The sequence below is a fragment of the Caretta caretta genome, chromosome 4 (genome assembly GCF_965140235.1).
Source record: "Caretta caretta isolate rCarCar2 chromosome 4, rCarCar1.hap1, whole genome shotgun sequence".
NCBI classification, from domain to species: Eukaryota; Metazoa; Chordata; order Testudines; family Cheloniidae; genus Caretta; species Caretta caretta.
In genome coordinates this window covers 24161703-24366259 of record NC_134209.1, presented here as the reverse complement: position 1 = coordinate 24366259, position 204557 = coordinate 24161703, and the positions used below count along the sequence as shown (strand labels likewise).

General features: G+C 46.3%; 2 protein-coding genes across 6 annotated transcripts; one reads left to right on the top strand and one right to left on the bottom strand.

Annotated features, from left to right (window-relative positions):
• Nucleotides 1-21360: 21360 nt before the first annotated feature.
• Nucleotides 21361-30324, top strand: LOC125635497 (16 kDa beta-galactoside-binding lectin-like). Of its 2 annotated transcripts, none has more exons than XM_048847241.2 (4): nt 21361-21507; nt 29268-29347; nt 29572-29743; nt 30116-30324. In XM_048847241.2, the coding sequence occupies exons 1-4, from the start codon at nt 21379-21381 to the stop codon at nt 30260-30262; spliced, it is 528 nt and encodes a 175-aa protein (XP_048703198.2). In that variant the 5' UTR covers nt 21361-21378; the 3' UTR covers nt 30263-30324. The 2 variants fall into 2 exon arrangements, with proteins under 2 accessions (XP_048703198.2, XP_048703199.1); XM_048847242.2 differs by lacking the exon at nt 21361-21507 and adding an exon at nt 26699-26789.
• A 4210-nt stretch (nt 30325-34534) lies between these two features.
• SHROOM3 (shroom family member 3) lies at nt 34535-199590 on the bottom strand. Of its 4 annotated transcripts, none has more exons than XM_075127458.1 (10): nt 199458-199590; nt 83462-83593; nt 70831-70962; nt 63923-67241; nt 60154-60230; nt 53890-54804; nt 51692-52186; nt 50296-50446; nt 43482-43754; nt 34535-42562 (listed from the first exon to the last, which is right to left on the bottom strand). In XM_075127458.1, exons 3-10 carry the CDS (start codon nt 70887-70889, stop codon nt 42203-42205), a joined length of 5649 nt encoding a protein of 1882 aa, XP_074983559.1. In that variant the 5' UTR covers nt 70890-70962; nt 83462-83593; nt 199458-199590; the 3' UTR covers nt 34535-42202. The 4 variants fall into 4 exon arrangements, with proteins under 4 accessions (XP_074983559.1, XP_048703175.2, XP_048703176.2 ...); XM_048847218.2 differs by lacking the exon at nt 199458-199590 and adding an exon at nt 117449-118085; XM_048847219.2 differs by lacking the exon at nt 199458-199590 and adding an exon at nt 117449-118085 and having other exon boundaries at nt 51692-52183.
• Between the last annotated feature and the right edge of the window lie 4967 nt (nt 199591-204557).

Here is a 204557-nt window from a genome sequence, read left to right as displayed (position 1 = left end):
TTATGCTGCACCTTTTAAAGCGACAGAGCAAGTTTACACCCTGACACAGTACAATGTGGGAGCTCCAGGAGGGATCAATAACTAGAACTGTTTGAAAAACAGGAAAACCATTTTGCAAAAAAGTTTAAGATCTTGAAGTGGTTTCAGTTATGTTGGGTCTGAAGCAGCTCCACCTTTCGTGGTATTTCTCAATGTGGTTGTCAGAGTTTCTTGTATATCAAAATGCACATTTTCTTACCAGGCTTTTAGTAAGTGGAAAAATCTCAATAATTATTTTTAAAAGTTCTATAAAATTAAAAGCATTATGGAAAATTTGGGGGAGGGCAGGAGAACCAGAATGTTTCAGTGACAGTGATTTTTCATGAGAAGTTTCACTTTTGAGAAAAAAGACCATTCTGGAACAAAGAAACGTCTGCTGTGAAACATTTCAACCAGGTTTATAAATAACCATTTTGGGCTAAGGGTGAGGTGAGATCTGGAATATGAGTTGGGGCAGCTCCGAGTCACTGCAAGGGGATGCAGGAGATGGGAGTTTGCAGGTGATAGGACAATGAGGGAGGCACGTTGCTGATTATAGGAAAGCAGCTGTGAAACTGAAAAGAAAAAGTTGTTCTAATGATATTATTTTAAAAGAGGAAACCGCAGGGAAGGGCAGGAAAGAAGGTGAAAATGAGCAAGCCTTTCCCCTAATACGAATATGCAATTCAAACCTTTTAAGCCACTAAAGCACAGCTGAAAAATGATACAATTTCATGCACAAATCCAGTGTTTTCCTTGGCCATCTGTCAATATTAGCAGACACACGTTGACATCACTTGTGCTACAGACTCGTTCAGAACACAAAGTGCTTCTGACATGTGATTTGGTGTTAGGGTCTCGCTATGGCTATTGACCACAGTGAAGAGAGCGCTTCCTGATGCCGTAAGGTGTGTGTATTCACTACGCCTACATATACAACCCCGATTAGAAAACCTCCAGGGGCCGCACCTCAGAAGATGTGAATTGTCACAGCTCCTTTGTAGTCAGTGGGCTTGTAACTATACCATCTGAGGATCTGGCAAGCAGTTCTTGGGCACGAAACATTGCAAATACATCGTCTAGTATCTGACTGTCACTGGGGGCATAGAAGTCAATGGAGCTGCTCATGTGAATAAGGGTAGGTATGTGTGCATGTTTGCAGGATCAGGCCCTTAGATCAGATGATCAGGATTTCAAACAACAGAGGTAATTTTCAGTAGCATTGATCACTCCCTCCCCTCTCCTCCGTCATGGAAATATCCACCTGAGAGGATCTTGTGCATAGAAAACCCTCCTTCAGGGATCCTCTGTGGGAAATGAGGCCATGTGGCCTTGGAGAAAAATTGCAAGGATGAGCCACTCCGAGACACCAGCAGGTAGGAGCAGCTGCAGAAGCAGCTAAAGCAGGAACCTTCAGACATTCAGAGAATGTTCTACGGTTTTGACAGAACACTCTCTGCCCTGTGCTGATTGGCTGTTTGCTCCATCCCTCTCTCTTTCACAGTCTTTTTACCTTTTGTTCCCTCAACACCTGCCCTGTCCCCCTCACCCCTTCAGTGTCCCCTCTGTCTTCCCCTTTCTTTCCTTTTAGTTGATTCCCTCCTAACTGAAACCTACCCCCAAAAATCAATACCATTGTGGAACTAGCAGGACAGTGGCTGCTATCACATAGTTCACTCTGCCTGTGTGCTCTACCCCTTCTCCCACCCTGTGTCTGTCTTGTCTATTTAGATTGCAAGTTCTTCAGGGCCATTTACTATTGTTTGTAGAGGGCCTTGCATGACAAGGCTCCATTCTTGGCCAGTCCGTAGGCACTACAGTAATAAACATGGAGTACGAATAATAAAAGTAGAAAATGGAGAGGCTCCCTCAAGAAGGTAATACTGGCCAGCTGATCTGGTCTCATGTCATGGACCTTGGAGGCCAGCACTCTGTTAAAGAAATGAGGATTAGGTAATCAAGTGTGCATAGCACTTTAAAGGAGAGTTACACGTGGATGGCATAAAGAGATTCCAATTTCAAATCTCCCACAGGCCGCAGATATTCTACAGATCACACTAGTCATGCAAAAAAAATAAGTAAATAAAAAAAAATCCATACTTGGCAAATAGACTTTTTGCCTTACTCACATTTGTGTGGCTGTACCACCAGAAATGGCAATGGACAACAACATGGGGCAGGTTTGGTTTGAGTAAGATTTTTCTATGAAATGCTTTTCATCATCTTGTCTTTTAACATGACGTTATTCCTTTATCAGGTGCATTGTGTGCACTCAATAGAAGCAGACTAATGAAAATTGTGCTCTTTAAAATGGCCTCTTGCTGTTTTTACCTAGAAAGGACATAAAAAAACAAAAGTCCCAAGCCCCAGACAGTTGAACAGGTAATTCAGAAGGACCGGTTAGCATTACCTTCCAATGGGTCACAGTTACTGGTCAAAATCCACCCAAAGTCAAAGTAGCTGCCAATCAACACCGGACCCCCGCACAGAATTGTTTATTGGGGTTTTGTGGCCAATCTAATCTTTCAGTTCTCTTGGCATCACACTCCATAGCTCTGCAGAACAGAATGGCAAGTCTGACATAGCAAGTTATTTTACAGTGTCTTACGTGGTGCAGAATCTTCCTTATACAGCAAAGGAGACTAATTAACAAGCAATGCGGATCCCATTATGGATGACAAGGAAACAAATGATCCTGTCTGCATTGCATAGCAATAAAATTCCCACGCAGCACAGAGGAGATGTTATCACAGCTTGACCAAAGTCCTCAGAGCAGTTAGCAAGAGTGCACAAGTACATGGGCTTGTACAGGGAACTGGGAGAATGACTTAGTTCTTGTTTACATGTACAGAAAGGGAAGAGAAAACTCTTACTAAGGAGGGAGGATGAAGGGGAAATGTGGACCCTGTTATTGTCAGACTAGATGATCTAATCACTAGAACTGTATTCACTCCACTAACAAGCACTTCGCAGGAATGGATACCATAGCTACAGACCATGATGGGGTCTAAAATTGAATGATTTCCCACCCCCTCCCCCCATTTACAGACATGTGTGTTTCTATCCATGAAATTGCCTAGTTCCCAAAGACTGAAATCAGTCATGGATCGGGTCAATGAGTTTCAGTGTACTCTCCCATTGACATCAGAAACCAATAGATACTGCGGTTATTATTCCTCCCTCCAACACAGCCCTGAAAGCACAGCAATGATCATAATTAATTTAATGGCCTAAGGGCAAGGTCTTCTCTCAGACCAGCCTGGTGGCTCTTACCTCTGCTTTTCTCTTCTCCCTACTTGCCCAGGTGTCTGCACATTGAGGAGAAGCTGTCGGCACTGAGATCTGCTGCGTGTGAGTTTTAAGGTGCAAATGATTTACTGGCAGCACTTACAGGCCCCAGCCAAGGTGAGGGCCTGTACTGGAGGGAGCTCACCATCTGAGCACCGCATCCCAAAGTAGGGCCCAGCATTGCAGGGGGTTCTTCCATGCTAGCATGCCCTATTGTCTGCTCTGGTTTTGCAGTAGCCTGCAGCTTTCATGGTCCAGTCCCCAGCCAGGTCATCTTTCAACTTCAGTCCCCTCCCGGGGTAATAAAAGTCCAAACCAACCTCCAAACAAATGGTTCTTCCACTCCAGTTGGCCTACTTGCCAGTCTGCCTTCTGGGCTCCATTCTTAGCAGGCGTTTTAGTCACTTCCGGGCTACTTTGAAGGCTTTCCCTATTCTGTCAGTTGAACACGGCCTCTCAGGGCTTTCTCTTGGAGATGCTTTTTCCTAGCAGGTTCCCTACTTCCTTGACTCTGGCAGCTTCCCCATGGGACTTCCCTGCTTTTTATAGCCCCCCTACCTCAGGGCCTCCTACAGGAGCCTGACTTGATTCCTGTAGTCTCCTCTCCCCTGCCTCCATTTTTATGAGGCCCAGATGTTCATCAGGCTAGCCCCTGACACCTTTAGTCCTGCTCCCTCATGCTGGGAGGCAGCCAATTATGGCACCCATTTCCCCTAAAGAGGCCTGCCACTTTGACAGAGCCCCACCGGGAGAGGCACATATAGCGTATTGAAAGACAGGCTCTGCCTTGAAGAGTTGACAGTCTGAATAGACGAGGCAGCCAAAGGCGGAGGGGAGAAACGGAAAGGTCCCTCAGCAGGGCAGCGGCAGAGTCAGGAATACGGTCCCGGTCTCCTGCTGCCTAGTCCAGTGCCCAGAGCACACTGTCCTCTCCAGAGTCTCAACCCTAGTGCAAGGACTGAGTGAGTGGGGTTCGCACGGGGTTTGTTCATGCCGTTCGGATGGGGGAGAGGAAGTAACCCCTCAGCTCCCTTAAAAGCCTCCCCCAAAGCACCATCAGAGAGCTAATTCCACAGCCAATTCCACAGCCTCAGCTCCACTGCTGCGGCCCGCATCTGGCCCGCGGGACCGTCCTGCCCAGCCCCTGAGCTCCTGGCTGGGGAGGCTAGCCCCCGGCCCCTCCCCCGCTGTTCCCCCTCCCTGCAGCTACGCCGCCGTGCGGGCAGCACTCTGAGCGGCGGGGTGGAGCGGCTCCAGACATGCTGCTCTGAGCGGCATGGTAAGGGGGCTGGGGGGTTGGATATGGGGCAGGGAGTCCCGGGGGGCAGTCAGGGGACAGGGAGCAGGGGGTGGTTGGATAGGACAAAGGTTCGGGGGGATGGGGAACGGGGGGATTGGATAGGAGGTGGGGTACCAGGGGGCCTCTCAGGGGGCAGGGGTGTGGATAGGGGTCAGGGCAGTCAGGGGACAAGGAGCATGGGGGATTGGACAGGGGGTGGGGTCCCAGGGGGGCAGTTAGGGGTGGGGGGGGTCCCGGGATGGGGTGCTCAGGGGACAAGGAGCGCGGGGTGGTGGCTGGGTTGGGGATTCTGAGCGGGGCAGTCAGGGGGCAGGAAGTGGGAGGGGGCGGATGGGGGCAGAGGCCAGGCTGTTTGGGGAGGCACAGCCTTCCCTACCTGGCCCTCCATACAGTTTCGCACTCCCGATGTGGCCCTCGGGCCAAAACGTTTGCCCACCCCTGCTCTACAGGCTAGTATCCCAGATGCTTTTGGCCCAGGCCCAGAGCTTTGACCACCTGCTCTTCTTTCCTCTGCGTAATGATTAGGGTTATTTATTATTTGCATTCTGGAAGCGCCCATGACACACTAGGTGCCATATTCATGCACCCTGATGAGGACCCTGTTCCTGCCCCGAAGCTCTCACCAGCAGCTGCTCAATGTAAGCCAATTGTATGGAAAAGGGGAAGCAACAGGACTCCATCTCTGCAGCAGGAGGCTGGGCAGGGGCCTTAGAGATTACCCCCTACACATAGACACTTTCTGATGTACAGTGAGTCAGTGTGCCCTAAAGACTCATCTCACGAAGCCTCTCCCAAACCCTGAGGCTGGCCCTGGGCATGGTGATGTGATTATGGAGGGCAGGGATCAGCTACATCTGGGGGAGTGGCAAAAATTGGTTCCCAGGCTCATCCAAAAATGCTAATGCCTGGCTGTCCCTCCGATGCACCTCAGCTTGGACTTAGGGGGGTGAGACGGGGGCAGGGCTGGAGGGCCCACTCTGGGTAGTGAATCAGGCAGCCAGGCAAGGCCACTTACGAGCCAGCCGTATTTGTGCCCTGGCTTTTGGGGAAACACAAGGAGATTCTTCAGATACTTTCCCCGTGCGGGGACAGCAACTGGGCGGAGAGAAGGTGGGGAGAAGCAGGGAGCAGCAAAGACACAGTGCCATCCCACTACACGTTGGCAAATGGAGCTGACTGGGGGCCTGGGGAGGGTGTGTTTCATCCCGGACAGGTGTAGCCAATTACTTCCAGTACTAACCCCACCCTGCTGCCCCGTGCAATCCGGGAGCCATGGAAGACACTGTGAGCCTAAGGCACAATGCCTCCCAGTGGGGCAGTGCCCCTCTGCACCCCTCTTTACTCGACTCTACGCTAGAAGAACAACCACCTTGCCCTTAGCACCTGTAGAACAGGCGGAAGGCATACAGCCATTATACCGTGCCTGGGCGTCATTACAACCTGACTGCTGACGCTGGACGTGGGAAGAGGAGGGGGTTTGCTCCAGCTTGAACAGCTATAGATAAAATCCCCAAATAACTCAAATGTACAGGAGATAAAAATCTTCCCCTCCTGAACGTTAGCTGGGTCCTTGCAGTAAAATGGTTTGTCAGCTGGATTCGTGGCTACACTTATGAGTCATAGTGTTAGTGACAAGAAAGGTAAAGTCTGAGTCTTGCTTTAGCACATTTCTTGCCAGAGGTTCTTGTGCTGCAAGCCTGTTATCTCGTATTTGTTTTGAGAGTCAGAGTCTTGCTTGATAAGCTGCTATAGCGTATAAGCATGGGCAGAGGCACCAGTGACTAGAAATTCACTAGGCAGACTCGTTCATCACAAATACAAGAAGCTGATGACAACAACAAAAGCTTTCCTATACTGTTTCCTTTGGGTCTGGAGGAAATGAACAACATCCTACCCCAATTTCATAACCTACATTAGGCACACGTCAGGACACATCCTTTTCCAGTGAAACTGGGTGAAACTGTAGCTCCTTGAGAAGATGTGGTTTGATAGGTATGAAAACAATGAAATGCTCTTCACAAGAAAGACTCCAGGGCAACTCCCAGACTACACAGCAGCTTTAATAAATACCTTCCAGAAAGAAGACAACAACTGAAGTAGCCTTGCAGTAGTTATCGAGCTTGTTTACTTCTCATACGCAATACAGACAGTCGGATACATCCATTGGAAGGTATAAGTATCTGGCGTTTAGAATAGTCATTGGAAACACAATCCTTTTTCAGTCTATGAATCATCTGCAGACTCACCCTGATATTTTTTTAGTGCATTATTTGTAAATAATGGATGGACGGGTTGCGCGAACAGCTCTAAGCCCAGCTATGTTTGCAAAGTAATGGGCAGTAGTGGATTTCCAGGGCCTTGCAGGTCAGCTTTTCCAGTGGAGGAGAAATTAGTGACACAGAGTCTGGGTATATTGTAAGCTTAACTAGTTTCATTTACACTATATAAACTAGGCCTGGAACAGAGATGGTCACAAACAGCATGCAAGCCAATCCCAACTTCCATAACTCACAGCCCAGCACCTGTGCCAGCTCCCAAGGAGCAACTCTGCCTCCACAGCTGACCCTAATCAGAGTCCAGGCCAGAAAACAAAGTCACTTGTTGCTTGCCACAGCTCCCTGAACCCAGAACCTTGCATCACATGCTACATTAACAACACAGCAGGTCTTCCCACATTAAGAAAAAGACTATGGGGACTATGTTCAACAGTGCCACCTGGTGACATTAGCCAGAACACTATTCATTATGATTTATTTACTTACTTGTTATTCATGATGATAGGTCACTGATGCCACATCATTTCTGCTCCCTGGGAAAAGAAAACAAACAAACACATGCCTTCTAAATTTCAACAGCTTTCAAAAAATATTTTGAAAAAAAAATCTGTTTCAAACCCTGCAAAATAGAAATCCCCTTTAATGTTGATATGTGTAGGTGTGGGACAGAGTTTTTCTACTTTTTGAACTCACTCTATATCTGACCATTTGTTGAGCATGGAGCTGAGAACGCACACCAGAGGTTTCTACTAGACTAACCTCTTCTCCATGTTTCCATCCTCTCTGTTCCATTACATTGTCTTACAATGTACAACACTAAAGAAGCATGAACTGCTCTGGATAAACCGTGATCAACCTGCAAACTTTAGCCAATGACTCTAACCTTTTTTTTTTGGTTTGAGCTTTGAAAAATATTGGTTAACATTTTCCTCTCCCATTTTAACTTTTTTTCCATCTCGTGACGCTTTTTGGTTCTACCCAGCAAGGAAGATGCTGTGGGGAAGGGTGCTTTCAGGCTATTTCTGGCCCATCCAAAACCGAGAAGCACCAGGAAGCTCATGAGCAAACCTGTCCTTGTGAGATTTCCAGTCTAATTTTACAGACACAAGAGGATCAAATGAAGCATTGTCAAACTGGGTGCTTATTCCAGCTGAGGCTGCAAACCTTTGGGATTCCCCCATCACTAATTGGCATGCCTGGTAAGAGTTAGAAAGGGACACAACACTACTCAAGGAGGGTGAGTGTGCATTGGCACGTATGATTGACATGCTGGTATGTGCTGTAGGCAGATTCCCTTGTGTCTTTCTAAGCTACCCTCTCCTGGGACTCAGGTTCGTTAACACTATTTTAACCTATTCCCCAACAATCCAAGAAACTGGGTTTACTAATCCAGGCACAGCTATTGGGCTTGGTTTACCACTGCAGTAGCCCTCAAAAGTGTTGGCACATTCTTAAGGTCACACAGTTTGTGCCAGGCCAAGGTAGGTAGGCCTGGTACAGGGGCACTGTGCAGCTGTGGGGTGGGGAATCATCTCCATAGGTTGCTCTGTGCTCGTTACTGGCATCCACCAATGGGCCACTGGTTTTGTCCCATTCTTCACTGTGCTCAGCCCTATCCCAGCCCCCGAATCCTGCTGTACAGAAACATGAAGATACCTCACACAGATGGACTCTGCAGTGCTCAGGAGACGCAGCTCACCCATCCAAGATCCCCACATGTTTTCTTGCATCTCCACAAGGGACAAACTAACCTAGCACAGCATGGGTTTGGACTCCCCTTTTAAAAAGGAAAGGTGGGACAGCTGCACCTGCAAAGCAGATACCTGGTATGGCTCTTTCTAGCTGCTTCTACCCCAGGCCTGATAGGTGATGTTTCTGTGTCATTTATCCATGCTGCCAGGAGCTATTGGTGCACAGGTCGGGAAACCGTTATGTATCAGGGCAGAAAAGCAGGACAAGCAACAGTATTTGCACAAGATGGATCTATGCTGAGGTGGCAAACTACCAGCAGAATTCAATGCCAGGTGACATGGGGGAGGGACAAATCAGGAACCAGACCTGTGAAAAGGGACAGAATACCCTGAAAGAAGCTGGATCCTGGGTAAGTGCAACAGAATGAAAGCAAAGAAGCCTTTGGCTGAGTGGGCAGAAGCAGTGCCATATTCCCAAGGGTGGGTGAAATGCAGCGTGAGACTGGCTGCTCTGCCTCCAGGGCCCTCCGCCACTGCAGAGGAGGAGGGACGTAAATGAAAAATGAACCACCAGTCCTAGCAATATCAGCCACCCACTCGCCCCCGTTCCTTGGCCTCCTTCCACTGCTGCTCTCTGACAATCCAGTGTCGCTCCACACCCAAGTTCTCACGTATCAATTTTGCATCGGATAGCCTTTAGCTGCTGCTGGACGGTAAGTGGGAATGTCTGTGCAGTGGCAGTGACATTGGGCCGGAGAAATGAGCGCCCAGCATTGGCAGTTTGAGTGAGACAGGCAGTTGTGTCTGGATCAATTCTGCTGATGCGACAAGGCTCTGAAAGAGGGAAGCCTCTCCCTTGTAGCTCCCTGCTATTTGGGAGTTGGTGGGACAACCCTATACAGCCTGGGGGGAAACTTATCCAGGGGACTTTTCAGCAGGGTGAGGGGCCTATCCAGGGAGGGGAAATGGTTGAACGCTGGTTCTGTTCCAGCCAGCTCAGCGGTGAGTGACTAAGCATTGTTATTACAAACCACTGTCACAGCTGGCACAAATCAATCCCCTCCTTGGCAGTCTAAGTAGAGAGGCCAGTGGCGGAACGGGCCATGGCCCATATAGGAAAGGTCAGGTACTGAAATTTGGGTCTGATTCTGGATATGAACTTCCCCTTGGTTTAGACCATTTGAGAGAAAAGAGCCAGTGGCCAAGCTGAGATCTAGTTTCAAACAGGCATGTTCTGAAGCAGGATTTTGGCTCAGGTCCATTTCTGATGGAAACTGAACTACGGTGTCTCTAGAAGTGACCCTTCCAGTTCAAGGTTCAGACATGGCAGTTTGGGGAAGCTGGCACTGTTCTGTTCTGTTCCCCATTTGTATTTCTCACAGGGATTTTTGGATGTCTTGTTCCGTTCATCCACCGAGAGCACATGTTCTAGGCCTCTGAAATGACCTGTCATCAATTATGGAAGTCAACCAACTGAGCAATTCTACTTTTGATGGGGTTTCCTTAAGAACGTCAGAGAGTGCTTTATGCTCTTGCACAGAGCGATGCATGCAGGAAAAGGGGGCTAGCTGGGAAATTTTCAACCACAAAGTTTCTCAACAAAAGCCCCAAATGACCACTTACATTGTTAACAAAAAGTTTTCCCCTTTTCTGACTGGTTCTGACTGGCTTTTCATGGGTCGATTTGGCTACCCCTGAGCAGAGCCATTTTAAGCAGCGTGCTGCTGAAAATGCTGATGGCTCTCTGTACCCTCTGTGAGCATTCCCACTGCTGGAGACGAACTGGTGGCAGCAACGGTGTGACATCGGGGGAGAAAAAAGAAAAGTTCAGACTTGGCCTGTGGGTACGTCTGCCTTACAGCTGGGATTGTGAATGGCTAGATGTACCCACGCTAGCTGTACTCTAGGTAGCTTATTAACTAGAGAAGGGAGGAAGCCAGGGCACAGGCTGCAGCGCTGGCTGCACAAGCAAGAGGGCTCAGATGCGGCATCCTCATGTCTGGTTTTAACGAGCTAGAATACAGCTAGCACAAGTGCATCTCCACACGCTGCCGTTCACACGCCTGGCTGCAGTGTACATGCCGTGAGGCCCACTCCTGGTTCCTGCAAGGCTTTTAGCCCTGCTCGTGGCTTTCAGCCCTGTTCCTTGCAGTGCCCACACTGTCTTGCACTGCGATGTCCCTAGCCTCTGTTTGTCAGAGGGTGGAGACGGATGGCAGGAGAGAGATCACTAGGTCATTACCTGTTAGCTTCACTCCCTCTGGGGCACCTGGGATTGGCCACTGTCGGTAGACAGGATACCGGGCTGGAAGGACCTTTGATCTGACCCAGCAGGGCCGTTCTTATGTTCTTATGTGATGATCTTGCAGAGAATGCCTGGAATAGTTAGCAGAATGGTACGATTGGCTGATGACACCAGGCAGTGCTACCAAAGGCCTTTGCTCATTATCCCGTCCTGTCTCAACAATGTCCTTCTGCCGTTCGGTAATCCCAACAAGAAGGGGCCGGCAGCACTTAGAATTAATGCACCTCTGCTCCACGGCTCAGCACGAATCTCCAGAACAGAAAAAGGCCAGAGCATTAAATGGCTGGGCCCCCCGCTGCTGTTATTTTTCATTTCGTCTCTGGAACAGGTTAACGTGCAATCCTTCCGCTGAGTCATCTCAATTTTCCTTCCCCCATTTCCTAATTCCACTGGGCTGGCTGGGGTGGTGCCCAATCAGGGGCAGTCAACTCCAAGAGGACAAGGTTTGCCCCCAGCAGACTAAGCAATTTTTCTGGCCCTCCAACATCTGGGGTACCCCAAACTCTGCAGGGATCTTGGGGTTCCTCTGGAAGGGACACAGGGTGATCCATACAGAGCCCTTGTACCTCCACAGTAGCATCAGCCCCTGCAGTTCTGCTCCTGTGTCCCAACAGCATGTTCGCCATGGAGTCTCCTAGTCCTAGCTTTCTCCTGGGTGCAGCTTAATTGGATGATCCTCACAGTGGCATCATAGTTCCAGGGAATCTCTCCTGAGGACGGGGGAGGGGGTGATACATGTCCCCCAGCCTGCCAAACCCTGACCCACAGGGATCCCTGAACTCATAGCAGTAGGATGCTATTGCAGAGGTGGACTGGCCTCCTTTGGCATGCGTGGGATGAGAACCTGTGCACTACTCCCTCTCTTCAGGCATGGATCAAAAGGCCGTAATCTGGCCCCCTGTTACCGAGACATGCTTCCAGCTCCCACACTTGGCTTTCTTTCATCCCTCTGCTCTTGTGGCCCCCCGCATCATCCTTTTTCTTTTTTTTTTTTTTAAACTTCCTGTCTCCACATTTACGACCTCTTGGATTTCATGGCCTGCAGCCAGAATCCTTGATTCTTCCCAGCATCTGTGTAAACATCTTGTTTCCAGTGGCAGTGCCCTTCGGAACGCTAGCCCTTGGCAGCCCTTTGTTCCAAAGCTGCTGTCACACATCCTCAGATGGCTGGTGTGTGAGCCAGGCCACGCTGGATTATGTAATATGCTTATATATATATTGTCAGGCATTTTATGAGGTCAGGAATAGGCCTTTAAAGAAGCTCCTATTTTCATGTCTATTTGCAGTCATTTGAGTTCACGATGGGCCTGAAAATGGAACGTGTCAAATGGGATCGTTCAAAGAAATGTGTCCTACAATTGGAGCATGTGTTGACTTTTATTTATTTTTCCCTGTGAGTGTGTGTGCCCCTCTGTGCACATAGATAAGATTTCCTTCAAATATTTCAAGGCAGACTATATTTCTGTAGCGATAAAGCCGTCAAGGCCAGGTTCTCCCTTGTGATCCAACCCTACAGCTGGTTGAAAAATTGAGGGCAGGGGGAAAGCAGGAATCACCAAAGAGATCAAAATTGCAAAGTTGTTTCCATCGAACAGGGTTTGGATCCAACATTTGTGGGTTTTTTTCCTTCATTTCAAAAGTTGTTGCCAATTTTTTTAATCACTGGTGTTCTCAAAACCATTCTCAGACTGGGCAGTGACACTTTGCTTTCTCTGGAAACTGAGTTTGAAAAATCCCAACCAGCTCTATCTGGCCCCTTTTCCTTGGCTGGGGTGGCACAAAGGGGCTGGATTCCAGCTATAAATGGCCAGCAACGAATTCTCCTTATGAAGAGGATCCTTCCCCTGGTCTAATTCCGATAGAGGTGGCTCCCCCACACCTGTCACATGGGAATGCAAGGGAGGGGATGTGTTCGGGATGAACCAGAGCATTGCTGCTATAATGGATGCTGGCCTGGCCCAAGAGCTTGATCCTGCTCCATTCTAGTCAACGGGCGTTTCAAGCTCCAAATCAGGGAGCTGTAAGTCTGTAACTGACTCCTGGACAGGGATTTTTTTTCTACCATGAGCAACACAAAGGAAATCAAACCTCAAAAAACGGTGTGAGGTCTGACACGATTCCCCCTCCCCAGCTGCAAAGGAGAGATAAATGGGGCTTGTTGTGCCCTTTATTATGTTGCTGTGAGAAGGCTGAAAGGGTTATTCAGACATGGGAGGCTTTCCCCCCGTGCTTGTGTTTTTACTTTCACAGGGTCTGATCATGTCTGCCCTGTCTTTCCTGAAATGCTCAGTGAAGGACTAGCAGGCTAGGGGCCTTCTGACAAGTGAAATATGACCAGCTGAATGGAGAAGTGAGTTTTATTCCAGCCAGCTGCTGGTGCTTTAACTCATGTGTTGTGCTCAGAGCAGGGCACAGTGCCATGGGGCTAGCGTGAGCTTCTGGGCTCAGTCTTATGTAAGGGCCAGTACACTGAGGCTGTGCCCTAGAAGCTGCTCTGGGGAGGAGCTCTGACTTCCATGCAGGACCTACTCCTAATGTTACCAGCCACCGCAGTCAATGGGACCCCTTTTCCTGGAGGCATTGGCTCAGGCCCCTAATGCCCCTCTCTGACTGAGCACCGTCACACATGCTGTAGCTGACACAAGCGAATATTTCTGGCCGTTCTCCAGTCCTGCTGAAAGCACTCAGACACTGTGGAAGGTAATGCAGGAAATAACGCTTCCGGCTTATCCGTCATTACGGTTGCGCTTCTAATCCTTTGGGATGGAATTGTACAAATCTACAGGCATCTTCCTGTAAAGCATCCAGCTATTCTTAGACTAACCCAGGAGCCCTGGCTCTGTGGAGAGCTCCCTCTGAATGGCAGATGCTGAGTGATAAAGAGGAACACAGGTTGTATTTTCTTTGCTGGGGAGTGACCTGCATTCTTGTCCATTATCTTATCTCCTGCTTGGGGATTTACACCTCCTGAGAAGTGGAACACGGGCCAGACATTGGAGGGCATTCCTCAGAGGCACACTTCCTCTCAAGACACCTTTGTTGCACTGAGGCAGGAGTAATTTGCAACCTCCCCCGCTGTCATAAATATAAAGGGAAGGGTAACCACCTTTCTATATACAGTGCTATAAAATCCCTCCTGGGCAGAGGCAAAATCCTTTCACCTAAGGGTTAAGAAGCTAAGGTAACCTCGCTGGCACCTGACCCAAAATGACCAATGGGGGATAAGATACTTTCAAATCTGGAGGGGCTTTTGTCTGTCTGTGTGATACCTTTGCTGGGAACAGGTCAAGGATGCAAACCTCCAACTCCTGTAAAGTTAGTAAGTAATCTAGCTAGAAGATGCGTTAGGTTTTTTTTGTTTTGACTTGTAAATTCGCTGTGCTGGAGGGAATGTGTATTCCTGTAGCCCCTGTGCTACCCAAGCACCTAGAGCTGATATTCCAGTAGCCCCAACATGGATGGGCATGAAACTAGGGGTCAAAGGTGATGGGGGGGGGAAATCTCATTTCCTCACTCCCCTCCTCCAGACCAGCGAGTCACAATTAACAAGTCCAGTCAAGCCCATGAAGTCCAAAGGAATATACCCAACATTTATGATGGAAGGACCAATACCTGTTTCCTATTCAAAACCATGTGAATCCACTGGAATCACAATGAAAAGCTAGTTCAGAATCTGGCATATGTTGTAGAAGTTTGTCACATGGAATATTCCATTGTCATAGCTGTAAATTCTATTGCGCTGCAAAAGACTCACAAGATTTTGTGGTCAGATGTCTTGGGGACCAGAGCTATGCAGTTCTGATGCCCTGACTTACACCCCTGCAACTCCATTGACGTCAATGGGATTTCACTGGCTGTACAAGTCAGGGCACAATTTGACCCAATAATAACTGCATCCAACTTTCCTGTAGCAAAATCCCCCACACTAAAAATAAACTAAAAATAAAATGGAAGAATCCTTCATGACTCTGACACAGTTCAGTCTAGTTGAAGAACAAATCCAGTTCTTATAGGATTTGTCAATTACAAGGTATCCATTACTTATTATTTCTATTGTGGTATCACCCAGGAGCTCAAGTCATGGACCAGGGCCCCATTGTGCTAGGTCATGTACAAACATAGAGCAAAAAGAGAGTTTCTGCCCCCAAAGAATTTACAATTCAAGGATAAGCCAAGCTACAACAGACAGATGGAGGAATACCAGGTACCGGTGAGATGATACTGGTCAGCATGATAGTCTGTGGTCTCAGCACACCAGCTGCCTAAGCAGTGTTGAGTTTAGTGCAGGCATCATGGGAAGAGAGAGCTTTAAGGGGGGTTATTTTCCCATGACTTGGTGTGCTGCTTAAGGAAAGAAAAGCTGACTCATGATTTGGAGAAAGGTTTAGAGTGACACACAGTGAGGTGTCTACACTGGCAGAGTTACAGCACTGCTCGGAGAGCGCTGACGGGAAACCGCTGTGGTGTGTTCACACTGTCAGCTGCCTGCGCAATAGCGTGTTCACACTTGCGGCACTTGCAGCGGTATTCAGAGCGGTGCACTCTGGGCAGCTATCGCACCGAGCATCTCTTCCTCTTCTGCCGCTCAGACTTGTGGGAAGGCAGAGGGGGTCGCGGGGCATCCTGGGTCCTGTCCCAATGCCCCGTGATCCATTGCTTCGCATCCCAGCAATCCCTGTGGTTCCATCTGCATTTGGTGCCATCTTTCAACGGTTTGTGTTCTGCGTGCTCTGGCTCTTCAGTCTGCAGGAATGGATCCCGCACTGTTGACCAGTATGCTGCTCGCTCTGACCAACATGTCACGAGTGGCAGTGAAGTTATTCCCTAAACTACAAAGGCAAGAGGAGTGTGACATTGATCTTGCCATGTGTTGTAGCTACGACTCGAGATTGCTTGTGGCATTCACGGAGGTGCTGACCACAGTGGAACGCCACTTTTGGCCTCGGGAAACAAGCACTGAGTGGTGGGATCACATCGTGATGCACGTCTGGGATGACGAGCAGTGGCTGCAGAACTTTTGGATGAGGAAAGCCACAGTCACAGGACTATGTGATGAGCTCACCCCAGCCCTGCAATGCAAGGACACAAGAATGAGAGCTTCCCTGTTGTTGGAGAAGCGTGTGGCAATTGCACTGTGGAAGCTGGTTACTCCAGACTGCTACTGATCGGTCACTAACCAGTTCGGAGTGGGAAAGTCGACCGTTGGACTTGTATTGACGGAAGCGTGCATGGCCATTAATCGCATCCTGCTCCAAAAGACCATGACTCTGGGCAACGTGCATGACATCATGGATGGCTTGGCACAAATGGGCTTCTCTAACTGCGAAGGGGCGACAGATGGCACGCATATTCCAATTCTGGCACCAGACCACCTAGCCACCAAGTACATTAATCGCAAGGGGTATTTCTCAATGGTTCTCCAGGCGCTTGTGCGTCACTGTTGGGGTTTCACAGACATTAACGCAGGCTGGTCTGGAAAGGTGCTTGGCGCATGCATCTTTTGGAACACTGGGCTGTTCAGGAAGACACAAGCAGGGACTTTCTTCCCGGACCAGAAGATTACCGTAGGGGAAGGTGAAATGCCCATTGTGATCCTGGGAGACCCCACCTACCCCTTAATGCCATGACTTATGAAGCCATACATGGGGCCACTTGACAGCAGCAAGGAGTGGTTCAACAACAGGCTGAGCAAGTACAGAAGGATGGTTGAGTGTGCTTTTGGCCATTTAAAGGCCTGCTGGCGCTGCCTCTATGGGAAGCTGGACCTGGCCGATGACAATATTCCTATGCTTATAGCCACATGTTGTCTGCTGCATAATATTTGTGAAGGGAAGGGTGAAAGCTTCACTCAGGGCTGGATCACTGAGGCTCAGTGCCTGGAGGCTGAATTTGAACAGCCAGAGACCAGGGCTATTAGAGGGGCGCAGCGTGGGGCCATAAGGATCAGGGATGCCTTGAGGCAGCAATTTGAAGCTGAAAGCCACTAATATTTGTTGCTATTCTTAGAATTGCAGTGCTTGTAATGCTAGGAGGTGATTGTGGTTGGTGCAGACGATTCAATATGAAGGTTCAAGATAACTGTCTGTTGCTTTGCAGGGCTCTGTTTGCTTTCAGTTAATAGAATAAAGATTGCATTAAAACCAACACAATTCTTTTATTAAAAAGCAACAACTGGAGGAGAGAGTCAAACAAAAAACCCACCAGCACTGAGGGAGATGGGGGAAGGGGAGGTCCCAGGAGGAGGTGGGGTCCTGGGATGGCTAAAGATTTGTGTACATCCTGGGATCATATCCAACCTTTTCCTTTGGAGTACAGTGCAGCGCTTTAAACTGCAGAGGGATGGGTGTTGAGTGCAGTGGGTAGTGGGAGTCCGCAGTGCTGGACTGTGACGGGGGAGGAGTGGAATGCTGCGGGTACAGACTGGAGCCAGGTGGTTGACAAGAGTGTTTTGGTGGCGTCTGGGGGGTGCATGGGAAAGAGTTTTGCGACAGTGGCTGCAGGGGAGGGGAAGTGCAGAGCTGCTCGGTTTGACGAGCTAGTATCGCCTGGACTGTGTCCGCTTGGCACTCCATAATGTTTAAGAGCCGCTCCGTGGCTTCATTCTGATGTGCCGTGTTCTCCTTCTGGTCACTCTTCTCAGTGTCCCGCCACTCCTTTGATTCCTGTTTTTCACCTGTGGAGTGCATCATAACATCATGCAGAAAGTCCTCCTTAGTTCTTCGTGGCCGCTTTCTAACTCTGTGCAGCCATTCAGCGGGTGATAACAAAGAGGGAGGCTGGGCTCCCAAGATCATCTCTGTGAAGTTTAAATGCAACATTTTACAGAAGCAGTATTGTTTGCAACACACAGAACACTGATTCAATGCTTCAAAACACAGCCAGTACTCACACACCTGTCACTAACTGGCTGACCCCGGGCAAGCACACATGAGCCACAAGACCCCCAAAATGGTGAATAGCCACAGGGGCAGGGTAAATCACTCTTCCCGGACCCTGCTGTACACTGGGAATGTGGCTCTTGGGGACAGCCAGCACTGTAGGGGGGACTGATAATCATTCCTGTCCCCACACTTTCCACAGAAGGTGATCATTATGGAAGATATCTCACTTCTGAGGGTGAGCAGGGAATCAAGGGAGGGTCTTCTCCAAGCCTGTGGCTTCCGCCCTGGCCCTTATGCGGCTCGCCTGTGTGCAGCAATGGTCCCCCCCGGCCCCGTGACAGCAGAGTGGTGTGGGGAAGTTACCATTAATGGGGCAAGAAACAAAGCAGCTCTCCCAAAGAACCTTCAGTAGCAGATTGCCCATTATCCCCATGAGAGTTTTGTGGAGATCTCTGAGGCAGATTCCCGTGAAGTGAGGGAGTCAATCAACACTCTGTTCCGCCACTCAGACTAGGCATGTGGTGGTACGTGCATCATACAGACACAAGCCTGCTTTCTGCAACCCTTCTGCCACCAACAACTCGCTTCAGTGATTCCCAAAATCAGATCCACTTACCAGGGGCCTCCTCTCCTGTTTGTGCTTTGCCAAGATCCGACAGCTGTGACCGACTAGCTTCCTCTGGGGTAGAAAAGAGCTCCTGGCTGCATGCATCGCTGACCTCAAAGCCATCCTCTGTCTCTGGGTCCTCATCCCACCCCACATCCTCGTCCAAGATTTCCTCCTCTGGGCTCGGTCCGCTCTCGACTGGCACGTGAGCCACTGAAGTATCCACAGGGGCCTTCGCAGTGGAGGTGGGGTCGCCACCGAGTATCGCGTCCAGCTCTTCGTAGAACCGGCAGCTTGTGGGTGCAGCACCAGAGCAGCACTTTGCCTCCCGCGCCTTGTGGTAGGCGTTCCGCAGCAGCTTCACTTTGAGCCTGCACCGCAGTGTGTCCCGGCCATGGCCCCTTTCTGTCATGCATCGTGAAATCTGTCCGTAGGTATCATAATTCGTGCAGCTGGCACTGGACAGCCTCCTCTCCCCAAATGCTGATGAGGTCCAGCAGCTCGGCATTGCTCCAGGCGGGGGATTGCCTGGTGCGTGAAGCAGGCATGGTCCCCTGGAAAGATGCGCCAAGACCACTGCACACATCACCGAGCAAACAGGCAGGGGACTTTCAAAATTCCCAAGGAATTTAAGGGGTGGGGCTGATGATTGGTCACCAGAGGGCAGGGCAGGAGAGTTCAAACCTATGACCCAAAGAGGCAAGAACAGGCATTATGGGACACCTCCCGGAGGCCAATCACAGCACTGTAATCCCGGCGCAGAAAGCTGTACGTCTCTCGTCGGGGTGGTTTTTTTACAGCGCTGCAACTGTGCGGTTTCTGCGCACTAAATGGCTTGGTGGTGTGTACGCCTCGGGCGGTGTGTACGCCTTTCTGCAGTGCAGAAAGCAGCTTTACTGTGCAGAAACTTGCCAGTGTAGACAGGGCCCAAGAAACAAAAGCACACAGTCCATTTGACATGGGAAAATAAAGGTGGAGGGTGTGCTTGGAAGCTGCAAATTTATTAGGTGTGCAGAGAGGTTCTAAAGTTAAAGAAACCCAAAATAACGGTGACATCCACAGTTCCTGTGGGTTGCTATCCCCTTGTTCTGATGAGCAATTCTGTCTTGGGGGATGGGATTTAAACCAAACCCGTGTCAAGCTGGGTCAATATTAAGCAGGGAAATAAAAAAAAATAAAAAAGAGGAGTGAAATTTTCAGTATCTTGAAGAACAAGAGCCAGCCAACTCCTTTCACCACCAGTGAGATTCTGCAGAAACTGCCTTATAATTAACCTGGTGTAATAGGGTAGCTCACTCTTTAAGGGCTGGAGCTAGCCACCCCTGATTACAGAAGGAGCCACACCCTGGAGTGATCAGGGTGATTGTCCTGGGATTGGAGACTGCTAGGAGCCAGCAGGCTCTAGCAGAGAGTCCTGGGAGTTAGGACTGAGGCAAAACAGGAAAAGCCGAGGAGGATAAAGAGAAACTTCTGGTTAGCATGGAATCCTGGCTGGCCTTGAAAACGTGATTTGGGATGTTGGTGAGTTTAATAAAGCAGAACCCAAGAAGGGATAGGAATGGACAAAAGTAGGTTTTGAGTTTATTGAACAGGCCAAGAGAGGAAACTGAGGCAGGAGGGCTGTAGCACGACCCCCAGTCCTGAGGGGGCCGGCCTGGTTACATCTGGAATGAAGGTGTCCTGCTTCTAACACAGGTGGGAGGTGGCATGTTGGCAAATCCTGCTCTCTCACAACTGGGTAGCCCTGTTGGCCTCAGCCAGGTTTCACGGGGGTGAGTCAGAGCAGGAGCTGGCTTTTGAAAATAACTCTCTCCTTTTCATTAGGAATTACACAGCCTTCTGAGGAAAAAGCCCTATCTACACTGTCTCTCACTATTTAGATTACAGTAACACCTAGGTTCCACAGCTGAGATCAGGTGTAAGATGCTGCACATAAACATAGTAAGAGACAGTCCCTGCCCCACAGCCTAACTAAACAAGACAGACAAAGGGTGGAAGAAAGGAAGGACTATTATGCCTACTCTGCAGATGGGGAACAGAGAGGTATTAAAACCCTCTGCACATCTGGGCCATAGACTCTCTGTGCCCAAGGCCTGGTTTACATGAGATAATGCAGTAAAAATATGGTGCTAAGGGGTGTGATTTTTTTTACTGATATAATGATCCAGGAACAACCCCAGTGTGACTGTAGTTATCCCGGCATAGTTTATTTCACTTCCTGAACCAGGATAAGCTAGACAGGAAAAGCACTTTTATATGGGCAGAACTGAGCTGTAGCTCACGAAAGCTCATGCTCAAATAAATTGGTTAGTCTCTAAGGTGCCACAAGTCCTCCTTCTCTTTTTGGTAGAACTGGGACTTGAATGCCGTTCTCCTGAGTCCAGTGCATTTAGCTACAAGCCCAGCCTTCCTCTGCTGCTGCAATGCCTCACCAGGGGAGAACTACAGGCTGATTGTTTCCTAGTGCTCGCAAGGCACCTGTGATAAGCTAAGGGCATCGAATTCCCTTTGTTACTCCAGTTCTAAGGAGCCGCTGAGCGGGCAGCCACCGCCCTCAGCGCAGCTTGTGAAGCATGCCAGCCCCACCCCATACAGGAACAGATGCAACGGAGGATGTAGCTTCAGCAAACCCATTGTTTTTTTTCTTTCTTTTTTAAACATGAGAAACAGAGGCCTTCACCCCACCTTTGTTGTTTCTTTCTCAAGTTGTCAAATTGTCACTCAGACAATTAGTAATTTAGAAAAAAATGCAAATAAACAAATAAGTGGTGCTGTGTATGGGTGCACCACAAAGCAACAAAGCTGGGCGTGGGTGCCGGGGAAACAGATGGAGCCTCTGAGGGCTGCTGCTCATCTCGGATAATGGTGATAAATACTAATAGTATTTAGTGATAATACCACCTAGCTCTTATATAACACTTCTCAGCGGTAGCTCTCCAAGCATGGGGCGGTGGAGAAGCAGACATGGCTCAAACCCCACCATCCTCCCCAAGAGCTGCCTTGTGGCCCCACATGAACAACCCTCCAGGCAATGGCTCCACAAATGGTAAATCATGCAAGGGGCCCTTCTGTGCTGACCCCCGCACAGAAGGAACGAGGGGGCTGAGGCGAGAAGAAAGCCTGGAGGCACGGTCCCAGGAGGTGAGCAGCAGAGGGAGCCAGGAGGGTGTGGGGAGGCAGCCTCCATTTGGATGGCTCCGGCATCCAACAGATTCCTCTGAAAGCCGCAGGCATGTGGGGATCTGTGTGTTGAGGGGGCTGAATCTCCTGTTACCCTTGCCCCTGAGGAAACAATTTCCCTGAGGGAAATCCTTACTATCCCTGTGGTGGGGATAGTTTGGGCCTTTGGGGAGATGCACAGAGCCGTATGTCAGTTGTATTTATGTGAGGACTGAATTTAGTGCCCCACACAGTGAGGAATATTGCATTTTTCTCCCTGGCAGCAATTGTGTGTGGTTACTCCAGGCACCTTTGCACTGAGGCTTCTTGCTGCAAGAGTGTTATGAGGGACTCTTTATTTCAACAAAAAAACTTCAAATCCAGACTCCAGCGAGAAACTGCTGAATTGGAATTCATTTGCAAATTGGATACTATTAATTTAGGCTTAAATAGAGACTGGGAGTGGCTAAGTCATTATGCAAGGTAGCCTATTTCCCCTTGTTTTTTCCTACCCCCCCTCCCCCGGATGTTCTGGTTTAACTTGGATTTAAACTTTGAGAGTGGTCAGTTTGGATGAGCTATTGGCAGCAGGAGAGTGAGTTTGTGTGTGTATGGGGGTGGGGGTGGGGTGAGAAGGCCTGGATTTGTGCTGGGGGTGGCCCACCTTGATTATCATGCGCATTGTGGGGAGAGTGGTCACTTTGGATGAGCTATTGCCAGCGGGATAGTGAGTTTGTGTGTGTGGTTTTTGGGAGGGGGGTGGGAGGGTGAGAGAACCTGGATTTGTGCAGGAAATGGCCCAACTTGATTGTCATGCACATTGTGTGGAGAGTTGTCACTTTGGATGGGCTATCACCAGCAGGAGAGTGAATTTGTGTGGGGGGGTGGAGGGCGAGAAAACCTGGATTTGTGCTGGAAATGGCCCAACTTGATGATCACTTTAGATAAGCTATTACCAGCAGGACCGTGAGGTGGGAGGGGGTATTGTTTTATGGTCTCTGTGTGTGTATAATGTCTACTGCAGTTTCCACGGTATGCATCCGATGAAGTGAGCTGTAGCTCACGAAAGCTCATGCTCAAATAAATTGGTTAGTCTCTAAGGTGCCACAAGTACTCCTTTTCTTTTTCTTTCTTCTCTTCGCCTCTGTGTTCTCCATATCCCCACCCAGTTCATGTTTGCTCTGAGAGTGACACCTATTGGTCACAGTGAGCAGCAACATGCAGAGGAAGGCTGAGGGCACTGGTGTCAGACATACATATTCCAGGGAGGAAATCCTACGGAAAGCTTAGTCCACTCACTGCTGGTGGGGCGGTCCACCTGGCATCCCCAGGCACAGAGCCGCCCCCAGCGGCAGAAGTAGTCTGGGGTGTGGGTGGAAAAGGGCTTTGGTTTAGTCCCTCTTCCCCCTGGATGGAGGTGATGGGTTCTCCCTTCCTTCCCTCATGTGTGGTGCAGAGGATCCAAGGTTCGGAGCAAATTCTTTTTCATGTGGAGAGGAGGGCTCCCCATCTGCCCTGCTACAAAGCCCTTGGAGGGGATGGGGAGCTGCCAGGGGTCCTTTTCTTTCTCTCACCCCGTGGAAAAGTAGGGAGGGGAGGAGTTCTTCCTTCCCCTCCACGCAGAAGAGAGGTTTGTGGAAGAATCTTTTAGGGAGGAGGGAGCCAGTCTGGCATCACAGACACTGTTGGGATTCTTCTCTGGCCCCACACTTTGCTCCCTCAGCCTGGCATAAGAATGGTGGCACATTACATCAGCACAGAGCAGAGGGGTTGCTGCTGACCCCGTTCTGGTCCTGAACATCATTCCAACCCCTCGTTGTCACTGGGGCGCTGAGGAAAATACTCAGTTCAATTTGACTCTGCAATTATATCTCCTTGTCTGAAGGAACAGCCTTTAAGGGCAGGGACAGCAGAGACTAGACTGGCTGTTCATAAGAAAGATGTGCTTTAACAGTGAAAGCAGTGACACCAGCAAATCATGCCTGGGGCACCACAGGGCCGGGGGAAGGAACAGCATGATTTGCAGAGACACTCATGGCAGAGCTCCAGGAATAGTGAAGGGAGGGAACAGAGGGTTAGGGAGAATAGAAAATGCTAGTGGCAAGGCCTTTCCAAGTTGTTTAGGCCTTGTCCACATAACACAAAATTCACCAGCATAGCTATTCTGGAATAACTATTCCAATATAGGTTTCAGAGTAGCAGCCGTGTTAGTCTGTATTCGCAAAAAGAACAGGAGGACTTGTGGCACCTTAGAGACTAACCCATTTATTTGAGCATGAGCTTTCGTGAGCTACAGCTCACTTCATCAGAAAGCTCATGCTCAAATAAATTTCTTAGTCTCTAAGGTGCCACGAGTACTACTCCTTTTCTTATTCCAATATAATGTAGCTATTCCAGAATAACTCTTCTGTTCTGGGATAGAAGTGATTTCATTCTGGAACAAGTACTCTGATCTACATGTGGTCACTTGCCTCATGTAGCCAAGGCCATGGATTTGAATGTAAAACACCACAAGAACCCGGACAGAATTTATAGTAGCCCAGGAGTGGCCATGAACAGGGCCGCACACATCCAACCCCCACCAACAGAAATCAGAGCACTCTCAGCCTCATTTACACACAGACTTGACACCAGTTTAATTAACGTCGGTTTGAAAAGCAACTGAGTTCAACTGGGGCAAACCCCTGTGTTGAAACTTTTATATTGGTTTAAAACAGTTTTTAGTCCGGCGAGCTTGTACCTGTACATTCACTATGCGAGTTAACCCCATATAAATCAGACTGAAACCCATTTGAGTCTCCACACAGGAGATTGAGAGGGTTTAACTAAATCAGTCAAAAAACCACACCTTTAGTTAAGCCAGTACTTTGGTGTGTAGATCAGGTTCTAGAGATTGACCTCAATGGGCTTTGGATCAGGCCGTAAACAGGCAGGAGATGGGTCACTAAGGCTCTGATCCTGCAACAAGCTCCACTCACAGAGACCCCTTGTGCCCATGCAAAGCCCCTTTGGTTTCAGTGGGGCTTCTGCATGTGTGAAGAGGCCTGCCCACATGGAGCTCAGAGCCACAGTCCATCTTCTGAGATCACAAAGTAGTTTCCTTCAGTATTTTTTCTAGTGCTTTGTCCAGTTTTAAATGTCTGATGGGATATGGCTGTCAGCACTTCCCATGGGAGTGGGAGCATTTCCCAGCTCAAAGGCAGTATAGACATGATTCCCACTCTGTTATGGGGACACTTGGACATTCAGATAACTAAGGTTTGGGATTTGAGGGTGATTTTTCAGGGTGATTAATAGAAGTCAGGGGTCAGAGGGAGTTTGGGACACTGGAGTTTGATGTAGATCCCACAGGCAGGACATTTCCCTCTGCTATTCAGCCATAAATTCCTTTGCTCAATTTCACCCACACCCTAAACAAGTCCAGTGTTGACAGCCCTTCTATATAGGTGGATACCCATCTCAGCCATTAGTCATTGCTTACCAAACAGATAATGGTATTTTACCCTTCTATAGCAGCTTCCATTTGAAGGACTCACAAAGCACTTTGCAAAACATTAACAAACTCTTACACCACCACTGTAAAGTAGGTTTAGTTATCCCCAGGGAGAAATAGAGGCACAGAGGAGTTAAGGCCCAGATCCTCAAAGGTATTTAGCCGCACATAACTACCACAATCAGCATTAAGTGCCTAAATACCTTTGGGTATGTCTACACTCCAGCTGGGACCATGTCTCCCATCATGGGTAGACTAGACTGACTGATAGGCAGTACCAGCGTGGATGTAGCTAGCCACCTGAGTTTGGTCCCGGAGTGTCAGGCTGGCCCATGCCACAACCTCCACATTGCTACGTTGAGTGCACTAGTCCCTGCTGGTAATAGCTCACCTTAAGTGATCACTCTCGTTACAGTGTGTATGGCAACACCCATTATTTCATGTTCTCTATGTATATAAATCTCCCCACTGTATTTTCCACTGAATACATCCGATGAAGTGAGCTGTAGCTCACGAAAGCTTATGCTCAAATAAATTTGTTAGTCTCTAAGGTGCCACAAGTCCTCCTTTTCTTAGTTTCTGTCTGTGTACCAGTCTGGGAAGCTGGCTCCCAGCTGCAGCATGTATATACTGTGTGTGGATCTGGGCCTAAGTGACTTGGAAAGTCTACGGCAGAGCCAGGAACAAAACCCAGCTCTCCTGACTCCTCTTTGCAGAATCCTAATGGGGCCCCAGGGGAATAACGTGTGGTAGCAGCTCGCTGACAAACAATCCTTCCCTTGCTGGCTGCATTTCCTTCTACCGCGTCTTTTCCTCAGCTCACACCAAAGCGTGGCTCCTGCCCACCCCCGGATTCTAGTGCATGCAGATCAAAACTGGCTAGGCCACGCTGTGTGAAAAAGCTGAGGTCTGAATACCCAGTTTGTTTACTGGTGCCCCACACGAACGGCCTCAATTTTTAGACACGCTTTTTAATACCATCCTTGCCTACAGCAACACTTTTATTTAATTGCCAATAGCAATAATACTTTGCGCTGCTATAGCCCCTTCCACCGAAGAATCCCAAAATGCTTTGCAAGCATCAGGCCTCGTTACACACGTTCTGTGAGGGGGATGAGAATTATTTCTTCCATTTTACAGACGGGCAAATGGAGACACAGCAGCAAAGCCAGGATTAGAATCATATCCTTTAGGCTCCCACACCTCTGCCTTAGCCAGTATGTTTTCAAAAGCCCAACACTGGAGCTGGCGGGGCTTCGATTTGTGGGATAGATGCCACAATACACTGGCAGAGCAGCTGCTGGAGGGATGGTTGTGCGTGGACAGGCTGGTTTTCAGTTAGCTAGCATAAGCACAGTGAATTGTTCCCGAAGCAAACAATTCTATAACTACCAGCCCTGAGATTCATGCATGTTCGCTGCTTCTTCAAAGCAAACTGGGGATATTGATCCAAAACCACGCTGCTGCCAGCCAGTGCAAATGTTACTGCTCGGCTGAAAAAAGCTCAGTCTTCCAAACCAAATACTGTATTGAAGCTGGTCTGCTGGTCTCTCTTTGTATGCCTGAAGTTTGGAAGAAGATGAACTGACTCTTTCCCAGCCCCAGCCCCACCCACTCACCCACCTGTTTAATCATGTGAGCCCTTTGCTGCCCAGGTCAGCTGTTTAAAGGCCCTGTAGAGGTAGTGCTGAGTCACACAGCTGAATCTTGGAACTGGAAAGCAAGCAGTTGTCCTAACTGTGGTGTGGCTTCAGTCAGCAGCATGGAATGTGTGAGTCTTGTCTCTCTGTAGCTGGGACTGGTTAGGGCTTTACTTGCAAGACAGGGGGATAGGAAGCTAGGTGTGGAATCCTGGAAGAAGGTTAACTGCTGGTGAGTGTGTTTGGGAGAGCTTTCAGAGTAGCAGCCGTGTAAGTCTGTATCTGCAAAAAGAAAAGGAGGACTTATGCTCAAATAAATTTGTTAGTCTCTAAGGTGCCACAAGTCCTCCTTTTCTTTTTGGGAGAACTGTGAATCATGTGCTGGGTGACCAGACAGCTGGTCTAGTACACGCCCCCCCCCCCCCTCATCTGACTTCTCTCTTAAGGCTCTCCCAGGGTGAGCTGCAGGGCTCTTTTTCTGTTGTACCTTGGAATAGAAGAATTTCTTTAACAGAGGGGGAAATAGCTAAAGGGTTAGTAGCTGTGGGTATTGGGTTGGGCCATATGTCAGTGATGGAAGAAAAATGCATGATTGGACTATAACACTGGGGGGGAAGGAACACTAGAGATGGATGAATTTTTATTTTTGCAAGATATTTCCAAGTAGCCTTTGTTTTGAAGGGTTCACGGTGGGCCACTTATTATTTTAGGTTAACAGTTTTCAGCACTTGTAGTGTCAGTAACTCTACTAATGTTTCCAATGTCTTAGACAGTCTGGAAAGAATATCGAAGTATACTTTTTTTTTTTCTTGAGAACTCTTATAAAACATTTCATGCCTGTATAGAGCCTTTTTTGGGTTCTTTTAACTTAAAATAAACCCCCTTTAACTCAGCCCTATAGGGCACTACAGGATAGGGGCATGTCACTGACCCAACCTTGGCCTTTCAGCCCTCTCTAACTCCGAAATGCAGCTCTTAAATATTGCTTACCTTCCTCAGTCTTGGTGGCTACCTCCTCCCTGGCTCTGCCATCCGACCAAGTTTCAGCCTGTGCTCCAGAAACAGAATAAAAGAGGGATGTGTAGGGAGCCAGGATAAGTAGGGCTTAGATGCTATGATGATAAGCAGTTTAGCAATCTGCAGATCATAGCTGAGCTGACCTCAGCATTATGGTGAGAATGGGAGAGCTGGACAAAACCGAATAGGCTATGCAGGTGGCTGGATAGCCTCTTGGCTGATCCAACTAAAATGAGGACAGTTCCCAGAACAGGTTGCAGGATCAGAGCCCACTAACCGGAGAGATCTGGCCTCTCCATTGGTCACTGACTCCCTGTAACACAGGGGTTGGGAAGGTCTGCCTGGGGGTGGGGTGTGAAGCGAGAAATGTTGCAGCTGTTCCCAGGCTCTGAACTGTCTCTCCCCCACCTCCTGGAGAAGGAGATAAAACAAAAAACTGTGTCCAAATGAAGGAAAGTGACCCTCTCTCCAAAACTGGAGGAGGTGATACTGGTGCATATGCTACTGTTTCCATTGGTCTAATGCAATATAACCCTGGCTGTGACAGGTTTCGGTCTTAAGCTCATTATTGCGGTCTCTTTGGAGCTAAATTCCAATAGCTCCTCAGGTGAGGGTGCTTGTGTTTCTGATCCAGCGAGTGGAATGGGGCCTCTGGCCAGACACAGGCTGGATATGGAGGTTGTTTATCAAGGTCAGCTCCCTTCAGGGTTAGTGGCTGCCCCTTGCAAGACAAGGGTGGCACCTGGTGGAGACGGGGTAGCAAGGGGCTGAAGGTGGATGTTTTCATGTACTTCATTTGCTCCCCTGCAGCAGAGGCTGGGATGTATGCAAGCAAGCTGGCTGATGGGCAAGCGCTTTCAGCTAGCAAGCCAAGCCCCACTCAGGGCTCCCAGTGCACAGGAGCACTGGCCGGCTAAGACAGTGTGCACAGCAAGCTGGTGGGTTGTAGATATTGCACAGTAACAGCCATGGCTTTAAATGTGGGAGGGTAGATTAAAAGAGGGTTAAGTCTCAAATTCCTGCAGGCCGGGGAAGTTACCTCTCTGCACGCTAAAGGGTCAGGTGCCTAAGAAATGAACGGTGGCTTCTTTTAGAAAGGTAGCTAGGGAAAAATGCTAGTCAAACTCCCAGGGAAGAATTGAGCCCTCTTAACTCCAGTGCAGGTAAAGCCCAAGCAGTGGCAGGCGCAGCAGTGCAGGCTTCCCTGTGTGTGTTACATCCCCAAATCCCATGGGCTGCAGCTAATGAGACCAACGTGCGCCTCTAGTCCATTCAGTGCTTGACCTCTGGACAGACTGCTGGCCATCAGGCCAGTTAGTGCCTGTGGCTGGGAACACTTGGAGTCCTGCCCCATGGGAACTGGACGGAGACCAACAAACCTCATTCCGTAGGCCACGGAACTGTGGTTGCATGTTAATGATTCTGGTCGCTGACTGATCAGGGGGATGGTTTGGAACTTGTCTTGTCTCTAGCTCATGCTCAGCACTTATTTCTTGTGTCCCCGGTGCTATTGCCTCTCCCTTCAAACCGAGGAAGTAGGTCTGTTGATCCCCAAGGGGGAGGCTAATACGTTTGTGGCTTGACTCCCTTAGAGACTGGTTGCTACTCACTTGAACGTCCAGGCTGGAGAGTGCATCAAAGTGAAGGGGAAGATCTTGCCGGAAGCCAAGGGGTGAGTTGGGAAGGGTTAGATGTTGCATCATCATTTAGGTAACCAGTGGGGATTCTTCCCTTAGCACACGACAGGGGTAGGTGCCAGAGGTGAATCTGTCTCCGGACAGCTTCCGCTCTCTCTGTTGTTAGATCCGTCTCTGCATTACAGAGATGATCGGTCTGGACTCCGGTGGGAGGGGCTGCGTAGTGTGGTTGTGTGTCTGATTGTCTCCTCCATGCCAGGTTTGCTGTGAATGTGGGGAAGGACCGCAGCAACCTGGTGCTGCACTTCAACCCACGCTTCGACAGCCACGGGGATGTGAACGTCATTGTGTGCAACTCCATGGAGGATGGGATGTGGGGGACAGAGGAGAGGGAGACTGACTTTCCCTTCCAGCAGGGTGACAAGACTGAGGTGAGGACCCGGGAGTGGGGAACAAAGCTATGCTAAGAGGGCACTTGATTTATGGAGCTGGGGTCCTTCTGGACCTGGGGAGTTCCTATCCCTACATTCCTGCAGCACCTTTCACACCATACAGCAAAGCACTTCACATTAATGAAATAGGCCTCTCTTCACTCAGGTGAAGGCACCAGTGAGGCCCCTTGAGATTTTTGGGGTGCCCTCTCAGCCAGATCTGGGGAAATCAGGCTTTCTCCCCCTCAAGACAGATGCTAGTTGAGGGAAGAGTAGCTAATGCTGTCTGGGCGAAGCTCCTGGTTAACCCATCTCTAAGAGGTCATGGGGATTGGCTGCCTGTGTTGGTTCTAATGTGCCTACTCCTTGCAGATCTGTATCTCCTTTGACACAGCAGAGCTGACGGTGAAACTGGCTGGTGACAAGGAGATCGTGTTCCCCAATCGGCTGGGCCTGCAGAACATTGAGTACCTGTCTGTGGAAGGTGACTTTGCCATCAAAGCCATTAAGTTTAGCTAACTGCTTAGTCCTATTCCTTCCACCTCCCTGCTCAGTGAAATAAATCTAAACTTGGCCTTCAAGCTTGCCGTGTCTGCTCGCTCTTTGCCATTTCATCTGCTCGAGCCAGCTTGCCTCTCCTGCACTAAATAGGAATGGCTAATTTGTACCAGGAGCCAACATGTACCTAATTGCCAGCCCTGGGACACCTATTTCCCTCCCCTTAAAGAAAACTGATGGTAATCTGGTTTCAGAGTAACAGCCGTGTTAGTCTGTATTCGCAAAAAGAAAAGGAGGACTTGTGGCACCTTAGAGACTAACCAATTGATTTGAGCATGAGCTTTCGTGAGCTACAGCTCACTTCATCGGATGTATACTGTGGAAACTGCAGAAGACATTATATACATAGAGACCATGAAACAATACCTCCTCCCACCCCACTCTCCTGCTGGTAATACTTTATCTAAAGTGATCATCAAGTTGGGCCATTTCCATCACAAATCCAGGTTTTCTCACCCTCCGCCCCCCCCCCCCCCCAAACTCACTCTCCTGCTGGTAATAGCCCATCCAAAGTGACCACTCTCTTTTTAAAATGTGTATGATAATCAAGGTGGGCTATTTCCAGCACAAATCCAGGTTTTCTCACCCCCCCCCCACCCCCCTGCTGCTGCCGCCTAGTGTAAATGCCACCTCTTAGCTGAAAGAGGCTATTAACTTCACTCATCTCCCCCCTCCACACCCCCCATGAACTTCTTGCTGTTAAAGGATACCGCCCCCACCTCCTGCAGTGATCATCTGCTAAGTTATATAAATGCAGTTGTGGAGCTAGGGCTGAATCCTGGAGGTGGCTGGCTGTCCTAGCTTGCTGGATTTCAGGCAGTGTACAAGTCCTATCTCTTTTGATAGCTGGGGTTGTTAGACTAGGATGCACTACAGATAGGTATGATCTGCAGTTCTTGACAGAGTGGCTCAGGCTTTGAAGGACTGCCTGTCTCCTCACAACTGTACCAGTGGTGTTCCTCACTGGGAGGGAGGGCTACATAGGAGTCTCTTATGTATCTCCTGGGGAGGGGAGAAAGTCAGGGGGTGTTAACTGGGCAGGTGTCAATGGGGACTTGTCATTGGGAAAGTGATCCAGCTCAGGGCAGGGGAGACCCCGTTGGTGGAATGGGGCTCTCGGAGTGGGCATTAGAGTGGAATGAGAACTTGTGAAATATTTTAGGCTTTTTTAAACAATTCTAGTAGTCAATTTTTGGGGGGTAGGGGAACACATCAACTCTAGGAGACTTTTTAAAACCATCTCTGGTGGGGCTCAAAGCAGGGTGGGGTGGGGGAGCATGCTTGCTCTTCTAGCTTCTGCTGATTGAAGTGTTGCTTACCTTGCCTCTGGCAGCAGCTTTCTCCTTGCCTCTGCTAAATGCCCTCTTCCAGCTACTGCCCCAGCCTCCCTCACAGCGATGTAGGAGAATAAGAGTGGGATGGCAGAGGAGCTCTGTGGCCACTACACACAGCATTCAGATACTGCGAGTGGGGTTAGAGCTGACCTCCTCAGTAAGCAGGGAAGAGAGGAGCTGGGAAAGGCAGAGAACAGACTGAATCAATGCAGCTGGCTAGTTGTTATCCTGGCTGAGCTCCTGAAAATAGGGAGAACAGTCAGGATCGGGGCTAATCCTGTTAAACTGGGATCCACTCAAACTTCCTCTCCATATCCCCTGCCCTCACCCTCTGATTTAGGCATGCAGAAGGAACACTTACAGCAAAACTCTGCTTCCCAATGGCCCAAGTTGAACTCCCTCCCAGCTGCTGCCTCAAAGCCAAGAAAAGACTCCTCTCCCCAGAGCTGGAGGAGACAATGCTGATGCAACTGCTGCTAGGTCCTCTCGCCAAATAAGGCCCAATCATGCCTTGGCTAGGCCTTCAGCTGAAGGTCATTATCAAAGATGGGGGTTCCAGGAAAGTTCTGGCTGTGGAGCTGGGCCTTTCACAGCAGAACACCCCGAGCCCTTTGGGTGGGGAAGGGCAGCAGAATGATCTGATAGCTCCGACATACGGACTATACCTGGATCTTCCACTTAAATCAACTCCTGGAGTGTGCTAGGGGGAGGGGGGCCTCATACACTTTATCCCCTCCTGGGATGAGAAGGTAGAGGTTTTCTATCAAGCTGAGCTGGTGTCTTACAGCAACTGCGGTGCCATTTTCCCCAAAGAACCTGGGGCTGGAGGGGAGAAGGCTGTCTTACTCCTCGGGACCAGAGACGCTATCATTCTGCCTCACCCTGGCTGCAGGGTGCCTGAGTAACCGGGGAGCAGGCTTGCTCTTAGAAATGCCTTCCTCCTAGGGAAAGGATGGGGGCTGCCCCTCCAATTAACCCATTCAAAACAGCCTCCCAGAAGCTACACTCTCCCCTCCTCTAGCTGTGCGGGAAGCTCGGGGCAGGGTGAGCATGGAGCATTCTGGGAGTTTTCTCTCCCACACCAAAAGGCATGTTTGTTCCCACGGCAGCCCAGCATGGGATTGGCTCCAGTGCTGGGGGTGGCACAGTGCAGGTGTCTAACTCTCTGCTCCCGGCACCTCCAGGCTTGCTGTGAATGTGGGGAAGGACTGATGCTGCACCTCAACCCACTCGGACTGCCACCAGGGTCGTAGTGCGCAACTCCAAGCAGGATGGGAGGGATGTAATGCGGGCTGGCTAAGCTATGGCCACCATCCTTATCCTGGGGCAACACTGGCTGCCTCTCTCCCCCTCAGATTTCCCCTGTGCTTTAAGCCAAAGCACAGGTGGGGAAAGGAGTCTTAAGAGGTATAGCAGAGGAAGGAAGAGAAGCCTTAAAGGAAAACCATGGAAACTCAGGTCCCCTGCGGGACAGGGGAGACTTCTCTCTATTGCCCTTCCCCAGGTGCTCAGGAGGCAGCTCTTGGGTGCATGCATGGTAGGTGCCTTGCCCTCTAACCCTTTAAGATCCTACCTGTTTATTTGACCCATCTAGGGCCAGCTGGTACCACTCCCTCTCTCACTGTTGGGTAAGTTGGGTTTACTGACCTGCTCACAGATGTTGGCAGCTTCCAGTGCTCTGGACACAACAACTGCAAGGAGCAACGGTGGGAGGGAACGGTGTGGTGTGCAGTACTTCCTGCGGGAAGCCCTGAGGGGGGAAGTGAAGTGAGATGGCTGAAGCTCCGGAGCTGTAACTACTCCTTTTGTTACCAAGGAGGCTGGTGTACCGAGTTAACAATAGGCACCTAGGCTGGCTCGTGTTGTACCAGCAGCTTAATAAAACCATTGCTAAATAGAACAGGATAAAATAGGTCGAGAGAAATATTACACTCAACCACGGCCCATGCTGCCCAGCTTCATTACTATTTACACTCTCGCTAGCTCTCATGGAGCTAATGCAAATAGGTGTACCCAAGCTGGGAATCCCTCCTAGCGCAGATATAGCCAAGCCCTGCCACTAGAGGGCACTCCAAATGCATCCACAACTGCCGATTTTTACACTCCCCCACCAACTCCCAAAATCTACTACATTCCAGTCTTGGTTTTGGTAGGTAGGTCCACGACACACTGCCTCCAGGTAGGCTACTCTTAAGTTCTCTAGGAATCTTGCAGAACTGCATCGTCTACTTAACCCCTGGAGAGTATCTGGAAAAAGGTGAAGATAAGTCACAGCAGGGGAGAGTGAAGCCGGTAGGGGAAGTGAAGATTAGGAAGGTATGATGCTGTTAGTCATGGCTGAAAACATTTAAACAAGGAGGAAAAAGGCCTAGCCACCAATGTAACATTTAGCATTAACTAGCCATGCTGGTAACTGGAGCTGATTGACATATTTGCACAAAAAAAAGTGTTGTTCTTGAAAAACAGGCTTTACAAAATGACACTTTTGGAAAACATTGTCAATATTATTGAAATTTTCCATGTTTTTTTTTTAAATTTTTATCCAAATTTTTTCATTTACCAAAAACTGTTTTTGTACTGCAAACCGCATTTTCAGTACACAGACATTTTTGAAAATGTTGGTAAAACAGATCATGGGAAATTTGGCCAAAATTGGCAAAGGGATCTATTTTGAATCCTGTCAAATGGAAATGTCAACATTTTTCATTACCTAACTTCTCCTGTATTTTGACCTCTCTTAGTAACTCCTTAAGCTGGTTCCTATTTACACCAGCTGAAGATTTGATTCTCTGGATTTCAATTCTAAGATACATTTTTGCACTGGAACAAATGGGAAGGAAAAAAGTACCTTTCCTTTCTCTTCCCCTTCATTTGATTTAAGAGACATCAGTTTATGGAGTATTTGATAGCACTTCTTTTATTGTCAGTGTCAGTTAAGTGGTTCTTACATGTCAACAAATATGTATTTCAAGTCATAATTACACAATGCTATATGATAATAACCTTAAATTGTAAACTGATTGGCAACCTCTGGCAACCCCAACACAGGAGAAAAAAAAAAGTCATTTTAAGAATCATAGAAAGCAGCTGAAAATATGACGTGTGTAGCCAAGATGTGCAAAGTAAGTAAAATTGTCTGTAAGCAGCGATCAGATTGACTGGCTCAAACTTTCAAAATTTCCTTATGATGAACTGGAAAATAATTGTGCCCTTATCCCTGCGTCCAAAGAGACATCTCTCTCTTCCCCCAGCTTCCCTCTCCAACATACTGCAAAAGGGTGACAGCAACTAATGCAACACTACCAAACAACAAATCTAGCTAAGAGCACGTGCATAATCTTGGCACTACAAACAGGCTGCTCCAACTCTCTTTCTGCATGGTAACATGGCATGGAAGAAAAGGAGGCATTTGTTAAGATTTCAACATTGGTAATCGAGATGCTAAAGAGCCTGAGTGCTAGCTAGAGAGCGTGTTGGCCACATGCAGACAGGCTGCTGGTCTGGCTATGGCCTGGCTGAGCAGTTTGTTTCTGACCCCACAGGCCAAGTTCTACCCTCAGTTAAATGCCTGCACCGTGTATGGAAGATTCATGACTAGCGAGGGCAGAATTTGTCTCTGCCTGTTGGGGGTAAGAAAGGGATCCTGGTGCCCACATTAGCCGCATGAAAACATACAAATACGTAACACGAGTGATCTTCATGAGGCAGTGACATTGCATTAGAAAAGCCCTGAGTGTTGTGCTCCTACCAAGCGTAAGTGCAGTCCGAGGGAAAACATAAGCACCGAGGCTGCAAGTACACGGCCAATCCACACTGCCAGAATACCGAGAGATTGACCTTGGGGTTTGTATTACACACTTTAGGTTGGTTATAATGGAAGCACCTTTCGTCTGTTAATCGACTTTAGCTTTCAGGCCAGCTTGGGAGAGGGCAGTAGGAGAGGCGGGGGAACCTGGGTATGAGAAACAGATATGCCCCATATCCGCTCATTTTCATTTATTAATATTAGTATCTATTATTTGTATTACCATAGTACCTAGGAACTCTAGGCATGGACCAGGGCCCCACTCTGGGGTCTAATAGGAAAAGCTTTTGATCTCTCCTGTCTAGGAAAGGTCCTGCCTGGCCCCACATGCGGTCATTTAGAACTTGTGCAAAGCAGGGGTAAAATGCTTTCAGGCTGATCTGCTGGCTTTTAACATCCACTTTACACAAGTCATACCAGGGCAAGGCCAATGGAGAATCAGGCCTGGAACCACAAAGCATTTGCTATCAGATGGTCTCATGTCTAACCTTCACTGAAAATGAAATCCCTTTCATTAGCTAACCCAGGCATGGTTTTAGACATGGGGAAAATCTCGTATGTGTGATTGCCAAATCCACCTCCCCATCCCCCATCATTGACTCTGTATTGTCCATTTTTAAAGAAAGCAAATCCGAGTTTTGATGACTGGGACTGTATTGATTTCAGCCCATGCAGCATGTTATGACAGCCAAAAGCAATTCCAACCGCCCCCTGCGCCATGTAACTACTCTGTTAATGGAGGTATTTGAGGATTTACCAAGCGCTGATTTAAAAGGCCCGTTGTAATTACACAACTGCAGGACTGTGCTCCCTGACACATGCCTCCATCCTCTTCCAATCTAGAGCACTAGACCTGGCTGCCGTGACATTTACACAGTTTCACTGCTTTTCTAAAACACCCCCTCAGGATGTAGGACACTAATTCTTTCACAAGGCCAGAACCTCAGCTGAAGTCAATGGAGCAGTGCCAATTTACACCAGTATTCCTTACTGAACCAGCAGAAATTGGCCAACGATCAGTAGGTCACCATTAGAAGAGTTAAAACAGGAACATTTGCATCCCAGTCCACTGTGCATAGAGTAAAAACAACGAGGAGTCCTTGTGGCACCTTAGAGACTAACATATTTATTTGGGCATAAGCTTTCGTGGTCTAGAACCCAAATAAATTTGAACTTATGCCCAAATAAATGTGTTAGTCTCGAAGGTGCCACAAGGACTCCTCGTTGTTTTTGCTGATACAGACTAACATGGCTACTGCTCTGAAACCTGTGCATAGAGTAGTCCCCTCCCCTACGCCTCACATGTCTCATCAGTTAAAACAGCCACACTCTGCTGGGGGCTCTTCAGAATTGCTGTTTTAATAGCAGGATTGAATAAACCAGCCACTGCCCACAAGGATAAGATGACAGGTTTCAGAGTAACAGCTGTGTTAGTCTGTATTCGCAAAAAGAAAAGGAGGACTTGTGGCACCTTAGAGACTAACCAATTTATTTGAGCATAAGCTTTCGTGAGCTACAGCTCACTTCATCACTTTAGATAAGCTATTACCAGCAGGAGAGTGGGGTGGGGGGAGGTATTTTTTTCATGCTTTGTGTGTATAAAAAGATCTTCTACACTTTCCACAGTATGCATCCGATGAAGTGAGCTTATGCTCAAATAAATTGGTTAGTCTCTAAGGTGCCACAAGTCCTCCTTTTCAGGTTTGGCCCAACCACCCCTCTGTCATGGCTTTGCAACCTGGCGCACAGAGTCACAGTGCCGCTCAGGTCTGGCCCATCCATTTTGGGCTCCCACCAGGCATGTGGGCCCTAGGTACATGCCTTGGTTGCCTCTGTGTTAATCTGGCCTTGAGCATTGGCTGCTGAGAATGAGACAGTCAGGGAAAGTATGGGCCGTGACCCCCTTAGCACCAAAGTAAGCTCATGCACAGCCCAGGGCTAAGGCTTGTATTCTGAACCCAGGCCAGGGAGCAGCGGGCAGAAAAGGAAGAGGCATAAGCAGCAGACGTACAGGTCCCCAACCGAGGGGCTTCCTCACTAGGGAAAAGCAGGATGTTCTTAACTGGAGATAACTAACCTGAGGTAAAATCCTAGTGAAGACGAGGCAATATGTAGCTTTCATGAGTTAGCAGGTCAAGAGAAAGTCTATGGGGGATCTTAGGACTGACCTTGACCTGATAACCAATCTGTTTGGTCTTCATTAGGATTTTACTTCACGTTACTTAGCAGGGTGGGCACAGTGGCCCCAGCCCCCCAGTGCCAGGAGGTGCGGCCCCAGCCCCCTCAGCCCTGGGAGGGAAGGCAGTGCAGCCCCAGCCCTCCCCCCAATGCCAGCAGGGTGGGCTGTGCTGCCCCAGCTCCCCCAGAGCTGGAGCACCGGGAGGGCAGGCAGCACGGCCTGAGGGCCACCGCACAGGGGGAGCCGCAGAATGGGAAGCAGGACGGGAAGGCCTGGGGGGGCCGAGCGTGGGCGCGGCCACACCTGGCTGTTTGGGGAGGCACAGCCGCCCCCAGCCTATGATACCCACCAGCAATGAGCACCTGACAACCTGCCCGAGAACGAGCGCAGATTAGTGACACCAGAAGCCAAGCGTTACTATTTCTCTACCTTGGGGGCTGCATTCACATCCACTGCCAGCATGCAGGGATTTGCAAGACCCCCGGTGCTGCTGTCTCCACGGCTCCATGATGGCTAGGCACAAAACATTCCCAATGGTTCAGCTTCCCCTCCCCCGTCTGGTACGTACAGCTGGGATGATTTAGTCCAAATTCGTTGCGCAGGGCGGAAGATCAAAACAGAATATGGAAGATATCAGATTACAGAATGAGTCAGCAGCAAGATCACTCTTTCCATGGCCAAAACCATGCACGTGAGCCAAGAATGTAGTGCGAAGGCACCCAGGAGAAGGAAGAGCACCTGTACCTTTCCTGTAAATCGGTCGCTATTCAGCTGTGCAAAGGGAGGAGAACAGAGTGAGCGTTTGGATCCCAAACAGGGATGCTGCTTTCAAACTGCACATTAAAATACCTTATTTAGTCCTAGCCCAAAGCTGTCAATTAAGTTTTCACGTGGTTGACTTAAGTTTTGAATGGAATCCAGCCTTGTAAAACAAAACATGGTGAATCTCTTCTGAGCAGGGAGAAGATCTGTCTGCGTGTCACCACCTGAACTTTTGGCTTCAGCAGACTTGCCCAGAGGAAAGAAAGAAAAGCAAAATTGCCCCACTCCTGGGCTCCTCCCATCTCCCAGTTGTGACAAGTCATCCCAAGAAACAAAACCAAACCATGTCCATCACAACACACAGGTCATGAACATCCCATCCTGGAAGGTCCTGCTGCCGTTGCTCCCAGAAAACACACTCTACGCTGTTTCAAACACAACTATTTGGCCAGATCTTTACATGTTTGCTTGTTACTCACGGGTCTAGCAAACAGAGAGAGACTGCTCAAGGCTGTGTGCATATTGACCCTTGTGAAAGAGCATTCTAAACAGTTAATAAATACAGCCCACCCTCTGCTGGTGAACTGACAGCTGCTGAAACTCTATTCAGAGATATACCAAATCAAAAGAGAGCTGGTCAGGGAATTATTTCCCCCATCAAAAATCTCAGGTAACATTTTCAAAAAGTACCGAGGTGACTTTAGGAGCTGAACTGCCATTGACAATCAATGGGGCATAGGGTCCTAAAGTTACTCAGCTGCTTTGGATGAAAATTTCTTAACTGTCTCTAGTTTTTAGCCACTGGTTGAGGTGCGTCACTGCAGCTGCGTCTGTTCAAACCCCAAGTCTAGACGGGCAGTCCGCGATACACAGTGATGTGCATCCTGGGTAAGCTACCCCCATGTGAGACATGTTCGGTGTGTCTAAATTAGGGGTTTGCACCACTGCAGCCACGTCACGGTAGCTACACCCATGGCTGAAAGCCGAATGTTCTGATTTGTTTCAATGCATTGCAACGTGCAAACAGTTATAGTGAGCCTCTGCACCGTGCACTGCTGTTCCATGTACGTTCTTCTCTATACAATTAACTTTATGCTACTTCTAATTAAGGGAACAGGAATGCATCATGGGAAATGAGGCAATAAATAGGTTTCCTCTCCAGCTAAAGGCACTTAGAAGCAAACTCACTGAGACTGACAAATGTTTAATTTTCTCCAGGTACATGGCAAAATGTTCTTTCCCCAATCTGATGACTCAGGAAACCCCAGAGAATTAGCAGAAGAATGTTTATATAAGGTCGTGCAAAATTCCTTCCTGAAACCCGAACCTTAACTCATCGCAATGAAACACAGGACAAAGGGATGGTGGAACTTCCTTCAGGAAGATTGCCAGGAATGGGTACCCAAAATACAGCATCCACATGAATGTACAGACAGTACTAGTTGCTCAGAGTTTAGTAACAATAAAAGGATCCATTTTTTCCTTGATATATGCTTATAATTCCAATATGGACAGTAATTTACTTTCCGCTGTATAAATGTAAATGATCATTTGCCTCAATGACAGTTGCTCGTGTGATTGGAGGTTAACCTCTAAACGACTTATATACTAACCCCAGTAAATACACACAGTGACAACTGACTTCCCCAGAAGCTGAGCATGTGGACTGAGGGGAGTATGAGCCAGAGGGCCAGATCCTCAGCTGGTGCAAATCGACACTGAGTAAAGTGACAGACCTATCTAGCGCTAGGGGACCTTTAAAGGGAGGTTCCCTCTGGCTTGAGGGGCCTTACGAAACACTTTGTGGGGCAGAACCATGTTCAAGTCAAGAAGCAGCTAAAATGGTCCTTTTGGCTCTGTTTGGACTATCCCTAGTTTCTTCCTTTCAAAAAAAATTCTGCATGCCGTAGTGACATGCAATTGCTTTGTTCCTCCAGAGACATCCTGTAACACACAGGGCAGATCACCTTCAGGGTATGTGAGGGCTGAAATTTCATATGGCAGCAAGGTAGTAGGATGCTCTAGCTCTGCCATGCTTCCCAAGGCAGCAATACATTTGAAGCCTGCAGGGAGCACTTGCTTCAAGAAAAAGGTCCTTAAAAACAGCAGTATAAACAGTGCACACTCTCATTTTCACCATTTACTGTTGAAACATAAATTAATTGCATGAAGGTCTTACAAACCATGCAAGTCAGAGCCTTTGGGGGCACTGGTATGTGAGGCCCTCTTGCAGTATGATGGGATGAACAAACACACACAAGACAGGAACAGCTTAAACAGCAGCAGCAACATAAAATTTCTACGAGGTTAGACCAGAGTGACCAAACTGTGTCTTGTGAGCCAAATGTAGCCCATGGCTTTCTACAATGCAGTCCATGGACTCCCTCATCTTTAATGAGGAGGGCGGTGGTGGTGGAAAGACTCCTCGGGAGACATGTGCAAAGCCTTGGAGAACTAGAGGTCCAAGAATTCAATGCTCCATAAGTGAGATAACACCCACTGTCTTAAAAAGGAGGCCATTTCCAATCTGCTTTTCTTAATGCAAAGTACCTGCAGCCCTAGAGCTCTGGGTAAGTTGCCCAAGTGATGTTCAGTTGGGCAAATTTGGTTGTCCCAGGTTAGACTGACTGAGAAATGACTCACTAACCCTACAGCAGAAGCCCCATTTATCTAACTAGGACAAATGAGCTTTTGGGGTAGGCAGAAGACTTAATTGCAAGCTATTCACGCTGGGGCATGTAACCCACTGTTAGCCGTTCGGGGATTTCAGATAAGATGGGTCCAGATAAACGAGGTATTACAGTTTTTAAAAGAAATGCTGGTGTGTACATCATCCCCTTTAGAAAAAGCAACCTATATGTAATGCCCTTTAAAGACCCTCTCCCAAATCAAACAAACAACCTTCAGGTTGCTTTTAGCACAGATCTTGCCTTTGTACTGTCTTAAATCATCTGTGAATCCAGAACCAGAAGGGAATCTTTTTGCTTCACCCTAACTTTGACTCCTGAGTTGCTTGGTTCACACAAGTGCTTGTTTAAACTCTGGATGTATCAAGCCACGGGATCCAGAAGAGGGTAGATTATACTTTGCTGGGCAAAGTCTCCTTTGCAAGGGTGCTTACTGCGCATTCAGGAAATGTTGAAACGGGTTGAAGCTTTTTCTGGCTGCCCTTTATTATGTAAAAAGCCCCCGGAAAAGATGCTCCATTCTAGGGTGCGACTATCTTTGGAGATTCCTCTTCTTGTTAAGTTTTCACAAAATACAAAATTAAATGCATTTTCTACATACAGAGCCAAGACTCAAGTAAGCGACTAGTATACGTACAACAACTTACACATTCAGTCTTGTTTTTAAAAAAATATAAATAGCAATAATGTTCAGGAGCATCGTGGGTTGGTTTTATTTTTAAGGCTTCATTCTTTCAGATCCTTCATTATTTAACAATAGTGCCTCACTCTGATTGAGGTGTTGGGGTGGGGGTGGGGGAAGCAGAGGCAACCATGCCATGTTACCAAAGATGACATCTTTGTTCATGATGAGCTGGCCCATTCAAAAATAAGTGCCTCCTTCTCATACCTTGTAGCCAGAGAAATCTTTCACCTCCCTCTAGTGTGAGCCAGGCTGGATTAAGTTTTCATAGTGAGCTCTCGGGGCGATGGCATAGGGAGAGGAAAACAAAGACTTTATTACTGGTTTTTTCCTTCCTTGGATTCTCTTTTTAAACCCATCGCTCCACTGTAATTGTTGAGAGCTCTCCAAAAAGTATGCCGATTAAATAAACTCAAGCAGAAGAGCTGTACCCGAGGCTTGTCCGGGAAAGGTTAAAGTGAAGAGGCCGATGGTGTAGGTAAACTACTGCTGACCCCCGGGGGGGTTGTGGCTGCTGTGGCTGGGGCCGCTGCTGCTGTTGTGTCCGTGGGGATGAAGTCTGTAGGGAGGCTTTCCGTCAGGCACTTGAGCTGTTCCTGACCCAATTTAATCTTGTCGTCCAGCTCCCGCTGCTCGATGAGAAGCGTGGACTTCATCTTCACAAAGTGCTGGTACTCCTGGAGCTGCTCCTCCGAGAGGTAGTTGCCCAAGATGTCCAAGACCACACGTTCTCGCCGGTCCAGGTTCTCCTTCAGCTCCCGGGCATCCTCATGCTGGCCAGCCAGCAGCTTCCTCTTCTCATTGAGAGAGCTCTGCCACATCAGAGACAGGGAATTAACATCACAGTGCTAATCCCACAACCTCTTCCCCTCCCCACAGACAGCCTTTCCCTCCTCTGGCAGTGACGGCCTGGGGACTATGCTTCCCTCTTTCATGGTCACACACATGGAGAAGGGGAATAACATTTCAATGAGGCTCAAACATGAATCCTACTCAGTCATACTCTGAAGATGTTTGGTCAACATGGTGGGTGAGGTCATATCTTTTATTGGACCATCTTCTGTTGGTGAGAGAGATGAGCTTTTGAGTTTACACAGAGCTCTTCTTGTTTCTCTCACCAATAGAAGTCGGTCCAATAAAAGATATTATGTCACCCACCTTGTGTCTCCAATATCCTAGGACCAATACTTCATACAGCATGGTCAACATGGTGCAGACGGGGTTAGAAATTGTTAACAAAACACGATTGAGCCATGGTTTCTGCCATGCTTTTGCCCCCCAAGCATGGTCTGGCCACAAAGGGCTAAAACATGGTTAGCTGGAGCCAAGAGACCACCATTTGTCCAGCTATGTGCTGCTTCGTCTGCAGTTCTGCTTGCACAGCTGATGGTAAGACCAGTCAAAACAAATGCTTTTTTTACATTGCCAAGATGCACAGGGCGAGAGTCATTTGTACAAAATATCAGCCAAGATTCGTGGGGCCAGAATCGTGTTTTTTATACCCATGGAACAGGCTCAACTGTTGGCTCCACTTTGGAGGCTACAATCCTATATATGGCTGGGAGTTTCAAAGGTTCCTAAGAGACTTAGAGGCCCGGTTCCCGTTGACGCACCTAATTCCTTGAAGCCCGTTTGAAAGTCCCAGCCTATATGTGTGTGTTCTTCTAATCACCCGTTTGTTCAGCGCTCTGAAAATCACCAACATTCTAAAGTTTACAAAAAGGGACATACCCGCTCTTCAGTATTCACATCTTCACCTAGGCTGCTCAAAACGTTCTCTACCCGGGCCAGACGCCCTGAGAGGGAGAGCAAGAGGTTCACCACTTTATCCAGGTCGCCTATGAACATCTTGTATTTGTCAAACTCGTTGGGCTTGCATAACTCGCTGATCAACACCTCCACCTCCTCTCCCAGGGCATTATTCATCTTGATGTCTTCTAGCAGGCTCTCCTTAGCTTCCTTCAAGATCTCCAGTTTGTGGGACAAACTCGTGATGAGCTCAGCCTGGTAGGAGGGAAATATTATTACTAGTCTTTATAGGGTATGCTGTGCTGTCTGTGTGACCATATGAAAACATGGCCCTGGTCCCATTAGAATGAAAATTCAGCAAATGCTGACAATGATCACAGCGGGATGAGCTGGAGAGAGAAGAGGAAATGGAGGAGACAGTGAAACTCAATGGGAGAAGGTTTGAGCTGTTGGCCAAATGATATTAGGGTACCGCTTTACTTGCCTAGTAGCCCAAATCGTAACCTGCTTTTGTAATGATTGGGCAAGATTTTTGGTGCCACGCCTTGATGCACCACTTGATATACCTGAAAGGGAATATTGAAACTTCCCTTCCTTTGTAAAGCGCTTTGAGATCTCTGGATGAAGAGTGCTTTATAAGACTGTATATATTGAAATCAATGGGAGTTAGGCACTTAAGTACCTTTAAAAATCTGGGCCTATATCACACTCCCACACCTTCAGGATTCTTGTTTGCATGTTACTTTTTGCACTGTCCTTTGTTCAAATAAACATTATTTTAAAAATTGATTGAAAAAAAGGGAGCAATCGTGACTAATTAACCAAGACTCTGGCCAGGGTTGTTACGGTGTAACAAATGCCAGGGCTGGAAGTTGTTAGCTGCATAGTGCATGCTGGCTCAAAAAGCCTTGAGGGAAAAGAGAAAAAAAACTTGTCATGTTTTTCCCTCCTATTTTTGTCCTCTTAGACTGTACTATAAAGTGCTTAAAGCTTGGGGCTCTGAAGTACGTAGAAACCTCAGCATCAGGTGCAAGTGCCACTTTCAATTTCAGCTTCAGCCAGAGCCGTGGCATTTCTCCCTTGGCAGAACCCACTGCCTGGGCTGAAGTGGCCCTCAGCAAAGAGAAACAAACCAGCATGTAGCTTTACCAGCTAAGGAGAGTCAAAGCTCATTTTGTGAAAACCCCTGCAGCTGTTGCACAGCCAGTGGGAAAATCACCCTGAAGGGCAGCTATGCTGTGCATGTCCTGGAGTGCCTGATTCCGATTAGGGTTTGGAGGAAAGCAATAAGTACATGTATTCCCTGGTATGAGGCTGGTAATGCTACAGTTCTGCTTTCACTGAGCAGTTAGCCACAGCAGAGTGTGCATCAGGAGCCGTTGGAACACCATGTGTTCTGCTTTTGCTTTCAGCTTCCTATGGAGTAATAATATATCATTATAGCTAGTTGAATATGCATTGCACACAGAGGCTACAGGGTACAATATGAGGTCTCATTCCAAAGAGTAAGTCCCTGGGGTATTGAAACGTTTCAAGGAACAACCCTCTTTCTATCAGAAGTGCCGGTAATTTCATGTAGGCAGACTCTGTGCTTCAAATAAAGTGGATCTTTCACTACAGTCAAACAAACTGTAGTGGAAACTCTGGGGATGCTTGGAAGTGGTCTTTTAAGGCAAGGAGATGCCCATTAGAGGTAGTTTTCAATGCAAGCTTCCCTCTATCTAAAGAATACAGTATCGTTTAGCCGGTTACCACCAGATGGCTGCATGATTCACAGATCTGTTGGGAGTCTAGAGCTGTCACCAGCAGTTAGTTTTCTGATTGCGGAGTCCATTAGCATTTCTGTGGCAGGGCCGAGGGTCAGTGAAATGTGAACAAATACTCTTAACCACAGATTTCAGCTGCCCAGGTTCACAGTGATGGGGCACAGCTAAGTCATTTCATTTTATAGCTGGGAATCCCCAAGGGGAAGATGACTGGCTGTTGGGTACTAATGCAGAATGTTTTTTGGAAGGGGGAAGAGAAATTATAGCCTCAGCTCCTGATTCATTAGCATTACACTGTAAGCTCATCAGGGTAGGGACTGTATCTTCCCATGTGTTTGTGCAGTCCAATGGGGCCCAGCTGTGACTGGGACCTCAGAACTACTGGAATACAAACACATCGTAAGAATGGCTCTGATCCTGGGTTGTGCTTTGGTCTCTTTGCAATGCTCTCCCCTTGCAAAGTGGCTCTAATCTCAGTGAATTCAGCCTTCCCTGTGCAGGCAGATCCTCAGGGGGATTATTGGAGCCACCATAGCTGCTCCTACACCAACCTCTGTTGCAGCCAGTGCAGGGAGTGTGGCCATGGAAAAGGGGCGTGTCTTGGGAATTCCTATGCCCTAGTGCAGGGTTCCCAATTTTTTTCCCCAGAGTCCCACTGGTGCAGCTGCAATGGGCACTGCAGCCCACTATTAACATGAGTCCGTCAGGGAGAGGGGCATCACCGGGCGTGAGCTGCCCCTCACCTCAGCAGGAACCAGGGCCAGTGCAAGGCGAAGGGGCCAGGCAGGTGCCACAGCCAGCCCCTGCCAACACCCCCAGCCTCAGCAGCCTGCTGAGTGCCCTGAGCTTGTCACCTGCAGCCCGGCCTCAGTCAAACACCCAGCACCTTGGGGTGCCTCACAGACACCCCCTGCCTGGGAATGAGGAAAGGACTTGAGGGCTGCCACTGCCAGGAAGAGGCCCAGCTGCTTCCTTGACGGTCCCCATCATGGCATTGTCCAGGTGGAAACCGAGTAGCACCATCGAGTCCCGGTACCTGGGGGAGCCATGGGACCAATACTCCAGAGAGCCTGACACTCATTGATCCTGGGGTGCGGCAACTCAGAGCAGAAACAGCCGTGAACCTTCCAGCCTCCTCCAGCCACCCTGGGAGCCACCGCCTTCTCCTTGCCCTCCATCTGGCAGCACTGCTTTGCCCTCTCCCAGCCCTAGGCACAGGCCATCTCCAGCAGCACTCCGCCAACAAATACAATTTGGTGGGGGCAACATTCCCCATGCCCCTCCCAAACTCCAGTAATGGCTGACCACCCGGGACTGTGTCGTGGCCCACCTTTAGGCTGCAGCCCACAGTTTGGGAACCCCTGCCCTAACGACCCCTTGTTGCCTTTGGCAGTTGATGTAGTTTAGAGCAGCCTTCAGGCTGTTGCAATCCATGCTAGAGAGCCAAGAGGCACAGAGCAGCCCCAGGATCGTGGAAGTGAAAAGAGCATCTTTGTGCTCCTTGGCTGTAGCTGAGGATCCAGTCATTCTAAACACATAAGAGGACCACACTGGTCTCACTACATGTGATCAAGAATCCTTTGCTACTCCGACCCTCCCCCCAACATACACACAACAGCCAAGCAAACACCAAACAGCACCTCCTGGCACTAATACTTCTGACTGCAGGCCCAGTTTGCTCCTCAGTAGGAAAGAATATGTTTCTACTGAATGCTACAGATGGTCCCTCGCTATTGGGCAATGTGAAACCCTCAGCTGTGTGGCTGGAACGCAGGACATCATCAGCTGAATACAGGCTCATCCTCTGAAACTGGGCTGGGTGGCAGAACCTCCCTGTGCCGAAGCGTTTGTCCTGAGCCTCGTCTCACTTGCTCCTGGGTAGCTCCAGTGGCTGCAGGGGCTGCACTCCGGATTCACACCGGCGTCCGGGAGAACAGGACCGAGGTCCCTTGTCTTTTGCCAGGTGCTATTGTAGTGACCCAACTAGAATTCATGGGCCTGGGAAACTGGGGGCAAGGGCGTCGGTAGCCAAAGGAGCAAAGAAGGCAGCTGAATTATTACAGTGGCAAATGGGAAAACGCCACAGAGCCACTCAAAGGGCCTGGTCTAAAGCCCAATGGGAGCATTTCCAGTGACTTCCACGAGCTTTGGATCAGGCCCAGAGCGCGCTGCATTGGTGCTACTCACTGGTGATCTGCAAGTTTTGCCGGAGAACCGTGACTGGTCATTCAGAATGTTGTCTGTGTATAGTCCCTGTCCTTGAGCCCCTTGTACCAGGACAGTGTCAGGTGGTGGGGGTGGAGGCAGGGAGCAAACATACCTTTTAATCAGAGCTTTGTCCTGGAATGCCTAGGAGTCTGAAGTGGACCTGAAAGCACTTGCTTTGTATTCATTAATCAGTGACTCCCCTGCCCTTCCAAATGCCAGCTCACACAGTCCTTTGCATATTTACAATGGAAATGTGCTTGCTTTACCCAAATGACCTCTTGGAGTAGCTGCCTCCCCTCATAATACCTATGCAAATGTTACTTCACACAGACACCCAGCAAACATGCCAAAGCAATCTCGCTAATCACTCAGATCCATTTCTGTTTTCCCACGCAAATGTAACCTTTGATTCTTGGGACTTGTCCCCTTCTGGCAGGCTTGCACCTACTTGCTGGCTTGTCAATCCTTCACTGCATGCATCTGAATCATTAGCTCAACCCCTTATCCTTCTTGTCTTTTTGTTGATACGGGCGCATGGGCGTTAGCTATGTTCAACAGCACTCAAAGGATTAATCCAATGCTGCAAATCTTGGACTGGCTGTAACTAGTAGATTTAAAGTGAAGTGCGCTACAAACTGTGGACTAGGCTAGTTATTTAAACCAGGTGTTAAGTGGGGCAGAAGGCACAAGCTAAATGTTTGTGATCACTTGCGCGTTGTCAAATCATTTATTCAGTATGCAGTTATTATCCTGCATCTCTGCAGAATCATAGAAACGAGACAAGGCCTGTTACCTTAGCTATATTCCACTGCCAGGGTTGGATTGCTCCCTACAGAACATTTTCTAGCACATTGCTGAAGTTTATTTTAAATGTCCTATGAAATGGAGCTTCCCAATTCTATCTTTAATTATTTGCATTCCGGGTGCACCAAGATGGCCCAAATGAGATTGGGTTCCCCTTCTATCTAGGCCTTGTACATACACATAATAAGAGACAGACCCTGGCCCAAGGAGTTTACAATCACAATAGACAAGACAGACAATGGCTGGGAGCAGACACAGAAGGGAAACTAGCATTGAGTGGTGAAGGGATTCAGCCAAGCTCACACAACAGGCCAGTTGCCACACTGGGACTAAGACCCAGGTTGCCAGATTCCCAGTCCAGTGTCCTAGACACTAGATCAAGCAACGTGTGAGCTCAGTGCGCAAAGTATATACACGTGTTTACAACACAGGGTTCTTGTGCAACTCTTTGTATATTTCAGCCTGTTCAAACTAACCTGTCATACTGAAGGAATAAAAATACTGTTATGTTATCCTGTCCCGTGAGACACAATGTGCTGTCAAGTTACAGCAGTGATTTGTTTTTGACTTGGGGGGAAAAGAACGTAGAAATATGTGTGGGTTCTCTCCAGCAACAACCTGCCCCCAGGGATTTGCGAGCTTTGCAGTGTCCATCTTCAGTGGGTCACAAAGGTGAGAATTCCCCTGGCACCCTAGGAGCCCTGCCACCAGCCCTGCCAGAACTGAATTCTAGGAACTGACATCAAGAGCCTCAGCAACAGAATGGAGCAAGAGAGAGCCCAAGGCACTGGGCTGGGCATCACAGGACCTGGGTTCTGTTCCTGCCTCTGCCACTGACCTGAGCTGTGACCTTGGTTGGGCAAGTCACTACCTTTCTGTTTCCTCTCCCACCTTCTGTAAGCTCTTTGGGGCAGGGACTCTCTTGTAATAAAGACCGTATGGCACCTAGAACAACTGGGGTGAACCTCAAGCTGACACTAGGAAAGCCAAAATTCACACAAGTTGGAACCAGTGTTCCCTCTAATTTTTTCCATGTGCGGAATTAATTTTGTTATATGCACCAATATGGAAGTAATGTGTGACTTCATATTGGTGCACAAAACAAAATTCATGTGGTGGGGGTGGGGCCGAGGGGTTCGGAGTGTGGGAGCGGGCTCAGGGCTGGAGCAGAGGGCTGGGTGCAGGGGGTGAGGGCTCCGGCTGTGGATGTGGGCCCTGGAGTGGGGCCAGGGAACAGGGGATCAGGGCTGGGGCAGAGGGTTGGGTGCAGAGGGTGAGGTTGGCTGGGGGGTGTGGGCTCTGGGGTGGGGCTGGGGATGAGAAGTTTGGGGTGCAGGAGGGTGCTGAGGGGCTACGGTGGGGAAAGAGGACTCCCCCCAACTCTCTCTCCCCGCAGCAGCACCTGGGCTGGAGGGAGAGGTGCCTCTCCCTGCCGTGGCAGCTCTGGGGCTGGGACTGCTGGATAGGCTCCCCTCCCCCGGCCCCAGCAGGTCCTGGCTGGGGGAGGGCCACTCCCCGGCCGGGTCCAAGCCACTCTGGCTGCGCCACCCTGGTTGCAGCTGGGTCCGCGCTGCCTGGCCAAGCCTGGGGCTGGGCTGGGTCGCCCCGGCTGCGGCTGGGCCTGATACAGCTGCGGTTGGGCCCGATCTGGCAGCGGCTGGGTTCTAGACCGTTCTGGCTGTGCCACCCCAGCAGGGGCCTGATCGTGGCTGAGCCTGGGTCCAAAACACTCCGGCCGCAGCTAGGGCCGCCCTGGCCATGGCTGGGCCTGATCGCACTGCTGAATATGACCCCTGGAGTGGGGCCAGGGAACAGGGGATCAGGGCTGGGGCAGAGGGTTGGGTGCAGAGGGTGAGGTTGGCTGGGGGTGTGGGCTCTGGGGTGGGGCTGGGGATGAGGAGTTTGGGGTGCAGAAGGGTGCTGAGGGGCTACGGCAGGGAAAGAGGACCCCTCCCCCCCAGCTCTCTCTCCCCGCAGCAGCACACGCAGACCAACAGAAACCCACGCTGTGAATTTACCTTCTTCTCATTGATGTCCAGCTGTTCCTCTTCCTTGTCCACATCTTTTGGCAAGTCTCTGATTTTATTCAGCAGCTCTGCTTTGGGGGCCGACATGTTATAGTAAGCAGTGCAGGTGACCAAAGTTACAGCAACTTCCTTTTCTTCTCTTCTATACCACAGTGAAAAAGACGCACAACAGATGCAGAGAGGGCTTTAGTTTAGATAAGGGAATAGAGAAATGTCAGGGTGTCAGCTAGGATAGTCTATTAATAGGGTCTGTAAAGGAGACTGCTGCTTCCCACCAGTAGATGGTGCATGTCAGCCTATTTTCAAATCCTTCCACACTGGGAAAGCCAGCACAATCGCACTGATGTTTGGTTGTCTGCTAACAACTTGTCTAAACACTGGGGCCGGATCCTCAGCTTGTCTAAACTGGTATAGCGCCACTGAAGTCAATTTAATTGAATATCTTATCCAGCATAATCCAGTTATAATTTATTATAGCAGGGCTTCTCCAGCTGTTGTATTTGGCTCTCTGTCTTACTCTAAGTATCAGAGGGGTAGCCACATTAGTCTGGATCTGTAAAAGCGGCAAAGAGTCCTGTGGCACCTTATAGACTTGTCTATAAGGTGCCACAGGACTCTTTGTCTTATGTTAAAAGAAAAGGAGTACTTGTGGCACCTTAGAGACTAACCAATTTCAAATAAATTGGTTAGTCTCTAAGGTGCCACAAGTACTCCTTTTCTTTTTGCGAATACAGACTAACACGGCTGCTACTCTGAAACCTGTCTTACGTTAGGCATTCTTCAAAGTTTTGGGTAATTTTTGCAGCACACAGTAGTATTTTTCATAAGGGATTCCCCCAGGCTCCCTCCCCAAAAATATTGCCTCTCATAAACTATCTGTCTGCCTTCCCAATGATTCGGTCCCGATTCTGTTCTCCCACCAGTTTTACATGGAGGTAATTCCATTGGGTTCAATGGAGTTACTCCTGGTTACCCGTGTGTGAGATCAGAATTAGGCCCTTTCTCCCTGGTTTGGAGGCGTAGCATGGATCTCAGTTTCCAAAAACACAAGAAACGTCATTGCAGAGATTAGCCAACAAGGGGGTGGAGTGAAGCAACCTCTCCCTCCCCATGTGTCTATACCAAACTCAGCACCATATTCTCTACTGGTCTTAGTGTCCTGGAGCTTAGAGAAGAGAAGGTCCCGAAGTCAATGGCTATGCACAGCCAAGACTGTAGGAATCCCTTTTACAGAATGATTTGCTAATCCCAGTGTATGGGGACTGAAAACAAACTAGTGCTCCAGCCTCACTGGCAGGAGGAATTCAGCCTGCACTCTTCCATTCAAGTGAGCAGGCTAAGAGCACTCCTTATATATCAGCTAAACCCTGAAATGAACCGGGCTCACCTGTCATCCTCAGGCACCGTCCTGCTGGCTTTCTTTTGCATCATCTTCCTTTTCATGTTGCTATCTTTCAGCAAGCTGGTTCCATTGGGAAAGATCCCTTCCATTAAGTCCATGGTTGTCTTCATTCTGGAGTCTGGATCCAGGATATCTGCTAGAGACTTATCCCTGTGGACGATCTCCTTGGCTAGGGCCTCTGACTTAATATCCTCTGGGGTCTTCTTCTTCTTCACTTGAATAGCTGTGCCCTGAGTCCCGGGGCTGAGGCCACCATTTTCTGAATCCTTCCCCTGGGCCTCTGGCTCTTTCAGGTTGCCTCCAAGTTGCTCTGCATTCTGCTTCTCAGAGTTCGGCCACTCCCCTTGAGCAGCAGGTGACTGGTGCAGTGACTCAGTGTTCCCAACAGGTGGTGAAGCGGCCCAGCTGGTTTCCCTGCTGTTGGAGCTCAACCCCGGCTTTCCCCTGTCAACCAGACTCCTGGGAAACCTGCCAAAGCTGCTGTGGACAGAAAAATTCTATGACAAACATGGGGTGAAGGACTCCTTTTGGAGAGTGAAGGTACGGCACAAGCAAGAGAGGTGAATAGTAGATCACATTTCCCTTTCCACTACACGTTCTCTGGTCTATTTGAACTGTAAGCTCTTTGGGGCAGAGACTGCCTCTTGCTAATTGTTTGTACCTAGAAAAACCCACTCTAAGAAGCTAGTGGCACCAGAAGTAAATGATCCCCACGACTCCGAACACAGTTGCTTCCTTATTCCAGTAAAGACTGAATGAGTGAGTTACAAACTTCTTGTGTTGGACAATGTGGGGCAACTGTTGTGCTCACTCCCAGTGACACATAACAAGCTGATCCTTGCTGGGGGAGCTAAAGCGACAGCAGCCACCCTCCTAGCAAGCGTTCGGAGATCAGGTTTGTCAGCCCCACAAGGAAGTCAATCAGCTTGACATTCTCAAGCTGGGAACGAGAATAAGCCTGAACAATTCAAATCCTAGCTGTCCTTTTCACACTGACACCAAAGGTTCCTTAACAACTCACTGCCACAGCCCTGCTAATAAAGTTGGGATGGGCCCAATCCTCAGCTGGTATAACTTTGAAGTCCATGAAGCTGCTCTGATTTACACCAGCCCACGGCCTGCTTTACAAGTGACTCTGGCGGGATAAACTAATTGCACTCAGGAGCTGCGATATTTGCATAACCACCTCTTGACACCCAGTCACCATGTTGTGACAGGATCATTTTGCGCAGGTTCTGTGATATATTCAGGGACACTTTGATCCTGCAAGTCTAGGTTTCATGTGGGATCATCCCCCTCAAAACCTGGGAGGTCCCCCTGACAACTGGAATGGAGAGCACCCACCGCAGCACGTCAGAACCCCAGGACTGATTCTCCTCTCACACAGCAATAAATAAGGCGTAACGTCCTTGTGCTGTAACTGAGAGGAGAATCAAGCCCAGGATATTCTCTTAGTTACAGGCCTCAGGATAGCCATAGGTTTATGAGACCTATGCAGCTGCATAGGGCCCATTTAACCAGGGATCTCCTTGCCCTGCCAGTGCCACCGACAGTAATGGACCTGCCAACTTTGGGTACTGACTCAGGCTCACAGATCTCGGGCTGCAGGGCTAAAAATAGCAGGGTAAACATTCGGATTTGACGCTGGAGCCTGGGCTCTGAAATCCCATGACGGGGGTGGGTCTCAAGACCCCAGGCTCCAGCCTGAGCTTGAGTGTCAACATCGCTTTTTTAGCCCTGCAGCCCGAGCCCCACAAGGAACAGTAGGTGTCGCGGGTTTTTGATTGCCGTGTAGGTGCCATAGAGCTTGAAAACCAGAGGGGACCATTTCGTCTGCCCCGCCCCCCGTATAGCACAGACCACAGTCTCAGCATTCTGTGACACCCCCTTCTTTCTTAGTGTCACTGATCCTTCTCTGTCCGCCCACAGAGCCAGAAGCGAGCAAGTTCTGGTGACAGAGACCTTGTCCAACTTCCCTGCTTTCCTTGCTGTGAGCGTACACTCCCTAGAAGCCTTTCCGCTCAGCTAGTGGCTGTGAATGGGTCCCATGGGTATGCAGTGTGTGTGTGTGGGGGGGGTGGTCCATCCCAGATGGATTGGGCCTGGCATATCTTACCCCTTATGGCCCTACAAAGACTAAAGCTGGCCCAGGAAGACACCATGGCATTACAGCTCTCCCTTACCTTATTTTGGTCTCTTCTACAAGCCTTGTGGATTTGTCTCCTGTTGTCCCAACTGCCTCAAATGCAGCCGGAGGAGGAGGTGGAAATACCTCTGCGTCGCTTGTGAAAGCGCTGGGGCTCCACTCAGGAAGAGGAGGTGGTGGTGGCGGAGGGGGTAAGGGTGTAAATGCAGTCCCTACAGCACCAGGCTGCGAGTCCTTGATAAACACCTCATCGTCTCCCTCTTCCAGCAGGCCCGGTGGGGGAGTCAGCTGAAGGCCTGACTCGGAGATCCGCAGAGAGATCTTCCCAGAGGGAGGAGGAGTCTCCGGATCGGAAGAAGTGCTGCTTTGTATCGGTAGGCTCTGCCATCTTTGAAAGAACTTTTGCCCAGACACCTGAGAAGACACCGAGCCCTTTGGGAAGCTGTCATCATTGACCGAATGAGCCCATTTCACTTTGGATGGGAGGAGTCTCTGAGTAAGCATGGCCTTTCTCTGCATTGCTTCTTCGGCTGAGTCCTCAGGGGAGCTGTCATTATGGTACAGAGGCCGTGCCTGACCCTTATCATTGCCTTCAGTGGGGACCGTGTCTAGTTTGGTACGCTGCCTCATTGCCAGGTCGTCCCCAGCAGCCTGCAGATCTGAGGGAGTCTGGGTGGAATGAGCAGCGGTAGATTGGGACTGACCAGGTCCAGAAGGAATACGGTTAAGAAGCAAGGGTCTGGCGCCCTGCTTAGGTTCAGAAGAATGATTCTTCAAGTCTGTTGGCGATGAGACACACCTTTGAGTCCTGCTGATTTGCTTAGGGGATTCTGAGGCCTGGTGGCTCTCAATCAGAGTGGATGAGCTTGTGAGGTCATTGCCGGGAGGATGGGGACGATAATTTGGGATTGTTGGCTTTTCAGGGTGGCTTCTTTTCTTACTGCTGTAGGACCTAAGACAAGATATAACTAAGATAAATCTACCATTTTCATTCAAGGAACCCTTTAAAAAGCTAAGAACCCCTTTAAAAAAGCTAAGAACTCACATGTACCCCTTTAAAAAGCTAAGAACTCACATTAGACCTTAATACCAGAGGCATGCTGCCAATTTCTGCCTCCAGTTAAAGCTGATTTCAGTGGGATTGCACTGGTGAAACCAGCAGTTAATTCTGGTCCACTCAGAGTAGGCACACAGATATTATGGTGATGGACTGGGCACCATATAAGGACCTAGAGAAATAAAAATTACAACTAATCTATTAATAGGTTTTTTCCCCCCAAAGGGTGATGTGTAACAGGGTGAATAATCTGGTTTGAGGACTGTAGGAGAAATATATTTCTGTGGGCATGAGAGTCATGAAGTTCGATCCAACTTACAGAAAACAGCAGGAACTGTAGCTAACAATGCAGGCAACATAGCTAATCATGCAAGACCTAAGCAACACAGCTATCTATACAGGGACAACCTAGGTCCAATGAACTAGTTATTTAACTCCAGTTAGCATCTTGATTTATTATTGGCAGTGCATGTAGTGACTCCTAGAGACACTTCTTATTAAAGACCCTGTTTTTGGTTGCTTATAATTTTGCCAAATTTAATCTGTGTGGGCTGAAATGTCCCATGCTGGGTGTCTGCTTCAGGCTGCTTTTTTTTTTTTTTTTTTGGAACATTTCAGCTAAAATGCTTCCAAGAATGAGGCTAGAGAGAATTATATTGTTTTAGCCATCTTAAAAAATTCTTAGAACTGTGAGGTCCTCTGGAAAAATAGCATATTATGTACTATTCATGCAAAACTGTTATTAGACGTATTGTAACGCATACACACAAGGAGGGCCCAAGTAAGGTTGCAGAGGCAAACTTAATTTTGACATTTCCTAACTTTTGAGTGCTCCACTTTGCAACATCAACGTTCTCTTAATGTAGGGTTGGGGTGTTTTTGGTTTTTTTACCTAGTGCCAGATGGGTTCCAGGCACTTTGCAGACAATACAAAGACAAGTAGTTTGCCCCAGTGAGCTACCAATCTGAATGGGCAACAGACTAAATTGTTCACACCACTTTTAAGGATGTTCTCAGATGAATCAGAAATACAGCACTTGTCTTGAAAGTGAAAGCCCCACTTAGAACATCATATAAAACTCATGAGCCTGAGCAGGTATTTAGCTCAAAAACAAAATTAATGATAATACATACAAGATATTCCACGCATGCATGAGGCTGTAGAAAAAAATCCTATAGTATTGCCCTTATATTTGTAAATAGTTAAAGACTGCACTATTGAAATGATCTGCTGCAGGTGCTGTTTGAGATTTGGAGCCAAAAGGTGCTTTCACTTATGCTGGTGCACATCAGCAATAACGCCTGGGGGTTACTCTGGATTTACATTGGTGTAACTGAGAACAGAATTTGGCAGCTCATGCCTGGGAAGACGGGGCTGTCTGTGGCTCTTGGACAGTAGCAATGTGCGATCTTTGAGCCACTCGGCGTTTGTCACAAGAACCGGATGGTAGTTCTCCAGTTTAGAGGCCTGCCACACTGTAGTAACATTTGCTGATCCTCAGCCTGGTAGAGCCCCATCAGTTACACGTACTGCACTAACAACACAGATGTTGGAACTTGGCATTTGGGAAGCTGGCTAAGGGCAACGCAGCATATGGAAAGGAATACAAGTCAAGGGACCACATTAGCTCTACTGAGGTCTCATTTCACTTGCCCATTTAAAGGACTAACCTGCTCTGACAAAGCTCTTTGTAAAGAAATAAGGGCTGGATTCTGGTTGCCACTCCAGAAGCTTCTAGAGCAACAAGCGGGGAGAATTCCACTAGCATAGGGAGCTGCACAGGTCTGGCACACGTGACCCTATATTGCTCCCTTTGCAGCCCTCGGCATAAGGGGTGCACTGGGGGCAGAGCTGGGAGAGGGTATTGAGGATGTGATGGGGAGAAGCTATAGCACTCAGAGCTTAGCTAGTCTGGGCTGGGGAACAGTCTATTAGCAGCCATAGGGAGGCTGTCATAAGGTAGTGCAGCCATTGGGGCTGCTCTAACTTACACCAGGGGTCACACTGGTCCCTGGCAAGTACAATCTGGCACAGGTAGTCCTGTTGACTTCAGGGGTCCTCCTCATGTGAATTCACTGATGTGAGTAAAAGGGGATCACAATCTGCCCTAAGTGGGCTTTTTAAATCTGGGAAGGGTCCAGCCCTGTTCCCACTGAAGTCAAAGGCAAAACTCCCACTCACTTAACGGTGTAGGGTCAGACTCAAAACATTTGGGTTCTGATATTAACACCCACAGCTGACACTGCTCATATCTGTGTTAGCAGGTTACCACGGTGACCAGAGGTCCCAATATGATCAGGACCGTCCCAATATTAGGGACTTTGTCCTATATACGCACTATAAGGTGGGTAGAAAGTTGGCTAGATTGTCGGGCTCAACGGGTAGTGATCAATGGCTCCATGTCTGGATGGCAGCCAGTATCAAGTGGCGTGCCCCAAGGGTCGGTCCTGGGGCCGGTTTTGTTCAATATCTTCATAAATGATCTGGAGGATGGTGTGGATTGCACTCTCAGCAAATTTGCGGATGATACTTAACTAGGAGGAGCGGTAGATACAGTGACAGGTAGGGATAGGATACAGAGGGACCTAGACAAATTGGAGGATTGGGCCAAAAGAAATCTGATGAGGTTCAACAAGGATAAGTGCAGGGTCCTGCACTTAGGACGGAAGAACCCAATGCACTGCTACAGACTAGGGACCGAATGGCTTAGGCAGCAGTTCTGCGGAAAAGGACCTAGGGGTGACAGTGGACGAGAAGCTGGATATGAGTCAACAGTGTGCCCTTGTTGCCAAGAAGGCCAATGGCACTTTGGGATGTATAAGTAGGGGCATAGCGAGCAGATCAAGGGACGTGATCGTTCCCCTCTATTCGACATTGGTGAGGCCTCATCTGGAGTACTGTGTCCAGTTTTGGGCCCCGCACTACAAGAAGGATGTGGATAAATTGGAGAGAGTCCAGCGAAGGGCAACAAAAATGATTAGGGGTTTGGACTTATGAGGAGGGGCTGAGGGAACTGGGATTGTTTAGTCTGCAGAAGAGAAGAATGAGGGGGGATTTGATAGCTACTTTCAACTACCTGAGAGGTGGTTCCAAAGAGGATGGTTCTAGACTATTCTCAGTGGTAGAAGAGGACAGGACAAGGAGTAATGGTCTCAAGTTGCAGTGGGGGAGGTTTAGGTTGGATATTAGGAAAAACTTTTTCACTAGGAGGGTGGTGAAACACTAGAATGCGTTACCTAGGGAGGTGGTAGAATCTCCTTCCTTAGAAGTTTTTAAGGTCAGGCTTGACAAAGCCCTGGCTGGGATGATTTAATTGGGGATTGGTCCTGCTTTGAGCAGGGGGTTGGACTAGATGACCTCCTGAGGTCTCTTCCAACCCTGATATTCTATGATTCTAACTATGTCCCTCCTCCCTCCCAAAAAAGTGCCCCAATTTTTCACACTTGCTATCTGGTCAGCCTACATGTCACAGTGGGACAAAACCACCCACAGAGGATCCTTTGTGGAGTTGCCAGGCGACACATGAGCAAAAAAGTGTCACCACTGAGTGATCCATCCATGTTTTTTTCAAGCACATGAATGGCACCAACACAAAACCCACGTACACAACGTGACATGGGCCCAGTGCAGGGCTGGGGTGAGTGGGCATGTAACTCCCCAGAGTCAATGGAGTTTCAGGGGTGTATTTGGTCCCTGCACTCCATGTTTTATCTATCCAAAGAATCCTGACCATTAAGTGCAGGGCACTTTACATTCCACTGGAAAATATGCTAATACAACACACGTGTTGCGGATGCAGTAGAAACGTCACAAAGATGTGAAGATAGTAAAGCAATCCAGGAATGCTGCTCTTGGCAGGAAAACACATAACATAATAACCCCTTTCCTGCCCCTCTTGGCTCACTTTCAGACCTGGTGTTAAATTCAGTTACTTAGAAAGCTGCTTGGAAATGATGGAAGTTACAATATAGCGAAGAATTATGAAACACTGAAGGTAAAAAAAATGGAGAGGGCAGGAAGAGTTTAAGAATAAGAGCCAGCTGTGTCATCCTCTAATGAGCACTGCAAACACTGTTCAAATCCTGTAGGAAAACTGCATGTTTTAAAATATTCAAAAATGATGGTGATGTAGGACAAAATTCTCTTCTGTGGTTTACACTACAAATCTCTAAGGAGCATAGGAGTCATGAGACTGGATCAGAACCATCTAATCCAATATCCTGTCTCTGACTTACCCTGTCTTATCCACCTGGATTGCATTTCCAGCACTCACTGCATTGTTGCCCCGATGCCGTTCGAAGGCGATTTGGGAGATGGCTGGGGATGTGATTCCCAAAGTGATGAAAGGGTGGAAAGTATCTTTTTTGTAGGTGGCCGGAGAGCAGAATTCCCTTTTGAATAATTATCTTAATACTGCCTGGGTTTTGTTGTGATCACATGTGTCTCGGTGTCTAGAGCTTTGCATAGGAGTCTTTTTAATATTTAAATTGAAACAAATATATAAAACTGACCACCTTGAAATCTGGTCAGTATCAAAAAGCCTGTTACTTAGCAGTGTCAGGTACTATGCATGCCCCTGTGCCCCCGACCTAGTTTGTGGGCTTTACAATCACATTTAAATGTGTCCCTCTCCCTATACTGAGTGAAAGACCCTGACTGTACAGGGAAAACAAGGAAACCGTCTCACTGCAAAGCCCCCATCCCAGCAAGGTACCTAACCATCTGCCCACCAATGGGAATGTTCATGTGCTAAGATTGGTACCCTGCTGGATCAGGGCCAAATAAACATACAGGCACATTAGGGTAATTTTTCTCCAGTTTCTCTCAGTTGTGGCTGTAGAGATTTACAGAGACCCAGGAATTTAAGATGTGACATTTAACAATAGCCGGTCAAACATTGTCAGAGAGAAGTGTTATTTTTAAGTCAACAGGACTTCTGCATACTAAACTAGGATAGACCATGCTACAGAAATGTGCATCGGGGAGAGGAGATCGGAGAGAAGGTTTTACCTTTAACTAATTTCTATGCTGAAAAACAAGAGCTAACAGCAGCTTAGCCCCTCTAACTCTGCCAGGTGTATCACGTATGACAACCAAAATGCGGTCTCCCAGTGCACCCACAGCATATGGTTTGTCCAGCTCCTAATATCCCATTCATTTAAATCAACGACATATTACAGTTGCTGCCAACAACAAAGGGGTTAGCACCAGCAACTGGAGAAGAGACATAAATATAAACCTACCCATCTCCTGCACCAACCACGTAAGAAGGATTTTTCACCAAGTGGCCAAATTCATTACTTTCCCCTCTCAGCAAGTCCTGGAACACAAAAAGGAGCAGAGTGAGCAGCAAGTTGAAAACGGCTGAAGCTTCTTAACACAAGAGCACTCTGTGTGTCATTTACACTGGGAAGTAAAGAGCAGGAGTGTGGTCTAGTGGTTAGAGTAAAACTATGCCACCAGGGAACTTCTGAGGTGCTCGCTAAACCAAATGGATTCACCCCTGCTGACACACGGAGGCCTGCTTGGTAGCAATTCTACCACCACCCTCCCTAAGAGGTTTTACAGAAGGATGGGGGCCTACGTTCCCTTCAGAGCTGCCCCCCAGTGAAGGCTGCTGTGGAGATGCCATGAATCAGCCATTGCCCTCACTTCCCTGGCCAACACCGCTCCTTTTCCTGCTGGTCACCCAAGGAAGGGGAGACTGTGGTGGTTTTCTGTGGCCAGACTTACCTCAGTGGAAGCCAGAGTTGAATATTGCCCAGAGACTGAAAGAGCCTTCAACCATACTGTGATTCTGAGGCTGCCATTTTCCCATCACACCCTTCCTCTGATTGGCAGGACAGCCCGTGTGAGCACAGCACAGATCTTGCTCCCATTACAATCAACGCAAGTTTTGCCCCAGGTGGCTTAAATGGGAACCGGATGAGGCCTGTGACTTCCTAAGTGGAAGCTAATTGTCAGTACTGCAGTGGTGTTCAGCTGGCCAGGGTAACGGTGCCTTGTCGCAGCACAATCCCTTCTCCTTGAACACCAAGCCATCACGTAGCTCTTCCTCACCAGAGCTCCGCCCAAGCCTAGCATAACGTGCCATAGCCAGCTCATCACCACTGCTGTACTGTAACGAGTCTCTCCGTCCTTTCGGAGCCCATTTCTGATCATGCGCCCACAGCCAGATCTTCAAAGACTCCCATTTAGACACCAAAATAAATGGCTGCATTTCAAAGGGCCTCAGCAGGTTGGCTGCTCTGCTCTTTTGAAAGGCTAGTCACTTGTCTCTATGGGAGTTGCTGGGTGCTGTGGACATTTGCAAAACCAGTGTTGAACACTGAAAAATCTGGCCCCGAGTTCTTTTGGAAATCTGGTTCCGACTGCTTCCCCCATAGGATTTAAGTCTATTACCTGACAGGATGGTAAATGCTGAGCATTCATTTCAAGACTCAATCTTTCCTCCCTAACTTTTCTGATGAGGTTTTCAGTGTAGGGCCCTTCATTCCAATTTTTCCCAGGTTTTGTTTGCTCTCTTTCCATTGTTGAGCATGGGAGGGGTAGGGTTTCTGCTGATCTTGATTTAGAAGTTGGGGAGCTGAAAGATAGGTGGGCTGAGACAAGTCAAAAGAGCAGAGAGAGGAAGACAGAGACTGTGCTCTGCAGACTGAGGGCTAATAATTCCACACGGCTATCGATTTCCTCACATCTTTAAACAAATTCCTACAGTGATACTGTGCTGGGATTCATATTCAGCATGAAGAGAACAGCATATACCGTAAGCAAAGCCCTGAATAGCATACAATGAGCTAAGTCTGCTTATAAAATGGGAATGAATGTTTTCCACAGAGGAGCTGAGCTGGTTAAAAAAAAACACCTACGTATTCCCCTCTTCACACACACTTTAACATTTTTGGTTCTGTACTGTGGACTCTAGCCCCAATTCTGAACAACATCCCTATTCATGAAAACAGATGCATAACTTAAGTCCTAGTGGAGTTTTAACTATGTGCTTGAAGTTAAACATAAAGATGCTTTCCTGAATCAGGGTCTAAGAGTAAAATTTTCAATAGTGCCTAATTGCTTTAGGGCCCTAAGTCCTATTTTCAAAAGTCAAAAGCCTAAAGCACTTTTGAAAAGTAGGACTTTGGGTCCTAAATCATTTAGGACACTTTTGAAAGGGTTACCCTTATTGCTGGATTTAAGCACGTGCTTAAGTGATTTCCTGAACTGGGGTCCGTTAGAGTATCTGCACAGTTGTTATCTTCTTCCCAGCGTCAGTTCCTCAGTTCACACCATTTGGCACCTTCAATCTCACTAATGCATGCATGGGGAAAAAAGCAAAAACAAGCCAACAGGGAAAATAATAATAAAAGGTCTCAGGATGCTCACAATTTGTGCCTCTGACAGAGACAACAGGCTTGGTAAACAGGAGCTTGGAACCAACTGGAAACAGTCTGGTTTCCAGACTGCCATCGTAAAGTACCTTTTGGGTGGGGTGGGGGGGCGGATATTTTCTATCTGTACTTTCTCATCTGGAATCCTGGTTATTTTTCTTCCTGCTCTGAAATGCACCAGGAGTCAGAATGGGCTTTGCTTCTTGGCTTTCACAATAACTCTTTCTTAAGGATATGTCCTCTTATTGAATATGAAATGTTTCACAATTGACAGCAGTTGTAGTAATGTTATGTAGATGGGTCCATCGTCCAGAGTGGGGAAAAAACGATGGGATGTGAGCACTAGCTAGGTAAGGTGTTTTAGCCATTTGATATTTAGGTGCTGGTTTTTATGCTCTCCATTTAGAAAGCAGCGAAAAGACTGATGCATTTCAAGGTGGGAGATTTAAAGCGAAGTGTACGATGGGTTTAGGAAGGACAGGCTCCCATTCTTGGTGCATTTCAGAGGGGCTCTTACTCAGCAGAGCACTCCATTTACTAGCTTATTCAATCCTTATTTAATTTATTCTACTAAACACTAGAATATCGCAACTGGATAATTTTTTTACAGTGGCAGCGGTTCCAGATGTAGATATTCTTGTTGAGTGGAGCTATACTGTAAACCCCGGGCCTACATGGGCAGCTAGGAAACATTTTTAGAAAGAATTCTGCCTATCGAGCTTTCATGCTGTGTTTTTGCTCCATCTCCCGCTCTCTCTCTTTCCAACGAAGGGACCCTATATGAAAACGATGGGACGAATCAGCCCAGCTCCACTCATTGCCGTGGTGTCAATGGAGTTATACTGATTTACACCAGCTGAGGAGCTGGCCCAGGATCTTGCTATCTCTGAAGTTCACTTGCTTCATTTGTTGCCACTAGAGTCACTCAACCCCACCCACTTGTGACAGCATCATGATTTTCACAACAACCAACTGGACGTAGAAAATATTGGCCTGGTTTCTCCTCCGCATTTGGACAGCAGGGGGATCCTCCAGGGTTGTGGAGGTAATTTAATGGCTCCTAAGGCATACCCCTCCCTGCAGGCAGCAGTGAGGGCATGGCTGGGGAAAAGGGGCGCATGGTTGGGCTTCCCTGCACCCCAGCTGTTGTAATGGCCTTTGGGGGTCATTGGTGCCCCTAGCCTGCTCTAATTTATGCCAGGGAAATGGCCTGCTGCACTGCAGCTCCAGGATTGGGGGAGCTTAAGGACACCTTTGTACACCCCTTTTCAGAGCTGTGCGCCGTGCTTCTGAGCTGCAGCCAAGCCTCTAGACCTAGGATTTCAGACGAGGAATATGCAGCAGGAGCAGATGTACTCTTAAAAGCATTTACACAAACATCCTTTCCCCGAGCAAATCTCCCTAGTGTTAACAAAACAGGGGAAGAGAAATACAGAAGGCGTGTGCTATCCAGCCAGCCGGCATTTCAAACTGCACCAGGATAATTTAAACAGACCATATGATCTATATCGCAGTACACATTTAACCACATTGTGTGTATGGATAACTGAATGTCAGGCTAGCATCATAACACCCACAGCCCACAGAGACTTCTTGCCTGCGAATATCAGTTGGACAATGTACTTACCCGGTGTTTCTTGTCGGCTGTGGGAGACGACCTGGAGCGCACATGCACCGTGACTGACTGGATATCAGATCTATCGAGCAAGTCTTCTGCAGACACAGATTTCCCAGATTTCCCAGGCAATGAGGCCTTTTCAAAGGCCTGCTCTTCCATCCTGTAGAGCAGTTGGTCATGTGAGCCATGCTGACCTGCCTGAGTGCTTTTCAGAAGCTCCGGTTTGGCTCTATAATCTCGGCGTCTGTCCATTTTAAACTGGCTTGCAAAGGAACTGCTGCTTCCGTCCGGGTGCCCTTTCTTTTGCTCAAACCCATTGAGATCAAAGCAGCCCGTCAGCCCCGGGGGAAGGGTACAGGAGACCCGGCCTGTTCTAGATACCTGCTCTAGTGACTGTCTCCGGCGGTAAAGCTTCTGATCCTGGAGAGAATTCATGCTGGAGGCAGAGGAGAGGCTCTGGCTGTCCAGGCCACTGGCTTGCAGGTAGGAGCTTTGTGAGTGCTCTCTCAGGACCCCAGCATCGTGAGAAGGCCGCTTCCCCGTTTTGCGTTCGATGTAGTCCGCGAGTGCGTTCTGTTGGAGCTGCTTCAGCTCCGGCTTGGAGAGATTGATGGTGGAGCGAGCTTTGTTCTCTCGCTCAAAGATCTTGCGCCGGTCAGCCACAGTGTTTTCTGGGAAGACGAAATGGAGGCCTTTCTTCTGGAAGGAGAAGGGCGAGGGCTCGTGGTCTGAGACACCCACTTCATTTATTTTCTCTGGCTCGGAGTAGGACCTCTTCTTCTGCTCGGCTGTCAGCCGCTTCCTGCCCCCAATGCGGGACATGGGCTGTGACAGCCTAGCGTGGCTCTCCTTCTCAGTGTACTCCAGGAGAGGGACACTGTTCTGCGTAGGAGTGACGCTGTGCCTCTCCTTGGGGATGTGAGGGGATGTTGTGGTGGTCCTCATCCCAACGTGGGCTGAGGCCGGCCTCTGTGCACTCCTCTTGGGTTTGCTCCCAAAGGGTGGGCCGATGTCGAGGTCTTTGCGCCTGAACGATGTGGCTCGTAGGACCTTGGACTGAGCGTCTTTAATGCTGTTTCTGTAGTTTCTGCTGAACGAGGTGTCCAGCTGTGTTCCAGGAGCGTCTTGGACGTTATCCCTCCACAGGATTTCCTTCTCTGGCTCGCACATCAGCTGGAACGTGCTTTTGCTCCTTGTCAGACCATAGTACTCACTCTGTTGCGCCTGATTTGCTGCTGCCACCATCTGCTGCTCCACAGGATGCCAGTCAACGGCCTCAGGCTTCGCACTCCCGTTCCTGCTCACCGGCTGCACACAGGGCGGCGTCTCACAGCCAGTCGTGCTGGGTAGCCTGCACGGTTCACCGGATGGCTGGCCATGCTCTTGGGAGTTTGTCTTGTTTCGTACGTCCTCCGTGCTGTTAAGAGAGCACCTAGCGCCGGATGATTGGCTTGGCCTATTTGGCCCATAATTATGTCCAAAGCTGGGCACACCTATGCTCTGGGGCCTTTGACTGCCTTGCTCGCGTTGCTCGATCTTGCTGACCTTCTCCAGCACAGAACAGTGGGATTTGCTGGATTCCAGTTTCCCAGGCTGGATGCTTTGGGTGCTGCTGGAGCTTAGCCAGCTCCTGCTGAAATCGGAGGCCTTTGGGTGCAGCAGAGAAGAGGGCTCCTCGTACTTTGGCTCTGCATTGTGGAATGGGGCCATGCTGGTGACGTCATCCTCATGCCGTCTGAAGGCTTGTCTGTCCAAATTGTTCCATTGGCCACACCCTTGCTCTCTTCGATCCTTCTCTGCTTTATTATTGCGATTTGTGAAAGACAGTTTGGCATCAGAATAGCCCTCACATTGTTGCGTCTCCTTTAGCTCCAAACTATTTTGCCTTCTGGTGCTCTCCAGGCTGTTCTGCAAGGATGAAAAGCCAAGCTGCTTGCCTTTTCCGTAACACCATTGGTTCTGGCTGGTGGGGTCTCTCTCACTTTTCTGTAGATTAGCATTTTTGTCCTCCTGCAACTCAGCCGCCCAGTACTCCTTGGGCTGATATGGAGCTTTGCTTTCATTGGCATCCCTCGAGCGGGCCTGCAGTTGCTGTGAATTGTGGTTGGAGTGCGGGGTGTTGCTTGTGCTCTCTCGGATGCCATGTGATGCCACATAAAGGGAGCCTGACTTGTCCTTTTGGGAAGGGGTTGAATGGACGTCAGGGCCTGATGTACTGTGAGGTTTGTACTGAGCGAATTTTGCTTCCTGCTTTTTCTCTGCAGCCGGTGGCCCGTGGTCCGGCCGATAGAAGACGGCCGATCTGCTTGTAACACTTTGGTTTCCATTCTCATCGACGCCAGAATGCCTGCAGACCGGGGCCTTCTCATACGAGGCTGGAAGAGGTGGAGCATATCCACTCTCTTTGGCCAGAGCTGGATAAAGCATCCCATTATTGCTTGCCGAAGGCTGGGGCACCTGGGCAAAGTGTGGTTCGGGGGAAGGTACAGGGTAGACGCCAGTAGGAAGCAAAGGCTGTCCAGGCTGTGCTGCCTGGGAATAGCTCTGCTTCGGTTTCACTGTGGGGCTGCTCTCAGGGCTCTTCTCCACCACGGTATGCAGCTGCCCTTCCACAAACATGGGTTTCAGCAGCTGTCCTTGCCCCAGGGAGGCAGTGCCAGATGATGGAGGCCAGGCCCCTTTCGGCTGAGCTCGACACGGTCTATTTTGATCAAGGCTGGACCAGGAGCTGGGCCTCTCGTGGTGCCTTATTGCCGCATAGCTGTCACTGCGAGTTGGTGGCATGGGGGGCCCCTTCGGGTGCTGACCCTCACTGTCGGAGGAGCTCCTCCTTTGCTGGCCCCAGAAGGGGACTCCGCTGTATCGGCTGTGACCATGCAGCCTGCTGTAGCCACGGCCTTCTGTCTGCGTCCGCCCCTCGCCGCTTGGACGCAGCGCGGAGGAGTTCACTTCGTACTCCTCAGAGACCCCTCGCTGGGCGTCGTAGACCGTCTTGACGTACCTGATGTCAGCCTGCCTCATCCCTTCCTGTGGGCTGCCTCGGGAGTGCACGTTGTCCATGGAGAAGGAGCGCTCCTTCCAGAAGGAAGGTGCTGGGCACTCGGGGATGCTGGAGTTAGTGGAGAAGGAGCTGTAGGCGGAGTCCCTCTTGCTGTGGAGTTGGGCAAGCTGGTCGATGCCGTTGGTGGACTTGGCTGGCGAAAGGTGGCCAGGGTGATATCCAGAAGGAGATTGGTCCAAGGTCTCCATGCTACCCCACGAGCTGTACTGGTCAGGGCTTCTCCTCAGATAGCCATGGTCATAGCCAGAGAGATCACTCGTCGAGGAACTAGAGGAGAGAGAGAGAGAAGGGAAAAATAGACTGTTAGCGAGAGAGACATGCTTTGGCTTATAAACGAGCTCAGAGGCAAGATGTTTAGTTTTTAGAAGAACAGACGAAAACCCATATTTGGGCCTGACTCTGTTTGCTGTCTGCAGTCATCTTGGTTTACTAAGAGAAATTGCTTGACATTGCAACACATGTCTCCTATTTATCACTGGGGGGGGGGGGAGGACAGGGAATAAAGGCGGAAGCACGGTGCAAACTTTGGAGCCAGGGAAGATCTGCCGCACCCATCAAACCCATCCAAAGCATTTAAAAAATAAAAATAAACGCAGATGCCAGAGAGGGAAAGAGCAAGGGAGTAGGAACAGCTTCTTGGGGGGAGGAATTGAATCTCTCCCTTTTTTTCTTTTTATGGAGTTGAAGGCTACACCCTGGCAGTCTTCCTGGAAACTCAACTGTAGCAGTGAAATTTTGTTTGCTGTGAGAAAACTAAACAGACAAGACAGAAAGGAGACAGGGGGCATGTGTGTGTGGATGTCTGTGTGGGAAGGAAATTACAGTAGCGTTTTGATAAGGCCCCAGGAAGTCTTTACAGCCCCACCGCGGATGTAGTTTAGCAGGCAAGGGCGTTCCCCATTAAGGGATCTGCAGAGCATTAGCTAGGTCAGATATAAGTTGGTGGAGGAACCTCTGATGTGGTCACTGGAAGTCTGTCCATAAAGAAGACTATTCAAGTAGTTCCTGGGAGGGAGGTAGCTGCTCTTGTTCCAGACACACTTATGCTTCAGAATGTGTTTGTTCACATTAAGGGGGAAGATGAGGAGGTTTTAAATTGTTGGGAGGGATTTTCTAGGCTCACAACCGCTGTTTCACTCCATCAAGTGTTTCTGGGGCTGAAGAGGGTAATTTGAGGTACTACTTTTCCTCTCCCTCTGTCCTATGCAACTCTCCCTCGGGACACAGCTCACGCTGTAGCCGTTTAAATGCCACTATGAGCAATAGCCAGAAGGAGTTGCTTGGGAGCAATGTAAAATGATACCCTCATTCCCCTACACAAGGAGCCCCATCACAGCCATTGTAGCTCATGGGAGTTGGGGATTCTCAGTAGCTCTGAACATCAAGTTACCAGGTCCTCTGAGGCAGCTGGTGTAAGGTAAAGCAGCCCCCAGGCTAATCTGTAGCCACTAAAGAGTCCATGGTACTTCTCAAAACACATTCGGACTGTAACCTCCCCATGCACAGCTGGACTGAAGGAGTTAAGCTGTGCAAAGAGAAAGAGAGATGGGTGGATAGCCTTAAGGAAAGGCAGCGAGAAGGAGTCTGCCTGTAAAGCAAAGGATAAGATATGTGCAGGAAGGGCGCAGAGACACATATACGGACATGGAGGGGAACAACGTCAATGAAACCTCAAAACAGCCATGTTGTTCATGTCCAGTGTCAGCTGCTGATCTGCTTTCACATTTTATTTTAGTTGTTTCTTTTTTTAATGAACAGTGGCCTATGGGTTTCAGACCCCAACAGCCAGACTCTCAGCCAGGGCCCCGGCATCCCACCCAGGGAAGTTGATGTGTGGAGCTGGCAAACTGACCACTAGATGCCACTGGTGTTCCTCATTAAAAACACCTGGAGGAAAAAGCATCCCTGGCAGCAGGGAATCCAGGCTGGAGTTCTCTGCCGGAAATGCAGCAGCTGTGATGCGAAGCCCCTCGCTCTCAGATGAATGGGCTACTAACAGGATGATTTGAGCAGAGGGGAACAAGCATTTCTACTGTAACTCGTTTTTTGTAATCCTAGTTTGTCTTCCCCTGCCCCACCCCACAGGCTCTTTGGAGCTGTTTCTTGGCTGACATTTGCTGTGCCAGCGTTTAAGTTGCCCAGAGGGTTTGCACAGAGGCTGTGTGGAGAATGCCCTCCTTCTGAAGCCCATCTGCCTTTCAAGGAGAAATGAAGAGGGTAGAATTTTGTACATCTCTCCCCAGACTGCCCATGGCACTTACTGACAAGTGTCTTCTGGATCTTCTTAGCACAGTCAGAGATACATCTGTACAGACTTTGAAAAGAGAACCCCCCCCACCACCACCACCACACACATACACAGGCTGGGATCATGGCATTTGTTCAAGTTTGCAGCTTAAATAATGGCTGGAAGGGTCGGATATCATATTCTTTTAACAGAACTAGGATCCCAGGCTTAGTCTTCTCGGACTGGTAACCCACCATACTGACTTAGGAGGGAAACACACACACATAATTATAACTCTGACCCCTGCAGAAAGCAACTGGCAACATCAGGAAATCCATCACTGAACTTCTCACCCTGGGAGGGCCATCAGTGATGTAATACCTTTGGCTATAATGACTGCTCATGAAAGCTGCTTGTTACACCGATGGGTGATGTTTCCATGCTGCCTGGGTCCTTTTCTTATTTCTTTTTACTTGCTAATTGTTCTACTTTTTTTTCCTTCGCTGGGGAAAGGAACAGGGTGGAGAATGTTTGTGAGGTCTTTAAGGCCTTGGGAGTGTCTCTCTCAGATCCTACTATCGATAAAAACTCAGGGCTAGCTAAACACATTTTTAAAAGTGTTCTGCCTAGCATGGGTTTAAAGGAGTTGCCCAGTCAGAGTAGAGCAGGGAACACAGTGTTTAATCTCTGCAGGAACCAGTTTTCAAGACTAGCTCTAGGTCTTGAGTTGTTATATCACAGAAGTACAGTAGGACTTGGCTAGGGCCCTGCCTAGAGTTGTCATCGTGCACTTGGTGCAATGCTGAGATTTGACTAAGACCCTACTGAGATGGTTGGAATACAGGTCCAGATTTTTAAGGAAGTTCATCACCAACAGTTCCCATAAACAAAATGCAGCTGGCCGCTTCATTTGGATGCCACGTAGAAGCTGAAGTTTGTAAAAATCCAGTCCCAACTGTGGATGATGAGCACTTTTGAAAATCTTGCCTGTTCATATTAGGGGCAAATGATCGTATTGCCCTGACACATTGTGTCCCATTCCTTTGTCTTTGTTCCATATTTAGGCCCTGATCTTGCAGTGAGCTCCACACAGGCAGATCCTCAAGCCAGCACGGAGCCCCACTGAAGTCACTGATGCCCTAGGGATCATTGGAGCACACTGTTGGCTCAGGGCCTCAGCTTAGAAGCCTTGTGGATTGGTCTTACTACGTGTATGTTAAGTGCAGACAGGCGCTACATAGAAAAATAATGATAATAATCATAGCAGCCAAATACTGCAGTACTTATCTAGTGCTTGATCCAAAGCCTAATGAAATCACTGGGTGTCTTTCAACTGACTTCACTGAACTGTATGTCCTTACACACATAAAATTACCATTTAAGTCAATGGGAGTTTTGCTTGTGTAAAGGCTGGGTAAGGACTGACAGGATCTGTTCGAATGCACCGAAGTAGGTTGCAATAGACAGGCAGTCCAGCAGGGATGACTGATTTTATTGCTCAGAGAGGAAGGCTACTTTTTCTGGATGAGTAGAGAGTTTTCTTTTCTTGGAATGATACACTAAACAAAAACAACTCTGCTGTATTCCTCTGAGTTTTACAATACATGGCCAAGACGACATGGCCCTCACCTGGAATGGTAGGACTGATGCCAAGGAGTGCCAATCGTGCCCTGAGATATTTGCATCATGCTGGGATCGGGTTGGTTCTCTATGAATTTGGTTGAATGCCAGGAGTGCGGTCGGCCCACAAGTTCAGCCCGCCTAGGTAGAAAGAGAGAGGGATCCGAAATATTAGCAACACCCAGTCATTTGGCTCTTTTGTCTCGGGCAAGAGCCATGTAAACGGACATTAGCAAATAAATGTCAATCAGCACATATCACTCCTCATGCTTCTGTTTGCTGCTACTTTTCAGGGAATTAATTTGAAAGAACACCGAGTTATTCACCCATCCTGCCGCATGTACACATGACAGCACATATTCCCACCTAGGCACACTCGTCCTCATGCCAATACGTGCCCATCAGCACATACTCTGACATGCTGACACACATGGATACGTACAAACATAGTGACGACTGACACACAAACATATTCAAAAATTGTTACTCAGTCCACTGGCTCCTTGCAAAGATTTTTCTTTGTGTATCTTAATTGCAGACATGGGCCCTGATCCAGCAGGATGCTGATCCCTTATACCCACCCATATGGACACAGGAGTCCACCTACATGGATTAGCTTGCAGAATCGGTGCTTTTTTTGGTAGCAGCTACAGAATGTACTGTGTGATGCTACTTGATAAAAATCCTATAGATAACTAACATTTTTCAAACGGTATTGTTTGTATTAAAGTAATGGCTCGCAGAGTTATCTAAAGAATTAATGCCCATAAAGGGAAAGCTTGGGCAATATTACACAGGGTTCTTCAGTCCCTTCAGTGCCTATAAATGCCCACAATGACATATGACCAACAAAATAGCATCTATGATTGTCCTTTACATCTTACAGTGCCTTTCATTTAGCCAGCCATCTCTTCACAGAGTGTGTCCCAGGTTGCAAATGCAGCCCTAGCACAAGAAGGGTTTAATTGCTTCAGTCATCATCGCTGCACAGAATCTCAAGCCGTTTTGGGCAAACACACCATTTTAAAGCACCGAGTGGCCAAGGAGAAAGTCAAGCCAGGGAACCAGCTCAGTAGCTAAATGGACCTGAATGGGCTCTCTTTGGTCCCAGAGCCTGATGCTTTCCATTTTTCTTTCTTTCCCTTTGCATTTGAACTCCCTCCCCCCATTTTTGTCTGTCATTTTGCTATAGCCTCATCACAGTAGCAGCCACGCTCTCTGGGTGATACTCAGTCCAATGCTGAGGGCCAGCACAAGACCTATGTACTACCCACATCTCACAGAAGTCCCAACTTTCTATCAGATGAATCACCTTATAGATAACTCAGCCTGAACATACAGCATAATAACTGTACAATTCAAGGCAAAATAACACTTCTCTGTGCCAGGCCTCTCTCAGAAGTCTTCGTCTCATTGAGATTTTCATACATTATGTACAATGTGTTCCAAATAAATTAATAAATAAAAAGCCCTAGGTAGACACAAAACAGATATTTTGACCATGGCTTCCACTAGTGCTGCATGAAGTTGTGGAAAAGATGGTCAAAGGATAATATAATCTATAAATGCTACTGCTATGAGCCAGATATGCAGCTGGTATGAATTGGTATTATGCAGCTGGCATAAATTGGTATTTACACCAGCTGAGGATCTGGTTCCATGTTCTTCTTAAGGAGAAAGTGCTGAGAAAAATTAGGGCATAACACCATTTCACTATTTTTTTGCAAACCATTTGCTAAAGATTCCAGAAGAACAAACCATTATTTCAGTTTTAAGGGCACCTTTGATCTTCATGAAGGAAAGAGATCTGTTTTATCTCCCTGTTATGACAGGATCTCATTAATAAGAGCTGAACTGAAAATTTAAAAAGGAGGAGCTGAACAAATCAAATTTTACCTGTAGGTATATTTAAACAGAGCTCTTTTGTTCCATCCCTTGCCAAGAAAACAAGGAAACTGAATGTGGTCAGGTGGGAGGCTGACGGAACTGGATTTACAAAGTAACTCATACTGTCACCTTCTCTTATTCCTGAAGTGTCCCTTCATAACACGAAGAGACTTGGGGATTTAAAGGATCTTTTTGTCGTTCTGGTAGAAGCGAAACCTATGCCATTTTCATTTCTTGCTTGGGAAAGCCCATTGTTGGACAGATAGAAGTATGTTTTCCCTTGAATCCTTCAGCAAAGAGCTGTAAGAATTGTGCTGCCCAGTCCTTTAAGCCATTAATACTTTAAAAGCAATGCAACCAACAATCGTGTAATAGCTTCATGAGTAAACAAGGAAGCTGTGAATCTAACTCAAAAGACAAGCACTACAAATTTAAGTGGGGGATAACCTTGCATTGTGTCCACACCTAGTTGTTGCTGAAAATGTGGATTAAGTGTAATAGAATCGTAGGAGAGTTCAAACTAATAGTGGTGGTGGGTGCTTTGGTACAGGTGCACAAAACTCTGTGCACGCAAGCTCTGTGGAAAATCGGAGACGGAAACATGTGTTTGTGCACCAAACTAACAAGACTAACTGATCCAACTCCTATTGAATTCAATGGAAATGCTCCTTGTGACTTCACTAGGATTGGACCCACAAGTCTACAGATAATTGTTCAGCTGATGTCTTCTGTGTAAGTGTGTGCCCGTGCCCTTCTGCATGTGGTACAACATCATAGGTTCCTGGCATGTGCCTTCTAACACAGGATTAGTCAAGGAGCTTGCTCTTTCAGGTATTTGCACAAATCTAGTTTACTCCTAATAAGGCCGTCCCTAGAGGAAGGAGACTGGTGCAATGGAAACTGCTGGATCTGCAGCTGAATATTTACCTCCAATTGTGTATTATGGGAAGATGACCACATTTAACTCATCAAAGCAAAGCACTGGTTTACCAAAGGCAGGTCTTGATTGCAGTCTTTGTAAAAAACATTCCATACGCGTGCTTTACCCCAGGGTACAGGTTCCAGGTACCAATATAAAATCACAGCAAGAGTAAGCATTTTTTAAAAATGGCCATAGAACTGGCTTTGGAGAGCTGCAATACTGTGAGAACCTGACTCTTATCCTAGACAGATAGGCAGAGTTGTAAGCCTCGCAGTTAATTTCTGACTCAAGACAAACAATGAGCCAGACCCTCCACTGGTGTAAATAAGTGTAGTTCCATTGGCTTCAGTGAAGCCAGGCCAATTTACAGAAACCAAGAATCTCACCCAGAAAGTACGTATTTCAAAAGGCAAAACTGCTTCAGCCCTGAGCCTGCGCCCAAACCCGGAACCCCTCCCTGTACCCCAAACCCCTCATCCCCGGCCCCACCCCAGAGCCTGCACCCATAGCCCTGACCCCCTCCCATACCCCAACCCTTTGCCCTAGCCCTGAGCCCCCTCCCCAAACCCGGAGCCCCTGCTACACTCCAAACCCCTCATCCCTAGCCACACCCCAGAGCCCAGACCCCCTCCCGCACCCCAACCCCCTGCCCCAGCCCAGAGCCCCTCCCACACCCCAAACCCCTCATCCCCAGCTCCACTGGGTCATGGGCATCAACAATTTTCTTCAACTGAGTCCCCAGAAAAAAAGTTTGGAAGCCGCTGATCTAGACCATCCCTGACAGGTGTTTGTCTAACCTGCTCCGACAAACCTCCAATGATGGAGATTCCACAACCTCCGTAGGCAATTTATTCCAGTGCTTCACCACCCTGACAGTTATGATTTTTTTCCGAATGTCCAACCTAAACCTCCCTTGCTGCAATTTAAGCCCACTGCTTCTTGTCTTACTTCACTGGTTAACGAGAACAATTTTTCTCCCTTCTCCTTGTAACAACCAGAGTGGGTCTGATTCTCCTCTCACACCTTTTTAACACCAAAGTGGCTCACTTCATGTCACGGCAGTTTCATCTGACTTAGATCAGTGTAGCTGAGAGGAAAATCAGGCCCAGTAGTTGAAAAGTATTTGCTTTATTTTTGACTGAGTTCCTGATGAAAAGGAAAAAAAAAATTATCCTAAGTTCTGTGCTGATTTTGAGAAAAGAAATAAAGCATGCCTGGGAAAAAGCTTTTTGGTTTTGCCATTTTAAAAACAAAGAGAAAAAACAGCAATGGGAGAAGGCAACAGTGAGACATTTAAATTCACTTGCTTTTATCAATGTGTTGAAGATTACTCTGATTTAGTGTTTATCTTGCACTGTGGAGCTATCTGGGTTAGTCACGAACAGTGAGCGTCTCCACTGTTATACATGCCTATTCATTTTATAGTGCAAAGATGTGGATACTTTAAATCATACCTAAGGACTTCACTTACAACAAGCATGGAATTTATTCATTGCCTGACATATCCAGTGATTTATTAGGGAAATTCCTAGTGTTGTGGGGAAGTTATACGAAGCTCTTCAAGCTATGGATTGTGGTAAGCAGTGTGCTGTGATATATAGATATAGATAGACTGATATATGAAGATAATGAAAACCATAGGAAAATACATGGAGGAGAAGAGGAAAAATACATGCCGCGAATGCAAAGTTTTTGAACATGTATGTATGGGCCAGATCCTCAACTGGTGTAAATCAGCGTAGCTCCACTGAAGTCAATGCTGATTTACAGCTGCTGAGAATCTGACCCTCAGACCCTCAGTGGGAGAAAATAGCTCTGTAGGATCTCGGGAGTCCTCCCAACAAATAAATCGCAGAACATAACAAGGCAGCAGAGATGTGGAGATGCTTCTTTGCACCTGCCGTTCATCAGAATGTTAGTTAAGCAGGGCTGGATTCTCCACTGCCTTTCACCTTGTGCAGTAACTTATACCAGGGCAAGGCATGTGCAAAGATTACACAAGGTACTGAACAATGGGAATCTGGCCCCTAATTCTCTAAGCTCATCTCCAGAGAATACTAAAACACAAAGCAAGATGAGTTCCAAAACAGAGATGTTACCTTATAGCAAACATCAGCATTTTTGATAGCAACCCTCTGGCCAAATCAACATCATATGGAGAAGGTGCTTTGCACAAAACCCTTTCTTCGTGCTCTCTGTTCTTCTTTCAGCCTCTTTTTCGATATAAAAGTTCCCCAGGAGCTCCATTTTCTGCTGCAGTTGTACAGTCTGATCTGACTCCAGGGCACTGAGTTTTAGGGAAGTTTCATCAACCAACCATTCCACTAACATGACAAATTAAAACCACACTGGAGTTCCAGGGGTAGCAGGCATCCCACAGCACACTATGCTAGAAGAAGTTAACTGCTGAGTGTCACAATGTGATGCAAGGAAAAGCAAGGAGGGGAAGAAAACTGCTGACCACTTCTACTGGGGGGAAAATGCTCCATGGTAGAACCTAAGATAAAATCCAAAGTTCCTTTTCGAATGATAATCACCAATAATAACTGCAGCCTCCTCCACACACACACAAAATGATAACTGTTTGCAAAACCCCATGAGAATTCCTTCGGAGTGCTTCACTACAGGGTTCATTGCAAAACACTGCGAAGGCCTTTGGAGGGGAAATGAGCAGACTGGGGGATCTGTACATTTTGGTACCATTCCTATCAAGTGTGGTGCAGTCGTGTTGCATAAAGGTTGCCATACATATATAACAGCTCTGGGGTGCATATCAGATTAAAAGAACAGGGAAAATGGGATCTCGACTGCACAAAGCAGTCCTTATAGCACACCAGTGAAACCCCCTGATTCTCACATCTCAGCAGTTCATCAAGGGGGTTCCTGACAATACATCAATAAAGTGAAGAGAGAATGGACGCCAGGGCCAGCACTATAAAATTACCCCGAGTCTATTGTCGGGGTTTAGAACTTGGCTATAAAAATCAATTTCACTTAAAAGGGGCAAGTTGTTTAAGAAGTGGTTACTGCAAAAGTGGGCGTACATAACAACTGCTTTCCAATGTGCTACGTGTACATGGCTTAGCAAATCCATACTAAATGAGTAATCTCTCACCTGAAATCACAATCGTCTGCCTTACAGGGTAAAACCTCTGTTTTCATTACTAAATAAAGGGAGCTCTTTACACGTCAGGCTCTCTCTCTAGTAATTAATAGTTTCTCCATCTTTTATATGGGCTATTTTTTGCGGTTAGTTACACCCAGGAAACCCCATTACAGTCCATGGTCCTGTCAAAGTGCTCTGCACTGTCTTGCTGGGGATCTAGGTTTGAATTAAAAAAACGTTTTTAGGTGAATGTAGCTTCTGATTCAGCTATGCACCGAAGTGCAAAATTAACTTCATTACTGTGCTTGAGACTCATTTAAGTTGGTAGAACTTAAGCACGTGCTTAAGTACTTGGCTGATTCAGGGCTTTGAGTGTTTATTAAATGGGAGGATTGTCAGCAATAGCTAGAGTCAGGCACAGGATAAGAAAGCACTGGGCAAATTTCTCAACAATGTCACGCTGCTGAATCGCAGTGGCCTGCAATAGCTCTGGCTATTCCAGTCCAAAGTGTCCCTTGAGCAGAGAAAGGCAACTCAGCGAAATTACACAGAGTTTTGAGACATGGGTGAATGTCTAGCATGAGACCACGAATCCCATCTTCACTCATGAGCTAAGGTAGCTCTGCAGAGATGAAAGGCTAGTGCGTTAATTCAGTACACTGCCATGGGTGGAAACTTCAGATTAAATGTTCTCTCCAACTCGTACTTAAATAATACACACAGAGCCCCATCAGGTCCTTCTGAAGACAAGAAGTGGTTGCAATAAGCATTTCAGCCAGACTGGGCAGGCCAAGAGGGCTGCCAAACGTCTAACAGGGTGGTCTACCTTCTCTTAAATGTAGCACTCACTTTGTGGATCTGAAGGTAGGAGGGGCTTACAAATATACGCTTCAAAACCACATGGAAAGCATTCAGTCAACAGCTTCCCCCCTACCCAGTGCTAGATGGAAACATGTTAGAGCCCTCAAGGCAGCTATAGAATTAGCTATAAAATTACCGAATGGATCTACTATTTTTTAAAGAAGTTTTGAGCTTTGAAGGATTCATTTAACATTAACCCTTTTGCTTCTGTGGATTATGGAGCTTCCATTGCTGGTTGAGGGCTTCAGACCAAGAGCCAAAACATTCAAGGGAAAATGTTACTAGAGAGTGGCAGATAAATAGTAATAGGGGACAAGAAGAACTTTAGACTGATGTCCAAGTTTCAGTAAGATGCTGAAGCTAAAGAGGCGGATTCTGTAATGAACGCCCCTTCATCAGCTGGTATATCATAGAAATCCAAGTCTACAGCTGACTAACTTAATTTGATCCATGCAGGGAATAATGGGATGTAATTTAGTCTTTTAGAACATGAATCAGTGTACAGTAAAGGGCCTATCACTGAGTTTGACTGGTTACCAACTAAGTCACCATTGTCAACACACCAGTCAGGTGATCTTCATTTGTCAATCACAGTATGCAGTTGAGGCTACAAGTGTGCAGATGTTCATCAAACTCATGGCTGACATATGAATCAAAGAACCTTTGGTGAGTCTAGATTTTCCCAGTAAAAGCTAATCCATGTGGATGGACTCCTGTGTCCATATGGGTGCCTATAACGGTCAACTAGCATGGATCGTCCTGCTGGATCAGGGCCCATGCCTGCAGTTAAGATACACAAGGGAAAATCTCTAAGTTAAAAAGATCTGAAAAGAAGGATTTGTATAATGAAAACATTGTCATCAATGGAGCTAGACTGATTTACACCCGCTGAGGATCTGGCCCAGAGTTTGTCACATTTCACTGTAGCAATATACGGGGCACCATTATAAGGATATGTTCTATGTGCATCCACCAAAACGGCAATCAGTCTCCAGAGCCTGAGAATAAATCAATTGCATTGCACTTCCTGCTTCATATTTATATGGGGCCATCCTCCTCATTGCAGTCCTTGTGCTTTGCTATTAAGCAGCAGGCGAATGCAAACTAAAACACTCAGAAAGCCTATTAGGATTTCTACAGAGTGAAGCCACAATCCACTCAAAGAAGCATCATTCATAATTAAGGTGCAGTCATGATTCTCGGACTAGGCCAATTAGAAGAAAAACAACCTTAATAGCCCCAGCTTTACTCCTCTTTACTGATTCTGGTTGTTTAGACTCACCCAACTCTTGTAAGAAGTTTTGGTGCCAGGCTGGGAGGAAGCTGTGTTCCTTAATAGACATTACTGAAGAACAAGGAAAACTCACCAGAAAGATTACTCAAGTCAGTGAAGCGTTACGCAAAATGTCACCAGATCAACATTGGGCCAATCATATCTCCCCACAGGGTTTGCAAAAATGGAACAGAACTACACGCTCACATGGTTATTCTTCTGCATATGCTCAGGCAACATTCCCACTAACAGCAGTGTGCACCAGTTTAGGTAAGACCTGTGAATATACTGCAAATTGGCTTTTAATCCTGCTGGTTTTTTTTTTTTAAATAATTCAAAATATATTGAGAAGTACATTATGGGCCATTTCCAATAGACAACTCTCTGCCTGAGGAAATCATTTTAAAGTGTCCCCAAGCTTTCTAGCTTGTTTGATGTTTAGTCAAAGATCAAGGGTAAAATTTATCTGCTGAGCTCACCAGAGTTCTAGCATGAACCAGTTTGGTCCCACTTGTATTGCTTGCCCCATTCCCAGTGCTTAAGACAGGTTTCACTTTTGGCCTTTAGCTGAGACAATCAAATGCTATTTGTTTACTGTCTTTGACAAGCTACATTTAGGATACCTGAGTTGTGCCACATTGAATCTTTATAGCTGTGTCATGTTGCATTAGTTGTGGGAGCTTTAACGCACCTCTGAAATCACTTTACGTTTACTTAGGGCTTGTCTAGATGAGCACTTCGTTTGTGGCAAGCTGGGGTGTAAATCGACCTCACACTAGCCTGCTGGGCACTAAGTGCCAGTGTGGACCCTGCTGCTCTGTATCAGAAGTTCCCTAGTGAGCTTTGAGCTAGTCCTGTTTCAAAGCGGTGTCACTCTGACTGCGTTAGGAAACGGTTAAGAGCGCAGCAGCAGGGCGCACAGGGACAATGAGTGAACAGCAGGCTATCGCTGGGTAGATTTACACCTCACCTTGCTGTGAACTAAAGGTATGTCTACACAGCAAAGAACACCCCGCAGCAGTGAGTCTCAGAACCTGGGTCAACTGACCCAGGCTCATGCTACGGGGCTAAAAATAGCAGTTTAGGCATTCCTGCTTGTGCTGGAGCTCAGGCTCTGAAATCCACTGAGCTTTTAAGATGGGGAAACTAAGGCATACAGTGGTGAAGTGACTTGCCGAAGGTCGCCCAGAGCTAGTAACTGGATTATGCTCTAATTAATTACCTAATGCTTAACTGTCATTCAGTAAAAAGTGCAACTAACAGACAATATCTCTTAGATTTAAGGCTCATCTTACTCAAGCGAAGAGTCCCACTGACTTCAGCTGACATTAACTGGACACCTCACTTGAATGAAGTGAGCGGGATTTAGCTGTTAATATGAGAGCTGATGTAGAATAACTACATGCTCATTGATTACTAGATTCAACAACTGTGTCCTACTGGAATCTTTTCTGAAGGCAGATTTTTAACAAGCAGTAGTATTTATTTAATCCCCTATATAAAGTAAATGAAAGGGGTATATCAGATCCTAAATTTGAAGGGAAGCCATACTGGTGGGGTTCCATTGCCAGAACATTTACGCCGTTCACACGTGACTGTGGCTTAGGCAAGCAGAAGTCAGGACCGATTAATTGTTCTTGCCTGGTGTTACCTAGAGAACAGGAAGACTGGAATGAAAGGCTGGAGGGGTCTGAAATACAGCCTCTCCCCTGTTCTCATGTTCTTGCTACAATTTCACGGGATTTTCCTTTACTGGAAAAGAGGAAGAAAGAAGAGATATGGAAAGGGTGCCTGATTGTATTGTATGGCTTTTATAATTTTCAGCTTATGTCTTGGTGAACAACTCCAGCTATTTCTGTCTCCCCAAGCATTACTACTCTAGTCTCCTGAAGTGAAGCCAAAACAAAAGACCCTGGGCCAGACCCCCAGGCCCAGCTGGCATAAATCGGTACAGCTCTGTTGAGGTCACAGAGCGACGCTGATTTATGCCAACTGAGAATCTGGCCCAACAGGTTTAATGCAAACAATTTTTCTGGTTCTTCTTCAGTCAATACAGAATTAGTTAAAAAAAGACAAGAGAACAAGGAAGACTAAGATGCTTATGCACTCTGCTAGAAAACACACAGCAACCGCATCAGGAGAGACTTCTAAACAATGGATGGAATGTGCTTTCCAACTCTCGCTCATTTCCAATAATGAGCTGTACAGAGCCGGTGACTGGCAGGAAATATGTCACACTATAAGCCTGATTATCCAAATGTAATGGGGACAGTGGATAACGGCAGATAGCAAAGGGGATTTGCACTGTAATTAGCAGACACCAGGAACACGATCCTATTTTGGCTAACAATTTCAGATGGGATATCTGAATTCCACTCTTTCTGTGCTATACGTTCATACCACTGTGCCTGATTCGCCTCAGATTTACCCAGATGCAAATCAAATGCAGCTCTGTTGAATTCAATGGAGTTACACACATAAAAGGCCTTGCTGCCCCCACACCTACATTGTTTCTACACCAGTGTATGTACATCTGTATGTATGCATTACATACTACATATATTCTGAACCAGACCCTTAGCCAGCATAACTCACAGACAAGCAGATCGACACCAACAGGGGATCTGACCCTCTGGTTTCACCTGAGTTCTCCTGATTTGCCCCTGAGCTTGTGAGAGCAGTCTCCAGGCCCTATGGCCTCACTCTCACACAGCCTTGACAGAGTGGAGAGCAGGGTGGCTGCAGGGAGCTGGTTGCAGCTACCTGATTCAGCCCTGGTGCAAGTTCAAGCTGCCAGGGTCAACCTAACTTATTTCACTGGCCTAAGGTCCCTTACATCCGTGAAGGGGCACGCAAAGATGAGCTCAGGTCTGCCATGATCCCATCCCTACCTGCCCATGCACTGCCCCCTCCTTCCCCTTCCCCTCAGGATGGGAGAGGGCAGAGCTGCCTCCACCAGATTTACATCAACAGAGAGTTGCCCGGAACAGCGGTAATTCTCCACTAGCCTTCTCTGGCGGCTTGCAGTGCCTAGCAAACCTGAAAATACAGACCATATATGTAACATAACTCAAATATGTAATATAGCTCAGATGATGAAGGAGCCAGCACGTCTTTCATACAAAACCTTTTAATGAAGAGAGTTCTTGATCTGGACTCTCTAGATCTGATTCTTCACTGCTTTGTACCTTGTATAGTCATTCATGCCTGTGTAAAACAGGATCATTACAATCTAGTAGCATTGTATACCTGCTTTGCACTCCACAAAATGCTGGGCAACAAAGAATCAGACAGGTGGAACTCAAAGATTACACAAACATTACACAGTTAACGATGCCAGCTCCAGGACAGATCCTCAGCTGGTGAAAACAGGTGCAGCTCCCCTGATTTCAACAGACCCCAATTTCCATCAGCTAAGAATCTGGCCCTAGAATCCTGGAATTTCCCAAAGACTGGAAACACTTATCTTCCACCCTGAATTTCACAGAACGTTTTAGACAATCAGTGCTCCAAAGCACTTCATCATTTCGGGTGTGTTTATAGAAAAGCAAACAAGTTGTGGGGCTGCCCCTGCTGGCAGAGCCAAAGGTTAAGGCCATGCAGCATATTCCCTCCCACTCTCAAATTCTTCTACATTAAGGCTACTTCCTGTTTGGACCCAAAGTGTCAACCATTGATACACAATATAGACAGGCAGCAGACACAGCCTGAAATGCTACCCTCTGTGTAATAAAAAAAAACCCATGACTATGCCTCTGATGGTAAAATATCACAATGAAGCACTAAACTGTGATGCTTCTCTCAAGTAATTACTGTTGGGAATTAAAGATCTACAAGCAGGAAGTACTAATCTTTCAAAAATTCCATTAGTTTTACTAAAAAAACAATTAAAAATTGGTCAAAATAAAAAGGGAAACATTTTGATTTTGTCAAAATGAAATATGTCTTTCAATCAGAAATGAACTCTTTTTTCGCTTTTCAATTCACTGAAAATTTTCCTTGATTTTTCAGAATTCCCAGAAAATCAAAAAACACGTTATTTGCACAGCTCCAATCTTCAGATGCCTCGATACCTCTACAAATCTATCCCTTGGTCCAAAGCAATGGAGTTACTCCAGGTTTACTCCAGTGCAGTGGAAAGCTGAATTTGCCTCTACGTCTCTAATTGTCTTCTCCAGGACTGACAAAGTTCTATAAAGAAGAGGAAAGGAAAGCACACCCGAGTCAACCAGTCTCCCCCCTGGGCATATCAGTAACAAGAGTGACTAAGTCCTCTGTGCAGAGTCCCACACAAACATTACCAACAGACAGCAAAGTTGTCCCTTGCTCAGGGCACAAGATTGAGTTTATTTCCCTGGCGTTATGCTGGAGGTGTGGGAAGGGCTAAGTGTGAGGTGGGGTAATTACTCTGACACAAAAACTTGACACTTACACAGGTCTAAATTGACTCTTCTCCCGGAAGATGGAAGTTGTGTTTGACAATGGACCCAGCTGAGGATCTGTCCCAGAATGAAATTCAAAGTATACATAAATAACTGGAATATGTAGAGGGCAGGAAGAGAATCATGAATAAAACCATCTTCTCTCTCACCTGGTCTTCAGCCGTGGTTTAACTGCTCCTGACCATGCTGTTTTGCTGTGCTGTAAGTCAGTGGGGATACACTCTGGACTGAGGGAGTGGGAAGCTGGCAGGTCAGTATGTTCCTTTGCTGCATATGTGTCCCTGTCAAAAGAAACCAAGGGAGTGTCAAAGTTCATGGAGTGCCTGAGACAGACAAGTGCACACATACACACACACATTAAGATCACATTCAAAATATCAAAGAAATATGTAGATGAGGAGTATTACATCAAAGCCTCATTTTTTAACACGCACCAAGGAAAATGTCTGATGGAAAACAGCTGCTAAAAGCCATTGATGTGCCTATTCTTCTCCATGGGAAAGATGAAAGAATACCTCACCACCAAAACTGGATTCGTAGGGTGAAATTCTGCTCTCCGTTATATCTAGACAGAGTTGGGTCATTAAAACCCTTCTTCCTAAATGTTTTGGAACAACTGTGCAATACAGCAACACATATTGCATCCGATGAAGTGAGCTGTAGCTCACGAAAGCTTATGCTCAGACAAATTGGTTAGTCTCTAAGGTGCCACTAGTCCTCCTGTTCTTTTTGCGGATACAGACTAACACGGCTGCCACTCTGAAACCTATTGTCAGTGATCGAGAAGAATCAACCATGGGATCAAATATAGAGCGCATTGAGAGAAAAACAAAGTGGGTGAAGTAATATCTTTTATTAGGCCAACTTCTGGTGGAGGGGATAAGTTTCTGAACTTCAGAGCTCATTCTCAGGTCTGGAAAAGGTAACTAGAGAGTTAACCAGAGGTCAATGCATTAGCTGACTGAGAAGCACAAATGTATTAACCGACTGAGCCGGGGCTGCCATTGTGCCGGGTCCGGAACTTACACACAGTAAAAGGCAGTCCTTGGCCTTTGAGATCTTACAGTCTACACCAGGGGTGGGCAAACTTTTTGGCCTGAGGGCCATATCGGGGTTGCAAAATTATATGGAAGGCTGAATAGGGAAGGCTGTGTCTCCCCAGACAGCCTGGCTCCCAACCCCTATCTGCTCCCTCCCACTTCCTGCCCCCTTACTGCCCCCACTCAGAACCCCCAACCCATCCAACCCCCCCTGCTCCTTGTCCCCTGACTGCCCCCTCCTGGGACCCCCGCCCCAACCGCCCCCTGGTACCCCACCCCCTATCCAACCCCCCCTTCTCCCTGTCCCCTGACTGCCCCGACCCCTGACAGGCCCCCTGGGACTCTCACACCTATGCAACCCCCCTCCCGCTCCCTGTCCCCTGACTGCCCCCCAGGACTCCCCACTCCCCACCCCCTTACCATGCCGGAGCCAGCCATGCCACTGCCCTGCCTGGCAGGAGCGGCAGGCCAGAGTGCTGGCAGCGCAGCGTGACAGCGGGGGAGGGGCTGGGGGCGAGCCTCCCGGGCCAGGAGCAAAGGGGCCAGGCAGAATGGTCCCACGGGCCGGATGTGGCCAGCGGGCCGGAGTTTGCCCACCTCTGGTCTACACAGACAAGACAAAAGCTACGAGAAAGGAAACGTTATCTCCATTTTACAAATGAGGCCATGAGCTATTAAGTGACTGGCCCAAGGTCACACTGGAAGTCTGTGTCAGAGCCAGGAACTGACCGCTGATCTCCTGTCTCTGAGGCTAGCGCCTTAACCACAAGAACAGCCTTCCTTCTTAGAAGAGTATCAGGAGTCGCATCGCAGAGCTGAGGAACTTAGCTTGGGTGAGCCCTAGTTCTTCTTGTTTTAAGGCTGTATTCCAGGTAACTCTCCTAACAGCAAAACCATTGATCTTACGCCTGCAGACAAGTCCTACCTACGCTGAATGATGGAGAGATAGAAAGGTCTATCCACAGTTCCAATGTTCTTCTAGCCCACCCCATCAAAAACAACACAGATGATTATTCATTATGTCTATTCTTTTAGCATAGAAAATAAAATGTCTTGAAACACTGGGTGTTCTTACTGACTCTAATTTTCACAGTAAAATGTGGGTCCAGTTTACAGTCACCTCTCTGCTAAAGTAAGGAAAACACTGCATACAAATCTGTATGAGAAGCATGCTCTTTCCCTGTCTTTCCTTCACTCCTGCCTAGCCCTGAGGAGAGCTGCAGACTGAGATGGGGAGCAATTGTCCCTTGTTCTACGTTTAATAGGCTTCAGTCTGAGAGCACATGCCAGCCAACGTATGAGGCTTTAGATATTTCGGATGGCTTGGATTCCATTCCTGTGAGAGGCCAGCCTTCTTTGTATCCATGTAAATCCTCCCCCTCCAAGTCCCCCGCCCCCGCAAGCCCCCCACGTGTCAGGCAAGAATTTTAAGTCTCACATTGCAGATGAGATATACCAGGGAAGCAGCAGCACTTTCACCTAGATTGGGGAATTTCATTGGTCCAGAGCTAGACAAAACGGCCTCCTTCCTCCCTCTGCTTATCTGTGTCTGCGTTTTACCTCAAATCCTGCCTTGGCTGCCTTTTTTTTTTACCAAATCTCACTCCACTTTGCCTCTCACCCAGTGTGACCATATCCTACTCCCCTCTGTATAAACCCCTGGGGAACCTTGCAGGTATGAATAAGGGACATTATTTAGCAATTGAGGCAGTGGGCCCTTACAGTTGCTCGAGGCACATACAAAACAATACAAACTCATGGACCAATGCCAAATAAAATAGATCTCCCTCTGTATAAAGCTAACCAGGTTCCTCTGAGGAAGAAGCCTGCATGAATACTGGGCACCAAATTTCTCTTGTTTACACCAGTGACATCCCACTGAAGCCAATGGCTCCACTTCTCCTCTTGCACCAGTTTAATCAATATAGTTATTATTACTCCTGATTTACGCCTGTGTGGGAGAAGAACTGGTCTCGATAAGATTAAAACTTAACCCCTTTTTTGAAAAAATAAATATTATTGCTTATATTGCAGGAGTGCCTAGAGGACAGATGTGATGCGTTCTTCATCATGTTTTGTATGAATACCCTGTGTGTCTCAGTTTCCCCTATGTGCTATGGTTAACTAGGTCGGGGAGGGAGGGGGGAAAGGTTGTGTACCTTTTGCAAAGCTCCAGGTGTGACTGACGCCTGGCTGTCTGGGCCTGGCCCCATGCTATGAAGAGTCTCAGAAGACAATTGCTCAGACTTTTGGTACCTAATAAATAACAATTATGGATGATCCATCCCTCTGCAGAAAGCCAGCCTGGTTTGACCAGATGGAGAACAAAGGGCTAGGAGGAGGGCCAGGTGACAATGTTTGCCCAGGAACGAGGACAAAGGAGTGAGGAGGGGCCAGGCGGCTGTTAAATGTGGGTTTCTGGAAGCAGGAAAAGCGTCTGGACTGGGACTAAGAAAGGGTCAGAGGAGAGCTCTGGGCTCTGAACTGACACAGATGGCCTATGCTGTAACTCTCTCTTCTCTGTGATAATCAGGGACTTTCAATGCTGCGTTCCAAACATCTAATACACCCTTCTGCTCTTATAGCACTGGCTGGGAGTCACTCCAGATAAAGGAAACTGGGGATGCATTGCTCCCTTTAGGTGTGTAAGTCTCCCTCCGGGGTACAATCCAGGTGGACTTGATGCAGGGAGCTCATGGCATAAAGTAAGAGTGCTGAAGGCTCCGAGGTTCGGTCCTAGGAGGCAGTGAAGCCAAGGGGTTTACCCCAGTGAGAGTGTGACCCTAAGGGGGCTGATGCATTGAAGGGGTTCTCCAAGGGACCAGACCTGTGGATCGTGACAACAGGGCCCCATTATGCCAAGCTCTTTGCAAACATACAGCAAAGAAATGGCCCCTACCCTGAAGAGCTTACACACTTGGTCTACTTGGTTCTAGACAGACTTGTTTCTAGACAGAGCTGCTCTTGGGGGGATCTTTGTTACAAGTGAGCACATGGAAGCATCTGAGAAATCTATTCTTGCAAGACTTCCAGCACCCTTTGGCAGACCTCAGCAGATCAGAAAAGCCCTCAGGAGGTGGGTGCTGACTGGTAACTTGTTTCCAAATGAGGAGCTTGACCCTGCATTCTTTGTGTACTCAAAATTCCCCACTGATTTCAGTAGCTTTGGCCACATACAAAATGTAGGGATTTGGTCCCTTTGGCGGTTTGCTATCACTAGTACAAAGCAGGATATACAGTTATACTATTGCACTGATACTAGGCCAAATCCTCGGTCCTATACTTCTGCAGAGGAGAACCTTACACTCGCAGAGAAGCAGTATGGCCAGCCAAAAACCATGAGTGAGCCTTCCCCCGCTCCATGAGACAGGCTTAAAATACATGGAATTTAAGAATGATCCATTTTGGGTTCTTTTCATTTGCCTGGTGGGGCTGGAGCCTTCAGGAGGCAGTCAGGCCACAGTTTCAAGCCTTTCTTGGCAACCAGGAGGACAGAAACATACCCTGGGTTTATTCATGAAAGCTGGATGTCTCCTATAATCACTTGACTCCAGGAGCTGGGCCTTTAAGAAAAACACCAAATATTGCAAAACTCAGACTCAAGTTATGAGAGCTCGCAAGTGGCAATACTGGAGCAAAGAGAGCACCGCTTCCACCCAACACCCTCCAAGCACCGGTCGCTTCTTCTGTGGGAGTGGATCGGGCTGCCTGGCTACAGAGTAGCTTCTCAGCTGCTGCCCAGCAAGCCCGTTCCCCCCAGGAGCTGCTTAGCATCTCTGGGTGCTCATATTGGCCAGGCTGTGGGGTTGTGGCCAGGTTCCTCCCCATGCAGCAGCAGGGTCAGGATGTGGCCCATCAGCTGCGGTTTTGGCCCTGATACAACCGTGTGGAGTGGATACAGAGAAGTAGCACTTTTGTTTCTAATCCTCTATTAGTCTACACATGGAAACAGTAACCTACCATCAGCTCTTCTTCACTCTATGGCAATGGGGAAGAGAGACCCTGGTGTAATGAGCTGTCTCATTCTGGGGCGATGGCGGGATCCTGTTGAAATGTTAAGATTCTCAGGACATGCACTTGTCCTTAGCTCTGGGGCAAATTCTGACATCACTACTCAGGGCCTGATTCTCAGTTACACTTTATGCCCCTCTGGTAGCGTAAAGGGGTCTTAAAGTGAGTGTAACTAATTTATGCCATTGAAGTCCCCTCCTTGCACTGCCAGATTGGTGGAGAGCGAGTTTAGCAACAGCCTCCCAGAGCTAACTTGAATCCAGCTAGCCCAGGTAACAGTAGCAGTGAAGCCAACACATGGTCCAGCATTAATCGTACAACCCAGCATGGGCCCTGGGGACATATGCTGCTCACTAGCCCACTCTGGAGCCTGCGTTCTGTTTGCTGCCATTGTTACCCACACTAGCTGGATTCAAAGTAGCTGGGGTAGGCTAGCCTGTGCCCAGCATTTAGCAGTGTACACATATGCCTTTGTGTAAATGAGAAATCCTCATTAACTACAACAGGAACATTCAGCACCAACCCGTTCTGGGAGTTAGAAGTAATGTATTCCTAGTGTCCAGTACGTGACCCAGAAATGGAAGGATCAGCACTCGAACTTTCCGGAAACACCATCAGGTGCTCCTTGGTAATATAACTTCTCATTCTTCTTGTGACGTTGCACTCCATATGCTTTATGAAAACATGCTTATGAACGTGAATATGTCGTCACTGGAATATGCTTTATGCAAAAGGTCTCTTGTAAGGTATCATTACAAAGCTTATAATCTAGTGAGTGTGTTCATCCTATTTGTATGCATGTATCATTCTTGTATCTGAAGCTAGAAATATGAAGTATAACTCTGAGGTCCTACTGTAATTATGCAAAGTGTGGGCCATTAATGGTGGTTTAGAATCTTGATGGCTCCAATTGACTAGGACAATTGGTTGTGGATGTTCCTGTATACGTGTGGGCCATCCTGTGAGTAATGAAGAATGAGGTCTTACAGTGACATGTAACCATGTAACCTGGTAATGAAATCCATCTTAAATCTGGTACTTTTCCATTTAGAAGGAGGGGTGGGGACCCAGAGAGAAAAAAGATTCCCGCCTTGTGTGAAAGCTATAAAAGGGGGTGGAAGAGAACAAAAGGGGCGGCCAGTCATGCAAACACCCCTGTTTTCTACCTCAGATGTTTGCTCGAACTAACAAGGACTGTACCAGGAGAAAGGATCGGGCCCAGACTAGGAAGGAGTCTAGTCTGTGAAACAAGTTTATTGGAACATCTTTGACGGTGAGATTTTACCTGTAAACAGTTTCTTAATGAATTAGGCTTAGCCTTGCATGTTTTTGCTTTATTTTGCTTGGTGACTTACTTTGTTCTGTCTGTTATTACTTGAAACCACTTAAATCCTACTTTTTATTCTTCATAAAATCACTTTTGTTTATTATTGAACCCAGAGTAAGTGATTAATCCTGGGTGGAGCAAACAGCTGTGCATATCTCTCTATCAGTGACATAGAGGGTGAACAATTTATGAGTTTACCCTGTATAAACTTTATGGGGACAAGAATCTGTGCAGGCCGAACTCTGATAAAAAAGAAGAAATGCTAATATATATGCCAAAATCGCACAGGGCATGGTAGAGAGAGGCTACAAGAGGGAAACACAGCAGTGCCACATGAAAATTAAGGAGCTCAGACAAGCCTACAAAAGACAAAGGAGGCAAATGGTTGCTCTGGGTCAGAGCCCCATACATGCCGCTTCTATGATCAGCTGCATGGCATTCTAGGGGGGGACCCCACCACTACCCCACCACTGTCCGTGGACACCTGCAAGAGGGGAGTCTCACGCAACAGAGAGGAGGATTTTGTGGATGAGGAAGAGGAGGAGGAGGAGGAGGAGGAGGAGAATGCACAGCAGGCAAGCGGTGAATCTGTTCTCCCCGGCAGCCAGGACCTTTTCATCACCCTGGAGCCAATACCCTCCCAAGGCGGGATCCCCGACCCTGAAGCCAGAGAAAGCTGCTCTTGTGAGTGCACATTTCTAACTATAGTACAGGGTTTAAAAGCAATAGTGTTTAATGTTTGATTTGTCCTGAAGAATTAGGACGCATTCGCGGCCAGTACAGCTAGTGGAAAAGTCTGTTAACGTGTCTGGGGATGGAGCAGGAATCGTCCAGGGACATCTCCATGAAGCTCTCCTGGAGGTACTCTGAAAGCCTTTGCAGAAGGTTTCTGGGGAGGGCTGCCTTATTTCATCCTCCACGGTAGGACACTTTACCACGCCAAGCCAGTAACAACTAGTCTGGAATCATTGCAGCACAAAGCATGGCAGCAAACCCATGGTCCTGGGTTTTGGTTGCATTCAAGCAACATTCGGTCTATATCTTTCTGTGTTAGCCTCAGGAGAGTGATATCATTCATGGTCACCTGGTTGAAATAGGGGAATTTTTGAAAGGGAACAGTAAAAGGACCCTGTTCTTGCTGGGTTGTTTGTGCTTGGTTAAAAGGGATCATCCTGGAGAACAGCCACATAGCGGAGGAGGGGTGAAGGGATCATCCCAGAGAATAGCCACACAGTGGGGTGGAGGGAGGTGTGTGCTGCACATCCACCCAAAAACTACAACCCCTCCTTTTAAATGTGAAACCCAACTGGCATAGCTTGCTATGGGCAAGGATGGCACTGCAATTTGAAACCATTCCCACATGTTATGAAGGCAGAAGAAGCCAACCCCATGTACCAAAAGGCTTACCATGGCTGCCTGGAAACTGAATTTTGTTGCCCAGCCGTTTGTGATGTGTCAGCATACCGGCAGGCACTCAATATAAAAGGCAAAATGCAACCTTGTACCTAAAGCACATGTGCTGTCTGCTATGAATTGCTTGATTCACTGTGAAAGAGTCTCCCTTTTGTTCTCAGAAATGTATCATCTTAAATTTTACTCTCCCTTTTTATCTCCCTCCCCAAGTGCAAATCTTTCTATGCTCCCCCTATCATTTCCATCCCTGAGAAAAAACGCACTCACGATGACATGTTTTCCGAGCTCATGCAGTCGTCCCGCACTGATAGGGCACAGCTTAATGCATGAAGGCATTCAGTGCCAGAGGCCAGGAAAGCATTAAGTGAGCGCGAAGAGCAGAGACAGGAGGCGATGCTGAGGCTAATGGGGGAGCAAACAGACATGATGAAGCATCTCTTAGAGCTGCAGGAAAGCCAACAAGAGTACAGACCCCCGCTACATCCATTGTATAACCGCCTGCCCTCCTCCCCAAGTTCCATATCCTCCTCACCCAGACACCCAAGAAGACAGGTGGGGGATGCTCCGGGTACCCAGCCACTCCACTCCAGAGGATGGCCCAAGCAACAGAAGGCTGTCACTCAAACAGTTTTTATTTGTAGTGTGGCTACAATGAGCAATGTGGCCATGTCCTTCCCTCTTCCCGCACCCCACCCCACCCCAACTACCTTGTCAGTTATCTCACTTTTTTTTTAATTAATAAAGAAAGAATGCATGGTTTCAAAACAATAGTTACTTTATTTCCTTTGCCAGCTGTGATTGAAGGGGGGAGGGTTGTTGGCTTACAGGGAATTAAAATCAACAAAGGGGGTGGGTTTGCAGCAAGGAAAAACACACACAACTGTCGCACCATAGCCTGGCGAGTCATGAAACTGGTTTTCAAAGCCTCTCTGGCACAGCACGCCAATCTGTGCTCTTCTAATCGCCCTGGTGTTTGGCTGTTCAAAACTGGCAGCCAGGCAATTTGCCTCAACCTCCCACCCCGCCATAAACGTCTCCCCCTTACTCTCACAGATACTATGGAGCACACAGCAAGCAGCAATAACAGTGGGAATGTTGGTTGTGCTGAGGTCTAACCTAGTCAGCAAACAGCGCCAGCGAGCGTTTAAATATCCAAAGGCACATTCTACCACCATTCTGCACTTGCTCAGCCTATAGTTGAAGTGTTCCTTACTACTGTCCAGGCTGCCTGTGTACGGCTTCATGAGTCATGGGAGCAAGGGGTAGATTGGGTCCCCAAAGATAACTACTGGCATTTCAACATCCCCAATGGTAATCTTCTGGTCTGGGAAGTAAGGCCCTTCTTGCAACTGCTCAAATAGCCTGGAGTTCCTAAAGATGTGAGAGTCATGCACCTTTCCCGGCCATCCCACGTTGATGTCGGTGAAACATCCTGTGTGATCCACCAGTGCTTGCAGCACCACTGAGAAGTACCCCTTGCAGTTTACGTACTGGTTGGCAAGGTGGTCCGGTGCCAAGATAGGGATATGCGTTCCGTCTATCACCTCACCACAGTTAGGGAACCCCATTGCAGCAAAGCCATCCAGTATGACCTGCACATTTCCCAGAGTCACTACTCTTGATAACAGAACGTCAGTGATTGCATTGGCTACTTGGATCACAGCAGTCCCCACAGTAGACTTGCCCACTCTAAATTGATTCCCGACTGACCGGTAGCAGTCAGGCGTTGCAAGCTTCCACAGGGCTATCGACGCTCGTCTCTCAACTGTCAGGGCAGCTCTCATCTTGGTATTCCTGCGCTTCAGGGTGGGGGAAAGCAACTCACAAAGTTCAAGAAAAGTGGCCTTACACATGCGAAAGTTTCGCAGCCACTGTGAATCATCCCATACCCACAACACTATGTGGTCCCACCAGTCTGTGCTTGTTTGCCGGGCCCAGAATCAGCGTTCCACTGTATCAACCAGCCCCACTGCCACCATGATGTCCCAATTGCCACAGCCCATGCTTTCAGCAACATCTGTGTCCATGTCCTCATCACAATCGTCCTCATGCTGGCGTCTCTTAGTCCGGTTCTGCACATACTCCAGGATAATGTGCGAGGTGTTTACAATGCTCACAAAAGCAGTGGTGAGCTGAGCGGGCTCCATGCTTGCCGTGCTTTTGGCGTCTGTATGGGTAACCCAGGAAAAAAGGTGCGAAACAATTGTCTGCCATTGCTTTCACAGAGGGAGGGAGGGGCAACTGACGACATGTACCCAAAACCACCCGCGACAATGTTTTTCCCCATCAGGCATTGGGAGCTTAACCTAGAATTCCAATGGGCAGCAGAGACTGCGGGAACTGTGGGATAACTACCCACAGTGCAACGCTCCGTAAATTGATGCTAGCCACAGTATTGAAGACACACTCCGCCAACTTAATGCGCTTAGTGGGGACATACACAATCAACTGTATAAAATCGATTTCTAAAAATTGACTTCTATAAAATCGACCTAATATCATAGTGTAGACATACCCTAAGAGATCATTCAAGGTGAAGTGGCCCATGAACACCTCTGCAGTCACAGGACAAAAAACGGGGGTTAGTGGGTGACAGACTGTCCTAATAAGCCATAAATCCAGGGTCTTTATGAAACCATGATTTTTAGTGTCTAGCAAAGATATGAATTTAAGCTCCCAGGCTCATCTTTGGAAGGTGTTGTGCAGATTTCTTTTGTCCAGGAGGACTGAGCAGTCAGATATAGAATGATTGCTTCATGAAAAGCGTTCACCCACAGGTGACAGAAAAAGGATAAAAGACAAAAACATTCCATGTGATAATCGAACAGTTAATAAATAACACAATGAATTAAACCTCACAACTGCTGCAAAGTACCTAAGAGATAGGGATCATTCTATCACTAAAATGCAGACGCCTCTGAGATGGAACACAGCGGCTGTTTAACAGCGTACAGTAACACCCCGTGACCTTTTAGGACGGGAAGTGAAGAAGAATATCTTGCCCAGGTGAATATGCATGGGGAATTGTAGATAGACAGACTATTGCTAGCTAAATGGACAGTAGGGTTAACACACCTACTCTTACAAAAGGTGCCACAGAATCTACCTGTCAGGCCTTGGCATGACATGTCCCCTGAAAGATGGAAACTTCCCACAGCACCACACTCCCATAGCAATCCTTGACACCATACTGAATCCAGCGACCCAGTAGTAAGTTCACTCTCTAGGAAGGCTCTTTACAAACATGATACCTGGCTTTTCTTCCATTTCCCAGTTTACAACGGAAATCGTCATCTCAGTGCAGGGAATAAATCAGCGAAATACCTTGTGCCTTGAACTGTCATTGCTCAGCTCAAGGCCCACAAGTCGCTTTCTTGCCTTCTTCACAGCAACTCCTTTTGGACAATATGAAATCTCCACAAGGGAGCAGGGTCCACACAACTCTCTCTGTGATACCATTTCCCTCCCTGGGAGTGCCCTGGCAGACAGACGAGCAGGTCCCTCCCACTTAAATTGCAGTACCCAGAAAACAGCCTCACAGTTACATAGTTTAAAAAAACAAACCACAGTGACCATCTTGGAAAAGCACAATCCTGCAGTTGTCCTTTATCTGTCACCCAGATATAACACTGTTTCTAAAGGCTAGCTGGGTCTACGTAACGTCCCTCTATCCCCACTTGAAGTTGGCAGCTGCACCCAAAATATTTTCTTTTCTGCAAAGTTCTTGTCAAACTGTTAAATGTTATTTATACTGGCTGCTCCCATTGTGCCTTTGGTATTTAATGCTGCACATGTTAACAACTCGCTGTACAAAGACATTCTGTCCAGCCTTTCCTTAGCTTAGGTGTGTGGCCCTTTTGCTCTTCACTTAACACTCGCTCAGCCAGTAGCAAAAGAATACTGCAGGATTATACATTAAAGCCAAGATTTCTAAAATTAGGAGTCTGAAGTTAGTCTCCTAAATCCATTATTAAGTACATAAGTAAGTAACCTGATCTTCAAAAGTTCTGAGCACCCAGCAGCTCCAATTGACTTCAGTGGAAGCTGCAGGGTTCTCAGCACTTTTGAAAATCAGGTCACTTATTTAGGAGTTAAAACAAAGGTTTAGGAGCCTAATTTTGCCTTAATAATACAAAACACTACCTCTTGGATTAGCGATACTGAAGTAGTTTGGGTCATTTCTGTAGAATACTGAAGTATTATATATATAAAAAAATAAGGGACACAGACTTGTGGCATTAATCCTTTTAGAATTTTGTATACTTTTCAAGGAGGGCTAATGGGAATGTATTGAAGAGGGAATATCCCTCCTTATCTCTTTTATTACAGAATACTGACCTAGGTTTTGGAGCCATCTTTGTTGTAATCTCGTTAGAACACTGGTTTCCCTCATCCATTTCTTTCCCCTTTCTCAAATAGCTATAGGGTTTTTGAATGAAAAAAGGATTTAACACCCTCACTCCACAAATTGTCTTACTTGGTAAAACCCTGGCCCCACTGAAGTCAATGGAAGTTTTGCCATTGACTTCAATGGGGCCAGAATGTCACCCAATGAGCTATTTGTGGAATGAGATATTATTCATCATGACTAAGGTGTCAGAATCTGTAGCTGCTTTTTTAAAGTTAATGCTGACATGTTTACTGTTTTTTGGTCATTCATTAGACCCTTCATAAAATACACTAAAATCTTTATAAGAAATCAACCTTATTAGGCAATCTTCTGTCTTAAGAGCCTGCCACTTTAGTATCCACAATGTAGTGGGCCAGATCCTCAGGTGGTATAAATCAGTATAGCTCCAATAAAGTCAATGGAGCGATGCCATCCCAACTGACGATCTTGGTCCACTGAGGACCAAGGCTCCAATTTTATCAGAAGACCACCTCCATTAAGGCAAGTTTCAGAGTAGCAGCCGTGTTAGTCTGTATCTGCAAAAAGAAAAGGAGTACTTGTGGCACCTTAGAGACTAACAAATTTATCTGAGCAGTAAATGCTCAGAAAGCTCACGAAAGCTTATGCTCAAATAAATTTGTTAGTTTCTAAGGTGCCGCAAGTACTCCTTTTCTTTTTTCCATTAAGGCAGTTTCTCTTTGTAAGTATTGCACTATCTCTGCAGTCCATCACTCACTGCCTCTTTTCTAAACAATGTACCTGCTTAAAGGTTTCCCCATCTTTTACCACCTTCTTTAGATTTCTGAGATGGATCTTGTGTGGCCTCAGACTCATAATTGCCCTTAATCAACTCCCCCAGAACATGTAGTCTGTTTCTAGCATTTGATATCTTTCATCCTCCCTTTACCTCCACCATCAGACCTTCCTTTCTGGAAAATTCATTGAATGTTTTAGTAACATCCACCTCTTCTGTCCATAAATTACTCTGACCTCCTCCTAAAGGCTTGTCTGTGTCCTGCACTGACCTCTTGTTACCTACATACTTGAAACATTTCTTATTATTTATTTTAACCTCTTAGGCACTTTGCCTTTCATTCCCATCTTTTTTGCTTTCTTTATCATTATTTACAATCTCTACATTCCATCCTGCATTCTCTCCGGTTGTTTTGTGTACCTGATGTTTTCCATCTCTTTCTCTTATATCACTTTCTTTAATGTACTTTTGGTGTCTCTGTGTATTTTATTGCCAGACATTATACATAATTCTTGGACACACATTTATTTCTCTCTCAACACTTTCTGCTGGCCCTCTGTGCTCGCTCTCCTTCCATTGCTTTTGTCCAAATGATTTCCTCCAACACTCCCTGTATCCACTCCCAGAATCTGCACTGCTAACATTCTGCACCATGTTTGGGTCTGTCTATTGCTTTCAGATTAGAGTGGACCTCAACCAAACCCTTGGATCTCAATACCCCCAATTATTACAGTGTTGCCAACTCTTGCAATTCTATTGTGAATTTTGTGCTCTATTTTCCTTAAATCCCCAGCTCCTAGAGTCAACTGATTACAAGAAAATCCTGGGTTTTGTTTAAAAAAGAAAGGAGGCCGTTTCCAGCTAGTATAGTCACAGAAACAAGCTTGAAAATAAGACCCCCTGAGGGTTAAAAAACCAAGAGGCAAATAAAGCGATTCCATTTATTAATTTTTCAAATGTAATTATTTTTAAGCCAATTTCATAATTTGTGGGGCCTGACATTTCTTTTTAATGTTTGGGGTTGACGATACTGTTATGATAAACAGGATCGTGCAGGGTCTACGTTTCACAATTTGCAAAAAGGCTGGAACTTCTTACACGGGGTGGAAAGTGAAGGCAGCAATCAGCCATGTGAGTAGTGACAAAAACTTGTCCTCTGCAGTTCCACTGAGCTCTTTGGGCATTTTCTCGTATGTTCTGGTTGAAAACTCCCAAACACTGAAACATTAAATGATCTGACTACAAACAGGGAAACAGATTTCAGAGTAACAGCCGTGTTAGTCTGTATTCGCAAAAAGAAAAGGAGTACTTGTGGCACCTTAGAGACTAACCAATTTATTTGAGCATGAGTTTTCGTGAGCTACAGCTCACTTCATCCGATGAAGTGAGCTGTAGCTCACGAAAACTCATGCTCAAATAAATTGGTTAGTCTCTAAGGTGCCACAAGTACATGAAGTGAGCTGTAGCTCACGAAAACTCATGCTCAAATAAATTGGTTAGTCTCTAAGGTGCCACAAGTACTCCTTTTCTTTTTGCAAACAGGGAAATGACACTCACATCTGACATGCTCACCAGAGGAAGGAAGTGAAGGGGTTAAGCCTCCTTTCTATCCTTATCATGCCCTGTGGTGTTGGGTTGCTGTTACATAATGTCACACATTGTCCTGAAATCCCTGCCCCAGCAGCCCTGGGCTCAACCAGTGAGATAACAGCAGTCTTTTGGCTTGAATTCTGATACCTCATATTGCAGGCTTAAGGCCAGCTCTCAAAGGGACAGCTGTCAGCTCGTGAAACATTTATTCCTCCTTGTGAATGAAAATGTCCCCAAAATGAAAATCCTCTATCTCCTGGAAAGTGGGATCGATCTCTTCCTCTTCTACACTATTTCATGGTTGACACTATTTAAATGAAGGGCTAACCCTATAGTCCTGTGGTTTGAACCAGACATTACCATGTGAGGCACACTCTATTAACCGCAGCATGCTCCCCGGCATGCATGTTGTAGATATCACTGCACTCCACTGGGTGGAAAGACAGCACTGCTCAAGTATCTGTCATTTTGTTCCTGCTGTGGCTGGTCCAAAAATAGCACGTAATCCATACTGTTGGCACAGGCAACAGAGTATCTCCTTGAGCTTAAGTGGTCGTGTCCTGTGGTTTGAGAGCACAGGATCCTGAGTCCTATTCTGGATGCTGTGCGTGTGGCTTAGCTGATAACAGCAATGCCTGTCTAAAGGTAGCCATGGATTCAATACACTGCGCTGCCAGGATCTGGGAGCACTGTGCTAACTCTGCCCCAGGACCCTGCATATCAGCTCCATCGGTTAAGGCGTCCCTCGTGTCACTAGGCAGTGTGGCCTGTAGCCAAACTAGAAATAGCAATGATATGCTCTTGTGCTCAGATGCTGATATGTAAGTTCAGAAAAGCGTCAAGCCAAGCATTCTGCAGCCAGCTGGAAGCAGGGGAGCCTGTGGGAAGATGGGAGGAGCTGAAGAAAAAAATCCCACGTAAGATCCATCCCCCTCAAAACAGGAATTTTTTTTTAAAAAATAGAGATTTGTATAAATCACAGTAGCATCTGCAGTTACAGTCGCTCGGACAGAATTACAGGGGCTAAGGATCCTCATGCTAGGGCATAAGACGCTCACTGGCGAGGGTCAAGAAGAGAAATTTCTAGGGAACTGTAGAGCACAGTTCGGTGAATTATGGGGGACAGGGACAGAGATTACGTCTCTCTCAATGTGTAGGCTACCATTGGAGACAGATTAAAAGATTAGAGGTCACTGGGCTACCCTGATATGGGAATTCCTAAGTAATAAAGTCTCAGATTGAAGGATCTGTTGCATTTATCCTAAGGGCTCCTTGCTGGCAGTGCAGAGCACATGACATTGCAATGCAAGAAGAAACGAGAGAGAAGGACAAGCCAGCTGAAATGAATTAAGTGTCTCTCCCAGCAAGGTGGTTCCTTTTAAACAACCAGAAACTAGACTTCTGTGAAAAAGAACCACCACAGTCACCCTGCAGAGTGAAGGCAAAGAAATGCACGCTGATCTTCAGCTCTGCAGGGAGAAGGCTGTGGAGAGAAGTGGCTGGATTTTCATCATGCAATATTATTTAATCTCAAAGGTTTCTAGCATTTTTTAGTGTTAGATTGGATCTATTTTCGTTGATCTGACCCCAGTCCCACAATCTCACACAATGCTCTGTTCGCGTGCACACACACAAGGAAATAAAGATGCTTCACCTCTATACCTGTTTGCAAGCAGAGAACTGAATGAGGGATTTTCATTCATTTGGGGAAAATGGGTTCCTCGCTCAATTTGGCTTCGGCTGAGGGATCTTTGAGAAAATGAACTCCCTCTTTGTTTGGGAGAGAGACCTAATCTTCACTTGGCCCTGGGGGATTATCGGGTACTTAGAAAGGCGCTCACATGCACATTTTTAGCTTGTGCCAACAGCATTTGTGTCCACAATATCCAGACTTCATTCTGCTCTTTAGGTTAGATAATAGGCATTCCACAGAGTTTAAATGCATCCAGACCTTGGACCTAGAGATTTTTCACTTTTTAAAAATACGCTAAATTGCTGCTTTTTGAAGTGCCTGACATGGTCTTGCATTATTGGTTGTTCTTTCCGTGTATGTGAATTTAGTGCTATGAAAGCCATCGGGCGTGCAGCCCTCATGACTTAAGTCCCTTATTTATCCACAGAACAGGCCAGGGATGCAGAAAGGTACCCATCCGGCCTGCCAATGTGACTTAACCTTGACAGGAAGGAATCACCTGTAGGGCTGAGAAGGTAGCTCACAGACTGTCACTTCCCGACAGTCCCACTTTGACCCCCTCCTGTCCCAATTGCAGTGAACATTTTAATCATTCAGGGCTCCCTGAGGGGACAAAAGGGTCAGTTTGCCCTGGGACCTTGTTTGAGAAGGCCCCCAAACCAAGTGGCATTGCAACCTGGTGCACAGTGTCACAACACCACGCATGTTTCCCCCGGACCCCCCTTAGACTCTGTCTGTGGAGGGGCAGCTGGGCCAAAGTTGAGTGGCACTCAGGTTGCAGTGCCAGTCAAATTTGCCCATTTGCCCTTCTTCTCCATCTACAGAGAAGCAAATGGGCCAAACCTGAGTGGTGTCGTGTCCTGTTTTAGCCACTTGAAATGTTGGGAGGTATAGTTGAAAGTTTTCATGCCCAGTCAACACCTGGCATCTTTGTTAAGAGCGCAGTGCTGGCTTTCATGAAGCCTGTCACTAGACTGGGACCACCAAACTATTTGATTATAGTTTATTATTTCTATCACACAGCACCAAGAGGCCCCAATCCAGCACTGAGGCCCTGTTGCGCTCATAGACATATATAACAGATGGTCCCTGACCCAAAGAGCTTACAGTTAAAATGTAAACGTTAATCTAAAAATGCTAAAATTGTCAATTTCTATGTTTCTAAAACTTGAATGTATGAAAATTCAAAATTCTAAAATATCTCAATCTTTCATGTAGGCCATTAGCTGGTGGTAATTTTCAGCCATGAGTGAGATGGGCTGGATTCAAACTATTGACCCAAAGGAAAGTTTCACTAAGCCATCCAGTTCCTGCCTTGTATTAACCAACTAACCAATCCTGCAAATGCAGTCTGCACATGAGCAGGCCCATGGACATGAATGGGACTGCTCATGTGTTTAAAATAAGTCTTTACAGGATTCGAGACACTACTGACTTCCTGAGGAAACTACAATCCATCGGTGATCTTCCTGAAAACACCATCCTGTCCACTATGGATGTAGAAGCCCTCTACACCAACATTCCACACAAAGATGGACGAGCCGTCAGGAACAGTATCCCTGATAATGTCACGACAAACCTGGTGGCTAAACTTTGTGACTTTGTCCTCACCCATAACTACTTCACATTTGGGGACAATGTATACCTTCAAATCAGCGGCACTGCTATGGGTACCCGCATGGCCCCACAGTATGCCAACATTTTTATGGCTGACTTAGAACAACGCTTCCTCAGCTCTCGTCCCCTAATGCCCCTACTCTACTTGTGCTACATTGATGACATCTTCATCACCTGGACCCATGGAAAAGAAGCCCTTGAGGAATTCCACCATGATTTCAACAATTTCCATCCCACCATCAACCTCAGCCTGGACCAGTCCACACAAGAGATCCACTTCCTGGACACGACGGTGCTAATAAGCGATGGTCACATAAACACCACCCTATACCGGAAACCTACTGACCGCTATTCCTACCGACATGCCTCCAGCTTTCATCTAGACCACACCACACGATCCATTGTCTACAGCCAAGCTCTACGATACAACCGCATTTGCTCCAACCCCTCAGACAAACACCTACAAGATCTCTATCAAGCATTCTTACAACTACAATATCCACCTGCTGAAGTGAAGAAACAGATTGACAAAGCCAGAAGAGTACCCAGAAGTCACCTACTACAGGACAGGCCCAACAAAGAAAATAACAGAACGCCACTAGCTGTCACCTTCAGCCCCCAACTAAAACCTCTCCAACGCACCATCAAGGATCTACAACCTATCCTGAAGGACGACCCATCACTCTCACAGATCTTGGGAGACAGGCCAGTCCTCGCTTACAGACAGCCCCCCAACCTGAAGCGAATACTCACCAGCAACCACACACCTCACAACAGAACCACTAACTCAGGAACCTATCCTTGCAACAAAGCCCGTTGCCATCTGTGTCCACATATCTATTCAGGGGACACCATCATAGGGCCTAATCACATCAGCCACACTATCAGAAGCTCATTCACCTGCACATCTACCAATGTGATATATGCCACCATGTGCCAGCAATGCCCCTCTGCCATGTACATTGGCCAAACTGAACGGTCTCTATGTAAAAGAATAAATGGACACAAATCAGACGTCAAGAATTATAACATTCAAAAACCAGTCGGAGAACACTTCAATCTCTTTGGTCACTCGATTACAGACCTAAAAGTGGCAATTCTTCAACAAAAAAGCTTCAAAAACAGACTCCAACAAGAGACGGCTGAATTGGAATTAATTTGTAAACTGGATACAATTAACTTAGGCTTGAATAAAGACTGGGAGTGGATGTGTCATTACACAAAGTAAAACTATTTTCCCATGTTTATTCTCCCCCCCCCCCCCCCCCCGGCTGTTCCTCAGACGTTCTTGTCAACTGCTGGAAATGGCCCACCTTGATTATCACTACACCAGGTTTTCCCACCCCCACTCTCCTGCTGGTAATAGCTCACCTTACCTGATCACGCTCGTTACAGTGTGTATGGTAACACCCATTGTTTCATGTTCTCTGTGTATATAAAATCTCCCCACTGTATTTTCCACTGAATGCATCCGATGAAGTGAGCTGTAGCTTACGAAAGCTTATGCTCAAATAAATTTGTTAGTCTCTAAGGTGCCACGAGAGTTCTTTTAACTCTTTTAACTCTATAAAGAGATTTTTAGGACACATTTTGTATGGAAAATGACCATAAAACTTTAGGGCCACATCAGTATAGTTCTGTTGACTTCAATGGAGCTAGGCCAGTTTACATCAGTCGAGGAACTCACCCATATTGCCTGTTGTGAACGAAGTACACTAGATTAAAAAAAATCACCGCTGTCTTGGGTTTTCAAACAGCATCCCAACGGAAGCTGTAGAATTTTAAATGCAATGCATTCTCTATCTAAATCTCTCCTTGAAAGCTAAACATTTTAGTCCAATCTGCACTAGTGGAGAGCCAGATCTGTTGGGAAAACAGCTTCACTTAGTACAGTTTTAAACAGATACAGAAATACCAAGAAAGTCAATGTCCACTCTATCCCAGGCCAGGAAGTGCTGGGAATCTTATACAAGATTTCACACACTTGCTCTTGACAGATTTCCCACAGAATTTCCCGATTGGAGAGGCCAAGGTGTGTTCAGGTATGTTTAAAACTTCGGATAAGTATAGTTATCATGCTAACAGGCATCCTAGAGCTACAATTGATTATAAATATGGACAGACAGGCAGATGTCTGAAAACTTTTGAATGCCAAATCAAACCAAATCTGAACCTCAGAACCTTTTAAGGTTCACAGATATCAGTTCTGATATTCTGATACCACTGTGAAAGCCACAACATTTGGAACGGGATCTGAACTTTTCCAAATTTTAGGGGTGTGTCGATTGGGGAGTTTGGTTTGCTCCATTACAGAACTAGGGGCCAGTCATAAAGCCTGAATCTGGATCCAAACTTCTCCCATGCGGAGGAGTGGTCAGATCTGGCATTTTGGCTTGACTTATTTCTCATGCAAATAAGAACTCTGCCACGTTGATGTACAGATGACCTACCTCATAATAGAACAATAAGTAACTCATATAGCCATTTGGTACAGTGATTGCTCTACACAAGTGAAACTAATAAAATTGTTCATGCGCAATATGGCACACATTTACAGTGAGAATCGACCTATGCAAAACTCATTCAGTTCCAATTACACCATTTGTTTCCTCATACAGGATACTGTAATGGGAGTAAAGTGCAAACTGCCTGCCAAATGAACAGAAAATCTCCCAGCACTTGCCAAAGAAGGCAGCAACAAAAGGAAAACAGGTCTCCTGCTTATGCGAAACAAGATGTCCCCTTTTAGGGCTAATTATAAAAATAAAATAGTCTCTAAAAGAAAAGTTCACTGGATCTAGAAGCTGAAGACACTCTATGTTGTATTTGGACCAAGAGATTCTGTAAACAAATAATATCCTTCCACGTTATTTTTACACTTAACTCTTAGAACACTGGCATTTTCCAGCCGACTAAACTAATGCTTCATTAGATTAATTCGATCCTAACACCCAGTCCAAACATGTGCAGAGCTCAGATTCCAGATCTGAAATTTACAACTGGCCTTTTTAGGCAAGATTTTCAGAAGGGCACAGCACAGCACAACCAGGGCCAGATTTTCAAAAGTGCTTAGAATGTTGGGTGCTGAGCTTCTTTGAGAATCTGGCCGTAAATGTTACACTGGGAGTTCTTGGGTGCTCACCTCTTTTGAAAATTGGGCCCTGGTTGTGGAGGCTGAGCACTCGAAAATCTGGCTGCACATTTCCAGAAGACTGACTAAAACCTCAGATCCCAATATGCTCAAAGTTTGGTGGGGGTTCAGAATCAGGATCTGAATTTGAACTTTGCAGCTGTAACCCAGCTCTGCTATCTAATCTGTCTCTTTGCATCTTTTCTTCAAGTGTTTTCCCATATGCTTAAATTCTAATTGCAGTAACATGAGAGTATTTGATAGGACTTATCAACTGGCTGGGGGTAATGGCCTGAAACATCTTCGCCCACACAGGGCCCAATTCCAAGGATATGTCCCTGTTCCTTAATCATACTTATTTAAACATCACCCACTTCTTCTTGACTCAAACCCTGAAGTCCTTACTCAGGAGGACTCCCAATGACTTCTGTACTTTTTGATCTCAGTGGGAGTTTTGCCGAAATAAGGAGTAAAAATGACCTGAGGATTCTGCCCATACGGTGTACAGAAGGACTAGCACTCTTTGACCCGGTGATCCACCTCCTGTTGGTTTACAGCCCAGACAAGGTGGGTGACCGACAGGGCTATAACTACACTGCATACACCGTGGTTTGTAGCCCAGTCAGTTAAGCAATTGAGATGGGAAATAGCTTTGCAGTCCTGCGTGTTTGTTAATTATCACACTATGCTTACAGCCTCCCTGGGAGGGAAAACCACTTAGCTCATCCTGCCTTTCTCCTGCATATGATGAGAACTATTATTACTTGTCATTCACTCCAAACCATTGTTGTCATCCCTGGGTGAAACAAAAGGTCCAAACTAAGGCAATCACAGAGGTAATGAAGAAGAACAAAGACAGCAACTGTTGACCAAAGCTCCTTTAATATGGCAATGCTCTGCATCAATGACAGACCTAAAGGCACAATCTGCCTTCATTTTTTAAAAAGGAGTATTTTACTGCAATTTGAATATCATATAAGATGTGGCATCTTGTTCTCAATGGCATCATTGGTGCAAAGTTCAAAAAGCTATAGCCCTTGGGCTTTTTAACAGAGAACAACAACAAGAAAAAACATTCTAACAGTGGACTAAAGGAATCCACAATAGATACAACATAAGAGGGCCTTGCTCGTTTACAATTCAAACCACGAAGCAAGGAATACACTCACTGATGCATCTCATCCCATCCGCACTGTGTTGATTGTCTGGTGGGGGCAGAGGGGGCGGGAGAAACTGCCTTTGTCGAGGGTTTGGAGGTGTGCTCAGAAGTTCCGGTGGATGATTTGCAGAGGGCTTGTCTACATAAAGTCAGGGGTTTGGGGAGCCTTCCAGGTCAGTGTTTCTCAACTTTTTCGAGCTGGCAACAGCTTATTTGAAATAAAATGTTCATGACTGCCTGACCTTTACTCGAACAGTAAGAGTAAAAAAAAAATGCCTCAGTGAGAACAATATTATCTATTTGTTCAGGTTGTATGCTCTTCTGTTCTGTGCTTGCACAGCACCTAAAACAACAGGGTCCAGCTCCATGATTGGGGCTCCTAGGTGCTACCACGACACAAATGATAAAGAATAATGATGACAGGTTTCACAGTAACAGCCGTGTTAGTCTGTATTCGCAAAAAGAACAGGAGGACTTGTGGCACCTTAGAGACTAACCAATTTATTTGAGCATAAGCTTTCATGAGCTTTCAGCTCACTTCATCGGATGCATTCAGTGGAAAATACAGTGATTGTAGCTCACGAAAACTTATGCTCAAATAAATTGGTTAGTCTCTAAGGTGCCACAAAAGTACTCCTTTTTTTTTTTTAAAGAATAATGATGTATTTGTGTGCGTGTTTCATTTCAACAGGTTGACAGAGAATACTTGACCTTCAAGGGTAGGATGTGCAGGGAGTGAGATTTTCTTTGCTTAGACAGCCATACAATTTTCAATGCTTTGTGATTTCCCCACCCACACAATTGCCCTTCATGATTTCCTTGGAGTTACAACCATCTAGAAATCCTGTTCTAGGAGAAGAGTGCTACTGAAATATCGGGTTCCTGTTGTCCCTTTGAGAGGAAGGGGGGGAGATCTAATGCAGAATGAGTGCCCATTTTGCAGTGTACAAGCCATCCAGTGCCCTTAAGGGACAGCTGAGAATGTGTAATCCCTGCAATCATTTACTTTTCTCCTTTGCTTCTTGATATGCCCGTTCAAACAGGAGAGAGGCAACAGCATGATATATGCAAAGAAGAAAATAGCAGTTATACTGACACAAGGTTCAACCTCCCACTCCCATAGAGCTTGGCAGCCGACGAGGGTGTTCAGCATCTTGAATGATCAAGCCCATGCAGCAGCTGAACTGCTAATCACTGAAGAGCCTTTAGTCCGGCTGATTTTTAAAACAGAAAATGAGTTTCCTGCAGTCATGGCCCAAACCCCTGCTACTTGGAATAGAGTTACTGTAGGGCTTTGTGCTTAATGTGCTCTGGTGTAAATCCGCATAGTTTCATTGAAGTCAGTGGGCAGGGCAGCCAATGGAGTTACACCGATTGACACCAGCTGAGGATCTGGCCTGTGAGTAATTTTTCATTAAAATTCACTTTCGTTCTTGATCACAGCTGCTGACACAGTGTCTGACGCAAGCCGTTTAGCTTCCAATAAGCTCCCAGGGGCTCCCATGACTCATTCATTCAATCTCGGTTTCTCACTCTATTTTTAGCACCTATCTGTCTTTCCCCATTCAGATTAGATATTTGAGAACAGTTTAGGGTAGGAGAAAATATGAAGTCACTCAACATTTCTGATTTCAGGAGATAAGCTGTTGGTATCTCTGACCTTGCCCTATGCATCCTGTCTCATCACAACCACCTCTCACACAAACAGAGCAGCAAAAGAGACCACAGAAGCTGCTTCACACTTCCTCTCCTTTCCAGACAGGTAGAAACCCCAACACAAAGATCCAGCTGTGGGTGAATGGCCTCCACAGGCCAGACCTGGGCCCCATCTCACATTCCCGCTGCTGCCGGTGAGGGGTAAGCTATGGGAATTGACACAAAGGAGCTAATTTTAAAGAGGAAGCAGCAGGGAGGTGAAGGAGAGGGAGGACTGTAAGAGACAATAAAGCAATTATTCTAATTTCAACAGGGGATTCTTGTGGGCAGTATTGTAAGTGTGGAAAGGATAAATGGGCTTGAGTCTTGTGATCAGTTCTAAGCTGAGACAGATGCATAACTTACATGGGAGCCACATACACAAGAAGCAGGTGCAGGCTTTCACAGTTCTCAGAGACCGGAAGGGGCAGTCTGTCTGGAAATTCCCGCTTCTCTATGACTTCCTCCTACCGGCAAGTTAGTTTAATAATTTCTGAGCATGAGATCTCTTTGATGTGCGCCGCCTCCAGTAATATGAACTGTAAAGCTTTCCCCAAGTGTCACGTTTCTTTCATTTTGGGTTTGGCTGGTGAGCTGATTGGTTTTGCTTTTGGAACCAAGCTCCACTTGGGCTGAACTGGGATGCCATTAGCAGAGAACCCAAGGACTGAATGGATATGAAAACTGAGCTATTCCCTCATCTAGAGATGATCCTCGTAGGTCACCCTCCAGGATAAGTCTTACTGAATTTAAATGGATTTCCACAGAAATTACTCTATAAGCCTACAGAATTTAACAGAGAATGAGATCCCTACGACAGGATTTTATACTGTCGGTTGGCTTACAAACTCTACAGTTTGATCCTTGGGTGGGATTTTCAAAATTATTCAAGTGATTTAGGAACACAAGTCCTATTGGCTCTCAAGGGGACTGTGTTCATAAGTCACTTAGGCACCATTGAAAGTCCCACCCATCATCATTCTATGTTAAATTCTATCAGTCTCTTCCTGAAGGGCAGCACTGATGTGCATTGGCAAGGCATTGCAGGGAAGGACTGTGCTGTTACAGCCTATGTCACACCCATGCTAGGCTCCTCCAGGGCTGTCAAGCTGAACCATCATCACACAATTTAAATACGCAGATCTACTTTACAAGCCTTACTTGAGAGAAGAAAATGCTCATCAGAATTGTTACTCCATGGTCAGATGTACGAAACAGCAGCTTTCTCCCCCCAAAAAGGTTCTATCAAGTGACCATTTGTCTCTAAACATTGTCTTTAACGGGCCCCTTGCTCAGGATTCTCAGGGATTGGAATCCACGCTATACACAGAGTGGAATTCAGTGGCGGAATGTATAGAAATCCGAGCTTTGCTTTCCATACCAACAGACAAAGGGTAGCAGTGTGTGCCCCTGGCCCACCCCTCCCCAGGTCCGGAGAACATTCTATCAAGAAATCCCCCCCGGACTAAATCTTGGTTGGGTCTGTCCCAAACACGGTTTCTCATTCAAGCCGACACACCAAGAGCTAGAAGTGCCAAACGCTTACACCCAGTGAACTGCAAGTTAAATCCTATTAGGCAGCCATCACTGTCAATATTTATTCCTAACGATTCAGGGACAAGTTTGCTAATAAAAGGTGTCAGCTGGAGCCTGGGAGATGGAAGTGCAGCAAGAGAGGCGTGGGGGAAAGGGCATGACACGTTAATCAGCACCTACCCTACAAAACCCTGACAGGAACAAGGTAGTAAACTCATTAACCACTTAGGCAACAAAATCCTTGTGCATTTCATATAGCCGCTGCATCTGGCCTAGGCTCCCCAGCTCCCCTTGCTTGAAGGTTTGTCATCTTTTAAGGCAGGCCTACTAGGCTTTTTTCTTTCAATCCCAAATGTATCAAAACCAACACAACATGGAGGTGGTTACTACAGACTTTCCCTTTGCCACAGCCAGAGATAATTGTTGACTCAGGTGCTCTCTTATTTATTTGCTGTAATACCTAGCGGCTCTAGCTGAGATCAGAGCCCCACTGTGCCAGGTTTTGTACAAATATATAGCAAGAGTCCCTGCCCCACCAAACGTACAGTGTAGATAGACAACAGAGGTGGTGGGGAGGTACCACTATTCGCCCTGTTTTGCAGGTGGGGAATTGGAACACAGAAATGAGAATCCACTTACTCACAGTCACGCAGTCTGTGACAGGGCTAAGAGCTGAACCCAGGTCCCCTGAATCCCAGCCCAGTATCTTAACCACAAAACCATCCTTTCGCTGATAAGTTTTGGGGCTGTCTTACAGAAGCACATGGGATCTCTCAACAGAAGAAGACAAAGTAGCACCTCAGAATTTGCCTTAAGTACCTTCTAACTAACTACTTTTCTTATGTATATTAACAAAAAACCTGACCACCCAACTCTTGTCGCAGATCAAGTAGATGGTGCAATGATTTCTTTTAAAACAGGATATCTTTCTAGCCCTGCAATACAGCACTTTTCAAGACCGCACACTTTTTCATCTATCCAGCCTCCATCACCACAGTATGCAAGCAGCTCACAGACACCAGTGGATCTACCCTCCCACTCCCATTTAGCACTCCTCTGAGGAATGGGCGGATGCTCATCTCAGTTTTGTAGAAGTGGATTTGAGCCCAGAGAGGTTAAGTGACTTGAGCAAGGAATTTTGTGCCACAGCCAGGCAGTGAACCCTGATCTCCTGAGCCCATGTGGAGCACAAAAGCATTCCTCTTTGCTTTCTTCTCGGTCATGGTGAACGTCAACCCCTCCACAAGCTCAGTAAAGACGATTATGACTTCTCGGCCCCTTTTTGAGGCGGATCAAAGCAGGTCTATTTATTTGTGTTTAAATACGCACACTCTGTATTCACTCTGTGTGAATGGTAGTCCATGGTCTGTGAAATAAAATATCTGAGGCAGATCTTCAACTGGTGTAAATCCAGTGTACCTCCTTCAAAGTCAATGAAAATACGCTGATTTACACCGAGGAACTGTCCCCATACTGTATGCAGAATCTGTGGGGCCAGACTCTGCGTTCAGTGACACCCATTCAACCCCACTAAAACCAGCTGATACGTTTTCTTTTATGCAAGCATTTCCTTTCTTCCCGTAACGCTGGCCACCACAGCCCCTGCCCTAGACAGTAGCGTTATAACAGGTTACAGCCTGAAATAGCCAGGACCCTACTATTTTGCAATAATCTAAGGCCCAAGATGCTGGGAAATACCGTTACAATGTGGTGACCCAGACACATTGTAACATAGTGTAGTCTGAGCTTCACGGATGGGATAAAACCATGTTATAACAACATTAAGAGAACCATGCCTCAGCCCTGGTCTTTTTTTAGGGCTGTAGCTAGTTTTTGGAACATAATTATAACACAGCTTTGCCCCATCTAAACTGCCACAGCACAGGTAAGGCACATTATGCTGGAAGTGCATATCCTGTCTTGGCTATAACTGTACCATGGGCCAGCCGTTAGTAGTAATGTTCACCATGTGCTTTTGCTTAATTTACCCTGACACCTCCGGACCCGAGTCTGACTTCACTTGTGCATCTGCCCATAGCTGCAATGGAATTTGAAGACCGTCCAGCCCCTGATGCACATCAGGTCACAACTTAGGAACAACTTACATGGCTATTTTGATTGTCTGACTGAATACTCAATGCCTCTTTAAGGTAGCTTAATGAGCGGGAGGCTTTCGGGAGGTTATCACAAGCACCTAGGGGATTTAGGAGCACACGCGCCATTGACAGTCAATGGGCATTGTGCTCCTTATACTCTTGGCCTTTTTGAAAGTCTCCCCCTTCATTACCAGAAAGGCATTTTTTTATTTCATGTAAATACGATTAAATCAAAACCAGTCCATTTCATCTGGTTTAATTTTCTTTAGATCCCACTTTAAAAAAATGAAACAGAGCCCTAGCCAGCCAGCACCACCTCCAGCATAAATACGTAATAACCCTTTCCCGCCTAAAAACCACTGGCCGCTGAGTCCTCCTTAAAAACAAAGTACTGGTGGTAACTGAAGAAGTGGGGGGCATGTCTGTACTGTGGGTACGTATAGCGGCACAGCCATGTTGCTGCAGTGCCATAGCATAGATGCTTCCTACAATGATGAAAGGGTGGGGGGTTCTGTTGCTGTGGGTAACCCACCACTCCAAGAGGCGGTGGCCAGGTTGATGGACAAATTCTTCAGCAGAGCAATGGGGCTCAGGGGTGGGAATTTATCATACCCCTGAGCGCCAACAGCTATGTTGATCCAACTTTTAAGTGTAAACCAGGCCTTAGACAAACATCTGTCAGGGGTGGTCTAGCTCTACTTAATCCTGCCTGGGGGAGTAGGAGGGAAGGGCTGGACGAGATGATCTTTTGAGTTCCCTTCCGCCCTCCATGACTATGATTCAAGTCATGGCAAGTAAACAGAGAGGTGGTTGTCACACGGGTAATGTTAAGCATTTGCTACATCATCGCCACTAAACGAGACTTTTGCTCAGCAGCAGCAAGTTAAATTGCTGTGATGCCCTTGGACATCTTATAAAGCCAGCACTGGAGGGAGAAGAGGGGAGGGTTGTTTATCGTTGTTAATCACAATATGGTTATTTATGTTATTCTGGGCCGCTAGGCAATGGATGAAACAACCAATCGCGCTGCAGATTTCCTTTCGGATACTTGTGAACAGTAAAATTCAGTAAAATAATAGTCACTTATAAAATGTCCGTCTCAGTGACTATTATTAATCCAGAATGGCACTTGTAATGACAGCCTGTCTCCTATCAGTACAGTACGCGCTCACAGAAAGGAAATGCTGGCCAGGACTTGTCTAAAAATCTGACATTTGCAACCTTTTCAATCTTCTTGTTAGGACCGATGCTACTTGGCGCTCACCACCATTGCTCTCCCAGGGCAGTGGGAGTGGGTGGGCATTCATCTTTTGTTTAATTGCCACTGTCAAAATGGGGGAAAGTGCCATGGTATCTCAGGTCACACAATGGGTAGATTTACAGGATGCTGTCAAACATCATGGCTGAGAAAGCAGTGGTCTGTGAAATCCCAACTTTTGAAGAGCAGCCTCCAAGGGCCCTTCGATTTGGACTTTGTCCAGAAGCAAAGATTGCACTGGTTTAACTCAAAAAGTTTTACAAATCAATTTAAACTGATGCAAACCCCATGAACACAGGTAAATCGGTTCACCCTGACTTATATCCATTTCATTTAGAGCTAGGGATTATTATTATTATTCATTTGCTGTATCTTCTCTTCTCTCTTATCCGCACTTTAACACCTATTCACACTGTCAGAGCCATGCAAAGGTGCCTTAGTGTAAGTGAGAATCAGGGCCTCAAGCTATATTACCGCAGGAATGCACAAGAACATAGATTAGGTTCACTTAGATAAGGGGTTATTTTGGGAAATTAGCAATTAAACATTTTTAAATATAAATCTATGTCTAATTTCAAACACCTGATGTATCATAGACCTTAGGCCAGATCCTCAAATAGGGCAAACTGATTGCATATAACAGAGTTTCTTCTTTTAGCTTACAGAATATATTTTCATTCCCCGCATTATTATATTATATCCCGCAAACCACTGGTCATAGGAGTCACCTTTCCTTGCTCCAGTAGTCCCAGAAAAGTCAATGGGCCTACTGTGAGTATTGAGGACTACTCACATGATCGAAGGGTTGCAGGATCAGGTCCGATATAACTGGACTTATTAAAATATTTCTTAGCCTGTGAGTCGGCAAAATATTTAAGCATGCGCTTAATTTTAGGCACGGATTGAAGTCCATACCTAGGGCTTGATTCAGCAAGATCTTTAAATACACTCCTAACCTTAAGCCCAGGAGTAGCCTCCCTGCACTTAAAGTTAGGTGCATGCTTAAGAATCTTGCTGAATCACGGCCCTCCTCAGCAAAGCACTTATGCTCATTCTTACCTTTAAGCTGCTGCTCAAATTCCATTGACATCACAATGGGATGTTGCTGACTAGGGACTGGATTACTTATATGTTTAAAATTAAGCAGATACTTAAATACTCTTTCGAATTAGGGCCCCCTGAAAAGTGTCATTTAACTTTCCAGCCAATCCCTTCCGCGAGCAGTACCTCTGGGGTGCCCAGAGATCAGACGCCAGCAGATGGTCTCTCAGCACCTCACACAGTTAAGACAAATCCTTTGTACTTCCCAGTTGGAGTCACCAAACATTAACAGGCAAACAGTAACATCTGCCAGAAGCATGAATTACAACTGGATATTGAACTTTTAAAATATATCAATTTTTATATTTATTATTTGTATTGCCATAGCACCTAGAAGCCGCAGCCCTGGACCGGGACCCCATTGTGCTAGGCACTATGCAAACACAGAACAAAAAGACAGTCCCAGCCCCAGAGAGCTTACAGCCTAAGTAAAGAATGTAGAGTGTCTTCAAGCAGCATATTGCACTGGGTCAGACCATGCTCGTCTTGTTTTCGATGACTAACCTCCTTCCAATTGCAGTGGGAGCAGGAGCAAGGCCAGCATCCTTTTGTTTTCTCTTTCACTGGGAATCTAGGATATTTTAAAAAAAACCTAAAGACTCCTGGGATTTTTAGCTGTATTTCATTGGCAGCACGGGATCACGCCCTACCTTCCGATCCGTATGCAGGACTCTCATGCCCTTCAATGGTAGCCCCATGGGCAGAAGGATGGAAAGGATACTGGTGCAGAGTTTACTGCACATTCAACCTCTGACTTCTTGGAAAGGCTTTAACTCAGCTAATGATGTATTGGGTTCTGGTACACAATCACTAGCAGCCAGGATTGTTCCATACTGAGTTTGCTTCTTTCCCATGATCTTACCCAAAGGGCACTAAATGCCACTCATCAAGCGCCAGGGATGACCTGATCCTCTAAACTTTGCTCACGTATAGAGCTGCCACCTCTCCGAGATACAAAAAACCGGGACATCTGGGATGCTCCTGAGCCCATAGAACTAGACAGCTGGCAGATTTCCCAGGACAGCTACCTCAGAAAAGGGATGATCCTGGGGAAATCTGGACCGGTGACAACTCTACTCATGTGAGTAGCCTTTCTGGACCTGTGAGCACACAATGACTTCTCCCAGGGGCTTGCTGGACTAGGCTTCATGTCTCATTCAAAGGATTTCCACACCCCAACCTTTATACCTTGATCCTGCTCCCACTGGAGTCAATGAAAAAACTCCCCAATGTTTTCAATAGGACCAGGAAATTAAGCCCACACTGTTGAGGAAATGCACAGGGCCTGAAAGCCTCATTTACCTGCTTGCCTGGAGCAAGCAGGAATTTGGAGCAGAGGAGTGAGCTGGTTGGGACCCAGAGAACTGAGCAGCTACAGCTGCTGATTTAGTGGGCACGAAGCAAGTTGGGAGCAGAGCAGCCCAGGGGCTGCTGTTGCTTTAAGAGAGGGGGATGGGGGCAGAGTGGCATAGGAAGTGGTGCTCAGTTAATTGGAGGGGAAGGGAAGGGGGAACCCAGGAATGAACCTGTGAGTGGCTGGCTGCATAGGACTATATGTGAGTGTGAGTCTATGTGGGTTCAGGTAGTGGGGGAGTACATTCGTGTTTGAGTGGGTGCATATGGGTCTGTGGACGAGTGGTTGGGTGCATACATGCAGGGTGGCAAGTGGGTGGGTACATGGATGGGCATCTGTTAGAATGGGTTTATGTGGGTGAGTTTGCAGAGCAGGTACATGAGGGCTGGTGAGCAGCTATGGGGAATGGGAGTGGAGAGAAAAACGTGGGCAGATCATTTAAAAAGCCATACATGATAGAGAAAGACAGATCTTTGGGGAGATGCAGGAGGTGGACAATATAGGCAAAAAGATTGTCTTCTCCTCTCTATCTAGGGCAGAGGTTCTCAACCTTTCCAGACGACCGTACCCGGTGTAGGAGTCTGATTTCTCTTGCGTACCCCAAGTTTCACCTCACTCAAAAACGACTTGCTTACAAAATCAGACATAAAAATACGAAAGTGTCACAGCACACTGTTACTGAAACATTGCTGACTTTCTCATTTTTACCATATCTTTATAAAATAAATTGATTGGAACATAAATCTTGTACTTACATTTCAGTGTATAGTATATAGAACAGTATGAACAAGTCATTTTCTGTGTGAAATTTTAGTTTGTTTTGACTTTGCTAGTGCTTTTTATGTAGCCTGTTGTAAAAGTAGGCAAATATCTAGCTGAGTTGATGTACTCCCTGGAGTACCTCCAGGGGTACAGGTACCCCTGGTTGAGAACCACTGAGCAGAGCAAGCCTGGTTTTCTGGGCACCTCCAGTGGGAAAAGGGTATGGGGTGGGGGGGGGAGGGAAATGGGTAGCTTGTACCACTGCATCTCTCCACAGAGCTTCTGCCAACAGAACCCAAGAAATACATCAGGCCCTGTGGACCTCACTACAGACCCTAAGGTAGGATATGCTGTGGCAGCTTTTACTGCTGCCATTGGGATCTGTTGGAAAGCACAAACAAATAGAGGTCATGTGCCAATGAGATATGTGGAGGCTTACTCAGAAGAAGATTGCTGATTGATTAAAAGTGCCCACTTATATGTCTTAGGGAACAAAAAACAGCCATTCAGTTTTGTCTCAGTAAATTCTGCTCTCAGACGTGTGTTATACCTAGCACACTGAAATGCCTAAAAATGTTAGGCTTACAGAGTCCTTACTACCACTAGATCAGAGTTCTCACTGGTCTGACGATACATGACATGAAAGTTTACAAATATGACACAAAAGGGGATTTATGTGGCTCTGAAGGTGGGAAGGTCGTCCAAACAGGAAGAAGTGAATTGAATCACGTCTGGGGAATCGCTATCTTTGGAGGAAGATTTCATATTGAAGTTCCCAGGAAAGTGTGTTAATTAAGGGCCTGATCCTTCATTCATTTCCCTCCCACTGAGGTTCCTGGGAGTTTTGGATGCACAGATAATGGAGCATAGAGGACTAAAATTATGAAATGAAAGGGAAAATTAGATCTGAAAACTAAATATTTTACTAGCACAGGGATATATCTGATCTTGTATCTTGGACAAGAACTGCTCATTCATTGACTCTTTTTAAAGTCTAAGGCTTCAAATTTCAAAATGTAAAAATAAAACTCTTACTCACAAGGTAGCATATATCTGACCTAGCAAACGAACACACATCCTCTGCTAAAACTATGTTGTAATCAAAGAGGCAAAATTGAGGTGAGCAGCACTTCTGGGTAAGACTTTTGAGCTGCTTTGTTTAGGTTATATATCACAGCTTGTTAATATCACAAGCAGTAATATGACAATATGTTAACTGCACACAGGAGACCTCAACTCATTTTCTCCTCTACCGTTTTATCACCGTTTTATAACTCCTTTCAGGAAGATAACTGTATTGTCCCTCTAGTGGCCATCAAAGACTAACAATCTAGATAATTGAACTACTATGATACATTTGTATCGTTTTGTCTCTGTTGAACTTGGCTGGAATTTTCAACTTGTATTATGTCGGCTCTGCTCTGGAAAAAAGGCCCTAAAATATACTTTGATTTCCTCCTTCTCTGAAACATACAGATGACACAGTGAAACAGGAAAAATGTTACAACTTGATCAATTTTTTTGTTGTTTTAAAACATTCCAAGAAGCAAAATATCAAAGCATTTTTTAAAAAAAAAATGAAAGTAAACAACACATTCCTCAGGCCACATTTATCCCTGGTGGTGAGACCACACTGACTTCGCTGGATGAGTTGGGCCCCTGATATTTAAGAGTTTCCTTGTAATCAAGATGAACAATTTTCTTTGTTTTTCTTAAAAAGAAAAAAAAAGGCTAGTTGCTTTCTACCTCCAGAATGAGACATTAATAACAATGGACCTCACTCTGATCTCACGCCAGTTTTACATGAGTGTAACTCCTGACTGGAGTGGAGTTATTCTTGATTTACACCAGTATACATGAGAGGAAAATCAGATTTTCTATTACAATGAGTCTCTCGGCATCGAACTGTATCTCTCTCTCTCTCTCTCTCTCCAGCTGTAGGTGAAAACATTGTCTTGGCAAATAATTAACCACAGTTAAAGTCATAGGCTCCTCCTTGACCAAACTTCTCAAAATAAGCACTAACATTAGAGAGAATCCTTCTACACACAAAGCTTAGTACCCCAGATCTGGCTGCCTTATAGCCTTCCATTGCAAATAACAAGGATTTTCTGTTTCTTTCAGGCACTAGGGAAAAGAAAAATAACCCTCCAAGTTCTCAGAATTTGTACGGATCTCTCCAAACGCCCCATCCCCGAGCCAGCACTTACCATTCCTAAAATAAATCCTCAGGTCCAGCCGCAGGGGAGGGCACATGAGCCCCCCAGAATCCTGTCAAAAGCCCAAGTTCAAATCTTTTGGCGTCCCACTTCCTGAGGAGGCTGCAGCCCTGCCACTGCTTCAGTGAGAGAGGGAGGCATTGCTTCTCCAGGGGGGTAATTCAGGAGACTCTGCAACAATAGCCTACTCTCTGCAGCCCCTCTCTCCACGGTTTGTCAAGCAGCAGTGCCTCAGTGCAGTCGTATTTGCTGTGATCCAGCATCCACAGTGGATTTAAGGCAAGCCAGCATGCGAGAAGCGGACTATGCAGTTGACAAACAGCCCTGACAGAAAGCATAACTCACACATATATTTGCTGCAGCACATCCAGAGCTGGTCAGGAAAGCACAACACTTTTCACAGCTCCCAAATGATCATCCAACCCTCTCCTTCTTCCCTCCCAGTCTCAGGTAATCCCACAAGAAACCTGCTCGGATTGGCTCAAGGCGCTCAGGGCTGTATTTGCATTTCAATGGCTCAGAAGGCTCCCTCCAGTTTGAAAATGGATCTAGTATTCCCAGGTCAGGTTCTGCTCTGCCTCCCTGTCCCTGCTCCTCCTGTCACTGAGCTACTAGTGGATGGAGACACGCTGATTCCTTGCTCAGCTGGGAGAGGCAGCTTCGTTCTGGATTTAGATTAAAAACAAAGTCTCTGCCTAGTTTGTAGCCACTCTGCAGTCCTGAGTTGATCAAATGGAGCATTGATAATAGGAGGTAAAAAGTTCACTGCTTTTATAAAGCTCACGTTACAGCAAAGGGAATAACCATTTTCCTCCTCTGTGCATTCTCTCTGGTATTGTAATAACAACACAACCAGACCCACCGGGCCTAGCTCTGCAGCCCAGCGCCCACTGCAATCTGTGGGCCTGGTTCTCCGCTCGCACTGATGTAAATCAGGAGTAGTTCTGCGGGAGTCAGTGGGCCTGATTCTCCTCTCACTCACACTAGTGCCACACCACTGACTTCCACGGAGATACTGATTTCCACCACGGAAAGGGAGGAGGCCCAATGGAGGAAAGATCAGGCCCAAGGGGATACCCAAGAGGAAACCAGTCAGTTCAAAAGCTGAACTCCCATCCTTTTGGTCCCTAACGCTCATGCCTTAGTGACCCGTCTCCCCCACTTTTGCCCTCTGTCCTCCTTTAGGGCTGTTTCTGTGCTCGCAGCTGATTCATGCTGAAAGGCCCGGTCAGTGTTCTCTGTTGTTCTTCCTGTTTTTCACCAGAGTGTGAATACCGAGTCTAGCCCTCATGCAAAGACTTTTAACACCACTTAACTCTTGCACCTTTGCAAGCTGCTAGCAGCGCATAGATGCTGAGCAAACAGGAGGACTGCAAACCAGTAGGGAAGTAGGAGGTACATCCAGTACTGAAGGGGAAAAAATCGTTTTAGACTCCAAACTGAAGAGTAGATGGAGCCTATAGAAATACAGTTGTTCCCCTCAAGAGATGAGTAACTCTATGGAGATATAGGTGAGTTTCCAGCAGTGGATGGTCTTGCTCATAAAGTGACTTTCATTCAAGGAGCTCTAAGAGCTTTACAAAAGTGGCTATTACTCTGATCTCCATTTTATAGATGGGGAAATTTATGCCCCGAGAGGATACAGGATTTGTCCAAAGTTCACACAGCAAGCCTGTGGAAGAGCTGGGGATAGAACCCAGGCCACCTGAGTCCCAGGGCTTTGTCTTCACAAGAGAGTAGCATTGGTTTAATTTAAATGGGCTTTTAAACTCATGTAGTTAAGCCAGTGAAATAGGTTGTGTGGACAGTCTTATTTTGAATTAAGTGTTTCATGTTTTGGTTTAGCTTAAATGTATTCCTAATCATCCTAAACTGAACTAAAATGAGTCATTCCTAAACTGAAATCAAAGTGTTTACACAGCATTTTGCATTGGTTTAGCTAGAATCAGCTTGAATTCACACCTTAAATTAAACCAGTGCTACTTTCCATGTCGACAAGGTTGCCAGCTTCTGCTCTAAATACCACTTCCCATGCTACCAGCCTGAGAAATCTACTGGTTAGCAAGACGCACATACCAAACACATCTATGTGCCACCTTCCCAACTCTGGGATGGTCGGGAAAATGGGAGAGAGGAGAAAGGCTGTGGGTGATGGCATAACTGCTGTAAGTGTTAGCTAGGACCTTTAATAATGAAGCCTGTGACCTGAATGTGGCACTGTCCGCCACAACGGGGATCTTGCAGGAGAAATGTCACTTTCCACGTTCTGCAGACTATGCTTCTTCACAGTGAACACCTGTCCTCAGCAAACACTGGTACGTTACCACCTGACTGGGCACAATGCCAGTTTATTAGATGGGCCTGACTTTAGTTATATTACAGAATTAGCATGTCCATCAAGTTTGATTAATAAAGGCCAGATTACCATCCAGGAAAGTCAAAATAGCTCCAATACCTACCTTGAAGGGGATATGCCATCACCTCTCTAGAACAGAGAGGGATTCATTCTGATATCCAGAAATAGCTTCCTCAGCCGTGCAAGGTGAGTTTTGGGGTATATGGGAATGAGAATTAAGTAGTATGCTAGGGGTGGGGACAGTGGGGAAAGATTAGACTGAAATCTCCACCCTTGCAGCGTCTCTTCACCAGTATCGGGTTTACCATGGTGCCAGGCCCAGAGTCAGAAGGGGCTCCGGCTAGCCCTATCCTCTGGCTGGCATAGCCAGCCAGGAAAGCTGCCCCAGCCCCTGCTCCACCCCCACCCCACTTCTTCCCACCCCTGCTCCACCCCAGCCCTGCCCCCACGCCACCCCTTTCCCTGAGCTACGTCCAGGGGACTGCAGCGGGGTCGGGAGAGCCCTGCACTCACCAGGCAGTGGGAAGTGGAGCGACCCAGCCCTGACCCACTCTGCTGGCTCATGCTGCAGGGTGGTTTCCCCCTGTTCCCCAAGCCTGGGGTGGAGATGGAGCAGTGGGGAAGGGGCATGGGATGGGGGAAGCGAAGGGGCATGGGAGTAGGAAGCAGGGGCAAGGGGGAATTTGGAGCCCAGCATGCGGCATCCCCTTGGCAGAAGCTGGGGCTCCCCTGTTCAGCAGGCCCATCGAACCCCCACTCTGACAAGCCCGACCTCCCCTGCATCTGTACCACCCCGATGAGCGCCCCCAGACACCCTCCCCACTGAGCCCCAACCACCTGCACCCCCACCCAAATGAACCCCACCTCCCCTGCCCCTAGATCCCCCCAGCTGAGCCCCCACCACCTGCACCTGGACCCCCACCCAAATGAACCCCACCTCCCCTGCCCCTAGATCCCCCCTGCTGACCCCCACCACCTGCACCTGGACCCCCACCCAAATGAACCCCACCTCCCCTGCACCTAGATCCCCCCGCTGAGCCCCAAACACCTTCACCTGGATCCCCTTCAGAGCCCCATTGCCCATGCACTTGGAACCCCGCAATGAGCCCCTGTGCATCCAGATCTCCCACTGAGCCACCCGCACCCAGACTGCCCCACAAAGAACTCTCCTATGCCCACCTAGATTCCCCACACTAAGTCCCTCTGCACTTGGATCCTGCTGCCAGGCTGAGTCTGCTCACCCACACCTGGGTATCAGGGTCGGGTGCAGCCTCACTGCCGAGTCCCTGTCCCGGGGTGGGGTGGCCGGAGGCTGCAGGGTAGTCTCCCACCTTCATGCAACCAGTGGCCTGTGCTCCCCACTGCCATGTTGGAGCCTCCACATTTATTTATTGACAAAATTTGCAGAATTTTAAAATATTGTGCACAGAATTTTTAATTTTTTGGTGTAGAATCCCCTCAGGAATATGGGGTGCTGTGCAGCTGTGATGGTGGGACTGTGAGGAAGCTGGTGGGCAATGGGGAGGTCTATGAGCAGGGGGCATTGGGCGAGCGGTGTGGTGTGCAGGGTGCTGTGCAGTTGTGGTGAGAGGCCAGAGGGGGAGGTTTCTGGGAGGGGTGGCGGCTGGGCATAAGGGTGGGGTACTGGGCAGGGGGGTGGTGTGGTGTGGGCCCACCCTCAAGGGGAAGGGGCATGCTGGAAGCACAGGGCTGGGTAGGCCAGTGTGCATCTGGCAGCTGCAGGTTCATAAACAGTGCCCTTCTGCTGGGCTGCACAGAGCGGGGCTGCTCCTGCCGCGCTGTGCCTCATTGTCCCCAGCCCATTCTTCACTCTGGAGACTGACCATCCCGCCCCCCTGCACCTTGCCCCATCGGGGCCCACAAATATGTTTGGCGCCAGGCCCACAACAAATTAATCCGGCCCTGCTCTCCACGGAAGAATGCCACAGATGACACACCTTGCTCAGCGACTGTATAAAGCAGTCAAGCATTCACAAACTGGATGCCATCTGTGTGGGATTCTTTCACAGAGAGCTACTGGCAGGGTGGAGATTTCAGTATAATCCTTCCCAACTTCCCCACCACTGGCAGACAGCTTAGTCCTGATTTCCTTGAGGCCAAGGGACCATTTCTTCTCAACAGAGCCTTGAATGTTACATTCATTCTGCTAAAGCCTGACATGACTTTTGCTAGCCAATCAAATTAACGTAATTTCCCTAGATTTTGCAGCAGTCAAGGCAGGGGCTGTATTTTATAGGGCCTGTTCCACTGTAAAATCTACAGCGTATTTTGCCGGTTCATGCTCATTCCATTATGAGACACATGGGTCCAGTGTAATTACACCATATGAAATATGCAACTGAGATGTGCAAACAGTTTTCCAGAACTTTTTTCAAGCAGTGAAACAAAGTCCCTTCCTGGGGTATAATCATAAAAGCTTCTTAGCAACAGGCATTTGTTCTTGCGTGTGATAAAAATTTAACAACCACAGCTTGCCCTCTAAGACCTCAGACTCACTGTAACTGGCGGTGGTTTGTTTCAGCGTTATGCGTTTCTGAGAGCCCAGGTACAAACCTTCAGGCAGCTTGCCACAGGCTTTCCAGCTGGGAATTAATTAGCAGTGATTATAACAAGCACACATTCTGATAGAGGAAGTCTGCATCAGAGCTTGCAGCCTGAGTGCCTTGAGCAATGATCATGTCAGTACTTACAGGATAAGTGAGGCTGGGTCATGTCAGTACTTGGATAGGAGACCCCACCACTCAAGGACTAGCGGCTGTAGGAATTGGTGATTAAAGGCCTCATGTGAGAACAGCTAAGAATCCATAACTCTCACTGAACTTCTCCATACAAGTTCCGAATAGGTGGCCGTAATCCCTCTGGGTTAGATTGTGCTACCCTTGCTCACATTGAATAGTATTCAGAGTAACAGCTGTGTTAGTCTGTATTCGCAAAAAGAAAAGGAGTACTTGTGGCACCTTAGAGACTAACCAATTTATTTGAGCATAAGCTTTCGTGAGCTACAGCTCACTTCACTGGATGAAGTGAGCTGTAGCTCACGAAAGCTTATGCTCAAATAAATTATTGAATAGTATGTTATTCCTTTTGAAGTCCCTGGGACCAATTTGGGAGTAATGTGCTACTCAGCATGAGGAAGGGTGTTAGTATCTGACTCTCTGCATCAGTATTAAGCAGTGCCCCAGTTTGGTATTAGCAGTTACTATGCCCTGGTCTACACTACAGTTAGGTCGATGTAAAATAGCTTCTGTCAACCTAACTCTGTAAGCGTCTACACTAAAATGTTGCTCCCGCCCATGTAAGTTGCCCACTACCCTGACTTAATAACTCCTCCTCCGTGAGAGGTATAGCGCTTAGATCGATGTAGTTAGGGCAACGCAGCGTCTGTGTAGACACTGCGGGATTTACATCAACTGCTGCTGCCTTTCAGAAACTGTCCCACAATGCCCCACACTGACAGTTAAATTGGTGCAAGCACTCCTGGTGAGGACGTGCACGGCTGACACAAGGAGCATAGCACGGAAGTGCAAAAGCAATTTAATTACTGCGGTGGCTGTATGTTGACATAACTTAGGCAACTTAATTTTGTAGTGGAGGCTTGCCCTTAGTTACAGAGAAGCATATACCTCATATAGTGAAATGTGTTTTGTTAACGTCTGAAGTCCTTTGAGATCTTTGGATTGTGGGTGGTGTCCAGGCCAAATTCCAATTTGGGAAATCACTTTACAGTCACTGAAATTCCCCTCTAATTTCAGCTGGAGAAGATAGTCTTCACTTTATGCCCTGAACTGCTGCAGAGCCCTGCTCTGCACTGTGAAACAGCTGCTACGTTTCACACCAGAGACGGGGGGTGGAGCAGCTCCTGTTCGTGGGGCGGGATTGCCAACGGCTCAGCGGTCATACTCGGGGCCACATTTAAAATAAAGAGTTCAGCTCCCATTTACGGCCCTCAGGAATGGGCACCTTTCGCCTGAGGAGCATGGGGGTGCGGAGCTGTTGAAAAATCTGGTCCTTATTCTCGTGCCTAAATAGAAGCTCAGCACATTTGAAAACACAAGACCTACCTTCAAACAAAGGAAAGGATATGGTGTTGTGATCAATAGTTTTCCACCAGTGACATTATGAAAGGTGACTTTGATGATACCGGTCTCAAATTATATATTCTGCGAAGAACCATGGGGCAGATTCAGCTAACTTGGGTTTTTTTGGGTTTTTTTGGTAGTGTTTTATGTCTGCTGTTTGATTCTGAGGATACTTTAATCCTATTTAGTGCACCAGAAGAAGACATATGATCTCCCTTAACAAACCTCAATAATTAGTACTTTACAATGAATTTTTCTCAGCGCTGGGGGTGTTTTCATTGCCTTTGAAAATGTGCCTTGACCTAACATCAAAAGAGAAACTGGGGAAACTGGAGATAGACTCTTCTGGCTTTCTGGTGTGTTTCTCAGAAGTGTTCCAAGTCAAATTACAAGCTGTCTGAGTGAAATATTATAGAGACGGATTTACCTACCCTTTGAAAAAACTCCATTAATAATGGAGTCACTCCCTGTCGGCATCTTGCACTCCTGAACCTCAAGCATGACCTAAATTCACATTTACGACAAACTGGCCACGCTCTCGCATTCATCTAAAGCGACGTGGTTTATTTACTGTTTCATAGATGTGTTTATTCAAGAGCAGAAGCCTTCTCCTGGCAGCTCATTTGTGTCTCGTTTGCAGGCCGGCACAGCTCTCCCCGGACTGGGGTTGAGCTTCAGGAATGTGTCCTATTCCATCAGGCATGCCGGGGAAGTTTGGTGTAGTTTAAATTTATAACCTGGAAATACCAAGGATCTTCCTTTGTTTTCATTCCCATTTCTGATATTTAGTAGGAGCCAGGTATTTCATGGTGGGACCTGCCTCCTCCCTGAATATTCCAGTTGCATTGTCAATGCAAAACTATGCATGGATTCTGAGATGCCCTTATAAAAAAAATGCTACAGTCTCCTATAATGATCACACAAAATTCTGCAGTAATGACAGATTATCCTCTGGATAGGGGCTGATTAACACTGCTCCAGAGGTGCAAAACTTCTCCTAAGCCAGTCACTGAAGAATTCAACCCCACAGTCAGGGAAAGCTTGGGAAGCACAGAACCTGTTTCCCCCGCCCTCCCACAACCACCAATGATGGGGACATGGTTGGAGAAAGGGACATGACTGGGGTTGTCTTATGTCCCAGCAATCCCTGGTTCCCAGAGTGGTCTCTAAAGGCTTGTCTGCACGGTCTGCTGGCACTCAGCAAGCCAGGGTGTGAATGTACAGCACACGAGCCTGTTGTGTACTGCTTGAAGCAGGGCACTACAGAATTTTCAGTGTGCGGTAGTGGGGTCCACATGGCCAATTAGTGTGTGGCAGGCTGCCATGCTGTACGTTCACACTCTGTACAGACCGTGTAGATGAGCCCTAAGATAGCAGGTGATATTTTATTTACTTCTTCAAATTCCTCTAATAGCTCCTATCCTGAAGCTCTAGAGCAGTGCTATTCAAAGTGGTGGTCCGTGGACCAGAGCTGGTCCACGAGCCATCGGCTGCCAGTCTGCGGGCACATTGGAAAAAAAATTGCCAGTCCCCCACATCAGATAGGTTGAGAAGCACTGCTCTAGAGGATCATGCAAATTGTTTAAATACAAAGGAGTGGGTAGACATCCCAGAGATAGTGACTAGCCCATCCAAAATCACACCCATCCCACACAACGCAAACCTCCCAGCCAAGTAATAACACCCCTCATCTGACCACCCTCTTGCCAAAAGGCTTGGGAAAGTAAGGAAAGCATAAAGTGTGCTCTTGCAAGTCAACAATTTTGAGTGGACACAAATCAGATGTCAAGAATTATAACATTCATAAACCAGTCGGAGAACACTTCAATCTCTCTGGTCACGCAATCACAGACATGAAGGTCGCTATCTTAAAACAAAAAAACTTCAATCCAGACTCCAGCGAGAAACTGCTGAATTGGAATTCATTTGCAAATTGGATACTATTAATTTAGGCTTAAATAGAGACTGGGAGTGGCTAAGTCATTATGCAAGGTAGCCTGTTTCCTCTTGTTTTTTCCTCCCCCCCCCAGATGTTCTGGTTTAACTTGGATTTAAACCTGGAGAGTGGTCAGTTTAGATGAGCTATTACCAGCAGGAGAGTGAGTTTGTGTGTGTATGGGGGTGGGGGGGGATGTGACAAAACCTTGATCTATGCAGGAAATAGCCCGACTTGATTATGTAAAGAGTTGTCACTTTGGATGGGCTAGCACCAGCAGGAGAGTGAATTTGTGTGGGGGGGTGGAGGGTGAGAAAACCTGGATTTGTGCTGGAAATGGCCCACCTGTTGATCACTTTAGATAAGCTATTACCAGCAGGACAGTGGGGTGGGAGGAGGTATTGTTTCATGATTTCTGTGTGTATATAAAGTCTGCTGCAGTTTCCACGGTAAACATCTGATGAAGTGAGCTGTAGCTCACGAAAGCTCATGCTCAAATAAATTGGTTAGTCTCTAAGGTGCCACAAGTACTCCTTTTCTTTTAACAATTTTGAGCTTTGTCAAATCCAGTGGAGAGAAGTGGGGTCCAGCCCCACCCCAATTCCAGCTCCCTGGGCCCCAATTCCAGCTCCCTCCCGTTCCAACCAGGTGGCTGTTAGTTTAAGCACTGAAATTGGCTATCACTGCGGCAGAACCACATGAGGAGAGATTAGGTCTACCAGAGAAGTGCAAAGTGTCATTATTGAAGGCACAATGCTGCAAGCCTTACTCACATGAGTAACGCTCACTCAGCAGAGTAGCTGCATTCACATTAAACAATGTGACTTGTAACATGGCCTTGTTATCAAGGGGACTACTCTGCTAGATAAGGATTACTCACATGAGAAGGGCTGCTGGATCAGGCCCAATGTACATAAAAACTGGCTTTTAAGTCTATTTTTTAAATCCAATTTCCTGTCAGCCCTAAATCACAAAAGAAGTCTTTTGCGTTTGCTCAGTCCTAGAATTACACCCTGTCCAGAAAACAAATCACCAGATATAATTTTGCTCTTAGGAATGGTTCGTGGTCCTATGGGCTAGCATGGAGACTAAATCACACTTTTTACTCGAAAGAAAGAAAAATCCCTTCAGATTAGGGTCAAACTCTTTGGCAGGGCAGCCTGCGGGATCAGTAGTTTGGATGCCTGCACTGCAGGCTAAGCTGGAGATAAACAGAGCCGTTCAGTTTACAAAGCCACTCACTTCCCAAGCACTGTACTGCTCTCTGCACAGCGTGCGAGTACACATTTTAGAGGCCCACTCTTACGTACACTGCTGTAAAGAAGGAGCAACTCTACCGGAGTCAGTCAATGAAATTACATGAGTTTAAAATTGGCACGAGAGCAGAATTAGGCTCCAAGAGTTTACATTGCCCTTTTCCCTTTTTAAACTGTAGGTGAAAACAAGAAGAAGTCTAAATGCCGTACTAGTGACCTGGAGATTCTGGTATACGTATACTGAGCAAAGGGCTCACTGAGGGGCTGCCTCTTCTGACCTCCCATCAACATCTGGGATCCGTGAGGCGTTCTTGTGGTCACTCCATCCCAAAGGCTGAACTGGGAAACTTCCCTCCCCCCCTTCACAGACAGTCTATCAGTGCTCAGGTGTAAGTGCTTTCAGACCTCAGGGCAAGGTGCATAGTTGGACCGGGCGTTCTCTGCTCTTCTGGGACACAGTTGGGAGGGTTCCTGTTTCAGCCCTATGCAGGTGTGGCTAATGGTCGGAGTGAATTACTCTGCTGCTTGTGGTAGACAGAGCTGGGTACACTGACAAAACATTTTTGCATTTCGTACAGTGCTCAGATGCTGCAGTGATGGGCACCAGCACAGATTCAACAGAGATACTGAAGGACCCCATGGCGCCAGCAATGCACAGCTTCATGTTGGGAGCCATGCAGAGTTACACCATCCCGGGGAAGCTCTGAGAAACCTTTTGCTCCTTAGAAGTAATATTCCTCTGGAGCGCCTTGGTGTGCAAAGAGAGCACGCACACGGCGGCACCCCTTCAGAGACTCGGTCTTCAGGAAGTCAGTGTTCTGAGACTGATTGGGAGAGAATTGCTATTTTCCTTGTCTTCCAGCATTCAGAGCAAGTCCGCGGGCCAAATACAAATTCTCCTAGGCTGGTGTTAGCGTCGTCGGAGGATGAGAGGTTCTCTGCTACAGAATGGAAATCAGTGTGAGCCCACTACGTCACCTGCCCTCGGGGAGCAGAGGCGGAGGGAATCAGTCACACAGGAGAGATTCATTTCATGCATTCTAAAATAACTGCCTCCCACTCTCCTTAATAAATTTGCTAATACAGCCTGAACGCTCAGAAACAAGTGTGAGCTGCAGCCGCTCAAGTCCACAAATAACACCTATTAAAAATAGACATACATGAGTAAACAGTGACTCATGCTTTCACCGACAAAAAGCAGGGCAATTATGACTCCTAAGATGACACTCACATGGTTCTGGTTTTTGTGAAGCAGCCAGAGACCAGCTTACAAAGAGTACTGTAGTTGTACATTTACTTGCATGAGCTGCCAAGTCAGGAGTTGCTAGGTATGGGCCCAATCCTCTTCCTCTGGCACCGATTTTAGGGGGAGCAGGACGGGGATCTCCAGTACATCCAATGTAGTAGCAACAGGATGTGTTTATCATACGTGATGTGCGATCGCTATATTTTGCTAAATGAAAGCTAATCATTAATGGCTTTCTCTGGAGTGTTACTAACAAGCAATAAGAACAGTGAACAGACCCTCAGCTGCAGTATAGTTCCAAAGAACTATGAATAGAAACTCACATGAATAGAAACAGCTGAGGATCTGGTTCGGTCTCATAAGGGAGGAAAATGAGCAGTGTCAAAATATAAAACACTCTGTTGATTTTAATATGTGACCACTAATACAGACGGATCTGAGCGGCACCTTCCCATCTTCATTAACAACGAACGCACCGAGACACAGACGTATGGGTGTTTGTACAAACACACACTTGCCTGTATATTTAAACAAGAGATGATACAAATGAGTGAATAATAAAAACTCCCTTACGCTCCTGTGACAGAGTTTTTAATTTGTGTTTTTTTCTAATCACCGTTAAAAAAGGGAAATAAACATAAAAGATTATTTGAACCCAATGTGATGGGTTGGCTCAAACTCACAAGCACTAAATAGACAGACAGACAATTTGACATGATGGGAAAGTTGAGGTAGTGACAAGCATTTTGACAGACTGATCCTAAATTAGCATCCGAGGGAGTTTTAATAAAGCTCCAGTCCCCCTGAGACACCGCTATATTACAACAATGCTACACAGTCCTAGCACTGGAATAACTGGGGATTCCAGGTATTCCTATAACTATGGGCACAGGCTCCCCTGTGTGTGGCTGCCATGTAGTACAGGGCTCCACCAACAGCATGAACTAGAAGGGTACGATAACTCAGACATTTTCCTTCTTCCTATTTAAAGAAGGCCGAGACTTAGGCTTGGACTGAAACACAGGGAGTACAAATCATCAGCTGGAACGAGTCCCAACTAGCAAAGAGAGTTGGAGAGCGGGGTGGAAAGTATTCTAGTCTAGTAAGTCTTTCAGCCTTATTCCCCATTGTTTGACACCAAAAAGCTGCTGCATAGAGAGATGAGCTATTCTTGGTTCACATAAATGAAAAAAAGATTTGATATGAAGTAAAAAGGACAATGTCAAATGCCCCGAAAGACTCAATGTCTTGAGTCTGTAATTTATGTTACTGGCTTCCTTGTCAATGTAGATGCCAGGCTTCAGTAAATCTGGAGCAGCCCATGCAGGGATTCTGGCAGCTGGGGCAAAATGCGAGGCCCGTGTCACGTTTGCCAGAGCAGGAAGGGCAGGAGTGGGATGGAAGGGAGGAAATTAGTTTCTGAAATAAAACATAAGCTGCATTTGAGAAGGTTGATTTCCTTTGAGGGGTTATTTGCAACTATAACTCACCCACAGACCATGAGGAGTGAGAGCCACGGGGGAAAGGGGTCAGAGCCAGGGATATCAATCAGAGATGGGCAACAATAGCGGGCGGTTTAGGTTTTGCAAGACTTCCCCAGTAAGCTTTTGGTTTTGCAAAACTCAAACCTTACCCAGGAGTGGTTCAGAACCAGCCTTTTTAGCCAATCCTCCAAAGCTTGGGGAAGTTCAGATAAATGCTTCCGCCCTTGGCTCATCTCTACTACAAATTAATTCCTGTAAGGTAGAAAAAGAGATGCTCACATAAATGTAAGGCAACAGACAGCTATTACCAGCAGGAGAATGAGTTTGTGTGTGTGTTTTGGGGGGGGGGGGTGAGAAAACCTGGATTTGTGCTGGAAATGGCCCAACTTGATTATCATACACATTGTAAGGAGAGTGATCACTTTAGATAAGCTATTACCAGCAGGAGAGTGGGGTGGGAGGAGGTATTGTTTCATGGTCTCTGTGTATATAATGTCTTCTGCAGTTTCCACAGTATGTATCCGATGAAGTGAGCTGTAGCTCACGAAAGCTTATGCTCAAATAAATTGGTTAGTCTCTAAGGTGCCACAAGTACTCCTTTTCTTCTGGGTAAAGGTATTTTTCCCAGTACACAAAACTGATTTCTATTGGTCTTCCCCCTCCATTGCGAGTCTCAGGGTCACCATGCTGAGCCAGGAGGCTTATCGTTAAACCAAAGACAAGAAAACTCCCTACAACGTAGCAGGATATGATCCATCATTGTTCAGTTTCACTGGACAATGGCTCCATTCCTTGTTACCACTGGAATACAGATAATAGAAATGCTGAGAGGAGACCGAGGAAGGTGTTCTGTAAACACGTAATGGAGAATTAAAAAGCAAGACCTGCATTTAAGTCTTTCCTGGCAACCAGGAGAGGCATAAAGAAGGAAGCACAGACTGGCAGATTTCTCCTGCTTTGTAAAGCTGCTCTCTCCTTCTGAACCGCTGACAAGCAGATTAAAAAAAAAAAAAAAAGGACATTTATACACCAAAGAAAAGGGAGGAGGCTTTTGAAGTCCTAATTAACAGACTCTGTCCCAAGTCACTGCAGTTCAGCTGCAACACAAAAGTTTGACAGAGATGCATGGAACCACAACAACTTGCCTAGACAGTAAGACACTATAAACAAAACCAGCCACTCTGGAAACCCGACCCCCTCCAAACCTCCTAGGCAGAGGGGTTTGCCGTTGGGAGGCCGAGTCTTTTGCACTCACTAATAAATTTAATTTAGAGAATCTTTTGTGGGTCCTTTTTAAAAAGGTTGTTTGTTGATTAAAGCAGCAAACAACAAACTTTGCCTTAATTTATGCTTCTTTTAGCATTTCGAGCTTGGGGGGGATGCTTTTTATAGAAGTTAATGAGGCAGAATAGCTTCCTTATGGGAAAGATATTTTCTCACCAAATTAAAACCTGTGTTGGGAAAAAAAAAAAAAAAAAAGAGATGAAGGTGGCTTTTCTCTAAGAAGTTAAATAAATCACAGAGCAGGAAACTTCTCCAACACTTGGAACTGTCCTTATCAGAGGAGATCTGAGAACAGCACCTTCACAAGATGTTCTTTTTTGGAATTTTACATTCCTTCTTTTCACTTGTACGGTAATAAAGCATTGTTTGCTGAAAACTTACAAACAGATCACTGGGGGCTAGAGCATGGTGTTACCATGAGCTCTGAGAGGCTGCTCCTGGGACAACCTCATTCCCCACCCACCACTTTAGAGGGTGATAGCCCCAAGGCAGCTGCATTTCTTGCACCTCCCCCCCCCAACTGGGTATGTGGGTAGCCCATGCAAAGGAATAAGGGGGGATGCATGAGATCCCATTACTCCCCTGCATGGAAGCTAATGACCAAGCCCCATGTTAATATTCTTTCTGAATTAAAGCATCACCTCTGTTTTAAATACAGGTGTTTTTGCTAGTGCAGTGCTGTAGAATGCAGATTTAGGGACTTTCAGATCAGACGCTGTTATTATCTGTACCACAGTAGTGTTCAAAGCCCCTAGGCAAGATGGGGGCCCGTTGTGCTAAGCGTCATACACAGACATATTAAGAGACAGTCCCTGCCCCACGGTCCTTACCATGTAAATAGACAAGGCAGATGAAAGGAATACTGCTCTTTCTGTTTTCCTGAGGGCGAACGGAGGATTGGTGAAGTGCTGTGGAATGACTTGCTCAGGGTCACACACAGTCTTTGGCAGAGCCAAGAACTGAACCCACAAGACCATCCTTCTTCTCCCTGGGCCTCTGGAGTTGCTCTGATTTCAGTGGAGTTATACCAGATTTACACTGGCGTCACAGACAACTGAATTTAGCCCAGCCATCCTCATTGCCCTTCCTGCAAGTTTAACTCTTTGTTTCAGCCCTTCTGCTTGGCCAATCAGTCGGGCTCCTCAGTCTCCTGACCATTCCCAGCCTTAACGCTGTGAAAGTGTGAGCATCAGGTTGTCTGACTTCAGCATTGGAGCAACCTTTGTTCCCTTGTAACTGCTAGAGAGGGGGAAATGAAAGTGAAATGCATGTTTATTCAATTCAGTGCCAGGGAAAGATGCAGAATTAGCAGTGCTGGAGACTGAACTGAACTCCTCGTCATACAGAGGCCAGGTGTTGCACAGACAATGGCGGTAGCAGCTTCACTGCAATGTTCTTCAACTCTGAACTGAAGAAACCACCCTCGAGGCATGGTTTAGTCCTCATGGCCCATTCAGGTAATGGCCATGTCTTTGCTGACGTGGCCAACGTGGGAGCTAGGGTGACCAGACAGCAAATGTGAAAAATCGGGTAGTGTTTGTGACGCTTCTCCTCTGGCGACTGGCCTGAGACCATAACACTCACACCGGCACTGCCGAACAGCCATCAAGGTGGTAGGAGCTTTCACTCAGAGTCATCTCAGAATGGAAACCAGAGTCAATCCAATGACCTGTGCTGTGGAGCAGAGAGAGGGCTCTGGGTCTAAGTATTCCAGACAGGCTGCTTAGATCACAAAGCCCTGCCTCTGACTAGGATGGGAGTTGAATGACTTAAACCCCTTTTCACCTCTTGAGCATTCCGGAGATTATGCCAATAGCAGGAAGTGTCACAGAGTTCTAGTTATGGATTGAAGTGTTGCCAAGGTGCTCAATGAAACAAGCCAAACCTGAAACCACAACTGGTCATAAACCTGAGAGAACAGGAATGCTTTCTGTTTACTTTGAAACTGTAGTGGAGCCATAGCTATGCTGAACCCCATTAGCTCTGGAGGTAACCCCCAGTGTCAGCTCCAGGTGGGAGCATAAGCCAGGCCAGACGGGAGCAGGGCATCGGGCAGATGAATTCCCACAATGCTTCCAAAACAATCGATCACACTGGCTATGTGAAAATGGTCTGGTAAAGAATCCCACAGCCCTGATTGGCAAAGGCTCCTTTGCCTCCCAGGTTCAGTCCATATTTGGAGGATGACAAAAAAGGGTTATGAATGAATCAATGCAGGGTGTGTAGGGACAAAGGGGACTTTACCGATTTTATGGTTTCTAAAGAGCCAGGGTAGCAAACAACACACACAGGTGGTGGAGTCTATTGCGTTCACTGTACGCCATGTTGTAGTCATGTGAACCAAATGAAGTATTTTTAAAGCTTAATATTGGAAGATTCATCTAATATACAATAACAGCCATCAGTGCCGGATGTAATTAATTCCTGGACAAACAGGCAGATCAATGTCCGTAGAGGATAGAAAAGCTCAAAGTCTGGTTCTACTTCCAGCACCATGAAAGAAAACTTCCCATTAGTTCCTTGCTACAGCATCTTTGAATGAATTTCTCAGCACACTGATGTCAAGTTAAAACTCCCAAGAGGCCCCATTTTGAACTTTTCAGTTTTTGGATGTTTGTTTTTTTGGCGAAATATTGACATTTTCTGTGGAGAGCAGACACTTGTTCTGTTGGAAAAAAGTTTCAACAAAAAAATTGACCAACCCTAATCCCGGGGCTAGACTGTGGCTACCCTCGCCCCCCGCCCCCCCATTGATGCAAAAGTGGAAAACAAGGGCACATGGAACCTTCCACTCCAACCCTTTCATCCTTATGCTCCCCGAGTACGACGACAGAGAGAGTTTAGCAGCAGTGGTAAATGCTTGCATCCCACACCTGCCAGAAAGCTGAACCAGTGCAGGGAGGGCTGGTGCACATCACAACCTATTCAAAGTTGCACCGGTGACCACTGCCCTGCGTGCCCCCAGCAGCATGGTGCCAGTAGTGGTTACCCAGCACTGTTAATAGAAAGGGTGAGAGGGAAACTATTTTTATACCTCTTAAACAAAATTCTCTTTTTAAAACTATGTTACACACTCTCAAGCATAACCAGCTGGATTTTATCCAGTGCTCTGTCCTGATTCCTGGTCATGGGAAATATGTACAAAGTATAGACAAAGAAGCTACAGCCACTCCCAGTGAAACCCAGTACTACAGGAATGAGAGAAAGAACTCAACGGACATCAAAGAGTAAACAGCATGGGAAATTCCAGTGGTTCGGAAGGGTTGATTAAAAATCAACTCTTGCAAACCAATACAACTCTCGACGGCTGATCCGGAAAACAATATACTATGCACGTTAGAGAGTGATAAATTGGAGTCCGAGAACCACTAAATACTCCCTTTTGGTGCATGAAAAGGTATCAAAAGTATACTAGCACCAACTGGAGACAGCTACAGCTGTGGAGAGGCATGCAAGAGCATATCAGCTGGCGTGGGGAAAACTGAGGGAGCATCACAGAGACTGGAGGGATGCTGAATGAGAAAGCACTAAAGTCAGGGAGTAATACAGGGAGAAGATAGAATCTCAGAGGGAGCATCAGAGGACTACAGTAAACTATGAGACAGGGCTTACCTGAAAGCTTTAGCAAGGAGATTTGAGCAAGTGTGAGAAAGAGGCAAGCCTTGAGAGAGCCCAATGAAATTAGCTGATGGAAAAAGTATGCAGGTGGGGGACAGGTAATCTAAGGGCTGACATCAGATGTGCTGGGAGAAGACATTGTGGAGAGAATGAGGTTTGGAAGCACATGGGGGAATGGAGGTGAAGCAGTTCTGGCAAAGCACAATCATTAGTTTTCCTTCTAGATGTCCATTGAGCACTCACCCATAAAGAGCATCTATCGGCCATCAAATTACACCCTGCAGTGAAACAGTCTCCCGGGCTTCTCTTGAGTGAGACAATGATTTCATGATGCTTTGGGGACATTAAAATATTTTCCTGTCTGCAAGGCTTCTGGGGTAAGGCAGCTCTGTCCACAATGAGATGGTCCACTTATCTATCTAGTTCTCTTCTATCTGATCCCTCTCTTTCTCTCTCCCTCCATGTGTTATGTGCAAATGTGCAATAAAATCTGAAAGAGTGACTCAAAATAATGGCCAGGAAGTGCAGAACTACAGACTGTGGGGTTGCTTTCTTTAGCCTAAATGAAAATGGGCCAGATCTTGAAAAGTGCTGAGGATCTAGGGCCTGATCCAAACCCTCTGAAGTCAATGAGAGGCCCTCTGCTGAGCACAGGCAACTCACATTAACTGTAACAGAAACTGTGGGTGCCAAGCAAGTTGGAAGGATATTTGGGCCTAAAATCCCTTTCTAATTAGTGATAACAGAAGTCTGAACTAGACTAAACACAAGTAGACACTACAGTACTTTGACTTGGCCAACTGGGTGGCCTTGCAAACAAAGAATCAGAGTATGACTTTCAGTGAGTCATAGCTTGAGTTTAAGCTTGCTGCTTATTTTTAACAGCTTTTGCTGAATCAGAGATGATCTTCACTGTGTACACAGGTTTCAGAGTAGCAGCCGTGTTAGTCTGTATTCGCAAAAAGAAAAGGAGTACTTGTGGCACCTTAGAGACTAACAAATTTGTTTGAGCATAAACTTTCGTGAGCTACAGCTCACTTCATCGGATGCTCAAATAAATTTGTTAGTCTCTAATGTGCCACAAGTACTCCTTTTCTTCTTACTGTGTACACAGTAACTCACCCGTTATTTGAATCTTTGAATACAATGATTCAATAAGAAATTGATACAAGTAAGATTGGTTTTTTGGGGGGTGCTTTTTATGATTATTTTTCTTTAAAAAAGAAGAGTCATCCAGGATAACACTTTGCTTCACTTTGACTCTTCTTTTGCTGGCTCTTCTGAAATCATGAGAAATATGTATGTTTCAGCACATCCCTGGAGAATTTAGCCACACATATCCTCACCTCCCCCTGCTCAGTAATGTAGATGAGGATTCTGAGCTAGATCTTCTACACTTTCCACAGTATGCATCCGATGAAGTGAGCTGTAGCTCACGAAAGCTTATGCTCAAATAAATTGGTTAGTCTCTAAGGTGCCACAAGTACTCCTTTTCTTTTTGCGAATACAGACTAACACGGCTGTTACTCTGAAACCAACCACAAATGTGTTGTAATGAATTCTGAAACCAGACCAAATCTTCTTCGTGATGTTGCAAAATCAAAACTTCAACCAGATTCTCCAAGATTTGGGAGCCATTTGGCAAATCTGGATGTCAGTGTTGCTCCATATTAATAGCACCAAACCTAGGCCAACTTTCTTGGGTCTGGACCAAATTTGAAGTAGCCTTTGGCTGAATTTGTAGCTTCCAGTGCAGTGTAGATAGTGTGAAATTTGGTGGTTGTGGTTTGAGTTTTGTGATTTGAGTCAATCCCAAATCTAAAAGCAAAACTCAAAGGGTGCAAATCTACATAAGGTGAAACCAAAAGGACAAAAACAGAATGCTTGAACCACTGTGAACAGATACTGCTGGATATTTTACGCTCAATTCTATTCCTACCCTGTTGGAATTGAGAAGCTATAGACCTCAGCTGTGATGTTGATTGTGTAAAGTTCTAGTTGCCCTTATTTTTAAGGGCGGGAGAGGGGGGCAGTGCTACAAATGGACATGGAAGCTATTCAGCATGTGCAGTGCACCCAACATGGGACTATGGACTTCTGCGTTCTAGTCCCAGTTCTAACCGGCTCCCCTTTGCGATGTGGACAAGTTACTTAAGATGTGTTTGACTCTGACGCCATCATCTGAGGAGAGCTGGACAAAAATGTTCCATCCAAACATTTTCAATGGAAAATGGGATTACTAGTTCTTACCTATGGCTTGCAGAGGTATTGTGAGGAATGAGGATGATGAGTTAATGTCTGGAAAGTGCTATCAGGGTGTAAAACACTAGCTAGATAATTGCTAACGCTCAGAGCCTCCAAAGGTATTCAGGCTCCTAACTCCCTGCTTTCAATGGGAATTAGGTAACTAAATACCTTTCAGGATCTGGGCCCTAGTGTTATTGTCTGCCTGTTTTGGAGAGCATGTACATTAGCTAGTGAAGGAAGGCTCTGAGATACTCCCCTTGAAGTACTGTACATCCTGGGTGTATATGTCGTTCTACAGTACTTCTGACTAGTTTAACAGGCCAATGGATGTCACTGTTGCACCACATAAACTGCACTAGAACAGACTTAAAAGCAGACAGTTAAGACATAAGTGCTAGCAGGATAGTTCTTGATGGTTTAGGTTTGGCACCACCTTTACCGAAAACTGGTTGTGAATTGTGTGTACATAGGAAGCTCTTTTTCAAGCGCGTCACCTTTAGAAATTTGACTGATACACTATTATTAGCCTTACCTTATCTCTCTTGCTAAGAGCTATGCACACACAAAAAAGAAGGCGAGGCCTATCGCCAGGGCTTGGAGAGCCAGAGGGTGGAGGCAATACACACGTGCTTATAATTAAGGTCAGGGTCAGTTCAAGGAAGGCCTCCAAAGCTATCCCCTCCTAGAAGACTTAACATTCATTGTGTGAAATTCTACCCTACTCCTCACCTTACCACTTGTTCTAGACAACAGTATTTTCCCAATTAACATGAGGGAACATTCAGATACACCAGAAAGGCTGAAATTCAGGCCATCCAAGACACGTTTTTATTTCGGTTTCACATCTCTAATATATACAACCTTCCTAAATGTTTACCTGGTGGGAACAATCTGGACAATCTAGTGCCCTGGAGGAAAACACAGACACAGGGTAACATTTTTTTTTTAAAAGTGTCTAAGTCATTTAGGGGCATATGCCTCCTTTTCAAAAGCACCTAAGTCACGTAGCAGCCTAAGTCTCATGGATTTTCAATGACTCCTAAATGACTTAGGAACCTTTGAAAATGGGACCTAGGCTCCTAAGTCATTTAGATGCTTTTGAAAAAAATTCACCCACAAGTGACTAGTTCTCATCTTTGAAGTTCTCCTTATTCCCAGACTTTTCGAAACTGTTATAAGCATTAGTGTTGTTCCTGTTCACACCACCTGATTCACCACTTCTCTGTTGACTCTGTCTAGGACCTCAGTGAGCCACTGATTAATTTGTTGCTGCTGTATTATTAAAGAGGATTCACTCACTGTGCAACTAGATACTCTCTGAAAAGTGTGAAAAGAAACTAGGTCACTGAGAGGCTATTTTAGTGATAGCCAGTAGTGCAGCTGCTATATTTCTGGGTCAGTTGCCACTTCGATTCTAATGGCTTTGTAAGGGTCTACAAAACAAATGCAGTGTTCACTCTCATTCCCATAAAACATAGAACTACAACAAGCCAGTATTAACATTTTTCTTCATATAAAAGGTTTTCAGGTGATTCCCACTGATTGAATGAGTGATTTGCACTGAACCACAGACAACTGTTTGTGAAACTGATGGAGAAATACAGTTATCACGACACATGACGAAAAAAAATGTGCCACATCGTTCTTAAACCGATACATAAGGCTGCTACATTCCTCTCCTTCAAATCACTTCTCAAGACAAATTCAGGACAGCACAAAGACTTCAGTTGTGCCTTTACTCCTCCAGACAATGAGCACCTGCCCAGTGGGCAGGCCCCATCTGCCTTTGGATTGGGACAACTATTTAAATGGGCAATAGACCATGTACTGTACCAACATGTCCCAAATATGAAGATTTCACTCATTGTGTCTGGATGTATATACCTATGCCAGTGTCTGAACATGGGCATCTCTTAACTCATCAAGAGTGTCACTTCATGCACACATAGGGTGACCATAAAGTCAAGAGAAACTCAATAGCTCTCTTACATCTTTAGGATGACAGAAGACATAAATAGGAACACAGGAATTGCCAGACTGGATCAGAGCAGGGGTCCATCTTGTCCTGGAACCTTTCTCCAACAGTGGCCAGTACCAGCTTCTTCAAAGGAAAGCACAAGAAACCTCATGCTGGGTACCTATGGAATACCCAGTCCATAAGGAACATACCTTCCTAAACCCTGTCAGCTAGTGTTTGGCTTGTGCCCTGCACGACAAAGGCTTCTAATTTTTTTAACCTATCTAATGTAGCTCTGAATATTCTTGTTATCTGTATAAATTTCCAGGCCTTTTTTTACTCCGGCTAAGCTCTTAGCATTGATATCTTGTGGCAGTGAGTTCCACAGACTAATTACACATCACGTAAAACAGCGCCGGTTTGTAATTTGCTGTCTTTCCATTTCACTGACTCTCCCCTTATTGGATTATGATGTGAAGCTCCACTTCTCAATACCATTCATTATTTTGCATACCTTCCCCATGTCTCCTCTAAGCAAGGGGACAATAAAGTGGGCTCAGGGATGTTTCCCTTTACAAATCAATTTGATTTTTAACTAAGATATTTACATGGTAAGCACTTTGGGGCAGACACTGTATTTTACTACATGTCTGTACAGCACCTAATACAATGAGGCCCCTACCTGGTTAGGGCCTTGAGGCGCTACTCTAATACAAATAAATACTAAAACCAGAATACAGGTTAATAAGTTCCACGTGCCAGATGCACCCTTGGTTTGTCCTGTTTAAAAGGTATGTTTAATGAGCATGATTTTCCTTTCAATCCCTTTCTGCCAGCATCACAGCCTGTATTACAAACAATCTAAGTGGTATCTGATTCAAGAACAATGAAGGAAAAGCCAGTTCTTATGCTGTAATTTTCAGTTAAGTGTAGTTTCCCCCACGGTGAAGTGAGCTCACAACAACACTTTGCACTGATATAGCACTTTCCAGCCAAGGATCTTAATGCTTTTTCCAGAGCTTGGTACATTTTATAATTGCCCCAATGTCACAGACGGAGAAACTGAGACATAGAGGCAGATGCTCCATGGAGCCATGACAAATAACAAATACACAACTCCCTAGGCCTCTTTTAAAATCAATATTCAGATACTAAGGAATCATTTAGCAATCACGGTGGAACAGTGAAACAAAGCAGGACATTGATTCACTGATTCAGACCTGTGAACAACTGTGAATAGGTTTGTAGGCACTGCCAGGCATATGCTTTAAATGGACTTGGCGTGCCAGTGACCCATTGTTTAGAGTCACTGAATATGTTCCCTGGCAATCACCCATACCTGGGGCATTTATCAGGATCCTGATGAAATCGATTCTCCTGTACTCTTATTAGACTCCCTTGAAAATCTTCTTGTCTCCACTCAGAATAGTCTGAGCCTCTTTAACCTACAAATCCTGTTGGTTACCCCATTTGCATTAAGCAGGAGCCAGCCGTTTGGTGAGTTTTGTGCTACATACTGAGTCACCATGTCCAGCCACAGTCACTTACTGTTTCCTCTCTTTAGCCACTTTCCAAGCAGACAAAGCCATTACACACTACAAGGTTACCTGTCCGCCCCTAAACACAGCTGGTCTAAGAGACAACATGTTGATTACTTCTGAAATTAGCCATCCAGCCTGGAAGGGCAAAGCCACACACATTAGCCCCTCTGTAGAGGGGTGGTCACCCGCTCCTACCTTAAAAGCCCGGGGAGAGGGCTGTGGCAAGGAAGGAAAAGCAGGGCTGATTGGGAGAAGCAGCCTCAGCTGTGGGCCATGCCCCAATCAGGCTACGGCTGGCTTAATCAGGGCCCAGCTGGCCCTTATAAGAGGGCAGTGGGCCAGGAGCACACAGAGTCTTCTCTAGCTGTGGAGGGAGATGGGCCTGGCTGCTGGGGAGCACACCAGGGTACCTGAGGTGAAGGCCAGAGGAGCAGGGAGGCTACAGACTGGAAAAGCCCCAGGCTGCAGGTCTGGCTGAAGGCCTAAGACAGGGTACTGGGGTTGCAACAGGGCAGCCCAAGGGTAGGCGGAGGCAACAGGTCCAAACCCCCCTTGCCGATGATGACTGGCTTATACAGACTGCAGTCAGCCCCAGTGAAAGGGGGCCAGATCGTGATAGGAAGTTGCCCATAGGCTGAGGCAAGGTGGGGACAGAGGGTGGTGGATTCCCTGGAGAGGGGAGACCAAGATCTGTGGGGTATTGCCTGGAGGGGAAGCACCCCAGGCAAAAGGGCACTGGGGTCTGGGAGGGACAGGGGGACCAGCGATGGTGAGACACTGGCAGAGGGTGCTCCAGAGCTGGTAAAAAAGAGCTAATTCCCAGACAGCCAGCAGGAGGTGCTGCTGGGTGAGTCTGTGACCCATTACACCCTCTCTTCCAAATCGCAAAATAGGTTCCTTTTATGTTTGGGACAAAGATTTTGCTTCTTATACAATCTAATCATTCCTAGCATAAGAGGCATAAAAGTAAATCATCACCACACACTGTTCTTATGATTGCTACCACATGTGAGTCTGCTCTTGATCGTACCATTGCATCATTGGCACTGAAGTCTTTGAGAGCAGAATCTGGTCAGCCAACTCTCTAGGCTCCCAGGCTGCACTGACTATACTTTGCAGTGCACACAATTGGGGGCTGATCCTATTCCTACTGAAGTCAACAGGACTTCAGTAAACCAGGCGTGGGCCCCCTTCCTCCTGCAACTGCTTTCTACAGGAACTGTTCAGGGTGTGACCGAAAAAGATTTTCCTTGGCTCTCCCTGGACACCAGTGAAAAACAGCTGGTCCCTCCCTGTGAGCACCATGCAGCTGTGTATCATTATGTAGTTTCTGTTGTGAAACTCTCCTTCCTCTGTTTGTGTGTTTGTGCTACTGGGAGGGGTGAGTTCAGAATTGCCATGGGGCTATGTGGGTGTACAGAGCTGTTAAGTCTAACTCATGTGGAAGGAGACTCCTTCCTTTAGAATTAATCTCCAGGAAAAAGACTCATCACCTTGGGATGAAGGGTTTTGACAAGCGTCTTTCAACATGCCCTTTAAAATCTCACTCATCATTTCGTATCTCCCTTATTCCAGCTGTCAGGGGGACAGACCCAGCTGAGGGAGAGCCTTGCATTAGGATCTCTGTTGCATCTGCTACATCTAAACACAGGATGCCACTAGCTGTGGGGATGTTAGTTGTCCCATGTTAGCACTCAGTGAAGGGCTAGTTAATTTCAGCCACTAATACATGTGAAACAAATTACATTAGTTTGCAAATGGGATTGGGGGAGGGGGAAGGGGGGAGAAAAATCACAAGGGGAACAATTTTTCATTTGAAATATAAAGTAAATGGCAAAAATGAATCAACTGGATCTGCATATGGTAGAGAAGAATTTAGGCCAAGATTTTCAGATAAAAGTGTGATTGATGCCCATAAGTGGAGCCTGATACTTAAATACCCAACATGACTTTATATTATGTTATGAAATCCTCATCAGATCTAATAATAAACTTAATAACAGAAGCATGTTTAAATCATTCCAGTATACACATGCTGGACACTTTAAAAGGAACAGTGTACTAGATAAAGGAACAAACCAATCCAGCTCTCATTGGGCAATTTCTGCATCATTCAAGAATGTCTGTTCAGTCTTGCTGCCCAGTGGAGAGCTGCGACATTAGGGCCTGTCTGGCTGCAAGATCCCTTTCTAGCTGCCGCCAATTATCCCACCACCTCATCCCTAGGTTTCAGCGATTTACACAAGGTCATGCTTGAAAGAACAACCAAAAACCTCAACAGCCACTAGGACAACAGTCAGAGCAGGAAACTGCAAAGGGTCAGGATGGAACCCCCACGACTTTCAGCACAGTATCTTCTACAGTACAAGTAAACATTTCAGCACAATCCTTCCCCAAAACAACAACAGGAACAAGGAGAAAAGAGATTAAGGAAATCCAACAATATTCTGGCAGAAAATTGCCTTCTCCAGACACTCAGGGGAAAAAAGCTAGTGAAACTAGATTATCAAACCTGGCATGAAATGCCCTGAGAAAAGAACCCGTGCGCAGGCTGAGAATAGACCCTTCTGCTTGGATTTCCAATAGAAACTGATGACAGGTTTCAGAGTAGCAGCCGTGTTAGTCTGTATTTGCAAAAGAAAAGGAATACTTGTGGCACCTTTCTCTAAGATGCCACAAGTACTCCTTTTCTTTTTAATAGAAACTAAGGCTTTCCACCTACAGCATGTCTTCCAACAGAAACACTCACTAACCTAGATCATGAGACTGTCTCTCATACTGTCCTCTGTGCCCCCTTCTGACATCTGTAAATATTGAGTACACACACACACACACACACACACACACACACACACAGAGTTAACTCACAGACTTGGTGCTGCTGCCCAACAGGCCAGGATCTTCAGAACTGGGTGCGGGTCTGAGTGCATAGCGAGCTGTATATGGAGCCCGTACGCCAGCGACATGCGGCTTTACCATTAATGCTATAGTTTACGTGAAGAGGTGAAGCTGTGCTCAAAAAGGGTATCCCAGAGGGAGGGAGACAGAGAGCCAGTCTTGCTCACACCTTGAACAGGCAGACAACTAACCAGGACAAAGCTCCTCTTCCTAACAACCTGCAGCCGCGGTCTTGCTCCATACCTGCTCTGCAGCAATTGCCATTACTGCAAGCACCAAGGTGATGACAACACTCGAGTGAAAGAGAGCAGAGTGACTAAAACCGGGAGGGGGAAATACTGGGCATTTATAAAGGATACTTCTCATTTGTTTTTACCTTTTGCAGATGTTGCCTTTGCTACTTAGAAATTTGCTATATTTTCCCCTCCCCTATTCAGTCACTCTGACCCCTGTTGTGTAGATATCATCTTTTACAGATGGGCAAGATGATGCACTGAAAAATTAAGACCAAAATTTTCAAAAAAACAGGCGCCTAAAGTTAAGCTCCTAAATCCTTATTTCGTGGTCTAATTAAATGGCCTGATTATCAGAAATGCTGCGGATCCAATAGAGCCCATTGACTTCAGAGGGAGCTGCTGGGTGGTGAACAGTTTTGAAAATCTGTCCACTAATTTAGGAGCCTAACTTCAGGTTCCTATTTTTGAAAATCTTGGCCACAGTGAGCTGCCCAAAGTCACACCCCAAATCAGCAGCAGAGCAGGAAATAGAATTTAGGTTATTGACTTTCAGTTGCCTTCCCTAGACAACACTCCCTGGCCATTCATGTATCACTTGCATCGTATGTTTCCTGAATTTATTACTCTCACGATGCAATGAGAATATATCTTTCCACTACACCAGCAACAGGAGAACATCCCACACACAGTTTAATTAATGAGGTGCCTAAATCTTCTTAAATCAAAACGCTTTCTCTCAAGCACACAGACCAATGCTGTGGTGCCTTCCTTTGATCTCCATGTTACTCAGGCAACTTCCAACTGGGCTGCCCTTCAGAGCTTGTTTTTGATACCTAAATTCTCCAGACATCATTAAAAAAGTACCACCATAGAACAGGAGCCATCAGCAGCAAGTGAGGCGCTGCTAATCCCAATCCAAAAATAACATCTGCCCACGTGACAGCTGTAAGGAGAGCCGGGAGGGAATCACAAGTCTCATGCAAGAGAAGAAGGGAATGTTTTCAATTACATTTGGGTGCTGGTGCCACTCTGTCAGTTATCCAAGCTCAGCCCTTCCTGTACATAATGGGCATCTGCATTGCTGCCACTGTTGAAAGAACAGTTATACCCTGGATTAAATATTATTGTGGATACCAACTGCTGTCTTACTAGTAGAGAAAACATATTTCACAACCAGGCAGCTTGCTGGCTTTGCTCTCATTGAATAGTGATAGCCTTAAAACCTTTCCCTTAGCATTTGCTTAAGTCGGATTAGCATCATCCAGTCATGTACTTGAAAGACTATTCCACTGAGCAATACTTTGTTAAATTCTGATTAAACAATGAGACATGTCAAGGCAGAGATGATGGGGTATTAATTCATACCTTGCACCTTTTGCAGAGACCTTGTCGACAACACACTGATATGGGAAATTTAACACGTTAGAGTGGGAATGAAACTGCAAATTGCTGAGCTCCCTTAACGTTTGGGTTGTGGCAGGCTGAGACACATGATCGGACTCCAGAGTGACTGGCTGCAATTAAACCAAGTAGATAATACTATTTTTACAAAAGAATAGTGGGGAGTATTTTGAAAAGTGCTCAGCATCGACTTCAACATTGATCCCAGGGAAGATAACGGTAAAACTCTCCTTGATTTCGAAGGGAAGCAGAGGTCGGCCAACGTTGAACATTGTTTGAAAATGTGGCCCTATGATGTTAATTACGTTAATTAAACCATAATTTCAAATATGGCTAAAAAACACAACTGTCAAGTAAGGGTCTGGGACGAAAACCTAATTAGGCTGTTACAAATGCAGATAGGCTCTTGAATCACATGACATGATGAAAGACATGTGGAGACACATCTCATGACTCCAAGGAACCAAATAAACTCTCAGCTATCAACAGATGAAGCAACCGCAGTTGCAGTGCACTCTAGTGAGAGAGGAAAGTCAGCAGAGCATTTAAAGGTAATATAACCTCCTTTTATTACCATATAAAACTGCTGAGCAGGGCCCACAACATTTTGACCTACCAATTATCTTGTACATTGAGAACTTGGGCTGGTCCCAATTCAAAGAATTTTACATGGTAATAAAATGAGAATATAATCCCTTTGAATGCTGTGGAATCTGATGGACTCATGTGTTTGTACAGCACCTAACACAGGGGGGTCCTGATCTTGTCTTTGGGTGAAACCACAGAACAAATAAATAATAAAATAATAATAATGTTGACTGCTTTTGAAACAACATAACAGATTTGAGTACCACAATTTATCTGGGTTCTAGCCTGTGAGCACCAGACTGGCAGGACGTGGTGACGAACAGCTTTTTCAATATGTCACATTATATTTGAAACTGTTTTATAGTCTTGCAATGTGAATATAGTGAGATCATAGACTATTCCTGCTGATAATAGCTCATCTTAAGTGATCACTGTCCTTACAATGTGTATGATAAACACCCATTTTTTCACGGTCTGTGTGTATATAAATCTCCTCGCTGTATTTTCCACTTTATGCATCCAATGAAGTGAGCTGTAGCTCACGAAAGCTTATGCTCAAATAAATTGGTTAGTCTCTAAGGTGCCACAAGTACTCCTTTTCTTTTTGCAGATACAGACTAACACGGCTGCTACTCTGAAACCTATTATACATACGATATTGATGGGGATTCTGGAGAGCATCCAAGCTATTTGAGCCGCTAAAACACAGGCCAATAATTCTCTAGCAATACCATATGGCTACCAAATGAAGTTGAATTACCCTGAAAATATTCCATACACCTATGTTTTTATTCCACTTTCCACTAATATTAAAACAGTAACATCTTCAGTGCAAGACAGAGCATTGCCTGGGGATTAGCAACCAGCCAAGTTTAACAGATTTGGGGCCAGCAGCTTCTCTCAGCAGGTCATTAATCCCCCCGAAATGCCTTTCACCTTGATCACTGGACTTGAGGATCTGCAGGGCGTCACTGTGAAAACTGATTATCTTTGAAGGTTTCACCAAAGGCTCAGAATCAAAGCTTGGGGGGAAACTCAAAGTACACAACTTTTGACTCTAGAGAAACTTCAGCCTTCTGAGAAAGGGAATTTCAGGAAATGAAGTATTTGAACAACACGCTGAATTACCACACGCTTCTAACAGAATGCCTCACTCATGCAGTTATCTTGGGTGCTGCACATAAAAAGAGCTAATTCTCCCACCACTGCCCCATGTGGTCATGTGGGTACCTCCCCTTTATTATCATGAAAATTAATTTCATAACCTTCCCTTGTGCTGGAGTAGAAAATACGATCCTTCCGACCCTTACCCACATAAATAGTCCTAGCTTCCTCCAAAAGCCCTAGACCCCTGAGTGTGCAATGAACTTATCAGCTTCTGCTTAGTGACCCCATATGACAGTGTGAGCAGCTGAAAGGCCGACTCATCACTCTGGGCACTTTGCAAGAGTCCCCACCAAGGCCAATGTAAGGAGATAATTGGTTGCATTCTGGATAAATTTAGTAAGGGGGATGTCACTCCTCTGCTGGGGACAGCTAAAAGTGAGACAGGAGGGAGACAGAAAACGCTGGGAGGAGAGACCAAAGGAGCTCAGAACCTCAGCGAGGCGAGATCTAGCACCCTGTGCCTGGGGAGAAGGTAAAAAGCCTTACGTTGCGGGGAACAAGCACCTGTACAGTACATTGTAAATAAAGCACCCGGTGTTGAACCTATGCAGGCGTGTGTGAGGACTGTTTGCAGCAAGGACTCCAGGGTCAGGTTAACTCCTCCTCTGACACCCCAGTTTAGGAAAACACTTAAACATGGTGCTTAATGTTAAGCATGTCCTTAAGTCCTGTGTAAATGCTTAACTTTATGTATGGCCTGAAGTCCATTTTAATGGGAGGTGACTTAAGCGTGTGCTTAAAGTTAAGTACGGGTTTGAGTGCTTTCCCGAGTAGGGATGCTCCCCCTTAGCCAGGGCCTTCTCAAGGAGCACCTGAACAAGAGCATGGAGCAGCCCCACTCGCACAGCTTGCAATGTAGGAATCTGTTCAGCAAACATTGTTTGGCAGCTCCACAAACCATAACCAGCTGGAAAAGCAAATCTGCCAATCTACAGGAAAATCCAATGTTTGCTCAGAGGTGCCCGGGAGGGATAGAGACTTCCTTGTATCTGTGGAGCCCTAATCCTGGATCCAGCAGAGCCAAAAATGTGCTCTTAGGCAGTTGAGAAAACAATTGTTCTTTCTCCCTCTGTGAGCTAGATTGTGTACTGAATTTAATCTTAGGTGTGGCAGCACTATAGGGAAAGTTTATTCAGCATTCTTGAGTGGAAACAATACCCAGTACTCAGGTTGGATGGAAATGTTGGTTCTATAGCATACCTACACTTCTCTGTTAGGCTGGCATGCCAGTCCATATTTCATTACAAGCAATCATAGCTGCTGATGTAGATATCCTCATGAGAAGTTCCCCCAGCCTCTCTCTGCACACCAGGGCAAGTTGCACATACAGAAAGGTAAATGTACCTTGTTTAACCAGCAACAGAGGCAGGTGTCTGTGAATTCATCCTCTCCCCGAAGGTTTGTTATAATAGAAATTGAAGTCTCACAATGCCACAATTTAGCACTTTCACCCACATGTTAGTTAATGCAAATTCGGGACAAATTCATGGCGTCTCCTATGGAGGAAGCCAGCGCAGAAATCGGAGCTCACGTACTGTCTGTGTAGGTTGGGAGGAGTGGGACCAAGAATACAGAGAAATGACTCAGCCAGCCATCATATATAAAGAAATATTTCCTGGTGAACCAACAAAGCTCCAGCTCTCTGACTTCTCATTCTTCTCCAGACACATTGTGCTTCTTCTAGATCAGGAGCATTCATTCACATTCCCCTCCTCCCGGTCAGGCTGGGATTCTGACAAATGTTCTCCAGGCTTTCAAATACTCAAACACAAAAGAGAGGAGTATACTAAAAAGAAACGGCAAATATTGGTTTAGCAGTTGAAGTCAGAGTTTGCGTAAGTGAAAGGGAGGGAACAAGAACTATCCAATATTACATTGATATCTACACAGCGGCATTCAGGAACCAGAACTCCATCACCCCAGATTCAAAAAGGACATACCATTGCTCTTAATAACGGGCATGTCTTGCTCTAGTAGCATTCCCGTGTCTTCCAAACCCTATTAACATTTTAAACTATTCTTATGCAGGGAGGATATTCCAAGTTGCTTCGCATAGCCATAAAATGGTTTTTATTTTCCACGTAAGTTGAAAACATTGGTCAAATGTTCATGCATCCAGAAACCAACATCTAAGGCTCTGATTCAGCAAAGCATTTATACTGGTGCTTCCACTGACTGCATTGTTGTTATTTTTTTGCAGACAATTTTGATTTTTCATCAAAAAAAATGAACATCCCAAACCCAAAATATTTCAATTTAGAAATGCTGCCAAAGTACCTCATGGGAGCTGTTGTTCGGATACCCTAAGTCTCCATTCTCCTCTATGGGCTGACTCCTCGGCCAGACTACATCGCTCCTGATGCATTTCCTCTCGTCTCTGCTTGCAGCTGTGCTAGAGGTATGGAATGTTTAAAAGAACAACAATGGGATTGTTAAAGATGAGCTCTCCTGCCCAGGTCCTCAGACTTCCATTGAAAATCAACGGGAGTTAGGGGCCTAAACACCTTCGAGAATCTGGGCCTCAGTGCCTTCATAAGGAGAACCGCTCACCTCAGGGTTTAAGGTTCTTCAAACCTGGGGTTTGGGTTCAGATCCAGCATTTGGTTGGGGCCATTAAAGAGCTGGGGGAGCTGCAAAGTTTGGATCTGGGACCAAATACACCAAGGGTGATGTTTGTACTCAGTGGTTTAGGGCCATTTCTACTGCTATAGCATTTCTAACGTTCTTTGCCTCTTATGAACGGGGGTGGAGGGAGACTTTCAGACAGTATAAATTGGCATCGTGCCAGTTAAGTCAATACCCCCACGGCAGACTTTACACCCACTGAGGAATGAGAAAAATCCATATGAAAATACTTGTGGCAAAGTAGAGTTTTGCACTCCAAATTTAAGTCCTTATTAAATGGTGGATACCCAGGACCTACTTCTCTTCTCACTCACTCCAGTTTAATGACAATATAAAAGAATTAACTCCAACAGAGTGACTCCTGTGTAAATGAGAGCAGAATCAGACTCCAAACTGGTTGGCCAGGAGCAGCTAGCAAACCCTCCCCTGTTAGTCTCTGTAAACCCCTGAGCCACCAATTATGCATAAGCTATTTATTCTAAAGAGATAAATGACATGGCATGAAGAGGGAAAAAGCGCCCATGCAGTCAGTTCCCTGCCTTCCCCGGTTATTAACTGCATTTTTAAAAATGAATGTATGGGTTCTTTAACCGTTCAAAACACTGTCTCGCTTGATTCATTGGTTTGGTCTCCAGCGAAGAATCAAAGGCTTTTACAAGAACGGCGAACACTCCACTACTATATCAGTCTAACCTGAGTGATAATAGCCCTGATCTCTGACAGCTTGATGGCTGTTATAGATACATAGCTGGGTTTTTTTGGAGAGAGGGAAGAAGTTTGTAACGCATTGCTTTGTTCGGCTGATGTCTTGCCCTCCTGACAGGCCGGAATATTTTCTGTGTACCTTCCAAACCCAATCAAAACAACCCCACAGTGTAAAAGGTGCAGGAGGTGACTTTTTGACACTTTTCAGGACTTGCCATCCCTGGGAATTCTCATGCCCCCCATGATATGGTAACCTTCATAACAAAACAAGGCTGAATGCCTTCAGAAATGAGTCAGGCCAGAGCAAATGTTGCTCGTGTTTTATCACCCAGGAAACTCAGAAACTTTCCAAGAATGAAGTTATGGGAGTAAAGCAGGCAGCAGGGTAAGCCAGGGAGCTCTAACGCACGGTCTCTCGCAGACAACAACGCCTCAGTGTCAAAGCAACAAGACCAAGGGCATACACAAACCAGAGAAGAAAGCCTCTATAAGAACCTACAGAACGCTGGTTACAAACAGGTGGCGGAATACTAAAGAAAGAGAGACAGAGAGAGAGAGAGAGAGAGAGAGAGAACAAGCAGCAAGACCCAGACATGCCTGGAATACTTTTTTCAGGCTGGCATAAAGAATTTAAGGAATTAAGAGGGTTTTCTTTTTTCCTCCTCAGAAGAAATGTGAAGGATTTAATGACTACTCATTTTGATGGAACAAAAATATTAGCTTGTCTCTTTCCAGGGCACTCTGCTATATCTAACTTACTTGCAACTTCAAAATAAATTTGGTTTTATGCTGCTGCTGCTGTCAGCTGGTGTTAGTGGGGTTTGCTAGAGCTGAGTGGATGATGGATTTTTTAGTTCACTGGAACTGTGAATAATCAGGGAATAAATTGTTCCACAGCGAACTGGAAAAGCACTTTTTTTTGCAGAATTTTTGGCGAACAGAAATGTTGGGGAAAAAAATGTTTCAGGCTGAATGAAATGTTTAGTTCATCCTGAAACAAAATGTTTGCATGTGAGCTTTTTCATTGTTTGTTCCCATAACACTGAAGGAAGTTTCAAAACAAGAAGTGTCACTTTGAACCCAAAAAATCCACATATTTCATTTTGAAAATGATGAAACATTTCAATTTTTCACTTTTGTTCTGTTTTCTCAACAGGAACAACTGGGCGAAACCCACACAAATTCACAAAACCTTTCACCGTTGCAGGCATGGCTTTTTTTTTTTTTTACCACAAAAAGGTTTTGGCTGAAAATTTCCCCCCCCCCGCCCAGCTCTAATTTTAACCCCTTTTGATATTCTTACATGACAGAGTTCGAGGATTTCAGAAGGACTGGGATTGAATTAAATAGCAAAATCTATCTCACCCTACGTTTCAACATTCTTCTGGGTTTTACAGAAGCAGTATCACGACCCCGTGCACTTGGAACAGTCTCTGCCACCTCATTCAGAAAATTACCTCCTTCTCCTCTCTAAGGGCTCCATCCTCCAACATGCTGAGCCCAGTCCAACAAAGCTCTTAGACACACGAGTAGTCCTGTGGATTTCATTACTTGCATATTTCAAGTCAATCGTGTTCTTAAGCACTTTTCTGGATCGAGCCAGAGTGCTCAGCACGTTGCAGGATCAAGCCCTAATTCACCCCGCGGAACATGCTTCTTCTACAAAGCCTTCCAAGTAGGACGGCTGCTGAGGTTCACAGCAGGACCCCATAGCCGAGGCATGTTTGCAACGATTTGTCTTGTGTTTGCACTACGTTATAAACTCCTTGGTGCAGGGAACATATCTCTACTTGTGCAGCACCACGCACGCTATCAGCACTCAGTAAACACAACGAATGAAACACTAGCTTGAACCAGCCTCTGAGTTCCGTTAGAGAAGAAATGATGACTTTGCAAATTAGAGTGAGTTCCTCTTGTCTGCACTTTAACTCAGTTAAAAAAACCAATACTTCTCTAGCACTTTTCATCAGTCCATCTGAAAGCCCTTTGCAAAGAAAGTATCATCAACTCAATTTTACAGATGAGGAAACTGTAAACACAGAAGCAAAATGACCTGCCCAAGGTCACCTCGCAGGCCAGCATCTCAGCTGGGAGTAGAAACCAGGTCTTAAGTCTCTGTCCTTGTTATAGATCATGGAGGCGGGGGGGGGGCCCTGGGCCACGGCTGAACCAATTTTTGTCAGGTTTTGCCAAACCTGAGTGACACTACGACCTCGCATGCCAGGTCGCAATACTCACTCACTCACATTTGGAGGGGGGGGCGCATAAGAGGGTTTGACGGGCGGGGGAAATCTAAGCATTTCCCCCACACGCACTTTAAATGGTGTTCCACAGCCCCCGCTGGGTGACTCGTAGTTTCTAGCACAGGCAAGCTGCAGCGATTGGTAACATTATCTTGGAGAGTTATAGCACCCTGGTTAAATATTTTTGGCACTAAAGAAGAATAGGTTCATCAACACATCAATTTTCAGAATGGTTCTCAGGAAGAACTGTCACTATGGCACTGACCCATTGCTGGGAATGGTCTCGGGAGAAACTGCGACCTTACTGTCACTCCACAGCAGGAGGCCTGGCCCAATGATGTAGCTCAGTGTTTGAATGCATGAGAAAGCAGGAGGCTTTCCTTAGGGGTACAGTGCTGTGTGGTGTTGCTTTCAGAACTTACCTTATACATTTAAAAGACTCATGTGTTACCATGCATTGAAGTGAGATCTGTATTCCCGGAGTCCTAATTTGCACAGATTGTTACAATGACATTTCCTTCTTCATTTACTTGCGAATTATTCAGTTTTACTATATGGATTAGTAGTGATGTGAGAAATGTGTGACAGTGACATAAATACCATACGGTCATATTTGTTTCTTATTATGGAAGAAAAATAGGAAGAAAATCTTCTCATTTTGGTTTGAAAACACATGATGTAACTGATATATTTCTCTTGAATCAAATACTTTCTTCTCTTCCAAACCCGCTCTGAAAAGCTCTCTAACATGACAGTGTGACTGTCCTTCCCAATTCTCCATGCTGAATTTTCACACCAAGTGTCAACAGCAAGATAAAACGGATTAACATTTATTAGGCAAAATGTATCCATGGTATAACTGCATTTCGTCAATACAGTTACATGAGGAATGAATTTGTCCCACTGAAGCCAATGGGCACAGTGGGTCCACTGGCATACACCATCAAACCAGGATGCCTTCATGCAGATTAGCACTGTCCCCTATATGTAGCTTTTCTTTTCTTTCTCTCCATGCAGTGGAACACTGTTCCGCTGTCCAAAATAGAGGCAGGAGCATTTCCTACAACAGCGGAAGTTATTATTTATACTCCTGTGGCATCTAGAGGCTCTCACTGAGATTGGGGCCCTATTGGCTAGGTGCTGCACAAACATGTAGAAAGGGACAATCCCTGCCCTGAGAAACTCACAATCTCAGTGGACAAGACCGACTGTATGGGTGGGAGGGGAAACAGAAGCCACTTGCCCAAAGTCATTGGCAGAGCCATGGACAGAACCCAGGTTTCTTGACTCCAGGCCAGTGCCCTGTGCACTAGACACTTTTACATGACCGTCTGATTATTCAAAACAGGTTTTTCCTCAGTCCCGTCTCCTTATTCTCTTTATTGCAGCTTTTCCAGGAAAGTAAGTTAATGAATGTTAAACAAATAATTGCAGGGTGCAGATCAGACCTTGTGCAAACCACTCACGAGCTGGCAAACTCGCCATGAATTTAATGATGTTAAGGGTTGTAAAAATGGAGACGCGGGCATCTCTGCAATGGAGCTGCTGCTCCTATCTGATCTCTGCTGATATGGTCTGCCTGTAATGCCAAGTAGAATTTGTGTTGGATCATATTAAAGAAGTTCTGTATTAAAATCACAAATGAGTTTGATTCCCCATAGTTTAAATTCCAGGGTATTACTAATTAAGAAGTCTCTTGGTTTTTGGTACTGTTTCTCTCCCTCTATGTGTGAAACTTGCAAGCTGCTAATTGTGTTAGTACATTCTAAGACAGAGTCTGTTCTCAAAGCAATTCACAGAGAGAGAGACTCAAAGCAATACTCTAACAACAGAAACAACACCCAGAGACTCCCCACCCTTTTGTTGTATTAACAATTGTGATTAAAATAGAGATAGAGGATGTATGTGGATGGATGCTTGGTGTGGATAATAACTGAATGATCAGGGAGGTGCCAGCCTAAGAATCCAGTGTCCATCGGCTGAAGAAGGCGTCAAGTGGAAATAACCAGAGGACCCCCCGGAGGGCAGACTGGAATCCACCCAACAGCCTCAAGAATGGGAGAACCAAAGAACAAGATAACATCTTGGAGCCGTCAGGAATGTGCTATCTGCTGATTGATTCAGCAACAGCATGATGAAGCAATTCCCATAGACTGGCATAGGAAGAAATTCCTATAAAAATAGACTCTAAAAAGTGAGAACTTTGGGGGGTCTGATTCTGAAAACCAACTTCCAGGAGCATCAGATGAGCATCTGACAAGGCCCTGCTCCCTCCTCATGTCCAGGCCACCTGGCCAGTGGCTTGGCATGAGCAACTCTAAGGCTGGTAACTATGATAACAACCTTGCAGAACCTGTGTGTGTGTGTTTGTATGAATGAATGTGTGAATAAATATGAGATTGAATGGCATGTTATAGCTATAACTAACTGCTTACTATGATTCTTTCTGTATTCATAATAAATGTGGTATTTTGCCTTTTTCCCTTTAATAAGATCCTGCTGGTTTTTATTTTATTGGTTCAACATTTGCTTAGTTGTTCTTTTCTTCTTTGTCTAATCAATCGCTACAAGCCACCCCCAGCTAGTCACTCAGCTCTTCTGTGCTGCGGAGGCTCAAGACAAAACCGGGATGAAGAATGAAACACCTTTCACCCCAAAGCATGTAACAGGTCAGGAAGGTCAAACAACTGTCATTGGCAGGACAGCTTGGTGAATCAACTTTGGGACTGCAGCTAGAATTCACCGTGCCCTAGAGGACCGTCCCACCCCCTCCCCAGCCCCTTGGGTTAGCGGTTCAAAAGAACGAAGGCAAATGTGGTCAGGACTTAAAGGCTCAGCCCTGCAAAGCTCTACTCACTTGAGCAATCCTTATTGTCTGACTAGTCCCATAGAAGTCAAGAGGGGAGGGGTGGCTGTTATACCTGCATAAGGATGATAAGAAGAGGCTTCATCAACAGGGACACCCCAACATACACCTTGGTGTTTCCCAACCCCCAGTGTTTCTCCTGGTCTCCCAAGCCCAACCCAGAGTTCTTCCTTTGCAGGAAGTCAGGTGAGGAAGCCAGCAGGCAGCAGTACCATCACCTTGCTGCTGAGAATAGCACTGGACTGGCTGCCGCTGGTGATCAGGCCTTTCCGGATCTGCTCCCTGCTCTTGGCTGTCTCACTGTGGTCTGGACGTGCCATGTAATGAAGTCAGCAGTGCTCAGTCAGCACTTTCCCATTTGTGTACAGCTGGCAACAACAGGCAGACGGCTGCCTCTGCACAACGTTGACGTCTGTTCCCCTCCTAGCCCGGCCTCCACACCTACAGTATCACCTTCCCCCGTGTCCCACCTGCTCCTGAGCACTGTACAGAAAAGACGCACACAACATGCACTCACCGGGAGAAATTATAGCCAGATGGTGCAGAGGGTGGAGCACACAGCTCTGATCCCGAAATGTGATTTATGCAGGCAATTCCCTGCACACACCCAGAGTCCCAGTACCGCCCCGGGGCTCTCCTCAGCCACCAGGGTCAGTCCGCCTATGTAGATCTGATTGCAGGATCAGGGGCTACACTTGGAAAACTGAGCTGGGTGAATAATGCCAATAAGCCCCCAAACAACACTTAACAACAAGCCTATGTTAAACATACAAGGGCCTGAGCCTGACAAAAAAAATCTTTATTTCCTGGATTCAAAACACCCCCACAAATAGTCCCATTGACTTTAATGAGGAGGTTGGAGGACTAGAGCTGAAATGAGATTTCCTTTTCTTGAGGGGTGCAAATTTGCAGAAGTACCACAATAATTAACAGTAACGGAAATCTCCCAAGAAAGCCTGTTCTCATGAGACTTGTAGCCCACCACTACAGATCCATCAAGTCAGACGAGCCTCCGAAATCCTGTTCCCCTCTTGGGAACATTCTATGGTTCCCTCATCAACATTAGAGCACGCAGCAATGTCTCCTTGAAGCACATGGACAAGACAGAGCAGAGCGTTGCTTGATCTTTCCCATCAAAGCTTATGTCTAACTCTCAGCCCACATTGAACGATTTTCTGTGTTCCCATAAACATTATATATGCAAAAATAAAGGCAAATCCTTAAAGCAAAAGTAAATTCCCTGTTTCTCCTCCCTATTTCTTTCTTTATCATAAAGAGTCTTCTCGGTCTACTCTGTAGCCACGCACGCACACCCATCCCCCCACAGCTGTAAAATAACCATCTATCACTTGGATTATGATTTACTTTCAACTTCAAACAGGACTGGTAAATGCAATGATATATGAACAAGACAATACGAAGCTGAATTTCACTGGCAGCTGCTCTTCAACTGAACCCCCTTATGTCACGACAGCAAACACCACGAATCGCTCTTCCCAAGTGTGGACTGAATGAAACTATATAAGCATCATGCATCTTGTCTTTATGATCTTACTAAAAACACACACAGACAAGCCACCCTGTCAGTAATGACGGGGCCTGATTTTATACCACTCCTACACTTGACTCGATCACATTGTTTTGCCTGTAACCCTTTTTAATGCATGCAGTCAGTATCTGCATACAAGTGAAGTCACAGTTAGGCATGGGGGAACTTCAAAAGGTTTGGCAGCTCGGTTCAGAGCTTGTGACAAATCCTACATATGCCTTACTCATGTGACTTGAATAAGGAGGGAAAGATTTGGCCCATTATCCAAACCTACAGGGTCTTCCTTCACTTTTTCTCTCAGACACAAGCAGATCCTTCACCGACCTCATATTTCCCTTCCCCTGACACTTGTCTTTCTCTCCAACTCCCAGCAAATGCCTTCCGCCTACCTCTCTTTCCTTGTCCCTATCACTGTTCTTTCCTTTACGAGCAAAATCCCAAAGGAGGGGTGTAACACCCGAGTGGGTCCATTTAATGAACTAGGGCTCAGCACTTCTGTTCCTGTCCAGGTGCGCCCAGTTGGGATAATTATGAGGGCAGGGCAGCACCTGGGGGGTATAGGAGGCCGGCTGAGAAGGGGCTGCTGGGGAGCCAGAGTGCATTGTTTCAGCAGGAGACGAGAGCCCTCTCTGACAGAAGATGGTTCCTGGGAGAGGGCTGCAGGCAGGAGGAGCAGCCAGGGGCTCGCTGGCTAGCATCCCTGAGCCAGGGCCAGAAAGGGCTGAAAGCAGGAAAAGGAGCAGCAGCAGAACAGGGAGATGTCTGCTGGCTCTAAGCAGGAGAACTGAAGTTGAGGGCTGTAGGAAGGGAATCAGTAGGGTTAGCAAAAAGAAAACGTCTCCTTGGTGGAGAGCTGGCTCCCAGAGGAACCATGAGAGATGACCAGTGGTGAGCCTGTGTGAGTTCCCGCTGGGAAGAGCAGGATCATGCCCCACATGAAGGGCTGGGGCAGCTGCCCCAGCGGAGGGACAGATGAGGGACTGTTTAAGAGTGCAGGTCTGGCAGAAGACACCAGGATGGTGGGAACAGAGCTGGGTTTTTAAAGATTACTGACATGGGGTTGATGTGGACTATGTTGTGGGAATTTTGTGTTGGGTCTTTTGTAAATAAATTGTTGCTGGACTAAAGAATAAGCTTCTATGGACTTACTGGCGACCTAAGGGAGAAACTGAGGCAAGAGGCCACAAGCAGGGCTGTTACAAGGAGGCAGCCACTCTTTTACAAGTTGGATCTCCCCAGGTACTCTCTCTGCTGGGTTCTACTCTGCTGCTTTATTCAAATCCCATGGACTCCCCTAGATCAGAGACACCTCCAAATGTACTTGTTCCTCCTCAGACCCATGGAAGCACCATCAGGATTCATGGGAGCTGAAGGCAGAAGCCAGCTCAGCAGCGATTCTGACTTACTGAGCCCCTGAAATGGAGTTTGGCCACATGGGTTCCTGAAGTCTGCCACAGGCCCCTGAAAATCCTACAACACCGAGATGCACTAAACCTTGGGCTAGCTCTAGATAGGGATGGAATGAAGGACAGTCCGTTCTGGTTTTAGGCTTGGTTTGAGATCCGGACTGAGGTGGAGGCTGGCTGTGTTTTTGCCAGAAGCAGTGTGTCCCTCCCAACCCATTTTATATGGCAATCACTATATGGATTTACTGGCAACCCAAGGGAGGAACTTGCAGCACCCAGCTCAAAGTACAAAGGCATTCTGCAGAGAATTAAAGAGACAGCCCGTCGTTTTTAAAATTGCCACTTCGTACCACCATCTTTCAGCCAGGAATTTCAAAGTGCTTTGTAAACTATAATTATACCTCACAATGGCCCAGTGAGGGAGGTGGTGTTATCCCCATTGCAGAGATGGGGAAACTGAGATGCACAGAGGTAAACACCTTGCCCAACATCCCAGTGAATAAGTAGCCCAGCCAGGAATAAAACCAAGCAGTCGTGATTCCCCAACCCTTAAGAATACACCAGCATGAAGCATTTACAGTAACAAATGAAAGGTAAGGATTGGAAAGCCACTCCCTGGCCAGGGGTTCTAAGTCCTGTTCCCAACCTGACCACGTGGTAAAAGCCAGCACCACAACTGGCAAGAGTCAGCCCCGTAGTGGCAGCAGGGGTGCCTGGGGCTGAATGGGCATGGAGCCTTACCAACCCGAAAGGCACCTAGGAAGGGTTGAGTCACAACAGTAATGCAGGTGTGGAAGCTTGCACAGATACAGCCATTACTGGGCCTGTTCCATGGAGAAAGAGAGGCTTCCATCCACAGAGTTGTAATTTGATACCTTTGACGGGAAGCTGGATAGGAGCGGAAGGGGGACTTGTGGTGGTGGGTCCTATTTCCCATCACTAGTTCATTCACACACCTAAGCAGAGTGCCCCTGGTCAGAGTCCACTGGCTCCTTGGATTCCTTCTCAGAGTAGTGAGCACAAGCCGAGGTTCTCTGCTCAGTGTCCTCTGGATTCCTTGTGTTGACCAACCCCTCGTTCCTGCTTTCTTTGTCCCCTGCAATAACTTGACTCTTGGAGGAGGGCAGGTGGCTATTTATCTTTCTATTGTGGGGTTTCCATCCAATCAAATAGGCTCGCACTTTTTATGAGCTCCAAATTCACCCAATCCTTTTGGTTTGTTTTTAATTAAAAGGAAGAGCATATACCAATATTTTCAAATTTGGGTGCTTAAAGTTACTGGCAGGCTCCTGGAGAGCTTGTCAGCCGGGGGGACAGCTGCCCTGCGGTCTAGCTTCCTGAGCTGCCCAGCTTCCCACCACGTGGACTGCCAAGGAGCCAGAGAGCCCAGGGAGCGAGGAAGCCCAGAAACCCTGACTCCTTGGAAGCCCACCAGATGGGGAGCTTTGGCTTCCCGGTAGCACACTAAGCAGGCTGCCAAGGAGCCAGAGAGATGGGTGAACTGGCAGGAAACCAGGCCTGGTTTCCATCAAAAGTGTGGCTGGAATTGTCTGGATTCGTTGCAATCAGCATTTTCTGCAGAAAACGGATCCATCGGAAATTTTCCAACCAACTCTACTTTTTCTGCTTATTTTGATGGCACATTTTGTCTTAGCAATTTTGGTAAATATCCAACTGTAGATCAGTACACAGAGCAGAGCGTCAGCCGGTGTAAACAGATGTAGCTCCACTAAAGTCAGAAGAGCTGTAACCATTCACACCAGCACTGGGTGTTCTTCTTTTGTACAGGCACCTCTGCATCCCCTTTTGCTTCTAGCCTATATACACACTACGCAGAAACACCTCATATTAAATAATTATAGCACTGTAACAACAACCAATTACTCGTTATGAAAGGATACCTACAGGGTGGTTTAATATTCTGAAACATTGGACTCAACAAGCAGATTACTCAGATTGTAATGATGAGCCTTTATTTGAATGTTGTTGTTTGGGGAAAAGTTTCGGTGTCTGTTTATTCTTGAATGTTCATGCAAATGGATTCTCTGAATGCAAATACTCAGCTCTGCACCTACACAGATTTGCTTATTCGTGAATACAGGTGTTCACAAAGGGCTCCATCCTGCACCCAGTGAAGTCAAAGGCAAAACACCCATTGACTTCAGTGGAGCAGAACCAGGCTTTATGTATGCAAAAAACCAACACCATCTCTTCATACAATTTCAAGCCAGGGAAAAGAAATATTGCGGACTAGCCTGAGCCTTTAGATGCAGCAATGAGTAAGAGGCAGAATGCGACCCCTCTACGCCATGAAGAATTGTGTCTCGGAGAGTCATAGTTCCTTCCCTGCTCCTGGGTGGCAGGAGGGGAAGTAATTCTCTGAAGTCCTGGAAAGGGTGCATCCTACTCCCTCCCACCCACACACCTGGCTTGCTCCTCTGGCCAGCAATCAAGGAGAGGCAGAGCCAAGTCCTCACCCCTGCCCACTTATGGAGAAGGGATACTAATACTATCCAGAAAGCAGAGGCTGTGCTCTACACTAGACCCAGGCCTGAGGTCCAGGTAGTCTGAGGAAGAGAGTAGGGACTTGGCTGGGAGGACCTTATTCCTTCCTCTGTCAATAAAGGCAAGGGCACATACCACCACCAGCAGCCGGTCATGGCAAACAGCCACGGCCTGATCTAGGCTTGTCCGAAGCATTAGGCGAACCATCCCAAAGAACAAATAAACCCTTGAAATATCAACATCTGTTCAGAGATAACAAGGGAAAAGTGGCTAAATCTGTTGGCTAAATTGTTCCCTCTGAATAGGCTGCCCAGGTCTAAGAGATTACGGACAAGATTTACTCAACATTTATGTCCAAACTCATTCTGCGCTTTTTAATCCCTCTCCAGGGATGCTACTACTTATCCTTCCAGATCAATCGTTAACTCTCTCTAATTTATGTTTATGGCTGACAAACACTAAGAGCTGAAATCGTCAGTGTTTGTGTCTTTAGGGTGAAGGTCACTGACTCCCTCTGCTCCAGGCCTGAAGGGTTCTCACTCCCCCTCGCCCTTAATAGGAGCAAGAAGACTGTGCCCTGAGAGAGCTCTTATCGACAAGAGAAAATAAAAATACTGAGGGGGTTCCAATAAAGTATGGCTGAAGGCTTAATGGGTTGAAATGCGAGCCTGGGTCTTTTCAAGGCACTCCCCTAGAAGCACAAAGTCAACGTTCAGACATGATTTCATCTGGGGCTGCTGATCATTTCCTGCCTCGGCAGCTTTGCTAAAAGGAAGAGCCTCCTTTCCCCTTCCAGAAACGCAGCCCATCTGATAAGAATAACTAAAGCAAACAAAAATGGTTGAATTCCAGTTGAGCTAATTCATCACCCAGTCAGAACTCCTGACAATTAGATCATCGAAAGAGCATTTGCTGAGCAAGGGAGACAGGGCTAAGCAGCAGGGAATGTAAGAGCTGGGGTACTGAGAGAAATAAAAAAGTGCTGAGGTCTGTCTGTGGCTTTTGTCTTCACTAGGGGAAAAGGTGGGTTCTCACCTCATGTTAACTAACACACGTGACTGTCCTAGTGAGGACAAGGCCACACCTAATTCATACCTGCACATGGTGTGTGTGAAGCCTAGAATTTTGCTCCAGCCTCTAACTGAGACTCTCTTGGTTAGCAGATTTACTAGAGGGTAACAATGGGCACCAAGTTTTAAGTGGCTAAAGGGAAACTGTCCTTTTTTTTTTTTTTTTTTGCTACTGCAACCCCTGTGCAGCACTACCCTCTCTGTCAGCACTGATACAGGGACATGCCTGTTATGCAGGTGTGTCTGTTTTGTGTCCCCTCACTGGTACCTTATATAAACCAAGACATGGTTACATTAAAAACTGCTAAAGGGCCACATGGTGTCCTAGTAGTGGCTGTAGGGCTGTATGGAAGATCTGAGACAAATACCTACAAGATTTCTATCAAGCGTTCTTAGGACTACAATAGCCACCTGCGGAAGTGAAGAAACAGATTGACAGAGCCAGAAGAGTACCCAGAAGTTACCTACTACAGGACAGGCCCAACAAAGAAAATAACAGAACGCCACTAGCTGTCACCTTCAGCCCCCAACTAAAACCTCTCCAAAGCATCATCAGGGATCTACAGCCTATCCTGAAGGATGACCCATCGCTCTCACAGATCTTGGGAGACAGGCCAGTCCTTGCTTACAGACAGCCCCCCAACCTGAAGTGAATACTCACCAGCAACCACACACCACACAACAGAACCACTAACCCAGGAACCTATCCTTGCAACAAAGCCCGTTGCCAACTGTGTCCACATATCTATTCAGGGGACACCATCGTAGGGTCTAATCACATCAGCCACACTATCAGAGGCTCGTTCACTTGCACATCTACCAATGTGATATATGCCATCATGTGCCAGCAATGACCCTCTGCCATGTACATTGGCCAAACTGGACAGTCTCTACATAAAAGAATAAATGGACACAAATCAGACATCAAGAATTATAACATTCAAAAACCAGTCAGAGAACACTTCAATCTCTTTGGTCACTTGATTACAGATGTAAAAGTGGCAATTCTTCAACAAAAAAACTTCAAAAACAGACTCCAACGAGAGACTGCTGAATTGGAATTAATTTGTAAACTGGATACAATTAACTTAGGGTTGAATAAAGACTGGGAGTGGATGTGTCATTACACAAAGTAAAACTATTTTCCCATGTTTATTCCCCCCCTACCCTCCTGCTGTTCCTCAGACATTCTTGTCAACTGCTGGAAATGGCCCACCTTGATTATCACTACAACAAGTCCCCCCTCCCCGGCTCTCCTGCTGGTAATAGCTCACCTTACCTGATCACGCTCGTTACAGTGTGTATGGTAACACCCATTGTTTCATGTTCTCTGTGTATATAAATCTCCCCACTGTATTTTCCACTGAATGCATCCAATGAAGTGAGCTGTAGCTCACGAAAGCTTATGCTCAAATAAATTTGTTAGTCTCTAAGGTGCCACAAGTACTCCTTTTCTTTTTGCGGATACAGACTAACACAGCTGCTACTCTGAAACTTAAACTAATCCAGGGCCCCTTTGGCTCGAACTGCTGCTGAGGTGATACACAGAGCCCTGTGGGGGAGACTTCATGTTTGCCTCCAACTATCCCTCCAATTAACCCAGGAAATGCAATGAGGGGTGCCACAATCAACTCTCCTCAGGTAGAAGAATGGATTAACCCAGTATGGGTCCTCTGAGGGTGATCAAAAGGGAGGAAAACATGGAGGATCCCTGAAATATTCCCATTCTAGATTAAGAGTCACAGAAATGACAGCACGGAAATTCTGCCCAACTGATGCTAACAGAAACTTGAGCATGTGGGATGCAAAATGGTGAAATATAACACCACCCCCCTCTCCCCAAAGAACAAATATTCAGAAACAGAGGAGAGGTGGTGGACGTAAATAAAACAGGAAATGGTACAGAGCATAAAAAGATGCATAGACCATAGTTTTATATAGATATAAGACATAGACCATAGACTTACATAGCTATAAGACACCAAAAATTAACAGGAAATTCTATATATTCTGAAGCCTCCATTGTAAACTACTGCCAGTGACAAAATACCAGACTAAATGGAACACTGGTCTCTTCAGGTAGGGTCAGTCATATACTACTTACCTTCCCTGAGGTGTTTTGTATCAGAGTCTATGGCAGTTATGTAAATTCACAGAAGACATTCTTAGAAGCAGGTCCCAATGCAACAATACAAACTCTGACAAACAACTTGTTACTACCAGTTACAATCCACTGTGTTATCTAAACCCACACTAATGGTGTGGGGTGCCAGGAAAACATTCAGCTCCCTTCCTGACAATGAAAGGATGGTATCGAAAATAATCCTGTTTGTATTTTTCTAAACAGCGAAGTGGCTTCAGGAGTCAGCATTTCTACCATGAACTACAACATAACCCTCAGGGGCCACAATCATCCCTGGTGTAACTCAGACCTATCTGGCTTTAAGATTAAACTCGATAAGTTTATGGAGGAGATGGTATGATGGGATAACACTATTTTGGTAATTAATTGATCTTTAAATATTCATGGTAAATAGGCCCAATGGCCTGTGATGGGATGTTAGATGGGGTGGGATCTGAGTTACTACAGAAAATTCTTTCCTGGGTATCTGGCTGGTGAATCTTGCCCATATACTCAGGGTTCAGCTGATCGTCATATTTGGGGTTGGGAAGGAATTTTCCTCCAGGGCAGATTGGAAGAGGCCCTGGAGGTTTTTCGCCTTGCTCTGTAGCATGGGGCATGGGTCACTTGCTGGAGGATTCTCTGCTCCTTGAAGTCTTTAAACCACGATTTGAGGACTTCAATAGCTCAGACATAGTTGAAAGGTTTTTCGCAGGAGTGGGTGGGTGAGATTCTGTGGCCTGTGTTGTGCAGGAGGTCAGACTAGATGATCATAATGGTCCGTTCTGACCTTAGTATCTATGAATCTATCAGTCTATTGGACAATCTAGTGGCCAAAGCCTCAGATTTTTGATGTTGGCTGCCAGTTATATTGCAAATAAAGGCCTTTAACTGGCCACTTAGCATCACCCACCGCTCCCACCAAGGAACAGTCTGAGCTCCCGTCCTCTAGATGCCCCTCACATCATGAAAATAACATTGTTATTCAAAAATCAGTCTGGAACCTGACCATTGCAACAGGATACGACCTCATGCAGGACATGATCAATGACGCAAAAGGACTTTCTTGAGAAGTGGATGAGGTCGTATCTTTTATTGAGCCTATTTCTGTTGGTCAAAGAGACAAGCTTTTGAGTTGCACAGAGCTCTTCTTCAGTTCAGCTCTTCTTCTTGAGTTAGCAATGTATTCGTTTTCAGTTCTCTGGAGCAAATACCAGCTTCCACTTAAAATCCATCCACTTTCACATGAAGCCCAAACCTTGAACCAAATTTTAATTCTAAAACTAAAGAGAAGATTTTCTATCTGAAACAAAACCCACAAATTGCTACTGAATTAATTCACTTAACTTTTAAATCCAAATTCAAAAATCCCCAGCACGCTCTCAAAAGACTGGCCCTCGCTACAAGCCCAATGCTGCTTCAGCTCCTGGGGATTCTCAGCATGCTTTGGGAGCAGCAGACAAGGAGTACTCTCCTCACCTCTGCTGATGGTGACGTCTGTGTGATTTCAGTGGCTGTTTCTACATTTTTCCTGAATATCTATCTGTTTTGCTGTCCAACTAGTGCAGCCCCAATGGTGTTGGCAAAAAAACCACCCCTGGCTGGTATACATGTATATGTTGTCTGATCCTGCTCAGAGCAGGTCTAGATGACAGTGGTGATAACACTGGAGGCTGGTCTACATTACTGCTTGTACCCATAGTAGCCACAGCGAGGCTTCACCACTGCTACAGCCATGGGGAGGGACTTCTGTGAAAGGCTCAGGGTGGGCAAGGCTGGCATGTGGTATAGCTGATGACTGCGGTGTCCAAATATAAAGCCATCCAGGCACACCCAACTTTCTGTCTCTTACATTCCCAAAGGATTTGCTACAAAACGTTGAAGAGAATTTATCGGCTCCGTGATTTGATGCCAGTTCTCGGTCTTGTCATTTGGGAGAACAAGAGGAACCAGAAAACCTGGCTCTCCAAGGTCCCTAACATGAGCCCTTCGATAGCTCAGCTGGTAGAGTGACGGACTGTAGGGGGCGCTCAGCAAGATATCCTTAGGTTGCTTGTTCAGCTCAAAGGAGAGCATCTTTTTCGATTGGGATGATTTAGTTGGGGTTGGTCCTGCTTTGAGATGACCTCCTGAGGTCTCTTCCAACCCTAATCTTCTATGAGTCTATAAATCACAGTCCATCTTAAACAGGAGGCAGTAGGGAAAACACTACAAACAATAGACAGGCTTCCCATATAGTCTGTGTCCCAATTTTGTCACACTTGGTTATCAGGACCACACTGCATTCTGGAACTCTATATAGCACACAGAGACATCTGCTTGCCAAATAATATAATTGCAAGTAAACACATAACTCCCATCACTTATTAAATTGAGAGTCTTCCCACTGACATTAGTGGGAGTTGGACTGGGCCCCAGACTGAGAGGGAAAAAAACCAGGCCCTAGAGAGAGCTAATTGATTTGGTGACTAGAGAAGAGCACCAGCACCAACCCTCAAATCTCAGAACATCTGGCATATGTCCTCCCAGGTCTCTCCTAGCTAGAAGTGAAAGAGCTGTGATGTGCAGCATGCCCAAAGGTGGGCAGTGCAGGGGAATGTGGAAAGCTGCAAGTTAAAATGAAGGCCTGGAATCAAAAGATGGGAATTATTCATGCTTAGTTGTTTCCCTTCCCCCACTCCAGCAAATCAGAGTCAAACACTAAAATGGAGACAAGGCCCCCTTTTGCTCTCGAAGGGCTAGAAGTCTTTTTATATTTAAATGAAAATCTGTCAAACTAATTAAGTGAAGATGTAACGGTCTCATTTTGTGCTCATTAGAGAACATCATAATGGCCATACATTCCTCCAAGGGAGCGAGAATGTGTGTGAGTGCATATTCTTAGAATGTCTCAGAAGATCCAGGCTCAGCTATGTCTTTTGTCTTTACTTTACACTTTGTGAGACAAACAAAGGCCGTAGTATTGCTGGAATTAGATGCAAAGTGCTACATATTACTGCAACTTTATGGGCGAGGGTTTTGCATGCACAAAAAAAGTTAGGAAACTCAAGTCATGGTTCCCACAGTGACAGTAATTTGGCCGTCATGTAGATATGGGGTGTGACAGATCATTGTATATGGTGTCCATTATTGCACTTGAACATATATGCACAATACAGTTGTTGCTGCGGGTTGCTTTGAATTTACTATTGGTAAAATCTCAAATAAGATGTTACATTGTCATTTTTTATTTTAATTTCCTCAGTTTTTAAAAAACAAAATATAGAGCAATGGCATTTTGAAATAAACTGCACAATATTTTGTCACATATAATTTTCTTTGTTTCTCCTTCTTTCCGCCTGCCCCAAACTTAAGCAAAGCAAGCCTTCCCCACTGTGGTCTATGATCTCCTCAAGTGTGAACTTTTACACTAAAACTGGGCTGGAATTAAGATGAGAATAAAAACTGATTTTGAATGAACCATGCACAGGAAAAGCAACTGATCATCAGAGCTCATTACTGCTCCATGTGTGGACAGAGTGGGAACTATTCAAAAGCAAACAGAGATTTGGGGTGTGGGGGGGGGGGGCTGTTCTGATGCAGTAGTAGCAAAAAGGCTGCCAAATGCTATGTGGCGAAATAGACAAAGGGCCAGCATAGAGACAGGAGGTTAGGCAGCTGGTCTCATCTCTCAGGCTATATGCACTGGAGACAATGGTTAGGTTTAGCTACAGATGGTAGGTAGACACTTCTTGAACCCACAGCTAGTGCCCCCACGTGTGATGGTGGCCACTAGAGAAAGATTAGGTAGGATGCCATGATGAAGTAAAGCTAGGAAAAAAGGTTATTAAACATACAGTACCACCAGGCAGGATTCCAAGAACTGATCAACAACAAAATTGTGATGAGTGTCATCATTGTTCCCATTGAAACAACATCTACAGTTCCACCAGCTAGAAAAGAATTAGGTTATCAATCCCCACACTACAGGGCATAAGTTGATCATCAGTTACTGTCAGAAAGAAATTTTCCTCCATGGTTAGTGTTGCACAAATAGGCACATTCTGGGGGTGTTTTGCAAAACACCCTGTATTTAACCACTGGCTGAGAGATGGTTGGACTATGGGTATATTCCAGCATAACGATTCCTATCGCCCACAAGTATTTCCAGTAAGTGGGCTAAATCAGATGCAAGGAACAGGAGCGCTGCCCAAGTGGAGACCTCCAGGTAAAGCTATCCATGTGCATTTGCTCCTTCCTAAGAATAAGTCAAGAGGAGGCTTTCATTTTCCTCAAGACAGAATTAGTCCCAGGCCAACTCCTTGCTGGGAGAGTAAGTATAGCATGACAGTGAGAGAGAACCACCCCTTCAACAGGGGGCATCATTAGACAATTATTGTATTGCAATCATTTATCCTCATCACTCCCAAAGCTTTGATGCCTTTGGGGAGGAATCAGTGTAATGAAACGATGCCCAGGCAAAGAGACATTTCCCTACCTCCCCTCTTCCACAAAATACATTAATCTAGTTTAGTGATAAATGAGGCTGTGTTACTGCCAGGAGACAGATCTCAGCTGAATCAGCCCTCATGTGGCACAGCGAGATAAATGGATTGCATTTTATATGATGGGCCTGGTTTGCAGAGGTGCCAGCTGACCTCGGTGGGAGCTGTGTACGTGCCTTGTGCACCAAAAAACCCATCCCTCTTACCTGCAGTGGGAACACCAGTAAATGCAGGATCGAGCCCTACATTACAACATCCTCATTCACTGGAACCCTGAATATAGCAAACCAAGGGGACAAGTGATAGGAGAACCGCCGAGTTTGGAATTAGTCTTCTATTATGCTTGGATGTTTATCCTAGGCTGAGTGTCTGCAAAATTTGGCCAATAATCTCCATTTGTATCCCACCCCCTCTTTTCGGGTTAGACCAGAAATGCCCTGGGACTGACCTTGTGGTATTTCAATAATTTTGCTTCTGTGCGAAGAAAGAAACCAGAAGTCCCAAAACCCTGAAAATCATGGTTGGAAAAGAGAGAGAGGGAATAGTGGGAGGAGATATAATGAACATTTCAGAACCCAGTAAAAGATTCCATTTTGGATCATTTATAGAAATGGGCCAGATTCAGGGGACTGCGATTGGTTCTCATTGGTCTAACCTTGTCCCCCTCAGCACAAGGCTTTCCACTACCAGTTGTTGCTGGTTTGACACTAACCTGATGCATAGCTCATTGAAGTTGATGGGAACATGTCCATTGACTTTAGTGTGGGCTTATACATCAGATCCCTAGTTACCTCTGATCCATGTTAGCCAAACCATGCAGTCCTTACTTAACGTAAGTCACCCATTTGCTTCAGTGGGGGATCTGCTTGGGGCAGGAGGATGACAGGGTTTGGCTTGATATTAATAATTTCCAGTTAAAACAAAAGCCTAAATCTTCTGTCACAGAAAGATAACAGCTTCCCCAGGGAAAGATCAGGAGAAAGAGAGAAGTATAAAAGTGTCTGAAAGTCTAATGGTGTCTGGAAGATGCGATTGTATTGTGATAGGGCATCCTCTGGTTTGTGATTATTTCTTTGCTCAAGGTAGTTATTGGATTGTCGTGACTTGTTTTCCCCATCTCCACAGGCACAGGCAGTCTCTCTACTGTGTTCTCCCCCACCTCCAATGAAGAAAAGCTTTGCCTTTCTTCTTATCACAGTTAAATGATACCTGCAACTTGAAAGACCCTCCCCCCATCCATGGCCTTAGGCAAATAAATCTAGTTCTCAGAAAGCTGATAGTGGGACAAATCCCCTGCTGGAAACTGACAGCGGACAGGTGATAATGACTACCTGTTGATTAGGGGGAGAGTCCCATCTCCCCAGCAACCCTTCTTCAGCTATCAGCTTTCACTCTCTTCCCTATGATCAAGCCTGCCATTATAGTGGGTGCCTAATTTCAAACGCTCACCACAGCCTGGAGCACTGATGGGGATGATTTTCTCGCTCAGTGCAGGACAGATCTTCCGGAGTGGTATGAATGATGAGAGAGATTCTTCTCCCTGACTGTTCTCTGACCCCATTGTGTTCCTGTGGTTTTCCCACCACACTCATGTATTTATTATGGCCCATTAATGTGTTAGATGTAGGAGTATACAAATAGCTCAATCGATAAGAAAGCCAATATGCTATCTGCAAAGTAAGTAGCATTAGCCTCTTACAAAGCATGCGCTCCTCAAAGCCTGTGGAGGTGGCTCAGCCAGACTGGCTTTCCATATGAAATGACCATGTGGAATTCATTATCTCTGCACATAATCACTTTAGCAGTATCCCATGGCCTGTCATGCCACTAAAGTCTCAGAGAACGGAATCAAAAAATAAGACAAGTTACAAAATAGAACACACCTATGAGAACCTACCAGGTCATCTAGTCCACCAGTTCCAGGTGTGTTCCCTACAGAACCTGTTTGAGCGCTCTTTACAGTCTCATTTTAAAGCCCACTGGGATTTTCAAATAAATTTAAGGGAGTTAAGCCTCCTGCTCCTGTAGATTTTCAACAGGAGCTGGGCACCTGACAGCCATAGGCCCCTTGGAAAACAGCAGCCCACACTTTATTAAAATGGAGCCCCTTGTGCACATGTCAGAAAGTAGGTTGCAGCTGTTCACCTACATTTGCTCATGTTGTTGCTGTGATTGCATCTGCAAATGAAGCAATTGCAATGACACCTAACTAGCCATTACCACATGCAATAGCTCATGTAACTGGGATTCACAACACATTTGGTCTCCAGCAATCAGCTCCCAGGCACAAAGTGTGTTTCTAGTCTACTCTAAGCAAAGTCCCTCTGTGCTAGATAGACCTATAACTGAAATGGCATCTTTCAGAGTAGCAGCCATGTTAGTCTGTATCCGCAAAAAGAAAAGGAGTACTAGTGGCACCTTAGAGACTAACCAATTTATCTGAGCATAAGCTTTCGTGAGCTATAGCTCACTTCATCGGATGCATCTGATGAAGTGAGCTGTAGCTCTCGAAAGCTTATGCTCAAATAAATTGGTTAGTCTCTAAGGTGCCACAAGTCCTCCTTTTCTTTTTGTGAAATGACATAGTCACCTAGCGCCGACTGTACAAATGCAGCTGCAGACAGCAGGTCACCCAAGTTCATTGAAACATGCTTGTATTGACTGGAGAGGCTGATCTTTGAAGTGGTTCTTGATGTAGGGAGCAGAATAGGGGGTGCTTTGAAACGCACAGGTCAATTTACTCTTTATACTCGCTAGATAAAAAGTAGCATTTAGCCTTTACTCATACATGAACTCAGCAAAACACACTCTGATCTAACCCTTCCTATATGCCATTGCATAGCACTGCTGCTTGTGCGTGTAAAGGACAGGGCGTCAGCCCTGGGCAAACAGGTCAAGCAGAAATCCAAGCCCAATTCGAAGCAGCCCATTCTAGTCTGCCAAACTGAACACAAACTTTTGGGGATTCAGGTTTGGCATGACATCACCAGCCCAGAAAGTCCTGTGCTCTAGGGACTTTGGTCTGGCACTCTGGCCCTGATCCCGCAAACCACTTAAACATATGCTTAATTTTAAGCACTCGTATTTAAAAGGACCTCATCTCTGGAGTCCAGTTGATAAGAAAAGTTCAGGGCTATGGGGAGAGAAGGAGCTCTGCATTTTAGGAGCTGATCCCCAAAAGCACAGGAAGGAGGAGATGTAAGATTGTTCATTCATATGGCCAGTCTTCTCCCACTTCTACACTCTTGATATGGGCTCTCAAAACATGCGCCCTTCCAGGCTGGCATCTATCATGCTCAGGATGGGATGGATGGAGAGAGAGACAATGTCATTGTACTGTGACACAGTTCAAGTTAGAAGGCCAGATCCTCAGCTGGTGTAAACTGGCATAGCTTCTATTGAAGTCACTGAAGCTATATTGATTTAAATCCTCTGAGAACCTGGCTCATAATCATCAGACTAAAGATGAGCCCAACTTCTGTGTCCAGCTATGCAGAATATGAACCTAGTGAGCTTCATAAAAGATAGGGACCATAAATCAACATGCCCATGCAAAAGATATGCAAATTACCATTGAGTAATATTCTGTAAAATTAAAAGGACCATAGGCCACTGTTTTACCAAGTGGGACAGTGTTGTGGATATTCATCCAGTGGATGATACACTGCAAACATCAACTCATCTCACACACTAACAAGCTCTCAGATGCGAAAGCCGCTGGGTCACTATTGTCCTAGAGTGGATTTGAACTGGTGGCTTTTGGGTGATTAAATAACTATTGCACATGTCAGTTAATATCCCCATGTACTTTTGGAAAGTCTTGGTTTAAAAGAAAAATGCCTCCTCAAACCAAATACAAGCTGAGTATGGAAAGGCATTTTCCCCTTTAATGCTCACCACTCTGTAGAAGGATTCTAAGCCCTTATCCTGCTTATTCATGGGGGGGGGAGGGTTCTTAATAAAAAAAAATCATTCTTGAGACGCTGTTGCTATGAAACTCCATGGTTCACAACAGATGGCAGTGAGAGCTGTTCTCAGGCCTGGCTCTGAAGCTCTCCACTCAAGCATACCATTAACATTCCTCAAATACCTCAGGCCCTGGCGGCTTCCATGCGGGCTGCCAGTCCCCTAGACAAACTCAATGCAGGCAGCTCCTCTGGTGGCGTCTCTCCTCAAGGTGCTCCGACAGCACTCGGACACATTTGGGACTGGCTTTAGGAGGGAGGCTGTCATCCCCCCCCCCCCCCCCCAGCCCCGCTTTAGCCACCAGATGCTACATCTGGGAAAATGCTCTGATTCCTAAAATCAAAACTCAGCTCATGTCTGAACCAGCTGGGGAGCTCTAACCACCCCTCTCTTTTGGTAAGTAGAGAGAGGCTGAGCATTTTCAACTCCCACTGACTTCCACAGGAGTTGTGGGTACTCAGCACTGGTCTGGATCAAGCCCTCAGCTGGTTTTAAAAGGGCTCTCATGGATTATTTCTGCTCGATGTTGAGGGATGAGGCAAAGAGCTAGTCCCCTAAATCTGAGGACGTTATCTTTCCACCACCTTTGGGGAGCACGACACTTCACAGAGACAGGGCTGTTGCCCTAAAGAGCTTATGGTCTAAATGGGACTGAGAACAGGCAGGAGGCTGGGAGGAGAACATCACCAAAGACGGGGAAGGGAATGTAGCACTGGAGAGATTAGTGATAGAAAACAAGCAGGGAAAAACTGCTGGAAGGGAAGGAGGAGGAGGGAAGGCTGCTGGATGTTCAGAAAGAGAGGAACTTCTTGACAGGGAGCAATGAGATAAACTATATACACCAGGGCTGGGCAAACTTTTTGGCCCAAGGGTCACATCTGGGTATGGAAATTGTATGGTGGGCCATGAATGCTGATGAAATTGGGGGTTGGGTTGTGGGAGGAGGTGAGGGCTCTGGCTGGGGGTGCGGGCTAGAAATAGGGAGTTCAGGGTGTGGGAGGGAGCTCTGGGCGGGCAGAGAGTTGGGGTGCGCTGGAGGGGGAGGGCTCTGGCTGGGCGTGCAAGCTCTGGGGTGGGGCTGGGGATGAGGGGTTTGGGATGCAGAAGGGTACTCTGGGCTGGGACTGAGGGATTCAGAGGATGGGAGGGGGGATCAGGGCTGGGGCAGGGGGTTGGGGCACGGGAGGGGGTCAGGGGTGCAGGCTCTAGCTGGTGCTTACCTCAAGCAGCTCCCAGAAGAAGCGGCATGTCCCCTCTCTGGTTCCTACGTGGAGGCCCGGCCAGGCGCCTCTGCGTGCTGCCCAGTCCGCAGGCGCCACCCCTGCAGCTCCCATTGGCCACAGTTCCTGGCCAATGGGGGTGGCACTTGGGGCGGGGGCAGCATGTGGAACGCCTTGGCTGCCCCTACACGTTAGAGACAGAGGGGGGACATGCTGCTGCTTCCGGGAGCCGCGCGGAGCCATGGCAAGCCCCTGACCCTGCTCCCCGGCTGGAGCACCAGAGCAGGACAAGCCCCGGACCCTGCTCCTTGGCAGGAGCTCGAGGGCCAAATTAAAACATCTGAAGGGCCAGATGCGGCCCCCGGGCCGTATTTTGCCCACCCCGATATACACGGTGTCCTGTATGTGACAATCTAGTTTAGCCAGTGGCCTATTACCATAGGTGCTGGAAATAGAGGTGCTCCTGCACCCCCTGATTTGAAGTGGTTTCCATCATATACAGGGTTACAGTTTGGTTCAATGGCTCTCAGCCCCCGCACTATACACATTGTTCCAGCCCCCCTGCCTATTATTACTTATATTATAGTAGTGCCCAGAACATGCTAGGTGCGCACAGACGCATGCTGTCGGAAGACACAATCCCTGTCCTGAAGAGTTCACAACCTAAAGTTTCTCTGGCTTTAGTACCTGCTTTGCTACTCCTGAAAAGTCCTTTATGAGGATCTGAAGCCTGCATCTACATGGGTAAAGACCTTCCCGGCTCCCAAGGCAAATTCCGAACAGCATCACCTCCACCGTGCGCACACAGCTCAAACCACGCTGGTCCCCTAGACCCAAACAGAAATGCTGACTTTGCAGGAAAGCATTTGAATCTGCTTTGCCTGTCATGGTAGCGTTGACCACACACAACTAGTGGGATCTGTGAGGGCTGATTTGCCTTAGGCTGCTGGGATGACTTATTTTTTTGATTTACACCTACCGAAGAGACAAAGAGGCAGATGCCGTAGGCAAAACGCAGTGAGTGGCGTTTGATGTGTGCAGCTGGCCATTTGCATAGCTGACCCGCTCAGGCAAAGCCTAGCTGCAATATGTGAGCGCTCATGCCTCATTGTGTTGTGCAGAAGAACTGCTCCCAGATTGCCTGGGGAATGGGGCTAAGCGACATGCTCACAAGTGGGGCTGACTAACATTTCTGAGCAGGTCGCTTTCATTTTAGCAACTGTTCTGCACGTATTAAAAAGCTGTCATTGCAGCGCATCGGGGGGATCTCTCTTTTGTGCAGGCCATAGACCACTGGTGACAGGAATATTTATGACTCTGTTATTCAGAGATGGCTTGTGGGGTTGCATATGCAGAGTCCTTCGTGGTTTGGAGCAGCCACACAGGAAATTTTCTCTCTCCCACACACACAATGGTTTAGATTTGGTTTATGAGCTTAAGTTACAAATAAAGAAGGAATGAAGTTTCCAGGTGGCTCTTTCATCCTTTCATCTTCTCTATTTTTTTTTTAAATCAGTCTTTAATCAAATTCCCGCTGTTCCCTCTATTGAGCAAAGGAGAGCTGGCATGGCTTTTAAGTGTCTGCACCCATGGCCTGTCCTATCACAGCCAAGCTGTGGCGATTCATTGTTAAGTGGTCTCTGCCGGCTGCAATCGCTAAAAAGCAAAAAGAAATGACTTGGCTTTGGCATCTGAAGTCAATGGTAATACCTGGTATTTGTACAGCCAACTGTGTGTTTATGTTTTTAACCCTTCGGAGACGTCAGACCGTTTGGAGATTATCGAATATACCAGAGAGAGTGAGAGAGAAATTACTGATACCCTCAGTCTGCGTCTACACTGAAAACACTACAGTGGCACGGCTGTACCACTGTAGTGCTTCAGCGTAGACACAACCTGCGCCGATGGGAGGGATTCTCCCATTGGCATAGGTAATCCACCTCCCTGAGAGGCAGTAGCTAGGTCCACAGAAGAATTCTTCCATCGACCTAGCACTGTTTACACTGGGGGGTTAGGTCAGTGTAGCTACATCTCTTGTGGACTCTTGACACATAGCTATACTGATGTAAAATCCTCCTGTAGACCAGGCCTGACATTTTTAAAACTACCTAAGGGGTTTTGGTGCCCAATTTCCATTAAAATTAATAGAAAATGGGGATCCAAATCCCTTACACAGCTTTGGAAATCTTAGCCATAATGTGTCTTATCTATATACATGTTATATGTTATAGATCGTAGAATCACTCAGGTGCAAGTCATCATTAATGATTCACAGAACTAGTGATGGACATTAGAATTGGATTCAGAGTAGCAGCCGTGTTAGTCTGTGCTCACAAAAAGAAAAGGAGGACTTGTGGCATCTTAGAGACTAACCAATTTATTTGAGCATGAGCTTTCGTAAGCTACAGTTCACTTCATCAGAAAGCTCATGCTCAAATAAATTGGTTAGTCTCTAAGGTGCCACAAGTCCTCCTGTTCTTTTTATTAGAATTGGAGATGCTCCTCTAGAGCCTGGTGTAAAAAAACCCACTGATGCCAGTGGCAGACTTCACTGGGCATTGGATCAGGACCCCAGCTCATTCCCTTGCCAATGCAAGATCGCCCACTCTAATATATCACTGACTACCTTGTTCCCACCCCACCCCTGCTCAGATAGATGGTCTGAACCTTTGAGAGATGTGCAGAGGGGAAGGCATCCACTCCCACCAAGCCAATGCAGCCACTTTACAGAAGTTAATTCAGTCACATGATTAAAGTGTACTCCTAACATGGATCCATCATGGGGAGAAGAGGACTGGAGACTCTGCACAGCAATAGATCCTCTGGCCTCACCCTTCCTACCATCCAACTAGGAACTGCGCCAGTCTGCAAGCAGCCCCCAGGGAACTGGAATTCGTACTGCACAGGAACGTCCTTTAAATACAGACCCTTCCAAAGGCAATGACCACCAGATCCATTGCCTTGGGGACCTCCATGGCTGCTGAGTTGGGGGCTGGCTTTGCCCCCAAAGGACTGCAGGAATATGTATGCTGGAGAACACACACACACACACACTTTCCTAAGCATTTAAAGGGCTGACAACCTGGGAAGTGACAGCATTCCGAGAAGTAAAGTTGCACTACAACCATTGTTCTGTCCTTACCATCCGTTTCTGCGAGTTCAGTTAAAAAATGGCACATAGGCAAGAAAAAAGCAGAGTCTTTTGGAGTGGATGGTATTTTACCTACAATGATGGGCATTTGCCCCATAAATCATCCCATTATCATTGCCAGAGCCTCTCTCTTTGTAAAGCTGTCACTCCTAAGACTATTCAGCATGCATTAGACATTGCAGCTTCAATAGGGCTAAGAGACCATAACCTATTTCATGACAATTTTCATAAACAGAAATCTCCAGAAGGAAACAATCCCTTTCATATAATTAGGAAAACAAACTCCAATGTCCCAGTAGTGCCAGTCAACCACTGTCTTCCCCCAACCTTCATATAGTGGGCCAGATCTCAGGAGGTAAAAACCTGCATTGATTTTTAATGGAGCTATACTGATTTACATGAGCTGAAGATCTAGCCCATCTTAGTAAATTACAGAATTACAGGCAAACTAATAGTGCTCACAGTAAAATGGGTAACTTGTCTACATATTTGTTCAGCATTATATTAAGGGAAATAAAACTATAGCCAGTAACCTAAATCCAAGTTCAAGTTCTTATCTGTGGAATTTAATAAGCAATCTATAAAGCTGCACACATTCTGGGCCAGATCCTCAGCTGGTGTAAACCGGTGTAGCTCCACAATAGAGTTTTACCTATTTACAATGGGGGATCTGGTTCTTTTACATTTGTATTCTGCTGCCTACAATCTCACCACACTAAGCACAGACAAATACATCTGTATGGCTGCTCCGTCCTTATTAAAAATAGTGAGGCAAAGCGTCACATGGCTTGAAACTTGCTTTATGCAGCCCTCACGGAACTAGTACAAATCTGTTACCTCATCTAGGCTTCAGCTAAAGATCGAATGACATGACACTGGAAATCTTAGCAATCCCTTAAAGTGGTTTGTGAGGACATTGTCTATTGGGGGTGGCCTGTAGTAAAAGATTTGTTGCACCCATCATGTTGAGCATGCTGGCTGGAGTACATCATCATGGCTTCTGAAGTCTATGGAGCTATGCCCATCTATATCAGCTGAAGGTCTGGCCTTAAATATTTTTCTCTGTCTCTTGAGGGGTACATGAGATCACCCGTCACCACAGTCCTTGAAGACCCTTTTAACTTAAAGCTCAGTAAGACTCTCTTCCCCTGGCCAGGATTTTAACATAGCTGGAGCAATGCTGTGCCCCGTTCCTGCTTGCTGCAAGTCTCACCCACAGCAGCGGCTGAGTAATCTCTCATTTCATCACTTGGACACTTGTTTGTTCACTTGGAATCCTCCAGCATTTAGGATCAACCAGATTCTTCAATTTTCCCTCCTCCCAAACCCTAGCACACAAACTATTCCTCAAGCAGGTATAAAGCCGAGACCAGCTCGCTCTGCAGTAGCTGCCTGGAGGCTGCTTACCTTATGAAAAACCAGACCAAGCCTCAGGTAGCCCCATCCTTGCTAGTGCGCTGCTCCTAAGACAGAAGGCACCGTACAGGTGACCTGCCATGTGGCAGGCTGCTCAGCACTGAAGGGAAAGAATTAGAAGGCTGTCTCAGACAAGGAAGAAAAACGAGGATAGCAATTAAGATAACAAGCCTCAGATACAGGTGGTTCGGGCTGAGGCACCTCAGGACTGACCCAGCAGCTAAGTAGGCAGCTCCAGCAGTAAATGAGGAAAGGCAGCTCAAATTACTGCCCTCCTTCCAACCAATCGTCAGCAGGCCTGACAAAGGAGCAGAGTCCGTGGTGGAAGGGGAAATACACAGAGTGAAGATGCCAGGCAGCTTCTGTCATGATTTCTGGGGAATGTGATCCTCTCCTATTCCTGCCACAGCAGCACTTGAGGAAGTCACCAGCAGAGATCAGTAGCTGACAACCTCTTGTAACGTGTCGCCTCATCTCTACAGCATCGGAACACCTCTCAATCTGTAACATATTTATCCTCATTACACCTCTGTGAGGTAGGGGAGCATTATCCCTATTTTACAAACGAGGTGACGGAGGCAAATTATCACACACAAGTCTGGCAGAGCAGGGAATTAAACACCCAGGTCTCCTACATCCTGATTTAGCACTCTAACCACTGGACCACGCTTCCATCTCTCAGAGATCACTGCTGATGTGAGGCTGTTTGGTTTTCCTATTGCAGTTTAACACTGGAAACATCACCATTTCCAACAATGCTGCAAAGAGTTGGTAAATAGGGGGACGGAGTAGTAGCTGAAGTCTGAATTTGTCCAGCTCTTCTCAACTTCTGACAGATCTGAATTCATTTTGACTTAGCTGCTGTTTTTTAATGAGCTTGTTTTGTTTTAATAGCAGCATAAAAGCTGCTACTCATATAAAAGTCACCTACATAATGGTGATTGTACCATAAATGTACCTACAACTGATGCCCAATGACACTGGCACCATTGCTCCTCTAGTGTAGTTACTGCAGCGGGTAGGATATTGCATAAAGAGTATTTATTTGAATTCCAAACAGCTGTTTGTTCCATGGTCACAAAAATGTTTATTCGCTATTCACAAATATTTTGCAAGAAGGCTATTGCTTGATAAATATTTGGGGAATGGTTGCTCCTCTTCGTACAAATACCATAAGCGAACAAGCGTCTCCGCATGCGAACATGACTGTTCACTACTGGTTGTGCATTATTTGCTGTTCCTCATTTGTTATTCATCGTTCTTCTGTTTAAAAAGTTTCGCTAATTCTACCAAGAAGCAAAAACAATACTACATGGCTTATGTGACCAATCATAGCCCACAAATAAGGAATGGCAAACAGTCACAGCGACCAGTTTGCAAATGCACCACAGGCTGAAATGTGTTCACACAAACTATTTGGCAAATAGTTTCAAAAAAAGATTAGCTTAGCTTTAATCAAAGTCATGAACAATCTGCAAACAGGAAAAAGGGGTTAAATTTGTCAATTTGTTCACCACACATAATTCTATCATCTCTACTAAAAATAAACCTTCAATAAACATTGATTGATGACGTATCATATTCATGGCTATTTTAGATTTAACCTTTGTTTTGTATCTAAGTTGTGTGAACTCAATTCTGGGAGCTGAGTCTGATCTCACTTACGCCAGTGTAAATCAGGAGCAACTCCATTTAATCCTATGGAAAGACTCCAGCATAAGGGAGATGAGAACTAGGTCAACAGTGTCTGTTACACTAGTGTAAATTGAGACAAACTCCATTTATATCACTGGAGTTATGTTGGATTTAACTGGGATCAGATTCTGGGCCAGTAGCAAAATAAAGATTCAATCGTTCAAAGTGAATTTAATAAACTATCCAGCCAGACTGGCGGTGTATATGAAACAGATTTCACCGTAATGCAAATTATAAACCCCTTTTAATAAACAATCAGATTTAGGATAGAATCAAACAGGACTCTAAACTACAGCAATGCTATGGGAGAGTCTTATAGTACAGGACTATTAAATTCAAACCTCTGTCCAGATTTTCTTTGCATGTGTCATTTGAAGCCAGCATTCTGCAATCCTTTGCACTGGTATGGGGAAGAGGAACCTGACTCATGTCCTACTATTTGCTCCGCACTCTAAAGGTCAGTCTAGACTAGAGGTTTTCAAACTGTGGTCCATGGACCACCAGTGGTCCGCGAGCTCCATTCAGGTGGTCCGCGGATAGTTCCCTCTAAGGTGCACTCCTGGGCGGCCACACATGAGAGAATGAAGGGCCACCCACCTAATTAGTGGAGCTGTGCAGGCACGGCTCCACTAATTAGGTGCCTGGACTCTGGAGAAGATGCACATGTAAGGTGAGGTGTTGGCCTTGGGGGGAATAGCGGATAGGTGGGAGGGGGCAGTGGGGTGAGAAGAGGGGGTGGGGGGAATTTGTGACATGCAGGGCTGCGGCGGCCAGAGAAAGGTGACTTTCCCCCACTCCAGGGCTGCGGCTGCCAGGGAGAGATGGCCCTCCTTCCCAGCCTCAGCTTGGGGGCTGCTGTGGTGCGGGAGAGAGGGAAAGACCCCCCTCCCCCCCAGCCCCGGCTCAGGGGCTGCCGCAGTGGGGGAGAGAGGGCACATCCATCACATTAGAAAGGTAATACTCCTGATATTAAAATATGGAGTTGTGTGCTTTTATTTGTACAACAAAAAATGTTAATTATTATTAAGGCTTTTTTATATAGCACTTTTATCCAAAGTGCTTTACAATAGTTAGCTAATGGTACAAACAACATTTGGAAAGATCATTAAATGGTCCACCGAGACCCTCAGCAATTTTCAAGTGGTTCGTGAAAAAAAAAGTTTGAGAAACACTGGTCTAGACCAAACCATAGACACAGAAGTGTGGCATAGATCAGAAGTAAAACACATTAGCTTCTACATTCTGCATTGGTATGCTCCTGCTCCAACTTAAGCAATTCGGAGTTTCAAAAGAAGCAGGGTTGGGCCCTAAAATACCATCTGGCACTGCATTGGCAGGATTTTCCTGACATATCAAAATCTAGTTTGATTATTTGCTGGACATCACTGGGATGAGTTTCTTCTCCGGAGCTGCTGTGCCTACAACGTCTGCATTTCTAGTACAGTGTCACAAAGCCAGCATCCTGTCCATTTGGCAAGTGTTGATTTACCATTGTTCCCTTGCCAACAGCTCCGTTTCTAATGCCTCACGTAGTGTCACACATTGTGATGGCTGGCATCTTTTTAGGAGGCAAAGGCATTTTGACATGGTCACCCTACCACCATCAATGACCTGAAATTATAAAAACAAATGAGCCCATTGATTTTCTTCTCAACATTTTCCTGCAGTGCAAAACCCTGGCAAACCTAAATTACAGCTGATTAAACACTTGACAGGCAGTATGTTTGCAATGATTTCTAATTTATTGTGTGCTTATTAAAATTCTTTGGTCTAGATCAGCTTTCTTTGCTCCGTGTTTGTTATTGGTCCTCCTCACTAGACCAGGAATCACAAGCATTTTGATGAATGGCTTTGAAAGCCTCTCAACTTTAATAAAAATACTTAGCATTTAAATAGAATGGACCTTACAGGCTGGATCCTGCACACAATGAAATCAATGGCAAAGCTCTTCAATAGTCTAGGAACATGCCCTATAGCTCCAAAATATTTTACAGATGTGCGGATTTGGATCCTTAGTTGGTTTAATGGGTGCAACTCCATTGACTGCAATATGTGCTCTGTCCCACTGTTATTACCTATAGTATTTACCATAGCACTTAGAGGCCCCAAAGGTGATGAAGGCTGTAGGTAGGTGCTGTACAAACACACAATAAAAGACAGTCCCAGCCCCCAAGAGCTTACACAACCCAGGCAAAAGGTGGGAAAAAGAAACAATTATTCCTAGTCAACAGAAGGTGAATTGAGACATAGGAAGATGATATGTCCAAGGAGACACAGACAAAAACTGAATCCACCTCTCCTGAGCCCCAAACCAGTGCCTTAATCACAAAACCCTCCTTCCATTCATTAAATCTCTTTTTGTGAATAAACTTAAGACTCTGGTCTCCAGAGCTGTTAATCTGGTAACTTTCAGGGGCTCTAGCCCCCACCTCTCCGCTGCCAAAATAATCAGTATTGTTCAAAAGTAACTGTACTGAACAATGATCATCTGGATACAAATTCCAGCACTGCTGAGCAGGCCTCTGCATGAAGTAGCGGAGCGAGAGCCAAATCCATCTTCTAATTAATGTCATTCACAAAAGTGGGATTTATTTGATTTAATTTTTTGGCACTTGGTCAAATACGACGTGACATTACATTAGTGCTGTCGGCGGAGAGGATTAGGCCACAAAGCTCTTTGAAGGATCGTGCTGGCACATTGCTTTTTGTAAAAATGCCAACAGCTTCCCCTCCCTTTAGGAAAACCCCATTTCCATCCAGTAAATGAAAAGGAATAAGGGCCAGCGAGGAAAAATTGTTCAAGAAGGATCTGAGCCACAGCCCATTGAAATCAATGGGACCCTTTCTATTGACATCAATGGGCCCTAAAGAGAGAGAGTTACTCATGTATTTTCTCCCAAAAACTCTGGTATGGTCATTTGCCAGGCTGTGTGGAAGACTTTTCAGTCTGTCTTTTTTCAAACCTGAACCGTAACAAGAGGGTCTTGCAAGAAAAGATGATTTTGTAGTTAAGGCTCTGGGACATATTGAAATCAATGGAAGTTCGGAGCTTAAATACCTTTGCAAGATCTGGGCGACAGAGACTATGCAATTTACCCAAGATTAGAAAATCTGTCGAAGCAGAGAATTGAACTTGAGGAGCCAAAGTTCGAGGCGCCAGCCCTAATCCCTGGGCAATTCTTCCTTGACATACAATTCTTGGTGCTAGTGTAAAATAAAGGTCATAAAAGCTCCTTTTTCTCACCTTTATCTGATCTGTCTATTTAGACTGTAAGCTCTCTGAGACAGTGCCTAGCACAATGTGGCCCCACTCACGTAAGGCCTCTGGGCACGATTGTAATAATAAAATAATAATAAACTACAACAACAGAGAAAGGACAAAATGGGAATCTGCCCTTTAACTTTATTGACCACCCTGTTTATGAAAGTTGATTCTTTCCACAGAGGCTATTACCATTTATTTACTCTCCTGAATATTAAGAACACGAGGCTTTTCATCCACATCTTTTCATTCCTCTTTTGAACATACTGTTTATTTGAGCAGTGCTCTCCTTTTCTCTACGTGTCATTAGTAGCTATATTTGCACATTTATTAACCTAAACAAATGATTACAAAACGAGCAAGCAAGCAGCACCACCACCTGTAGATTAAACCGCTCTGTGAACTTCACCAGATAACAGAGTTCATTTCCCTCTGTTAAGACATAAAAGCGAATAATCCTGAGACCATAAGCGGGTTGCATGGATAACAAACCGGCTCTGCAGAACTGAAAGCACTGAAGCGGGAAAAGGTGAAATTTTTAGCTGAAGCTCTAAAATCTGGTCTTAAAACATGCTCATAATATATGGCAACAAAATAATGCAAGAGATGTATATTCTGACACACTTGTCTCAAAACCTGGGGTTAGGGTTGCCAGCTTTCTACTCACACAAAATGAATACCCTTGTCCCACCCCTACCCCGCCCTCCTCCAAGGCTCCACCACCGCTCACTCCATCCCCGCTTCCTCTGTCACTCGCTCTCTCCACCCTCACTCACTTGCTCATTTTCACTGGGCTGGCTCAGGGGGCTGGGGTGCGGGAGGGGGTGAGGGCTCCAGCTGAGGGTTTGGGCTCTGGCATGGGCCAGAAATGAGGAGTTCAGAGTGTGGGAGGGGACTCCAGGTTGAGACAGTGGGTTGGGATGCAGGGGGTGAGGGCTCTGGCTGGGAGTGTGGGCTCTGAGGTGGGGCCAGGGATGAGCAGTTTGGGGTACAGGAGGGGGCTCTGGGCTGGGGGGTGGAGCCGAGGGGTTCAGAGTATGGGAGGGGGCTCTGGGCTGGAGCAAAGGGTTGGGATGCAGGGGTGTGTGAGGGCTCTGGCTGGGGGTGCAGACTCTGGTGTGGGGGTGGGGATTAGGGAGTTGGGGTGCAGGAAGGTGCTCTGGGCTGGGACTGAGGGGTTCAGAGGGTGGGAGGGGGATCAGGGCTGGGACAGGGGGTTAGGTGCAGGGGGGGTTCTGGGTGTGCAGGCTCTGGGCAGCGCTTACCTCAAGTGGCTCCCGGAAGCAGGGGCATGTCCCCCCATCCGGCTCCTATATGGAGGCGTGGCCAGGTGGCTCTGCATGCTGCCCTGTTTGCAGGCACCATCCCCACCGCTCCCATTGGCTGCAGTTCCCGGCCAATGGGAGCAGTGGGAGCAGTACTTGGGGTGGTGGAAGCGTGCGGAGCCCCCTGGCTGCTCCTACACGTAGGAGCCGGAGGATGGACATGCTGGCTGCTTCCCGGGAGCCGTGCAGCGCGGAGGCTGTCAGGAAGCCTGCCAACCCCACTGCGTGGCGCCACCAGACAGTCAACGGCCTGGTCAGTGGTGCTGAACGGAGCCGCCAGGATCCCTTTTCGACTGTGTGTTCCAGTCGAAAATGGGATATCTTGTCACCATTCCTGAGGTTGTTTTACCTTTCAGTTCACCAGCTTCTGAAAATCAAACCTGAAATATTACAAAATGCCCTACCTTTGGAAGTCACGCATGTAGGGTGTGTATAGCACAGAGACTCTGTATTTCTGTATCAGTGCTATATAATAAAACCTTGCTTAGCTGAACCTCAGGCCAAGACAGAGTCAGTGTCTCAGAGGCAGTGTGGCCCAATAAGTCAGGAGAGCTGAATTCTAGGCTCAGCTTGTTCTTTCACAGATGCACTGCGTGGCCTTGGGCCTTCACGTCTCTTGGCCTGTCCCCTCAAGCCTTTTGTCTATTTCAGTTGTAAACGGTTCAGAGCAGGGATTGTCTTTTACTATATGTCTGAGCAGCGCCTAGCACAAAGAGGCCTTCATGAGCTCTGGCACAAATAATAATCAGGGGCTGCAAGGTTGAAAAGAGAAATAGTCAATTGCAGCGTGCAATACAGAACTGAATAATGCAATAAGAAATTACTCACTGTGACCAGGTGCTGGATCCCTACACACGGGGATAGATTGCAGAGCTTTCAAAATGTATCATGCACCTGACTGGGCCACCTGCTCTGTGCTCACTAATCTGCCTCCCTGCAGTTTATTCCCACATTCCAAACATCCACCCAAATTCAAAACATCTGCCTGCCTTTTTCTGCCAGAAAAATGTTTTCTGCTTTCCCCAGATTACACCCTGAGTCACTTATTTAGTCTTGGGCTAGTGATGGGTTTAAAGTCTGGTCTCTTAAAAACCAGGCACTTTATCCTGTTGGAAAACTTCCCACTGGATCCAGGGCGCTTGTTATTAGCCCTGGAAGAAACTGAGAGATCAGAAGTCAGCACTGCACTATTATTAGCTATAGAAAAACAGGTGTAGGTAGTTTCCAGAGGTGTTACTGGCTCCCTCTCAGTGCTAGAAGGTTGAGTTGTCTCAAGATCACTAAGATACCTGGCTGTACAGGTGCAGGGTATAAAAATAACCCCAGTAGCCATTTTAAAAACTGGCTAAATATTTTTAAAATAGAAAACAGCTTTATGTGACATATAGGGAACAGCTGATTCATGGATTCTAAGGCCAGAAGGGACCACTCTGATCTAGTCTGACCTTCTGTAATGAGGGCCTAGGGTGGGGCAAAGATTTTACTCGGACTTATTTGGGATGACCTGCTTCTCTCTCTGTGCCATCACCACTTGTGTGTAATAATTATATAGTCTTTCTATTGACGGTAAGTTGTTTTGGGCAAAGAACACCTTTTTATTCTGTGTGTGTAGAGTGTCTGTCACAGTGGGGTCCTGATCCAGGATGGGGGGCCCCCTGCATGCTACCACAGTAATAAAATAATAGTACTAATTCTAATCATATCACAGCACGCTCTCGTGAGCTCCAGAGATGAATAGTATACTCCCTTGGCATTGCATTCTAGCTAGCTTATCTTTCCACCGACTTCCAGGGGCCAGGTCCTCACCTAATATAAGCCATCACAGCTCCCTTAACCTCAGTGAGATAGGCAGTGCAGCAAGAACACTGAACTGGGACTCAGGAGACCCGTGTTCTATTCCTGGCTTAGCCAGTTGACTCACCTTGGGCAAGTCGCTTCCCTCCCTGGGCTTCAGTTTCCCCATCTGTAAAATGACCTCCTTTGTAAAGCACTTTGAGAGCTACTGATGAAAAAAGTGCTACAGCAGAGCTAGATATTACTATTATGCAAGGGAGCTCTGACAATTTACATCAACTGGAGATCTGAGCCCCAGGTCCTTATAGTTCTGGGTACTTCATATTTGAAGCTCGTAGATAATAATTTTGTATATGCTACTGGATAAAAAGGTATCGGATTTCAAATGGTCCAGAAATACTCTCCCTTTCCTTTCAACCTTCTAGCTTATATTTCAGCACTAAATCGGGTTTGAATCACTCTGTGGTAAATTGTGCTCTTCCTTTAAAGGAAATTGAAAGGATGGCTGTGGATTCTGCTGTAGTTTGCAAACAAGCCATCAGCTATATCCATGTTAATGGCAGACATTGTAAACAAACAAGGAACTTGAGAAGATTGACTTGCCGCCAGCTAAGCCCAGCTTTTGCTCCATTAGATTAATCACATATTGAGGGAATCATTCTCAGTGTAATAACAGGCATTGCTTAGTTGGTCCAGACTGTTAACATTTAGAGAAGAAAAAGGAGTGACTTGAATACCGATCTTTGCTATCTTTGTGTTTGGGCTTCCTTAGACCTTAATACTGAGCTGCCTCACAAAGCAAGAGATGAGAGAGTCACATGTCTTTCATTCAAAATAAAATGTCCTATACAGTTTACAATGAAAGCATTAAGAAGTGTACAACAGGGAACAGCCCTGCGCTGGCAGGGAGATGGACTAGCATACCAGAAGATACGGATTCAAACCCATGTCTTTTCCGTCTAAAACTGATAAGAAACTATTAATAATTAGTAGTGCTTAGGGGTCCCAACTGAGACTGGAACGCCAAGGAGTCAGGCGCTGTACATACACCTAATGAGACTCAGTCCCTGCCCCCAAAGAGTTTACTGTCTAAGAAGACAAGAAAGACAAATGGGTGGAGGAAGAAAGTATTCTCTCCATGTCAGAGATGGGGAATGGAGGCACAAAGAGTAAGTGGTTTGCCTAAGGTCACACAGACAGTCCGTGGCAGGAATTGACTCTGTATCTCCTAGGATCCCAGTCCAGTGCTTAGCCACAAGACATCCTTCTGTTTTTATTTACAGCAAACATTTTAAGGCATCTCCTCAGCCATGGTCAGTTGTCATAGCTCTTCTGTAAAGCTCCACAATGGCATTCTAACAACAGACACCAGCTGAGGATCTGGCCAATCACCTCCACCGACTAGCGTAATAAGGGACACAAGTGCAAAGTAATCTAACAAGGGTGCAAGGTGGGCTGTTGGCTTCCCTGTCTCACCCACACCAACCAGTGCTACTGCCAGAGTCCCTTTTGGGCTGTCAGCCACCTGTGTGAATCCCCTCTCCAACCTCCGGCCACTAGAGGGTGATGCAGCTCACCAGAGGACCCACTGGCTGCAGTCAAACAGCACATGAAGCCCAGTACAAGCATTTGGCTTCTTTCAGGAGGATACTGACTACTCCTGCGAAAAGATCCCTTCCCCGCCAAATAGACTTAGAAAGATGCAATGATGAGTACCACAAAATCAATCTTCTATTATGTTAGAACAACAGCTCCCTCTAGTGGTGACCATGGTATTTTATCTGTTGTGTAACACCAGAAGGATCATCCTGTTGTGATAACTGGGCCTATCAATTTACTTTAATTTTGAGCTCAACTGTGAAACATATGTGAAAGTTCATAAGGTGTCACAATAATCTATAACAACAAGGGTTGATGGGAAAAGGGACAAAAAAGAGACAGAAAGACTGAATTAGTCTAAACAAAAGAGGCCTAGTGATATAATTCAAGGACTGTGTTAAAATCATGCTCAGTAAACAAGAAAATATGGGTCCGGAAATTAATGAACCAAAAGGGGCATGTCGGATATTAGGTCTAATTTGTGGATAAAATAATAAGGGCATGGGCACGTCTACCCATCATGCCCTTTTTGAATCCTTAAATAAAGAGGCTGGGGGGGGGATACAGAAGAACAGGTGGAGGCTACTGGAACACGTTTCACCATTATAGCTGCCACCACCACCATTCACTGGTATCCTGGGCCTTCGTCATCCTAATCCTCGGAGATGTCCCGACCAAACCCGGCCAGAGAGAGGGATCCTGGGTGACATCACCGCCTCTACCAGCTCCAGCTGAAACCCAACCATCAGCTGAGGTGAAAAAGGATCAGACTTCAACAGCAGCAACAGCTCCAGGCTCTTTCAACTAACTACGTCTCTTTTCCCCAGAAAGACAGTTGTTCCTATCTTTGATACCATCTAAGGGATGGTCAAATGGGGTGGGGGGGAGAAGGGGGTGTTCTTCTAAAACTCTCCCCAGTTAAAGGGAAAGGGAAGAAGAGGTTACTGACTTTGTGCAGGAACTGCAGTTCTTTGAGATGTGTCCCCCTGTGGGTGCAAAGGATTGTGAGGCACCCCAGCTTTCAGGGCAAGTGGTGGCCACCCATCACTGGTCTGAACTGCACCCCAGAATGTCATAATGGGCGCTCTGTTCAAACATTGCTCGTGTCTGAAAGGGTGCTGCCGAGTTGTTGTACCTGTGGTGCTGGATGCGAGGTTGCTTTCACAACAATATTCCCAGAATAGCTATGTTACACATCATGCCTCAGCAATCTAACTGCTGCTGCTGTGAACGTAAGACTGTGTAAACAGTGCACAGCGACAGCCATCCTTCTTTAGGGACCCGTGAGAAAAGTCTATTTTTAGCGACTGCTGTAGGCCACGGTGGCCCTTGTAAAACAGGCAGGCAGTGCACAGATTTGGGGCCAGATTCTCAGCTGGTGTAAACAAGCACCGTTCCACTGGCTTCAGCTGAGGAGCTGGGCCTGAGGAATGTTGAATCTGCTAAGTGAGGAAAGAAGAAACCAGTCTGAAAGAAGCAAAAACCAACTCGAACCTTCTCCTGGAATGAGAATGAAGCTGACCCTGTCGTTGAGCTAACGGACAAGAGAGAAAAGGAGTACTTGTGGCACCTTAGAGACTAACCAATTTATTTGAGCATGAGCTTTCATGAGCTACGGAACCTCAGCTGGTGGCAATCAGCAACTCACTGCTGAAGTCACTGGAGCTACCCCAGTTTGCAGCACCTGAGGATCTGGCCCATTGTCTTTAGGAATGTGGTGTCAGCTTTGGCCAGCAGCAGAACCTCAAAAGGATTAATCAGAAACATCCAGGCCCCCAGTCATCTAGCTGCATCTCAAAGAAATAAAGGCATTGACTAGCATGGTTGTTCTGACTGGGCCAAATGCCTCCCTCAGTCAGATACAACAAACACCAACACATTTCACTTATTTACTGTGTGTAAATGATCGCAGTTGGGGCCCAGTCCCTCTCCCTTTGAGCACAATGGGAAAGCTCCCACTAACTACAATGGGTCAGGCTCCTCAGCAAGATCTATGTTTGCAGGTTCCTATTTGTTCTGTGTCTACCTCTCAGCTTCTCTCATTTTAATCCCCAAACCCACCAAGTTCTACACAAGTTTGGTGTCACCTCACTTCTACTATTGATGTTATTTACATCAGAAATTCAGAAACCAGGCCCCTGACACTATAGAAAGAGCTATTTACAATAAAGGGAGGAATCCTACAGCATTTTAAGTTACATAAAATTTGCACGTCTCTCATTTTGATTCTTTGTCATACATTGTAGCTCACATTTGGGTGTGTATAGGTTGATAGTTTTGGCACGGTCAAGAGACATCCCAGATGTGGGAGACCTTGATTGTCTTAAGTATCATCTTAGTGCCAGTGACTTGCTGTGTTCTATTAATGTAAACATTTTTGCTTCAAAGTCTGATGATTATGAATGCATAGATTTTAAGATCAGAGGAGACTGTTATGATCATCAAGTCTGATCTTCTGCATAATACAGACCAGCATACAACCCCAGCAAGTAATTTGTGCATCAAGCCCATAACTTCTGTAAACTCATAACTTCTGTTTAAGCTATATAGCATATCTTTTAAAAAGATATCCAGTCTTGCTTCAAAGACTTCAAATGATGGAGAATCCACCACATCCCCAGATAATTTGCTCCCATGGTTAATTACCATCTTCTCTGTTAACAAATTTTGCTTTATTTCTAGTCTGAATTTGTTACAGCATTAGCTTCCAACTCTTTGATCTAGCAGAAAAAGAAATGCAAGAGCCATCAACTATCAGAAATGTCTTTCCCATACAGGTATTTGTAGACCATAAGCAAGTCACCTCTTTAGTTTATCCAAGAGAAAGTAAACAGATTGAACTTCTTCAGTTTCTCACTATAAGGCAGGTTTTCCAGACCTTGAATAATTCTTGTGGCTGAACACTTTCCAATTTTTCCAACATGCTTTTTGAAGTGTGGACACCAGAACTAGATACAGTATTCCAGTAATGGTCTTACTAATGCCACAGAGAGAGGTAATACCACCTCCTACTCGTACATGATATGTCTTTGCTTACACATCCAAGGATTGCATTAGCCTTCTGGGCTACAACTTCGCACCTGTACAGTTGGTTATCTACCATTCCCTGGGTCCTTTTCCATGTCACAACATTCCAGGATACCGTCCCATATCTTGTAAGTACAATCTACATTCTTTGTTCCTAGATGTATGACCTGGCATTTGCCATATTAAAATGTATGTTATTCAAATGAGCCAACCTTACCAAGAGATCCAGAACCATGAACTGCATTTCACTTAGGTGGATAGGAGCAGCTAAACAGTGGGGCCCAGATTTTCAGAACCACCAACCTAATCTGCACACATTTTCCATGACTGTGCATGCAATCACTGTAATGTCATATGCATGTGGCTTTTTACATGTCTGTCCTTGTGCACACTCTGTCATGCTAAATGTACATTTAAATTTGGAGCACACACGGGACTGGACTATTCCAAACAGGGTTTAGTATTAACATTGCACCAGTGGGACGGCATGTGGTCAGCATGGGTTTCTGCGAAATTTAAGCTTCCTTTGATGCTTCTAGAACCCCTGGTTGCCAACAGAACTCCTCACGTGTGAACGAGTGCAGTACCATCCCAGGGGCCCATCATCCAGTGGGACACAGGACAGAGTGAAGGGTTTGCTACCACAGCAGCTCTGAATTCCCAAGTTCACAGGATGGGAGAAGAAGCCATATGTGGGTTCTTTGTGCCTTACACTGTGCTCAAGTTCAAGAAGTTGACTACTACAAGCTACAAGTCAATAAGCCCAGGTGCTCTCAGCTCTACAGAAAGCCCTGGCTTCCCATCACTTCCACAGACAGTCACGACACCCAGCTAACAGCTGCTTCAAACGTTTGTCCCCAGCGGCAATATGGCCACGCTTGATGTAATGGGGGAAGATACTTGTTTCCCCCCACACACCTGTGATTTTGGTTTTCTGCTCACTATTTCTCTGTCACCAGCAGAGCAATGCTTGTTCATTCCACCCTCCATTTGCAACATATCCTGCTGCCCTGTCACCTCGCCCAGCAATTATTTTACAGGCTCTTCCCTTTGCATGCTGTTTACACTTAGCTCTTTATCTGACTAGAAGGGACCAGTTCTTAAGCCTTCAGTATGCTGTGTGTTTTATTGCTGTTGTTTAAAAATACAGTGGACCAGGAAATGAATCTGTTTTGAGCAGGAAATGAATTTGCTTTCTCTCTTGCCAGAGGAGCAAACTTTTCTGTAATCTGCCTCCTGAAGGAGCACTGCAGTAACAATACAAGGGAAGGGAGGTATTTTCTTCTCGTATTTCTCAATGTGTTTAAAACCAGATGGCAGAAAATGTATTCAAATGGCATGGGCAAATGTACAAAAGATATTAGCAGCGGAGTATGTAAGGCAGGAAATTATTATTCATTTTAGCAGGGAGTGGAATGTGCACCTAAGGTGCATTTGATAAGGCTCCCTGATTCCCTGACGTGCAAACCAATTCCTTCTCTGACTCCCAGCTGACTGAGCATGAAGAATAAGCAAATTCCCCTTGGCACTCAGATTGCAGGCCCAAGCTATTAAAAAAAAAATTCTGAGCCAAATATTTTAGAAAAAGAAAGTATAAAAGAACTGGGGTGGGGAAGTGTTGTGGAAGGAACGAGCAGACATTAGCAACAGATCTTTAGACTATTATTGCCAACATGGTAAATACACTTGAACTCCGGGAGGTGTGGCGAGGTGCATGACTCTGTCAATAAACCCCTGAGTGCCTAATCCACAGAGGGGTTCCAGATCTGGAGATTATACACCCATAAATGACAGCTGGGGAGCATGACTTGAGGGCCACATGGTAAGACAAGACTGTTGAGGACAGATGGTCCTGTGGTTTATGCACTGGGCTTGGACACCTGGGTTCAATTCCTAAGGCTGCCCCAGACTCCTCGAGTGAGACTGGATAAATCAGTTGGTCTTTTTCTGCCTCAGTTCCCCATTTGTAAATAGGACTGTCAGTGCCCATTTTGTCCATTTAGATTATAAACTTGCCAGCACAGGGACTGTCTCTCACGATGTGTCTGCAAAGTGCCTGGCACAGTGAGACCCAACCCTGATCTTGGCTGTGACTGTCAGTCGCAACTGAAATTACAGCTAGAACTCGGTGGTAATAGTGGGGATCAGCTCAGATCCTCCCATTACAAAAGCACAGCCCCCTGTGTTGGAGAAAAAGGTGTATTGCCATTGTCTGTTAACAGCTTGACAGTATAGGGCCTCTGACACATAGGTGAGCAGTTCTGATTCCATCCACTAACGGAGTGGTGGTGGTGTGCACACATTTCAGTACATGTATTACAATGCCTAAATTCAGTGATTAAATTTGTAGTGGGGAGGCTAAAGAAACCACAGGAAATTAGAGATTTGGCCTGACTTTCAGAAGTCAATAGGAGCTACTGGGTACTCAGTACATCTGAAATGTGGGTGTCTTTCCAAATTTGTCTCTGTTAATCCATGCATTCAACAGCTTCACTTTAATACAAGCATCAACATCTTTAAAGCATCCATCTGTCACTAGTAAGAACAACTTGTGTTATTCATATTGCAGACACTATATGACACTACAAGTTATATTTATAGTAGCAGTGAAAACTAAGTAGTTGGATCAAGCTCAGAAATAAAAAGCAGCAGCCCAGGTCTAGCTGATAAGCCATTTGATAATCATGGAGTGTATGGCGGATACAGGCATCAGGCAGGATGGTCCAGTGGTTAGGGCACTGCCGAGCAGTTGAAATGAGAGTTCAAATCCCTGCTCTGCCACACACTTCCTGTGTGACTCTGAGCAAGCCTGTGCCTCGGTTCCCCATCTGTACAATGGGGATAATAGCACTGCCCTGCCTCCCAGGGGTCTTGTGTGATTCCCACATAGTACTGGGGGCCATGTAAGTACCTTGGACAGAAACCAGGTATTATGGGGTATGGTTTTATACTCCTGGAAAGCTGACGCCACTACTGCTGGGTGTGTATGCTTTCATTTTAGACACAAAGGGGCTGATTCTACCCATTTATATATAAGGCAGAAGGATGGACTAGATGACCTAACAGGGTTTTCCCATCTCTTATTTCTGTGAACAGTATCCATGCAGAGGCTGGAATCTGTTGCCAGCATAAACTACATGAGGGAAAATTAAGTGCCCAAAATGGGATTACTGCCTTATTGTCTATAGCTGAGTGGGGAGAGTTTTATTTAATGTTTCATGCACTTGTTTTACTGTTCCGTGCACCACATTACATCATCCCATGTGCATTTGAGAACCAGTTGTTAAAAACAAAGCTTTAAACCTGGGCTGTCAAACGCAAAGGAGATTCCATGTTTAGTTATGATCCAGGGTATAAATGCAACACTTCATACATACTCCCTTCAATCCCCAGCAAATCCCCCACTGATGTTTGCACAGAGATGAAAGCGACAATACAACCTTTATGTCATTAGGTAACTTTTATCTATCATTTATTCAGTACTTCATTGTGATATTCAGAAAAAGGGCTCCCTATGGGGCCACCATTACGTCTGCCCTTTGTTTTTCTTCCTTCCTCCTTTCTCTCTTAATAAGTCTCTTCTATTCTTCCCTCTGCATTTCTTTCCCTGCAGCTACTCCCAATTCCTACCTCATTTCCCGTTCCATCAGCTAAATGTTTAACTATTTAATTGCCAAGGTGAACACTGAAGCATCTGCATTGGGCTTTTAGAGCTGACACTTGAATGAGATTAATAGGGAAGTTCATCCCTCTTGGTCATTGTTTCAGGCTGTCTGCAGGCTCAGGCAGACATTGCAACATCCATGGACACTCAGTTCACATTTGGGAGGTCCTCTCTGCAGACATGAGAGCTAGAAATTTACTTTTGTTTTAAAAAGGAGAGGTGAGCGTGAGCACAATCCGAGTATGTCATGGGGGCCACAAACAAATCATTAGTATTTACTGCTTGTATTACCGTACCACCTAGGAGCCCTAATCAGGGACCGGCACCCCTATGTATTAGGTGTCCATCCACTTGTAGAACAATGCAGGCCAGATCAAGCCCAGGGACCGTATGTTTAACACTCCTGCTTTAAACAGTCTGATTAAAAATCTCCTCTGAATTGCTTGGTTGTCTCTTCTGATGTCATAAGCACACTATTTAACCACTCATATAGAGTTCCTGAATTTCTAATATGAAAACAAGCAAAGAAAATACCTTTAAAAGTGGTGGCTTTCTGTGTACATCAGAAAGCAGCAAATAAAAAGCACCAAAAAAAAAAAAATAGGTTTGCGCCATTATTTGCAAGTCACTTTTAATGAGGAAAGTGGGATTGCTCACGGCAGTGTGAGTTTGTCTCACTCCCTGTGCATGATCTCTTGCAGCAACTACTGAAAGCATTAGCCAGTCGCACGTTGAGAACTCAGGTAACAAATGAGTGTTTCAGAAAGTTTGTGTCTTCAGCCAGCAATCCTAGTCCACCATAGGCAATTTACAAAAAGAAGTCAATCTGCTAAGCACGCCCGAGAAAGTAGCTTGTTAATTCCCTTCAAAAAGAATCAAAATTAACTTTTCATTCATTTTATCGTCAACTGGCAGCGAGCTGCAAGACATCAGCTACTTGCACTTTTACCCCTTGAAAAACAGCATTATTATATTTAGAGAGAGATGAGCTTGACCCAGTAAAAGATGGGGGCCAAACAGCCCCAAATGTTGGATTTGGCTCCAGATCTGAATTTAATGGCTTTGGCTCCTAACATTATATGGGCTGAACCAATACCCCAGACCTGAACCTACACTACATAAACCTTGGATGCAGAATTTCACCCAGATGAGTAAAGTCAAGCATGGGCCCAACTGACAGGCTGCTGAAGTCAGTGGAAGTACTGCTGCTGATCTCAGTAGGCATTGCACTACTAGACATTACTTGCATAAAATGTACAGTATCAGTGCCATAGTGAGAACAAGAAAAAATAGTCTATTTAATACCATTGTGTCTAACCAAGGATCCCTTAGGTCTGGGGGCCTTACACACTTATTGCTGGGTGCCCCACAATTTGCTCTTGGATCAGGACACTTTCTTCCACCATGCTCCACAGACTCAAAGCAACCACAACGTCTTTACGGAAGCCGTACAATGCCTAAACCTGCATCCCACATTGTCCCAGGCCATAAGGAGCTTTCACAACTCTGGAGGATATTACAGTGCTTATTACTATATTAGCCTGAATGGTCAGGTGCATTAGGAGTGGGGTAAAGATGATCCATGCCTCAGAAGATCCTTTCTGCTGTCTGTCTCTGAACCTCGCTCACATACCTTTGAGTTTTTGCATTTCATCACACAGCAACACGCCGACTTAGCAACATTCCCCTACCGGCAATGAAGGATCTGTGCCCCTGGCCATGTTTGTGTACAGAATGGCTTTCCTTAATTAGTCTCTTTTATTTCTCTACTGTATTTCACTCCTTATTTCCTTCTTTTACATTTTTATCTGATTGAGGGTGTTTGTTTTTCTTTTTGCTTTTTCCCCTTTCTCTGGAATCCTTAACCATTTCCCTCCACTCCTTGTTTTGTGTTGGAGATGGACACATTTGCCTACTCTCTCATGGCCCCTCCCCAGCCAGAGGTCCGAATCGTGCTTCTTTCATGGGTCAGCAGATTTCATATCGCTTCTGACCCACAATCCAGAAGTTACTTGCGATCTCCAATTTCGTTTGCCATTGCTCCTCTCTCAGGATTTTAGCCTCCATCTGTCCATGTCAACATTTGAAGGCCAGATTCTCTGCTGGTGAAGTCAATGGAGGACAAGCTGAGGATCTGGCTCTGATAGTTAGTTATTTGTTAATTGTATACTTATAAAATGCAGTAATATTCCATTGATTAGGGATATGAAACCACTTCATATGAGGAGAGATTCAACAGACTGGGACCGTTCAGCATGGAAAAGAAACAACTAAGGGGGACTATGATAGAGATTTGTAAAATCATGAAGGGTGTAGAGAATGTGAATAAGGAAGTGTTATTTACCCCTTCCAGATAACACAAGAACTAGGGGTCATAGGCAGTAGGTTTAAAATACAAAGAAGTACTTCAAACATCACACAATCAACCTGTGGATCTTGTTGCCATGGGATGTTGTGATGATCAAAAGAAGAATTGGGTTCAAAAGAAAATTAGATAAGTTAATGGAAGATAGATCCTTCAATGGCTATTAGCCAAGATGGTCAGGGACACAACCCCATGCTCTGGAGATTCCTAAACCTCCAACTGCTAGAAGCTGGAACTGGAAAATAGGGGATGAATCACTCAATAATTTCCCTGTTCTGTTCATTCCCTCTGACGCACCTGGCATTGGCCACTGTTGGAACACAGGATACTGGGCTAGATGGACCATTGGTCTGACCCAGTATGGCCGTTCTTACATTCTTATGTAACTGGTTAGTGGAGCTTGTAGCACTTTGGCACAGATACTGCATGAATAAAATTATTATGCTCTATCTCCTTCTTCTCTAATGGTATATGGCATTGATCATCTTAAGTTGCCATCACTGTGACATCTAATGTTACAATTCAGGCTTTGGTCCTGATCTTCAAGGCCATCCATAGCTTAGGACCCAGCTGCACATGTGAGCACATCTCCATCTGTCTAGACAGTTATGCTTCTCTAGGGCAATGGAGTTAACAAAATGCAGGATGAAGAATGTAAAAGACAGAGAAAATATTCTCAGTGGAGAGAGTTTGAATGTGGGACAAGCTAAGGAAGTCTGCAAGGCCCTCCTTCATCTGAGAGCCTGGGGTGAATAGCAGAATACTTTATGAAGGGAGTGGGGAAGCAGAGCGGATGTTAACCCTATGTTCACTGGGGACCAGGAAATACCCTTGCACCTTATCAGAAGCTGTTTAAAAACTGGACTTCAGTTTGATCTATTTCAGTGGGAGCACAATTAGGCCAGTGCTGAGCACTTCTGAAAATCCCATCTTACAACTGCATGTTTTACAGAAAAAAAATACAGCAGAAATCACGACCCCGTTAGCACTGAGAACGCTACTGCAAGTGAACCATGTCACATGATGAAATGACATGAAGCACCGCAACCAAACCAAAGCTCCAAACCAAAGCAGAGCTCCCATAGTATTACCTCTGTAAAGCAGGGACAAGAGTATTCGGGATTCCCCCGTTGGAGACATTTATAAGAGGGGAGGAAAAGAGAGACGGGACCATGCCCTGGAAAATAATGGTGGCAGAAATGTTACATGGTTCCATTTTAGAAGTATACTTGCGGAACGCAGGACACTGTAGGCTATTTGTTAATTTTTTCAGATGCTAGGTCATCTCCTCTTTCAATAACTCAGCAACTTTAATTAGAACCCCAGGCTGGCGGTTGAGCTGTGCATACTGAATGGGCGCTAAGCTGTTCTGCCTCAGCTGATTCCTATGGTATGGGAAAGCTAGTCAGAAAAACAAGAAAGAGGCTCATTTGTGCTGTCACTGGAAGAAAAAGGACAGATTCCCAGCTTGGACACAGGCTTCTAGCATACTGGGAGTTGTGGTCCAGCGAGTCAGACAGCTGACTCTGCCCCGCCCCCAGAACAGAAGGACAATCAGAGACACACACACACAGGCAGAAAAGACTCTAGTAGTAATAAGCTTAGCTTCTAAGAGGAATTGCACTGCAGCTGATGATAGCCACGTATGATATGCACCAACTCCCGCACATAAACAAAACTAGAAAGGCCAACTGCAACAGCACCAGAATATTACTCTGAACCCTTCCCCTCAGCTGTGGGGGTGCGATTGAGGATGCAAACCCAGATCGAAAACCAAATGTCAGTACTGGCCTCTACCTCTCCACCGTGATAGAACCAAAACCTCAGATCCAAACCCCCCAGCCCCTGGTAGATTCAAGCCACAGACTTGGATTCCGATACAGATTTTGATTCTAATACAAACACTTCCATCTACAGAATGCATTTTATCTGCAGAGATCACAGTGATTTACATAGATGAAATAGCCTAATAACACCCCAGGAGGTACAGTGTGTAATGATTATACATTACAAACTCATTGAGCATCCAGGGAAACTGAGGCAGAGTTAAGTGATTTGCCCCAAATCCTGCAATCCATGCCAGGTCTCTGACTAGAATCCAGGAGGCTTGATTCAGGGGTCACAGCTCTACCTACTAGATCACACCCTAACTATGTAATCCACAATGCTATTTAAAACTGAAACAGCCATTCTTTCCCTCAATTGCACAGTAAAGATCTGATCCAAAGCCCACTGAAAGCAATGGGATTCTTGCTGTTGATTTCAAATGAGCTTTGGATCAGGCCCAGAATCCTCATCCACAAATTAAAAACACAGAAATGACAGACAGCATATGGTTGCATCTTCTCCTAGGTAGCCCCAGACAGGCAGTAGGACTCTGCTTTGAAGTGACTGAGCAGCATCCCTGACTTGCTGTGTTGATGGGGAGCAGTTGAAATAGCTCTTTCAGACATCACACATGGTAGGACATCGTGGGCCAGAATGGCCCAGGTGTCAAGTCACAGGTGCCCCTGACTCTCAGCAGGAGAGATGAAGATGTTGGCTGAGAGTCTTTACAGGATGGTGATGGGGAGGGAGAGGAGGGAAGGAGGAGGAAGCAATAACGCACTGTACCCTGCTTGCCTACCTGCGGATGACCAGCTTCAGTGTCTTGTAGGACCCCTTCACCAGTGAGATGGCCTCCCGCCTGGAACTGCTTAGTTCCACCTCATTGATGTTCACCACCTCATCACCAGCCTGCAGCGAGTCCGCTTTCCCCCCTTCTTCAACCTGCATGGAAGAGAGGAGAAAAAGCAGTGAGAAGCAATTGGCTCAGATTCCCAGGCAGGGTTTGGCAGCCTTTTGTGGCACCAAAATGAGCCACTTCATCGGGGACAAGTTTTACAGGCCCACAGCTCTGCTCCTGAACCAAGAAGCAGCACCTTCACCTCCCGGCACCTAGAACTCTCTGCTTGCTTCTCTCGCCACTTCATATGGATGCAACCAAGATCTGCAAAGAATGCAGCCCTCTGTGACTTTTCCAATGAAGCTGAAAATTCTCTGTGATATCTGGAAGCAGTAAGGGGTAAGGAAGTGGTCATTAAATATTTCCTGGTCAGTTTTATAAGCCAGAGCCATGAATTCTGGATCAAGCTGCAAAGCTCAGATCAGATCCAAGCTTCACTAAAGCATGAAAGATCCTGTGATTCAGATCTCTCTCTAACAGGGGTGCTGGAATAATTTGTATTGTGGGGGTGTGGAGAGCTATTGAACCAAACTGTAAACCCTGTATAGGATGGAAACCACTTCAAGCCAGGGGATGTGACAACATCCCTAGTTCCAGCACCTATGCGCTCTAGTCATTAGATTGGTTGATCAGCAAGAGCAAGTTGCTAACATGCAAGCTGTAGAGCAGATGCATCTAAGTTAACACAATTAATAACAACTGGGAGCACTCCTTTGGTACTTTTCAACTGAGGATCTCAGTGCACTTTATAAAGGGAGGTAGCATTTTACAGATGCACAGAAAGGTTAAGCGACTGGCCCAAGATTATGCTGTCTGTCAGTGGGAGAACTGGAAATAAAACCCAGGGGCTTGGTTCTTCCCTGCTCTACACCTTGTGCAGTCATCTATCCCTGCACAGTGTCAGCTACATTCTCACTTACACATTGCACAGGGGCAAATGACTGCACAAGGTTCAGGGGAGGGGAGGGGAGAATCAGGTCCTGGGTCTCCTGACTCCCAGTCTTGTGCTCTCTCCATAGAGAAAGGCTGTCTCCTTACTCATTCGCCTAAAGTAAGGATACTAGGCATTGGGGTGAAGTTAGGTGACACAATGGGTTAAGGCACTAAGCATTCACTTCTAGAGACTCAAGTTCAATCATGCCACAAAACCACCACTGAAAGTCTGCTATCATACAAGACATTTGGTGGATCATGCTCAAGAGAAGCTCAGATCTGGGACAGCAAGGCTTTTGCAGATCAGGACTGAAGTCCAGCGATGTGGCATGACAGAAGGCATGCTACAGCCTCCAGCAAGGCCTTCAAGTTCCTCAACGCCATATTCAACTAAAAATTGTAACTGAACTCCTCTTTGCAGATTCACGTTCTCAGAACTCACACAGGCCTCTGATCCAGTCTGCTGTAGTCCAGCAGGATGTCCGTGGAGAATGGCTGATGCTTAGGTCTGAGGGATTTTCTTATAAAGTGAAATGATTGATACTTCAGGAAGTTGTCACGCCAGGCAAAGAGTAACTGAGCCATAATGCACATTCCGGCACATTACCCAGCTTTCTTGCTCTATAGATTACTGTCAGTGTCTCAGGTGTTTCAGTGTGAACAACAGTTTCTCGTAGGAGGTAATGGCCAGTTCTTCGGATGAGAAGAACAGGATTTAGCACATACATCATATAGAACATCACATCTTCAAAGCCTCCTCCAAACATTAATACCCTTGCCGGGTACCTAAGTGTCATTGCATACTTAAGCCTTCTAGGAAGTTATTGCTGAATTGGGGGGGGGGGGGGCAGGGGTGTTTTCCCCTTGAGAACACCACAAAGCCAAACAAATGAGAATTTATATAAAGGAGCCAGGCATGTATCACAATTCCCAGGAGGATTTAGAAATGCTAGACCTTACTGGCAAAATAAATTAGATGCCTAAATCATAAAATCAAAATGTAGGATTGTTCCAGCTTGTCTCAGTTGGCAGGGGCTATGCAAGAACACAGGTGGTATTGTTTTCATAGAATAGAATTAGCTTCTAATTTTACAAAAGGGGGCGGGGCCTGTTTTTACAGTTAAGCAAACTAATTAAGTGCTTAAATACTTTGTTGCACTGGGGAGCACACCAATGCAAAGGAAGTGTAAAACCACAACAAAGATACCACCAGCATATCTGTGCTGTGTGCCCAGTTCCCAGCACTGTCAAGCCAATTCGTCTCATCAATAAAACCCAACCTTCAAGCCTTGGTGATCTCTCCTGGAAATGATGCTAGGCAGTGCCTCTTGAAGCCACTCTGCATCACAAGGCGTTCAGCAGAACCGCTGATGAATGTTTCCAAATCATACAGGCTCTCAGCCATCCTTTCCACCTCTGCCTAATACAGACACACACTGTCCCGTTAGAAGATTGTTTTATCATTTTTTTTAAGCCAAGAAAGGCTTTGGCCACTTATTCTAAAGGGAAATACTTGCACCTGCTGGGAAATGGGAAACCGCTCAATTCACTGCTCTATTTCACAAGTACTGAGCATTCTCCACAAGCAGGAGATAAATTGCCACTATTGTGTTTTAGATTAAAAAGGTTCCTGAGTAAACACCTTTGCTGGTTAGTTCCTGAGGTGAACCCCAGAAAAGAGAGCCAACAAGCCGCAGGGACCTTGCCTTGTGATTCAGAAACTGAACCAGGGACAAAAGCAGTTGAACAAATCAGTACAGCTTTAAAAATGTTTAAATATCTGCTTCCTGTTCTGGATATTAAAAAACCACCACCACCACTACTTTGGGACTGGTGTGCAACATCATATGTTATGCCACGCCCTTTGGAGGGCAGCCAGCAGCAGGACTTGAGACTGGAACCTGTGGATCTTAAAGCATGATTTTCTACTGACAGTGAAAAAGTCTTCCTACATTGGCCAAGGCTCAGGGTAGCTCCCCAACTGTTCTCTGTAGTCCAGGCACCGCTGGAGTAGGACAGAGGACCATACTGAGTGGGTCAGACATACAGGAGAAGCAAGAGGGCAGAGAGGTATTCCAACAGTTCAGGAGCAGTTTAGGGCCAATTTAAATCCCACCTTCACATTTGGTCAGCGGGGCAGGGCTGAGGAGCCCCCCTGGGGCTGCACCAATTCAGACTAAGGGCTGTTTCAGCCCCTACAGCAGCCAGAATCCACAAAAGTAGTTTAAACCACTTTTGCCCACATCTCTTTTCCCCAGGTGGCGTCTTCTGCGCTGCATCTCTCCAGAAGATCAGTAGAGAATCTCCCCCTAGTGCTCTGTACCTAACAGTTTTCTTGCTGTCTTTTCATGGAAACAAAGGGAAAACAAAGGACAGAGTGACCCCAGTTCAGGTTTATTTACATCAACACTGACGGGGTTCAGAATCCAGACCTGAAACTAGATCCACATTTTGTATGTACAGCCTCTGAGATGGGCTGAACTAAAGGCCCAGATCTGAACACTTCCTCACCCTTGGAGAGTTTGCACCCAGCTCTGAACCCATCTTTTGTGATTTAGGTCCAGGTAGCTCTACCCAAACTCAACTGGAATGCCAAGGATGGGAGCTTACATGAGGGGAAAGGGGAAAACAGCCCCATGAACTGAGCATGGCAAGTTTTGCACAATTCTCGTCCGAACGTGCTCAGTTGCCAATGAAGAATCAAGAGCAAACAGAGGCCTGGGATCCCACTAAGTATCACTTCTTCTCGCTGGCTGTGTACGCAATGTTTGTGGTTAGGGAGTGGCTTTCTCACAGCAAAGACTGCATAGTTCAGACAGAGCAAGCGCGCGCTGGCCACAGCTCTATCTCCAGCCAACGTCACTATTGCAGAAGCAAACAAAACCCAAAGACTAAGGAATGTATTTAAATGAACACCTGTTTCAACAGACAGGATCAAAAACAGTGAAACGAGGAAATAGGACTGTTTGAATGGGCGGACGGTGAAAGTTTGAGGCTAGGACAGTGTGATGCCACGCCATCAAGGGCAAGGAGGGTCATAGAAGCTATATGCTTGGCCCGTGGAAGAGACAGATCCATACATTATTCCACCTCTCCTGAGTTACGAACAGTCAAGGGCAGTGTGACCTAGTGGCTAGAGTCCTGGCCCGGGAGTCAGGAGACCTGGATTCTATTCTCAGCACTGCCACTGGCAAGTCACTTCACCTCTCCCACCTTTTATCTGTCTCATCAATTGAGACCATTAGTTCTCTGGGGGCAAGGAGCGTCGTGCTATGTACAACGTCTACACAGTGGGAACCTGATCTCAGTTGAGCCCTAATAAAAGTAACAGTCAGTGGGCTCCAGACAGGGCTGAGTCCAGCCCTCCTGCACTGGAAGGCCAGAAAGAGACACGGCCCTGGCATGTCTGTTAGGAATGGTACAATGGAAAGAGGGTTCTCAGAGCTAGGAGAAAGACTGGAAGGATCTAAAGGCAAATAAAAAAGCCCAACATGTGCCACTTCTGGGAGAGTGTTTGGTACTTGGATGTCTCCTCTACCTCCATCTATCTGGGTGGAAGGAAGCAAAGGAAAGCCAGCTTTGCAAAAAGAGGTTCCAGGCATCATTTTACTGAGACCCTGAAAAGCAGCTAAAAAGAAAGCAACGGTAATGAATAACGTTGGCACTTTCACAGTGCCTTCCATGCAAGGATTTCAAAGCACTTCAGACAGGAATCATTTAACTAGCAGAACCCTCCTGTGAGGTATGTGACTTCACCAATTTTACACATGGGGAAACCAAGGCAGTGAGTGGTTAAGGGCCAAATGTTCAAAGTTACCTGATTTGGCATACAGGGCCCTAATTGCATGCACAGATAAACAGCCATTTCTGCCTACCCATTCTGGATGCACAATTTAATTTTGAAAAATCAGGCTTCAAGTGACAGGAGGTCAGAAGGTGGTATGTCACGCCTTGCCCAAATCGCAAGCTGCCTGGATGCTGTCAGTCAAAGACAGAGTCAAAAATGCAGTTCATTATTCCGAGTCTCATGAACAGTGCATGAGCGGCCACATTAGTCACAGCGCTGTC

What these genes read in the sequence shown, in the direction of transcription:
- LOC125635497 (XM_048847241.2), top strand. Translation starts at nt 21,379, where the DNA reads ATGAACAACCCTCCAGGCAATGGCTCCACAAATGGTAAATCATGCAAG. An exon ending in TGGAGGCACGGTCCCAGGAG is followed by an intron (nt 21,508 to 29,267) that starts GTGAGCAGCAGA and finishes TGACTCCCTTAG; the next exon opens with AGACTGGTTGCTACTCACTT. An exon ending in AGCAGGGTGACAAGACTGAG is followed by an intron (nt 29,744 to 30,115) that starts GTGAGGACCCGG and finishes TACTCCTTGCAG; the next exon opens with ATCTGTATCTCCTTTGACAC.
- SHROOM3 (XM_075127458.1), bottom strand. Translation starts at nt 70,889, where the DNA reads ATGATGCAAATATCTCAGGGCACGATTGGCACTCCTTGGCATCAGTCC. An exon ending in ACGGTGCCTGAGGATGACAG is followed by an intron (nt 50,447 to 51,691) that starts GTGAGCCCGGTT and finishes ACTGTGGTATAG; the next exon opens with AAGAGAAGAAAAGGAAGTTG. An exon ending in TGGACATCAATGAGAAGAAG is followed by an intron (nt 43,755 to 50,295) that starts GTAAATTCACAG and finishes CCCTCCTACCAG; the next exon opens with GCTGAGCTCATCACGAGTTT.